The sequence below is a fragment of the Calliphora vicina genome, chromosome 5 (genome assembly GCF_958450345.1).
Source record: "Calliphora vicina chromosome 5, idCalVici1.1, whole genome shotgun sequence".
NCBI classification, from domain to species: Eukaryota; Metazoa; Arthropoda; class Insecta; order Diptera; family Calliphoridae; genus Calliphora; species Calliphora vicina.
The window spans coordinates 109,134,704-109,336,563 of record NC_088784.1 but is presented as its reverse complement, the minus strand read 5'-3'; the positions used below and the strand labels follow the sequence as shown (position 1 = coordinate 109,336,563).

Below are 201,860 nucleotides of genomic sequence, written 5' to 3'. Positions count from 1 at the left end.
GTATTAAACGTTTATTTTTTTACACACACAAAAAAATACAATAGATAAATAACAACAACAAAAAAATAATAATTTCAATTTTTATTTGACTTTAATCAATTTAGTTTTTGCACACCGTATGAAATGAATACTTGTTGATTTTGCCAGTACATGCAATTAATATTTCAAATATGTTGTATTTTATTTGTTTTTTACACTCGAAAAATTCAATTAATCTGTTACATAAAGTTGTCGATTTCTAAACATAAAAACCCAAAAAAATTTCAAAATTTATTTCATCTACATATTTTTATGAAAGCTTTTTAATTTCAATAGAAAAATTCTCAATACTTGTTTACAATAGATGGCGTATTTGTGAACACGGTTTTTGATTTTAATAACTTATATGCCATTTTGAAGGGTACATATCTGTCATTTATCCTCAACAAAGCGTCATATGCGGGAAGTTTAGCTTTACTAGTTTAATTTGAAAAAAAAGAGCCGCTGAAGCACTCCGATTGCTCACCAAAGCTTATGGTGAATGTGTTCCATCGGTTTCAACGTGCGAGATATGGTTTGTTCGGTTCAGAAGTGGTAATTTTGACACCGATGATTTCCCAGGCCATGAACATTGTTGTCAAACTTAACAAGAGCTTGAAAAATCATTGGGAGCTACACAAGCAGCAATTTCAAAACGTTTGACAGCAGCAGGATTCATTCAAAGCATGGAAATATACGAATTGAAGTAGAGAGACGTTAAAAGACGATTTTGCTTGTCTGAAATGATACCTGAACGCTATAAAAGATAATCATGTCTGCACCGAATCATTACTAACGATAACCCGAAGCATAAGAGATCGTATGTGAATCCCGGCCAACCAGCCGAATCGACACCAATGACAAATATCCATGGTGATAAGTAATGATCTGTATTTGGTGGGATCAAAAGAGCAGGTGAATCTAGTCAAACTATAACTTGTGCCAAACACAACTAATTCGTTTGAAGCTAGAACTGGCTGAAAAACTACAGGATCATCCAAATCCCCTTGACAGGGAGTTGCTGTCATTTGAGGGTCATAGACGACTGAGACGATTGGAAACACTGGATCTTGCCAGACAATCATTTTAACGAGCACTTATGTTGGATATTGCAGCGGCAATAACAACTTTAGTTTTAGTTTAAGTTAAAATTTTAATACTTATTGTAAATTTCTCAAAAGAAAAATCAATGGTCGCATCAAATCAATCTGTTGTGTTCAGTACAGGTTCCATGTGATGGTCTGGCCTGATTTCAGCAGCTCATAATAAAAAGAATATTTTTGGTTACACCAAATATTGAGTATTGCCTTAGCGCATTGGATATTTGGCTTTGGTGTTGATTCGGCTGGTTGACCGGACATCACGTACGGTCTCTTAAGCTTCTGGTTATCGTAAAGGATCCATTTTTCATCGCATGTAATGATTCGGTGCAAAAATGGTTTTCTTTTATAGCGTTCAAGAAGCATTTCAGACATACAAAATCGCCTTGCAAGATCTCTTATCGGCAATCGTTTTCATGTGAGGTAAATTAGCTTGGCGCATTTAATAAAGTCAAGAATGTAGGAAATTTGTTTGATGAGAGGTCCAGTAAAGGGGTAACTGATAAAATTAACGCTTAATTTCTTGAGTACAGCTTTGATATTGATACTGGCTTTTATATAGAAATTATGTACCTACTTATGTGACTGCTGGCTAGGCTGAGGACAGGGAAATATTTAAAGGGAGACGATAGAAGAAGACCTTCGTCCTCCCTACTAGAATTCATTTGAACTGTATACGAAACATAGATAAATTGAAGATCTCCTTTAGGAGTCATAGTAACAATGGTTGGTGCGTGAGAATCTGAATAACAAATTTTTGAGTGTAAAAAAAGGTAGCTATGTATATAGCGTTGCAAGTAAACAAACCAACTAATAATAAAAACGACTAACCTTGTAAGGTCTTGGTAATTTCAAAAGTAACGATTATTATAGTAGAACAAAAAACATAGAAGTAAAAAAAACCACAAACAAATAATAATAATAATAACTATTACATAAACAATTGATTGTAATTACACTCATACATATTGACACACTAGATAAATACAAAGCGAGCTTCATTCAGCATTTATTTACTCATGCTCTTTTTCCTTCCTTCATTCATTCATTCATTCAGTCAGTCATTCACTTACTCAGTCAGTCATTCCGTTATTCCTTCACGGTAATAATCTAAATAAATCATTTTTACACATACACAAAGAGAGAAGAGATACCTTGAATTTGAAACATTCAGAAATAATACATACTACATACATTTGTACATATATATTGTTTTATTTATTAAGTATATATGTACATATGTATGTGCATACATATTTATATGTATTTATGCAGATGTAGTTGAAGTATCTAGTGAATTTTTGCTGGGATTTTTATTTTGCCCATATGTTTGTTATTCTTGTTGTTCTGTTTTCTCCTTATTTTGTATCTTCTCCCAAATTAAATATACGCACAAAGAGAATAAATAATTCAAAAGTGAAAAATACCCCTATTTGTTTTTATTTTGCCTTTATATTCACCAAAAACAAAATTATTCGGCATTTAATTGTGGTGGCTGTTGTTGTTTAGAAGTTTTTAGTTCTCTAAGGGTGAGGTTCTCAATTGGTTGTATACCAGGGATGCAATATTCCAGATATTCTAAAATTTAACAAACTTATCAACAATATTGTCAACTCTGTAATATGCATAAGTTATTTATAAACCGAACGAACAAACAAACGAAAATGTACGAAACTTCGTAAAAGTATAAAATTCTGAAACAAAAATGTTGGGAAATTTATAGGAAATTTTTAAAAATATGAATGTAATATAGTAAATATTCGAGAAATTGTAGGGAATTTTTTCCAAAAAATATACGATAAGAAAGAGAAGCCGGTAAAAACTGGTTCGTTTGGGCTTTTCTAATGTGAGTTTCATGTAGTTTGTTATTCAATCTCTTGCACGAATCGCAAGTTGCACGAATCAGCAGGACATCTAAAAACTTTATTATCAAAACAAGTGTTCGTTAGTGCAAACGTCATCAGCATCTTTAGCTACAAGGCACATTCTCCGATTAATAGCTAAGTAAACAACCAAATTGCCATATATTGGACCCATACGAGGTTCACCCGAGTCAATGCATCTACTGTTTAGTGCGGATTGTGGTCCGCTGACATAATTGGCCGTACTTCGAAAACGACGTTGGAAAGATCATCTCTGTCAACATCGAGACTCGCAGATCAATGATAATCAATTTATTTTAGCCCGAATTGAAAGATATCCAGCACGACGGCTCTACGTGCCGCACAGCGAACGTCACAATGAACATTCTGCATGTACGATTTGAGGATGTGATTATCTCTTGCCAAGGTTACACGAATTTACATTTTTTATTTGGGAACAAAATTAAAACAATTTGAAAAACATTATAGCATATTTTATGATATGAATTGGACCCATAACTTGTCCTGGAAATCATAACTGTTTCCTTCGGCATCCTTGCAAATGCTCTCCCATCATTGCAGAGGCCTGCCTCTTAAATTGAATTTGGAATCGTCCGAAACCAGAACAGTATTGCACTTCTCACTCGACTTTTGTCCAAATCAGTGAAATATAACGAAGTATTCAAATAAATATTCAGGATGTAATAAAATTATTTGTAAAAATCATTCCGAGACGCATATTTCTTGCCATGAGTGTAGAAAACGTAATGAGAAATATTGTTCTTTGGCAAATTGTATACGAGCCGTTTGGTTTTTTTTAGAAATGAGAGTTTTTTATCGCGTCAGCCTATTTGCCCTGTGGTTAACAGTTCGAGAACTAATTTGATAGCATCCTGGGGAGTAATTTTTGGGAATTTTTTAAACTCTCTTGCTTTTAATTGGAGTAGTTTTACGAGGAGTTTCTTCCAAATGTGGAGATTTTCAGCTCCTATCTTTCGATAATGCCATATGTCTGTCATCGATATTGATAATGTTTCGCTATAGATATCGTTTTCAAACCTTCGAGAATGAAGGGGAAATACTTTAGAATCCTTTGCGATAGTCTTGAGTATTTTTTCTTTTTTAAGAGAAACATTTGCATTAAGATCGAATGATCTGGTCAGCAGAGAGTGCAGGAAGAAATAAAAATAAATTTTACTCTATTTACCCCCTCCCCAAATGGTTGACCTGAATCAATGCTTGTTCCAATGAAATATTTACATCGATTTAATTTTAGAGAAACAAAGCTCATTGAATTATGCATATTTGTTTCTGCTTCCTCTTAAATCTCAGAGCTGTGTCCCATATTATAGAAGAATTTGGTGCAAAAATCATTAGGATTTAGAATCTTGTTGTCCACTGATTTTTTTGGAGGTTTGTCAGTTCTAAATTATGAATATTTCACCTTAAATTAGTTCTAAAAGAAGGAACCGTAAAATAATTGTCGGTTTTCGGTTTCAGTTTTAAGCCATGGATAACCAGGGTTTCGGTTAAAACCGAACACAAAACTCTAATGTAGTCTTATCAAGACCAACTATTGAGAAAAAAGAGCTCACCTATCGTTCAATTTGCGAAAAAGTTGCTTAATATTTAATAATATCAATAGAAATTTGATCCAAAAGAAGCAACCGAAAAATAATTGTCGATTTTCGGTTCCAGTTTTAGGCCATGGATAACCGAACACGAACCTCTAATTTAGACTTATCTAATAGTATCCCATGGCTTTAGCAAATGAAATCGTGATCGATTTTTTCGCAATTCAATACCAACTATCGAGAACGAATCGCGAGAAGTGTTCACCTATCGTTCAATTTGCTGCAATCGTTAAAGATATCAATAGTAAATGTTTTCTCTATATTTTCTATAGCTCTTTTTTATCTAGAACGTTCGGCATCGCAGTTGAGAATGTTCAGAATATTAAGACTTCTTCGATATTGCCAACATTTAAAGGACCAGCTTGGGAATCACTGTGTTATTGGGTCCCAATGGATACATTGGTTCTTGCGAGCACTCTCTTTGTCTAGACAACTGCTACACTGCTTGCTACTCGACACTTCTACCATGTGCAGAATTCAGAAATTCCAAAAAATCAAACACACTTTCAAGAAAATACAAAATAAACAAAAAAAAACAAAATAAAACGGAATAAAACAGTTTTGTATAGCCACCGCCGCCGCCACCGTATGTCATTATTGTTGTCGTAACGTCGTTGTCGTCTTCATTGTCGGGTAGTTTATGTGTGATTGTGTGCTTTAGATAAAGAGCGAGCGAAGTAAGTAGAGTATAAATGAGTGTTTTGTGTTTGTAGAACGTTTGTTCGTTTTTTGTTTGTTTGTAAAACATTAATAATAATTATTATTTTGTTGTACTCGCCTCGCCGTCCGTACATTTTCTATCTTCATCATCATTCATTCGCATTGTTTTTATCGAGAAATTTAAAGTTGTATATCAACAATTTTATTAATTTTAATGAATGAACTCTGTGCAACAATTTAATTGAAGATACAATTAACTAGAATCTACAAACAAAACCCACTCTACAACTGAAGCGCGCTTAAAAAGAAGAAGAAACAAACTAAAAAACACCCAAACAGCAGTAATAGCAACAACAACAACCAAATACTCTAAGAAATTTATTAAATTGTTGCCTCATTTCAATTTAATTTTTATTTAAGAGCACAAAATCATAATTAATGAAGAATAAATACATTTCCAAACACTAAACAATAATTTCTTTAAAGTGTTTTTTAAATAGAAAAATTAACCAAATATTTATTGAATAATAAAACAAATTGATAAAATTACTGCCTACAGTGTTTCTCCAACAACAACTACAACAACATTTATACATTTTGTTTGTTTTTGTTTTCCCCCAAATTCATACACCAAAAAAATAAAAAAAAAGAAAAAAAATAAAAAAGAATGGTATTGAAATTTTGCGATTTTTTGCCGGTTGATTGAGAACGCAAGAAAATTCATAAAATAAATAGCAAATGTTAAAGAAATTTAAGTGAATTTGAGGCTGTATGTGCATAAATATTTCAAATTTGTTAATTAATTTAATTTATTAATAGAAAATACCATATAACAGTTTATTAACAAAAGCTGAAATTTTAATTAATTTATGTCGTTTGTGTCAAAGTGATAACTAGACAAATTAAAGAGAAATGGGTTAAATTTTGTACAAAAAAAATTCTAACGAAATTATAGTGAGCAAAGATAATTTGAAAGTACATAATCTAATTAATATAAAAACTCAAACAAAAGGATCTGCATAAAGCTGTGAATAAAGTTGTTCATATCTAGTTAACAATACGTTTTGTTAACAAACCAACAGACAGACAAACTGCAACATTATCAGGTAAATATATAATATACTTAGTAGTACATAAGTATATACATACATACATTATTATTAGAGAGATGTCCGCAAAAAGTGAGTACACTGTATAAACATTCTTACTTACATACATATGTCATCGTACTTGACATATGGGCAATTCCATATCATCGAACTTGACATTTGTATGTAAGCTATGGAGTGTAATAGATTTTGCAGAAATAAGAGTATTTTGGTATTTATGTTCCATTTAGAAGGTACTTTATTTAAAAAAAAAAATAATTCGAACTTTCGAAACGTTGTTGTCCAAAATATAGAGCGAAATAAGGGTACAACGTACGTGACATAAAACGGAAGTAATTTTTAGGTACATGTAAAAATATAATAAAATTGCGAAAAAAAAAATTTTAAGGTTTTTGGTTTTTTTAGTCGTGGTTGTCATGGAATTGCCCATATGTAGGTATAAATAAAATTATTTTGTAATATCCACTACAAGCTAAATTACATACTATGTATACAAATCAGTGGTTACCAATAACATGTCATAGGATCTGAGGCACAGCAAAAAACTTTTGCCATTTATAATGAATAATTTGATCAGCGAAATAATTCGGTTATCACAACTAAAACTATTTTCTCAGTGTGACAAAAACCAAAAAAAAAAAAAAATTATTTATAATAGGAAAATTATCATTTCAAATAGTAGGTCTAGAATTATTGAGCTTGTTTACATAAAAACTTCTAAGGATATTCATATATGGAATAAAATAATGACAATAATAATGGTTTAAATTTGTTTATATACTTTCTAATTTATAAAAAAGTTCTCTTTGGAACTATTATTTAAACATTTTACGTGTTTTTGGCTTAATTTAATATTAACAAAATCTTTTTAAGGTCCTATACTCGTATCCACCCAGTTGGAATACACAGTAAGCTATAAAGTGTCAACACCAAGAGAAAAACAAGTAAGAAAGTATGGTCGGTCAAGCCCGACCATATAATACCCTACACTAAGTAAAAGAGCAAAAACATTTTTCTTTTAAAATTTCAATAATTTATATTCGTGAGTGATTTTCGGAAGTGGGCCTTATATGGATGCTATGACCAATTATGGACCGATCACCATGAAATTTGGTCGTGTTGGGATTTATGTCTATATGAAAGTTAACTATGTTGAATTTTGTGTGGATACCAGCATTTTTAAGCGATTTATGCACGTTAAAGTGATTTTCGGATGCGGTTATATATGGGAGCTATGATTAATTATGGACCGATCATCATAAAATTAGGTGACATGATTCTCATATATATAAAACTTATTTGGAGCGAAATTTGTGTAGATACCTATATGATTTAACCATTTATGACGGATAAAGTTCAATTTCGGGAGGACATTTGTATGGGGGCTAGGTGAAATAATGGACCGATTTCAGCCTGTTTCAATTAACTTGGTCCTTGGGCCGAAAAAATAATATGTACCAAATTTGATCGAAATACCTTCAAAATTGCGACCTGTACTCTGCGCATAAGGTTTACATGGACAGCCAGCCAGACGGACGGACATCGTATAATCGACTCAGAAAGTGATTCTGATACCCTAAACCCCACTATGGTGGTTTAGGGTATAAATATTGTTGTTCATGTTTAACATAACCTATTCAACATTTTTATGATTTCGTTAACATTAATATGTTTAAGTTTACCTTTAACATGATTGTAGCAATCATATATATGATTGTAGTAAATAAATATATGTTTATGGTAATCATGTTCATGATGAATCGGTATATCATAATATGTCCCTGAGAAGAACAAGAACATCACAATATAGTGAAGTTCAATATTACATCATATCAAGTAAGAGAGCTATATTCGGCTATGCCGAATCTGATATACCCTTCACTAAATTATACTTTAAAAGAAAAATTTTAAATATTTTTATTTAAACAAAATGAAAAAAAAAATAGTTTTCAAAATTTAACAAAAAAAAAAAGTTTTTTTTGTTAACTTATAATATAAAAACAATTTTATAGCAAACTAAATTTTTTAAATTTCTTTTTTATTTATTTGTGAAAAAAATTTTATGAAAAAAGAATGGTTTGGTAAAAAAAATTCGGGTTAGAAAATATTTTTCCCGATTTTGACCCACTGTAGGTCCGAGCCTTATATTCGCTGTTGCAAAGGTCTTTGGAATATCTATCGTTATATATCCATATTATCTATATTATTGACTTTATAATCCAGATATAGGTCAAAAATAGAGGTTGTCCTGGTTTTTTCCTTATATCTCAGCCATTTGTGGCCCGATTTTCTCGATTTAAAATAGCAACCGAACCGGGTCTATAGCGGATATATTGATTTATGAATCACGTATGTAAGTTATTTGAAGACTAAGGAAAGTTGATTTCAACATACAGACGGTCAGACGACTCCGCTATCTATAGCGATCCAGAATGTATTTGCTATATACTTTATGGGTTCGCAAATGAAAAATGTAGAAATTACAAACGGAATGACAGATTTATATACTTATACCACTCATGGTGAGGGGTATACAAATGGTTGCTACAAATACATACATAATTACTACAATTATATATATGATTGCTACAATCATGTGAATGATAATTTAAACATATTATGGTTACTGCAATCATATACATAATTACAATGACCATAATATTCTCAATAAATTTGTAAAAATGTTGAAATAATTATGGTAAACATGACCAACTATATTTATTCCCTGTGTGCATGTTTTATCGCTCGAAGTTCAAAAAGAATTTTGATTATAACTTCCGTTGCTATTTAAAATCGACAAAATCGGCCCACAAATGGCTTATATAAGGAAAAAACCGGCACAAACTCGATTTTTGTCCAATTTTTGATCTATATATCTGGATTACTAAGTCATTAATATAGACAATATGGATATCTAATGATAGATATTTCGAATTCCATTGCAACGATTATAGTAAGATGGAGCTACAATGGGTCAAAATCGGGGAAAATATTTTTTTTAATTTTTTTTTCCATCAACAAATTTTTTTTTGTCACAAATTATTTTTCACCAAAAAAGATTTTTTAAAATTAAAAAAAAATTTTGCAAAAAACTTTTTTAAAAAAAATTAAAAAACAATTTAAAAAAAATTAATTTTGTTTAAATAAAAATATTTTTAAGTATAATTTGGTGAAGGGTATATAAGATTCGGCACAGCCGAATATAGCTCTCTTACTTGCTGTATTAAAATTATTAAAAGTAATCGCATAAAATCTTAAAATAAATTTTAAAAAATATTCGATTTTGTCGAATAATTCGAGACAAAAAAACCGTTTTTTTAGAATAACTCGAAACCCGTCCTTCTGTAAAAACCGGTTTAAAAAAACCGGAATATTGGAAAAAACCGGTTTTTCGAATAATTCGAAAACCGGCTTGACAACTCTAGGCACAACTATATTATGATTGTGTCCAACCATATTATGATTCCAATGCAATCATAATATGGTTATGTAAAAAAGCTGATAGCTGATATGATCATATTATGGTTGTAACTCCATCATAGTATGGTTGAGTATATTCTGATTACAGCTCAATCATAATGTCATTATTTTAACCTTCATCATGAGTGACAATTAAGGGTATATATAAGTTTGCTATTCCGTCTGTTATTTCCACATTATTAATTTCTGGGTCCCAAAGTGATTGGGAGTAGTAAATAAATATATGTTTATGGTAATCATGTTTATGATGATTCATTTTATCATAATCAGATTATGATAACCATAATCTGAGAACAATATAATATGGTATAATTTTTCATCACAAAAAAATGGTTGTCACAAACATATATGTACCTAATTTCTACAATCATATACATATGTATATGACTTCTATAATCATGTGAATAGTAACTTTAACATATTGTGGTTGCCGCAATCATATATAAATAATTACAGTGACCAAATATTGTTAAAATGTTGAAATTGTTACGGTAAACATGCGTGCAGAAATCAGATTAGATGTTACAAACAAAAGGAAAAATCCGAAATACCTTTTAACTTTGGGTACAATGAATATAGAGCAACAACTACTGGACACTATAAGAATCTCAACCGTGTGAAATGTGTTTTCGCGAATGACCAAAAGACAATACTAAGACAATATATTCGGTCAAATATTTATGTATGTACGAGTACATATGTATGTATGTACTACATACATAAAATATTTATTTACATAAAATTTTTGGCGGTCAATGGATTTGAGAAAAATACGAATATTTTCGTTAGCATTTTGAGGGTCATTTGTGTGGTGTGGAGAAAAAATACTAATAAATTTAGGAAATTTTTTGGGTTATGGATTGTTTTTTTTTTTATTTATTTTGTTGTGTACAAACAAATGTCTGCTGCTGATCATTATGATGGACATCAAAGTTGATCTTTTTGTTTCTTTTATTTTTCTCCAATGATCAATTTTATCCCTCAACTGTGCTGGTTTTGTGTGTCATGTTGTTGTTGTTGTGGAGATGAGTCTGTCTGTCTGCTGCTCGGTATGTCCAAGTGTTTGAGATTGTGGTTGGTTGGTTGTCTGTAGATTTTCATCGTCATGGGTGTGAGTGAATTTCTTGTCTTTAAATTTATATTATTTGCTGTTGTTGTTGTATTTTTCGTGCTTTCATTCCGTATTTTTGTTGTAATTATTGTAGTAATAAAATATTTTATTTGGCTAACCATTTAGACCTAAATCTAAATGCTAAATAACGTCATCAATACTGATTGTATTCAATGTATACAGTAGAAAATTCATTCGTATTACTCATGCGCTTTTCAAAACATTAGTTTTCGCATAGACGTTCGTTTGAAAAGTTGCCTTTATTTATAATAAAAAAAACTAGAATAAAAAAAATTACTAAAATAAAAACACAAAGTAAAAAAATACACAAATGGAATAAAATAAAACAAAAAAAAAAAAAATACAAAATAACAAAAAAGTTATATACCTTTGTATATGTAGCTAAAAAAATACAATAAAAACAAAATAAAAAAAACTCAAGTCAATTGTATCTACAAAATACTCGTAGAATTAACACAACAGGAACAAAAAACAGTGCCGAAATTTAACAAAAAAAAAAAGTGTAAAACCTTACAAACACTTGTAAACTCGAGAGAGAAAAACCAAAACGTCCTTAAGAGGAGGAAAAGGAAGCAAATTACAATTATATTCCAAAAATAGTCAATTTGAAAATTGTTGCTCTTGGAAATTTATTTTGTTATTTGTTGGTTGTAGCAAGTAAGACTTGATTGAATATCATTTTTTTTTTTTACAAATTAAAGGTTTTTAATTTAAATCCTATTTTTCAAATAAAATTTCAGCTACTAACTATTGTTCTAACCTTATTTTAAAGTTTGAAACATCAACTATTTCAATTATAAATAGTATTTTTATAGCTATAAAATATAGTTTCTATATTCGTCTTTCTTTCTTTCTATTTTTTTTTTTTGTTTAACAATTTTCATTAATTGATATTAATCAAAAACAAAAAAATAATAAAACTGTATATAAAGAGAACATAAGGCAAACACGAAATAATTGCATAAAAAAATTCTTAAACGAAAAACTACGTACGTCCGTCTAGTGTGCGAGTATAAGTGAGCGATACAAACTGTTCACGCAAATTATGGACTGCATTTTGGGTCTATTTTGTGTTATTGGCAATTTGTCAAACAAATATGTATTTAATTCACAGCTACTTTTACAATATTTTTGAAATTCTTTTTTAAAATGGAAAAAATATATTAATTCAGCAAAAATGTACTATTTACAATGAACCTATTAAAGCTTACACATATTATAAATAATGCAAAAATGTTTTTTTTAAAAAGAGAATCTTTTTTTAAAATGAGAATCTTTACAATTTTTAAATATTCCGCAGAAATTTGTAATAATTTGTAATTGTCATCATTATTGATAAATTCACTGAAATTTATTTAATGATATTACACAAATAAAACTATAGAGCGAATGAGAATTACAGATTCATTTATAAAAATATTAAAACTTAGACAAAATACCAACAATAAACAGTGATGGGGACTATTAACAATTTCTGCATCCTTACAGATAGAATAAATATTCCTATATTCTATCCTATATATATTGTGTTAGTTGGCTAGGTTTTCCAAAAATTTTCTCAGGAATTCCCGGGATTTTTTTTAAAAATTCCCTAAAATTTTTATATGGAAAATTAAGCAATTTCTTTATAAATTTCCTTCTTAAAGTCACAGTATTATTTCTGTACTAATTAAACAGAATCGTTGTGATTTATTCCCCACCGAATGATTTGATTATATCCATAGAGATTTTCGATGCTAGCAACATCACTTTAAATAACTGAATTTGTGTCACTTCAACAAACATTTTTCAGTCACAACCAAAAAAATTCGATAATTTGACTGAATCTATTTGTCAAACAGATAAATGTTAATTTTAAACAGGAAAATTTATTATAGCTTCACAAATCATAAGTTTGTCACTTCTAAATTTTTCATTTGCGAACCCCATAAAGTATATATCGATGGCTTAATTAAAAAGGCCCTAACTCGTGTTTTTTTAAGTAGAGATTTTTTTTGGCTTATTATGATATATGATCGGACCATTTATCGAAATAAACGAAAATCTTGACTTACCAAAAACACACGAGTTAGGGCCTTTTTATATTAAGCCATCGATATACTTTTCTGTATCATTATAAATAGCGGAGACGATATAGCCATGTCTGTCTGTCCATCTGTATGTTGAAATCAACTTTCCGTAGCTCCCAAATAACTTACATGCATGATTCATACATCAATAGAACCGGTTCGGTTTTTATTTTAAATCGGCCCACAAATAGCTTAAACATAGATTTTTAAAGTTTTTTTTTAAATATATCTGGATTACTAAGTCATTAATATAGACAATATGGATATCTAAAAACCTTTGCAACGACGTATATAACGCCATAGTAAGTCGGACAATGGGTCAAATCGGGAAAAATATTTTTCTACCCGAATTTTTTTTTCACCAAAAAATTTTTTTTTTACTTTAAAATTTAAAAAGAAAATTAAAAGAGAAATTTTTAAAACATATTATGTGCCCTAAATTTTTTTCACTAATAAATTTAAAATTTTTTTTTCAAAAATTACAAAAAAAAAAAATTTTTTTTTTAAATTTGATTTAAAAATTGTATTCCCTAATTTTTGTTCACTAATAAATTTTAAAAAAAATTTGTTTAAAAAATTAAAAATATTTGAAATTTTTATTTTAAATGAAAATAAACCTATACAATTATACATACAAATTTTGGAAGTTCCCAGATAATGTATAGAACTAAAAACTGTAAAATCTGTCACAAATGCTTTCTGAATGTTAATGTGATTAAAAAATACTCTAAATCAATCCATTAATTACCGATTTATTTAACTCTAATAAATTCTTTAGTTGTGAGTTAATAAAAGTGGGCGTGGCTTTAAATTTGCAAATATTTTTGTTGGTTATATCGTATATGAGAGATATTATAAAAACCTCTAAAACATGCCATAAATTGCAATTCACAATGGGCGAACTTCGGAAACAAATTTAAAATTTTAAGTGGTATTGACTCTGCATGTAGTTAAATTCCAGATATATTAGCCGATATTTCACAAAAACTTTCCATTATTATTTAATATAATTTAACTAGTAAAAAATAATAAACATTTTAGAATTTTCCACATTTTATCACTATTTAATATAAGATCAAATCGAAAGTTTTTCAAAATGATGAAAATTTAAAGAATCTGACGTATGAATTTCATTTATTTAATTCTTCTTTCTTTTCATTTGACAGAAAAATTAAAAAATTAAATAAAATACGATCACTTAATGTTATTTTGTCTGTTAAAATTATAAATTAGGAACTGTCAGTATAATTTTAGGTTAAAAAATAAATATACATTGTGAAAATGGCTGTAAATGAAATTATATCTGTACATAGGAAGTTTGCAATCCAATATATCAGTATTTATGTATTTATTTAAAAAATTCTTTTGATTTAAAAGCTTACTTAAATTAACTTATAACATTAACTTTAACAAAAAGTCAAACAATACCTTAATACAAAAGTTTCTTATTTTATAAAAATTATGAAGAATTACGTAATGTCAAAATAGTACGTCAAAGTCGGAATTACGCAAACTTACGTAACATAACAATTAAATTAAAAAAATTATGTAACACAAAACTATTGAGAAAAATTAGTTAAAATATAAGAAAACATAATCCAAATTCATTGTTTTTTTTTAATTAAAATGTTTGATAGACAAAATTATATAATGTCAAACTATGTTGGAACGTGTCGACATTACGTAATGTTACGTAATTTTGGATAAATCTTTTAAAATATTAGAAAATTGTTGGTTTTAATTCAAATTTGTTTAATTGTTTTCCAGATTTATTTTTATAAAATAATAAAGCAATGGCGAAATTTTATGCACAATTCGCAATTATATAAATTTGCGTAACGTTACGTAACTTAAAACATTAGAAACTAAAGTATATTTTTTTAATTTTCCTCAATGTTTTAAATTTACCATTAGTAGCTTGGATTCAGTACTAATCAGATTTGCAGATATATAGTTTTTTTCTTTCTGAATTTACATTTGTGATATTATTATAAAACAATTGTTTTTAAAATCTACATATTGGATTTTTTTGATTTTGTTCTCCGTTATCTAAAAACTAACTGCTGGCAAATTGAGCACATGATGGAGTTACGTAAAATTATGTACGTAATATGAATTTTGAAAATTTTTTAAAATTGTAACAAAATTCTTATCTTAGCAAAATTTTCAAAACCACACCCCAAAATATTAATCACATAAGAAGTCATATATATGTCTCTGATCCATATACCTAAGTCCAAAAATATATCTAAAGACTCTATTATTTAGCATTAAGCAGGGTGTGGTACTGTTCTGAGAAAAGTATATAAGTAGCCCTAGTCGTAGAAGGGTTTAAATGCAAAAACTTCAATTCAGACCGCTTATTAACCGTTTTAAGTCGATATTAAAATTGTTCTCCAGAAATCCAGTTCCAAGGCCACTGTCATCGGTTAATAACTGGACGCATACAATTTACAAAATTTAATTTGTTGATATAAATCATTTACATAAATCATCATGTGATATTAACAGCAAATTAATACGGATTTGCAAAATAAAACAGAATTTTTGGTAACATTCTTTTCCACAAAGCATCTCCATTTCAATCGGTATGTTGCTGTTGTTTTCGGATCTTCCCACGTAAGATTGCATTGTCTTAGTTCTTGGAGTATCGTAAATTTCCAGGTGTTCTTGGGTCGACCACGGTTTCTTGAGCCTTGAGGATTCCACTCTAGCGCCATCCATGTAATACGGGCATCTTCGTTTGATTTGTTTCAGTATAGGTTCCTCATTGGTTAAGTTCCAGGGATCCATATTGCTGATTTTGTTGGGCCAGGATATCCTGCATATGATTCTGATGCACTTTTCACAAATTGTGAACAATTGCCACAAACATTGATTTTTCCGGGACCATTATATAACATATTAGTCAAAATTCACGAAATTATTTATTTTGGAGCTGTATACATTTAACCATGTGCATTAGCGTGTCCCAAAAAAAAAATTTTTGTTGGGGCTCAAGCATTATTTGAAAGCTTATAGGGTGAAGTATTTTTGAGATTTTTTTTTAGATTTTTCGGAAGAGGTTTAGAGGTCGCTCAAGTCGAGTTTTTGCCAAAAATCGGGTTTGTCGGCCTTTTTTTTAGTTTTCTTCATAACTTTGTCAAGACCCACGATTTTCATTACTTTTGAGGACACCGTTTAAAAGAAAAATGTCCATGCTTTCTCTGTGCAAACATTTTTAGTTTTTGCAATGAATTGGCTTACTAAGGTGCCATACATTACAATTTTTAGTAATTTTAACATAAATTTTGTAAATAAGGCTTTAAACTTTTAAAATTTTTATGAAAATGAAAAAAATTAACAATGCAGTTTGAAAGATCAATTAATTCAATTAATAGGGTAAAGTATTTTTCAGTTTTCTTCATAACTTTGTCAAGACCCACGATTTCCATTACTTTTGAGGACACAGTTTAAAAGAAAAATGTCCATGCTTTATTTTTGTATGCAAAAATTTTTAGTTTTTGTAATGAATTGGCTCATTATGGTGCCCTACATTACAATTTTTCGAAATTTTTCCATAAATTTTGTATAAAAATGAAAAAAACTAACAATGCAGTTTAAAAGATCAATTAATTCTTAATAATTTAGAGGCATTTAGGAAAAAATTTAAAAAATACTTTACCCTATAAGCTTTCAAATTATGCTTGAGCCCCAACAAAAAATTTTTTTTCCAAATCCCCTAAATAATTTACAAACATGATTGATACATGAATATATCGGGAATTCTTCCGGCACGATAGTTATTAAAAATCGATAAAATCGACCCACAAATGCCTGAGATATAAGGAAAAAACCGGGACAACCTCGATTTTTGGCCTATTTTTGATCTATATCTGGATTACTAAGTCATTAATATAGACAATATCGATATCTAATGATAGATATTTCAAAGTCCATTGCAACGGTGTATATAAGGCTATAGTAATTTGGACCTACAATGGGACAAAATCGGGAAAATATTTTTTAACCCGAATTTTTTTTTTACCAAAAAAATTTATTTGTAATATTTTTTTTTTACTAATAAATTAAAAAAAAAATTTTAAAAATTAAAAAAAAAAAATTGGAAAAACAACTTGTTTTAAAATAAATTAAAAAAATAAGAATCAGTCTTATACCTTTCATATTTGAATTAAGAAAATTCTCACACCCTTTTGAGTAAATTCAAATGTTGACTGAACCCAATTTTACCGCACACATGAACAGATGCAAATATACATACATTTCATACAAGTACAATTACATACAAATTGATATGTACTCGTGCAATTGTATGTTTGGCTCCTCACGGAACGGCCTAGGCCAGTTATAGACTCTTATCAGTTATAAAGGGAGACCTAACCTAATAGCCGTTAGTAGCATTATATGTGTGTTGTGTATTACAAAATGTACAAAATTTATAAATAAAATAAATAATAATAAAAACCATTACAAACAAACATACATAAATACATATGTCTATATGTATGTACATATATTTGTACATAGAAAAGTTAAGAATAAGTATGATAAAAAAGATATAAACAATTTGTATCGATACCATTTCCAGTATGGTGGGGTTTTTGGGTTTTCATTCAGTCGTTTATTTGCCTGACACGCTACACCACTTGTTAACGAATATTTTCAGCAAAATACCAGCTAAAACACGTACTTCTCCAAATACTAGAACATGCAATAACATACTGAATAGATAAATAGGAATACGTAGATAGATAGAAACATATCTAGATGTATGTAGGTTTATAGAACAATACCAACAATTACTTTTTGATTTTCTATGGAATTGTTAGGGCTGTTTGTTGAACAATGCGTGTCTTTTGTAAGAGGATGGCTTATTGTCTACTGCTAGACAATGTAAATTGAGGTAAAATGTTTCTTTCATTCAACCAACCAAACATTCCTTGGGGAGCAATAGAAACGTTTAAGAGTCTGGCAAAGTCATTTACTTTTTTTTTTGTGGAATAAAAAAATCAACAATTTTGCCTGAATTTAATAACAATAATAAAAATATCATTAAAAATATGTATAAGATAAAAATAATAATAATAAATGAGTAAATAATAGACAAAATACTCCTACTACATATTCTACAATTTGAAAAGGGAGTTCAGTGATCTTTTTATTTGTTTGTTTGTTTAAAATACACAAACAATCATCTGTATTCGGGAAAATCTCACAAAAACAAATTCATACAAACACAAAATGCAAAATAGCTAAAAGTAAGAAAAAGCAATCAATTTGCATTTGTTTGTTTTTGCGTAAAAGCAACAAAGCCAAACACAACAATGTATTCTCTCAATAAATCAATGAGAGCTTCTTAGACAAAAAAAAAACAGTTTTAAATATTAAAATATATTGTGGAAAATCGTTGAGGTAGTTTATAAAATGTTTTAAAATACTTTTGATTTCCAATCTTAATAGATTTTATGACACTGCCCTACAAAAAAAAAAATAAAAACATCTAAAAAGTCCGACTTTTTCACATGTGCTGATAATAATTATTATGTTTATGGTGTTGTTTTAAGTTTTTTTTTTAACAACCCAGTAGGAAAGTTCTTAACGAGGTTCTTAGTTATATTATAAAAGGTTCGTGAACTTGCTGAAAATATTAATGCGATCGAATTTTCATTTAAAAGATACAGTTTTTCTTAAAATAAATAGTCAAATATTTTGAGATTCTAGTTCTTCTAGTCACTCCAAGAAACTTTGCGTAAGAAAAAATAACTTAAAAATTAATTTCAAGCCTCCAGATTTTTCAAAATTGGTATTTTTCCAAAATATTCAAGAATCGAAGCAAAATATTTTTTTATTTTTGTATATCGTCAGAGGGCGCTTTCGTAAATTTTTTTTTATTATTTTTCGAAAATTTAGGAAATTGTTGTGAAAATTTAAATATTTAACTTTCTCATATTGAAATCCGAGGACTTAAATCTAGAATCTCAACACGAATTCATCGAGTCAAGTAAATCCTTTAAATTTTTTTTAACTTTTCTTTAATTTGTAAAATTGAAAGTACTTTTCTTATTTGATCGTTACGATAGCTCATTCAATAACGATTGCGGAAATTCGGTTCCTAGATGCTTCTAAAATCGTATGTTTAATAAACATTGTTTATGTCATATGACGTCCAAATTACATACTGTTTATTTTGAAGCTTTTATAGAGCTTTCAGAAATTGTAAATTTTAGTTAGGAACTTTGACCAGTTTTTGTTTGGGCTATCTTAGTCTATCTATATATATAAAAGAGTAACGTTACTGACTGACTGACTGACTGACTGACTGATTCATCATCGCACAGCCCAAACGGCTGAAGCTAGAATCACGAAATTTTAACTGTGGGTTCCACCCTCCCCAAAACGATCCGATAAGAAGGGATTTTTGGAAATTCGAACGTTTAGGGGGTAAAAAAGGGTAAAAACGGGTAAATTCGGTAACCTTATATCTTCAAAACTAATAAAGATACAAAAAAACTTAAAATATCATGTTACTCCATTTAAAAAATAAGCTGACAGGTGTTTCGTACTTTTTGGAAATTCGAAACTTTTAGGGGAGAAAACGGGTAAAAACTGTCTTTTGGTACTTTTTTTGCACCCTATGTATCTTTTAAACCAATAAACATAGAAACAAATTTTAAATCGTATTCTTTAATTAACAAAAAATAAAAAATATAAGTTTGGTACTTTTTGGAAATTCGAACCTTTAAGGGATAAAAATTGTGTTAATTTTTGGTACTTTTTCATAAAATATGTTTTTCTATAATTTGACATAGACATACGAATATTTTATTATGAGCTCCCACCACGTTACAGAAATTTATTTGAATGAAATTGTACCACCTCAATGGGGATAAAAAAGGTACCAAAAAGGGGATAAAATCGGGAAAATACATTATATTTGAAATTATTAAGCCAATTTTGATAATTTTTTTTAACGTTGGTTCCTGGATTCATACAAAAATTAACTAACAGGGTGTTATTTGGAACTCGAGTACCAAGGTGTATATTGGGCCAAATCCGGGTAAACAGTTTGGTACTTTTTTTAAAACATATTTATTCTTGGGCACATTAACACAGATTTTAATATTTTGATACATGCCTATAGCATAAACAATTTTGGCAAAATGGGATATTTTTAAATTTCAAACTTGAGGGGTGTTCAAGTAAGAAAAGGGAAATTGGTACTTTTCTCCTAATGGTACTTTTTTTAATATTTTAAATTATTTCACTTATCGACATTAAAGTTAGCTGATATGTATTTGAGTGAAGTTAGTGTTAGGAATAGGGGATAATATTTAGGTACCAAAATGTGTGAACTGTACTATAGGTACTTTTTTGTTCATCTAATGGTACTTTTTTGAAATTTCTATAATAATGGACTTAGAAACATGAAATTAAACATATATGGTCCTAAGTGAGTGAGAATTCTAGCGGGAGACTTTTTGGTACTTTTTCTTTATTGGAATGGTACTTTTTGTAATTTCTTCACCAATGAACCTAGAAATATGAAATAAAGCTTATATGGAACCGAGTGAGTGGAAAACCACAAGTGTGGGTTTTTTGGTACTTTTTCTATATTCTAATGGTATTTTTTTGAATTTTCTATAACTATGGACTTATAAACATGAAATTAAACATATATGGTCCTAAGTGAGTGAGAATTCTAAGGGGAGACTTTTTGGTACTTTTTCTTTATTCGAATGGTACTTTTTGTAATTTCTTCACCAATGAACCTAGAATCATGAAATAAAGCTTATATGAACCCGAGTGACTGGAAAACCACAAGTGTATACTTTTTAGTACTTTTTCTATATTATAATGGTACTTTTTTGAATTTTCTATAACAATGGACTTAGAAACACGAAATTAAACATATATGGTCCTTTGTGAGTGAGAAGTCTAGGGGGAGACTTTTTGGTACTTATTCTTTATTCAAATGGTACTTTTTGTAATTTCTTCACCAATGAACCTAGAAACATTAAATAAAGGTTATACGGACCCAAGTGGGTGAGCAACTACAAGTGGGTGCTTTTTGGTACTTTTTCTATATTCTAATGGTACTTTTTGAATTTTCTATAACATAATGGACCTAGAAATATGAAATTAAGCGTATATGGTCCTAAGTGATTGAAAATTCAAGCGGATACCTCATGGTACCGTTTGTTTAATCTAATGGTACTTTTTTTAATTTTCTATAGCAATGGACTTAAAAACATGAAATTAAGCATACATGGTCCTAAGTGAGTTAGAATTCTAGGGGAGACTTTTTGGTACTTTTTCTTTATTCGAATGGTACTTTTTGTAATTTCTACACCAATGAACCTAAAGCCATGAAATTAAGCTTATATGGACCCGAGTGAGTGAGAAACCACAAGTGGGGGATTTTTGGTACTTTTTATATATTCTAATGGTACTTTTTTGAATTTCCTATAATAATGGACCTAGAGTGTCCAAAAAATCGAAGAATTTCAAAACCGCGGTTTCGGTTTTAAAAAATTAAAAACCGATCGGTTTCGGTTTTGTGATAATTTATTAAATCTTAAGTATTATAGAAACAAAATTAGTTGATAATATAGGAAATGATATACAAATCTAAAATTCAAACTTGACGGGTTATGGTTTAGTGAATGCGAATTTAAAAGTGATAATCAATGGTACTATTTCCTTATTGCAATGGTACTTTTTGAATATTTTATATAATAAACATACAAATTTAAAATTAGGAACACATTTTGCATTTTCTATAATAATGGACCCAGAAATATGAAATTAGACATTTACAATTAGATTCACAAAGTGAGACTTGATAGTACTATTTCTTTCTTCTAATTGGGGTGGCGAAGCGCACCGGGTCAGCTAGTATATATATAAAAGAGTAATGTTATTGACTGACTGATTCATCATCGCACAGCTCAAACTACTGAAGCTAGAATCATTAAAATTTTAACTGTGGGTTCTTCCCTCCCCAAAACAATCCAGTAAGAAGGGATTTTTGGAAATTCAAACGTTTAGGGGGTAAAAACGGGTAAATTCGGTAACCTTATATGTTCAAAACTAATAAAGATACAAAAAAAATAAAATTGCATGTTACTCCATTTAAAAAATAAATTTGTATCTTTTAGGGGAGAAAACGGGTAAAAGCTGTATTTTGGTACTTTTTTGGCACCCTGTGTATCTTTTAAACCAATAAACATAGAAACAAATTTTAAATCGTATTATTTACTTATCAAAAAACAAAAAATATAAGTTTGGTACTTTTTCGAAACTCGAACCCTTAAGGGATAAAAATTGTGTTTATTTTTGGTACTTTTTCATAAAATATGTTTTTCTATAATTTGATATAGACATACGAATATTTTATTATGAGCTCCCACCAAGATACAGAAATTTATTTGAATAAAATTTTACCACCGCAATGGGGATAAAAAAGGTACCAAAAAGGACATAAAATCGGGAAAATACATTTTATTTGAAATTATCAAGATAATTTTGATTATTTTTTTAACATTGGTTCCTGGATTCATACAAAAATTAACTAACAGGGTGTTATTTGGAACTCGAGTGCCAAGGTGTACAGTTTGGTACTTTTTTTAATACAGATTTTTTATTGGCCACATTAACACAGATTTTAATCTTTTGAGACATGTCTGTAGCATAAACAATTTTGGCAGAATAGAATATTTTTAAATTTCAAACTTAAAGGAGGAAAAGGGAAATTGGTACTTTTATGAAATATGACATAAATATGCACTTGAAACAAACATATGCAAAAATATGCATTTAAGGTAAAATATGCAAAAATATGCACTAACAAATCGATGCCAAAATTCTTAAATAGTTCTGAAACGTGTAAATATCTTATCCATGTGCTCATTAGACTCACCAGAAAAAACATGCATTTGCATATTTTGGTTTCCCTGGTGATAATCAATGGTACTATTTCTTTATTGCAATGGTACTTTTTGAATATTTTGTAATAATAAACCTAAAAATTTAAAATTAGTCACACATGATTCTGAATGAATTTGAATTCACAAAAGGTGACTTTAGTGGTAATTTTCTTTTGCATTTTCTATAATAATGGACCCAGAAATATGAAATTAGACATTTACAATCAGATTCACAAAGTGAGACTTAATAGTACTATTTCTTTCTTCTAATTGAGGTGGCGAAGCGCACCGGGTAAGCTAGTAGTTAAGTAATACTTGTTTGTATAACCAAATCAATTTTATCAAACATTTATCAATTTATGAATTTATTAAGCCCATAATGATCAAGCACTTTTCTCACACTTGGAAATATGTATTGTATTATTGTTTGTTTGCTGCTCTTTTTGTGTATTTTCATTAAAATCACTATTTCTCTTAAATTTTTGATTAGATAAAAATAACGGAATTGTTATTTATCATCTGCAAATAATATTATATAACACGACCTAATTATCAAATGCAATTAATACTGGCTAAAAAAAAAAACACGTGGAAAAATAATCGCAAAAGAAATTTTAAGTAATCTCTATTACTGGATTTATATACCCTTCATCATGAGTGGCAAGGGTATATATAAGTTTGTCATTCCGTTTGTTTATTCTGGATCGTTATAGAAAGTATAAACCTTGTCATTAAATTACAGATCGCAATTTTAGATATAATTCGAAAAAATTTGCCACAAACTTTTCTATTGCCCCTAGGACGAATTTGATTAGAATCTATCTATTATTTCTACTAGCACCCATACAACTGTCCTATCTGAAAATTGTTATATACATAGATATTCAAACAAAATTCCGCACAATTAAGTTTTATATAAGCTAAACTTGTACTACCAAATTTAGTAACGTTCGCTTTACCATAGCTTCCATATAAGGCCCACTTCCTAAAATCAATTCAACGCAAATAAGTCTCATATTTAAAAAAGGCTTGTAACTAAATTTCATAACGATCGGTCAATAACACAGTGTAACAGTGCAAAAAACACACGACAATGACAGTATAGATTCGACTCTACTACCAAAGGATAGTAAAACCCTATACTCATTTTGCTGATATTGGTAACCAATTTCTAATTATGGGCCTCCAAAGATTCTAAAAATCGGTGGGCCCCCAAAAAAGGTGTCATCAGTTTTTGACCAAAAGCTAATGCAGACTTGTTAATATCGCTTAACTATATTTGGCAATAATATAGCTAAGAGTCCACCAAACAAATTTTGTTTTCATTGTTTGCCAAAAAATGGATTTTCGAGTTGGGTTTTTTGAAAAAAATATAGGAAGAAAGTTTTTTTTTCATTTTTTTAGAATAACTTACAAACATATAATTTTTCACTAACAATATTTAGCAAAGTTGTAGCTACGGTAAAGCTGAACAATCTGAACGTGTCTAGGTACTCTAAATAGCTCACAAAGATCCCTTTAAACCAGAGATAGAAAATAACTCGTCCATATACCAAAAAAACCAAATTGTGATTTATATTTTTGTGATAAAAATAAATCACTGAAAATAACAGTTATAAAATGATTTGGTATGACCTTTATTCGTTTTTGATGTTTTTTAATGGTTTGGTGTGAGATAAACAATGAAGTAATTTAAATTGTTATTAATCTTTTGATAAATTTTATATGCATTTTTTTACGAAAAAAATAAATCACTCATCTAGATTAGTTGTGTTTGTTTCTTTTCTGTTTCTCTCAACCCGTAACCTAAAATGTTCTCTAATAAATCACTCTCTCAGTGATATATCACAAAAAATATTTTTTAAATGACTGCGAATGAGAATTTACCATTGAAATGAAAGTGAACCCGTTATTTTCGGTCTCTGCTTTAAACCTTAAAAATGTACGTTTTTTGTTTTCTAGAGAAAAATTGGAAAAATATTTTAGACTTAATTTTCTATAGAAAAAACAGTTATTCGCAACTTTTTTTTATAGAAAATAAATTTGTTTGTTTAAATAAAAACTTTTTGAATGTTTAAAATAAACAAGTCATTGGTAATACACCTTTCAACATGAAATAATATCAAAAAATTTAATTGTACATGCATTTCTCACATCAAATGCTTTCTCTCCTTAAAATAACGTTCAATTTGTAAGGAAGACGACACATTCTTAATCCTAATTTGTTTAAATTTAGCTAATTTCATTAGTATAACAACTACTGTTAATATTATTTTAAAACTCCTGGAAAAAATCCCCACCTCTAATAGATTTTAGATAAGAACCTGCTGATTTTGAAAATAAATATAAAAAGCACGTGTTCATTTTGTAATGAACTAAAAAACCAAAAAAAAAAAAACTAATTTGTATTTTTGTCTAGAAATTATCAGTGACAGTTGAACATGTTAATACCTTTAATCGTATGGTTTAAACACAAAATGCACTAAAACAAACAATGTTCATTCATAATAAAGTAAATATTAAGAAACTTGTTGTATTTTTCCTTAGACACCAAGCCAAGTAAAGCAAAATTTAACGATTTTTCAAATTAATTTTTAATCCAAAGTAAACAAATGTTTCCAACATTTGACACGTTCGAAAATAAATGATTGTTATTTGTTTTCGAACTTTATTTATTGTAGTAATGTTTGTTATTTTTTTTTTATTTTTATTTTTTGCGCATAAAAACAATTTATCAAGAAATTATATACTTGACATCGGAAGTGACATGAAATCAATGTGGTGAAACATTTATGATTGATGCTAAAAAAAGTTGGAATACATCTACATATTTATAAGAAGTTCCTTTGATTTAATTTAAAAGGTTTCCTGGGTAAACATAAAATTGTGTTCTCAAATAAAACACTCTCTTATTCAATTACTCTTAGTTTTAAACATTTTCAATTGAATGAATGAAACTCTTGGTCATAATAAAGAGTATTAAAAATGTATGCATTTCTATATGAATATGTAAATATGTGTGTGTGTATGTTAGCTTGTCTGTATCTGGTATGGTAGTGACATTAATAAATATTTTATAAATGTTCGCCATTGAAAGGGTTAACACTCGTTAGAAGTCTTAAAGAAGTCTTAGTTGCTGGCAATACAAATAACACATCACTCTTTATCGTCTATTGACTCAAGTATTAAACAGACAAACAAAATGTCGTCGTTATTCATATTCATGTTTTTATAATAATACCACAGACACTTGCACACATACTCACACATACATACATTTGGACTTGCATTGCTTCAACGTACCCCCAAAAGCACAAACAAGGGAGCCCACTCATACATAAACACACATGTCCTCAGGACATGTCCTTACACACACTCACACACACACGGACATTTACATTCATTTATGAACAACAACACTATTTTGTTAGTGTGTGTCTGAATGTGTGTATTAGTGTATTTACATATGGTGGATAAAAAGAAATTGAGGGAAAAAAGAACAAAAACTATTTAGTTGTTTGCTAGTTCTAGCTTGTAAAAAAAAGTTAGTACACGTTTGTACATTTATACACATTAGGAAGGACCCTATTTAAATGGAGTAAATACAAGTAAGAGAGCTATATTCGGCTGTGCCGAATCTTATATACCCTTCACCAAATTATACTTCAAAATACGAATTTTAAATATTTTTAGGTAAACAATATTTTTTTTGCCAAAGTTGTTTTTTTGATTTTTTGGAAAAAAAAATTTCGAATTGTTATTTTAACTTTAAAATTTTTTTTTTTAAATTTAAAAAAATATATTTTGTTTTTTTAATTTTTCGGGTTAAAAAATATTTTTCCGATTTTGACCCATTGTAGGTCCAACTTACTATGGTTGTTGCAAAGGTCTTTGAAATATCTATCATTAGATATCCATATTATCTATATTAATGACTTAGTAATCCAGATATAGGTAAAAAATCGAGGTTGTCCTGGTTTTTCCTTATATCTCAGCCTTTTGTGGACCGATTTTCTCAATTTTAAAAAGCAACCGAGCCGGAAGAATTCCGGAGATATTGATGTATGAATTGTGTATGCAAGTTATTTGGCGGCTTCGACTCCGCTATCTAAAGGAACCAGAATATATATACTTTGTGGGGTCATAAATGAAAAATGTAGAAATTACAAACGGAATGACAAACCTTCTCACGAAGGTGAAGGTTATAAAAAATTGCCACCCATTAACAGCAGCTATTACAGTTTTGTTCTTGATCTTTGAACTTGGTAAAGTAATCTGATTCTGATTCTTCTCAAATTTGCTCTACATCGAAAGACATATGAGGAAAATGAACGTCATTTTGTAACTTAACCCTCTAAACCGCAATAGTGCCTCAAGGCATGCATTACAAAACACCAATTATCTCAAAAAGTTATTATAATTTTTTTTTTTAAATTTATAATTTAGTTACAGATTTGTTAACATTTTCCTCGAAGGTTGAAATGCATTCAGACATTTAGTTTTTGTTCTGTCAGCTGTTTTGTGAGTGATGTCATAATTTTAGCACGTGAAATTTTGTGTGGTTTGATAACTTTTAGTCGTCCAATCTATTCGAAATATTTTTTTTTTTTTTTAAAGATAAGAATTCTTCTTTCAGTCATTGAATTTTTAAATGTTAAACAATTAACAATAAGCGTGTTGAGAACGCAAAAACTACTTCTGTTCTAAAGTGAAGCGTATCCCTGAGTGAGAGTTCTGCATCGATCGGCCAATGGTCGATTCAAGCGAATCAGTTGTGATCGGTAAAGGTGATGGTGTGGCCAAATTTCGGCAGCTCATAATAGATATTACCCTTTTGGTCCGACCAACTAAGAGCACCTTAGTGCCATGGCTGGTTGGCCGGGCTTCACGTACGATCTCTTACTTTTCGGATTATCGTAATGGATCCATTTTTCATCGCAAGTAATGATTGGGAACAAAAATTATTTTCTTTTATAGTGTTCAAGCAGCATTTCAGACATACACAATCGTCTTTCAAGGTCTCTCAGCTTCAATTCGTATGAATCCCGCGAAAATTGGCAAATTTGCAACACTAGTGTAGCATCTAAAATATTATAATATGATCTTACTTAAGCATCATATAATCCCTTGTTATAATACCATTGTAAATAGCAATACAACCATAATATAATTGTTGAATGATTTCATCTCAACCACAATATGTTCATATAAATACATATTAGGTAATATGAACATATTATGGTTGAGACCAATCATATTATGTTTGAGACAACCATATTATAATAAACCATAAATAATCGGTCAAAATTCAATGAAAAAATAGTTATCCGTGTGTATTATCATTTCTTTGGTCACATTTTAATGTCTCCAACATTCATCTAGCTCACAACTCTAGAATATATAATTTTAGAAATTTTTGGATTCATCCTAATGTTTACTTATACTTGTACAAAGTTAATATACATACATATATCCATATGTATGTATATGTGTGTGTATTAATGTATAAAATATGATTTGTAGTATAAAACTAAAATTAATACACATGAACATGTCAATTACATTCAACAATTCTTCTTGTTGTATTCGACATAAAAACACGTACCCTGTCGTTCATGGAACACTAGGCTTTTGACTTCTACTACTTTTATTGGCACAAAAAACACTTCTTTAAAGTACAAAATTGATCTAAATATATAACTATGGAACTCATTCCCGATACTGAGACGTTTGTTCGTAACACTTGTTACTCAAGAACTGAGTAACATTCCGCCATGAAATTTAGAATCGAATGTTTACAAATATTACTCACTCCCTCCCTCCCTATCCTTCATAACTCAGCGTACTGGTTTAGAAAAGTAACTAAATATGTGTTAATCGTTATTATAGTAAATTCGTTAATATACTTAATTGGCTACTAGTGGACACAAAGGCAACTAGTGTGTTATATAAGTAGCATTATTGCTAGTGCAAAGCTCGCGATTCCTTCTTTTAAAACTGCAGGGAACATAGGGAACATATACATATGTAAATATGAGTTCAGCCTGTAAAGTACTTTAAAATCGGCTGACACTCGTTTTTATTTCCCTGGTATATCTATCTTTCGGCCAAGCGTGCATTGGCCGAAGAAGGCCCAAAATATGTGGCCACACATGAAACCATAATATTCCATCATGACAACTCTCGGCTACATGTTGCAATACCTGTTAAAAAGTATTTAGAATGATGTGGTTAGGATGTTTTGCCTCATCCGCCTTATAGTCCAGACCTTGCCACCTCCGACTACTATTTATTTTGATCGATGCAGAACTCTGTCTCTGGGATACGCTTTACTTCAGAATACAGTATCCGATATTGGCTTGATTCGTTCTTGGACGCAAAAGATGAGCAGTTATTTTAGCTCGGAATCCATATGTTGCCAGAAAGATGGGAAAAGGTCACAGCTAACAATGGCCAATACTTTAAATAAATTTATATTGTACAAATGTTTCAAAATAAAAGCTAAAGATTTTTAAAAATTTCGCATTTTTGAGTCATACATCCAATATATTTGAAAAAGATTACTAACGGTGTACAATTTATATAAACTTCTTATATTAATCTTGAAATGTTTTTAATTCTAATGAATTACCCAAAATTATAAGGGTTTTATGAAGAAGGCTATCTCGAAAGTCATGTCCTTTCCACTAAATGTTTATTATTTGGAGATCCCCTCTGAATTTAGTATGTGTTGTTAACCATACAATGGATTAAAATTGGGGAAAGTCTTTAGAAAATGAAAGATACCTTTTTTATGGGTTAAATATTCTGTGTAAAGGATCATTTTATACATGGATACGAATATTTTTTGCCTAAAAACTACCGCCACCAACTTTTAAAATAACATCCCAGATTACTCTCGTGCAGAGTACTGCTACATCTGAACACATATTAAGTTTTGTATTTTTCTGCAAGTCTGCATTAAAAGACTATATTCAATATATTAACCTACAAACAAATAACTGAAGAGTGCGTGTGTCTGCATTTTATTAATGGAAAAAATTATTTGTTTATAACCTTCACGAAATTCAATATAAAACTATAAGACGGTTAATATTTTGTAGCATCTTGGGATGCCAACACAAAAACAAAGGAATTTTCAAAAAAAAAAAAAAACAATTGAACCAGCTTTTTTTTCAATAATTTTATTTAAGTCGCCTAAAAAATACCTTTCTTTAACTGCTGAAGCTTTTAAATTTCACTTTAAGTTTCGGAAAGTGTTAAAAATAAATACTACCTAGATAATAGCCAAAAACAAAGTTCATGAAATAAATAAATGTTTGTTGTACTCGTATATATGTATGTATGTACCTGTAAAAAGCCTGATAACACTGTGTGTAATTTTTTGAATCATGGAAATATAACCATATACGGTCATGTAATTTTTGTGTGAGCCCCCAATTATTTGGGGCCTCGTTGTAATATTTCCAAAAAAATTATAATTTTTTCAGGCTCATATCTTGCAAACAGTTTGGAATTTATTTTCTGAGGCAAAGTTGTAGCCCTTGTCATAGAGAACACAAATTGTGAACATATAAAATCAAAAAAACTTCATCTTCAAGTTCAAAATCGCAAAAAACTTAAAAAATCCGATTTTTAACCTTTTTCCCTTGTTCAGGTCCATAAGTAGCAAACCTTTCAAAATTCAAGGAAACAATCAACTACAAAAATGTACCTAAGATCTCGATAAACAACTTTCTAGAATATATGAACTTCCTAGGAATGAAGTTTACGTAGGTCAAATAAGTTAGAAAAAACTAAAGGAATTAAGTGTTTTGGGGCATAAACTATTAAATTATTATAAACTAAAGCATACTTTTAGGCAGCTTTAAAAATATTCCTAAATTTATTTAGAATTTTTTAAAGTTTTTTGCGATTTTGATCTTGAAGATAAAGTTTTTTGGATTTTATATGTTCACAATTTTTGTTCTTTATGACAGGGGCTACAACTTCGCCTCAGAGAGTTAATCCAAATTCCGAACTGTTTGCAAGATATGAGCCTGAGAAAATGATCACTTTTTTGCAAAAATGACACCGATTCCCCAAATCTTTGGGGGCCCATAAAAAAAAGTTCAAGACTTTAGGCAAAACTAGGAGACACGGGTCTTTTTTTTGGTCTTTTATCACGTAGTGGTGTCCGTATATGGTTATTTTTTGTCGTGTTGCACTGTGTAGTTAATACTGTACCAATAGATCCTTGATTAATGATTCTCAATCACATCAATTTACTTTAATAGGGATTACAAGCTGTAGTTTATATGTAACTACATAAACCATATATAAACCATCATTAGCCTTAGGAAGGGCTTTTTGGGTTTAGATAATTGATAAAGTACATGTAATTAATAGAAAATTAAACCTGGCCACATAAAATGATGATTACTTGTATGGGGATCAGATGTAACAAAGAAAAAAAAATGAACACTCCCAATCTTTTAACAATATTTTATATGTCATTCATTGTCTCGCCCCAAACTGAATTTTGGTGTCAGTTTCTTTAACAATCTTTGGGCACTTTATATTCTATATTTATTACAATACTGTAACTTTTTTTAAGTATTTATACACATTACACAATGTATGGATGGATATTTATATGTTGAACGTATGTACATTTTACATATATAGTTTATTTGTTAAAGTGAAAAAAAAAAATAAAAAAACTTTCAATGACTGGGCTAAAACGAATGATAAACAGAGCAGTTACAAGGCTGAATTGATTTTCAATTTATTTGTTACAGAAAAAATATAAAAAAAAATCGTGAGTGCTGAGGATGAAAATAAATTTCACATTTTATTTCATTTGTAATTCAGCAATTGTTGTCTAGTTTTTTTGTTTTTTATTTTATTGAAAACTAACTATGTTGGGATGTGTAACTTTACATTAAAACTTAAATAGGCGATAGTATTGTCAATGTAATTTAAAGATTATAATAGAAAAATATTCTAGGACAATATAAAATACATTTACTATGTATAACTAATACTCGTGTGAATATTTGTAAGACTTTTTAATTGGGGCCTGGAATTTATATTCTTACTGTGAAAGCACGCTCCGCAAATGAACTCAGATTGTTAACCCTATCGGTTATATAGACCGACAAAACAAAAATGATTAAAATATTTATAACTTTTACCGATTATTTTGTATCTCAGACCACATGGTTAGTTTAAAGAGCATGCCATCAAGGTTGGATATAAAATGACTGAATGATTGGACAATGATTTAATACATATTTGAAAATTAAATCCTTCTCAATAAAAATGCTAAATTATTCTTAATTTTGAAATACCTTTTGTACTCGAATTCTTCAAAAACCTCATTCTAAAATATAAATGAATCGATATATAAAATGATTTATTAAAAAAAAAGCCCGAACTCATTTAAAAACCCCCTAACTCATTTAAAGTTGAATGCATATTTTTTGGTTTATATTAAAACGAACAACTTTTCTAAAAATATTTTTTGATATATTTTTAGTTTTTTTTTTAAATTTCACTTTCTGATATTATTGAGTTTTTCCCTTCTCCTGTAAAGTAACTAAAAGTTGAGATACGACCTTTCTATATTAACCCATCGATATTTACAATTGGGGTATTCACACGGTCTGCTATTAGTCATTATAATAACTAATGTATTATAATAGTTGTTGTTGTGTTTTAAACAAAAAAAAGTATTATTTTATGACAAAACAATAAACATAGTTCAAATAGTGTTATTAGTTTAGAACTTTATTGTTTAAAACACAACAAAAATTTGATTAAACTATCATAATATATTAGGACATTATGACAATATGTCTAATAGCACACCGTGTGAATACCCCAAATATATACATAAATGTATTGTTGAAACATCTACTAAAAACAATTAATTTCAATGACAGTTATATGTTAAACCGGTTTAATCGAACACAGTTAACCGAAAAACCTGTTATTTAAAAAGGTAAATTTTCGGTTAATCTAAAAATAAACGGTTTTTTTATAAAATCGTATTTTTTATAAACACCAGTTGGTGGCGTTATTTTAAACGTAAAAAATGAGTAGTCGTGTGAAATAAATTATTTTTCTAAGTAAAAACAGTTCATAAGAGTAAAGCACTGCGGTAAGTGTTTTAAATTAATTAATTCTTTATTTCCGAACCATTAACAACACCGATATTAAACTCAACAAATATATATTAATTTAATACGGACAATTTGAATTAATTAATAAATATATTAAACAAACCGTATACAATATTAGGATAATCCGTGAATAACTATTGAATGAGTGTTTTTATACTTTAACATTAGACCTGCACTTAAAATTATTATTTTATATGACAGTCAGTCGTCTTTCTAATAAGGTTAAAAAGACAAATTCGAAACGGTTAAAAGATAACGGTAACGATAATTTTGATTGTTTTGGTAACGGTAACTGCAGTTATTTCATCCTGAATAAAAACATTTATAAAATTTACAATAATTAAAAATATGTTGACAAAGTCAGTACCTATTTCATTATATTTTAAATTTTGTAGATTTCATTTAATTTAATTACTGAAATTAAAAATTTGTAGTTTTATAATTTTAGAGGTAACGATAATTTTAGTTATTTCGGTAACGCCAGCTTAGCGGTAACGGTACTTGAACTGGAAGGGAATTTTAAGTGTGACGGTAGACAATCTTGCTTTTTAACTTTTTTAATAATAATTTATTTTTAAGAACATATAAAACTCTTGTTTCGAATGTAAAAGTTCTTTGAATGAAAATTTAAGAAGTTTTTGTTACAATAACAAAACCCTAGCTCATTCACCCTTCATCCGATTGTGTTATAGAAATCGTCAGATAAGTATTTGTCGAGGAGTCCATATATCCGATGCTCCAACTATTAATTTAATTAGTTTTAGAAACTAAAGAACCTAAGTTAAAAATGTTTTAATACAACGAAGGGCTGGTTTAATCCATTTAGTTATTTTATGTCATTTTCATACTCTTTTTATTTAGAAAAATTTGTTCTGATTTATTTTAATACACATCTGCATATACAGGCTCAACATACATACATATGTATATGTACCAGGCATGGAAAACTGAGCTGAAATTGTTCTGAACTCAAACCACAAGAGTACATTTTTTTAAGATAATTCTTAGATTATGTTTAAATACAAACGAGTATTTGGAGCTATTTTAAGAAAAACAAGTAAGAGAGCTATATTCGGCTGTGCCGAAAATTATATACCCTTCACCAAATTATACTTAAAAATATTTTTATTTAAACAAAATCAAATTTTTTTTTTAATGTTTTAAATTTTTTAAAAAAAGTTTTTTTCAATTTCTTTAATTAATTTTTTTGGAAAAAGAATTTATGAAAAAAAAAATTTTTTATGAAAAAAAAATTCGGGTTAAAAAATATTTTTTTCCGATTTTGACCCATTGTATGTCCAACTTACTATGGTCTTATATACGTCGTTGCAAAGGTCTTTGAAATATCTATCATTAGATATCCATATTTGGGGTATTCACACGGTCTACTATTTGGTCATATTGTCATAATCTCCTAATATATTATTATAGTTTAATAAATTTTTTGTTATCTTTCAAACAAAAAAGTTCTAATCAGATATAGGTCAAAAATCGAGGTTGTCCTAGTTTTTTCCTTATATCTCAGCCATTTGTGGACCGATTTTAAATAGCGACCAAGCCGGAAGAATTTCGGAGATATTGATGTTTGAATCGTGTATGTAAGTTATTTGGGGGCTTCGGAAAGTTGATTTCAACACACAGACGGACAGACGGACATGGCTATATCGATTCCGCTATCTATAACGATCCAGAATATATATACTTTATGGGGTCGCAAATGAAAAATGTGGAAATTACAAACGGAATGACAAACTTATATATACCCTTGCCACTCATGGTGAAGGGTATAAAAATGAGTAAGAGAGCTATATTCTGCTGTACCGAATCTTATATAAACTTCACCAAATTATATTTTAAAATAAAAATTTTAAATATTTTTAGGTAAACAAAATTAAAATTTTTTTTTTAATTTATTAGTGAAAAATTATTGTTTTATTATATTTTTGTATATGTTAATAATTCAGGAAAAGCACTTTATATTTCATGGGGGTACTAAAGTATAATAATAGTAAATATTCCAACCCTGACATATGTACGTATGTACACATTCATATTTACATGCATGTGTACGTATAGATTTAACCATAAGTCATAAAAATATAATGAGTCACTTGCACTTTTTAATCAGAACATATGTATGTATGTACATTAGGAAGGACCCAAAAATAGTTAATCATTTTCTACCAATTTTTAAGCATTATTATATTGTAGTTGTTGTAATATGTCTATCTTACAGTGAGCCTCAAAAGTGAGTATACACCAAAAACTATTTGATTTTTTTAAGATAATAAAAATCGTAAAATTTATCTGTAGATTAAAATTTAAAAGTTTCGGGTTGTTGGAGAATGGGCTGAAAAATAGATTCGGTTGTGAAAAAAAAAGATTTAAGTCGGACTATAATGATTTTCGTGACCTTAAAAAAAATCTAATAATTTTTGGTGTATACTCACTTTTGAGGCTCACTGTATGTTGTCGAAAATTCTTCGTTGGGGAAATATACTTCCCGTTGTTACAGCTGTTAATGAGTAGACAATATTTGGCATATATTAAATTTTTTGAAATTGTTCATCTTCTGAATTTTTCCAAATTGCATTTTCCTTTGAAATTGTTCAAACTTATCTATGGGAAGTTTATACTCAGCGCCGCATAGTGATATTTTTTTTGGCAAAAAGTCTATTTTTTTACAGTTAGTTTTTAGAAATCTAATGATGCAATTCTGTAGAGAAATGTTTCTTTAGTAGAAAACCATGATTTGTTTTCGAAAAAAAATAAAATTTTGTATAAAGAAGAGTGTGGTAAAGTTATCTAAATATTATACAATGAAAACTGATGAAAATTTTACTACATTGCAGTTGTTTATACAATAAATATGGTTCAACTACCAATAGTTTTAGAGCATTTTTATTAAAATATAGTATTTTGAATTTAATAGGAAAGAAAAAATATTTAAATTACATATATAGTTTAAGAGATCTGAGCAAATCAAAATGGCTCCAAAAAATTTAGCATTTGCAGTTTTCATTAGAAAAAAAATAAGTTAGCTCGGTCTACCTCTGTGTTAGTACTACTACTAAATGAAAGTTTGGAATATTTTCTTTCATTTTATGTAAAAATATTCTGCGACTTTTTGCGATCGCTGAACAAACTTATAAATTTTGTGATAAAACTCACGTATTTTTTATGAATATTTACAATAAAAGGTTTTGCATACTTTTAGGCTTTTTCTTTTATTTTTTATATGGGGGATAGGAGCAATTATGCTCCTATCCATATGAAACTTAACAGATAGATTTGGGTTTATATAAATATTGTTTATGTCGAATTTCATCACGATACTATTATTTTTATGAGAGTTTTGAACGGTAAAACTATTTTCAGAAAGGGACCTATATATGGACTAGGTTCAAATATGGACCGATTTTCTTCATACTTTGTAGTATGATATCTGTGCACTTGGAACTAACATATTCAAAATTTAAATAAGATAGCTGCATTATTAAAGAATTTATGACTGATACAACGTTATTTTGGAAGGACCCTTGTATGGGAGGTACCCCTAGGGACTATCCGATATGAACCATTTTTAATATTTAGCTTTTCTATATGAATTTTTGTAAAAAATGTGGTTACGCTTTTTTGAGCAAATATTTGTCATGTGTGACCCTACATTTTCTGAACATTTTTCTGACAATATTGTCTTGCCTGCAATGATATCACCTTGTTATAATAATAAATTAAAATGCTAGATATTGAAGTGCCTAAATAATTTCATGGCAATGAAATATTAATAACAAAACATGGGCATCCTAATATGGGATACATAAATACCTCTGTGTGATTCCAGCTGTATAATACGTGTAAATAGAGAATGTGAATGAATGACTAAGTGTAAATTTCTATAGTTTTGTTTAGAATTTCATTTTATTTGTTTTGTTTATTTTATTATGTATATTTTAATTTATTTTGCAACGTATGTAAACAAAATCTTATAATGATTTCTATATTTATTTTGTTCTTTTTTCTCTTTCTTTCATTCGATTGTAATAAAAACCATCATCATAAATAACTTCAAAACCCTTAAAGTTGTTAAGGTTGCAACCATTAACCCATGACAATGCCGGATAGATTTAAAGTAACTAAGACTGAAGAAAATGAAGCAGCACCCGATTATCTACTAGAGGAATCATGTACGGGAAAATTATTAAATGATTTAAGCGATAATGGTAAGTTTTTATGTTCATCCACATACATATGTATTATAACTAGGGTATATAGAGTACACTATATATATAAGTACAAAATATACTTTATACAACCATAAGAACGAGTATTTAGGGCGTTTTCTTTTTTTGGAAACTAAGTTGGGCTTTTCTGTACTTTAACAGAAAGATGATAATCAAAAACAAAATAATATTGTGGATAAACATTGTCAGTGTTGTTCTTAATAAAATGTTAAATTTATTTCAGATTTATATAACTAAAAATATCATAAAATTTAAAAATTTATTATTAAATTTATGAAGTGAAAGATATACATAAATAAATCTCAAATAAAAAGTATTACAATGCACTATGGTCTTATAAAAAGAAATTATGAAACCACAAGCTAGCCGCAAACAAGTGACGTACGCTCTAATAAAAATTTAAAATTAAATTTCACTTTTGGAATTATCAGGTTTTTATCATGGCAAATATGTAGTAATGGCAGAGTTCGATTTAGGTGAATCATGACTGATTTATACATTAGTGTGTCATTGGAGATCATGGACTTATGAGAGTATTGAAATATACGACACTCCATTCTAAAGAGTGCATTGAAACATTGCTAGTTTGATGAATTAAATAGGATAATCATTGTTGATTATATTTTGATACCCTACACCATCATAGTGGTATATTGGGTTAGTGCTGATGTTTGTAACATACCAAAATATATATCCCAACATCCACCTTAAAGTATACCAATCTGCTCAGGATCACTTTCTGTGTCAATTTAACGACGTCCGTCCGTCTGTCCGTCCATGTAAACCTTGTAATCGATAAAATTTGGTACAAGCTTCTTTAATGCCTCAAGGACGAAGCCTATTGAATTTGGTTAGAATCGGTCTATTATTTCTCCTATCCCCCATATGATTGTCCTATTAGTTATATAGATATCCAAACCAAATTCTGCAAAAATGAGTTTTATATAAGTCAAACTAGATGATCGGTCCACAATTAGTAATAACTACCATATAGGCCTACTTCCGTAAATCACTTTAACTAGCATAAATCTCTTAAAAATATTGGTATCCTAATAAAACTCAGCACAAATAATTTATATACATATGTATACAAAAGTCATGTCACTAAATTTTATAACGATCGGTCCATAATTTGTCATAGCTCCCATATAATGCCCACTTCCGAAAATCATTTTAATGAGTGTAGATTTCTTAAAAATGTTGGTATTCAAATAAAATTCAACACAAATAGGTTTCATATATGCAGAAGTCATGCCACCTCATTTTATTACGATTGGTCCATAATTATATTGGTGTAGGGTATCATATGGTCGGGCTTGACCGACTATATTTTTTTTGTTTATCGTGCCTGATGTCACAAATGACAAGAAACTTCTTGGGTAATTTTTCTACCGTCCATCAGCCACATAGAAATCTTGACCCGGAAGTTGTGAAAAGTCTGCCAGTTCATAGGTTTCATCATCCATCGAACAACAGGTGTATTTTTTTTATAAAATTTTACCTAAATTTTTTCGGTTGTTCTTTAGCTTCTAAGTTCTTTATCGCATTGCAATCTGGAACTTTCTGAACTTTAATCGACTTCAAACCAGCATTAGCTTTGGTTCTGCGCAAAAAAAGATTCAAATCATTTAACATTACGAGCTGCTTTTCTGAAAGTAGTGTTCGGAGCTCTTCGAGCTCCTTTTTATCTTCCTGACTGTTTAATGGCTTTGGAAACAGTGTGACGATGAAAATTCAGATTATTTGCTATTTTCTTGAAAGTCCATATTGAAAGTTTTAATTATTTTTTCACGAATGATTTAGAAAATATTAAAAAATAATAATTAATTGTTGGACCTAGAATAAGTTATGGATGGAATAGTGTGTTTTTTGACTCACTCTTTAGGTATATATTTTCTAATCCTTATAGAAAGCGGAGTCCATTTAGCGACGTCCGTCGTCTGTCTGTTGACTTCAACTTTTCAAAGATCCCGTATAATTTATAATCGGCAATGGACCCAGGAATATTGTTATTCCCCGATTTAAAATTGTTAGATTCTGGTATATCAAGTCTGACGGATGTCTCAAATCGGTCTATAAATTGCTTTGCGTCGCTATTTTAATTTTGGTTATTTCGTTTAGCGTCGTTATAATTTCGTTTTGAACGTGTTTTTTTCTCAGTTTTTCACTAAAATCCAAACAATTAAACACTCTTACCCGCATACTTTAAAAAGCTAAAAAAAAGTTGCTGAATAATTTTGTTTGCCCAATAAACTCAGAACAGTTATCAGAAACTAATTTGCAAATTAAGTTTACGAACCATGAAATATTTCCCATTTCACATTCTTGTAATTTTCAGTTCTGTTTTTATCAAATATTTTTGTGACGGAACCAACTAATAAGAAGAGTGCAAATAAATGAAATATCTCCGGTAGCCATTAACTTCTCGGATCAGGGTCTTATGCCCGTAATTTCAACAATAAGATATCTATCAGGGCTTAGTTACTTACACGCAGAGAAATAATATAGTTGTCCTTGGTTACTGTAACCATTTCAATATTGTTACAAGTTTTTTAACAATATTATAGTCACAGTAACTATTTACATGGTTGTGGTAACCATAATATGGTTACAGTAAACAAGTATATGTTTGTGACAACCATTCATATGATGAAGGACTTACCATATTATGTTACTCTCGGCTTATGGATATCATAATCTGAGAACAACATATTATGATAAAATTATTCATCATATGAATGGTTGTCACAAACATATACTTGTTTACTGTAACCATATACATATATGGTTGACACAATCATGTGAATCGTAAATTAATCATATTATGGTTACCATAATCATGTAAATTGTTACTGTGAATATAATATTGTTAAAAAACTTGTAACAATATTGAAATGGTTACAGTAACCATGGACAACTATATTTTTTTTCTGCGTGTATGGAGTAAAAATATTTGGTAATTTTTACCCCTAGATATTGATTTGAAATTAATGTCAAGTTATCTTTTAGGTAAATTTATCTGCTGGATATTTTACACCGTAGATATCTATTTGTTGAAGTTACAGGCATTAGTGTACTAAGGGGAGGAGTATATATGATTTCGCACAGCATTGTATATCTTTTACCTTTTGTTTTTTTATTGTTTTCTTTACATACAAACTAAAATTGTAAACAAAATATTAGCCATTGTCTACAAAAAGTTGACACTCTGCTCCTTTAGCGTTAACACTGGGTGACAGAAAACGCTCGACCTTATTATTTAGGTAAGGCTGTTATGATGGGGGGAAATCTAAATTTTACAACATTCAATAAACTATTAGACAACAATTAAATGGAAAAATGTTTCAAAATTTAGCCTTTTCTTTTTCTTTACCCCCAAACCCATAGTGCAATGTAACAAAATGATAAAGAAAAGTAACATTTCCTACAGCACTTTAAAATACAATTTTAATTTGCCCAAAAATTCAACTATAAAAAATGTTTTCAGCTGAAAATACAAAACGAAATGGTTAAAAGGAAAATGAAAATGAAAAACTTTTAAAAGAAAAGAAGAAAACGCCTTAATTTTTATTTGAAGAAAAGTTATAATTATTTTTTATTTTTTTTGTATAAAACGAAAATTAGTTTCAAACACCTGTGATCATTTAATGCTCAATTTTATATGCGAAAATAAATAAATAAAAACTAAGAGTAAGTAGTAGGAGTAGGAGCAGGAGAAGGAGTAGGAGTACTAACTAGAGTTGTGCATAAAAAAAGATGTGTGTATTTATATAGTACAACTGGGCACACTTTTCAGATACATTCAGATACTGGTATATTTATGTATGTCAGTGTGTATATCATCAGCATGTATATAAAGAAATGTGCTTATCGTGTTTTATTTTATTTGACTTTTTTTTTTGTTTTGTTGGCTTACATAATCTAAACATTTATATACAAATATACAGATATACATACCTATGTATATACATTTCTACATACCTACCTACTTCTTTCTATATATTTTTATATTTCGAGATACCAAATGCGTATGTGTTACTGACCTACTGCTCGGCTTTCTTCTTGATTTTTACTTTTTTTTTAATGTTATTTTTTTTTTTGCTTTTTTCAACACAAACTTCATTCTACTTGTTTTCGTTTTCATTTTGGCTGTGTGTTCGCTGAACTGGCTCGCTTCGCTGGCTGGCTGGATGGATGGTTGGATGCCTGACTGCTTGACTAGCTCACTTCATAATTTGTTTAAGGATGTTGTTTTTTTTTCATCTCTTTTTGTACCAAAAGGTTTTAGCAGTTACATGAACAACATACACTAACATTAAATGCATACATACAAAGATACTCTTGTGTATACATAGATACATACATATCTATACGAGTAAATGTATTTGTATATTCGTAGTATGTATTGAAACATTTCAAGTTGTTATCGTTCTCATTCTCACTGTGTTTGACTTAAATTTTAATTTATTTTTGGGCTTTTTCGAGCATCTCTTTTAGCTGGCAAAAAAAAAATCTAGGGATGCTTGAAAAAGTGGTATTGGTCAAAATAAAATAACTTACATAATTTCATACTAAGGAGTGGTTAAGCTTTTTTTTGTCGTGTACCAAAATCTGAAAAAGCTTTTTACGCAAGACAAAAAACCCTAGATTTTTGTTGAACTAACATTAAAGCGAAAGCTCCGCTGCTGGCAGATGAGAGATGAGCTGGGCATAGAGCTGCCACTAATATAACTTTATTGGATTTAGGTATATGTTCTAATGGGATTTGTGGGCAAAAGGGAATTGTTAAAGCTTTAAAGATTATGATAGAAAGCTTTGCTGTATATAGACTTATGGTAAATGTAGGGACTATATATAAATATTTGCATGAGATATAAAACAGATTTGTGAGAGTATTCCTTACAAATTTTATTTTATAAACTTTTAATCAAATAAAAATTTACTTTATGAATAAACTGATAAAATTAAAATCCTAACGAGTTATTAAGGTATTGTTTAAAGGAAGGAATCCAAAAGAAATTTGAAAAAAATTATACAAAATGTTTCCGATTATAATAAATGCTAAATGAGGATTGAAAATGCAAATTTTAAAAGTTGTAACTTTTATGGTTTGAAAATGTGGTTTTTGGTCTACATTTTTTTAAAATTATTTCTTTAAAAAACGTTAAAAGACAGCTATGTTAGATATTGGGTATGACTTTAAAATGCGGGATTTTTTTTTAAAGTTTTAGCTTTTATTTTGAATCATTTGTACAATATAAATTTATTCAAAATATTGGCCATTGTTAGCTATGACGTTTTCACATCTTTCTGACAACATACCCTGTTCTGAAGTAAAGCGTATCCCAAAAAGAGAGTTCTATCGATTGAAACAAATAGTATTCGGACAACGCAAGGTCGGGACTAAAAGGCGGGTGATGCAAAACTTCCCAACCACTTCATTCTAAATACTTTTTATCAGGTAGTGCAACATGTGGCCGGTCGTTGTCATGAATGTTACAGATTCATGTCTGGATGCATATTCTGGGCGTTTTTCGGTTAATGATCGCTTCAGTTGCATTCGGTACAGGTTCCCTGTGATGGTCGGACCAGATTTCAGCAGCTTAAAATAGATGGGACAGAGCTTTAGCTTAGCACCATGTATATTTGGCTTTAGCTGGTTGGCCGGGCTTCACATACAATATCTTATGCTTCGGGTTATCGTAATGGATCCATTCTTCATCGCTAGTAATGATTCGGTGCAAAAATGAGTTTCTTTTATAGCGTTGAAGCATTATTTCGGACATGCAAAATCATCTTTCAAGGTCTCTTGGCTTCAATTCGTATGGTACTCAATTTCTCTGCTTTTGAATAAATCCTGCTGCTCGCTGGAGTATCTCTCAATGATTTTACAAGCTATTGTTGAGTTTGACAACAATCTTCATGGTGTTATGCCTCTAATTCTTGGTCTTCAAATTTATTTGGATGGTCTGGGCGATATTTGTTTTCCATGTCAAAATCACCACTTCTTAACCGCACAAATAGCTGACAGGTTTTTAACCCTTCAAAATGACATATAAGTTATTAAAAACAAAAACTGCATTTTTAAGTCATACACCGAATAAATGAAATTTATTTGTTAATAAGTAATTTGTACCGAAATAACTTGAATTTTTCTTTTTTAATTGAATTTTTTATTCTAAAGACCGCTTTGTATAAAGATGCGATGGCATTTAAGCAGTTTCTGATATAGTGGCTTAAACTTGTTACTATCTTTTATTATTTTTTATAAAATATTTGAAAATTAATGATTAATGATTTATCTTCAATACAAAATAAAAATTACTTAATTAAAAAATTAATTGACCCAAATAATAATGATAAATATGGAAAATTAAAAAATAAAATTTTGCTACAAACAAAATGGAGAAAATGGATCCCTAAAAAAATAAAATCCTCTTTAAAAATGACTTTTGGCAACTCTATATCCTACCAAAAAATAAGGCTCGAAAGCTTTTCCTAACACACTTACACACATATACAAATACAAACACTCACAGATACAATTTGTCAAGGATGTTTATGAGATGCTGCCGTATAATTTACGCTCCATATTTTCTTAATGGGCCTCAACACGCAGGTCCTCATTGAGACATGGACCTTCTCAATACGTTTTACAGCAGCAGCAGTTTATACACTTTTCACTTTTTGGGGAAAAATCAGTTCAGTTTAGTTGGAATTTCCACGAAGTAGCACAAAGTTTTATCTCCACAAAACAAACTTAAAAACGCCAATTTTCTTTAGCTACTCGCAAACAAACAAAAAAACACAAAAAATCCAAAAAATAATATTAATTATAGAATACTAAAAAAAAGAAATGGAAAATCCAAATTAATTAATTAATCATTTTAAACATTACCTGCAATCACTAGCACAAATTATAGTTTTTTTTTAATTTTCTAAAAAAAAAAATTCTTCTTTTCCAAATTGTTAAATACATGATAAAATGATTTTGAAAGACTTGCATTTATTTTATGTTTAAAAATATAAATTAACAAAACAAAAATTAAAATTACATAAGCAATTCTGCATATTTGTTGGGTGGTAAAATAAAAATTCATTAAAAAAATTAGATTAAAATTATTATTTTTAAATATACCTACCTACCAAGTATTAAAAGCAAGAAAGAAAAAAAATAAGAAAATAAAACAAGGAAATAAGAAAGGAAAATTCACAAACGAAATTTATTGTATGAATGAAGAAAAAAGAAAAAAATGCAGACTTCAAAGGGTATGTACCTCCAGCTCGCCAAAGAAACACACAAATTCTAAATGCTGGCAAAAATACCAACAAAAAAAAAACAAAAGACAATTTAAATTTTAAATAAAATCAAAAAAGCATGAGCATGTATTAAAATTCGTTACAAAATTTGTAAGAAAAAAAATAGTAGAAAATTAAAAAAAAAGAATTATTATCATAGTACGAATCAAATGAAAATGATGTTATTTTTTTCTTTATTTCCCACTTTCTCTCTCAAAGAATAAAAGTTTGTTTGTGTGTTGAATGGCTTTTTAAATGAAAAATAAAAGTAAAAGCTAAAAATAAAGATAAATATAAAGCTAAAGCTAAAAACGTGTTGTTTGAAGAAGAGCAAAGCAGAAAAGATTGAGAAAAAGTTGTAGCAACAACAACAACAAATAAATAAATAATAAATAGAAAAAAATACATAGATAAATAACATAAAATATACAAAAACAGAAAAGCAAAGCAAAGAAAATAAAAGAAAAACACTACAACTTATATTAAAGGACTTTTCAGTGAAGGAATTTAATAATTTATTTTGTCGGCGAGTAAGTGAGTGCAACACGTCTGGCATCCAAAATGACAGACAACAACTTAGGGGATGATGCCTCCGACATGGAAAATAAAGTTAATGAAACAACTAACATAGAAACTAATCAAAGTGGTAAGTTGCAACAACAAAAAACAACAAAAGAACATGCTAAAAGTATGCAATGCAATTCATTGGATTAAAACCAACATTCATTACATTCATGTATGAATACAACCAAATGAATACTTACTTGTGTCTGCAAAAAAAAACTAAAAAAAAAACAAGAACCAACAAACAAGCCATCACCAACGGCATTTTAACCTACATTATTTTTTAGCACACAATCACACACACATTCACATACACAACAACACTTAGAGTGTATTCCATTTCCTTTTACCTCTCCCTCTCTCCCTCTCACCCTCTCTCCCATTCAGCCATTGTGTGATAAATATGTTTGTATGCAAAAACAACAAACAGCCAAAACAAAAACAAAAATCAATTCAAATTAATTCATGCTTATCATTGATTATATCTCTTAAAATATCTACAACAACAATAACGACAACAACAACAACAACCAGCAGACTCTTACTCTTGTTTTAAAAAGAAAAATATCAAATTATTACATTTACTCATTTGCTCGTATTAGTTGTAATAAAAATAAATCATCTCATCTCCTTCGAAGCGATACTCGTACGATAACAATAAGTGATAAATTCGATAATTTATAGGGCACACTTTTCTTTTCTATTTTTTACATTTTTTACAAAAACTGTAATAAATTACAATGTACCGATTTACACAGATACCTTCATACGACACACTTATACATACACATGTTTCCATACATATATGTATGTATGTATAAGTTTGCAAAAACAATTCGAGAGCTAGCTGTGTAACACTAACACATAAACACATACATACATACTAATTTTATGTACATACATATATACAAATTTATACTACCAGCTAATACGAGTACTCGTGCTAAGTATAGGAAGGAGCACAGTAAACTACTTCAATCTCATTTATTTGGAAATTTTTAATGTAACTCCCTCGATTGCTAAAAATTTACATGATCGGATATAATCATACAGTGCTCCATTTGCCCTAATGTTCAAAAATGGGTGGCCAGCGATCAGAGCTTCGAATTAATTAATTCAATTTAAAATTAATTTAGTTAAATCTTAATTCAAAATTTCTCCCAAAAAACTATTCTCAACATAACAAATTCTTCTTAAGCTTCATTCAGAGGCATTTATTTAATTAGAATATACATATGTATTCATTGTTGAATTAATTCATAACAAAATTTCAAACATTCTTATTAATCAATTACCCCCATCAACACGAAGCCTGGTTATGCGTTAACTAATAGTTATACTCTCCGTCAAAATTATTTTTGTATGAAAACTGTCAGTATAACTATTAGTTAACACATAAACAGACTTCGTGTTAATGGGGGTTAATCAACACTATTGGTGTTTTCTTTTCTGACACAAAATGTTGCCTATATATTTTGTACCATTTATTAAATGTTACCCATACCCTCATAATGTGTTGCATTTTTAACGATCACAATAGAACAAAAATCATTACCATTTATGCAATATGTGGTAAGGGTGAAATATGTAGCATATATTCAGGGTTTTAGGGTAACATTATTAGAAAAGAACACGACCAAACTACATTTTTTCAGAAAAGAACACAAAGAAGGGTAAAGGCAGAAAAAATGCACCATTTATGCCAGAAAAGAAAACACCATATGATTAAACCATTTACATTGTATGGTTAAATTTTTGTTGATTAAGATGTGTTTCATACATCCATATTAATTAATAGATTAATCAACACTATTATTAATCAATTAATTTGAATTTTGATTTTTCAAACTTGAATATTTTTGTTCAAAAATATAAAATAAACAAACAAAATTCAAATTATTCTAATTTCTGACTAATCATTTCTTCCTGGGCCAAATTATTGCATTCGATATCGAGTAAAATTGATCGTAATTTTCCCATTTGAGATTATGGCATTCGAAAATGATTCAATTTCGACATCGAAATCTTTTTTCGATACGATGGCTCATTCGATCACGAATGCGGTAATTTGGCCCCTGAACTTTGAATAATCAAAACGAAAATGTTTCAATTAATCATGAATATGAATAACAAAATATTTAATTAATTTAAATCTGAATATTGTATTAATCGATTAAGCTCACATACCTAGCTTAAAGCCTATTTGTAATAGATATGAATTGAAGAAAAATTGAGTCATTCAATAAATTTTGTAATGGATTTAAGTTAAGGAATTAATTCTATAAAGAATGAAGTGTCAAAGTGTCAAAATGAATTCAATACATTTGAAGTGCTAAGGAATAATGTCTATGAATGAATTCGTAAATAATTATTTAATGGAACAGTTAAGAGATAATTAAGAATTAATTCTAACGGTAACACTAATTTGATTTTTTTCCGTAATGATATTTTAAGATAACTGGAAAGTCGGTCTGAAATAATTATGGAAAACTAAAGTGTATATTTTCATAACATGTGGACTTGAATCAATTATGGTCCGAACTATACAGAATTTTATAGATAAAGTAAGTCGAAATTTATGTTAATATCTTTTAATACTTTTTCGCATTTTTGACAAATTGGTTTTTTTTTGGTATTTTTATAATATTTCTAGAAACAATCAATTTTGCATAATTTTTTTTTTTACTGAGTAAACGTGTTCTAAAACATTTGTGCTTAACTAAACGTATTTTTTATTTTTTTTTTCAACAACACTGTAGTATAAAACCACAAAAATTATATATTTAATTTCAATGTGCTATTTGTTAATATATTAATTAGATCAGGTTTAAAAACATGCAGTCGAAATATCGTTTAATAAAAGCATAAAAAACTTATTTTAGTCTTTTTTTAACAAACCGTTATTTTTCCTATGTAAAAGTGGTTTTATATGAAACATCCTTAACATTTAATGAGTTGACTTATAGCAATTAGATGCATATGCATATTGATGAGTAAGAATCTTGTTACCATTTCCATGTTCATGCAGTTTTTTAAAAGGCAAAATAAATAAAACACAATTTCCCAAAAAAATTTGAAATGAACAAAAAAGTACCTTTTGTTCTGCGGCTCCTCATATATAAATTATTTATTGACAATAAAATATTTTTATATTTCGATTATGGACCGATCCTCACAAAAGTTGATAGAAAGATTTAGGTTCATATAAAATTAGTTTACGTCCAATTTCATCACGATATTAGTTATTATAAGACAATTATGAATTTTTTCTGAGGTGGATCTCAGACAAATGTTGCCGATTTTCGACATTCTTTACAGTATAATTTCACAGTACTTAGAAATATGACTGATTTATAATCGATCAAACAGTATTCCGGGTGAAATTTGTATGGGGACTATTTGAAATCATGGACCGATATTGCCCATTTTCAATACCAAACCTTATCATTTCGTTTGGGACCAGTTTTTAACAGACAGACGAACGGACATAGCTAAATCATTTTAGAATTTTATAAGGACCCGGAATATTTCGATGTGTTACAAACGGAATGGCAAAATAATTAACTATGAATCTCTCAATGCTAAAAAATTATTCAACAGAGTAAGCTGATACGACTTTTAAAATTATACTAATATTTAATTAGTTAAAGTTTTACAAATAAATTTGTCCTTCTGAGAAAACTATTAATTAATATTTGTTTAATATCATAATCTATAGAGCCTCCAACATGCGACTTGCATTTTAAAATTATCAGAATGTCGATCGTGCTGTAACATCCAACTTTAATTTTCATCTCGCAATAATTGACTATAAAGAGCGGTTACTGTATTTGTTAAGTTACAAAATCTCTCTTGTAAATTGAAATTACAGTGGAAAATTATTAATGTTTTTTCATACTTTTTGATGAAAAATGGATTGAAATGATACTTTTCAAATGCTTATAGAAAAATTAAAACGACTGGCTGCAATTTTCTCGATGTCGAAAGAAGTTAGTCGACAACATTTACGCTATTTCTATAACAAATTCAACAAAAAAACTTTTTATCGAGACAATAATGGGCAAATTCTTTCGAATTCTGGGCAGAGGGAAAGGAAATGTTCGGGAGATGGTGGACGAATAATATTGCAGTTGCAGATGGGTATATTGGATATTTTTATTAAAGAGCCATGTGTATATTTGGAGCAGAGGTTCGCAAAAATAAATCCTCTCACCAATACACTTACTCTCACCAACACATTCAATTCTTTATTTTATTCAGTGCACCTACAAACACACAAATACAAAAACTGAAAAAATAAAGAAAAAGTCATACACCAGTGCTCATGCGTATTCCTAGTTGTCTCGTTGAGTGGACAACGACTACTAAAATGTAAGAGCGTAAGAATACGTGTGATTTGATTCTGCACAATTGTGCTATGGGCTGCGCATTACTGATTTGGAGTGTCCTAGTCGAATTCGTAAAAATTTTATCATGTCTCTTCTATGAAGATTGTTAATATCACTATTGGAATATTTCTTTATATTGATTTTTGTACAGTTAATGGTTTTATACCAATGGGAAGTTCGGGAGAAAGTGTTATCCATATCATTATAAAAGTGCTTGATATATTTCAGGAGATCCTTAGAGTTATAATTTTCAGTACTAAATAAAGGCGTTCTTAGTGTCTCCTTAGCAACCATATCTGCATATTCATTTCCTTCGATGTTACAATGGCTAGATGTCCATATTAAAGATACATTGTTTCCCTTATGAATCAAGCAATTTCTTATATATAGGACCCAATTATTTGGCTTTAGTTATACATTTATTCTATCTATCTTCTTAATTTAATATAAATTTTGAACATTAAATGTCCTTGGTTCGTGCAACTAGTTTCAAGAGTTGAATTTTAAATTAATATTTAACTGATGAATAAATTAGTCCTATTTCTAACAAGGTCTACTTGCTGAATATACTATTTCTATCCCTAGAATTAATTCAGACGGTTTCGAATACCAATCATTAATTAAAGAACTCGTTTTAATTCTGAAGGTGACAATTTCAAACATAAATCACACAAACTAGAATAAATTTTAGCTAAAATTCAACGTTGTAGAACTATTAGGTTGTGCAACCAATATCTCTCTTCCGGAGTTCTTTGCTGTCAAAAATAAGGTATGACAAGTCGATATGAAATTCGATATTACGTTGTATATACTCGTATTTATATTGGCTGTCAAACAATTGGAGAGAAATACTTTGTAAGTTGTCATTTAAATGGCTATATAATGTATATTTTATCCAGTATCGAATAATATTTATAATGTACTTGGAATATTTGCTTGTTTATGATTAATTCAACTATTACTATTTTTGTTATACATTTTATATTTGGCTGTTATATTTATATTTGCCTCAATATACACATGAATGTATGAATTATAATAAACCGCACAAATTTGTCAGCGATAAATGTAATAAGTTAATGGTTTCTGTACGAGTATTAACATAAATAAAACTGACACAAACTGTCAGATATACAATATTTATAAATGACTGGTATTAAATATACAATACAATACATACTCAGATACACATTTCGATAATCTTAATTCACTTAATCTATCTATGTCTATAACAATTACATTATGACTGATTTCTATTAAAATGTTAATAATTTTATTTATTTTTTGTGTCTGTTTTGGTTTTTATTTAATACTCGTAACACTCCAACATAGTGAGCCATAGAGTGTAATAAAACCAATTACGGCTTATCGAACTGAAGGTGATAAAATGTTTACAATCACTATGAACGACAACGACTGCAGCAGTTATAAAATGAAATTTGTACATCCTATAAATGTATTTAGGATTTTCATTGACAACTATTTACACAGATACTCACTCTTGCTAGCAAGCAAGCACATTCATTTGGAATAAAGCCATCAAAAGATATTTGAAGTATTTCTTATTTACAATATTTAATAAAAAAAAAAATGAAAAAAAGAAAATCAATGAAAACAATTCTCTTGTCTTGTTGTCACTCTTGCAATGTTAAATTGTTTTTTGTTGTATTTAGGCTAAAGGCGTAATACTGTGCCATATTTTGTACCTATTATAATCTTCTTACAATTATGAGCAAAAACAAAAACAAGAGAAAAAGGAAATATTGAAATGAAAAAAAAAACGATGAAAAAAAGTACTCTTATTTTCAACTGGATACTCTTTGTGTTAATCATCCGTTACACACTGTTTCCAGGAGAAATGTAATTCTAAATATTGACAACTTGTGATTTGTTTTTAATTACTTGCTCTAGTTTTTTATTTAGATTAATGATTTTGCAAAGTTTTTTAATAAATAATTTTATGTAAGTTGGTCAACTCATTAAAAAGATATGATTAAACACATAGATAGCGGAGTCTAAATAGCCATGTCCGTCTGTCCATCTGTATGTTGAAATCAATTTTCCGTAGCCGTCAAATAACTTACATACATGATTCATATATCAATATATCCACTATAGACCCGGTTCGGTTGCTATCGAGAAAATCGGCCCATAAATGGCTGAGATATAAAAAAAAAATTAGGACAACCTCGATTTTTTACCTAGTTTTGATCAGATATAGATCTACTATCTACTAAGATTAATATAGACAATATCTAATGATAGATATTTCAAAGACCTTTGCAACGGCGAATATAACACTCGACAAAAATATTTTTTTAACCCGAATTTTTTTTTCAACCAAAAAAAAATTAATTTTTCATAAATTTTTTTGACGATAAATTTAAAAAAAAAATTCATAATAAATTAAAAAAAAATTTTGCCATAAAATTTTTTTCTCTTAAGAATTTAATGAAAATTAATTTTTTTTTTTTAATTTTGTTTACATAAAAATATTTAAACTATTTATTTTAAAATATAATTTGATGAAGGGTATATAAGATACGATATTTGTCTACATTTTTATATTTGTCTTTGATAAGAACAATAAAAGAAAAACATGAATTTAAAGACGACTCTTCCAACTGTTATGAATTCGCAACTTTTTGTTTTTTAATTTATTTAATACAACGTCAAATGCTAACAATCTACTACTTCAGAAAAGTACCAAATGTGTAGACTAGAAGTACTAAAATATACTAGTGAGTCGCTTGTTTCAATGTCTATATATGGTCCCAAAAGAAGAACCTAGTCAATAGTACTGTCGTCAGCAGTAGACTTCCAATGACATGTTAAATGTAATAACATTATCTGGGTTATAATAAGTCACTAGTACTGGTGACTATGTCAGTACAATTTCAATATTGACATTTCCTGCAGGGTATACAGACTTTGCATTGCAAACATTTTATTTTCTATTCCTCTTTCACAATGCATTCCAATTTTTTCAGCCAAATTAAAACATTAGGCAGACTACACATGGTATGAGTAATTCATGTTTTTCAAATATTACTCATACCACTCGTATGAGTTATTCGTGAACCAAAGAACCAAAGAAATTATTTAAATTTCAATGTATTGGCCCATAATCATAGTCAAAAGTAAAGTACATTTTAAGAGAATTAAACTCGACTTTACTTAAGAGTGGACTTTAGGTCTATCATAGACAAGTTAAAGTATACTTCTGACGCTGAAGTCGATTCTAAATATAAAACTAGCTGAAGTTGTTTTTAACTCGTTTAACAACAGTATCAGCTGTTCTTCGCCGAGTAAAAAAGTTCGTCACAAAGTAAAAAATGTTTAAGTTACAAGATATTGGTACAGATTTTGCAATTATTGAACAGTTATCAATAAAATTAGTACCAAAATATCGTAATTATGATATTAATTTTATCTTTTCCATTTTTCCACAACAAACAACTTTCTTTCTTTAGATGTCCCGGTTACCTTTATTGTTTACGTTTTTTGGATTTTTTTTAATTTTGTATGTCAGCTGTTCAGCGTTGCCACTTGTCTGTTTTTTGTTGTATATTGTATGAAAACATTTTCTACATTTGCGGTGGCACCCAGTTAAATTCGGTTCAATTTAAAACTTAGTCTGCTTTTACACAGGGCAATTTTTCTTGCGCAAGTCTAGAGTTTATAGGAGAGAGAGGCAAGAAGAAAGAAGAGGGGTACACACTTGCTTGTACTGGCAAGTCTCTTCAATTCTCTTTTGTTTTCTCATTTTCAATATGGCGTCTATTAGGTTTTGACATACAAAATTGCTCACAGACTTGCTGTGTGTAAACAGACGAGCAAGTTTAAAAGGGAATCGACGAGACTTGCTTCAAGTAAACTTGCCCTGTGTAAAAGCAGACATACTTTAATTTTGACTATGGTTGCAAATTAATAAAAAGCTGGTTTTTATTTTAAAGTTGTTTTTAAAAAGAACCCACTTTAGTGTTTGACTATGATTATGGGTCATTTTTTTAAAAATTTAGATGTGAAATTTTGAAATTATTTTTTTTCTTCTGTAGTACTTCCCAAAATGTTACCTTTAAAAATATAAACGCATTATTTATTTTGTTTTTATATTCTGTATAACTAAACAAAAAAACTACTTTATAAAATTTTTGTAATTTAAATGCACATAACTTTTGACTCAGTAGAGGTATTTAAATAATTATTTCTAAAGAATATTAATAAATTTTTTGTTAATTCAAAAAAAGGCATTTCAAGAAAATCAGGAAATATTTGAAAAAGCAGACTAAGGTAAAAAAACAAAAATTTTAATTTTCAAATGCGAATAACTTGTGAGCTATAATATATTGCTATAGCAATGTTTTTTGTAGATCTCTTCTAGTAGATTCTATAAATATATACAAAACTCTTTCAAATCAAATCGAGAACAAGTTTAAGTTTTTGATATACCGTAGGGGCCCCACTTTGGGGCATTGCGGCTCGCTGTTTTAAGCTCAAATTCAAAACTTAAACTTAAATTTTAAAATCGGGCTATCCGTTTAGAAGTTACAGTTTTATTTTCACGTTCTTTCTAATGTGGACTTTTGTTTCTAAATATTTGCACAGACGATTTCCATGACTTTTGATGGAAAGGAAATTTGAAATTTGCAATCATTAGTTTACTTAAAATCTAACCCCCATATTCAAAAACGATTATTAATGTTACTAATAAATTATTAAGCACCTTTTCCAAGATGCTTAATTCCGTTTTTTTACCTTTTTCTCCTTTGTTCAAGTCCATAGCTAGCAAACCGTTCAAAATTCAAGGAAACAATCAACTACAAAAATATACCTAAGATCTCAATAAACATTTTTCTAGAACATATGAACTTCCTAGGAATGATTCTTAACACCGTTTAGTAAGAAAAACTAAAGGAATTATGTGTTTTGGGCCATAAACTATTAAATTATTATAAACTAAAGCATACTTTTAGGCAGCTTTAAAAAAAATATATCTAAATTTATTCTGATTTTTTTACTGTTTGCAAGGTATGAGCCTGAGAAAATGATAAATTTATTGCAAAAATGACACCCAAATCTTTGAAAAATTAAATTTCTTAAAACTAAATAAATTAAGTTTGCAAATGGTGTAATTGTCGTTTACCAAGTTTAATACAAAATCGTATAAGGCTCGATGTACAATACAAACACATGCTAAATTATAATTTCTATCTACACTCACACATACACACACAATTATGTACAGCTGTGTATGGGTGTGTGTTTGTGTGTGTATAAGTGCTACGTACAATATGACCTAGGTTTAAAAATATATGTATAGTTGTATGTCAGTATAACAACGATTTAACTAAAGAACCACTTTTTTTTTATTTGAATTTGTGGCAGAATGTTATACAAAAGCAAAAACTGGAAAAACAGTACACACACACACCTAATAACTGTGTGTATATAATAATTTTTCTTGTTTGTATATAAATATGAATGTATCTGTATGTACATACAAATATCACCTACTTATACACATTCACATAAACAGGATATATAAGATATTTTGTTATTTGTGAGATTTTTATTATTATTTTGTTTTTTATTTAAAAGATTCAAAATAAGATACGAATACAAAGTTTTTTTTGTTATTTATAAATTTTAATTTTATGTAGGTAAGAAAGTAAGTGTATGATGGATGGACGGGTGGGTGGTTATACATAAGTATTTATATACACACACACTCACACTCATATACATATTTATTTGTTTACGATCATGTTTTTTATTTATTCACATTGAATTGGATAATATGTACATATTTCCAACACGATTCTAACTATGCCCAATTCTGTGAATGTGTATCTAAAGAGGAAGGAAGAGATTGAGCCTAAAGGTAGGCGTGAATAAGGTAAACTGATGTATTTGATTTTCATATGATTTTTATACATTTAAAATACATACACAGCTATATACATACATACAAACAAACACTCAAGCCCACCTATACATTCGAATACAAACAACATTGTTTGTTATTTGTTAACATTACAGGTCACAGGTCTTTTGAGCTGTTTGTTTAAAAATGTTTGCTCTTTGCTCTTTTTTTCACATTTTTTGTGTCTGTGTGTATACCTACATGTATTATTTATGTTCGTATGTATGTAGAATACATGAATACATACTCATACATGCATAAATTTATAGGCCTATGCATATGTATGTATATTAGGCTGGCGCTATGTTTCGTCCTTTTATCAGAGCATTCCCACGATCACAAACGCGACATTCGTACACAGTTCCGGTAAAATAAATAAAGAAATCTGAAAAATTGTTGTTTCTTATTTACAGTTTTCGATAGCATCCCTGCAGAGATGCCAATAAAGTAAATTTGTAGTGATTTACTAGTGACATTGTCAGTAGCACTACTACCATATGTACCCCAGCCAATGAAATCTTCTATTGACATTTAACATTAGCTTGAAAATCCACCAGTAGACACTTATCACAATTGACTAGGTAGTTATTTTCTATACCTATTCACTACACATCATAATAAAAAAACCAAACTATTGACTCAATCGTCGACAATGTCACCAAAAATACACTAGAACTGTTGTCCCTAACGTATCTTTACTGACGCGTAAAGGAAAGTTTGTCGACATTTTAACTAGTGCAATTGTCTGTAGAGAAATAGTATTGACATAGAGACATATTGTCCTAGGCTGGCTATATAATAAAATAAATTGTTTTTAAATTAAAATGAAATATTTTAGTTATCGATTTGTATTGTTGAAATGTTTGCATTAGTTGTTGTTTTACACAAAAAATAAATCAAAAATTGTACATATTGTGTTACAAAATACTTATTTTGAATGATATCCCACAAAGGACCAAAAACCTCTCAAAGGAATGGAACTTAGCTTCTTTTGAGCAAAAAAAAAAATAATTTAAAAAAAGGTCCCATTTATTCAAAATATTTATTTTGATAGATATCCCACTAAGCGACCAAAAAGCTTTTCAAGGAAAAGACCTAACTAAGCTTTCATTTGAGCAAAAAAAAATAAATAAAAATAAAAAAAAATAAATGAAAAAAAAATAAATTTTGGATTTAGCAAAAAAAGTAAAAAATTTTATGTTTCGAGTTACAAAACATTTATTATGATAGATATCCAACTCGCATACTACTAAGCGACCAAATAGGTCTTCCAGGAAAATATCTAAGCTGTTTTTTGAGTAAAAAGTAAAAGAGTAAAAAAAGTTTTTGATTTCAAAAAAAAAAAAAACAAAGGCCCTAATTTTGTAAATCACATCACCAAAGTGATATTTATATGGAAAGCAAAAACAAAATTTCAAAAATTTTAAAAACTTGTTTTTGTTTTATATACAAAATTTTCAAATTATGAAAGGCAAATGAACGCTTGAATTTTGGTGCGTTTGTTCTGTTAAGAATTTGTATATAAAACAAAAACAAATTTTTAAAATTTTTGAAATTTTATTTTTGCTTTCCATATAAATATCACTTTGTGACGTGATTTACAAAATTAGGGCCAAAAATTTTTAATTTTTTTAAACTATTTGGGACACATTTTGCTAAGAACAATAGGTAATAAGTTACATAAGTTCAAATTTTGACTCCCTCTAACTCAGAGAGTTCTCGACCGATCTTGTTGAAAAATTAGATCTGAAACAAAAAGGTACGAATAACAGTTGCAAGAGTCGTCTTCAAATTCATGTTTTTCTCTTTTTTTCTCATCAAAGGCAAATATAAAAAAGTCACCAAATTGGTCCACAAAACTGGTGACTTGGAGACACTTGTCAGGGATGAGTAAAATTATATTATAAAATTAATATTTTTCAATGAATTCTTCGTGATAAAAACGTAATTTAAAAAAATCAAAAATATCCCGAGTAGGGTTTTTAATTTCCCGACCTTTTTTGATTCCCGGGAATCGGGGAATTTTTTTCTACATTCCCGGGTACCCGGCTATTCCCGAAATATATAATGATACTGTAAATTAAGAATATTATAACCAAATTTCATGTAAAAACTTAGTGTTTTAATCATTATATATCAGAGATTCGCATTAATTAATTCAATTTAAGTTTAATTAACTAAAATCTTAATCCGTAATTAAAAAATGTCAGCCTTTCATTCCATAAATTCATTACCAACATCAATTCTTTAGCTTCTTTCAAAAGCTTTTGTTTTAATTGAATTAATTTTGAAGTTAATTAATAACAGAATTTATTCAAACTTTGAATGATTAAATGTTTGTTAATTCAAATCTACTACAAATTGAGTTAAAATCTTTTTTCTTCATTCAGTTTTGTTTTGCTTTTAATCCTTTACAAAGTGAATTTAAAAATATTATCTTCTGTTTGTTGAAGAAAAATTTTGTCATTCAATACATTTTTTGAAGCCATTTTGAGAAGAAATTTGAAGATACATATTTATAATGATTCAATAAGAAATTAATTCTATAAACAATGAATTCTCAAAGGAGCGAATTCACTATGAATACAAAACATTTAACTGAATCGTTAAGAGATTTTATTTTGATCTCGAAAATGGAATTAAGAATTAATTCTTTCGATCCTTTTTTATGTATGTTAAATGTACATATACATAAAATCTTCATTTAATGTTTTGTATGGGAAATATTATCAAAGTCTAGTAAAATAAAATAGATTGTTTCATATTTAAACTAGATTTCGGGCAGTTATAAATGTACTATAAGAAAGAAAATACTAAATATAACATTAAAATTGGAACAAAAAAATTTAAAAAAAACCTTCTCACGTTTAGTTGGTAGTTTCTTCAGTTATTAATTCCCGGGATTCCCGACTAAAAATCCCGGGAATCGGGTACCGAGAGAGACATACTTTGAAAATCAAAATAAAAAGTTAAGTGTGATTATTAGATTTTCAATAACTTTATTAGAACGATCGCGGAATACTGATAACAAACGAATTTATAGGTACAGGAACGCGACATTGAACAAAATCAAATTAAAAATTTAACGTCATTTTTTTGTAATAATTTTTTGTTGATTTAAATATTTTATAAAATGAGTGCAGTCATGAATATGTAAACAACTCAGTCGAACATTGTTATGATAACAACTGTGATTAGAAAAACTTTATTTGTTTATAAACATTTTTATTTTCGGTCACGGTCTGTGGAAATGTACAAATTTTTCATAACAAGGTTCGACAAGGTTCGACAGTTATCGGAGCAACGGTATTTTAGAGGTAGCGGTAATCGAGCTGAAAGGTTATTTCAGCGGTAACCTAATTTGGTTATTTTGGTGTCAGAGAAATGATAATTAGCGTGGAATTAGCGATAACGAAAAAGGATGCGTTATTTTTTGACTATCATGACGTTACATTAGATAAATATGAGAGCATCTCCAGAGAAAGCTGAAAAAACGAAAATCTATTTAGCCAGCCAAAATGTAATACAAAATATATGTAATCTCGTTGTCCAAATAGTTTGCAGTATCAATTGCTATCAATCTATTACAATGTATTGTAAAGTTGTAAGTTTTTTCTTCTTTTTATAAATTGAATAGTTTGTGAATTGTACTCATTGAATGAGATTTTTAAGCAAACAAAAACAAAGAAAACAATTTCAATTCTGAATAAAACAAATGTTAAGTTTGCTAAATTGTTTTTCTTGAAAATGTTAACTTTTTGTAAAAAAAGACACTAAATTTTGAACTAGAATCAAAAACTTGTTTTTTTTGGTGTGGTGAGGGGGCCATCCTAATGTATGTATACATAAATAGTAGGCGCAGCTACATTCATACATATTTAAATAAAATGTTCATTTTTACACATGATACCTGGCACTATTTTTCTTATTTTTTATTTCCACTGTTCGTTTTCCATGTTTAAGCTTTTTTTTATATGATTTATGACTGTTATATGATAAAAATAACGATTTTTTTTCTTTCATCTTGATTTCGTGGCTTTCCACTGGTAACATTTTAATACTTTGAATTATAATTAAATAAAAAAATACATAAGCATCCTGCTGTACCTGCAAATTATCTTTTATATCTGAAGGGGGAAATTTGTAAAGAAAACAGCAAAAACTAGTTGAACATTTTAATAGACCCGCAGCAATGAAAACTTAAATGTATGAGTTTTTAGGACAAAGTTTTTGTGTGGAAAACGGATGAAAAAGTTTTAAATACTATGACATCCTAGGGATAAATGTATTAAATGTATTAGTTATACATATATCAAAACGAACAAAAAGCTGCGACAGGTTAATCACAGAATAATTCTTTTCATGATTCTTATTCATGTGAATTGATATTGTCTTCTTTCTTAATTACATATTTCTCATACAATAAATGTTTACAAAAGTTTGTAAAATTACAATTTAATGAAATTAAAAGGCATATTATTGTTAAATACAGAAATATGAAATTTATTCCCTACTAATTATATAAAAAAGCATAAAATTGGGTCACAAACGTAAAACTATTAGGAGGCTGCTGCATTTAAATGCCTTTAGGTTTGATAATTAAAGTTTCATTGAGTTATTTAATTGACGAAAGTAAGAAATCTGCAGTTTTTGTATAAAATATTTAAAGAAATCGCGAAAACATTGATTTAATACACCCTGAAAATTTTTAATCATTCTGAAATATTAATTTTGGTTTGTGTTCATATAATTCACAAAGTCTGAAGACGATTTAACATTTACTGTTTTGTTCAGATTAACTTCTTAACTATTTAACTTTATAATAAAATGTTGTATTTATATTCGAATTTGTAATGATTTACTCAACATTATTTATTTGACTTTATTTTCGATTTTTCGACTTTGTTGTCAGTTTTCTTAACTTTCTTCTTTGAAGGCACATATTTTGCTTTACATATTTCTAAACAATATTTTATTTTTAATAAAATAAAGAAGGTTTTATAAAAATGGGTTGAAAATTATAGAAGTTATTAAACTTTTTCTAAAGCCTATTAAAAAATTTTCCTATGAACACTTTAAAAAAATATTTGGTTTCCTGTTTTATTTCATAGTATAGTTTTAGGGGCTGGACTGCACTGCACAGTGTAAGATTGAAGAGGGATTTAGGGGAAAAAATAATGCAGTTTATTTTCACAAATATGCATTTGTGTATTAATGAAATCAACAAAAAAGCTGAAATATATATTTAACTAAAACATCTTTATTGATTTGAATCAAAATGGATCAAAAGAATATTTTTATTTTAGTAACTGGGCCATCAACAAGCCTAGCCGCAATTACTGCTGAAAATGAAAATGTTAAAGAAAATTTTGAATGAGTAAATTTTACTCTCTCCGGAGCAAAACGTCGAAAATTTAAATGTAAATGCTTTTCATATTACTTAAATGAAAATTTAAGTAATAATGACTACTTTAAAATAAAAATTTTAAAAAATTAAAAAAAACTCAAAATTGTTTTTTAATTTTCAATTATGATTAAAAATTCCCCGGGAGTTTTTCCCCTTTTCTCAATTTTCCTATTCAAATTCAATGGGAAAAACTCCCGCGGATTTTTTTTTCATAATTGAGCTGATAACATTTTTATAAAACTAGTTTTTAATTTTTTAGCGATCTTTTTCAAATGTTTTTGGTGAAAAAAAGATCATTGAGAAATTGTCTATATTAATGATTCAGTAATCTAGTTATAGATTAAAAATAGGTCAAAATGGAGGTTGTCCTGGTTTTTTCCTCATGTATGTAAGTTATTTGGGGGCTACGGATTGTTGATTTCAACATAAGGACGGGCAGACTATGGGTGTGTTTGTAAATTCTGTATAATTGTATCACTGCAGCAAATTAAAAGTTTAGCATTTGGGAACACACCCTATATCTATAACTATCCAGAATATATATACTTTGTTAGGTCGCAAATATAAAAGTAGGTCATAACAAGTGAAGGGCATAGCAAGTTGAAAACCAAATAGCTCTCCAAGAAAAATTCATTGAAAGTTTTGAAGGAAATTGATAAGAACCAGCAAAATAATAACAAATTTCTGGCATCCACCCACAGAAAAAATAATCCATTTTATGGTATACTTTATTTATTTTTTTAAAAATTTTGAATTTGTCACGTAAAAAGAGCTATCAAGTATTTTCTTGTTTATTTTGACATTTAAGATCAAGTGCTCCCAAATATTTGTTATTTTTTACCCACATACGTATTAATACTTCGCTGCATGGTATTCGAACGTGTTTAGACAGTAAAATTAAATTTTCATATTGAATATGCCATTCGAAAGATTTTTGGGAAACCTTTTCCCAAAAGGCTTTAGGATTTATAGAAATATCAAAGCTTAAAGAAAACACCAACAAAAATTATACATTTGGAAAGCACAATTTCTGTTTTTCCAAGAACGTTTAAAAATTAATAATAATCGTTGGGAAAATAACTATATTACTTGTATTACATAGATCATGATACAATAATTGTAGAAGGTAGAATCACTAGGGAGAGTTTTCAATATTTAGCCCTATAACGTCAAACTTTGATTTTGATTTTTTCATATTTTTTCATTTTCTTTTGTTTGACGTTACAAGAAATGTATAATTGAGAATTTATTTTTTACTGAGTGTACCTTATATTGTTGTATCATGACATAGATCTTAAATTCACCTATCAAATACCTAACTCAGTTGTTATAAAACTTAAGTATAATTTAAAAAAAAACTTATGAAAAAAAAGAAACAACACTCGTATGTTTGATTATTTTGACTAATTTTTTGGTTTGATTTTTTATATACACAGAAAAAACTATTTCTTAAACCATTTCAATTCAAATATATATCACATATTGAACTGGTTTCAATTATTTCATAATTAAATGAAGTATTCATGTGCTCAAAAACTAAATTTTCTGATATTTTCTATTGAATTTTGAGTTTTGAATTTGATTATTTTGACAATTAAATATACAACTTTCGTTATTGGTTGAATTTTAAATACAAAAATTATTGAATAGATAATTTTCGTAATTGAAAACACAAAAAATAACAAAAATGAGTTTTCAATTACGAAAATTATCTATTCAATAATTTTTGTATTTAAATTTCATCCAATAACGAAAATTTTATATTCAATTGTCAAAATTATCAAATTCAAAACTCAAAATTCAATAGAAAATATCAGAAAATTTTGTTTTTGAGCACATGAATACTTCATTTAATTATGAAATAATTGAAACCAGTTCAATATGTGATATTTATTTGAATTGAAATGGTTTAAGAAATAGTTTTTTCTGTGTATATAAAAAATCAAACCAAAAAATCAAAATTCAATAGAAAATATCAGGAAATTTTGTTTTGGATCACATGAATACTTGACTCAATTATAAAATAATTGAAACCAGTTCAATATGTGATATATATTTGAATTGAAACGGTTTAAGAAATAGTTTTTTCTGTGTAGTTTCCGCTCTACCTGTACTTCTCTAAGCCTGTAGATTGTTACACGAACTTAATCGAAAACATTTTTTGTCAGAACAAATCAAAGTTTTGTATGTGTTTCTGAATTTTTTTTGACTAAACCTTTTTTGGTTAAAAATTTCTTGAGAAGGCAATTTTGTAAGTCCGAGGATTTTCCCCTATACGAACTACGAATCCATGTAAATACAAATTAACTCAATGAGACCTGACCAGCACCTGACTATGTGAAATTTTATTAAGATATCTCCAAACATTCACCAGCTACCGAACTATTTTCAAAATAAAAAGTTTCTTAATATTTCTTAAAAGTGTTTTCAAATGCACACATAGGTTCTTAGACATTAATCAACATATTAAATTTGAATCAATTAGATACTGTTACATATTAATGTCATCAAAGACGTGTTTAACATTTTCTTCAATATCTTCTTCATCTTCGTCTAAAAATGCACCAGTTTTCTTCCATTACAATGAAGAAATCGAATAAATAAGTATGTATTCAAATCATAGACCCCTTCATGCCTAATAAAAATGATTTATCAGCATTAATTGTTTCATTCTCCAAATAACTGTGAATTTTAACTGTTTCTTAAAAGTCTTATAAACCATTTAACAAATATATAGTCCCCCTTGTACCTTAATCATTTCAGTCTACAACAATATTTATTCAATTTACAATCTAAATTGTATTGTTGTATCGTTGTAAGTTAAAGAAAAAAAATAAAGCTGTACAACGATACAACACTGATTGTGAGTTGGACAATTTCTAAAACACATACTAGGCAATTTCTACTTTAGGCAAAAGGGAAGGAAAAATCGTATATATTTCAAAAGAAGTGCAATATTTTAAAAATTCGAGTTTCCGAGTTTTCCTGTAACATCTAGAGAAACTAATAAACTCGGATATTTTGGTGTTTTTAAGCATTGTTTCAAAATCTATATGATTTTTCCCAGCTTTTCAGAAAGTAAAAATTGTGTAATTTGTGAAATGAATCCACCAAAATAAACTTCTACTAACCTGCTATAATTTTATATTAAACAGCTAAACATTAATTTAACAAAATTCTAAATTTCTATTGCAGAAAAATGTGATGGTCAAACCGTAGATGAAAACAACGAAAAATCAAATATTGAACCAGGTTTATATTTATACGATGAAGAGGTAGAAACAAGGCCGCATATATCGCAATTTATATCATCACTTGCCAATTATGAAAATACTATACCTGCAGCAACTGATCCAGATGCTAAAGCGCCCGCGCCCTCGGCGCGTATGGGTAAGTACCAGTGTTATTTTCCAACAAACTGAAAAATTAACCAAAACCTTTGTTTATACTTATTTATTTATTTATGTATAAATACGTATGTATTGTTAAAGATTAATTATTCATTTTTTGTTGTTGTTTCTTCCAGGTACACTGATTGGTGTATTCTTGCCATGTATTCAGAATATTTTCGGTGTGATTCTCTTCATTCGTTTAACATGGGTTGTTGGTACTGCTGGAGCTATTTGTGGTTTTCTTATTGTTCTAACATGTTGTTGTGTGGTAATTATTACAAACAATCCAAAAAAAAAAAAATAATAGAAAATTATAAAAGCATATTTAAAAGAGAAAAGCAACAAAAAAAGGACGAAAAAACACGTAGATTTAATTAAAATCCTTTTTTGCTCTTGTTTGTGGTGTTTATCTTATTTTGGGGGTAAATAAGATTTGCATGAGTTGATTTTCAAATACGTAAATGAATGAAGAATGACCATGATGAACGTATACACACACCTAGATTTCAACAGAATAGAGATTGATGAGGTTAAATTATGCAAAATAAAAATACGAAAAATATGGGGTATTAAAAAGTTTCCTGTTTTTTTTTTAAGTTTTAAACTGTGCATAATAAAATTATAAACGTACATACATACGTACATATGCCAGCAAACTTTTAATATTACTATAAAATTTATTAAATTTAGGAGCATGAAAATTTAATGATTTATTGACTTTGAAGAGAAGCTACTTAAAGGCATTTTCTCTGTCCCGAACGTGACATTCGTACAAGAAATCTGTAATTTTTTTTCTTATTTACATTTTTCGATAGCTATGTGTAGCACTATGTGTAGTGTTGAAAATAGATTACAATACGTTAACAATAAACAAAGTATCTCGAACGTGACAAAAAATAGAACTCTTTTCCGGCTGTCTCAACAAACCCTTCACCATATAGTGGCAAAGGTATATACTAGTTTGTCATTTCATTTGTTATTTCACATTTTTCATTGGCGACCCAAAAAGTTCAAATATTCTGGATCGTTATAGATAGCGGAGTCAATATATCCATGAGAGTCTGTCGGTTGAAAACAACTTTCTAAAGCCACCAAATAACTTACATACATGATTTATACATCAATATATCCAACTTAGATTAGTACAACTTAGATGAGTATTTAAAATATAGAAAATCGATCCAAAAATGTCTGAGATATAAGCAAAAAACCGCGACTACCTAAATTTTTTTCCACACCATTTTTTTCGCCAAAAATTGTTGTAATATTTTTCTTAATGTATACTTTTGTGGAGGCCGAATATAGCACTCTTACTTGTTTTTTGAAGAAAATATCAAAAATTTCAAATAAATACATTTACGTTCCCGAACGAGACATATGTATGTACTTTGAAAATCAATATCAAATGTTTAGTGTGATTATTAGATACAGTAACTTGGCTTTTAGTTAAAGCCACTAAATTTAGATTTGAAATAAAATTTTCAACCACCGATTCGTACGATCGCGGATTACTGATAACAAACGACGATTTAGCTACCGGAACGCGACATTGAAACATGAAGAAAAATTAATAATTTGAGTAATGGGAGGAAATAAAAATAATCTTCTATCCGTTTCAAATTTGTTAAACTTTCGTAAACTGGTTCTTTATGACCATTGGGCGTTTTTCATACAAAAATTAGAAAAAAGTTTTCTTTTTTGTTTCTAAATTAGAGCGTTAATATTAGGGTTCTATAAGTTCGAACAATCGACTTTTTGGTCGGAAAAAAGTCGAATAGTCGAAAATAGTCGAACAAAGTCGAATAGTCGATAAAAGTCGACATTTAGATTGTTCAAAAAATATTTAATTTCAACATTAAACTAAAACTATTGCAATTTGGTACACTTGCATTTTTTTTAGTGTATGCTAATATAAATAATAAATAAATGTTTATAAAATAAAGCTTTTTTTTACACAAAATTCTTCCAACATTCTTCAAACTATTATCGCCTTGATAAATTTTATTTTTATTGCTAAACATTACAAAAGACGCATCAATAAATGTAGAAACTATATATTTTTTACAAGAAATGGTAAAAAGTTGAAAAAGTCGAAAATAGTGGGAAAGTCGAAAATAGTCTAAAAAAGTCGATTTAACTAAAAAGTCGAAAAGTCGACTTTTTAAAAAACGAAAAAAGTCGATAGATCGAAAAGTCGACTTTTTGTTTCAGCTATAGAACCCTAGTTAATATCTCTCCTACGAATTCTTACAGTTCTCGTAGGCATTACAATTTACATTCCTGTAACACCACTAATTTTCCCAAAAATTTCTTAACCCCTGACTATAGACTATGTTAACGGCGATTTCCATGTCAGCTATTGCCACAAATGGCGTGGTGCCGGCGGGAGGCAGTTACTTTATGATATCCAGGTAACATTTATATCTAAAACGATTAAGAAAATAAAGCAAAATCTACATCGAAATTATTTGTTTAATAGATCACTTGGTCCTGAATTTGGTGGAGCGGTAGGTATGCTGTTTTATACGGGTACAACTTTAGCAGCGGCCATGTACATAGTCGGTGCAGTTGAAATTGTTTTGGTAGGTTAAAGCTTACATGCAGCTAAATAAAATTATGTTTTTCGGAATTGAACTTATATTAATGACGTGTGAAATTTTGAAATTAATTTTTTTCAATAGACGTATATGGCGCCTTGGGCTTCAATATTTGGCGATTTTACTAAGGATGCCGATGCTATGTACAATAATTTCAGAGTATACGGTACTGTACTACTGGTGTTCATGGGTATGTATTATATTAGGGTAGACATATGATATAAATTTTTGGCGTAAATCCATGTCAAAATCTGTTACTTATCTCAATGAGATTCATCATAAACATTCTTGGTAGCCATGATTGAATGAATCTGAACACATGAATAATAATTTTCCCGATTTATATCAACATTTTTCTTTTTTTTGTCATACATTTGGTTGTAATAATCGAATTTATTGCAACTCAGTCCAAATTATCTGTTGTGGCTGCAAAATTTTAGTTGGAGTAACAGAAATTCGTTTATTTAAATCATAATTGATCTAAGTCAACTGATTCTGTCTCTAGTATCGACAAAATATATGAAAATAATGAATAATTTCCCGACAAACATGTCCCGGGAATTTCTAAAAAGTTATTCTGAAAAATTGACAAAAACGTCAAAAGTTAAATCTAGTTTATCACGTTCTTAAATTAAAAACGAAACTATTTGGACAGAAAGAAACTAGACTCCGACCGAAATAACTTTTTCAGACCGATGATAAGCCGAACCCAAACATCGGTCAATTTTAAAATTTCGGTCGTTGTCGACCAAAACATCTATGTATGATAAACTTAATTACAATCAAAATCAATGCAACTTATACAGATTCGCTTTGATTGAAATCAAATCAGGAAATAGCAGATTTTAGCAGACTTTTGACATGGAATGATTTAAATTATTCTCATTTATACTTAATTAAATACAATTCTTTTTTATATGTTATTCTTTAGGTTTAATTGTCTTCCTGGGTGTAAAATTCGTAAATAAATTTGCTGCCGTGGCCTTGGCCTGTGTCATATTTTCAATCATAGCCGTCTATGTCGGTATATTCGACAATATCAATGGCAATGAAAAACTTTAGTAAGTAATGAATACACAGTTTCAAATTTGTTAAAATTTAAAGGTTTAAATTTAACAAACTGCTTAAGAAAAGTTTTAAGTTCTTCGAATAAAAAAACAGTTTCATTTATCGAATAAAAAAACCGAATATTCATATAAATTTAAAAATTGTAAGTAAAGCTTTAGAAATTTATAATACATTTAGTTGAACGAAAATCTTTATTTAGTCTAAATTTATTCGAATAAAATATCATGTTTTTTTCAATTTAGTTCATAAAAACCCGAATTTTTATTCGAATAAATATTAAAAAATTTTACTAAAAACTTGAAAAACCATATAACAGTTTTTATTAAATATTTTTTAAATTTATTCGAATAAAATATCCGGTTTTTATTAAAAATTACTCGTATAAAAAAACGAGTTTCGATAGAAAAATTTATCTTACACATGAGAAAACAATGAAGGATTTTTGTACTTTTTTTAACTTATTCGAATAAAAAACTAGATTCATTCTTTCGAATAAAAAAAGCGAATATTCGAAAAAATTTAATTTTTTTTACGTAAAGCTACAGAACTTTTTAATACATTTAGTTGAACGAAAATCTTTATTTAGTCTAAATTTATTCGAATAAAATATCCTGGGTTTTTCAATGTAGTTCATAAAAACCCGGATATTTATTCGAATAAATATTAAAAAAATTTCACCAAAAACTTGAAAAACCATATAAAAGATTTTCTTAAAAATTTTTTAAATTTATTCGAATAACAATCCGGTTTTTATTAAAAACGAGTTTCTATAGAAAAATGTATCTTTAAAAAAAATTGAGAATAACTGCCTGAAGCTAAATTTATGCGGTGATTATTGCAACAATTTGTGCAATCACCAATAATTTTTTCCAAATTTTTCGAAATTAAAAAAAAAATACTCTAAAGAGTAAATCGTAAGATACAAAATCAATTTGTTTGTGATGTCTAATGAAATTGATGATATAAAGATAGATCATTCTAATATCACCAACAGTTTTATAGTTTGAACGAATATCTATTTATTTTGCAATTTCTATTACCACTTTTAGTATGTGCGTCCTTGGCAAACGTTTATTAAAGGATATACCCATCGATAATTGTACAAAAGATGATTCATTCCTCAATGATTTATACTGTCCCGATGGCAAATGTGATGAATATTATCTAGGTAAGTGTGACAAACAAACGCAAACATGTTTTTCTCTAAAAATAAAACTAAATGCTTTGAAAATGTTTCCCTATTTGCAGCGCATAATGTTACCAAAGTTAAAGGTATTAAAGGTTTGGCCAGCGGTGTATTCTATGAGAATTTGATGCCCTCCTTTTTAGAGGTAATTATGAATGGCTGATGATGTTGCATGAGAAGTCTAAATAAACAGACGCACACACGATGCAGAGGAAGTCAGTCGTTTGTTAAGAGTCTTAATTATATTTGTGCTTTTGTTTATTCTAGTTGGGACAATTTATTTCGTATGGCAAGGATCCTGAAGATATTGACAATACAGCTCCCTCAACATACAATCAAGTCATGGCTGATATTACCACATCATTCACTCTACTCATTGGCATCTTTTTCCCCTCTGTCACAGGTTAGTTGTTTGGCATTGGCCAATGCTTTGATTATCCTGTTTGTTAATTGTTTAATGTGATTCTTGTCGTTCGTTCTTTCGTTCGTTGTTGTTTGGTTGGTTTCGTACTAAAAGCGCGGTTGGGTGTTTGTTTTGTTGTGGGAGTAGATTTAGTTACTTTTTATTGTTACACTAATCATGATAATTAATTGAATGTTTTATTTTCTTGTTTGTTTCTGTTTTTTTTCTTCTGTTTTTTCATCGTTTACCTCGCAGGTATTATGGCCGGTTCAAATAGATCAGGTGACTTGGCTGATGCCCAAAAGAGTATACCAATTGGCACAATCTGCGCCATTTTAACCACAAGTACTGTGTATTTATCATGTGTGTTGTTATTCGCCGGAACCGTTGACAATCTATTGCTTAGAGACAAGTAAGTTGAATGAATGAATGAATAAAACAATTGAAATGTGTGATTTTAATTAACAGCAATTAAATAAAATTATAACGCAACATTATGAGGTTTTGATTAGTTGGTTGTTCATTTATTAGCATATTGAAAATATACTACACTTGCTACAAATTTTCTAAATTTGGTACTTAAATATTTTCCAATAATCACCAAAGCAAGCACTTGAACATTTTGTTGACATTTGATTGACTTTAATGCAAATGTAATTATGTTTTAAACTTGAAAAGTATTTGAAAAATTAAATATTTTTCAAACAAAATATTTAATGGCTTGAATTTAAAGTGTAATACAACTGTAATTCAATTGCTTGACTATAATTCAAGGCTTGAATAACACTTGCTTTCAACTTGAGTTCCAGTCAAAATGCTTATTATTTAATATTTAAGTATTTTTAAGGTTTAGATTTGTTATAATTTTCAATAAATCAATTTAAATTATAATATAAACAAATAACATGAAATTTAAGGCTCATTGATTCCAGTGCGAATCCAGTTTCAAAGTTGGTTCGAATTTAATTTGTATGGGCTGATAAAATTGGGGTACATGTATGATCAATTATTCTACAATGAGTGAGAGCAATTTAGTCTTCTATCCAACAAAAAATAATAATTTCATTTGGATGCAATTGAAATGATCGGAGATTTTTCTGATTTTCATTTTGAAAACAATCACAATTGCCTTTAAGCGGCTCATCTTGAACAAAAATCGTTCAGTTATTCTCAGATATTTTTCTTAAGAAGTTTGTACTTTGTACTCCAAAAACCGATTTTTATGCTATTCATCTTTAAAGGAACTCAAAATTTAAATTGTAGAATTTAAAAGGCAATTATGTTGTTTTGCCCTTCTTTTGCACTTTTGCGATTTTCGACGCTCCCATTCACCGTAATCTAGAAATTAAATGCTGAAAATTTGAGCAAAATCGAATAACTTTTAGAGTTTGCAAATTTTATTTGAAGTTTCGTGTTTCGGGGCAAATATCAATATTTTCTAAACAATTTTAAAAGTTGAGAAATTCGAAATTCCTGTAGCAAAATAATTTATATTAAAATTTTGTATGTAACTTGAAAATAATAAGTCCAAATTTACACTTTGTAAGCGCCCTTTACATTTGATAGGTCAATTCACAAGGTCTCTTATCAGTCATATTATCATAATGTCCTAATATATCACGACTCGGCAGCTCGGCTTAACCGACTCTTACGCGTTCGGCACTGGTCTCTGCTGGTTGGTTACGATAACACAATAAACATAGCATACAGAGTTGAATTATTTTAGGACATTTTTAGCTTGAAAAACAATAAAAACCATTGTGAAATATTAGGACATTATGACATGATAAGAGACCTTGTGAATTGACCAAATATTTTTACACTCGGTATACAAAATTATAAAAAAAAAATACTTTTTATAAATTCATCTACAATTGCATTAATTACACAGAGAAAACAGATTCGTAATGGCAACCGAATTTGCTGCCAATCGAATGATTCTGATATGGTGACCGAATTTTACAGTTATGGCTATAAAATGTTAGAACTGATAACAAAAGGTTGGTTGCTTCAACTAAAATTCTTTCTTATTAACTAATTTTCAGTTGTTAAAACCGAAAAATTCTATGTGTGCATCCGAATCATTCGATTGGCAACAAATTCGGTTGCCATTACGAATCTGTTTTCTCTGTGTATAATTTGCTCTTATAGCAGACTTTAACTTTAGATAACTATTTAGCTGTACAAAGAAAATCCTTTTCCAAAATAACCACTAACCCTATTGATATTGTTAATAGATTCGGTCAATCAATTGGTGGAAAACTAGTCGTAGCTAATATGGCTTGGCCAAATCAATGGGTCATTTTAATTGGATCATTCTTATCAACACTCGGTGCTGGATTGCAGAGTTTAACCGGTGCTCCACGTCTTTTACAAGCCATAGCCAGAGACGAGATTATACCATTCTTGGCACCATTTGCCAAATCATCCAAGCGCGGCGAACCCACTAGAGCATTACTTTTGACCATACTCATTTGCCAGTGCGGTATTTTATTGGGTAAGTATTTCAACCATAGAAAACAAAATACAATTTAATAACTGGACATTTGATTTGAATGGACGAATTGCAGGTAATGTTGATTTGTTGGCTCCCTTGTTGTCCATGTTTTTCCTTATGTGTTACGGTTTTGTTAATTTGGCCTGTGCCGTACAAACTCTATTGAGAACACCCAACTGGAGGCCACGTTTCAAATTTTATCATTGGTCCTTGTCACTAATTGGCCTTACTTTATGTATATCCGTTATGTTTATGACATCTTGGTACTTTGCCTTAATTGCCATGGGTATGGCGGTTGTGATTTATAAATATATTGAATATCGGGGGTAAGTAAACGGCTAAAATCTAATAATAATAAATGAAAACTAAATGTAAATGATGTATTTATAGAGCCGAAAAGGAATGGGGCGATGGTATTCGAGGTATGGCTCTTACAGCTGCCAGATATTCCTTGTTGCGTTTGGAAGAAGGTCAACCTCATACCAAAAATTGGAGGCCCCAGATTTTGGTGCTCTCCAAATTGAATGACAATTGTATGCCAAAATATCGTAAAATATTTGCATTTGCTACCCAACTGAAGGCCGGTAAGGGTTTGACCATCTGTGTGTCTGTCATACAGGGAGATCATACCAAAATTGGCCATCGTGCCATTGAGGCTAAACAGGCTCTGCGCAAGTACATGGATGATGAGAAGGTAAAAGGTTTTTGTGATGTTATGGTGGCTAAAGAGATTGGTGAAGGTCTAAGTTCAGTGTAAGTTTTCAGTTTAATTTCATTCAAATAACTCAATTTATTTGTGTACCGGATTGTATTAAAAAACGTTGTGTTGTGGGAATATTTGTAGTATACAGACAATTGGTTTGGGTGGCATGAAACCCAATACAGTGATCGTGGGTTGGCCCTACAGCTGGCGTCAGGAGGGCAAGCAGAGCTGGAAAAACTTTATACAAACCGTGCGCACAGTTGCTGCCTGCCACATGGCATTGTTGGTGCCCAAGGGTATTAACTTTTTCCCCGAATCCAATCACAAGGTAAATAACGTTTTGTTATGTGAAGATTTCGATTATTGTTGTAACTCAGCATGATTTTAAGATTGGCGGTAACATTGACATCTGGTGGATTGTGCACGATGGCGGTCTTTTGATGCTGTTGCCATTCTTGTTGAAACAGCATCGCACATGGAGAAATTGCAAATTGAGAATCTTCACCGTTGCCCAAATGGAGGACAATTCCATACAAATGAAAAAAGATCTCAAGACATTCCTGTATCATTTGCGCATAGAGGCCGAAGTCGAAGTTGTTGAAATGGTGAGTTCTACTTAAATAAAAAATAAATATGTATATCCTTTGAATGGTTTGATAAACATTAAAACTCAATTGCAGATGAACAGTGACATCTCAGCTTATACCTACGAGAGGACATTAATGATGGAGCAAAGAAATCAAATGTTGCGTGAATTACGATTGAATCGCATTGAGAAAACCAAAGTCGTATGTACAACTCTTCATTTATATTTCTATTGTTAATACTGTATTTAAAAAAAAAAACACTTAAGGGATAAAGTGAAAAAAGACAGGTTTCATTTCCTAAACAAAGCAATGAAACCAAAACTTTTGTAACTTTAACCTTTGACACCAAAACTACCAACAAACTCACTAACAGTTCGGCATTTAACAAACTCACTCACTCACTCAGCTCGATAAATATTCACTCACTCAGTCACTCAGTCACTTGTCATTTATCAAATACTTATTATGTCTTTGGTTATTTGTTAGTTTATCGTTTCTATTATTTAAAATCATTGGATCAAGATAATTTTTTAAGTTATTTTACTATTATTATGTAGATTTAATTTTATTTTCGTATTTGTTTGGTTTTAAGTCCATTTATTTACTTACATTTATATACTATTACTACTACTACTATTTTATAATATAATATTGTTCCTGTATGTATATTTGTTAATATATCTAAATATTATTTTAATACATACCAACTACTTTGTTTGTGAAATCTAAAAACAATTTCCAAAAAAAAAAAACAGAATTTAGTGGACAAGAAATCAACAACTGGGGAGGACAAAATGCCTTTGGTAAAAATAACAATAAAACTAAACTTAATTCTATTCTTTAATTTCTATATTTATCTTGTATATCGTAAATATTTTTATTGTTCTTGTTCTATTGTTATTAAATGTTTATATTTTATATGAATCGTGTTCAAATACATATAGTATGTAGTTGTTCATACATGATGGATGTTGTTCCTTTTCATTCATACTGGCTCTCTATCTCTCTCTGTCTGTCTCTCTCTCACACACACACCAACTCCCACGCAAACAGTTAACCACTGAATGTGTGTTCAGGATCTCTCATCTTGTTTAATCACATTTTCTTTCATTGATTCATGGAAATCATTTTGCCATCATATCATGTCTTTCATATGACGTCATTATTCATCTTCAAATTTGCAGGATTGCTACCAGAATGTCTTCTTTTCTTTTGTTAACTCTCATCATCAAAAGATTTTCGCACTTCTCGCCATTAAAGTCTACCACATTTAATTGATAATATCCACTTCTATTGTATTTTATTTCTCATATATTTGCGTATGTACTTGTATCATTACTGTAAATGAAGTGATTTGTTTATTTTATTTTGAGTCGTACCACTATAAGTTGTACAGGTTGTGATAATTTTGATCAAATTTAAAATACAGTACAATATATCCCAATAAGTATTTTCACCAGAATCCATGTTGACAACAGAGATTCGAATTAATTAGATTCAATTTATTAAAATTCAAAATTTCAGCAATTCATTCCATAGCATCATTTGCAACCAAACAAATTCTTTAGCTTTATCCAAAGGCTTTTGGGACGAATCGAAAAATTTCGATAAAAAAATAATAATTTTTGAACCTTTAAAATTTAAAGTTCTCCAAAATTTCGAAATTCGCATTTGTTTAGTTCAAAGTTCTTAATTTTTAATAGATGAGTGCAAAATACCTAAAGTTAAACTGTTAATAACTTTTGAACTGTTAGTCAGATTTTATAATTTAAACTCACAATAAAGATAATGAATCGTAGTTCTTTTTCATAAATGCACAGTTTTATCAAAACATGATATAGCACGGAAAATGGTCCTTAAACAAAGGATATTATAAAAATTGCATTATTTTGCAAAGATTTTTCTTAAATATGAGCCATTGCACGTTTAAAAACATGCATATCGCACTGGTTCCTCTAAAGAGCGTCAACTCAAAATTTTTTAATTTTCACTTTTTGCAAGAAATTGAAGTGCAGTGGTCATATGTATCCACTGTAAAAATCTGCTATCATTTTCTCTACTCTTTCGCCAAAAAATACAGTTGTATCCGTACAGTTGTTTCATTGTATGTATTGAGAAAAAAATAGGTTTTTGCTTCTACTGAACATTTTAAAATTTTGAGTTGACGCTCTTTAGAGGAACCAGTGCGATATATAAAATTCAAAATGGAAGAAAGGAATAAATTTAAAATAAGCAAGAATGTTGTTTCGGCTTTGCCGAATCTTGTATACCCCCATCAATATGTGACAATAAAATATTTTTCTGGTATATAGGGGTTATATGGGACGACCGATCCTCACAAAAGCTGGTATAATGATTTAGATTCATACATAAAAAACTTATGAATTATGAATATGCAAGTCATAATTCATAATTTTCGCCATACTTTACAGTATGGCCGGGGGACATTTGTATGGGGGCTAGGTGAAATCACGGACCGATATGTCCCAGTTACAACATTTTTCGATAACAAAATCTCTAATTAATTTAAATTATAATAAAAAATTTATGATTTTGTTACAATTAATAAATTTTTGGGACTTTATAAAAAATCTCTAAACTAATTTAAATTATAATTATCAATTGCTGATAGAGAAATGACTGCCAGTTTTTCAATGTCGATAGAGGTTAAACGACAACATTTAATGCTATTTCTATTGACGACAATAAATATTATTTTTTATTCAAAATTTGAATAAAATGCATTTAAAACAGCGAAATGCAAACTCACACCACTACAGTTTTTAGATATTGTAGTTGTATGAGTTGAGAATTATTCTCTGGCAAAAACAAAAACAAATAGCTGAAATAATGAAATAAACAAACATAAAAGCGTAACACAACCTGCTTCTATCAATGCTCATGCGAGACTGACTGTTTTTATACAATGTGTGTGCTTGCGTACATGTGAAAATACAAACAAGAGAGCTCATTTGAGAGCTCACTGCAGCTCGCTGATTTAAAAGCAAAACATAATAAAATATGCAAAATTTACAGCAAAATGTCTGAATCAGATAGATAATTATTTGTACACTGGCAATACTGGTGATGATAAGTCTAACAGTGCCGTTGATATATTAACTCACTGCAACTTGCTGTTACTGTTTATATACACAGTGCCATCTTCTAGTAGTTTCATGAAATATCTAATGGTCAAAACTAGAACATTATATTTCTAGAGATTTTAGCAATGTTAATGTGGGTATATTTATAAACAATGTTCATAACACCCTGATTGTGGAAATGTATCTCAGCAAAAATCTCATTTCACCACGTCCATTATTTTATTTTATAACCAATTTTAACGGAAACGTTTTTACTTTTTCAAATAGGTTTTGATAAACCTTTAATTTTTATCTAGTATTCCAAATTTTTGCAGTAAACAAATATTTTTTAGTTTAGAAGTTGTTTATATCCAATAATTTTGTACAGCTAGATTTAAATCGGGAACCACAGTGATAAGTTAAGATTGAAATAAAAAACATTCATAAAATAACAAAAATACTTCTCCTGTAAAGTTTGTTGTTATCCACTTAAGATTTTTTCGCTGTTAAGGCTGGACATAGTGTAATTATTTTGATTTGAAAAAATCACATCTATGATATGTTACGCCATTCAAATTTCTTATGTGAAAGTATTTTCCAGATACTTAAAATTATTTCAGTGGACTTTTGACAAAACATCTTACATACAGTTACTAAAGTTACTACGTACGATCGACTTTTTGGGCTTTTATAAAAATCTTTATATTTAAAAATACAAGGCCTGACTCAGTTATTCACTCACTCACTCACGACTGATGAGTCAGTGAATGAGGGAGTGAGTGAATGTATGAGTCAGTGTAATTTTAAGTGTGTAATGATCTTAAATAATTTCGAGAGCTTTGTTTAACTCTTTGAGACAAATAATAAAGTTCCTCAAGGACAAATAATAAAATAACTATCGATAAATTCAATAGTTTTTGCGCAATCCAGAAAAATTTTAAAATTACTATTAAGTTGTTTTGTCAAAAGTCCACAGATTTGTCAATTGTACACAAATAAATGTTAACTTGAAAGCAACAACACAATGTGATATTTACTATTTAATCGACTTGTTTGTTGCCGCCGTGTAGATCACCAAAGATCTTTAGCAAACATGGACCCAGAAATAGCGCTTATATGGCCTTATCTGACTATAGGACATTATTTAGTACGATAAACATGCATAAATGGTAAGAGTTCATTCAATAAGTTTATTGAAATTATCACATCCTGTATTAAATTAATGTTAAGCACTTGTTAAAAAGAAATAACAAATTATAATAGTTATTAAGAGAAAGCATGATAGTACAAGTTTAATTTGCAATTACAGTTCAAATAGTAAATAGTTTATTATTTAGTTTATTTATGTTTGCCTAAACAAATATGTAGTTGAAAAAGGTTTTTTTAGTTAAACTGTAAAAACCTTTATTATTATTATCACTTATATTAGTTTTATTAATTTTAATTTGTTAAGTTTGATTTTAAGATTATTTTATAGTTTGCAATTTTTTCATTTAAATTTTTATTATCTGTATTATAAAATTAAACATTTCTACAAATTGTGTTGTGATACCAAATTATTTATTTTCTTATTGTGGCCTAATTATTTGGTGATGGAGTTTATAATTTTAAAAGATTTTTTTTTTGTTTTCTAAATTTATATTTTCAATTTCGATTATTTTTTTATTGATTTATTAAAAAGATTTTATTTGAAACCAGTTTATTATTATGATTTTTGTTTAATTTTATAGGTACAAACAATAATTGATCATCATCATGAAAGTATGAAAACATCATCCAAAGTCCGATTTGCAGATCCCACAGTAGAAGAAAAACACGAAAATGTCAGTTCTACTCAAATTAACAAAACAAAATTTCCTTACATTACTAACTAACCTTCCTAAACCATCCACTGTCTTTTCTCTTTTTTTCTATATATATCACTCTTTTATTGATCTTGATCTGAATCTGAATATGGGATAATAAATGTTTGTAGGAGTCCAAAGATGATGAAAATAATATCAGCAAAGCCTTCGAGGCCAACGATGACAATAGAGAAAAGAACAAAGATGATGACGATGAAGATGGCGATGGCAGTAATGATGAATATGTAGAAAAGAAACCGTAAGTAACGATATCGATTTACAATAAGAATGGAAGCGATTATTATTAACGGTTCCCCACACATGGTGCAGGCGCCTAATATATTTCACAAAATCTGGTATAGTCTGACTAATAAGGCAGTACAAAGTTTTTAATTTATTTGTTATATTACAATACTATAACTATAATATCGTCCAATTCCACCTTTGCATCCTATTAAATGGCAAAATTTTAATAAATAAAAATGATTATTTTCTTTTTAGAAATGAAATGAATGTGCGTCGTATGCACACGGCTGTTAAACTTAATGAAGTTATTGTAAATAAATCACAAGATGCCCAATTGGTTATAATGAATTTACCTGGTCCACCCAAGGATATTAATCCAGCACGTGAAAGCAATTGTAAGCCATAAATTACCTCAAACCCCCAGCATTTAAACTAAATAAATATTTTTTTACCCTCATTTATTACCCGCTTTAGACATGGAATTTTTGGAAGTTCTTACAGAAGGACTGGAAAAGGTGCTAATGGTTCGAGGCGGTGGGCGTGAAGTGATAACTATTTACTCTTAAGCAGTAAAAACAACAAAAACAAAATGAAATAAACAAAAAACAAAACCAAAAAACACCACCCCAACAAACAAAACAAAATTTAAAAAAAATGATATAAAACAGCAACAACAAACAAACAAAACAAAAAAGATGATAACAACAATTTTGTAATATTTGAAACTTAGGCAACTTTTTGAATCAATTAATATTCAAGTAGTAATTTTAGGTATTAAAATGAAATAATAATAAATGAAAACAAAAATGCAATTAAAACTATTTTAACTTAATTTTATGTATAAAGATAATAAAACAAAATGTTATAGTAAATAATAAAAAAAATTAAAAACAAATTTAGTAAAATAAATACAACAATTGAGTACTTTTTTTGTATTACCCCTGATCATAGAGAATAGACATAGAGCGAAAACTCTCCCGCCAAAGACCTTTTCTAGTTTCCGCTCTATGTTTCTCTATGCCCCTGATATTTTTCAAAAACAAAACTGTAATTGTTCACTTATGCTTTTGAAAAATTAAAAAAAAAAACACACACAATTTCTGATGACTTCTATTTGCATTAAAATTGAGTTAAAAATACACATACATAGATCTGAAACTCTTCCGTCAAAGACCTAACTCAGTTGTCAAAAACCTAAGGCATAATATAATTTTTTTTTTAAATTTTAAAAAAAAATAATTTCTCAACACACATTTCAGTTTTTCACTATGAAATTAAGTTGTTTTGTCAAAAGTCCACAGATTTGTCAATTGTACACAAATAAATGTTAACTTGAAAGCAACAACACAATGTGATATTTACTATTTAATCGACTTGTTTGTTGCCGCCGTGTAGATCACCAAAGATCTTTAGCAAACATGGACCCAGAAATAGCGCTTATATGGCCTTATCTGACTATAGGACATTATTTAGTACGATAAACATGCATAAATGGTAAGAGTTCATTCAATAAGTTTATTGAAATTATCACATCCTGTATTAAATTAATGTTAAGCACTTGTTAAAAAGAAATAACAAATTATAATAGTTATTAAGAGAAAGCATGATAGTACAAGTTTAATTTGCAATTACAGTTCAAATAGTAAATAGTTTATTATTTAGTTTATTTATGTTTGCCTAAACAAATATGTAGTTGAAAAAGGTTTTTTTAGTTAAACTGTAAAAACCTTTATTATTATTATCACTTATATTAGTTTTATTAATTTTAATTTGTTAAGTTTGATTTTAAGATTATTTTATAGTTTGCAATTTTTTCATTTAAATTTTTATTATCTGTATTATAAAATTAAACATTTCTACAAATTGTGTTGTGATACCAAATTATTTATTTTCTTATTGTGGCCTAATTATTTGGTGATGGAGTTTATAATTTTAAAAGATTTTTTTTTTGTTTTCTAAATTTATATTTTCAATTTCGATTATTTTTTTATTGATTTATTAAAAAGATTTTATTTGAAACCAGTTTATTATTATGATTTTTGTTTAATTTTATAGGTACAAACAATAATTGATCATCATCATGAAAGTATGAAAACATCATCCAAAGTCCGATTTGCAGATCCCACAGTAGAAGAAAAACACGAAAATGTCAGTTCTACTCAAATTAACAAAACAAAATTTCCTTACATTACTAACTAACCTTCCTAAACCATCCACTGTCTTTTCTCTTTTTTTCTATATATATCACTCTTTTATTGATCTTGATCTGAATCTGAATATGGGATAATAAATGTTTGTAGGAGTCCAAAGATGATGAAAATAATATCAGCAAAGCCTTCGAGGCCAACGATGACAATAGAGAAAAGAACAAAGATGATGACGATGAAGATGGCGATGGCAGTAATGATGAATATGTAGAAAAGAAACCGTAAGTAACGATATCGATTTACAATAAGAATGGAAGCGATTATTATTAACGGTTCCCCACACATGGTGCAGGCGCCTAATATATTTCACAAAATCTGGTATAGTCTGACTAATAAGGCAGTACAAAGTTTTTAATTTATTTGTTATATTACAATACTATAACTATAATATCGTCCAATTCCACCTTTGCATCCTATTAAATGGCAAAATTTTAATAAATAAAAATGATTATTTTCTTTTTAGAAATGAAATGAATGTGCGTCGTATGCACACGGCTGTTAAACTTAATGAAGTTATTGTAAATAAATCACAAGATGCCCAATTGGTTATAATGAATTTACCTGGTCCACCCAAGGATATTAATCCAGCACGTGAAAGCAATTGTAAGCCATAAATTACCTCAAACCCCCAGCATTTAAACTAAATAAATATTTTTTTACCCTCATTTATTACCCGCTTTAGACATGGAATTTTTGGAAGTTCTTACAGAAGGACTGGAAAAGGTGCTAATGGTTCGAGGCGGTGGGCGTGAAGTGATAACTATTTACTCTTAAGCAGTAAAAACAACAAAAACAAAATGAAATAAACAAAAAACAAAACCAAAAAACACCACCCCAACAAACAAAACAAAATTTAAAAAAAATGATATAAAACAGCAACAACAAACAAACAAAACAAAAAAGATGATAACAACAATTTTGTAATATTTGAAACTTAGGCAACTTTTTGAATCAATTAATATTCAAGTAGTAATTTTAGGTATTAAAATGAAATAATAATAAATGAAAACAAAAATGCAATTAAAACTATTTTAACTTAATTTTATGTATAAAGATAATAAAACAAAATGTTATAGTAAATAATAAAAAAAATTAAAAACAAATTTAGTAAAATAAATACAACAATTGAGTACTTTTTTTGTATTACCCCTGATCATAGAGAATAGACATAGAGCGAAAACTCTCCCGCCAAAGACCTTTTCTAGTTTCCGCTCTATGTTTCTCTATGCCCCTGATATTTTTCAAAAACAAAACTGTAATTGTTCACTTATGCTTTTGAAAAATTAAAAAAAAAAACACACACAATTTCTGATGACTTCTATTTGCATTAAAATTGAGTTAAAAATACACATACATAGATCTGAAACTCTTCCGTCAAAGACCTAACTCAGTTGTCAAAAACCTAAGGCATAATATAATTTTTTTTTTAAATTTTAAAAAAAAATAATTTCTCAACACACATTTCAGTTTTTCACTATGAAATTGAGTCAAAGCTTAAAATCTATATAAATTGATTTTTTGCATAACACAATGTTGAATTTTGGTAATGGCAACTAGTTACCAAATACATTATTTTGTAATAAGTTACCAAATACATTATTTTATTTAGTAGAGTAGCTATTTATTTTTATACAGTTTGGTAATGAAATTTTTCATTCAGCACAGCTTTCTAGTGGGTTAGACGGAAAAACGAGATTTATTAATTTATAAGTTTATGTTAAAACCATTATTAACTTACGATAAAATAACGCGTACAAGGTGCCGGGAGTAAGCAGCCCTGTTTGACTTTCAAACACAAAATAAGAAAACAATCAGCATGCCGGTTAGATTCCCACACAAGGCAATTTGTTGTGTTTTTTAAAAAATATCATTAATGAAGCTTTTATAAAGATCTAATAGAACATTAGATTCTAAAGATATAAGGTAAGGTTTCCACGCAGCCGTGGTGTGAAGAAAAAAGAAGAGCAGCTCACGTGGGTCCAAAGCTATAAAGATATAACCTCACAGCCACTTTCCACGAGAATCGTAACCCGTTTGATACAAACGGTATCCTGTTTGGCCATTTTATTCAATACTAGCATATTACCGGCTACTTCGTTAGCACATACATACATACATATTTCGATATTAAAATAAAAGTATATCAATGTATGAAATGTGAAACATTTTAACTTACCAAATTATTTGATTAGCAAATAATCTGATTCCTATTAAATTTAAAAGTCTCCGCCTTGAATACTCACTCACTACGATCATAAAGCTTAATTTCATGTTTCTAGGTCAATTGCTATACAAAATTCAGAAATTATTATTAGAATAAAGAAAAAGTACTATAAAGCCATAGAGAAACATAGAGCGGAAACTAGGAAAAAACTCAAACAAACAAAATACTCAAACTAATCACACATGAATTAGAAACGAATTCTACAAATTCATTTGAATTGGAAATGAATTGAAATTCATTCATGCAATTCTTTTATGTTGTGAAATGAATTAATTCAAAATTTAGCTAATTCGTAACCAATTAAAATCAAAATAGAATGAAATTTCCTCTTACTGGATTCTTGAAAACCAATATTATTTTCATCGGCTTTTGAAGAAGCCGCTTGCAGAATACCATGTCTCTCCTTTTTACAATAACAGCGTATTACGTTTGCTTTTCATGGGCTTGATATCATCCCAGGCATCAACCATATTTCAAAGGATTCTTTATTAAAAAATCCTTTACATTAAAATTATAAAAATAAACTCATAAAAACTACCATTCTCCCGCTTCTTTTGTGGATTCAACATAATAACGTCAAAGTCGTGTCAATAGAAAGTAATAAAAAAGGAAATTGTTCTATTTTAATAAATCTGGCTACTATATACTCCGGATGTTCCGGCTGACATCGGCCAGTTTGGCTGACATCAGCCGCTCACATGCTCACGCCTGTTTATTTCTTATGGGAATTTTTGGCTCATGTACAAATCTAAATCGTAACAAGTAACTATATTCGGCTGTACCGAATTTTATATACCCTTTACCAAATTATACTTCAAAATTTTAAATATTTTTAGGTAAACAAAATTTAATTTTTTTCCAGTTGTTTTCTTCATTATTTGGAAAAAAAAATTTTCGATTGCTATTTACAATTTTTTTTTTTATTAAATTTTAAATTTTTTTTTGTTTTTTAAATTTTTTTTCCGATTTTGACCCATTGTATGTCCAACTTACTATGGTCTTATATACGTCGTTGCAAATGTCTTTGAAATATCTATCAGTAGATATCCATATTGTCTATATTAATGTCTTAGTAATCCAGATATAGGTCAAAAATAGATCAAAAATCGAGGTTGTCTTTTCCTCATATCTCAGCTATTTGTGGACCGATTTTGCTGATTTTAAATAGAAAAATTTTCGAAAGCATGTCTGACAGAATTGTTGAAGATTTGGATCCCGAAGATATCTGGGGTCTTCAGAAAATTGATTTCAACAGACAGACAGACGGACATGGCTTAATCGACTCCGCTATCTATAAGGATCCAGAATATATATACTTTATAGGGTAGGAAATGAAAAATGTAGAAATTACAAACGGAATGACAAACTTATATATACCCTTCTCACGAAGGTGAAAGCTATAAAAACTTCATATAAAAAATATGGTTTGGCTGATGTCAGCCGCGGTGTTGCCACCATGTTAGCAATTTTCTCTCGCTTCACAAAGTATATTAAAATGTCTCTGGCAACTATGTATCCAGTTATGGTTTGAAAGTGAATCACCCTGTAGATGACATACATCTTTGTTGTTTTTTAAACAGCTGTTGATAAACATCATTTTAGTTTCGATTTATTTTTTTTTTGGTGAATTTAGTTCGCAATTAGTTATGTTGAAATATTAAAAATAAACAGAAATAAAAGTAAAATTATGGCTACTAATAATTATCCTGCTCCTGAATTCTTTTCAATTGCTCCGCCATTGATGGATTTTGAATCGGAGCTAATTTGGTTTGATTTGACTGAATCGTTTAACGTTAAAGTGGAGTATGACAAAAGTAACCGCATCAGCACCAATACCATGGAATTGATGGAGTTGGCATTTACACAACCGTTAAATCTGCAAGACCAAAAGTTGTTGCTAAATGAACTGGTGAAGAATCCCTTCTTTGTTTATCAAATACGCCTAACGCCAGACAAGGTAAGTGAAATGAAGACATTGCTGGTTAAACTTGTATGGAGTGTTATTATTAATGACTGTTATTACTTTATTATTATTATTTTATAATATATTTATAGTTGCCACGTTTGGTTGAAAATAATCCCATGATATCTTTTGAAATTTTGGTTAAACTAATGGACTCACCTGAAGTCACCGAATATTTTCATGTTTTGGTTAATATGGATATAACTTTACACTCCATGGAAGTAGTTAACAGGTAAGTTCATTTATGCCCCCAAAATTATTAAGTTTAATTAACTATTTCTATTTAAGATTGACCACTTCAGTTAATTTGCCCACGGAATTCATCCATTTGTATATTAGTAATTGCATTTCGTCTTGTGAAAATGTCAAGGACAAATACATGCAGTCCCGTCTGGTACGTTTGGTATGCGTTTTTCTGCAATCTCTTATTAGAAATAAAATCATTAACGTGAAGGTATTTATTTACTTGCAACTCAAATCTCATAAAAAAATAACTAAAAATTGCTTGTTTTTCAGGAATTATTTATTGAAATTGAAACATTTTGCGTGGTTTTCAATCGCATTAAAGAGGCCGTAGCATTATATCGTCTGCTTAAGCATTTGGACATGGGAGAACCGGCACAAAATCCTACACCCACTAGCGGTAGTAGTTCTAATACAACATCATCATCTTCAATTTCAAGTAAAAACGATAAAAATGGAGCAAATAAATAATGTATAAAATGAATGAATGTAACCTTGAGTTTATTCGCTTTAAAAAGGTCTATAAAAGAACATATTGTTGGTGTTTGAAAGGGATGTAAAACATATGTTTAATACCGATGTTTAATACCGATTAGTCAAGTAAAAAACATCGTATTTATAATATTATTTTATTAATTATAGGAGATATTATATATAAAGATTTTAAAGTTCTATAACTGCTAAACTAAGAGAGAGCCGACAAAACTATTAAAATGTCAGCCACTTTATTACAAAAATCTCGGATTACTAATACAACAAACGTTGGAACATGAACAAATTCAAATGAAAAATTTATAGTTAATCATGTTCGGCCTCTTATCATTTTTTGTTAATAGACGTAAGAAACTTACACGATTTCTTTTCAAATTAATTTTTATTTATATCTCTATAAAATAATTATACTTTAATGCTTGTTAAGCTTATACAATAATACAATACAACAAAAAAAAAAACGTACTCATTACATTTAGTATATAAAATCCATTCTTTCTGCGCTACAATATGCATGCATTTCCATGGTCCTAATAGCCATGCTGTAGCATGATCGTTTGCAATACTCGTTTTATTTGTGAATTTGTATTTAGGCGTGATTTAATACCCAACGCAAAGGATACGGCCAATATCTCAGTGGCATGTTCCTGCAGCAACAGCGTCATCTCAGACAAATTATCAATAGCGGTGGCCGCCACCGAGGGATTATCATCCCTTAGGCATTGTATGTAGGCGTTAAGAGCACATCGATTGACATCCGATCTGCCGGGATTATGTTTTAGGTGGCGAATTAGCAGAATAAAAGCATTTGATCTTATTTGAGCACTTGGCGAAAATATCAACTCTAAGAGACGATCAAATAGTTCGCTCAAGAAATTGAAGCGTTTCGAAGTGAAACTTTCAATTTCCTGTAGAGGCCCTAGAATAGTATCCTCCGCACTAGAATGTTTAACAATCTTAATGAGATTTGCAAAGTGTGGTGATATGGACGATGATTTATTCAAGGTGCCCGATATGGCGAACGTAACGGCTCCTCGACTGTTTATGTCCAAGTTAGATAGTTGGTAATTGGACAAGGAATCCGATGAGTCAGTCTCCATGGGCGTTGACAGTTGGGCATTGCGATTATCCTGTGAGGAGGCGGAGGTATCTTCAAAGTCAAAATCTTGTTTCATATCCACATTAGACAATGAGGAACTTGAGGATTTCTGCTGCAGCAGCGTTATGCCCTGTACCAATTGATGCAGCGACTGCAAAGAATTATAACGATTTGCCAAGTCCATAAGGACTTCCACATATTGCTCTATAAATACCAAGGCTGTGGAAGGATTCGAGTTTATGTAGGCCTGCAATAATTCGATGAGTTTGATTAAAATGTGATATGATTCCTTGACGTTGCTGTATTGTTTGAAAAATGTAAAATAACATTCCAAAGCCGATTGGAATTCCTCTTTGTAGATGTCATCGAAGCAAAGAGGCTGCAATAGTTCCAAAGTTCTTAATATCTGTATGAAACGATGCATATGATATTCATCCCTTATGACGCGCAAACTCAATTGGCCACGTCCCTGTATGAGCGAAGATAATACACCCATTTGTCTTAGAAAAAGAGCCGGGTGGGAGGCGGCCATTTTACGTATTAACAGTTCAGTATCGCTGGAAAATGTTTCAAAGTCTTTTTTAGTGAATAAATTGCCCAGACATGTGATTAAATTGTTGGAAACTTTGTCGGCCTGGCAACCATTTAGATTTTGTAATTTATCTGTATAGGATTCCAATTGATGGCTGCGTATGAACTTTATGGAAGGATACATTAAATACATTTGTCTTAAAACCTTTAAGCGCAACTTTTGCGAACAATCACATTCGAATACAAACTCAATAAACTTGATCAGATTGGAGGTATTCTTTTTGCACACACGAAACAAAAGATTTATGCGGCAGCACAACACAAACGCATATTGCGAGGCTGAGGTCTTCATCTCGGATTCTCCTTCCCTTAGGATAAACTCTGTAAACATTTTCAATTCTTTGTCGGTGAGTGAAAACAAGTTTTCCATAGGATCTGCTTTCAAAACGCATCGATCTCGGCCCTGCCACAGTTTCGGATTGTTAATGAGGGCCTGTACAAAATTTAAGACGGCTGAATAGTCTAGATCCTGATCTTTGCATTGCAATAAATACTCTAAGGTGGATATAATTGTGTCCCAATTGGTTTCATGACAAATCCAGGATAATAAATAAAAACGAAAATCTCCCGATGATTTTGAGAACAAAAATGGTAAATCCTGTTTGTTGAAGACACAACACAATTCGGGATCGTTGTCCGAGAGCAAGTCTACCAGCATGCCATCACTGTACAAAGTAGGTGTATTGGTCAAGGAGGACTTCATGCGGTTTCTGAACTGCATTAACATTTGTTGCAAAGTTAGTCGCGAAGGCTTATTTTGCAGCATTGGTGTTGTCCTATGCTGTTGGCCACGTCTAGCCAAATTCTGCAAACAGTTAGTGTACACTACAGTCTTTGCACTTGCACTGTCCTTGTTTTTATTCAGTTGGCAATATTTATAGAATTTTGAATTTTCATTAATGGCCTGAGGATTTAATTTCATTATGGATCTGGTTAGCAAAACAATTTGTTTTGGCTCCAATACATTCATCAGCAAGTTCTCCATATTCCCATGGTTTAAAGTCTTCAGAAAGCAATGGTGCAAGTGTGAGGCATCCTTATTTAAAAGTTGATGAAGTAAAATTCTAAAATCCTGTTCATTAAACTGATTGCTATTGGGACATTTCAAAACTTTATAAATCAATTCATCAGCTTCCTTAGAACTTACAGCAGTTGACAACGAATGGGTTGCAGTGGGTAAGCTGAGGGGACTGGGTATTAATTCATCCAGCTGTATGCATTCCAATATATCATTCCGTATCTTGGGATTATCAGCCACTGTCTGAGAATGCGAATACAAACCCAGGGCCTGTACAGTAAAGTGGCCATTTTTGGCTCCTCTCACCTGTTGAATTTCTATCAACTGCGCCAAATAGGCCTTGTTCAATATGGCATTTTTAACTGTATCGAATTGTTCGATGACAGCATGATCCAACAAAGCCAACAACTTGGACATGGAATTGATGGGAGTGCCAAAGTTTTGCACAAACAACACTATTTGATCTGGAGTCAATTCCCTTATGGCCGCCTCTATTAGTCTATCCACCGAGGAACGTATCATTTTCAGTTTCAACCAGTCCGGCAGTAATTGCACTGGTTCATGCGGCATATTGGGTATGTAGGCTATGGGCACATTGCCACCTATTGGAAACCAATAATCCAAAATGGGTATAGATTCGGGCATTTGATTGCTCGAATGCGTGAGCAGGATAATAAAAGCATGAATTATATTCAAGTGTAGCGGCAACTGGATGCCATCATTAAACTGCACCATCAACAAATCAGGATATTCGGTCCATTGGTATGTCTCGTGATGATCTCCCAGCTTGATAATGTAATTGTTGAACATGACAAACAAGCATTTTAAGGTCTGCAAACGATTCTCCTCATCCAATTTGGCCAACTCATCATTTGCCATGGTAGTCACAGAACCCTCTGGCAAGGGGATAATGTGCTGAAACATTGTGCTGCGCTCAACAATCAATTGGGCCATATCAATCACATGATCCAACATATCAGTCACCGAATCATCTAAAGTATTTGCCGCTATGAACTGAATATAAGCCATCACTAAGTCCGGCGAGTTCTCCACTTGACAAGCCGATCTCAGCTGGGGTATTAGGAAAATACGCACATCATTGAAATGGGGTATTTGTGGTATGGCACTTAAAAGCCATTCATTAGGACTCAATTCCGAACATTTGAATATGATCTTTAGGCCCCTTAAGGCGGACAAACGAGTCTGTTTTACCGTTGAGCATAAACGTCTAAATATATAGTCCAATATTTCGCATACTGTCTGCTTACTATATGTGGGATCCATGATGACGTTGCGCAAAAAGTTAACCAACTCGGCATCACGACTATTCTCCTCATTGATAATGTTGGCATTGAAGAGCAAAAACTCGCATAGACATTGTACGGGCAAGTGATTGAAATCGCCGTCACTGTTTTGCACAAGATCCGATAGCCATGGCATGGATTGTGTAGTTCCTTGTCTCTGGATAATGTCCAGCAATAAATCTGGTTTGCGGCTACGGCACAGTAAATGACCAATTTTCAATGATTTGTTCAAGGTGCGCAATTGTTCCAGCACACCACTTGGTACTCGACGTGCCACACCCATTGGATCCATTAGCATTAGCTGAGAAGTTAGGATAGCGTTTTCTTCCGTAATCACAGCTTGTGAAGTTTGTGCAGCTAAATACGATTCAAATTCTACAATATGGTCACGTTCTAAGGGCACAATCTGGAAAATAAGCCATTGAAATAATTTCATTAATTTAATTAAGAAAATGATTAATTAAATATAACTTAATACAAGGGTGTCCTATTGATTATCCGATTTATTTTGATACATCATTAACTGTTCGAATAATTGAAAATTTGCTGTTATTAACCTAATGATGTGCAAACAAAACGGTGACCACTAAAAGTATAGCTTACTTGATGTTGTTTTATTAAAACTTAGGGCCTTTTCGGAAATGCATCACTGCGCTGCATCTGATGCGCAATACATTCTAAAATGCAAAAGTTGCCAAGACTGCAAATGTCTTGAGTTCTAAAAAGCAACAGTGAAACAGATGATGCGCAAAAACCCATCAAACAAGCATCACCAAAATGGCTGATGCATTGTCTGCGCATAAGCATGAGCTGATTTGCAACAGCATCGCAAACTAATCACAGATGCGCATCAAATGCAGCACAGTGATGCATTTCCGAAAAGGCCCTTATATAAAACATAGGTATGAAACAAAATATATTCTTTATTATTGCATATATGTACTAAAAGTCGAAATTTGGTATAAAATATGAGTGATCACAGATTGAGCTTGTTTTCCTTAAATTCGCAGTATTTACAAAATTATTAACGATTAAAATATTTGAGTTTTTTATACTAAAAATCGAATTTTGGTATAAAATATGAGTGATCACAGATTGAGCTTGTTTTCCTTAAATTCGCAGTATTTACAAAGTTATTAACGATTTAAGATATTTGAGTTTTTTTATACTAAAAATTGAGTTTTGGTATAAAATATGAGTGATCATAGATTGAGCTTGTTTTCCTTAAATTCGCAGTATTTACAAAATTATTAACGATTAAAATATTTGAGTTTTTATACTAAAACTCGAAATTTGGTATAAAATATGAGTGATCACAGATTGAGCTTGTTTTCCTTAAATTCGCAGTATTTACAAAGTTATTAACGATTTAAGATATTTGAGTTTTTTATACTAAAAATCGAAATTTGCTATAAAACATGAGTGATCACAGATTGAGCTTGTTTTCCTTAAATTCGCAGTATTTACGAAGATATTAACGATTTAAGATATTTGAGATTTTTATACTAAAAATCGAAATTTGGTATAAAATATGAGTGATCACAGATTGAGCTTGTTTTCCTTAAATTTGCAGTATTTACAAAGTTATTAACGATTTAAGATATTTGAGTTTTTTATACTAAAAATCGAAATTTGCTATAAAACATGAGTGATCACAGATTGAGCTTGTTTTCCTTAAATTTGCAGTATTTACAAATTTATTAACGATTTAAGATATTTGAGATTTTTATACTAAAAATCAAAATTTGGTATAAAATACGAGTGATCACAGATTGAGCTTGTTTTCCTTAAATTCGCAGTATTTACAAAGATATTAACGATTTAAGATATTTGAGTTTTTTATACCAAAAATCGAAATTTGGTATAAAATATGAGTGATCACAGATTGAACTTGTTTTCCTTAAATTCGCAGTATTTACAAAGTTATTAACGATTTAAGATATTTGAGTTTTTTATATTAAAAATCTAATTTTGGTATAAAATATGAGTGATCACAGATTGAGCTTGTTTTCCTTAAATTCGCAGTATTTACGAAGATATTAACGATTTAAGATATTTGAGTTTTTTATACTAAAAATCGAATTTTGGTATAAAATATGAGTGATCACAGATTGAGCTTGTTTTCCTTAAATTCGCAGTATTTACAAAGATATTAACGATTTAAGATATTTGAGTTTTTTATACCAAAAATCGAAATTTGGTATAAAATATGAGTGATCACAAATTGAGCTTGTTTTCCTTAAATTCGCAGTATTTACAAAGTTATTAACGATTTAAGATATTTGAGTTTTTTATACTAAAAATCGAAATTTGGTATAAAATATGAGTGATCACAGATTGAGCTTGTTTTCCTTAAATTTGCAGTATTTACAAAGTTATTAACGATTTAAGATATTTGAGTTTTTTATACTAAAAATCGAAATTTGCTATAAAACATGAGTGATCACAGATTGAGCTTGTTTTCCTTAAATTCGCAGTATTTACGAAGATATTAACGATTTAAGATATTTGAGATTTTTATACTAAAAATCGAAATTTGGTATAAAATATGAGTGATCACAGATTGAGCTTGTTTTCCTTAAATTCGCAGTATTTACGAAGATATTAACGATTTAAGATATTTGAGATTTTTATACTAAAAATCGAAATTTGGTATAAAATATGAGTGATCACAGATTGAGCTTGTTTTCCTTAAATTCGCAGTATTTACAAAGTTATTAACGATTTAAGATATTTGAGATTTTCATACTAAAAATCTAAATATGGTAAAAAATATGAGTGATCACAGATTGAACTTGTTTTCCTTAAATTCGCAGTATTTACAAAGTTATTAACGATTTAAGATATTTGAGTTTTTTATATTAAAAATCTAATTTTGGTATAAAATATGAGTGATCACAGATTGAGCTTGTTTTCCTTAAATTCGCAGTATTTACAAAGTTATTAACGATTTAAGTATTTGAGTTTTTTATACTAAAAACCGAAATTTGGTATAAAATATGAGTGATCACCGATTGAGCTTGTTTTCCTTAAATTCGCAGTATTTACGAAGATATTAACGATTTAAGATATTTGAGATTTTTATACTAAAAATCGAAATTTGGTATAAAATATGAATGATCACAGATTGAGCTTGTTTTCCTTAAATTCGCAGTATTTACAAAGTTATTAACGATTTAAGATATTTGAGATTTTCATACTAAAAATCTAAATATGGTAAAAAATATGAGTGATCACAGGTTGAACTTGTTTTCCTTAAATTCGCAGTATTTACAAAGTTATTAACGATTTAAGATATTTGAGTTTTTTATATTAAAAATCGAATTTTGGTATAAAATATGAGTGATCACAGATTGAGCTTGTTTTCCTTAAATTCGCAGTATTTACGAAGATATTAACGATTTAAGATATTTGAGATTTTTATACTAAAACTCGAAATTTGAAACAGATTGAGCTTGTTTTCCTTAAATTCGCAGTATTTACAAAGTTATTAACGATTTAAGATATTTGAGATTTTTATACTAAAACTCGAAATTTGGTATAAAATTTGAGTGATCACAGATTGAGCTTGTTTTCCTTAAATTCGCAGTATTTACGAAGATATTAACGATTTAAGATATTTGAGATTTTTATACTAAAACTCGAAATTTGGTATAAAATATGAGTGATCACCGATTGAGCTTGTTTTCCTTAAATTCGCAGTATTTACGAAGATATTCACCCTTATTCTACTTGGCGTCGTCGACATCGTCGTCAATATTGGTCAAAAAATGGTATGTGTTTCTCCGAAATCTATAACAATTGATAACTTCTGACAGAATTTTATACTTTTATAAGTCGGGTTAAAGTACAAAACGCTGTCAAAAGTTACCAATTGTTATTGATATCGGCGTAACATATACCATTTTTTGACTCAATATTGACGACGATGTCGACGACGCCAAGTAGAATAAGGGTGAATAACAATTTAAGATATTTGATTTTTTTATACTAAAAATCGAAATTTTTATTAACAATTTAAGATATTTGATATTTATTAAGATATTTGAGTTTTTTATACTAAAAATCAAAATTTGGTATAAAATGTGAGTGATCACAGATTGAGCTTGTTTTCCTTAAATTCGCAGTATTTACGAAGATATTAACGATTTAAGATATTTGAGATTTTTATACTAAAACTCGAAATTTGGTATGAAATATGAGTGATCACAGATTGAGCTTGTTTTCCTTAAATTCGCAGTATTTACAAAGTTATTAACGATTTAAGATATTTGAGATTTTTATATTAAAAATCGAAATTTGGTAAAAAAATATGAGTGATCACAGATTGATCTTGTTTTCCTTAAATTCGCAGTATTTACAAAGATTAACGATTTAAGATATTTGAGTTTTTATACTAAAAATTGAGTTTTGGTATAAAATATGAGTGATCACAGATTGAGCTTGTTTTCCTTAACTTCGCAGTATTTACGAAGATATTAACAATTTAAGATATTTGAGTTTTTATACTAAAAATCGAGTTTCTGTTAGATAATTTTTGTATGACTGCAGGAAGCAATGTCATCCATTTCTTAGTGGATTTACATAGATTCCTAATTGCATGCCTCAATCTGTTGCCGATTGGGCTGGTCGTCTTTGTTATCACTCAGTAGCGATACTCTTTTATATATGTATATAGATTTCTAGTTTTTATTTTACGAAAGAAACAATACATCTACTACTTGAAAAAAAAATAAAACTCACCTGTAATTCCTCCTTACTCATAGCTGTCTCATTAAACTGATTTGTTATGCACATTTCCATAAGCATTTTCATGGTGGGATAATGATTCCAACAAAATGCGCCAAATGTCGACGGATTGTGGGCTGAAATCATTAACATTATCAGCCAAGCCTTCCAATATAATACCGTAATTGCCAATTTAGGCGGTTCATAGTCGATGGGCAAATTAATATTTTCTGGATGATGATATTCGGCCATGCTGAAGAGAAAATCAATAATGTCGAATTTATTCGCCTGAACCACTGGACAGTTGGTAATGCGCATGGTCGAGGCTCTTTTTATTAACGAAATAATTATATCGAAGGTATCTGGAATAGTGAAAGGTATTTCTTTTGTTATTCCTATTAGGATTATGCGCAATAAAGTGTCCTCATGTATGGGCGTTTCCGACACTAAACGCAACAGAGTAGTTCTCTCCGGTTCGGAAGGCCATTGATCATAACGTGAGTACTGTTCGGCATTCTCCAGCAGAAGTATCTTGTGGAGGCCTTGAAAAAATTCACCAGCTTGCAGTTTAAAGAGCGCCGGTACAATTTCGTACATCCATGAGACACAATCCAATTGTATTTGACACATTTGATTATAGAATTTCAATAGAACAGCATTATTGGCTGTATTGTCCTTAGTTACTCTCAGCGAAATGCTGGCTTCTCGTACTTGTGGTGATACTGACAATAACATGCTTAGACATGTTATATCGACCATGGAATGAAATATACGATCGCGAAATTCGGAACTTTCAATTTGTTTGTTCAGTTCGGGACGACCGTTAAGAAAAACTTTACAAAACACCACCAAGTTGATGTCGTTTCGTAGCATGCGCACTAACTCGCGTAGAAAGACGCGTAAAGTGCGTAAACAATCATCGCGTTGCAAGAGAAACTCTTTGTAGATTTCAGCCAAGTGTTTAGCTGAATCATCGGGAGCGGCTTGAAACATGGTAGCTGGAAAAAATAAAACAATTTAGCAATGTAAATTCAAATACCATACCATACAATAATTCTTACCCAACATTCCCATGTTGTTCGGATTCCTCGTATTTGACAATTCATTTTGAACCACTAATTTCAAAATGACATTTAAAATGCCCGGCTCTAATCTTATCATCTCCTTAATACACGACATATAGAAATTTATCAGTGGCTTAGCTTTTAGTCGCATCTTCACCAATACCGCCAGAACTTCATGATCTTTGAAATATTTCGCTTTCACATTGAAGCACACATACGATAATAGTTCTTGAGCAAATTTCACCAATTTGCCATTGTGTATCCACAGTTCTAAACGTGATATGCACATGTGGCGAACTTCCACCAGGCCTGATGTTTTACAGAGGAATTTTAAAAGGTTACGGGTATAGCACTCCTGTTGTTGGCGTTTATTGAGTTGTTCCTTGATGGCATCGGTTACATATTTCTCTACAATACGCTCAGAATCCATGTACCGATCTTTTACCTCACAATATGACTCGCAGCCCTGTTTAAAGTCACAGGGTTTGGCTGAACCGCTTGCCTCTGAATTGTCGCACGAATCATCATCAATGTTTATGGGAACTGTAGGTTGCTGGGTCGATTGCGTGGGTGTGGTGGTGGTTGGTGTGCCGGCACCACTTGATGTCCCTGCTCCTGTTTCGGGTTGCAAGTAGTTGAGCTGTGGTGTTCGTGTTTTAAAAGCAGCCGCTATATTTTCTATAAAGGGAGCACACAAACTGTTATCAGACCAAAAGCGATCATTTATAGCATCGTCTATGTAGATGCGCATAAATATTTCCGGCCATTGTTGCTTGTCGCTATAGGCACGAGCCAAGAGGTTACAAGCCAAAATGTGCGAGTACGGGGTTTGTCTCATTTTTACATTGAAATCCCGTCGAAGGATATGTAGCAAGCCAGATGTAATAATATCGTTGGCAAAATAATCTGGATGCAACTTGGCCAAATATAATATACCCAACATTGCCACTGTATCTGGTTTGGATTTGGCATATGACGATATAAGATTTTTAATGCAGCCACATATGACTCTTACTAATGTCTCGGTATCGTGTTGTTCAGCAGCCGCTGTCACGGTCTCTACAATATCAAGCGCGTCACAATCTGTTGCCATTTGTTCCCATAATTCACTGGAAGGCGCTGAGTTGGCAGCATCGCCCGGAACTCTGGTAGTTGTGGATAATTTGGCCTTTTTAGCAGCCAACATTGATGTTGTGGCTCCTGACGGTTCTCTTTTTCGTTCTACCGATGATCCACTGGCCGTTTTGCTAATGGGAACAATTTTTGCTTTCGAATCATCTCTATAACCCTTGGAGCCTAGAGCAAAAAATTCACTGCTCGCATGTGAAGATACTTTTTTCGGTGCCCTCTGCGACGACGAGGAACTCTTATTCCGATCCATTTTTTAATTAAAATTTAAATAAAGAGAAATAAAGTAATTCAATTCCTCATGAAATTCTACAGATATTTTTTTTTTGTAATGTATTTGAGATAATAAAAAGTAAACAATAAAATACTTGAACTGCTACATAATGGAATGAAACACAATTGGGTATGCTGTGGCAATTGAGTGGACGATGTAGTATAATAAAGCGGCAGGCGACAAACGACAGGTTTGGTATATTTATGCATATGAAGGTGCATTTAAAATCGTAACCTAAAATTCAAAATAATGTAAAATCACTTCATAAGTATACAGAAGATGAAAAAAACTACATATAAATATATTTTATAAAAAATAATTTTTTAATGTAATCTTTATGCTATGTGTCTTAAATTACTTTGAATTGTTGTATTATGAAATGAAAATAACGTATCATTAATTTAAATAATATATTTTTTATTTTAAATAAAAATGTACTTAATTAAATGTTCATAAATGATGCAAAAAATAAGGTAAATGTTAATTAGGATGAAATAAATAAGGTAAAAGATTATTTACGTTATTTTGTTTAAGACAATCATAAATATACCTTCGATCTACCTAATGTGTCTTCGAAACAAGCGTTCACAACAACATTACATAGTTTTTCGTTCGTGGTTTGGTAAACGCTATGCCGCAAGGCCCCGCCAGATGTATTATTTTGTGCTGGAATGCAGAAAATTTAACAACAAGGTGATACAAAACTATTTAATTGTGCATGTTTTTTCATAAACAGATTTTGCCGAACAAATAAGTTGTATCAAGGTGCATTTAATAAGGTGCCATCGGCAGCACAGCTGATTATAGAAATAGTACGCTCAAATGTCATTTGACATTGCACGTGTGTTATTTGAATTCGCTACTGCTGTCACCTTGTTAAATACGCCTTGAGTTGTATGATAAAAAAAGCGTAATTTATCCAAAAAAAAAATACATTAGCTATTCTCGAAATACAATATTAAAGCAAATTACAATTGTCACATCATTGTGTATTTATTTGTAGCTCTCAAATTGCATTAGCAATGAGTAGGCTCTTGTGTTTGCATGACTCTTTTTTTAATATTGGCGAAATTAAATGAAAATAATCATTCAATTGAGTCGTTTTACATAAAATTCCAAAAATTGTTGGAAAATATCAAATGAGACAAAAGTAGTACAACGTTCCATCCCTGTACAATGCTTATGGAATTTCGTAGTCACCATGTTAAAATTACATCTCTGTTTTGTATTCATTTTACTACTGCTGTTTTGTAATTCTGCAACGTTGCTAAATCTATTAAACTAGAAAAAAGGAAAAAATTCAACTTATTTTCAAAGTGATCTGAAGAGGTTTTAATATAATCTCCCTCGTTCAAAAAGTATTTATTAATTGTTGACTTTGTGTAGAACATCGAAATAATGGCAGATACAAGCAAAACACGCATGAATTTAGCGGCCATAAAAAAGGTTGATCCCTATGCCAAGGACATAGTGGATACATCATCACATGTGGCATTCTACATTTTCAATTCAGAACAAAACGAATGGGAAAAAACCGATGTCGAGGGAGCCTTCTTCATATTCAGCCGCAATGCTCAACCATTTCACAGTATTTTCATAAACAATCGTCTAAACACGACATCGTTCGTCGAGCCAATTACCAGCCACTTGGAATTGCAGGCACAGGCACCATTTTTGCTCTACCGCAACGAAAGATCACGCATCAGAGGTTTTTGGTTTTACAACAGTTTGGAGTGCGACCGTATTAGTAAATTGGTTAGTGAGCTGGTACAGACAGCAGGTGGATCGGGCGAATGTGTCATAACTGCGGACAACTCCACACAAGTGAACGATGCTAAAGAAAACAACAATGTGAATATATTTAAAATGTTATCAAATGCTCAGCAAGAATTCAACAACAGTAATCAGCAACAAAACAATAAAAATTCCACTACTCCAAACAATATTAACAGTGGCTTGATGTCACAACACACACCAACACAGAATATAGCTTCGGGTAATGTTTTGAAATTCTTCGAATCGGCCAAACCAACAGCAGAAGTGTCAAGCTATACACCACGTATATTGCCCAACACATTGTCGGTGGAACAATTGGAGAAACAGCAGCGTGATATTGCACCAAATTCCCTACAGTCCATAAGTAGCGGAAGCGGTGCAACAGTTGATGAAGGCAACAGTTCTATGTACCACAATCAGACAGAAAATTTGACAAATCGTTTGTCTTGTTCATTGCTGGAAAGTGCCACTTTGGAGTCGTCAAATTCCATGTTTAATAAACCTGTGCCAAGGCCAGGCAGTGGTTCTTTGGATATGAAGCCTATTATATCCCGAGGACCAGACTTTGGTTTCGCAAAAGCTTTAACAGCGGCAACATGTACAACTGGCCAGTTGCCAGGAGAACAAATTTCTTTAAGCAAAATATTTTCCAATCTAAATTTACAACAGAGCCTGTCTCAGTCGAGTTCAGCCATGTCCGGTGGAGGAGCCAGTGGCGAGGTGGTAAACAAGCCGGCCCTTATGCCACCTACAATGTTCGATAAGCCAGCTGCGGCCTCATCGATGGAGCCCTTGAAAATCTCTTCAATGAGTCTCAAGCAAGAGCCCCTAAATAAATTTCAGTTTGTACAGGCGTTTAACTATTTAATACAAAACGACGATGATTTTGTGCAGAAATTACACGAAGCTTATCTCAAGACAGTTTCCAAATTTGGCACATATCAATAAACCAGTAATAAAATATACATATGTATACAAATAATGATAAAATAGAAAATAATCAAAAGGATACAAAAATCAATTTTATGTTATCACACAGATAAAAGAAAATACTACAATATATGTATATCCTATATAAACACACTATCGAATATTCCAATCTTAAAAGCTAAAACAAAATGAGAATGTTTTTATTTTAATTCAGTTTTATTAAATGTTAACATGCTGTATTGTTTTTATGTACTAATGTATGTTTTTTTCTGAGGTTATTTTTAAGCTTAATTCTATTCACACTTTCAGTCACTTTCCGAAGAAGACTCACTGGAGTCATCGTCTTGTTCTATCAGGGCTTTAAAATCTTTCACTTTAATCTTTTGCGGCACTATTTGTAGCAGGAATTCCAAATTGTCTTCATTTTGCACTAGATCAGCTAAATGTTCATACTTTAATGTATTGGGCTTTTTGGCGTTATTGTACGATTCTTTGCTAAAATGTTTAATGAACATTTCCTAAAAAGAGTAATAATTCAAAATTTTAACATGAAATAGTTTTCGTTTTCATTGTTGCTACTTACAGTAGATTTCGTCATTAGATGCAGAACTTCATTGTTGATATTTCCCGTGTCCAGAGAACTCTTCATAATAGTGCGTATACGTGTATGTGGTAAAACTGTTTCCATCTTGGCTTGGATTTCTTTCGGCAGATCTATACAAATTTTCGTATTTTGCGAAGTTAAAATCTAATGATTCTGCTTGTTTATGTTTTTTTTGATATAAAATGCGCGATTTTTACAAATACTTGATACAAATGGAATGAAACATTTTAGTGTGTGACAAAATGTGATGCCAGATTTTTATTAACCATATATATCTCTTCAATTAGTGCCTGTAAGTATTAACCCCGTCTCCACATAACATAACCCACCGACAAAACAGTAGGGTTCGTTGTATAAGTCGATTGTTTGAACAAATACGGATTCCAGTAACAGTTTATATTTTCATAATTTTTGTTGTTAATATTAATATTTTCTGGGGTGAATCGAACAGCGGCTTCGCCAAAATCACTTTTTCTGTATATCAAAATTTTCTGAAGTACTGTCATACAAATTCAAAAAGGAATTTTTGGTTCACAATGTTAATAAACAGTACCATATTATACATTATATAAAAGGTATTTTGAAGCACTTCATATATAAATCTTTATAAACGTGTTTAATGTTTGTATGAAATTTAATTTCAGAAATTAACAAAGTTTGCAGGGTTTTTAAGCAATATTACGAAAATTGTTGTCAAAATACCCGACCTTTTTTTGTATATTGTGTATCAAAATGAAATAGAATATCAAACAAATAAAGTCAAAAGTCGACTTTTTCAGCAAAAAGTCGATTGTTCGAATAATCGAATTTTAGAACCCTAGTCGTTTAAAATATCAGATAATTGGGATTTCTCCATTTCTCTTTAAACACAACAATTAATATGGCATCACTAGAACTTTTAACGGGTTCTTCGTCTGGCAACATTGTATTAAAACCAACTTGTAGTGGCAACACCGCGTCAACCGTCAGCGGCTTGTACAAGAGCCCGAGTATAAAGTTGCCATATTGATAGCATTTTATTATCTCTAGTTTTTTGTAACGTTAACTCCATTTTAAAAAAATTCCTGTGCTAGCCACAAGAAACTAAAAAAAATTTAATTTAATATTTTAATCTATTGTCGAACTCGTTTTTAAAAATTAAAAAAGGTTCAGTAGTGATTTTGGAAAGATATTTAGTTTGATATCTCTAGTTTTTTGGAACAACTACTACATTTCAAAAAAAAGTTCGAGAAAAACATAATTTTTGAAGTGTTTCTCCCAATAACTGTAACGTTGTTGTTACTACTCCATTTAAAAAAAAGTTTTAGAAAAACATAATTTTGGAAGTAGCTCCTGCGAGGAGAAGAGAACAACCTAAACAAATTTTAATTTAAGGCCTGTTTCACGATGTTATTGTTCTAATGCCTTAGTATATAATATTTTTGGTTTTTCCATCTGGTTCATAGACCTATAAGTCTCTGTATATAGTTTCCTAGATATTTGATTTTTTAAAATTAACTTTGTATGAGATGTACCACGCCCACTTAAAATTTCAAAACAAAAAGTAGCCTTCCAGACATTCGGAAATATACTGTAAAATACTGTCAATGAGATATCTTTTTAACTGACTATTTGAAGTTAATTAGCATCCCTACTTGTTAAAATAACTAGTTATTTAGCTGATCAAGTAACCAGTTAGGTAGTTGACTCTATGCAGTGGACTGTTCATAAAATACCAAAAGTCAAAGTTCGAAAAGTTTACATTTCAAAAAACGAAAAAAGTCGAAAGTTCAAAAAGTCGGCCTTTTAAAAAACGGAAAAAATCGAAAAGTCGACATTTTGTTTCAACTATAGAACCCTACATAATTAGTATTTTTCTCCATTTCCCTTTATACATAACAAAGAATATGGCATCACTAGAACAATTAACGGGTTTGTCTGTCTGACAGCTGGCTGTCAAAATAATTCATCTCGCATTCATCAGTTCTTCTTCGTCTGGCAACACCGATACAAGTGTGGTTGTGGTCAAAAAAAATCAGATAATGGAATATTTTTTATTCTGTGCATTGTGAAGTGAGAAGAAAAGAAAAAAAAGGTGATATAGCTATTACAAAAGCTATTTATTAATATGTCAATTCACAAGCTTCACAACGTAAACAAAAAGAAAATCAAGTGAACATAATTTGTAAACGCATTTGACTAAAATTTAAAAACAAGTTAAACAGAATCTAACGAAAAGAAAATTCAATAAAATTTATTTTTATAAGAAACATCCATCGCTTTTCTTCGTTCGGCTAGCTGTGTGGAGATTACGATTTGTGTAATTAAATCAATTTTTTTCTTACTGTTGGTGGTGTTGTGTATTTATCGCTTTTTTTTTTTGTGTAGATTGACTTTGTGTGTCTGTCTCTTACACACATATTATTAAGTGGAGGAGACGAAGACAACTTGGTATATTATTTATTTTTTTGCTATATTTTTATTTTATATTTTTTTCTACTGTGCAATATGTACTGTGTCTGTATAAAGGGAGAGAGATGTAGTTTATTTATATTTTGCTAGTATGTAGTGATATTTGCAATAATTATTTTGTTCAATTTGAACATGTATTTTGTTTGGTTCTTTTGTTTTTGATTAAAAGGTGTGAATGTATTCCTAATTAATTTCTCCTACATTTTTCAGAACAAAATGCAGAACCAACAACAGTCGCCAAATCAAAATACGCAGCAACTGCAACAGCAGGCCGTAACACAAACACAATTGATATTGCCGCACCAACAGCAGCAACAACAGCAGACACAATTGGTACAAAATCAAGGCAATACAGTGGGCAAGATCAATGACACTCAAAATTTATCATCTGTTGGTAAGTGTTTTCGATTGTTATGGTTATTAATATTTTATTTATTTGTTGGCTTCTCCCCTGATTTATTTGTTTGTTTCTTTCACATACATACTGTGTTTGGATGATGCTAATGGAAAATTTTTATAAAATACTTATTATTCGTTTGTGTTTTGGATGGTGGTGTTTTTTTTCTTTCTTTTTGTTTTTGTGTGTGATGACACAAAATAATGCTAGCTAGGGTTACCTGTCTCCTTATTATTAGTTTAGAAGAGTGTATATAGTTAGTTTATGAGTATTGCAAGTGATTACGCGCTTGATTAGAATGGTGTGCGTATATATATGTGTGTGTGTATATATATGTGTATTTACCACTACCTCAGTCTGTGCATGTGTTTACATATTGAAAAATTTACAGAGTTGCCAAAATTTGTCAAGCCAAATGCTTAAATTTGGAATATTTTGCAAGATTCTAGAAAACGTCGACAAAGAAATGCACATATTTTTAATTCTGAATATACTACATATCATTATAATATAATCTTATATATACAGTTGCGAACAAGATAATAGCAGTACCACGAAATTTTGAAATATTTTAACTTTTTTTCACAGTGTACTGTGTTTGACATACAGAAGAGAGTGGACGTCGAATATATTGACTACAGCCTGAACTTCCAAATAAAACAAGTTTGGACCCGCCAGTTCACAAAATATTGAGATATTTGCTTGCAAACCAGTCGGCATTCAGCGTACTCCAAACGAGTACCACTATATATTTTTTTTAATAGTGGCTTTTTCCTTGGACTTCGTTCTGTGAAGTTTGCATCTAGAAATCATCTCCTTACTGTCATATCAATAACTTCTAAATTTCATTCGGTTTTTATTAGCTTGACAGATTAAATGGATTACATTTGATGATTCTGACGATATTTCGCTCGTCCTGAGGTGCAGTTTTCCGTTTGCAGTCCCCATTTTTTATTTTTTTCTTTCTATTCAATAGCGTTTGATATAAAGTTGAATATGTGGAAAAGATTTTCCTTATTTTTATAACTTTAAAATTAATTTTCCCTAAGCAATGGTGCAATGTATTGCACGACCCACTAAAACAGGAATTATATAAAAAAGAACTATTTTTAATGTTAAATATACAATAAATTCAGCATATTTAACTAAATTGTACTTTAATATTAAAAAATATTTGACTTCTTTAAGAAAAAAAAAGAAAAAAATGAATTTAATAATCCGGCACTGCTATTTCAATGTTAATTAAAAAATACATATTGTCATATGTAAGAGCCTTTATTTCCAAAGTTACCATTGTTTTTACAAAAAGATTACATCACAAAAAATTTACAGGCTTGACCGATTATGAGTACCTATAAACAAAATTTTAAGTTTAACATTTTTAAAGACGTTGTACCAAGGCGAATTCATACAAGGTGGTGTCAGTTCTACAAAAACAACGATTGGTCTTAACAAATGTCAAAAAACCAAAATGAAAAATTAAACAAATAAGTATTTAAACTTAATATAGTGTAGATAATTGATTAGTGAGGGCTTTAATTATTTATGTAAACAATACATTTTTTGTTAATAAGCTTAGAATATATAGATATATAAATATAAAAACAAGCTTTGACAGTTGTTAGAACCAAAAAGCGAAAAAAAAAATTATCAGCTGTTTGACTGACTCCACCTTGTATAAATTCGCCTTGCGTTGTAGGGTGAATGCACCAGTAGTCGGCAGTTTAACTTTTTTTCAGTTTTTAAAGTGATACCATTATGAGTGCGAACATGGTATTGGGATGTAAATGGGTTATTGTTGTTTAGTAATTTGTATAGTTTTAGACTCAATTAATTCTTTTCAAGCAGTTTTTATTAAATTTGAGCAATTTACGTTTTTTTGAAAAAACACGATTTGTGCCCGAAGTCGGCACCCTTGATCCTAATGTCGGCAATTTGTGACCCAATAGTCGGCATAGCATTTTTTATTAAGAAAAGAATAAAATCTTAAAAGAATTCAAGTTATTTTTTATTTAAAATATCAGCCATTTAAATAAATACTAATAAAAAACATAAATTAGTGCATTTGAGGTGAAACCACTGTGGGCAAATATCATATCCTACGTTTTTAGACCATCATCCTCAGGATCTGTGTCCAAATCCTCTTCACATGTGCCCCTAACTCGTTTTATCTTCCTTTTTTAATTTGTTTTGGTTTATTTTATTTTTCTATTATGGCCACTGTAATTATGTATATGTTTGCGGTAACCATTTATGTTAATTTTATGTTATTTACTACAATCATATATACATATGATTGTAGTAAATATTTATGTGTTTGTGGCAACCATGTTTATGATGTAATACTTCAACATATTGTGTTGTTCTAGGATTATGGTTATCATATTCTGAGATCAGCATATTATGATAAATCATTATCATGAAAATGATTGCCATAAATATATATTTATTTACAATCATGTTAATGGTAACGTAAACATATTATGGTTACCGCAATCATATACAATATCCCAGTGACCATAATATTATTAAAAAACTTTGAAAAAATTTTAAATGTACAACTACAACTTGTTGGGATTGGACTTGAACAGTTAAAAGGCTGAAACCAAGTATTTGAATAATTATTTGATAAAGTTGGAGATGAGTAGTGAACAGGTTTCAACGTTTCATTGTGATTTTCTGCAGCTAAAGTTGGCGATACTACCATATTTTCAACTTTTCCTTGTTAATTATGAACGTGCCTGCCTCTATGGTAAGATTACTCACAATTTCAATAGTTTGATAATTTATTTTTAAGTTATTGTTCTCTTCGATAATGTCATCGGAATCAATTCTACGCTCATATTAGGAGCTAGTCGGTTGACTATTTCAAAAGCTAGATCCAAATCCGTTTCTTTTCTCATTTTCAGGCCGATCACCTACTAATAACTCCAACTGATTTAGTAAAGAGCCTGTTTATTAAGGTACCTTACATGATTATTTTAGAGAGAACAGTTTAAAAACCCCTTTACACCATTTCTTTCCGGGTAGATCATATACAAATGGTGTGGTTTGCTGCTCTTCACGATTGATTGAACCGTATTAAGTTAATCCTCACTTTCTTTGGAATTAGATAACACTGTTTGCGGCCCCATTCTCATAGGACCTTCGGAACCGTATAATTTGTCCTATATTTTTCAACGCGGAACTCCATATTGTTTACTGGCACCTAATACAGAAATCGGGCCTTCTCTCGCATAGAAAATATTTTAAGGCTTTTTCAGGATATTGGTATATGGGTTTTTTTTCTGGAGTGTCCATATTTGGAATTCTAAGATGTTAGAATTAATAATACCTACTGAATCTCTAAATATTACTCTGTTTAACGATCTCCAGTCAAATAAAAAGCTGCTGCCGAGTTCAGGATGCTTGGTCTCCTATACTCGGCAGTTCTTAAAATGCTCAATTAAAACTGTGCCGACTATTGGGTAAACTCATTTCAAACTCATTTTCTTCAAATCTATTGTCAAGAGAGATGAGTAATAAACAAATTTGTAGAATTTGAGCTTAATACAAAAAATTAGCAATTTTCCTGAAGTCGGCATCACTATGCCGACTATTGAAAATCATAGAAATTTTTGTTCCTAATGACGGCATCAATTAAAATAACCAAAAAAAATATTTTTTGTGAAAACTTTCACATTGTAGGTAATATTTAAACAAAGTTTTATCTGTTAACACCACTCTGGTAAAAATATTACTTAAATTAATATGGTTACTAACTTGTTTTAGTTGGCCTTGCCACTAAAAAATTTCTTAAAAAACAGGCACTTCCGCACCAGTTGAAAGATGGTCACTTAATGAGGACAAAAATAGATGAAAATACTCATCTCACCCAAATTTAAACATTACATAAAGATAAATGAGTGTATGTTTAATTAAAGTTAAATCTTACTTTTGTATAAAATTATCGTTATTCTTATTTATTAAGCTTTTAAGTCAAAAATGCCGACTACTGGGTCATGCCGACTATAGGAGCGTTTACCCTACGCTGTTTCAAAAAAATTTCTTAGTGGTACTGCTATTTTCTTGTTCGTATTCGAATGACGAATATTCTGTGATTAAATAAACATCACTATTTTATGATTTGTTTTATTAATTTATTTTTATTGTCATTTTGTTAAATTATAACAGAATCTAATGATTTTCTATGAGAAAACTCTTAATTTTAATGCCGGAGTGATTTTTTCTTGATTTTTTCTCTACTTGCAAGTTTTTGAGTTAATGAACGCTTTTCCAGTAACAATTGTTACTAACTAGTAACAACTTTTAGTTATTGAACATAGCTAATGCCTTAAAATGCTGCTTAAAATTAATACAGCCGTTTGAATTTAATATTGTTTTTATGTTTTCGAAATAAAAAGTGAAGAGATTATTTTCAAACGCGCCTTTCTCTTATTGATATCAATTTGATACATTGCGACTAGTCTCGATTGAAAATGATTGCGACTAACGGAGGGTTAAATATACATATATTTTAGGAAAAATATACACTATTAATTGAAAAAGAATGTTTGTAATTTTTATTAGAATTTGAATATTTACTGTTTTAATGAATTGTAAGAAAGTGCCGTTAATTATTAATAACTTTCTTTTGATAATATTCAAATAATTGGTCCATTCACAAGGTCTCCTATCATGTCATAATGCCCTAATATTTCACGACTTGGGACCGGCTTAACCTAATCTTAGGCGTTCGATGCAGGTCTCTGCTGGTTGGTTACGATAACACAATAAATATCATACAGAGTAGTATTATTTTAGGAAACTTTTTAATTAAGTATTAGACGAACTGTAGAAGGTGGTTTAAAAGTATACAAAAGATGAAAAAATGGAAATGTGCAAAATTAACAGTAAAAACAAATTTTAAAATATAATGTGCTACAGGGATCTTGATTTGTTCCGAAAAAATTGGGATAAGCATACTGAATAACTAAACTAGGTACATATTCCTATTTAACAAGCAATAATTACTAAAATCTTCCCCATTGTATTTAAGAGTTGTGTTTTCTTGGCATTCCAGAATAACGTTTGCGTATATGTTTATATGTATTTATGAGAGTACTTGTTTATGTTTGAGTATGTATGTTTTACAAAATTTTCCGATAATGGCCTATGCGCTGTGCTACTGTTGTTCGTTTCTTTCTTACTTTTTTTTTTTTTTTGTTTTTTGTTGTTATTATTTTCGTCAATGTGTTGAAGAAGCAACACAATAAAAACGACCTAGCAAGCGACCAACATTCTACAACAAAAATTCACATGGTTTTTTCTTTGGATTCTGATGTTAGTTAGCATCACATTTCTTCTTCCGCCACCCGGTGCTGCCCAACTTTGGGTGCCTGCCCCACCAACGAAATCTACACTACTTACTAATGATGACTTTGACTGGCTGTCAGACTGGTTGACTAAATAACTAACAACAACCGAATTAACGTTACACACAAATAAATACATATACATGTATCGAGTGACTATATTCAAAACCCTCTATCTTATATTTTTATTATAATGAGTTTTTGATGGCAAAATATTTGGCAAAGGATACATCTGTGATATAAATTTAAAACAAACATTTTAAGCGAAAATGCCCGTCACTTCAGGTACCTCATAAAGGAATACGATTTTTTCAATGAGTATTTTCGGAAGTGGAACTTATATGGAAGCTATGACCAATTATGGGCCGATAGTCCAGAAATTAAGTCGCGTGATTTCTTTCTATATGAAACTTAATTGTGTTGAATTTTATGTATATAGCAATATTTTTAAAAGATTAGTCCGCAAAAAAATGTAAATGTGATTTGTTTTTATAAAAAGCATATTTGTAGTGAAATTTATTAAGCTACCTAAAATGAAATATCACTTCAGTTACATTATAAAAGTATACGATCATTTCCTTGAGTATTTTTGTATGTGGACCTTATATAAATAAAACATGCTAGAATTGACCGAAGTCACAAATTAAATTCACATTCCCATTACAGCCGGTTCTACGCACCGGAATGACCCGAGTTCACTCGGCCAAGGGCAGTCAACTTAGCAATCACTGCTGCTACAATAACAAATTATTTACTTTTTTCGTGAAATATTTAATTCAAATTAAAATTTTTCCAAATAATTATGTGATGGTTTTAATATAACGTGCAAAACATCCCAAAAACAAAATTAAAAGTGATGAGAGTAGATGCTTTATTTGACGTTGTAGGGGTAAATATTGGCAACTCTCCCTAATAATTGTACCTGGTTGATTCTGCCATGCTCCTTTAATTCTTTTATACCTATGACGTTTAGAATTTGTAAAATTTACATATCACACTCGTTCAACAATACTGTATTAACTCAACATTTTTTTAAAAATTCACTTATTGAAAGAAATCAACTAACAACATCAATATCTATCTACTGTAAAAATTTCAACGTATTCCGATTACACTTTCATCTTGAAAAACACTTTTGAGACCATTTTCGTGATAATTAGTGACTACCTTGTATCAACAAAAAGGTATTATTTTAAGTTTATACAAAAATTTAAATAGAAATACATCGTATATTTTCATACTAAAATGTATTATTTTGAATTGAGCCTTTATTCAAGTTAAAAATAATCAAATTGTTGTATTTAAATTTGGATGTATTTTGAGTTGATACTGTTTTGTTGATAAAATAATACAAAAAAATATCGAGAAGTTCCAGAAAAATGGTAGTAACTCAAACAATAGATTTTTTTTGCAATAATTGCAAAAAATTTATGTGCTGTTTTTCTATAGCGAACGAGTACTTTGAGTGGAACTTTAACATGTGTTTTGTTATTGTAACAAAAACAAAATACATGTAAAACGTCCTCTCAAATCACTCGTTCGCTATAGAAAAACAGCACATTAAAGAAAAACAATGTAAATATATTTTCAAATGGAATTAGCTTACTATGATGTATTCGGATTTTAAAATTCTCTTAAATTGTAATCACAAACAGTTTTTGCCCTCTACTGGAAATTTTAAAATTTTGAGTTAATACAGTATTGTTGAACGAGTGCGATATATTTTTTTTGTAGTAAAAAATCCGCGTACATATCTTTAATAAATTTGACAATAATAATGCAAAATTTTAAAAATAAATAAAACATGTATGTAGAATTTATTAGCGGTCTTAAAAATATGAATGTATATTGTAAATTAAAGAATTCAATATTCCTCATAAATAAGCAAAATAAACTCCTGAAAACTTGTGTTTTCTAAGATAGAGGGTTTTGCATATAGTCCCTCGATATGTACTACGTAATGATTTCTTATACAAGAAAAAAAAAAACAAACAAATACAACTTGAACTAAAATCTCTCACAATACAAATAGAAAGAGTGCAATATGTAATAAACAAAAAAGAAAAGAATACATTTAAATATGAACAAATTATATTTTTCTAACGTTGAATTAACTAAATGAATGTTAAATATAACATGTACCTACAACAGTATACATATGTATGTATGCACTTTTTTTATTATAATCGTAATAATGAGAAATTCGTACAGACGGACCAACTGCCTAACATTCATTCCATCCATTCCATTTTTACGAAATTCTACATATAACAGGGGCACCATGTGTTGAGAATGTCATGACATGTTCATTGTTTTCGTTAGTTATTCCGTTTCGTTTTGTTTTGTTTGATTCTAGTATATAATTCTGAATCTATACTATATTATACATAACTAGGTAGTTCTTCTCTTTTCTTATAATAATGTTATTCTGTTTGTATGGAAAAAAATAAGATCGTGTTTGTATACGCCACATCCTAGTTTGTTACGTATGCGTGAGAATGAATGTGTGGGTTTGTGTGCGTTGAATTTCTGCCCTCTTTGGCAACGTCGCCTTCCCGTCTACAATAATTTGTGTGTAGAAATTTACCCTTGAAATGATTGCAAAAGAACCTTGTAATAATGTAATGACATTATTTTTTTGTTTGTGTTTTTTTTTCTATTTAAATACCAATATGTATAGAATTTTCATTTTGCTTTCTTTGTGAATAAAAATCCTCAACCTAGAATGCTTGCGTAGTAGAAACACGCGACAGCTTGCTTGGTAAATCCTTGTAGATCTCAGCGGTCAAAATTAGGTTGCTTGGAGTCCAGACTCTTTCCTTTCGGCTAAACCTACGCGAAGTAATTTTTGGGAATTTCTCTTATGATTTCTCTTATGAATTATAAACAAAAAAATTGAGTTTTTACAGTACCTTTCACGAATTTCTTTATAATTTTTGAAACAGATGATTGTTAATTGAATTTTTATCACAGATAGTTTTTAGCTTCAATCCAGCACTAATTAGTTTTTAATTTTTCGCATTTTAACCCCCATATTCATAAAAAAATTTTAAATTTTAAAGCAAAATTTCCATACTAAATTTGAATTTAAAACGTTGTTTAAATTTAAAAATTGTTTATGAATAAGGCATTAACTATTAAGTAATAATACTAAAGAATACAACACTGAAAAAGCTCGTAAATTTCGTCTAACTCAAACAAAGTAGAAACAGAAATAAGATTAAAAGAAAGCTTTGATATAAGTCCTTTATTCTATTTCTGTAAAAACTGGTGAGTTAAATAGATGATATTTACAAGCGACACTTACATCGACACAAAGGAGTGCTGATGAGGGGGTGGTGGCTAACCCCGATAATGCATTCCATTCTGCCGTGTGACTAAATATAACTTTTTCAGTATTCTTTAGAATTATGAAAATTTAATAGAATAAATTGTATTTCTAAGGAAATCAATTTAATGAACTTGAGCCTAAATAATAATTAATAATATTAATCACAAAAAGAAACGTTCGACATAATAGCCACTAATATTAATTTAAAAAAGTTATTGTGAGAAAAAAAGTACGAAAATAAATGTAATTAAAATAAATAGGTATTGAAATAACTTTAAAGAATGATAATTTTTACATTACGGAAAAGTTTCCATTGTATTGTCGCCACTCACTGCATATTCGGCCTAAAGATTTTCCATTTGTTCTACAGCCAATACTGGCTGTTTTTTAACCTATGCCGTTCCATACCTATTTCAAATAACAAAAACTATTTTCGATCAAACAAAACCAATTCATATAATTAATAAACATTTGCCTAACTAATTTTCAGGACTTTTAGAGTTGGCTCATCGTGAGTATCAAGCAGTTGACTATGAAAATGCTGAAAAACATTGTATGCAATTGTGGCGACAAGATAGCACCAATACAGGAGTGCTATTGCTATTATCTTCCATACATTTTCAATGTCGACGTTTGGAAAAATCTGCACAGTTCTCAACGCTGGCTATAAAACAAAATCCCTTATTAGCCGAAGCTTATAGGTGAGTACCATCACATCACCACATCAATTATGACAACAACAAAAATATAAACAAATAAATTAATTCGTCTGTTTTACAGTAACTTGGGTAATGTTTTCAAAGAACGTGGACAATTGCAAGAAGCTTTAGAAAATTATCGTCGTGCTGTACGTTTGAAGCCCGATTTCATTGACGGCTATATTAATTTGGCCGCTGCTTTAGTGGCAGCTAGAGAAATGGAGGCGGCTGTACAGGCCTACATAACAGCTTTGCAGTACAATCCAGTATGTTTAAAACAGCAATAATTTATTTGAATTTTTATTTAATTTATATATTTTTTTTAACATTTAAGGATTTGTACTGTGTACGCAGTGACTTGGGTAATCTTTTGAAGGCCTTGGGTCGTCTTGAAGAGGCTAAGGTTTGTTTTAATTTTGTTAAATATGTGAAAAATTGTTTTCTTAATATGTATTTTTCTTTGTTTTTATATGCAGGCTTGTTACTTGAAAGCCATTGAAACTTGCCCTAGTTTTGCAGTGGCATGGAGCAATTTGGGTTGTGTATTTAATGCTCAGGGTGAAATATGGTTGGCTATACATCATTTCGAAAAGGCCGTTACTTTGGATCCCAATTTTCTGGATGCTTATATCAATTTGGGCAATGTTTTAAAGGAAGCACGAATTTTCGACAGGTATACATCTACATACATACAAACACATAGAATGAGTTGTATTTTTATTTGTTTATATTCATTTCACTTTTTGCAGAGCTGTGGCAGCATATTTGAGAGCATTAAATTTGTCTCCTAACAATGCTGTGGTGCATGGTAATTTGGCCTGTGTTTATTATGAACAGGGTTTGATTGATTTGGCCATTGATACCTACAGAAGGGCCATCGAATTGCAGCCGAATTTCCCCGATGCTTACTGTAATTTAGCCAATGCTCTGAAAGAGAAAGGACAGGTAGTTAGTATAGTTTTTTTTTTATTCCAATCTCAAGCACAAAGAATTTGTTCTCAATATAATGTGTCTTTTCTTTTTTTCTCCACTTTTACAGGTTAAAGAGGCAGAGGAATGCTACAATACCGCTCTACGTTTGTGTCCCAATCATGCCGACTCCTTGAACAATTTGGCCAACATTAAGCGCGAACAAGGTTTTATCGAAGAAGCTACACGTTTGTATTTGAAAGCTTTGGAAGTTTTTCCTGACTTTGCGGCAGCTCATTCAAATTTGGCTTCGGTTCTGCAACAACAAGGCAAGCTTAAGGAGGCTCTTATGCATTACAAAGAAGCTATACGAATTAACCCAACATTTGCCGATGCCTACTCCAACATGGGCAACACCCTCAAGGAATTGCAGGATGTGGCTGGCGCCTTGCAATGTTATTCGCGAGCCATACAAATCAATCCAGCATTTGCAGATGCCCACAGCAATTTGGCTAGCATTCACAAGGATTCTGGTAACATTCCCGAAGCCATACAATCGTATCGCACTGCATTGAAGTTGAAACCAGATTTTCCCGATGCCTATTGCAATTTGGCACATTGTTTGCAAATCGTTTGCGATTGGACGGACTATGAGGCGCGCATGAAGAAATTGGTGAGCATTGTAGCCGAGCAGTTGGAAAAGAATCGTCTACCATCTGTTCACCCACATCATTCGATGTTGTATCCGTTGTCGCACGACTTCCGCAAAGCAATTGCGGCTCGGCACGCCAACTTGTGTATAGAAAAAATTCTTGTTTTACACAAGCCTCCGTATAAGTTTACACGTGAAGTGCCGAATGGCGAACGTATACGTATTGGTTATGTCAGCTCGGACTTTGGCAACCATCCCACCTCACATTTGATGCAATCTGTTCCGGGGCTCCACGATCGCGGTATCGTTGAGATTTTCTGTTACTCTCTCAGTCCCGACGATGGTACCACGTTCCGTTATAAGATATCGCAGGAGGCAGAGCACTTTATCGACTTGTCGACTATACCCTGCAACGGCAAGGCGGCCGATCGCATCTACAATGACGGCATACACATATTGGTCAATATGAATGGCTACACCAAGGGGGCACGTAATGAAATCTTCGCCTTGCGGCCGGCACCCATACAGGTTATGTGGTTGGGCTACCCGGGCACGAGCGGTGCTTCATTTATGGACTACATCATAACAGATTCAGTAACGAGTCCCATGGAGTTGGCACACCAATACAGTGAGAAATTGGCATACATGCCATACACTTACTTCATTGGGGATCACAAACAGATGTTCCCCCATCTAAAGGAACGCATTCTTGTGGCCGACAAGTCGCAAACGACCGTGTCCGACAATGTGGCTGTCATCAATGCCACTGATCTATCGCCGCTGGTGGAAAATACAGGTGTTAAGGAGATACGCGAAGTAATCAATGCCAACAAACAGTTGGAAGTTACACATAAAGTTGCCGAACTTCCCAATACCACTCAAATTGTCTCAATGATCGCTAGCGGACAAGTGCAGACCTCCCTCAACGGCGTCGTTTTACAAAATGGTTTGGCCACTACACAGACAAACAACAAGGCAGCCACTGGTGAGGAGGTGCCACAAACTATTGTCATCACTACCAGACGGCAATATCATTTGCCCGACGAAGCTATTGTCTATTGCAATTTCAATCAATTGTATAAAATCGATCCCTTAACACTGCAGACATGGATGAACATCTTAAAGGCTGTGCCCAACTCGGTGTTGTGGCTGCTGAGATTCCCTGCGGTGGGAGAACAGAATATTAAGAAAACTGTTGAAGAGATGGGTATGTTTTGCTCTTTGAGATAAAAATTAAGCAAATTCTTTAATAATTTATTTCGATTTTGTCCAGGTGTTGATCCAGAACGTGTTATCTTTTCGAATGTGGCTTGTAAGGAAGAGCATGTACGTCGTGGTCAATTGGCAGATGTATGTCTCGACACGCCACTGTGTAATGGACACACCACATCAATGGATGTTCTATGGACTGGCACACCAGTTGTCACACTACCAGGAGAAACATTAGCATCAAGGTAAATATTTTTAAAGTTCCAAAAATAATATAAATTAGGGATTTAAAATTTTACCAAAATTATCCTAACTGAGGGATATTATGTTAGAATCCTAATAGATAAGACAGTCGATCTTCGGCAGTTTATAGGAATTAACTTTCCGAAGTCTGTAATTACGTATGGACATGCATCATACACCAATGCATAAAAGGCAAAATTATAAGCAACCACATGGCACATAGCGCCGTCCTGCTGAAATCACTTTTCGTCCCTTTCAATGCGGAACAAAAGAAATGGACCAATATAAAATCTCCAACAGCGTTTTCGAAATCCGCAACAATTTTGTTATTACATTTGTAATTTCCGACCCCAAAAACTGTTGTTCTCCAAAATGTTTTTTTTATAAACAGGTAGCTCTTTTATCCCTCTAATTAGGGTAACTATGACCCAATAAACTCAGAACAGCCATTAGAAACTAATTTGCAAATTAAGTTTAGGAACCAGGTGCAAAAATGTGAAGAGTGCCTCAGGGCATTTCTGCCGGTTTAGGAGTAAAAACAGTAATTATGATTATATTGAAATACTAATAAAAAATATTTCGAATAGATCGGGCGACTAAAACTTCGTAAAACTATCAAAAAAAATCACACACAAAATTTCACGTGCTAAAATTATGACATCACTCACAAAACAGCTGACAGAAAGTCAGAATGTATTTCGACCTTCGAGGGAAATGTTAACAATTCTGTAACAAAAGTCACAGTTAAATTAAAAAAAAAAATATATTTCCTTTTTGAGATAATTGGTGTTTTGTAATGCATGCCTCTTGCGGCACTCTTGCGGGTTATTTGTTTTTATACCCTTCACCATGAGTGGCAAGTTTGTCATTCCGTTTGAAATTTCTACATTTTTCATTTGCGACCCCACAAAGTATATATAGATATAAGGAAAAAACCGGGACAGCCTCTATTATTGTCCTATTTTTGATCTATATCTGGATTACTAAGTCATTAATATGGACAATATGGATATCTAATGATAGATATTTCAAAGTCCATTGCAACGAGGTATATAAGCCTAAGTTGGACTTACAATGTGTCAAAATCGGGAAAAATATTTTTAACCCGATTTTTTTTTCACTAATAAATTTTAAAAAAAATTTTAAATTTTTTTTTTATTTTAATTTTTTTTCGAAAAAAAATTTTTAATTTTGTTTACCTAAAAATATTTAAAATTTGTATTTTAAAGTATAATTTGGTGAAGGGTATATAAGATTCGGCACAGCCGAATATAGCTCTCTTACTTGTTTTTTTTTTAAATTTTTGAATCTTTGTGAATTTAAAAATAGTCTTTTGTGAATACTACATAAACATGGCAGAATCAACCAGGTTCAATTATTAGGGAGAGTTGCCAATATTTACCCCTACAACGTCAAATAAAGCATCTACTCTCATCACTTTTTATTTTGCTTTTGGGATGTTTTGCACGTTATATTAAAACCATCACATAATTATTTGGAAAAATTTTAATTTGAATTAAATATTTCACGAAAAAAAGTAAATACATACATACAAATTGAATGTATAATTGAGAACATACTTTCCAATAATTGTACCTTGCTTGTTCTGCCATGCTACATAAATAGTTTTTGTACTAAATATTTTTTTATTCTTTTTACAGAGTGGCTGCTTCACAGCTGGCTACCTTGGGATGTCCCGAATTAATAGCTAGTACCCGCCAAGAATACCAAGAAATTTCCATACGTTTGGGCACAGATCGTGAATATCTCAAGACCTTGCGTGCCAAAGTGTGGAAGGCACGCGCTGACAGTCCTTTATTTGATTGTTCACAATATGCCAAAGGTTTGGAAAAGTTATTCTTGCGCATGTGGCAAAGATTTTTAAGGAGCGATTCACCAGATCATATTGCCGCTATAGATAATAAATAAATAAATTAATTATTTAATTAATTAGTTCAACACAATCATACAAACAACAACACATAATGAGACACAAGTTTTAAACAACCACACTTCACATTTCATCAAATCATTAAGTATACAACTTCCATCTATAACAACTATTAACTACATAAATAAATATATTATTCTTCATTCGTAAATGCATATTCATACATAATTATTTTAAGTTTTCCAAAAACCAGAAATAGAAAAAAAGGAAATAACCAAAAACAGAAAAAAAAAAACAATTGAACAATTTTCATACTACTAAACTAGTTTTAGCTATATTATAATACAAACAAAAGAGAAATCAAATCATATTAACATACAATTTGTTGGAAGATGCCGAGCAAAAATATTTGGAAAACAAAATATTATAAAAACAAAACCAAATTCAAATTATTAATATTAGTTTAGTTTATACATATATGAAAAACCAAACCCCAAACAAACAAACAAAATAAACTGTTGTTGACTTGATGAATAATGAATGATGTATGAAAAACTTAAGAATTCAATTAAACATTTTAGAAAAAATCCTCATTCTATTGTATTTATAAAGTGTTACAAATAATTAAACAAAGAACATACAAATTTGAACTAGTAGAGTTTTAAAAATGATTTTCATTTCATTTTCTCTTGCAATCAAACAAAATCTCATTTTCAGAGACGAATTAAGTCAGTCAGCAAGACAAAACAAAACAGTCTACTTGTTATTCGCCTTTTAGTAAAATTTTGTAATTTCTAATTTGTTTCTTATTCAAATGAAGAAGTAATTTTGAAAAACATAATAACTGTGCGATTTTTTATTTTATTTTGTAAACTAAATATGTGTTTTTTGTATGTAATGTCTGTCCCCCGCTGTTTATTTATATATTCTTTCCATATACATTTTGTAGTGGTGAAACAGTTAACTCTCAGTAATAGAGATAGAGAAGATCTTGAGGAGAAATCAATTAAATTATAATTTTAAATGTATTTTTTGTTCCTTTCTCTTTAAACTAAACTATTATATACATAAATACATACACATACATACATGCATACATACATATACATATATTTACACCACTATATATACATACATAATTATATATACAATACTATATATATATATATAGAAATATATACAATTCATATTTATTATTATTTTTTTTTTAATAGAATTAAGGTGTTACTATTTTTAATAATAAAAAAACAAAAGAAAAAAACCAACAACAAAAATCATTAATGTTAGTAAGCAATAAGAGAAACACAAAAACAAAAATTCAAAAATAATTACATAAATTGCGAATTTACTTTCTTTACTTTCAATATTTTTCACTTGTTTAACATGTTTTTGATTTTTGTTTTATATACAATAAATATATAGCGTGTATAGAGTGGTAAATATTTATGTTCTTCTTAATGTGGTTTAACATAATTTAAACAAAATATTTAACAACAATTTTATATTATTATTTTCAATAACAACATATTAACGATTTATTTAGTTTTAATATTTCTTGAAAAAAACAAAACAAAACAAAAACACAATCTAGTACATTTATTAAATAAATGCTTTAATTAGAATTATATTTTGAAAAAATAATAATAAAAAAATTAAGAAAAAAAAAAACACTTTAAAACTATTTTGTAGAGATTGAAGTATAAAAACAATTGCGACGTCGTAATTAAATTTAAGTATGTAAATGCTAAAATTGTGTTAATACCATCAACGTTAATTTAAACTTAACAATTATTTATTCATTTGATTTTTGTTGCAATCGTATTTATACTTGTCGTCTTTTTATATTCGTTTTACTGAATCTTTTGTTAATTAATGAACTCTAGATTTTTGAACTCAGGCAAATTGTGAAATTCTTGGTTTATCATGGCAGATAAATCTCAAGTAACAATTTATCTATCAAACAAAAAAACTGATGGCATTAATCGCGCAAAATTTATGTTATTTTAAAGTTACAAATTTTAAAAAATTAATGAATTATTATACCATTCACAATGAGTGGCAATGTATATAAAATGGGTCGATTATGGATGGCAACCGAACTTCAGTTGCGTAGCCAGAGGACAACCACAAATTTCTGGTTGCCAGTTTGGCAACAAATGTCTGAGGTATAAGGAAAAAACCAGGACTACCTCGATTTTTGACCTATTTTTTTATCTATATCTGGATTACTATAGACAATATGGATATATAATGATAGTAAGTCGGACCTACAATTGGTCAAAATCGGGAAAAATAAAATATTTTAACCCCAACCTTTTTTTTCACCAAAAAAATGTTTTTGCCTTAAAATTTTTTTCACTAATAAATTAAAAAAAAAATTAAAAAATTGTTCCTATAAAATTTTTTCACTAATTGAATTGAATTTGTTTTGCGATCTATGTAGAAAACTCTTATGGTATTGAAAAACAATGGAAAAAGTTACCCACGACAATTGGATCTTCGCTCCGGAACGACCCGAGTCTCATTCAGCGACAGCTGTATCAACTCAAACCACTTAAACAATCAATGGTCTCCTTTGAAATATTTTGCCATTCAATTATAACCGCATATTCGTGGTAATCCCGTATTTTGTGATCTACAATTTGCCATAGGTTTTCTATGGTATTGGAATCTGGCCATTGCGCCACTTCAAAACACTCTCATAGAGTTATGTTTGAGGTCATCTCTAAACTAGAGGCATTGAAATTAAATTATTAAAAAATTGGTCAAAAAATAAGTTGACAAAAACCAATACTCTACTCGTATGTCTGTTTTTTTGAGTATTTTTTTTCTAATTTCCGCTCTATGTGTATTTCTCTATGGTCCACAGTATATCTACATTAAATGTTTTACATACCACCTTTATATCGGTAAATTTGTGAGATATCGATAGAGTAACTCATTTTTTAATAATTCGCAACATTTATAAGTGAAACAACACATATTGATATAATTTAAGGAATGTTCAATTCTTTATTATAATTTTTTCTTTCTTTAAATATATGTATGTATTTTTATTTATTGAATATATACTATAAATCTATTAATGTGCATAACCATTGTATGCACTTCTATAACTTACATAAAAGGTAATATAATCAATCGTAACTTGTATTTTCATTTAAACTACTTAAATTTCGGGTACAATTTCGAAGAGTTTTAGTAAGAAGAATAAGAAATAGATTTTTTTTGTTGAGTATGTATTGTTTTATTATTGTTTTTGTTGTTGTTGTATATTTGAAATATAAGTATGTATGTATGTAGTAGTATATAATATACGAGCGATATCACAAATAAAAACTAATAACTATGTTTAATATATTTTCTTTAATTTCGATTTTTTTCGAATATAATTTTTTTGATATTCTTATTAACACCTAACTACCGGCTAAAGGCTAAATTATTGTTGATACAATCATTGTCTTCAGAGAGATGTGATGATGGTTTCGTGAGAAATTCCAGTGTGAGTGAGTCTGTGAGCTAGTGAGTAAATGAACACACGTTATCGGTATATGTATGTATGTTGGTTCCGCATGTACATAGGTAGGTAGCAGAATTATTCGGGCACTCGGGCATTACAATTGCCGTGATACATTTTGATGCGACCCTTGCAAGTGAAGTACTTGTCAAAGACATCACTGTAGCCATGATCCTTCCACCATGTACACAATTGACGATTCCAAACACAATCGAGACGATAGATGAGATTGGGAAATTCGTAGCCGAGCAAAGTGAAAAAGTCCTGATCACCCAAATGTCCTTTGAACATGTATTTTGAGGTAAGTTTCCGAACTTCTGTGTCGTGTAGCTGCTGATGGTATACATGCGATTTTCGTATACGTTTCAGATGCAGCAATACAACACCCGAATTGAGACCGGGATAACCATGCCTTAGGCCATGTCTTTCTGATTTTCTTAGTTTGTGTTGAGTATGCTGGGACTCTTCGGAAACCATATTATGGATTTCACTCGTTGACATGTAGAAGGGGCTGCCAAAGTCGGTATTTGGATAATTGGCTCGATATCTGTAGAGAATGTGGCGATAGACGGGAGTCAACTCCGGCGCCAAGCCATACAGATGATCGGGAGAAAATCTATCGAATTCGTTGAACAATAGACGGACATCGGTGCGGAAGACTATGTCACAATCTAGTAATATTGCACGTTCCATATTTTCGTCGGCAATGCGATGCAATCCCAACGACAGGAAGAATAACGAATCACTATAGTACGATTTGGGTGTTGAGCTGAAGTACGGCGTCATCGTGTTCACAATGTCCACCACTTCCTCCGCACACAAACGCATATTGTATAAACTATAAATAATAGAACGTCTATAACGACGAACTTCAATTTCTAAAATTTGATCCACAGAATGGCCACTCGTCTCATCGGTGAGAACATGCAGGTGCAGCAACACTCCAGAGTTGGCAAATTTCAAGAGGCTCTTAATGAACAATTCAAATTTGACATGCAGCTGATAGTTCTCCTTGGTGTATATAACAAAAATGTTGTAGTCTGAGCTGGAGGTGCCAGTTCCCGTTCCTAATACTGTTGAACTTAAATTGAATATTTGCACCGATGCATTTCGCGTGGACGGTGGCTTAACGAGCAATGTTTTCATAACCAACGACTTGCGGGATTTTTTCCTGGTTGTCGTCGTAGCAAAGTCTTGAGATCTATATCTGAGAGTGTCTTCAAAATCAGCTTTTTTATTTTGTTCTTGTTGTTCATTTTGTAGTCGTTGTTGGTCATGTGGCAGTGTTGTTTCCTTTTCAGGACTTGTTAATAATTCGCCCCCGTATGTGGTGTCTGCCACAGCCGTGGCTGCTGCTGCTGAATTGCGATTGCTAAGAAACAGTGCAAACAGTGACCGCCTACCAATTACGCTTGTATTGGCATAAAATATGATTACACAAACAATTGCTGATATGATTAAGAACATAACTTTGGCCATCTTGAGATGGCCCAATTTGCGAGTAGCACCACTAATTAATTTATCTCCCGGAGACATTTCGGCCATGTTATGTTTATCCCAATTCAAATTAAAAAACAACTTCTTTACCACTTCTAAAACAACTAATTGGCCTAAAAAAAATACAAATTTAGCAACACGGTTGCTGGCGCTGGAATGACATGGAATTGGACAATATTAAAATCAATCAATAACAGTAAGTGTTACACAGTTTACAGTTATGCAAATGTTAACATTAACATTTTACACAACTGCATGTACATTTAGAACAATCTTAACATACCATGTACTGTTACGTTTAACCGTTAAAGGATTTGAACTCGTTAGAGGATTTCAAATGTTTGTTGAATAGTTATTATCATTTTTTTGGTTTTGTAGTGGGACTTTATAAGTCTGTATGTGCAAGTTAGAAATTAGTTTTAACGACTTTCAAAAGTAAATGGTAAAACAATTTATACTGCGAAATTAAGTTTAAATAAGTGGTCTTTAAAAAAGCCCAAATTTTAATTGAAGATTTGATAATTTTGATTTGATTTTTGACTTAACTTTTTTAATTAAAAAATATTTTGTTAAAACTTACCTGATATTTCTTAAAAATATAATCTAAATTGGAATTCATACACAAAGAAAAAATATGGTTGTGGTGGCCATAATCGAAAAGTATATTTTGATTGGATTTTATGGTTGCTATCAAATTATATAATTGTTCGTATATATTTTTATTATTACTAATGAGTAGAATCAAAATATGATGCTACTTAACCATAATTTAATCTCTTGTTTAAACTATTTGTTAATTAGTAATTAAAATATATAATCATGTGTAATTATGTTTCATAGATCATATTATGATAGTTGCACAACCATATGTAAACACATGCTAGCTGTTATGATCATATTAAAGTCGTTTATATTATGGTTGGGCACAACCCTATTATGAATTCAACTCATAATGATAATCATAATATGATTATCTTCAAATCAATTAGATAACATGTCCATGTTATGGAGTAATTGTGAGCGTGTCATGATTATAGATAAACAATATTTTTTCATAGTTATAATATTTAAGTTGTAATTATAATTTTCACAAAAATAAGATTGTTCAAAAGCAACCATATTGCCAATCATATCGAGCCCTTAGCGCCAAATTATCGTAAGCGACATTTTCTAAATTTTTTTTTATTGTAAAAATTAAAATTTTATGATCCGACTGATGTTTTAGCGTTCTCAGAATATCAAAATTGTTAATAACTTCAAAATTATAGGGGGTAAGATTTTATCGTAAGTCAGTGTTTACATTTTACAGTAAACGAATTTTATCGTAAGCGACACATAGTGGTATAGAAAAAAAAGAGAGAAATAAATCTGTAACTTCTAAATGGTTAGATTGATTTAAATGAAATTTCACATGCGCAAAGAAGAAGTGTTCTCGAGTTTAAGTTCTGAACGTGGACCTCATTTGCCCACCAGGGCCGCGACCAAGGGTCCTCAAAGTAGGACACCTCGGGTATATTACATTTTTAAAATGATTCTATTTCTTCGTTTGTGTTCCGATTTCCAAAAAATTACACACATAAAATCTTCTCATTGAGTGCTACAAAAGACCTAGTCGTAGCTATCAATTGTCTCTTATAGCTTAGGAGATATTCGCATTTGAAAGTTAAATTTTCAACATTTTTACCCAATCTACTCCAGTTTTTTGATAACAGCGTATCCAAATATTTTCCGATTTTCTCCAGTTTTCCTTCATTGGACTAACAACGTATGTATGTGTCAAATAAGAAAAGGACTGTTTAAAAATAATGACTAAGTCCAAAGTTATATGCATTTGAATTTAAAAAATTTTGAAAAGCCGATTTTTGGCAAATTTTTTTGGGAAAAAATTACTTTTTTTCTTTTTAAGTTATCGCAAAAAATTTCCAAGAGGATGTGTAAGGAATTTATACTTTCTGAAAGCTAAGTTTTCATAAAATATTTTAAATGAAAAAAAAAATTAAAAATTTTTGTTACCGAGGGGACCAGGTCCATTCAAAAAACAGCTATTTTTTTATGTAAAATTAAACTTTAGGGCAAAAATTCTCAAATCGCATATTCGATATCAAAATATAGTAACCGATTTTAGATGGCCCAATATGCTTTTAATTATTTTGTAAAGGATTCCGATAAATCCGACCCTGGTATGGATATTATAGCCAAAAAACTAAAAATTTCCATTTTTGGGATTTCTCAACACTTTTTTGGGAATTGCGGGATTGCTGATAATAAATTTCAAAATTCGTTTTTATTTTTCCATTTTAAATAGAAAATTTTACATAACTGTGAAATTTCATTAAAAACTATTCATAAATAAATATTATATTTCAATTCGAAAAATTTGTATCTATGCAAAAATCCAATAAAAAACATTTTTTGTCATATTTTTCAATAAAGTATTCCATGAATTTTTAATTGTCAAAAGTTATAAATATTTTTGAAAAATAGACAAATAGCTTGGACGAAATTATATTGTATCGCATCATAAAATTTTTAATTCTATGTATAAATTTCAAAATAATCGAAAAAACCTTCTCCTGTAAAATTTGTGTTTTGTCGCTTACGATAATTTGGCGCTAAGGGCTCGATATGGCCGACAATCATTTAATTACAAAATATGAACGAAAACATTATTTATGAAACCAAGTTTTAAAAATTAAATATATTTGACAAATAAAGTTGTTTGCGACAAACATTTATGATTATCGTAACTATGTATTTTCTCAGGTTATATAATAAGTTTCGAAGATGATGAGGTGAGAATTATCTCACCTCATCATCTTCGATGATGACAATATGCACGGATGACAATAATTCACGGACAATTTTTAAACAAAAAAATGTGGGGCACGGTTTAAAAGGGTTGAGAATTGGATTCCTAATTTTCCGAATTTTTCCGTTTCCAGGAATTAATAAATTGAGGCAATTGAAAAATTGATGCAAAACTTCCCAACCACTTCATTCTAAATACTTTTTAACAGGTATTGCAACATGTGGCCGAGCGTTGTCATGATGTAATATTACGGTTTCAATGCTCGCTTTAAAATCACCACTTCTGAACCGCACAAACCATCTCTCGCATGTTGAAACCGATGGAACACATTCACCATAAGCTTTAAGCAATCGGTGTGCTTCAACGGCACTTTTTTTTAAAGAAGTAAAGCAAAACTTCCCGCATATGACGATTCGTTAGATATGTACCCTTCAAAATGACGCGATTATCTCGATTTGTATACCCTACACCAACATAGTGGGGAGGGTATATTGGGTTAGAACTGATGTTTGTAACGTGTGTCCCAACACCCACTTTAAAGTATACCAATCTGCTCGGGATCACTTTTGGAGTCGATTAAGCGATGTCCATCCGTCCGTCCGCCTGACTACAGGTCGAAATTTCAAAAATAATTCTATTGGTTAGAATTGCTACTTCTTTTTTCCAATTCATTTGAATTAATTCAAAATCAATTCATTTGAATTGGAAACGAATTGCAATTAATTTTTACTAAATTCATTTGAATTAATTCAAAATCAATTCAATTCATTTGAATTGGAAACGAATTGCAATTAATTTTTACCAAATTCATTTCAATTGATTCAAATTTCATTCAATTCATTTTTTTGTGTGAATGATTCGCGAATTAATTCAAAAATGAGTGATTCATTTACAGCTCTGTAATATACAATACATAGATCATATGGATATCTAATAAAAATTCGGACCGACAATGGGTCAAAATCAGAAAAATATTTTTTCACCCGATTTTTTTTTTTATTTTTTACCAAGAATTTGTTTTCAGTAAAATATTTTATTCGTCAAAAACTCTTTTTTTCACCAGCAATTGTTTTCAATTTATATGTTAAAGTATACTTTGGTGAAGGGCATAAAGGTATTGGTTTATTATACAAATAATGACCGTAATTTCAAGAAATAGATAACTCTCAGTGCTTACATACTTATGGAGTACAAATATTTGGTAATTTTTACCCGTAGATAATGATTTGAAAATAATGTAAAGTTATCTAAAAGGAAACTTTTTTGCGGGGTATTTTACATCGTAGATATCTACTTGTTGAAATTATGGTCCCGTAATTTCAACAAATATCCAGCATATAAATTTACCTAAAGGGTACCTTGACATTATTTTCAAGTCAATTTCTATGGGTAAAAATTAACAAACATTTCTATTCTATAAGTAACTAAGCACTGATAGATAGAGATATCTATTTGATGATATTACGGGCATTAGTAGGAACATGTTATCAATGTTAGTAGTACCTTAAGAGGTTAAAACTTGTACTCGTACTTAAAACTAATTGTAGCTTAATCACGTGTGACCAATATCTAATAACGCTGTTAAATGATTTACTGCAGTTCCAAAGTATCTTGTATCTTAAGCTTTTTATTAAATGCAACCGCAGGAAGTTCATTGACGATTTTTTTTTTTTTTTTAAATCAGCAAATAATTAATAAAAAATCCAAAAAAATAAATAAATACATAAAAACAGTTATTATTTCATATACATAGATAGATGTATGTAATTTATTAATTTATTAGATGTTTTATACATACATATGTACATATGTATAGTAATAGTAAATAACTATTGTTTCGCATTAAAAATGTTTGAAATTAAAGCAATTATAATTAATAATCATTGTTAGGTTTATGGTTTTTGTTAGTTTTTTTGCCTCTAATTGTTGAATGAAAATCACAAAAATACCGAGTTATTATTAAGTTTTTCAATATAGTTAGTTCGTATTGAGGAGAGCAATCAATGGAAACAATTTCAAATTGAGCATGTCATCATTTGTTTATATCGTCATAGTAAAACATTGATTTTTTTATCTTCTTTTAATTATAAAAATACAAATTTGTTTTGTTAAAATCACACTTATTACGAATGAAATGAACGAATGTAAAAAGCAAGCTTGAACATTTTTGGAATTTCGAATTTATAAGCATAAATTTGTATTATGTATATTAAAGTTACTAATTAAACATTTACTAAATATACAATACTAGAAATATTTTGTGCAGTTTGATAAATGAACATTTAGTTGACAATTAGGAACTGTTAATAATTAGTTTAAACATAAATTTTTTATAGTAGATTTGTTTTACATAGACGATACTAAACAATATAAGTTTTTGTTTGATTTTTTGTATATTTGAATTATGATTTTAAAAATACATTTAGTTTGAGATTTATTTTTGATTTAGTACGATTTGATATTGAATATTTTTTTTGTTGGAATTTTTGTAGTGTATTTGTTTCATTTGCTGCTCAATTTATTTATTTATAATTTATGTCTTGTATTTCCTTAAAAGCATGGCCCAGACATCGGGATATTTCGTTTGTAAAAATGTTGTCAACTTCTGGGCATTCTGTGCCTGCTGGGGTGAACAATTGCGACAGTTACGTACAATTACCTCAGGTAGAGCAGCTGAAATAGTATTGAAAGAAAATTAATAAAATAAAATCACATTTCAATTGAATTAAATTGCATGGAAAGAAATATATGTACATATGTACCAGTGAACATTTGTTTGTTAATGAAAACAATACAATAAATTGTTGAAAATATTGTATATAAAGCAAAAATTAACATTTAAACATATAATGAATGGGGCAACCAACAATGCTGTAATTATTGAATGAATTCTAATAAATTATAACTATTAAACTATGAATTGTTAATGTTCTACAATGTAGAACAGTACTGCGTAAAAATATTGTGGTACAAATATTATATATCTTAGTATGTAATAAAATCAATTTTTCCAAAAATCAGTTTTTAGAGGAAAAAGTGTTTTTTTTGGAAAAAATGGTTTTTTGGTGGAAAAAATAACTTTAATTGTAAAAATCTGAATAAAGTTCGTTTTAATTTTTCTTCGAATCGAAAAATTTAGATAAAAAAAAAATAATTTTTGCTTTTCGGGCACTACTACACGTTCAATATACATATATTGTGATATTTGGATCACGATCTGGATTTCAGAATATTAAATCTCGCGATACTGGATCGCGGTCAATATACATATATTGAATGTGTAGCAGTAGTCGACTTTGATAACATTTGGCCATACACAATTTAAAGTTCTCCAGAATTTTGAAATTCCCTTTAGTTTGGTTTATATATAGGTTCAAAATTAAAATTTTTATACTCTACACCACCATAGTGACTGCAGTGAGCAACTTTGCTATTTCAAATTTGAGTCAGCTGAAAAAAGAAATAAATTTTTTTCAAAATTTTCTATTTTAATTTTCATTTCATAATTAAAAAAAAAATTTTAATTTTTTAGTAAAAAATTTTAATTTTTTAGTAAAAAATGTCAATTTTTTTTTTTAAATTAATTAGTGAACAAATTTTATGACAAAAAAATTTTTTTTGGTGAAAAAAAATTCGGGTTAGAAAATAATTTTCCCGATTTTGGCCCGTTGTAGGTCCGACTTATTATGGCTTTACATATATACGTCGTTGCAAAGGCTCGATGAAGAATTTTTACCTTTCCACTTAGATTTACACTGTTTAATTATGACAAAATAATAAACACAGCATAAAAAGTCTTTTTACAATTTTTTAAAACTATTGTAAAACTTTAGTACTTTTTGGCAATATGACTTAATAGCACAACGTGTGAATACCCCAATTATTTCAAAAATTTTAAAATGTTTTGATTTAATTTATTAAAAACAATTCCCGGGAATGCAAAATATGTTTTTATTACAATATTTCCCGGGAATTCAACCCTAATCGTAGGGTATTTACTATATCAATAGAAACTTTCCAAATTATTCTAAAATGTTTTTGTTTTTCACAAGTATTATTAGTAGTAATGTTTTTTTACATGGTAGACGAATAATTAAATTTGTTAGCGTTAGCGCAAATTTGATGTCAATAAATTGAAAAAAATATTAATCTTTAGAAAAAAAAAATAGAAAACAAAAAACAAAAAATATTCATACATAAATGACTGGCAAACTTAGTCATGTGTAAAATAAATTCTTGCTTAATATTAATGACCTGTGTTTAGCTGTCTGTCCGGCCGCTATATACATAGATAGCTGGATATCGAGAAGTTTTCAAACCTTTTTCTTATAATTTTAAACACGCAACTTCAGTATGACGTCAATTTTTAACCCCTCAACTAGACAATGGGATTTTAGCAGGTGACTAAACAATTTTAAAGACTGTTTAATATTCCATACATTTTTCAATTATAAATTTTTTTTAGAATTCGTTTACGTTTGATTTCATTTAACTATAATATGCAGGTCTATCACACATTTAGTTAGTTCGGAATGGTTACATTTCCCTAGTTATAATTCCGATAGATTTTGTTTTAGCTTCTGCCAAACCAAGGGAAAATCGGCTAAAATACTAAAATGAATAAACGCCCACTTTTATTGGTGTAAATTTTGTGAAACCAATCAAAGTCGATGTTGGGTAGGAACAATTACCCAAAAAATAATTTCGATTTTTGAATACTCTATGTGTAGAACAATTTTTCAGTAAATTTTTTATCGTAAATGATTGAATAGTATTTTTAATTAAAATCAACAAACCTGTTAAAAAAGATTCTACGAATTAATTAAATATTAAAACTGGAACTATACAGGAAGAGGAATAATATAAATATTGTTTATTAATAGTAAAGTAAAAGTACATAATTATGCAAAACGATTTTATAATTAAACATCTGGGTGATTTTTAATTAATATAAAATGTAGATGGATTTTATTACCCTAATTTCGTGCAGTAAGGCGCCGCAAAATTAAAATTACTTAATATCAAAAGAAAGCTTAGGTCTATTCCTTTATGAGCTTTTTGGTCTCGTAGTGGGATTCGAGCGAGATATATATCAAAATAAATGTTTTAACTCAAAAATTGTATGTCTGGAGTTACAAAACATTTATTTTGATAGATATCCCACTCGCATCCCAATAAGCGATTAAAACCTCTTAAAATAATGGACCTAAGCTTTCTTTTGAGCAACAAAAAAATTTAAAAAAGGGCCCATTTTGGAAAAAGTTAGATTTTGCAAAAAAAAATTCAAAAATTTTATGTTTTAAGTTACAAAATATTTATTTTGATAGATATCGAACTCGCATTCCACTAAGCGACTAAAAAGGTCTTCAAGGAAAATACCTAAGCTTTCTTTTGAGCAAAAAATTAAAAAAGGGCCCATTTTGAAAAAAAATGTCCACAAAGTTTTTGATTTTGCAAAAAATGTCAAAAAAAAATGTTTTGAGTTACAAAACATTTATTTTGATAGATATCGAACTCGCATCCCACTAAGCGACCAAGTAGGTCTTCATGGAAAATATCTAAGCTTTCTTTTAAGACAAAAAATAAGGTCCCATTTTGAAAAAAAGTCAAAAAAGTTTTTGATTTCGGAACAAAAATATAAATTTTTTTTTATTTTTTTTAGATATTTTTTTTGAATAGCTATCTAAACTATTTGGGCCAAATTTTGCTAAGAACAATAGGTAATAAGTTACATGGATGAGAAAAAACACATGTTTGGCCAAAATGTCAAATTTTGATCCCCTATAACTCAGAGAGTTCTTGACGGATCTTGTATCTGATCGATTGTATCTGAATTACTATCCAATAGGTCTAATCTTGGTGCAAATTTCATCCCGATCGAAAGACATCGATTTTAAAAATTGGTTCACTTGACATGAAATCCCCCATATGTACATATATGGCTATGGCAATCATGTTCATGATGAATCAGAATGTGCAATTATCCGAGAACAACACAATATTTTCAAGTATTACATCATAAAAATGGATGCCACAAACATATACTTAATTACTTCAATCATAATGGCAAATTAAACATATTATGGTTACCGCAATCATACACATAATTACAGTGTCCATAATATGTTAAAAATTGTAAAACATTTTAAATGGTTATTGTAAACATGTACAACCATTATGTTGGTCTTAGACGGGATCCTTATACAATTCTAAGACGATCTAGCAATGTTATTTATAATATCTAACGTATGTTACCAGAAATGAACCAAACAGGGTTGAACCGGTAAAAAGTTCGGGCTTTAATTTCATATAAAAATGTGGAAGACTGATTATAACTATGTAGTATATGCTTTTGATATATCTGTTCTTAATCACCAAAATCACAATAATAATGAATTCTACATTATGGACTTATAAAGGGTTAACATTCATACATACATAAATGTTTATTGATGTTTTTGTTTAATTTTATTGGCAAATTCACAGTCATCTGAAGAATAACTAATACTAAATTATGAATTAGGGTTTCTACTCGATCAAATTTTCGCGGGAATTCCTAGAATTCTGTTGTAAATTCCACATTGCAAGGGGATAATGTATTTTTCAGAGGTGGCCCTTATATAGGAGCTACACATAATTATTTACGCGTTTTTCGGAAATGGTCCTTATATTGGAGGTATGACCAATTTTAGGGTCCAAAATATATATTATTTTTGTAGAATTTGATATAGATACTGGTATTATATAGGCATTTATGTAGCATAAAGCAATATTCCATATGAAATTTATATGGGGACTGGGAGATATCAAGGACCGATTCTTACCATTTTCAACAGAGTTTTTGTTTTTATCAAAAGAAAAATGTGTGCAATATTTCATGATATCATGAAATATATTTATACCCCCATCTTTTTGGTAGATGATATATTACAGGGACCGTAACGGTTATAAGTGATATCAAAAAAGTTGTTTTATAACATTTATTTTGTGACTTTAAAAATAAAAATCCATCTAAAACAGTTATTATTCAACGTTAAAATAAAAGATTGCATGAAACTCTTAAAAAAGAGTTTTAAATAGCCGCCATAAAAAAAGTCATTTGTATTGCAATTGAATAAATTGTCATTAAAATAAAATCAAATTAGATTTTAATTTGTTATTGTTTGATTCCTATTATTAAAATATTGTTGTTTTTATTTTCTTAAACAAATAAAATACTACACTCAATGAAGAAAGATACTGAAAAAAGTAGAAAATAATCGAAAAGAGTTTTATTTTCTGACGGGAAAATAAAACTCCTCAAGGAATTTTATGATGGAAATAATAAAACACCTCAATTGAGTTTTTTTTGCTGACGGGAAAAATAAAGCTCCTCAAATTTGATTCCTTTCAGAAAAAAAAACTCCTCCAATGAGTTTTTTATGACGCCTATTTAAAACTCTCCTTTTAAGAGTTTCATGAGAACTTTTATTTTTACGATGAAAAATAACGGTTGGATTGAGATCATTTTTTAATATCACCATAGATACTGAAAGAGCACGTCAATACGAATCTATTGGTATATAACTGTATAGGTCTCCGTTGAATCAAACATAGAGACAGTTTTTGATTTAAAATTTGCTGGATAACCGTTATTTACGGTCTCTGGTATATTACCAATACCAATCTAATACAAAACTACTAACGATATCTCGGCACCATTGTTTTTTCTATATTTGTTGACCTGTAATATATTATAAACATTTTAAAATAGTTGGACCAACATTGTATAGCCAAACATATTGTATATATTAGGGTGTGTAGATTTTTAAAATCGTATAGCAGAAACGCATTCTACGGAAAATTCTTAGAAATTTTCCCCAAGGAACCATAGGTCTAAAATCAAATCCTATCTTGCGCATTTCGTCTTTTATCCAATGATATTTCAATATAATTTTTTTTTAATAGTTTTTTATTGGATAAAAGACGAAATGCGCAAGTTAGAATTTGATTTTAGACCTATGGTTTCTTGAGGAAACTTTCTTAGAATTTTCCGTAGATTGCGTTTCTGCTATACGATTTTGTACTTTTTGATCCTCCATACAAATCGACCCGTCCTAGTATACATACTTGTTTTAGAACGCTGGCAGAAGTCTAAGCCCAATTTTCTCGAAATCTGGTTGTTATAGCCTTCACCTTCGTGAGAAGGGTATATATAAGTTTGTCATTCCGTTTGTAATTTCCACAAAATATAATTCTGGATCCTTATAGATAGCGGATTCGATTAAGCCATGTCCGTCTGTCTGTTGAAATCAACTTTCTGAAGCCCCCAAATAACTTACATACACGATTCATACATAAATTCTTCCGGCTCGGTTGCTATTTAAAATCGACAAAATCGGTCCACAAATGGCTGAGATATAAGAAAACCAGGACCACCTCGATTTTTGACCTATATCTGGATTACTAAGTCATTAATATAGATAATATGGATATCTAATTATAGATATTTCAAAGACCTTTGCAACGACGTATATAAGACCATAGTAAGTTGGACCTACAATCGGTCAAAATCGGAAAAAATATTTTTTAACCCGTTTTTTTAAATTTTAAAAAAACAATTCTAAAAGGCGATTAATTTAATAATAAACAATTCCCGGGAATGTACAAATTGTTTTATTATATCCCGGGATTGTAGAACCCTAATATGAATGCATGCATATGCATGTATGAATATTTAGTATGTTTTATAATTTCCTTGCCCCCGTTATCCGCGCCTCTACAAATGTATATAAACAAACCATGAACGTCATGTCAATAATTTATGTATCCAACTATGTATCGCTACTAAAACAACAAGAACAACTATTTTTGGATACAAAACCACAAAAAAAAACAAAACTTACTTTATGCATTTTAGTGGAAATTTTGTTTATATGTTTGCAAAAAAAAAAAACTTGAAAATTTTCCATTTCAATAAACTTTAATATAAAATTAATTAAAACAAAAACAAAATAACTTGTCCTGATTTAAATATCTGCATGCATAAACATGCATATTCATAACAATTGATTAAAATTAATGAATGCATAAATGGAGGGATGGAGGGACGGACGGACGGGTTAATAAATATGTATGTATGGATGACCTTTATAAGATCTTGCAAAAATAACTGGGTTATGAGCACGTCAAACAAACAAGACAAAACTGTTAACACATACACACATACATACTATAATACACTTGCATATTTTCTAGAATTTGCATATTTATTATAAAATAAAAAATGATAAAATAAAAATGCCTAAAAAAGAAACACAGCAATAATGTAAAATTTTATTTAATAAATAAATAAATTTACCTTTTAGTTGTCGTCCTAATTGATCACAAGGACTCTTTTCCAGAACGCACATAATTTGACGACTAACAATGACCTGATTATTAAGCAATTTATTTATGTTCTTTTCATCACAGTTCACCACCACAGCAGCAGCGATTAAATAAATCATAAAGGACATTACAACTCGCGACATAATTGGTTTCATTATAATTTTCTTCCTCGGCTGATTGACTGGCTGGCTGGCTGACTAATTGATTGATTGCCTCAAATCGGTGACTAACTGTCGCTTGAGTGTGTGTGTTATTTTCTGGTTCCTTCCGTTGTTTGTGGCTGGCTGACTAGTAATTATGTTTTATTGTTTTGTTTATAACTAAAATCATCAAAAACAAAATGTTTAGTATAAAAATTTCACAAGTTTAAGTTTAAATAAATTATATAAAATAAAATAAACATTAATTGTTTTGATTTAATTTAATTACGTTTCTGGAATTTTTAATCAATTTAATTTGTCGTCTACGACGGATGACACACGTAATCGCCTGCTTGTTGTCTCAAAATTTGCCCGACTCTATGCTGTTGCGAGTTTAGAATAGAAGTTTGTTTAAATGGGAATTTGTTCACACTCGATGACGGAGCAACTGAAACAAAATTATGCATGCGCATCACACATCCTTTTTTTATTTTTATTTATATTTTATGTATGTATACTTCTTCTTTATGCTGAGTACCACCAGAGTCAACGCCAGCACCAAACACCATCATCAACCCAGCACCAGCTGCTGTAGCATGATTTTTTGCTTTGTTTTTTTTCTCTTTAATATCGTAAAATCCACAGAATGTTTTACGACAATATCGTATTTAAGGAAATATGTACATACAGTGGTGGCCAGGAATTTAAGACAAAAATTGTTTGCTAAATTCCACGTGATTGTTAATTATTTTTTCAAATATTTCCACAAATATGTATGCATGAGGACTGTTTTAACACACAAGTGTGTTTTATTCGACTGTGTCAATTCATACATATTCACCACGAGCACATACAATTTTTCTACAACTCGACCAAAAATTTTTTTTTTTAAATAAACATATTTTCTCACATTTATATCATTATATTTTTATTATTATAAAATATTCGGACCAAATTTCGTATTTTTAGTTCCATTAGTTTCAGTCATATCATGTTATTAACAGCGGATGTTCACTGAGGTGGGTCAACGTATTTCCACATATCTTTGTCCATATATGTTTTACCGATTTTTCCAAACATTTTTCAGAAACTAGAAACATTAATAATAAATTTCATACCCTTAGAGGTCCTTTTATTTTGGCTCTATCGCACTTAAAATTCAGTTGATGAAAAAAATTCAAGTATTTGTCTTAAATTGGTGGCCACCACTGTATATGTTTACTTATTTCAAAATATGTGGACGTTATTTTTATAAATAATCATTTCCGCATTTGGTTTGAATTTATTGTAATAGATTTTTTTTTAGATATGAAAAAAAAAAATTGAGTACTTCATTGACTTCATGATTTACTAGGTGTCAAACATAATTGTTGATATTATGGAATTCTAATGCGTAACGTCTTGACCAAACTACACAAAACTTATTATATGTACCTACTAGAGTTTTTCACGGGAATTCCCGGGACTGGAAATCCCGGGAATTCCGCAAAATTTTCAATCCCGAAATCCTGGGAAATTGTGCGAGAATTCCCGGGAATTATTTTCTTTAGTTTAATGTGATGTTTTTTGAACTTAACTTTTTCTAAAAGATGATTACAGCTCCAAAACAAATTCAGAAGATTCATACAACAAAAAAGATTTAATCCAAATAGACCAGTAACAAATAAAGACCAGTTCATTATTCAAAATATTCCAAAAACTCGTGAATATTTTGGTTTTTAACAAAGAGTAAAGCGAACTTTTTTGGAATAAAACAACCTTCCGTGGAATTGTATTTTATTTAATATTATTGGGGTTTCTTCAAGTTTTAATTAGCCTCCTTACTTAATTTTTGATTTAATAAGCAAAACATTTTCAATTCAAAATTAAAAAAAATATTTATTTTTTGCGAATTAACAGAATTAATTGCAACAAAATCGAATGGAAATAGAAGCCATTTCGATACAAATGACAAATTGTGACAGGTTTGTATACGTATAACCAAAATTAGAAATCAAGTCAGTTTATCTCTTTATATTAAATTTTTGTTGAAGTTTTTATTTATGTATATCCAATGAAATTTTAAAACCGGACATTTTTTTAGATTTTTAACGAAGTCTACATTCATAAAATTTAATAATTTGTTCTAGGCGGGAATTCCCGTGATCCCGGGAAATTTCAAAATCAATCCCGATTTTCCGGGAAATGAAAATGTGCGGAAAAGAAAAACTCTAGTACCTACACATCAAAATATTCATCGCAGGCTGCCATTAGTATATATATTCTGGCAGGCGAGCAGGTAAAAAGGAATGGCATCATTAGAGGGCAACATCGTCGATAAAGTGCAAGACATCATAATCAACCCTCCGGCTGTTAACATGTATGAAACCTAGAAAGCAAAACTCATCAGTTCATTTTCCGACTCTGACGCTTATCGTCTTAAGAAACTTTTGACAGAAGTCGAATTATCAGACAAAAACCATCACGATTTCCTCGTCATCAGAAAACCGTACGAGAAGGCTCGATAATAGAGTAACTTCGGGTAATGTGGACTACCGTTTTGTTTTTTCTAAATTTTGGCCACAATATATATGGATATTAAAAAAGTTGTGAAGCAATAAATTAGCTAATGTATTCTCTAATTGTTTTTGCAGTTGAAAGGATAAAAAATGTATGTGAAAATATTGAAAGGAACCCAAAAACCAGCATTAAAAAAATTGGAGGGTAATATGGACCACTATATGAGGGTAATGTGGACTAGTATTTGATACATAAAATTCATGAATCAGCTGATCATGAATGATTAAAAAATTTAATTTTAATATATTATTATTAATACAAACTAAAAAGACGCGTTCTTGGCTTAGATAGATGGCATACAAAGTACATAGTTATTGTCGGGTAATGTGGACCAGTAGTACATAATCAAGTAATTTAAGTGGTCCACATTACACGAACTTGGGCTACAGTGGTAAACAATTATTATTACCTAATAATCTAAATGTGCTTAAATTCTTACCAAATATATGCAAAACTACGTGTCCACTTTAACTATATAAAACAACCAAACATTAAATTCTGCCAAGTATCTGTACCAAATTTTGTTTCTTACTTGAGCCGAAAAAAATGTTGAGCACGCGCATTAATTTCAATACAAGCATAAAAAGCCAATATATCAATTACTCATGAAAGCAGATGTGCAATTGTCGTTTCAAACAAATTGTAAAATGTACGACAAATCAGTTTTATCATACCTTCAATAGTTTCTGAAAAAAGACACTGGTCCTCATTAGACGCATAGTCCACAATACCCGAAGTTACTCTATTGAAAGTCAGCTGGAAAGTCTGTGCAACAAAATGGAATCTTTCGGAAGATCGAGAAGTAAGAGCAAGACAACAGGTAAACGTAGTCGTTCTAAGTCAGTTTCAAGCAAATATAAATCATTTAAAATTTGGAAACAAGCTAAAAAATGTGTTATCCCTTGCAATTTCAACCAATCAAATCCGGAAAACTAAGCGGCGCCCCATTTTCGGTGACGGATGGGAGCAGCCAAGAGCTATATCGCCTGGTTATTCGAGATATTCAATCGAAATTTGTAAATTTTATAGCAAAAAATTTTTAAAATTTTTTTTTTTTCAAGGTTGTCCTAGTTTTCCTTTTTCCAACCATTTGTGGGCCGATTGTCTCGCAACAGAACCAGTCGAATTTCAGATATATTGATGCATGGACGTTATTTGGGGGCTACGGAAAGTTGATTTCAACATTCTGACGGACATGGCTATATCTACTCTTATATCTATAACTATCCGAAACTATAACTATCCGAACCTGCTACTCATGGTGAAGGGTATAAAAAGGAAAAAATGTAAAATAAATGTTATTTTATTTAACACACAACCTCCTCCAAATGGTAGCCCTGGATCTACGCCTGTATTCTGGGTCCTCATAAGATTCTAAGACGATCCAGCTGCATATGGAATTAAGTGACTGAAAGTTTTACGTTACTTTTAGAATAGCTTGTATTGTCTGGGATCCACATTACGAAATCTATATAAGGAAAATAGAATCCGTCCAAAAACAATTTTATTTATTTTGTCTCCGAAAACTTCCATGGACATAAATCTACCATCATATGAAAGTCGGTTAGCACTTATTAAACTCCCTACTCTAAAAGGTAGGAAAATATATATGAATATTCATGATTAATTTACTGAATGGTACAACCAATTCGGAATTAATACTTCGCAGAATAGAATTCATAATTCCAAATCGTCCAACAAGAAATTATATTCCTCTTAAATTATGCAAACTTTGTGCTCAATTCAACAATTCATATTATCTTATTATTGATTTTGCGACTAAAGGGTCTATGATCAATATTTCGGTGTGTGACAAACGGAATGATAAAATCAATATGCCGCCATCTTTTTGGTGATCTTTGTTTAACAGCAATAAATTCATATTTCCCCACTTTTATTAATTTTTCCAATATTAACAACAACAGCTGTCACTTTTACGATCAAGTACTCTTTTTTTTTAAATACATAATTCATAATAATGTTATTTTTTTGTGAAAGTTGTGGAATTATTTGCATTGAATGAAGAATGATAATGAAGATCATAATGATGATGAAATGAATACTGTGTGTGTTGAAGATGAAGGAAAATGTTTGTGCATAAATACAATTAAATGCATATTTATGATTGAATTTAGCAATTGTTTAATTATGAAATTATGCATGTGCATGTCATTATTGCTGGCTCAAAACGGATTCAAATTTTTCTTAAGAATTATCATTAATTTTCTCGATAGATAGATAGATAGAGAGATAGATAAATAATTAAAATACAATGTAAATCATTAGTATTTATTAGTTTGTTATTTATAATTCTTAATTAGTTATTATTTTCAAAATGTTTTGTATGAAAAACAACACAACCTTAACTAATTTTTAAATACATACTCTATTCAGTGTCAGCTGATTAAAGTTTTGTTAACTTTGGACTTTTCAATAAATATTAAAATAAAGTAAAAAAAAACACAAAAATTATAATAATATTTTTAATCATATACATGTGGGAAACAAATACGAATCATTGTTTGTACCACGAAATCAGTAGCTGAGTGTCGATTTGCATAAATCAGTATTTAGATGAGATGAAAATTTGATTTTTTTACTGGAGAGTTAAAAATATCAAATGTATCGAATAATATTGAAATATGCAGGACGTTTCTAAAGAAAATACTGTTATACATAAGATCTTCTGTAGAAAATACTGTTTTACAAAAAGTTATCTATGGAACATTCTGTTATACACAAAATACAGTTATAAACCAAATTTTCTTTAAAGAAAACTCTTTTACACCAAATTTTCTATAGAGATAACTGTTATACACAAATTTTCTATAGACAAAACAGTTATACACAATGTTTTATATAGAAAATACTACTATTATACACAAAATTTTCTATAAAGAAAACTGTAATTGGGTGTATGCCTTAAAAATGTGGGATTTACAATAGCTGGAGTATCTTTTGAACGCGTTTTATGTTTTTAATAACTTATATGTCATTTTGAAGGGTTTCATTATAATTTAATTAGTCCATCAATAAATAAACTAATTTTTTATTAAATTTAATTAAAAAGAACAAAAGCCGATGTTAGGGAAATCTGGTAACGATAAAGAAATTCAATGAGCCACAAAAAAGCCAAAAAAGGCGTAACTTTTGAACGCGGTTTTTAAAAACTTATCTCATTTTGAAGGGTACATATATGTCATTTATTCTCACTTAGTTATTGAACATTATAGTGTAAACAACTAATTTTTTTTTGCTTCGAAAATGTGGAATTTTGTGCCAATAAAGCGTCATATACGGGAAGTTTTGCTTTACTTCTTTAATTTGAAAAAAAAGTGCCGCTGAAGCACACCGATTGCTCACCGAAGCTTATGGGGAATGTGTTCCTTCAATTTCAATGTACGAGAGATAGTTTGTGCGGTTCAGAAGTGGTGATTTTGACACGGAAAACAAATATCGCCCAGGCCAGCCAAAAAAGTTTGAAGAGCAAGTATTGGAGGCATTACTCCATGAAGATTGTTGTCAAACTCAACAAGAGCTTGCAAAATCATTGGAAACTACTCAATCAGCAATTTCAAAACGTTTGCAAGCAGCAGCAGGAATCATTAAAAAGCAAGGAAATGGGGTACCATACGAATTTAAGCTGAGACTCCATGCATGTTAGAAATGATGTTTGAACGCTATAAAAGAAAATCAATTTTACATCGAATCATTACTTGCGATATTTACGATAACCCGAAGCGTAAGAGATCGTTCGTGAAGCCGGGCTAACCAGCCGAATCGACACCAAAGCCAAATATCCATGGGGCTACGGTAATGCTCTATATTTGGTGGGAGCAAAAGGGACCTATTTATTATGAGCTGCTGAAATCTGGCCAGACCATCACATGGTACCGAACGCAACTCATTCGTTTGAAGCGAGCATTGGCCGAAAAACGCCAGACATGAAACTGTAATATTCCATCATGATAACACTCGGTCACATGTTGCAATAACTGTTAAAAACTATTTAGTATGAAGTGGTTGGGAAGTTTTGCCTCATCCGCTTTATAGTCCAGACCTTGCCCGTCCGATTAATATTTGTTTCGATCGATGCAGAACGCTCTCTCTGGAATACGCTTCACTTTGAAACAGGGTATTCCATATTGGATTGATTCGTTCTTGGCCTCAAAAATGAGCAGAAATCCATATGTTGCCAGAAAGATGGGAAAAGGTCGTAGCTATCAATGGCCAATACTTTGAATAAATTGAAATTATACAAATGTTGCAAAATAAAAGTTAAAAATTTGAAAAAAATACCGGATTTTTAAGTCATACACCCTATATAAAAACAAGTAAGAGAGGCTGTGCCGAATCTTATATACCCTTCACCAAATTATACTTTAAAATACAAATTTTAAATATTTTTAGGTATAAAATTTAAAAAAAAATTCAAAATTGTTTTTGAAAATTTATTTATTTTTTTAAATTGTTTTTTTTTCTAAATTTTGTTTTAAATTTATTAATGACAAATAATTTTTTGGGTAAAAAAAATTCGGATTAAAAAATATTTTTACAGATTTTTACCCATTACTATAGCCTTATATACATTGTTGCAATGGACTTTGAAATATCTATCATTATATATCCATATTGCCTATATTAATGACTTAGTAATCCAGATATAGATACAAAATAGGCCAAAAATCGAAATTGTACCGGGTTTTTCCTTATATCTCAGCCTTTTGTGGGCTGATTTTCTCGATTTTAAGCAACCGAGCCAGAAAAATTCCCGATATATTATGTATCAAGGCTATATCGATTTCGCTCTCTAAACTTATATATACCTTTGCCAAGAGTACATATTCTTCTATAGAGAAGATTCTTCCGAGTATAACTGGTGGGTTTCCTCATTACTAGTGTCAACAAAGTTTTTTCAAATCTTGGAACGATCTGTCAGTAAGTGTCACCCTAATGAAAGTGTATTTGTATTGTAATATAAGTGCTAATACCAATAACAATATCTTAAATTACAGGTCGCTAATAATTTGTTTCGGTACTTTTTTTTATTTCTCAAAAAAGCGAAAATTTGTTTTGTATTAGAGTACACATGTTTAAATACATATGTATGTACGTATGTATGTATATATAGTGTAAATAAGTAGTAATTTTTTTTATAACATCAATGCAAGTAAAGTGCTACATCCAAATATTCATTCGGATGAATAGTTTCAATAGAAAATCAATACAAAATATTGTTTTTTTTTTCTAAATTTATTGACTTAACAATATTACGTTAAACACAATGAGTGTAAGCAAAAAAAAAAGACAAGAGGTATTTTCCATTCGATTTGAATGTTTAAACAATTTATATGCGGTTACAAACAATCAATGAATGAATGAATGAAAAAGTATTGAAATTCTAGGTAAACTAATTTACATGTTTGAATTTGTATAATGATTGTTTCGTTTTAACACCACATTAGCAGACAATTAAGGATTTATTTTAGAAAAAACTGAGTTTTAAATTACAAAATAAAATATTTAAATCTAATTGTTGTAACAAATTGCTACTTATATTGCTACACAGAAAAAAGATTCAACATAAATATTATGATTCGAATTCATTGATTTCAATTCATAACATTTATAAATAATTACTTAAATAGTATGATTTTTTTAATATTTTATGTTTTGAAATAAAATCTAGAAGGCTTGAAAAATATAATTTCAATTTCATTTTTATTTTTATGTTGTTCAAAAATGTTTGAAATTTTTCATGGAAAATTTTTAGTTTTTTTATGATTTTCAGCTACAAAATGATATAAAAAGCGCGAAAATGATTAAATTGATTTAAGAGGATGAAATGCTTTTATATTTATGAATGTTTTATTATGTTTAATGATAATTTTTAAGTTTCAGATATTCTCCTTTTTATCTTAAAATATTGGCCAATATATGGCTATTATGCAAATATTCTTGCACTAATTCATTATATAATACAATTATAATGCAATTTATTAAAAAAATTAAGTAAAAAAAGCAAAAATTTCCGTCATGTAAAATTTTATAATATTTATGAACATGTTCTTATTTTGAATGAAATAAGTTTGGGAAAAAAAAGTCAAGTTCGATTAATAATATTTATTACAAAATTCTTTCCAATTATGAATTTCTTTTTTCTGTGTATATAATAAAAGAAAAACAAACTAACATAAAATAATAATAGTAATAATAAGACTCATACAAAATATATACAAGAAAATCAACTACTAGATAATAATTAATAAATTCTATACTTATTTAAATTGACCCTAATAAGCGTCGAAGCATTTCGGTTAAAAAAAGTAATAAATAAATGGAAAAATTTTGAAAACAACACAACACGTCAAATGATATTGAACTCGAAATTATAAATAAACCCTGAATTAAATAAATCCAACTCCATCAGACAAATGATTAATTAAGTAAATCTAACTAAGTAGGTACTTTATATATTTATTTATAGGCACAAGTATATTTTTATGGGAAAGTGGATCTGCTAGAGAATATATCCAAAATATATAGTAGGATGTGACGTCAATTTTTTTTTATTTTTAATGAAATGAATGATTTTATTTTTATTATTTATACCTTTTTAACCTTAAAGCAATTAATAATTGTTTAACAAAAGCAATAACACACAAAAAATGTTTCAAAATAAATAATTCCTTATTGTTTTTATTTATACTAGTAGCCGGTGTTTAATTATTTTAAAGTCCGTAGTTGTTATAATTGTAATGCGTCAATTATTTATTCAATAAGGTTAATTAAAACAACAATAATTGCTAAACATTTTAGTGGAAATGCAATTAATTTATTTTTTATAGGTTTTTTTCTACAAATTGTCTAAATTTTTGAATAAAATAAAATGCATACGAAATTAACTACCGTATTTGTGGGGAAATATGCCTATTTAACACAAGTCAAAAATTTATTTCGATTTTCTGATCGTTCCTTTAACAACTATTTCTTAATAAAATTCATTCAACTTTTGTTGAACTTTTTTGTTAAAATCTTTTTGTTCTTGTTTTGTCTTTAATGATTTACAAAATGAATTGAAAAACATTTTCAAATGCTAATTAGTAACTGTTTTGAATTGTAGAACATTTGAATTTAACTGCCTGTTTTTACGATGTCGAAAGAAAATTGAGTCGAAAAAATTAAGGCGAATTTATACAAGGTGAAGTCAGTCAAACAGCTGATTACTTTTTTTTCGCTTTTCTGTTCTAATAGTTGTCAAAACTTGTTTTTACATTTAAATATCTACATATGCTAATCGTATTACCAAAATATTTATTTTTTACATAAATAAGTAAAGCCCTCACTATTCAATTATCTACACCAAATTAAGTTTTAATACATATTTGTTTAATTTTTAATTTTTGTTTTTTGACATTTGTTAAGTCAATCGTGGTTTTTGTAGAACTGCCACCACCTTGTATGAATTCGCCTTAAACAGAGTATTGCTTTTGCAGTACTAAATATTTCATATGTAGTTTGACAGCATTTCGCACGAAATTTTGAATAGAGTACTAAGCTTTAACCCCGATAAATTGGAAGTATATCGTTAAGAAAAACGATAACCAGAGATTGATAAAATGGGGGCAACTGTTCTTTGGCAAATTTTATTTGAGCAATACGGTTTTTTGGAAATGAGATGTTTTTCGAGGGACGATATCATCCAAGGTCCTGAGGCTAACAGTTCGAGAACTATTGGGTATATGACTTAAAAATGCTGGATTTACAATAGATGGCGTATCCTTTGAAAGCGGTTTTTAATAACATAATGACAACAAAGTTTTTTTGGTTCTTAATGTAGAATTATAGTATTTATTTTAAATGATAAAATTTGTATTTATTGAAATTGTATCTAAATTGATTGGAAATATTTTTCTATTTTTTTATTCTATAACAAAATTAATCAGGAATAAGCATGAATGTTATATTCGACTGTGCCGAATCTTGTACAGATTGCCCCAATCAATATGTGGCAATAAAATATTTTTCTGAGGGGTAGGGTCAATTTCGGCCTCGACACTGGTGGGCTAAATTAACAAGCTATTATTGGGACTTTGAGGCCCTATGCTCCTTATAGGAACAACAGGAACCAATATATATATATTATTGGGACTTGCCTGAACAACTCCAATTAAATGACATTAAATTCAAGATTTAATTTTTATTTTCCACTTATATTTTAGTTTTATCAAAGTCTGCCATAAATGGTGTCTTCTTTGGTGTTTTTTTTACACAAAAGTTAGTAAAATTTGTTAATAAACTTAAAAATATATTGGCGTAATTTCAAAAATCATTTCTACAGGGGCGATATTGTGTTCATTTTATTTTATTATAGTTTTTGTTTTGTTAAATTTGTTTATTGTTTACAAATGATTCAATCAATCCTTCACCCCAAATGTGTTTAACTAATAATTTATTACAACAATGAATAGTGAGTAACAGCAATAACAACAACAACATTTTATAATGGTAATAATATAATTTTTATTATTATTTAAACAAAATGTTGTAAATACAGTGAGTGATAATACAATGGAAACTTTTTTCAAACCAATATTCAATATTCCGTAATTTCAGTTATCAAAAACCTGAGCTTTTAATAAGTATTTTAAATAGTTAGTAAATATGGCTAAAGTCAAGATTTGCGAACATTTAAAAACCAAAATAAGAAACGATTTTAGTGCGGAATTTATAAATATTCAATTAACAAATTAGCAGTTCCAAAAATTGTTAACAAATTTCTTAGGAAAACACAATATTTAGGAACTAGTAAAGCTACTCCAAGTCTAGAGAAAGAGAGAAATTCACAAAAATTGGAAATTATTGGGTGTATGACTTAAAAATGTGGAATTATTTCAAAGTTTTAGCTTTTATTTTGAAACATTTGTGCAATATAAATTTATTCAAAGTATTGGCCATTGTTAGCTATGGCCTTTTTCCATCTTTCTGACAACGTATGTATTCCGCGCCAAAAGAACTGCTCATCTTTTGCGGATGAGCCAATTTCGAATAGAAACAAATAGTAGTCGGGCGCGGCACGGTCAGGACTATAAAGCGGGTGAGACACAATTTCTCAACCACTTCATTCTAAATAGTGTTACGAAATTGTACTTGAATTCAAATATAACGATTTTAAGGGCTGATTTAAAAGTAGCATAATGCTTTCAAATAACAGTGCTGTAATAGCAAACTGTAACATATCTGTGGGCATTATTAAATAAAAGCTTTCAGTTGACCATTGATCGTAAGTTGGCAACGCTGTATTCGAATTCGAATATTCAGTTAAAGAACATTGTAGAAATAGAGCTTTCTAGATGGTTATGCAGTGTTATAAATAGTGGCAGAGGTTGCAGTCGTGAGTGAGTTTATCAGAGACGCTTTTCGAATAAACATCAACTGAGTGCCTTAAAGTGTGTTGTGTTTTTCAAGTAAATTCGTGTATATTATAAATTGTGTCTGTATTTCTGAGAATTTATAAACGTGTATAAAAAAAAACATTGAGTGGCTATTTAATTCTGTTGTACATTTTAAAGAAATAAAGAGTTGTTACAATTTTCAAACTACTAAACGGCTTTTATTTGCAATCAAAAGTATCCGGTTTATTTAAAGGACATAAACTAACGTTTTATAGGGTTAAAACGTAACAATAGTTTTTAACAGGTATTGCATAATTTGGCCTATCGTTGTCATGATGGAATATTAAGGTTTCATGTCTCGACGAATATTCTTCAAACGAAGCAGTTGCGTTCGGTACAGCTTCCCTGTGATGGTCTGGTCAGATTTCAGCAGATCATAATAGATATGACCCTTTTGGTCCCATCAAATACAGATCATTACCTTAGAGCCATGGATATTTAGCTTTGGTTTCGCTTGGCCAGGCTTCACATACGATCTCTTACGCTTCGGATTATCGTAATAGCAAGTAATGATTCGGTGCATAAATGATTTTATTTTATAGCGTTCAATAATTTTTTCGGATATTTAAAATCGTCGTTCAAGTTCTCTCGGCATCAATTCGTATGGTATGCAATTTCCCTGCTTTTGGATGAATCCTGTTGCTTGCAAACCAATGATTTTGAAATATCTTGTTGTGTTTGAAAACAATCATTATGGAGTAATGCCTCCAATTTTGGTGTCCAAAATTTGTTGGAAACAATCTCTCGCTCGTTGAACCACAAGCTTTGGAGAGCAATCTGTGTGCTTCAGCGGCACTTTTTTCAAATCAAAGAAGTAAATCAAAACTTCCCACAAAATTCGACAAGTTCGAACCAAAAAAAACCTTGTTGTTATAATGTTATTAAAAACCGCTTTCAAAAGATACGCCATCTATTGTAAATCCAGCATTTTTAAGTCATACACCCAATAGTTCTCTGTTTGCCTCAGGATCTTGGATGATATCGTCCCGCGAAAAACATCTCATTTCCAAAAAACCGTATTGCTCAAATACAATTTGCCAAAGAACAGTTACCCCCATTTTATCAATCTCTCTTTTAATTTATCGGGGTTAAAGCTTAGTACTCTATTCAAAATTTCGTGCGAAATGCTGTCAAACTACATATGAAATATTTAGTACTGCAAAAGCAATACTCTGTTCAAGGCGAATTCATACAAGGTGGTGGCAGTTCTACAAAAACAACGATTGGTCTTAACAAATGTCAAAAAACAAAAATTAAAAATTAAACAAATATGTATTAAAACTTAATTTGGTGTAGATAATTGAATAGTGAGGGCTTTACTTATTTATGTAAAAAATAAATATTTTATTAATAAGCTTAGAATATGTAGATATTTAAATATTCAAAAAAGGTTTGACAATTGTTAGAACCAAAATGCGAAAAAAGTTATCAGCTGTTTGACTTACTCCATCTCGTATAAAATCGCCTTGACTCTGGTGTTATCTGGGAACCTTATTTTTCATCTACGAAATAACATAAGCAGCACTTCTTTCACACGTAATTAAAACCAACAGCTGATCATTTGTTGCATATAAAATTTTTCTCATGAAAAACCCATCATTTTTCGAAAATGTGAACAGAGTACTAGGCTTAAACTGTTAGAAATAGAAATGAACACTGTACTCTTTTTGGATGAGTCCAAATACAATTTAAGATAGAGATTCACTTCAAATCGATATCTATCCACCAGTCAGCGTTACCGTTGTGTAATTTCAAAAATTGAATTTTTCAAAAAAAAAAAAAATTATAATCTTTATTGTAGATCCGAAAATACGGACTCAAAATTATACCAAGAAGGAAGCTTTATCAGACGCGTTTATAAGGTAATGGCAAACTATGAGACGATTGATTATTTAATTGGTTGAAGGCATCGTCGCTGGGGAGCAGTAATAAAATATGTAAAACGGCTGACCAACATAATACTCAGGGCCAGACAATTTTTTTAAAAATGAAACCTAAGTTTCCATTGTTTTATCAATATCCATAATAGGGAATACTTTTTTTTCAGAATTTAATGAATTATGTTATTGTTTTTCGTTGCGAATATAAAAGTGAATAAAAATTTCTTAAGATTTTTTTTTTTTGGATTTTGAAAAGTTTCCATTGTATTGTCAACTACTGTATGTGTGTCGGAGTAAGTGAAAATACATATATATATATGTAGTTATGCGTCAGTAGTAACTTACTTAGTAGTTTTCTTGGAAGTATTATTTTGTTTACTAAAATTTTATTATATTTTAATTGAGTGCATAAAATTATAATGGAAAAATTGATACATCCAAAAGGTGTTTATGTAAAATTATAAAATATAATTTAAGAAAATTAATAACAATCAACGACTTGACGGACTTGTTGTTAAATAAATATGCAGTTGTTTGTTGTTACCAATCTACGTAAATCTTTTAGTCTGTTTGTCAGTAAGTCAGCCAGTCAGTCGAACGATCGGTCGATCGATCCATCGGTTAGCGAACTAAGTAAGTGAGTAAACTAGAGTCTACTTTGTATGAATATCTATCTGATTGTCTGTCTGTCGTTTTATCTGAATGTATGTAGATTTGTATCACTGGGTCGTAGAGATCACATTTAGCTGGATACGACAAAAAATAAATAAAATCACACAAACTACGTAACATTGTACTTCGTTGTTGTCGTTGTTGGTTTTTTTTTGTTCATACTACAATGACGTTTTACGAGTACTTCAAGTTGAAAAAAAAAATACTCACATCTCTAAACACAGGCAAGCTGAGCTAAATTGAGCTGAGCTGTACTGAAATGAGGCGAGCTTAAAGTTATTTTGGTTAAAGTGTGAGGCCAGCTCAATAATATAAAAGGTATAGTGGATTCACTACTGAAGTTAGTCGTTTGTCTACAGCTTTTAACTAAACATATCTAACTTGTCTTGGTTCAATATCAAACAAACTTGTAAGTGTTTTTTTTTTAAATTAAATATCAATTAAATAAACAATAATTAAAAAAAAAGATTTAACAAAAGTTTTGGTGTTTACAAAATCAAGAAAAAAAAATATTCAAAAATTTAAAAAAAATAATTGCTCCTGATAATATTGAAATATTAAATTAAAAAAACCAAAAGAAAAAATATTGAATATTGTAAATAAACGCGTTTTGTTGTAGTAGTACCAGTAGCAGCAGTGTGTCTCCATACTAACTAGTTTTATTGAATATTTATTGATTTAATGATTGTGCAATAAACTGTTGTTTATATTTATGTAGATATTTCATTATTATTTATTAATTTTGTGCTGGTTTTTGTTGTTGTCGTTACAGACCAAAAAAAAATGAAACTCGCCATTGTTGTTGTCGCCTTCATGGCCATCGCCGCTGTTTCAGCTGAAGAGAAATACACCACCAAATTCGATAACATCGATGTTGATGAAATTTTGAAATCAGATCGTTTGTTCACCAACTACTACAAATGTTTGATTGACGAAGGCAAATGCACTCCCGACGGTCGTGAATTGAAGAAAACTTTGCCCGATGCCCTCCAAACCGGCTGTGAAAAGTGCAGTGAGAAGCAACGTAACAATTCCGACAAAGTTGTCCGTTTCATCATTGACAACAAGCCCGAGGAATGGAAGGTCTTGCAAAAACTCTACGATCCCGAAAACGTATACTACAACAAATACAAGGATCAAGCTGCTGCCCGTGGCATCAAGATCTAAATCAAACAATTGTGATGTGAAAACAACAAAAAAAAACTTCTTTTAAAGTCAAAGTCGTCCTAAATACTCACTAGAACTATAACAAGTTTTGTGTAAATTGTTCAAAAAAAAAAAAAAAAACTTGTTACAAAGAAGGCTTTAAATTGAAATTTTTGTACATAAAATATTGTATTGTAAATTTTTTTAATTATTTGTTAATTGTAGTTACGCATTATGGACCCCATTTAAAAACTAAACACAAATTATATTATTTTTTTTGTAAAATACCAAAAGGATGCACATTTTAGTTTGTAGTTTTTTATTTGAAAGAAAAATTGAATAAAAATTCATTGGCTGTTACAAAAATATCTTAAAATATAAATCAAATTGTTTTTTTATTTATTTCATTTATGTTACTTAAAGTAATTACAGCTTTCATTCAAATTGAGCTTAATTCTTTAATTCATTCGTTCATTCCCGAATAACATTAACATTCATTCAAAGTCTTTTAATAAATGAATTCATATCAAAAATGATTACATTTTTGGTTAATTCAAATAAAATATGGACATTTTCCCAGTCCAGAACGCGACATTCTTACGCCTTCTGAACAATTTTGTCCAGTTTTTCGATTGCATATTTGTAGCAATTGGTCAATTCACAAGGTCTCTTATCATGTCATAATGTCATAATATTGTGTTGTCGTAACCAACCAGCAGAGACCTGCGCCGAACGCCTAAGAGACGGTTAAGCCGAGCCGCCGACTCGTGAATTATTAGTAAATTATGACAATATGACTAATAAGAGACCTTGTGAATTAACCATATGTTTATTGAAAAATAAATGTTTTTTCGATTAGTTGTTTCCGATATATGTATATATATAAGCAATAAGCATGGTATGCCGAACGAGACAAAAAATATAAATAGTTTTCGATTACCTCTAGAAAAATGCAAAAATCTGGGAATTGGAACATAATTTATTAAAGAAATTTTCTTTATTGTTTTATCATGTTTATAATACCGATTATTTCAGTAAATTCAACGAGCATTGTAAGTTGTTTGTCATAAATATTTTTCAAACAAAATATTTCGAAAGAAAAACAAAATGTATTAATAAAAACAATTACGACATACAACGATACAACGCTACGACACCGATTGTGAATTGGGTAATTATTTTATATAAAAGTCCTAAAACTCCTAAATTTTTTATTAAAATATAAGCTGTTGTCATGATCTTGATTTATGCCAAATACGCTTACGATCGCGAACGAGACACACTTTATTAGAAGCAGTTTTTTTTTAGTTAAATCGACTAAATTTTGATTTGAATTAAAATGTTTAATCACTTTATTAGAACAATAGCTGAGTACGGATACCAAACGCGACATTGGATCATTCAAAAAATCAAATGAAAAATTTACCTTTAATCGAGCTTTGACAGGCCTCTTTTCATTTGTTTGTACTTAAAAATGCGGGGTTTTTTCAAATGTTTAGCTTTTATTTTGCAACATTTATAGAATATAAAAGTATTCAAAGTATTGGCCATTGTTAGTTATGGCCTTTTGTCTAGTATTTACAATAACAGTACAAAAATGGAAATTAACCCTTAAGAGCACCTTGTGTCAAAATGACTGTGTTTTTCGTGATTTTAAAAGTTCAGGGTCATTTGGACCCCAAGTTCTATTAAGGGTTAATTTCCATTTTTGTACTGTTATTGTAAATACTAGACTTCATGTTATATTTTTGTCAAGTTTCATCAAAATCGACACAAAAATATACAACATCTCGATATCTTTCCAAGAGAAATTCCAAATATTGAAAAATTTTACCTTCACGATTTTAGGTTTAACGTTTTCCAATTGTAATAAAACTTTCAGAGAATATTTAAAATTATCTGGACTATAATATTCTGAATAGCTTTTACTTAAAATACATAACAGTATGGAAATAGAGCTCATTCGCCAAAAAATGGCCAAATAATTGTTTTTTCTCGAAAATTTCAAAATTTAAATCACAGGTACGGAAAAACTATAAGAGATATTTCATAATGTTTTCACATTTTTATTTCCTATTGTATTCTCAATAAATCCCAATGAGATGATCAACAAATTCTGAAATTTGTTTAACAAAATTTTTAAAAATTTGAAATTGGAGTTTTGAAACTGCCGTTAAAAATTTTTTATTTTTTTTGGTTATAAGTGCGAATAGGTTAACGGTATATACAAGTAACTATGGATATATTTTAAGTAAAAATTAGCTTATATTTTAATATTTCTCAAAATATGTTAATTTTGTTCCTACATTTCATGTTCTAGTTGCCTGAGACACGGTAATGGCCTGGCGAATTTTTAATAACTTTAACATTTTTTGACCAATTTCTGTTTTTTATGTCTCATTAGAACGACAATTACGTACACATTTCTATTATTTTAAATTAAATTGCAAAAGTAATTTTTTTTAATGGCAAAATATTTACAAAAACTGAAAAAAATTAATTTTTTCCCCTTGAAATGCATCTCAAAACTTCAGAGGGCTAAAATCAGGATGATTTTTTTACTAATGTTCACCAAACTGGGGGGTGAGAATGACCAAAATCCAACTTTCGTTTATTAAAGGCCACCCTATTGTGGCCGAGCGTTGTCATGATGGAATATAACGGTTTCATGTCTGGCCTCATATTCTGGGCGAATCAGTTGCATTCGGTACAGGTTCACTGTGATACAGAGCACTACCTTAGCGCCATGGATATTTGGCTTTGATGTCGAGTCGCCTGGTTGGCCGGGCTTCACGTACGATCTCTTACGTTTCGGGTTATCGTAATGGATACATTATTCATTTTTCATTGCAGAATTACATCGAGGTTTGGTCAATTCACAAGGTCTCTTATCATGCCATATTGTCATAATGTCCTAATATTTCACGACTCGGCGGCTCGGCTTAAACGACTCTTAAGCGTTCGGCACTGGTCTCTGCTGGTTGGTTACGATAACACAAAACATAGAATACAGAGTAGAATTATTTTAGGACATTTTTAGCTTTAAAGGCAATAATAACCTTTACAAACCATTGTGAAATATTATGACAATACGACATGATAGGAGACCATGTGAATTGACCAATTGTATAATTTATAAATCAAGTGCTCATAATAGACCGGGGCATATATTAAGATCTAGATTTTCTTAAATATTTAAAAATAATTCGAAAAAAAACCGTCGATATTTGTTACTCATATTTTGTGTATATGTATAAAAAATGGCCTTTATTTTTCTTAAAAGTTAAAAAATAACAAAAATTAAAAAATAAACGAGAATGTTTGAAAAGAAAAATAAAAGTAACAAAATTACAAAAAAAAAAAAAAACAAAAATATTATAAAAAAAATTTGTCATTACAATAAAAATATGTAATAATAGTAATCTAATCAGCATGATAATGCAGATTCTTGTTTCTACTTAAAACTGACTAAAAAAATAAAATAAAAAAATAAACATACTCATACTATAGCTAAAATAAACGCACATAGATACACTACAAATGTACATACAATAGATGTAGATGTGGATCTATCTGTGAGTTGATGAAATTCCTATTTATTTTCTTAAAATTGTATGGAGTTTGTTTCAATTTAATAATTGATTTTGTGTTGTTTGTATTCTGTATTCTGTATTTGCAATTGTGTTTAATTTTTTTTATTTTTTCACAAATCATGATTGCATTTGTTGTGACAAACTGACCGATGACAAGTGTATACTGTGTAATGCACGTAATTCAGCATTTAAGAATTTCTCATCTTGCATCAAATACTCCTCACGCTTGCGAGCCAAATAATAGAAACCGGCCACAATTAAGGCAAACGTAACCAAACACATCAACAGTGTGCCATACTTGAGCGTATACTGGATGAGATTCAGACCAAATGTACTGGCATACAGTGTGTCTATCACTTCGTCCGTAAAATCGCCCGAAGTGATTTCAATCCATATCAAGGGTAAAATCATGCCATGATCAAGACGCCTCAATTTATCTAGAAATCAAATTAAAAAACAAAATACATTAATAATTTATCAAACATCCAGCCAGCCATAAAATCAATATACAACAAGTGTGTTTTCTTTCTGTCTTCTTGTCTACGAAATAATATTTAAATTTCAAAAAAATAAAAAAAAATAATTAAACATAAATAAATATGTTTTTATTCAAAAAAAAGTTTATTAATCTTGTACAAGTATGTAGATTAATGATTCCGTTTGTGCGACAGACTCTGAATATGTGTTTGTGAGCGTGTATTTCTTATTAAATGTTTATCAAATATTCAGATCACATAATAGCAACAAAAAAATTAACATTTTCTACTTATTTAGTGGAAATATACTAATAAAATATTAATTAATGTGCAGCTTATAAATTTGTGTTTAGAGTACGACAAAATAAAAAAATAAGAAATAAAATAAAACATGAAATAAAAAAATTAATACGAAATGAACTAAATTAACATAAATAAATACACAGTAGTTGAGATAAGACGTTTTCTTTTTCATCGGAAATTCATACATTTTTGTATTTATTTAATTCTAAACTCTAATTTAATTAGTAACACGGTGCGACACTGCACAGTTGTGTCGTGCCTTTCGCAAAATTATTTATTTTGTAAGTTATATAAAGATGTAGCGGATTTACTGGTCTTTCTGAAACGAAATTCATCGTATTGGCGAAAGTGAAAAAGAATATTATACAGAGATGTAGCGATATAGAAAATTTATAGTCCAGTCTATACTCGAGTTTATAGCCGATTAGTCGATTCTATAGTGGAGTCTAAAGTCAAGTCAAGTCTATAGCCGAGTCTAGGCGAGTTATATTTAAGGAAATAGTCCAGTATATAGTGAAATCTGTAGTGGTGTCTTTAGTCCAGTCTAAAGTCGAATCTATGGTCGAGTCTATAGTTTAGTCTATATTCGATATTTACAGTTGAGGCTATATTCGAATCTCTAGTCTATAGTAAAGTATAGGCGAGTTATAGTCAAGTAAATAGTCCAGTTTATAGTCAACTTTATTGCCGAGGCTATAGTCTAGTTATAGCAAAGTAAATGCGAGTTATAGTGAAGTAAATATTCCAGTCTATAGTGATGTCTGTAGTCGAGTCTATAGCCGAGTCTATAGTCGGCTCTATAGTCGAGTCAATGGTCGAATCTAGTCTAGCCTATAGTCCAGAGTCTTTAGTCTACTCTATAGCAAAGTATAGACGAGTTATAGTCAAGTAAATGTAGTCGAGTCTATAGTCCTATCTATAGTCGATTCTATAGACGAGTCTATAGTGCTGTCTATAGTCGAGTTTATAGCCGAGACTACAGTTGAGTCTTTAGTCTAATCTATAGTAAAGTATAGCCGAAGCTATAGTCGAGTCTTTAGTCTACTCTATAATAAAGTATACGAGTTATATTCAAGTAAATAGTAAAGTATATAGTGAAGTCTGTAGTCGAGTCTATAGTCCACTCTATAGTCAAGTCTATGGTTGATTCTAGTCTATAGTCCTGAGTCTTTAGTCTACTCTATAGCAAAGTATAGGCGAGTTATATTCAAGTCCTGTCTATAGTTGAGTTTATAGCCGAGGCTATAGTTGAGTTTTTAGTCTACTCTATAGTAAAGTACAGACGAGTTATAGTCAAGTAAATAGTCCAGTCTATAGTCGAGTCTATAGTCCGGTCTATAGTCGATTCAATAGTCGAGTCTATAGTCCTGTCTATAGTCCTGTCTATAGTCCTGTCTATAGTCGAGTTTATAGCCGAAGCTATAGTCGAGTCTTTAGTCTACTCTATAGTAAAGTATACGAGTTATATTCAAGTAAATAGTAAAGTATATAGTGAAGTCTGTAGTCGAGTCTATAGTCCAGTCTATAGCCGAGGCTATAGTCGAGTCTATAGTCTACTCTGAAGTAAAGTATAGGCGAGTTATAGTCAAGTAAATAGTCCAGTCTATAGTCGAGTCTATAGTCCAGTCTACAGTCGAGTTTATAGCCGAGCCTATAGTCTAATCTATATGTCTATGTTTATCTATGTCTATGTTTATCTAGTCTATGGATAAATCTATAGTCGAGCCAAGGCGAGTTATAGTCAAGTAAATATTCCAGTATATAGTGAAGTCTGTATACATATATTCCAGTCTATATCAGAGACTGTGTTCGAGTTTAAAATCTAGTCTATAGTAGAGTTAATGGTCGACTATATAGTCTACTCTATAATAATATATAGACGAGTTATAGTCAAGTAAATATGAAGTAAGTCTAGTCAATAGTCCAGTCTATAGTCAAGTTATAGTTTATTCTCTAGTCAAGCCTATATTAGAGTTATAGGATATTTACAGTCAGAATTTAGAATTACTTAATTCAATTTAAGCTTAATTCACTAAAATCTTAATTCAGAATTAAAAATGTCAGTCACGTAATTCCGTAAAACCATTCCCAACATAACAAATTTAGCTTCATTCAAAGTCTTTTATTTGAGTTACTTCATAATGGAATTAGTTCATAATACAATTCATTAAACCTTTGAATGATTCAACTTTCATTAATTCAAATCTAATACAAATTGAATGAAAATATATTTGCTTCATTAAACAATTTTTTAATAGATTTGAATTAAAACAAAATTTAATGATTCAATAGGGAATTAAATACATAAAAAATGAAGTACTAAGGAATTAAGACAATGAATTAATTCGTGCTGATGCTTTAATGGAATGGTTAAGAGAATATATTTAATTTGAGTTTGAAATTTGAATTAACAATTTATTATTTGAATTAGGAATTTATTATTTCGTTTGCAGTCTAGTCTAGTTTGTATTTTAGTCTATAGCCGGGTTATTAGTGTATACAAAGGAGAATGCTGAATAAAGAACTCTAACTTGTCACCTCGTAAATAATGTTTTTTTTTTTTGTAACAAGGGATAATAATGGAACACACGATCAGTGTGATGACGATTTGCCAGCATTATATCATGTCATGTCATCGATTTTTTTAACTGTCACTAATGAGCGGAATACTAGGAAATTAAAATAAAAAAATATTCCTGCACACTTTCTAAGTAAAACACTTACAATCATTTTTTTAAATTTTTTTTATTTTTAGATTAAATCATTTACGAACAACAATACATGTTCCTATTGACAATTATACTAATGCCTTACTAAAATAAATAGAGTGTAATTTAAGTTATTATTTTCTTAACAGCTTACAGTGGGCCCATCGTAAGAAATTAACCTATTGAAAACTATTGCAAACAAATTAAGGAAGGACATTGTTTTCTATATTAATAGTTAAAGATGTAGGTCACAGAGTTTAAAACATTCACAATGATTTCACTTTATCTCACCAGCACGATCGATCCCACTGTTCCCGCCTAAGGGTTTTTAAACACACTCTTGCAATGAATATGCAAATTGAAATAATTTATTTATTTATATTTCATGTTACGTATGCATGCATACTTTTTGTTTATTTACTATTTACACAACTCATTCATAAATAATTTACAATGAATGATCAATATTTAGATGATCAATTAAGTTTTCACAATACACCTCAAAAAGCCTTCAGACTATTCAGTTTAATAGAGCTTTAGTTGTGTTATTTACTGGCAGAGATACATAGATGCAAACAAATCAGTCGTATATTTATTTCAATGTCCGACTATTTTTAGTATTGATTTGATTATTTTCAAAGTCTGCACTTACCTTTAACAAGCTGTCCCTTGTGCAAGCCAAGATTAATTTGTATGCGCGATGCTCCACTTATTGGAAATCCAAATCTTGGATGCACATCTGCGTATGTCTGATGCAATTCCTGTTGTGGTTCTATGCCCTCAAAGTCTTTATAAATAATCGGATCGCCCGAAAAGAAATGTGGAAATGAGGGATAGATGGGGGCATCATCGTAACAGCGGGTGGCGTTTATAACACCACTGGGCATACAGCTTTGTGTGTTGCGACAATAGCAGGCATTGTTGGGATTATCGTCGGGATTCGAGAACACATTCAGGGGTGTGCGGTAACGTAGAGCGTCAATATTATTGAAAAGCGTCACTTCCTTTTCGAATTGCAGTGGTATTTTGCGGCATAAGACCTGTAGGAAGACATTGAGCGGTTCTCGGGTCTCCACCAAATGTGGTGGAAACATGGAGGGATCCGAACCATCGACACGGTTGCATTCATCATCAGTCCAAAAGTCCAAAGATGGTTTACCATTAAATTGTGTAATGATGCTAAATTTGTGTATGTCATCTTCGCCGGTATTGATTTGTAAAGAATCTACACTGGTGCCGTTGCGCTGAAAGCAAGGCATTTGAAATGCATTACATATTTAAGTATATTTTAAACTGTCTGTACTTACAGTCATCAATAACCCAAATTTGGAATTGGCACCACTTGAAAATAAATTCTTCAGCGATAATATTTTATCCGTATAACCCCATAGGAAATCTTTGGCCACAAGTTTCTTAAACGGTTGTTCTCCGGTATTTTTTACAGCATTAAATTTAATGGTTTTTGAAATAAAACTTTTGGTCTGATCCACTGTCAGGGATGCCGCTAAAAATGGTACATTTGGCACTATAACATTAATATTCTCTTCGTGCGTAGATTTGTCTGGTAAAAATTCATAACTTCTATGATCCTAAACAGCAAACAAAAATAAAATTAATTTAGTACTATGTATTCTTAAGAGAAAAACATATACAGCCCAATTATGAATAAAAATTCCCCGGGAGTATTTTCCCTTTTCTCATTTTTCCTATTCAAATTCAATGAGAAAAAACTCCCGGGGAATTTTTTATACATAATTGGGCTGATAAACTTACACGGAATGTAACTGTATAATTATCATTGAAAACCACATTTGCTTTGGTAGTGTGTTCCTTATAGGTCAAGGGACCAATATCAACTACTTTTATCTTATCAGCCTTGTACTCTAAATAATCTTGTATATTCGTGTAATTGAATATGTGTACTTTAAGTAATGTGTCATATTTGGGATTTGGATTCATCCAGGATTTAGCTGTTTCGGAATTATTTGCTAATATAAGATTCTGTAATATAAAGAAATTGATTATAATTCGATTAAACATTAATTTGATTTCGTTGTTATTAACATACCTCTAACATTGTGTTGTTGTAATACTCTGTAAACCACATGACAAAAAATCCAGTTAAACTTATAATAAACAGCAAAAATACCACCCCCAGAACTGTAATGTAAAATTGAAACATAAAATTCGTTATTAACAATAATATTAATTAATTATTTCTTTAGTTTACATATTATAGTTTAAATGTAAATGATTCTAACATTGTAAGAGTAACGAGTAACATCCATTCAATATAAAATAACAATTGCACTGAAATGTTGTAAAAGTTATTATCTCTCTCTCTCTTTAAAGTGTAATAAACCTATAATAAATTCTAAAATGATGACTTTTAACTTACAGTACTATGATAACAAAAATAAAATTGTTTAATATTTTTACAACGTAATGCCTATAAAAATAATAATAATAATGCATTTTAAAATAAAACTTAGTTTAGCAAATTGTTTATTCCACATATGTACGTACATATCAATATTAGAGTTTTTGAGATTAGCTATTTTAAGAGGAAAATAACACATGTCCCAGATTTAAAGAAATTAATACTGAAACCTTGATCAAAATTCTTTGCTTGGAGGATAAATATTATTATTAGGGATGTTCGATTAATCTAACATCCCGATTTATCAATTATTCGATTAATCAAACATTTTGATTATGTATTCATATTTAATTGAATAATTCTGATTGTTCAAAACATAGGGTAGAACTAGAGGCGCAACTGATAGTAAAATATATTAAAAATATTTACGCTCTCCCAAGTTTTATGGCTGACACAACAACAAAATACATTTGGTCAAATCATAAGGTCTCTTATCATGACATATTGTCATAATGTCCTAATATTTCACGACTAGGCGGCTCGGCTTAACCGACTCTTAGGCGTTCGGCGCTGGTCTCTGCTGGTTGGTAACGACAGCACAATAAACATAGTATGCTTGGAAGGCAATAACAACATTTTCAAACCATTGTGAAATATTAGGACATTATGACATTCGACCAATTGATTAACATGTATTTTGTTGTTGCAAGACTTAGTTTTCTTCCCAGCACTAACTGTCATTAATGTCTGACCACTTAGCTGACACTAATTTATATATTTTGGGTCAGTTGACATGTATGTACTGTTTGTAGTGCATAGCGAAATCAATTGGTTACTTTATACATCCCAAGTAATCTAGCGTGAAGACAATTGTCACTTAAGTGTCTCTAAGTAATCTAGAGTGTAGTCACTTTATTTTGTAATGCACTTGTTTGTGAATAATCCGTTCAAACTGGTTTTATACAAATTGTATTCATATAATTCTCATACAGTTTATTTTCTTTTTGCTTAAGTGTACTGATATCCCAAGTAAACAAGCGTGAAGTCAATTGTCACTTTAGTGTCTCTAAGTAACCTAGAGTGTAGTCACTTTGTAGAGTATTCGGAGGAAGGTTTGTTTACAAGCCATCAGTTATTGGACTGGCAATGAGATGTCTTTTTAAATGACTATTTTAGGTCAATTAGCACCCGTACATATTAAAATAACTAGTTATGCTGATGTTTGTGAATCCAATGCGTTGACTACTTTGGATCAGCTATTAGACAGTATCATTGTATTCCAATGAGATGCACGTGTTAAAATAACTAGTCACGTAGCTAGTTATCTAACTAGTTGTCACCCTAAAGGATAGGTAAAATCACTAATTCGGGGCTGTCTCCTGCAACTGCTGGGTTGTCTCTCAGTAACGCCTATTTATTAGTTAGAAATTTGAATAATTTCCAATAAATTATTTGTATTTTGTGTAACATTTGATTTTAATACACTTCACCATTAAAGGCAAGGGTATATACATACATATAAGTCTGTCCTATAGTCCCGGGTTACTATGTCTTTAATATTGACAATATGGAAATCTAATAATAGACATTTCAAAGACCTTTCATACGACGTATATAATGTCATACTTATTCGGACCCACAATGGGTCAAAATTAGGAGAAAAATATTTAACCTGTTTTTTTTCACCAACAATTTTTTTTAAATAAAATTTGGTTTTCTAGCAAAATCTGCACTGTTTTATCCCAACAATACCTGCAGTAAATTGGACCACAATGTCCAGTAAATAATCCAGTAAGTATTCTCAAATCGTCCTTTCTAAGCGATAGAAACATTTGAAATCTTCGTCTGGACAGAGTAACCCTAAACATTACATACATAAGTATAATGACGAAATAAAAAATGTCGATAAAAAAAATTAATTTTTGAACCTTTACTCTTCTGAATTCTATAATATTTGGCATACATGATTTACATGTTCATGCTAAGCTTCAAGTTCTCTATAATTTAGCTTTAGTTTGGTTTTTATATAGGTTATTTTTTAATAGATGCTAAATATCTAGAGTGAAACTGTTAACAACTTTAGAACTGTTAATCAGATTTTATAATTTTTCATTTTAAAGTTTTTTATAGAAATCCGTTTCTCATCAGCGTAGAAAATCGTTCTTGAACAAAGAATATCTCAAAAAAAGCTATATTCCATTATATGTATATCAAGATTTCCCTCAACAAGGATATTTCCATTTTGATAGAAAATATAAGCAAAAATATATAATAATACTAAAATTTTAAGGACCATATTATGGTTAATTAATTTATATTTTTTAAATATTTATCTTTGTATATTATATTTTACATATATGTAAAAGGGCCCATATTGGAAAAAAATTTTGATTTTGCAAAAAAAAATTAAAAAATTGTATGTCTTGCGTTACAAAATATTTATTTTGATAGATATCCCACTCGCATCCCACTAAGGGACTAAAAATATCTTAAAGGAATGGACCTAAGCTTTCTTTTGACTACAAATAAAATTTTAAAAAAAGGGCCCATTTGGAAAAAAAATCGTATTTGCAAAAAAAAAAGTCAAAAATTGTAAGTCTTGAGTTAAAAAATATTTATTTTGATAGATATCCCACTCGCATCCCACTAAGCGACCAAAAGGGTCTTCAAGGATAATATCTAAGCTTTTGTTTGACCTAAAAAAAAAGATTAAAAAAGGGTCCATTTTGAAAAAAAAGTCAACAAAGTTTTTGATTTTGCAAAAAAAGTCAAAAATTTTATGTTTTGAGTTACAAAATATTTATTTTGATAGATATCCCACTCGCATCCCACTAAGCGACCAAGTAGGTGTTCAAGGAAAATATCTAAACTTTATTTTAAGAAAAAAAAAAAAAAAAATGACGTATTTTAAAAAAAAGTCAAAAAAGTTTTTGATTTCGGAAAAAAAATATTAAAAATTTTTTATTTTTTTTTTTAAATATTTTTTTTCGAAAGATCGAAGAAATAGCTATCTATACTATTTGGGACACATTTTGCTAAGAACAATAGGTAATAAGTTACATGGATAAGAAAAAACCCCTGTTTGACCAAATTGTCAAAATTTTACCCCCTATAACTCAGAGAGTTCTCGACCGATGTTGTTGAAAAATTGTGTCTGAGTTACTATCCAATAGAGCTAACCTTGGTGCAAATTTCATCCCGATCGGAAGACATCGATTTCAAAAGTTGGTTCACTTGACATGAAATGCCCCATATATGTATATATATATTAAAATATCCTTGCTGAAGGATATTGTTTAAATTTATTATCAGTTTTTCTTCGGATAGGGGTATTTGGTGATATACTCAGAAAATTTAAGTCCCTACGATGTATAAACGATTAGTTTATAAAAATCGGACAACTAATTTCAAATATATGACTAAAAATATATTTGAAGTTTTTTTGAAATATTAGGAAATTTGTACTAAATGTTTAGTATCTCATTGTTAGCTTATAATTAAGGAACATTTTTAGAAAATGGAAGATACCTTTTTTTCTTTGTTCAAGGGCAATTTTTTTTTGTTCAATTTCCTGTGTTCAAATTATACGGTATTTTAGGAAAATATACTTTGCATAAAAAGTTATAAACAATTGAAATTTAAAATAAATCAAATCAAATTTAACGAATTTACACTATACTATATAAAATTTTAGCTTTGAACATCACAATTTTGTATGACAATAAAGAACATGTGCACCAAGTTTTGACAAATTTGGAATAAGTAAGGCCGATTCAAAATTGACAGTGATCTTTGAAAAATATTTCCTGCAAAACTCAATTTTCTGATTTGTATCGGTCTGAAAGTAAATAAGCGATATGTATATCGTAGAACCACATCTAGGAAACATTTTCAATCAAGCAATAAATAATTAATTGAAATTTGTATAAGCATGGCGTTAAATACATAGGAGATCAATCATTCTATTTTTCTAAATCTTTTTTTGTCAAAATTCGGAAACCCCTCAAAATTCAATAATATGTATGAAAATATATTTTGTTTTGTTTCTATTTTTAATCGGCAAATTGTTATTTTTGTTCGCATTGAGAGTGAGCGAGTGAGAGTATGAATAAATGAGTGTGAATGTTAACAAACAAACAAACAACGTGTATGAATTATCAGTGTATCATTTTGTTGTCATAAATTGTTTATCACGTTTTTATGATGATGTTGTTATTGTTATTTTAATTGTTTTGGTTTTGTTATTGTTTACAAAAATACAAAATGTGTAATGCATCCAACATATATATATATACATACATATTAATTGTTTCTACCCAGCTGTTAAGCAAATAGTCCATAATTTTGGGTCATTTGACACGAAATATGTGCTCTTTGTAGTGCAGAGATAAGTCAATTCGTTATTTTATGCATCCCATGTTATCTAGCGTGAAAACAATTGTCTCTTGAGTGTCTCTAAGTAATCTAGAGTATAGTCACTTTAAACTTAAAATTGTGTACTGAACTTATGCCCGTAATTTCTTCAAATATATATCTATCAGTGCTTAGTAGGGTATTCAATTAATCAGGTTTCTAGTTTAATCGGTTAATCGAGCACATAATTAATCAGGGTTTAGATTTAATCCGTTAATTTTAAATAATTCGATTAATCGAATAATTTATCATTAATAAAAAGAACAAAACATAATAATTCAACCAAAAAATAAATAATTTTCCTTAGTTTTAATAAAACTTGAATTGGAAAAAACGCACTCGCTGATTGTAGATGTCGGATGAATCAAAAGTAAGGCATGATAAAGTATATCCAATATATCAGTTCTTTTTTTAGTTTTTTCTAAGCATACAAAATCCTTTTTGGCTTTTTTTTAGATTTTGAATACTTTTAATAATTTCGATAAGTTAATTATTCCAACAGTTAACCGACCAAAATTAATCGGTTAACCGATTAAGGGTTAATCAATTGAATACCCTAGTGCTTAGTTACTAATGGGGTAAACATATTGATTTGAAAATATGTAATGTCAAGTAACATTTTAGGTAAATTTATCTGCTGAGTATTTTACACCGTAAATATCTATTTGTAGAAATTACGAGCATTAGGAAAGTAGTTATTTTACCCACAAGAAGTAATATATTGGAAATTTGCCCGAGGATGTCTATGATATGTCTTTTTAACTGACTATTTAAGGTCAATTAGCACCCGAACATGTTAAAATAAGTAACCAGTTAAGTAGTTTGTAATGTTACTGACGCTATTTAACCGGTATGTGAATCCAATGAGTTGACTACTTTGGACCAGCTATTAGACAGTCTCATTGTAGTCAGAAAGTGTCAATTGACCACCGTTATGTAGTTATGTAACTAGTTGTCACCCTAAATTATGGATAAAATCACTAGTTCGGTGCTGTCTCCTAGAACTGTTGGGTATGAATGTTTGTTTGGGAGGAGTATGTATTTACTTACGTATCAATGTTCCCATTTCTTTTGTGCGCTGTTCTTTTTCTCCAATTATTTCATAAACTAATTCGAAAAGACTTTGTTGTGTTTTTTTACTCTCACTGCGATTGTATTTAACAACTGCAGCAGCAGCACCACCGTTGGCTGCGTTTTCGCCATTGCAATGTTCCGTCATTTTGTTGTTGTTGTTAAGTTTTTCCTTGTTGTAATGTTGATCTTGTTGTTCACTGTCATCTTTGTTGTTGTATTCATCATTTATTGCTGCTGCTGTTGTTGTGGAATTTAATGGCACATCAGATTCTGTTTTATCACTGTTGAGTTTTTGTTTTTCTTCTTGCTGACCTAAAGGCATATTTGAGGCAGAATTATCACTACTTTACTCTGGAAAAATAGAAAGAAAAGATTAGGTTATTAAAATGACTTCGATTTATTATTATAAAGAGTTACCGGAACTTAAGGAAATGCTATTTACTACTACATAAGTATTTAAAAAGAAAAGGAAAGAAACATTTGTAGCAAATCTATGCGGAAGTGTATTGGAAAAAGAGCTCATCTTTGCTTACGTACTACGTAAATATGTACATACAAACATATACATATAACTAGTATGTCGTTGTCTATGTCATTTTGAAATAGGGTCGTATGTCTGTCTAATCATTAGACTCTAATGTATTAGTTAACTGATAAGTGTTGTTAAAAATGCTGATTTTTAGTGTCTATAAGACGCGACGCGAGCTAAAGAATACGACTAGAATGATAGTGGATTATTTTCAAATGCAAAAAAAAAGAAATAAAACTTTCTAGTTCAATGACTTTTCTTTGTTCTAAATGACTATAAAGTCACCCTTAGTGTAAATGACTTGAAAAAATATTAGGAATTACAAACCCACTTAACTTATCCTGATAAAAAGTGGTCAGATTAATTAATATAAATTTTAGTAGGTAAAATGCTCCAATAAATTGTTTACGACTATGACTACGAATATTACTCTTATGACTACGAATATTACCGAAAATCTACATTAGGAAATATTGCTGTTTGCTACTTGGATTATCATAATTTAATTATTCTATCAGGAAATGAAAAATTTTATTTGAATTTAATTAATATTCTTATATACCCTTCACCAAATTATACTTTAAAATATTTTTTGGTAAACAAAAAAAAAATTTTTTTTTTTCAAAATGTTTAAAAAATCTTTTTTTTAAATTTTTTCCAATTATTTTTTTTTTTTTAATTTTTGTTGGTGAAAATAAAATTATGACAAAAAAATTTGTTGTTTAAAAAATATTCGGGTAAAAAAATATTTTTATCGATTTTGAGTCATTGTAGGTCCAAATTACTATAGCCTTATATATGTACATATATTGTCTATATAAGAGAAAAAATACGCAAAAAATCGGGATAATTCCCGATATATTGATCTATCAATCATGTTTGTAAGACGGACATGGCTATATCGACTTAGCTATCTATAAAGATCCAGAATATATACTAAATGTAGAAATTACAAACGGAATAACAAACTTATATACTCATGGTGAATATGTCAGAGATTATTACCGAAAATTAAAAATATTCTATCTATAGCTAATTCTACCAACAGAAGCTCAATTTGAGCGTAGTTCATTAAAATCTTAATTCGGAATTACAATTTTCAGCAAAGAATTCCATAAAAACCATTCCCAAAAAATCCTTTAGCTTCATTCAAAGGTATTTATTATAAAATAGTTCAATCATCCTTGAAGTAATAAATAACAGAATTCATTCAACCTTTGAATAAATAAATTAAATTAAACTATTTTCTCTTCATTCAGTTTTGTATTTGTTGGTAAAACCATTTACTTAAGCCTTTTTGTAATAGATTTGAATTGAACAAGTAAGAGAGCTACATTCTACTGTGCCGAATCTTATATACCCTTCACCAAATTATACTTCAAAATATAAATTTTTAATATTTTTAGGTAAACAAAAATTATTTTTTTTCCAAAGTTGTTTTTTTCACATTTTGGAAAAAAATTTTCGAATTGTTATTTTAAATTTTTTTTTTTAAATTTTAAAAAAAAATTCTTGTTTTTAAATTTTTTTTGGTGAAAAAAAAATTCGGGTTAACCTTTAACTTATGACGTGAAAATTTTTGACATAGTCACAGATGTGGTGTAAATTTTACACCTTATATAATTTTTTTTTTAAAAAACGTTTTTTCGTTAATATTTGCTTTTTAACAATAAGATACAACAATTTTAATTTAAAAAAAATAAAAAAAGAAAGGAAAATGTTGTTTGAAACAAAAATGCAGGCACTTTATTCCGCAAGCCTTTTTAAAAAATAAAGAGAGGGTGTAAAATTTACCACCACTCCTAAGTTAAACGTTAAGAAATATTTTTTCCGTTTTTGACCCATTGCAGGTCCAACTTACTATATACGTCGTTGCAAAGGTCTTTGAAATATCTATCATTAGATATCCATATTGTCTATATTAATGACTTAGTAATCCAGATATAGGTCAAAAATCGAGGTTGTCCTGGTTTTTTTCCTTATATCTCAGCAATTTGAGGATCGATTTGGCTGATTTTAAATAGGAAACTTATCGAAAGCATTATTGAAGATTTGGATCCAGATGATATCTGGGGTCTTCAGAAAATTGATTTCAACACGGACGGACATGGCTTAATACAAGAATCCGCTATCTATAAGGATCCAGAATATATGTATATGCTTTATAGGGTCGAAAATTATATTGTGGAAATTACAAACGGAATGACAAACTTATATATACCCTTCTCACGAAGGTGAAGGGTATAAAAAATGTAATAATAATCATTCAATATATATTTAAAGCTATGGATTTGAATTAATTCTATAAATAATGAATTCTCAAAGGAATGAATTTAATACATTTGAAGTACAATGGAATCAATCCTACGAATTAATTCATAATGAATTCATTAACGGAATGGTTAAGAGATAAAATTAATTTCATTCGATTTGATTTCGAAAATATAATTAAGAATTAATTGAAGCCATATAAATAAGATTCGCAACAAAATATATTGTTTATATTTTGAATAGAGATATGCGATAAATCTGATAATCATATAGTCTGATTAATCAATTAATTGATTTCAGATTAAGCAATACTTTGATTAAACAATTTATTTGAATTTTGATTTTTCAAATTTTAATATTTTTAAACAAAGTTTACACAAAATTAAAATTATTTTTTTTTTTAAATTATTCCAATTTCTGATTAATTAATTATTCGAATAATTTATTTATCAGAAATTTAATTAATCTGGATGTTTGATTAATCGATCAACCTTAGTTTTGAGCAGGGGTTAGGTTTTCAAAGGAATTATTACGATGTTTAACATTAAAATTTTACACATACATATTTAGAGAAAATAATGACAATCATAATGGTTTAAATTGGTTTATATACATTCTGATTTGAAAAAGTTATCTTTCGAAAAGAATTACGCATTTTTTCGGGATTTAATTTAGTCGGAGCTGAATTTTACAGATTTATTTGAAAAATTTTCCCGAGAAGGAACAGATATTTTTAATATTTCCGGGAATGCAAAAAGGCTGGGAAATTAGGATCCCTAACACAAACTTTTGAATTTCAGCAGTTAAAGTTGCCTATGTGTAAGTAAGGCCTATTTACATACATGGAATAATATATGCTTATTATAATATTTTTGCGGAAGTTGATTTTATGGTAAAATAAACAGTTCTTAGGGAAATTCACCACGTGGTTTTTATTTCTTCACAATTGATAATACATATAATTAATATTCACTTTATAACAAAATTATTTATTTTAAATTTTTAAAATTCACTTTTTAAACTTCTGTTATTTAACTAAACAGTTTTAAACTGTAAACACTAATGAATCGACTGTTTTTTAACACTGTCCAGATTAAATTTTCCAATATGTATTTAAAAGTTTCATTTAAAATGTCAATGGAAGTTTCCATCACACAACTAAGTATTTGCACTTCACAGTATTTAAATAATTTCTAATAAGTAACTAAGTATATTTCAAAACTTTATTTGTATATAAAAATATAGCGTCAGCTAAAATGCAAAACAAAATAACAGTAAACAAAATCAAATTCGAATATTTGATTGACAAAGTTCAAAACATAAAAAAATTAAATTTGACAACCGACACGTTATTGTTAAACACTTTCATCTGACATTTTTATTAAAATTATGTTTATTGCTTTCTTTTGCATTTTATTTGACGATATGCACAAATAATAATGATGTTAAACAAAAAAAAAATAATAATCGTTAAAAAAAAATGTGCAGATAATGCTCGTACAAAAGTCCAAAGTTTATTGCAATAGGAACAAAATTGTCTCTGGTGAATTCCAAACAGAAAATGTTCGAATAAAACATCACATTTTATCAGTATTGTATTTTTTTTGCGCATTTATTTTTAATTATTGTATTGGGCTAATAACTAAACTAATATTTCGATATAATTTCACAAGTTTTGACACATATAACCAAATTTTTCAAAAGTCATTTATTCGAAAATATGTATATCACTTGTTACATAGTTTGTAATGAATTTATTAATGTTTTTAAATTTTTCACTTAATTAAATAGTCCTTGTTTAAAATTTTTCAAAATTTTAATATTTTAGTCCTTTGAGCTGTTAAAATTTTTTAAAAGTTCATCTTTATAAACAACTAAAATTGAAATGTTTTAACGATTATTTTCAGATTATTGAAAATTTTTTTTGGCTCACATTGATAACATTTAATAGGTATTTTATGGTTTGGGTTTTTTCTAACCAAATTTCTTAATATTTATTGGCGCTTTTTTATTATTTTTTATTTTGAATCACGATAAGAACTTTTTATTAATTTCATATTAAACTTTTCAATTTAGATGAGCTCTAATAAATACACTTCCCAGAATTTTGAATTATATTTAATTAATAAAAAAATTATAATTGAATTGAAACTTTGACATTTTTATTAAGAAATTATTTCAAATAAAAAAAATATCACACGTTTTAAAATACAATAATTTTGTATGTGGCTTTTGTTGCTAAACATTTAAACAAAGAGAATAATTGTGTAATTTCCTTACACCCACTTCAATTACATACATTTTAATTATCGTTATTAATTTAAAACATTAAATGATTTTTAAAATATTTAAAGTTTTCACTTTGTTGTAGGTTTAATTTGAATATATATACATATATTTTATGTTTGTTTTAAATCACATTTAAGGATATTTATTTGCACTTTTCAGACACTCCGTTATTAATTTTCCATTCAATTGTTGTAGATATTTAAAATATGAATTATTATTATTTCATTCAAGTTCAATTAGAACATTTTGTATTTAGAAGAGGTACGAACTCTGCGATAAGGTAACGGCAACTGACTGACAACTTAATAATTTTTACCATATCGGTTCTAGTAGGCAGGCAATGGGTGAAATATGAAAAAAATAAAATATTAATTCTAAAGATCATCATAATAATCACACAAATAATATTAAAAACAACATACATGTACGAAATATAATGAAAATAAAAACAAAACAATATGTATGATGATTTTAATATAAAATACTTGAACAATATATTTTCTTCTACTAGTAAAAACTTATGTGTTTTTCATACATTTTACTATATAATATATTTATTATTATTTTATTTATATTTATTTCAGAAATCACTACGAACAACAAAAGCCTTATCTGTACACTGTCAGAAATTGTAGTCGTTACATGTTCACAGCGAGAGATCGAGCAAAGAGACAGAAAATTAAATGCTTTTGTTGACCATAAAGACATTTTATTTTTACACAAATACAATATCATTCGAAACATATTATCATCCACCAAGATAATCAATCCATGATAAAGAATAAAAGACCGACAGAGAGTGAGAGAAAGTTAAAATGAATTTCTTTGTTTTTTATTTCTGCACACATTTCCTTTTATCTTTTAATAATATTTGTTGATTAAAAATACTTGTTTATATGTATGTCTGTACAAAGCAAGGATGATCAAATTAGTACATTTGTACTTTTTTGAAAAAAATATGGTTCTTGGTACTTAATTTATTGCATTTTTAAAACATTGAAAGTACAGTGCACTCGCGATAATATGAACACCCCAAAATATGAACACTTTTTACTTTCATAGGGTACTCTAAAATATGAACTTAGTGAACTAAGCTGATCATATTTTACAGCTTTTTAAAATATGAATCGCTTATTTTTGTTTTTTTTTGTTTAATGTATTTTATCTATCTACACAGAGTTGAAATTTAAATCAACAAGGTTAATTTCTAATACAACAGCTTAATAATTTTTGGACTTCCCTAGCTGTAGATGGGAATTAGATGCCATTCACAAATATGAACAATCTTGCAAAAGTTAATTCGTTCATATTATCACGAGTGCACTGTATGATTTTTTAAAACCTAACGTAGTTTTTGACATTTGAAATTAAATAAATGGCATAAAATATCAAAAATATCAACCACTCACTTTTTGAAAAACTTCAAAATGGGTCAAATTTGACCCGAAGACCTTATGAAGAATAAGAAAAACATAGCTTTGGTATCTAACCGGGGTATCGCAGTTTTCATACAAGTATAATGTTCAGCAGGTATGAAGAAAAGAGACAGATACATATTAGTGCTACCAAAGCTCTGAAACATTTAACTTAATTGTGCGTAACAAGTTCAAGATTTTTGCTCCAGGTCAAATATGACCCAAAAGACCTTAAGTGCAAAAAATTGTATAGATAATTTTTTGCCAATTTGTTTTTCTAAAAACCTAACAACTACGTAGTTGTTGTCATTTAAAATTAAATAAAAATCACAAAATATCACCCACTTTTAGAAAAAATTCAATATTAATTTCAAAATGGGTAAAATTTGACCCGAAGACCTTGTGAAGGTTAAAAAAGTAATCAAAATTAGAATTAATGGCTTATTTTTTGTTATTAGAATACATGTTTTATCATAATTATATGATTTCTTTTTTGTTTCGTTATGTTTTTCCATGATCTGTTTTTGTTTTAATAACTATTATTTTAATAAATAAAACTTTTTTTCTTCTTATTTCTATGCGTTTTAATATTTTGCCAAAAAACCGGTTAACCGGTTATTATTAAGAAACCGAAACCGGTTTATATTAAGTTGCAATTATTCGAAGAAACCGAAAACCGGTTTATAAAAAATGTCAAAGAATCGATCACCCTAGTCGCTATTCTGTTCCAAAAATGCTGTTAGACAGTGTTATTAAAATAGAAAAATGGAAATTTCATAAAAAAATTTTATAGAATGGCGGTAACGGTATTTACGACTATATACATATGTAGTGGTATTTTAGAGGTAAGGGTAATCTCGGAGCTTTTCTTCAAAGTCCAGCTCGTTCATTTCAATAAGCTTCAATTTATTCTCAGTGTGTTCCATGAAATTCATACTTGTACAATATTTACAGTTCATTATTACTTTGTGTGAGTTGGTTGGTTTTGGTTCTTGTATTTAAATAAATTTTTATTGAGCACTTCTTGTTTAATTCCTTAATTTTTAATCGTTCTCTGTACTTGTACTTGTTTTTGTTATTGTTCAGCTGATTCGTCTTTCTTTGGGGGATCTATAAAAACATTGTTCCAATATGTACACACAAACATACAAACATATGTGTTTGACTATATACTTAAGTATGTATATTCATATTTATGTATCAATATATAGTACATTTGGTAGATAATGGTTAATTTTTCTTGAGGTTTGTGGTGTTTGGACTTTTATGATACTCTTTCTTCGCTACGAAGCCTACTACAACAAGGCGATTGTCAAATGCGATGTGAAAGTGTGATTGTGTTGTTGTTGTTTTGAGGGATTTCTCTTATCAGACATTTTGCACAAACTACATACATATTATTATAGTTTATTAGTTTTTTTTTATTTTTTTGGAACAATTGTGTATTTGGTGCTTCTTAATTATATTTCTGTTAGTTATAATTTTAATTGTTGCTACAATTGAATTAAAATTGACTGTAGTCAAGTTATTGAACTTTTCATGTTTGTTGTTGTTGCTGTTGTCATTGTTTCTGCTAATTCTGCCATTGTTGGTTTTTGTTTTTGTTGTTATTGTTGCTGTTTTATATTGAGGGATTCTTGTTATCAGTACCGTTATTTATTACAATTAACAACAAAATAAAGTCTACTTGGGTGTTTTTGTAAATATTTATATACAAATTTCTAGATTTTGTGTTTGCTTCTTTGTAGATTCCTACCAGAGCGGTAAATGAATCATTCTTTTTTGATTTTAATTCATTATGAATTAGCTAAATTTTGAATTAATTCATTGAATTGAAAAAATTAATTGAATGAAATTTGAATCAATTCAAACGAATCAGGCAGAAATGAGTTGCAATTCATTTGAATTGATTCAAATGAATTAGAAAAAAGAAATAGTAGGTAATTCATTTACAATTCATTTGAATTGAATTGATTTTGAATTTTAGGGGGAACGAAAAATTTCTCCTACCAAAATGAAAATATTCAGTACAAAAATTGAAAAGCCTTGATCAATGAAAACATGGTGTTTGGTGTTTGTTTCCTCAAGAATAACTGATTGTTATTTTGAAATACGCTGAACGACAAAACACATTTAATATTCAAGAAGCAATTAATAATTTTTGAAATTTTGTGACCCACGACCACCCAATGACAAACTTTTTGCTAATTTTTATGTTATGTTATATTTATTTCAAAAAAATTAAACTATTTTCCACAAATAATCAAAAATCAGGAAAAATAACAATGCATGTAATGCTTGCTGTCTTTTACATAAAAAATTAGTTGAATGACAAAGCGACAGTGATGCTTACTGTAGATTTACTTACAAAATCAATTCAAATTTCAATAATTTGAATGGAAATGAATTGCTAATACTTTTTTCTAATTCATTTGAATTAATTCAAAATCAATTGAATTCAAATGAATTTAAAACGAATTGCAATTCATTTTTACCAAATTCATTTAAATTGATTCAAATTTCATTCAATTAATTTTTTTGTGTGAATGATTCGCGAATTAATTAAAAAATTAATGATTCATTTACAGCTCTGATTCCTACATATATTTCAATAAAATTAATATTCAGTACGTAGAATCTTGTACTTTTTTCTGTAAATTAATAAGAAAATATTTAATCTTTAACTTAATTTTACTTGAAACACACTTTTTTGTACTTGTTTGCATGGATGAATATGAGCACGAAGTGGTGAATGTGATAGCCTTTTGTGAACTCGTTGTATACTTATCAAATAGAATATAATATTATTAATAATTTGCGCAAAATATGATTTTTTTTTTTAATTTTCAAACTGATAAATGAATTTTGTATGTGCGACTAGGTTCAATATACAATATTCATACATACATATGTACGTCTTCAGATTTTGTTTCAAAATTTAAAGAATGAAATCTGAAAGATCAGTAATTAAATAAATAATATTAAATATTACTATTAAACTACTTTGTTATTTAATAATAAAAGGTTCTTGCTCATTTTCGATTTTTTTCTTCCAGTAACAGAATAGTTTTTCTTAAAATTGAAATTTTTTGATGTAAGAATACATGAGTATTTTAACCAGTTTAGGGTTCCGCTCCAAGACCGGAAACTAGAAAAAAACTCAATCAAATACATATGTGTATTGATTGAGTGTTGTTTTTTTCACATAGCTTTTTTATTAATACATTCTCACCACTTAGGGTTTTGCCAACTGAGTTAGGTCTTTGACACGAGGTATTCCGATCTATGTCAATTTATCTATGGTTCAAAATAAATCTTGAAAACAACTCTGAATGTCGTAATTAATTTTTAAAATCTAAAAAATAAATTTGAAATAATGTAATGTAAAATACCTACTCAATCCAAATTTAAAATTAGTTCTTCCCCCATTGGTAAAATTCTACATATTTAAAAAGCACAGAACATTCAAACTTCATATACTTATACCAACTCAAATGTGGCGAATCTTAATTACCTTTCGCTTGAAAAGAAAAAAACAGTACCTATTTATGAAAGAAAATACTGCTCTTTTATGACCCCGATTTGTGTGAAAAATCTGCTAATATAAATTAAAGCTTAATGACTGGGATATACAGTACAAATATAATAAGTTTTCTCAAGATTTGTTCAAAAAGACGAGTTAAAAATATTTACCCCAAAGTTGGTCCATTGTCGTCCATCTTGGGTAAGGTTTTTGAAATATTCTCATACAAACACATTAGAGTGCTCCAAAAAAATTAAATTGCGAATTTAGACCGTGTACGTAGTTGTCGTTATAATGTGATATATAAAATTGGTTAAAAAATTTTAAAGTTATTAAAAATTCCCCAGGACATTAACGTATCTCATGCCACTAGAACAAAAAATGTAGGAACAAAATTAACATATTTTGAAAAATATTAAAATAAAAGCTTATTTTTACTTAAAATATGTCCATATTTACTTGTATATGAGTACTTATAACCAAAAAAATAAAATTTTTTAACGGCAGTTTCAAAACTCCATTTTAAAATTTTTAAAAATTTTATTAAACAAATTTGAGAATTTTTTGACCATTACATTGGGATTTATTGAGAACATAATAGGGAATAAAAATATGAAAAAAGAATGATAAAACCTCGCATAGTTTTTCCGTACCTGCGATTTAAATTTTGCGATTTTCGAGAAAAACTAATTTTTTGGCCATATTTTGCCGAATGAGTCGAATTTTCTTACTGTTATGATTTTTAAATAAAAGCTATTCAGAATATTATAGTCCAGGTAATTTTAAATATAGTCTGAAATTTTACTAAAATCGGAAAACGTTAACCCTTAAATCGTGAAGGTCAAAGGTAAATTTTTTCAATATTTGGAATTTCTAATGGAAAGATAGCGAAATGTTATATATTTTTGGGCCGAATTGATATAAAATATAACATGAAGTCTAGTATTTATAGTAACGACACTAAAATGGAAATTAACCCTAAATGGCACTTGGGGTTAAAATGACACTCAACATCTAAAATAACGAAAAACACATTCAATATGAATGGTGCTAACTTTAATGTTTTTCAGAACTAAATAAACTGAATCGTTCAAGTTATTTTTTAAATTTAATAATAAATCAGAAGTACACTAAAGAGTTAAAATCAATTTTATTATACAAAAATCCTCAATAAAATATTAATTACGTTATTAAAGTAAAAATCAGGTATAAATACAATATTTTGCCGTTAGAAAAATGTGTTGTCAAAATTGAACAAAATTGTGAACATTTTTCAAAAAGGCTTATTAATACTATTTTCTAATACACAATACAATATTTTAAAGCTTGTCTATAAAAATCAAATTTTGATCAGCACTATTGAAATTGACAATTTTTTATGGTTTTAGAGTTCTGGGTCATTTGAAATTTTTAATTATCTTTGGATATTTATTTCTTGCAACTGCTACTGGTTTTAATTTTTTTAAATAGAGATACGCGCGTCGTTACTTTATTGTATTTTGAAATAAAGTGCTGTCCACTTTATCATAACTTCTATATACTCCGGCCACTCTCCGGATGACATCAACACACACACCGTGTATTTCTTATGGGGACTAGTTGGCTCATGACCACCCAAATTTAGCTCTTATAAACTTCATATAAAAAAAATAAGTTTGCTGATGTCAGCCGTAGCAACCTTACATTTTCGTTTCGAACCACCCTGTATGTTCCATTTCATTTTGTAATGTGTCATTTCGCCTTGTTGTTTGTTTCTAGATGTTCGAAAATAATTAACAAATACAGCTCTGTATATTTGTTTTTTTTCTCAATTATTTGACAACTACTGAGTATTTGTACATCACTAATTGACAAATATTTCATTTTAAAAAAAAGTTGAACCAGAAAGTACGTATAAAATTTATATTCCGAGCAATATTAATCATCAATTCTAAAAAATAGCAAGAAAAAGAACTTTAAACAGTGAATATAATAGAATAAATGTTAAACAAATGAGTGAAACCAAGAAATTGTTATGAAAATTAACAAATGAACATTAATCAGAAAATATAACGAGTGGTGTCCTTGAGCAATTACAATACGTTCGTTATTTTGCAAAATAATAATATAGGAAAAAATAATACCTACTACAAAGATCACGTCGACATTAGACAACTTGAAAACCAGTTGAAAAGAAAAAGTAAAAAAATTACCCTGCGCACACATTCAAAGATACGAAAATAAATACAACACACACACAAACAAATTAGTGTTGTCAGTCAGTGCTTGTGGTATTAAAAATAAATAATCAAACGAAACAGTTCAACTGAACTGAAACTGTTGAAGAGAACATTTTGAAGAGGGGCAAAGAGAATTTGTCATTTCATTTAAAAAACAAAAGCAAAAAAGAAACAGAAACAGAAAAATATATATTTTACTTTTTTCTTGATAACAAAGACACATAAAGAAAAACAAAAAGGAAAATATCAAAAACAACAACAAGCTAACATATTGCAATCGTCCGACTGTTGCTTTCATCATCAAATTTTCCATTAACGAGGAGTTTTTCTCTGTTTTATACAACAAAAACAGCACAATAGTAATAATCATTACAATAATATCGATAAAGAGTTTTTTCTAATTAACTTTGCAAAACCAATGTTATTTGTTGCCAATAATTACGATGTACAATTCAATGCAAACGGAATGAACAACATGGAGCAACTCCGCTGCCATTTCAGCCCCCTACCAGTATGTGGGACTATTAAAACCAAAACAACAAATAACAAAAATACTACTGCTGCTGTTGCCGCTGATATTATTACTACAACTACAAGAAACCAATTACAACAACAACAAGTCAAACAAAATGATTATGAATCCTTGCAAGTTTTGGCAGATTACAAGCATTTTTTATTGAATGAATCTATTGTGAACGAAGAAGACAATTCTTATCCCAATAACGTTAGAAACGATATTTCCCCCTCTATTTCCTGGTTTAAAAAACACAAACGTCAGCAACGCCACTTGAGAGTTTTACGTTCTTCTTTATTAAACATTGATTTAAGAAGACTCCGTTTAGATCCATTTAAAAACAATTCCCGACTAAATTGGCATCATATACTATTGGCCATATGATTTGCAATTACCAGAAAACACCACAACAAACAAAACAAAGACAGCTCAATACCTGCCTCCTAAAAAACATAAATAAAAACTTTTCATCAACTTTAGATTCCAGCACATCCAGTTCATCGTCCCCAATGTCTACATTGACAGCGGATCTTAGAACAGCGGCAGTTGCTGCGGCAGCTGCCAGCAACAAATCAGTCGTTAAGCCTCCTATGGAGGCCGTGGTTGTGAATAGTATCATATATTCAAAGCCCTCATTTTGTAGAATTGCTGTAGACCTGGGCGATATGCCGGTTGATAAGAAACCAACAGCAACATCGACAAAATTGACAAACGGGTCTTGCCCAAATAATTTTTTTAACAGTGAAACATTTTGTTCATCAATGGGCTTGAAGAATGAAGCATTCAACTATGATGCTGCTTCCTGCTTGGCAGGTTTGGCCGTTCCACCGTCATTAGACGTGGGTGCGGATACACAAGTGTATAGGATGTGTACCACCATTAATGGTTCTGTACATCATCAAATTTCCGACTTGTGTGATAACATTCTAGCCATGGCAGGATTTTTCGGTGTCACAAACAATGAACATGACGACGATAGCTTTATAGAGTTTGCCTACAGAGATGATAGCGATAATGATGACGATAACGACGACGACGATGATGATGACGACGAGGAGGATTACGAAGATGATTATTATGATGAAGATCTTGATGATGATAATGATGTAGTCGATTTCTCATATGAATGCCCGATTGAACCTGCACCAAAATTAAACTGTGATAAAAAGAAAAAGGTAAATAATCTTAAAACATAAAATATATATTATGTAGCATTCTATATACATATAAAGTAAATAATATATTTAACATGGTGAATATCAATCCATATGTTGCATGACTAATGGAAAAATAAACATTTTGTTATATTTATTAACAAAAATGTATAGGTACCTACTTAGGGAACATAACTTGCTTTATCATTTAATACAAATTCGGAAAAAAGATTGTACACCATATGGTATAGGACATTGAGTTGATAAAATTGTCGACATATATTTGGTTGTCTATTTTCTTTAAATCTTAAAATAGATTTTATACTTTTAAATAAAAAAAAAAAACAAATTATGAACCACAATTTCAAGGTCAACTAATGTTAAATTCCGCTTTTTAGATAATTTAATTAGGAATTTATTTTGGAAGACCCCCTTATTTTTATCATTGATTAAATATGTAATCAGAAAAACAATTTCATAACGTATAAAATTAATGCATTGTCATTAAAATAAAGTAACAAAATTGTATTATTTTAAAGTAAATTGTACTATTCTTCAAGTATATATATAAACTAAAGCAAATTAATATATCAAGGTCAAATGTATGTAATTAATTTAATTGTTTTATTCAAATTCACAGGTACGCTTCAATACCAAACCCACAGTACATGTTATGCATACTTGGACTTATGCTTACCGCGCTGCACGTAAAGGTGAATGGGAAATGTATGCACGTGATCGCGAACGCTTTAAATTGAGAATACAACGAGCCGCCTTAACAATAAATCCCATATTGCAAAGAGAACATCGTCAAAAAATTTATGAAAAACGATTTGCCAACCTCTACAACAATGATGACGACAATGAACAACATCAAACTGAAGCTGTTACAAATTCTGTTTCGGCCGAGATTATGGAATCGAAGGAAAAAACCTCTAATAATATTGAATCCAAAAAACCACACCAAAAAAAGAAACGCAGAAAGAAACGATTTTGCAAAATGGGAAACAAACATTATTTTTAATAGTATTTTCCTTTATTTTTATCATTATTACAACAAATATAATTATAAAATTCTGTTAATGTTTTACTTAAATCTTTTTAAAATCATTTTCGTTTTAAAATTGGTTGGTGAATTTACTGTATATAAAAGAAAATTAGAAAACACTGATAAAATTGAATATATTTTTTAAGGAATTACTAATACACACATGGTTAATTTTAAGATTTATTTATAGAAAATATTTTAATTTTAGTCAATAAATATAATAAAAAAGCACTGAAATAAAACAAACGATCTATTTTTATTTCCAGACAAACATTTGTTGAGTCATAAATATTAATAAGAATACATAATAATTTAATTTCTTGCACCACTGTTTTGAGGGGAATTCATACAAGATGGTGGCAGTTCTACAAAAGCAACCTTGGTCTTACCAAATGTCAAACAACAGAAATGAGAAATTAAAACTTAATATGGTGTAGATAATTGAATAGCTTAACTTATTTATGTAAAGAATAAATATTTTGTTTATAAGCATAGACTATGTAGATATTGAAATATAAAAACAAGTTTTGACAGACGCTAGAACCAAAAACTGAATAACAAAAGTAATTGTGCATTCACCTTGTAAGAATTCGCATTGCACTGACTGTTCTACAATTCTATTTTAAAATTATTATGTAACACCTTGTTGTCCATTTAAAATGATATTATATGATATTTGAATCAGCCTGTTTTATTGTTTTTTTAACACAAACAATTTGTTTACATTTCTTGTGCCGGCATTTGCAAAGTGCGATTTTCTTTTCCAATAAAATGGAAATTGTGTGGTCGGATTTCAGTGAAACCTGTCCTATACTTAAAGAATGTGTTAGTACTTTAGAGGGGATTATATATTGTGGACAATTTAGTTATACACCATTATTTTTCAGTTGGACTCCACTGACTTGGCTCTTGAGGATGTCAGCACATTGGATTATATATATGAAATCCTATGGATGGAAATTGGAACTTTTGTGCGCAGCAAATTATCGGTAAAATTTTGGTCTTGCCTCAATCACAATCAAGCTATTACAAAATTCTACCGTGATGGAGAATCTTCTGAAGACGTTCAACTGCAGTACAAATTATTTACAAATTTTGTTAATGCAGTTAAAAATCTAGATGCTTTCTATCAATTCATCAAGACCAGCTTAGAGAGATTAGATGCAATACGAAAATTGGATCATAAAAAGTCAATAGAAAAGTTGAATGAACTATTGCGGGCATCGTTGCTGGCTCAATTGACTACACATTTTAATAATGTGGTATTCTCTTTCTACAGTGTTTCCTTTAGGGTTTTCTTTAATTTACATCAAAGTACCAGTGGAAGTCAAGGTAAGATGTGAACATATTTTACAATTATCGCAAAAAGGTGGTTTTGACCAATTGATATAAATCCTATCAGATTTATATCAACATTTCATTGATATAAATCCTATCAGATTTATATCAACAGACAACAACAGCTTTCTGGCGAAAGTAGCTCTACATAGTTACATTACAGTGTGAGCGAAAAAACCCTGCAGGGAATGGCAATAGTGAATTTGTAGTGATTTACTAGTGACATTGACCTGATGTACCCCATCCAATGTAATCTTCTATTGACATTGAAAATTCACCAGTAGACTGTATTACTACAGACTAGGTAGTTATTTTCTATATCTATTGACTGCACAGCATAATAAAAAAAACCAAACAAGGTCACCAGAAATACACTAGAACTGTTGTCTCTAACATATGCAATTGTCGATAGAGAAAGAGTGTTGACATGAAGACATATGGTTCTAGGATGACTACAGGGAAGCTACTGGCCATCACTCTTCTAAAATTGTTCCTTTTTTTCATTGATTATTAGGGAAATTTAAAATACGACTTTTCATTAAAAATACGACTTTGGATGAAAAATACTATTTTTACCATTGATGACTCCAGATATAGATCAACAATAGATAAAAAATCGAGGAAGTCGTGTTTTTTTGCGTATATCTCAGTCATTTGTGGCCCGATATTCCCGAATTTAAATAGCAACCGAACCGAACCGGGAGTATAGCGGATATATTGATGTATCAATCATATATGTATGTAAGTTATTAAGGGATTTCGGAAAGCTGATTCCAATAAACAGACGAACATGGTTATATTGACTCCACTATCTATAATGATCCAGAATATATATAATTTATGGGGTCGCAAATGTTATTTATTAAATTTAATATTTTTTTTGCTTATATGTTGGATATCTAAGTTATTAACATAGACTATAATCAAATGAATGTTATTTCATTGTTAATCAACAATGGGCGAAAATTCTTTTAAAATCTAGTTTATACATACGTATAAATCGTTAAACTCATATTACGAATGCAACTTTTTTATTCAGACGTCGAAGAATTAGATGAAAGTGGCTTGTCCTGTAAGGGTTGCAATCAGGAACTGGAGAAATGCCAGTGTCTAACTCTGTTACAGACCATAAATGAGGTTAATCAGAAGTTGTTAGATTTGGAGTTATTAGATCGTCTGGCTGGACAATCGATGACATTTTTGGTGCAGATCAGAATAAAAGAGCATATTAAGAACACATGTCTTGGTGTTTTCGACAGATCTCACTTGAAAATTCTGCTAACGGTAAATAGTTGATAAAAAATTAAAAAAAAAAAAATAAATATAAGAGTCATGGATTTTCTTCTCTAATTGTAGTGGCTAGATGAAGTGGTCATAAAATGGTTAATGCAAATATTCCATTCTAGTCCAAATGATGATGAAATGGATACAGATTCTGAGACTGGTGGCAAAAATGCAGATGTAATACAAAGTTTAAAGGTCAAATTGACATTTTATGTCTATGAGAATTTTGCTCTTAGTGTTATTAATCAATTCTTTAGTATTATTATAGGTAAGTTGAAGTAATTTAAAGGTCTTGAAATATTACAACGTTTTTTTTTTCTTAACAGATTTTCCTGATTCTATACCTGCCATAGAAGATCTTAAGATTTGCATGGAAAAAATAAATTTGCGTCGCCAAATCATTAATACTTTGAAGACTTCTTTGGAGGCTCGTATTTTGCATCCCGGAGTAAATACCATGGACATTTTGACGGGTTATGTAGCCGCCATTAAGGCCATACGTTATTTAGATAACAGCGGCGTTATATTGGAAACTGTTACGGCTCCCATTAAAGAGTACTTGAGAAAACGTACTGATACCGTTAGGTGTGTAGTGACCAGTCTTACGGAAGAGGGTCCCACAGATTTATCTGAAGAATTGGCCAAAGGCGATACTGTTAAGGAAGCAGCTGGCGGCAATGTTAATGATGAACTTAACAATTGGGAGAATTGGCAGCCAGATCCGTTTGGACTAGAGGCATCCAGTCTGCAAATGCGTACTGTGAAAACTTCACGTTCGGCTGATATTATATCAATGGTTGTGGATATTTATGGCAGTAAAGAGCTGTTTATGAGCGAATACCGCAATTTATTGGCGGATCGTTTGTTGACTCAGCTAGAATTTAATCCCGAAAAGGAAATCAGAAATCTAGAACTGTTAAAACTAAGATTTGGTGAATCTTTACTGCATAATTGCGAAGTTATGCTTAAAGATATTGCCGATTCGAAACGTATCAATGCTACCATTCACAGTGATTATAAATATGTGCAGAGTAAGTAGTTGTTGCACATTTTCTGGAACATACAATTGCATTGAAGTGGTGAATTATGTTAATTTTTTAGATAAAGAATTTGATATATCATCGTTGATAATATCAGCTCAATTTTGGCCATCCTTCAACAAAGAAAGTGTAGAATTACCTGAAGAAATAGCTAACGAATTTCAAAAATACACAAAAACCTATGAAGAGTATAAGGGTAATCGCACTTTAAATTGGCGCACTGTTACGGGCAAAGTTAACATTTCTATTGAACTGGGAGACAGGGTATTGGATATGACTGTAGCACCCACACAGGCAGTTATATTATATCATTTTCAAAATAAAAGTAAGTACATTCAGTAATAATAAATAATGTTTTGTTTTAAATGATCGGACACTAAAAATTAAGGTTTTAAAATAAAGTCGAAAAAAATGTTATGATAATCTGCAACATATCGGCGAGTAACTATAAGTTAATTTTTGTGAAAGAATTAAAGAAAGAAACTTATCACAGTGCCAACTATAAAAAATTATTTTAGATGAATGGTCATTGGATGATTTAAGTTCTTTGGTTAAAATACCACCATCTGTGCTAAGAAGACGTATGGCCTTTTGGCAATCTCATGGAATTTTAGTTGAATCTCAGCCTGGTATTTTCAAATTAATCGAAGAAGATTTGCCCAAATCGCAATTGGAGAAGTTGCCCATAAATGAAATTATAGCAGAAGACGATGATAATGAATCGGCCATGGCAAGTGCCAGTGATCAAAGAGAAGAGGAGTTACAAGTATGTTTTTAGCAATTGTCACGATATAAAAAAAAATTATAATTTATTAATTTTTCACATTTGTTTAGGTATTTTGGTCCTATATCGTTGGTATGCTCACCAATTTGGACTCCTTGCCCATAGAACGTATACATCAAATGCTAAAACTATTTGCCTCTAACGGCTTGGGCATTGAATTCACTCAAGACGATCTTAAAGATTTTCTACAGCGTAAAGTACGCGACCACAAGCTGATATATTCTGGTGGTGTTTATCAATTAGCTAAATGATTTCCCTAACAACTTAAGCAAATCACCACCACCAATAGCATTGTTTTGTTAATGTAATTTAAATTTTATATGATGAAAGAAAATTAAATAATAAATTCCATGAATTGGCACATTTGAGAAATGCGAAAACAATAAAATACGAAATAACGAAAAGAAAACAACTGAAAACTGTAAATTGTTCCTCCCAGTCTATGTAGTAGATAAACAAATACTGTTATTATGGTTCGTCTGTTAATGTACGTTTGTGACTGAGGTCTCAAGTTGGTCGGGGTATGTGAGTATGAAATCTAACATTTTATTATTATCAAGCGAATAAATCATTTATTAATAATAACGCGATAAAGTATTTATTAAGACGGCAAAAACCACAAGAAAAAGTTTAAATAAAAATAAAATAGTTTATTTAATAAATAAATATACATATAACAATGGTTTGTCTTACAATAAGATATTTAATTAACAAAGAGTCTATACTAAAAGATAATATAAAAATTAAAGAATATAGAAGGGGTTTTTCCAAGAATTTTGTTTATATGTTAAAAGAAGTTGCTAATACCTGTTGAATAAATACACGTATATTAGTATGTACACAATTAAAAAAAAGCAAATTATGCTTATAAGTGAAAACCAAATAACTATTTTAAATTGTTTTTTATATTTTTAATTCTCAAATACTGCAACAACAAACTTAAGTTTTATTTAAGTTGTATGGTCTGTGTTTTTTAAACATTTTTTGAAAATTTAATTTTTGTTAATCTAGAATAAACATTGTGCAAACTTAGTTTCATGCGAATGATGTATACATTTTTCTCCTTTTATATTTATAATTATTTCTAACATTTAAAAACGTATACGTTTTTATGAAATAAAAGTTCTTTGTTGTGAAATTAGTTTTTTGTGTGAAATTATCAAATTATCGTTTTTATGCCGCTCGTCATCATGAGTAATAGATAAGGGCATATGCGACCCCATAAAGTAGAGTCGATATAGAGTCAACTTTCCATAGCCCCCAAATAATTTACATTATGATTCATGCACTCATATATCCGCTATAGGCCCGGTTCGGTTGCCATTTAAAATCGAGAAAATCGGACCACAATGACTGAGATATAGGAAAAAACCAGGACAACCTTGATTTTTTATAGATAAAATTCTATATCTAAATTACTAAGTCATACATATAGACAATATGGATATCTAATTATAGATATTTCAAATTCCAATGATGTCACACAATGGGTCAAAATCGGGAAAAATATATGTTTAACCGGCATTTTTTTCACCAAAAAATTTTTTTTATCATAATATTGTTTTAATTAAAAAATTTAAAAATAAAATTTATTTTTAAAAATTTTGAAAAAAAATTTTTTGCGTAAAATTTTTTTCACTAAAAAATATAAATTTTTTTTTTTTAAAAATTGAAATGAAAATTATTTTTGTGATTTAATATTTGAAACAAGTTTGACTGACTAGTTCCAGGGACGGGCTGATGGGGCCGGTTTTAGTTCTGAAGGGGACTTGTCATTTTAATATGTAATGTTCCAGAAAGGTCATAAAATTTGATTAAAATACATTGATAAATTGTCAACTCTTTGCCACAATTAGATAAGTGATGTTCCCTGAGCGGCATTCAGCACACATATTAGAACGACAATTTGAAAGTAAATTGTTTAATTTGGACGATAGGATAGGATTTCATTTTATACCCTGCCAAGGTCGTCATCAACAATCTTTATTGTCAAGGTCTATTGTAAATATCATCTATTTAAAGAAAAAATATTTAAAAAAAAATTTCCCACAAAAAATTTTTCGCGATTCCCGGGGCTACGGAAAGTTGATTTCAACATACAGACTTCATGGGTTCGCAAATTAAAAATATGGAAATTACAAACGGAGACACAAATGCCAGTAATCCTTTATTTAAAAGCTTATATTTGAAAAGAATTTGTTCATTGTTGAATTAATTTGAATGATTTCATTTTTATTAATTCAAATCTATGAACTTATTGATTACAATATTTTTTTTTCATTCAATTTGTTTTTGATTTGTTTACGTTTACATTTCATTTGCAAAATTAATTGAAAGACATTTGGTCTGTTCAATAACAAAAAACTATAATTTTTGTGTGAAAATTTGTAATAATTCGTAATAGTTTTTTTGTTATTGAACAGACCAATTTACTAAATTATAAATTCAATAAAATTGTTTTGAAATGGCTTTTAAATTTGAATAAAAATACATTTAATGGTTCAATAAGAAAGGAATTCTTTATAGATTGAATGAAATCTTTTTGAAGTACTAAGGAATTAAGCCTATGATTTAATTTGCAATGAGTGATTTAACTCAATAAGAACATTTTATTGGAATTAGATATGAATGCAAATGTAATTATGTTTTAAACAATTTAAATATTTTTCAAACAAAAAACTTATGACTTGAATTTATGTTTCCTTTTTACTGGAAAATGTTATTGAAATAAAGTGTAATACAACTGCTTGACTATAATTCAAGGCTTGAATTACACTTGCTTGCAACTTGAATTCCAGTAAAAATGCTTATTGGGAATATAATGGTTTAGAGAGAGTTTTTTTTTTTTTTTTTTTTTTTTTTATTTATTTTATACTATCATCATTACAATTAAAAATATTAAAATTTGTATATAATTACATTATTTGAGATATTACTTAAAAGTATTGCAACAAATATAAACTTATTTTATTTTAAAAATATACTAAATTAAAAATATTATATGTTTACAATTTTAGGAAAAAAGATAGGGAAAACCTAGTGAAAATTTAAAGAAATTTTTTCATTAGCTCTTCTATCAACTTCATTACTGAAGTTGAGGAAGAAGTTAATATTATAAATTTCTTATAATATCATAATTTGAAGATCTGTTTCGATCTTCAAATCGTTGTGTTAAATACAAATTACTGTTTCGAACTTATCTTGGTTATACTTTCTATGGAGTCTGTTGGTTGAGAATCTTCTAGGTAAATTGAATATGATTTTAAGATTTTTATTTTGAATCACCTGCATCTTTTTGACATACGTTTTAGCACAAATTTTTGACCAGACTTGGCATCCGTATGTCATAATTGGTCTTATACACATTTTGTAGAGTAAGATCTTATTTTTACAATTTAGCGTAGATTTTCGGTTTAGTAGTGGGAATAAAGCTCTCCCACATTTTACAGCTTTTTCGCATTTTTGCAAAATGTGATGTCTGAAAGTCAGTTTTTTGTCTAATACTATTAGAGAGAGTTTCTGAAATTTTGTTCTTGAAAAAAATTGTGATGCATTTAGAAAGGTCTTTAAGCTACTCTAGGTAATTTTTCAGGTGTATTTTCACTGTAACACAACATTATTATTGAATAATAATTTCCCAAAATATTTCATATATGCGGTATAGAAGTTTTAGTTGGGATAATTCCGCATTAAAATTATAAGATATAATAAATATTAGTCAGATACATAATTGGGACATTTTAACTTTATGACCTGTTTATGTTTTAAGAACTTGAGCATGATATTTGATAATAAAGTTTAAAATTGTACACGTGCTTGTTTGAAATAAATACAAAATTAAGATAAATTTAATTGTTTATTCTTATAATACATTCTAACATGTTGTATGTATTTTTTTAGATTTAATTAGGTTTTCGCGCGAAAATATACATAAATATTTTTATATCGTGTTCCAGTATAACCAATATATACATACAAATATATGTATGTACATATGGATGTATGTATGTGCATATGTGGGCATGAATCTCGTGATACCCCTTTATTCCCCTGAAGAAGGTTAAAAATAATTATAATTTGCTTCTACAATTATTATTTGCGTTATCAATGTTTTCAGGCTAATGCTCAGTTCCATACATTTGCAACGACTAAAAATAATAATAATGATAATGGGTGTCGAGGTACAAATGTATAGGGTTCCAAGTGGAGGAGAAGTAGCAGTACTAGTACGATATACATATGTATGTATGACTGTATTAATCGTATGTATGTTTTAGTAAGGCGAATTTATTGTAATGTCGTGTAGGTTATTTGTTGTTGTATGCTTTTGTACTCAAATAAAAAGAGTTAATGGATGAATTGATAATGTTATTGTTGTTATTTTTGTTTTTGTTGTGGAAATAATATTTAATTCAATGACAAATTTGATACAACGAATAATTTCAAACAAACGGTGAGAAATGAAACTAAAACGTCAATTTAACGTGTAGTAAACAAAACAAAAGAAAACTGAATATGTTTGAATGGAGGGACATACCGACGGACGGACGGACAGACACACGTAGAAAATGAAAAAAGTAGCACCCAGTGCGCAAAATCTTGAAATGCATGTAAAGAAATGTCGAAAGTTGAAATGTCGTGAAATGAAAAAAGACACCCAACCAACTAACCAACCAACCATTCATTAAGGGTTGAGATTGAGAGTCAATTTGAGTCGAGTTCAGTTAAGTTTTCTATTGTTTTGCGACAGACCTCCCAAAGCATTCGATACACAGAGACCAAAGAGTAAAGAAATCAATAATAATATAATGTTTTTGTTAAAAATAACTTTACATCACTTGTAAAGAAGCAAGGAAGGCGGACGAGAAGAAGAAAAACATAAAATAATAAAACGCGAAAAGTGTTTGTTAGTGGCGAAGGGAGGAAATTTGGAGCGTTTAAAATCGAGTCCTTTATGTTGTAATTGTTATATTTTTTTAAAATTAAATTATTGAATTATACCTACATACATATAAAATAAATATATAAATTTAGTTTAAAATGGATTCTAGTCATCATGTTACGGTGCCACTACGTTATGGCATTAAAAAAATGAGAAAGCGTCGAGATTTAGATGCTCTTTTATCACAAAGTCATAATAAAAACGGTGGAAATGGCAGCGGTGGCGGGGGTGGAGGTTGTGGTGGTGGCGGAGCCTTAAGACGTTGTAACAATAGTCGAGGAGCTGTCTACTCCCAGGATAAACTATTAAATAATGCCTCGACAGATGACCAAGAAGATTACACTTGGGTAAGTCCTATTTGAATTAATTATTTAAAATACATTCGTTTAATTAACAACTAATCATTGTCCTTGTTTCTTGAACCAACCAACCAACCAGCAACCTAAAATTAAACAACCTCCTCATCATTGTGGCCATAATAAACAAATGATATTTCGTTTATATGGCATATTATTGTTTGTGATTACTCTGTCCATATTTGTGGGCTTCACCTATTGGTTAAATTTCAATTTACAACAACAGATCTATGAATATAGACAAAAAGTTGAACAAGGTGCGTACTTTATTTTATTTTATTTCCTTTGTTTGTATTTCTTTACATTAATTCAATTCATGTTGATTTATAGTTTCTGCCGCTAGCCAAATTTTGCCCGACACTTTGCAGGCCTGGCATGAAACTTCGAAAAGTTTGATAAAAAATCAAACATCGATGTCTTTGAAAATCACCGAACTGCAACAGTCTTTGCAGGAGTTGTGGAAAAACTTTAGCGAATATCGTTCGTCCCAAGAAGCTCAAAAAAGTTATGAAAAAGAGGAAAAAATTGTGGCCGATTTTGGGGCAAAAATCGAAGCTATCGCCACTGATGTCGAAAGTATGAAAGAGCATTATAATGCTGTTAAGGAAAAACAAACCGATTTACAGCAAGTTTTTGAAAACTTAAAGGTGAGTGTATAAATGGATATTTGAATGGATAAGCACTGACCTCAATTTGTTAGAGGTCAAAACTATCGTATTTTTGTTTTGTCACAGTTCCTTTATTTATTTGGTCTTTTGATCCAAAAACATATTACTATATAACAAAGGAGTTATTAAATTGAAGTCTTTATTAGAATAACATTATATACAAAGTGGAAAATCAGTTTTATACCCTTCACCTTCGTGAAAAGGGTATATATAAGTTTGTCATTCCGTTTGTAATTTCCACAATATAATTTTCCGAAATTATAAAGTATATATATTCTGGATCCTTATAGATAGCGGAGTCGATTAAGCCATGTCCGTCTGTCTGTCTGTTGAAATCAATTTTCTGAAAATCGGTCCAAAATGGCTGAGATATGAGGAAAAAACCAGGACAACCTAGATTTTTTACCTACTTTTAACCTATATCTGGATTACTAAGTCATTAATATAGACAATATGGATATCTAATGATAGATATTTCAAAGACCTTTGCAACGACGTATATAAGACCATAGTAAGTTAGACGGACCTACAATGGGTCAAAATCGGAAAAAAAATTTAACCCGAATTTTTTTTCAACAAAAAATAAAAAATTTAAAAAACCAAAAAAAATTTAAAATTTTTTTAAAAATTAAAAAATTGAAAAAAAAAAATTTTTAAAATTCCAAAAAATTAAAAAAACAACTTTGGAAAAAAAAAATTTTGTTTACCTAAAAATATTTAAAATTTGTATTTTGAAGTATAATTTGGTGAATATTTCTTTTTAAATACGGACCGGTTTAGCATGGTAATTTGGATTATTTATGTGACGGCATTTAGGCGATAACGCATTTGCTGTTATTTCGTATTGTATTATTTCTGTAGATTCCAATTTACTTAATTATTGATACATTTTTAAGGTTATATATAAGTTTGTCATTCCGTTTGGAATTTCTACATTTTTCATTTAGTTACAGGTAGTGGAGTCGATATAGCCATGTCCGCCTGTCTGTTGAAATCAGTTTTACGATATCCCTTAATAACTTACATACATGATTGATACATCCATATATCCGCTATACTCCCGGTTCGGTTGGTATTTAATTTCGGGAATATCGATTTTTTTATCTATTATTGATCTATACCTGGAGTCATTATTATGGACAATATGTATATCGAATGATAGACTCTTCAAAAACTTTTCCAATGGACCGACAATTAATTTGTTTTTCACCAAAATTTTTTTTGTTTTCTCCAACAAAATTTGTTTTAACCAATTTTTTTTCACTAAAAATCTTTTCACCCAAAAAAATTTTCAATACTTTAGTGAATTTTAATGAAAATCGTATTTTCAATGAAAATTCGAATTCTTAATCAAAAATCGTAATTTTAATGAAAAATAGTAATTTTAATAAAAAACAAGTAAGAGTGCTATATTCGGCTGTGCCGAATCTTATATACCCTTCACCAAATTATACTTCAAAATTTTAAATATTTTTAGGTAAACAAAATTTAATTTTTTTTCCAGTTGTTTTTTGAATTTTTTGAAAAAAAAAATTTTTCGATTGTTATTTTAAATTTAATTATTTTTTTTTTTTTAAATTTAAAATTTTTTTTTTTTAAATTTTAAAATTTTTTTTTTTTAAATTTAAAATTTTTTTTTTTAAATTTAAAATTTTTTTTTTTTTAAATTTAAAAATTTTTTTTTTTTAAATTTTAAAATTTTTTTTTTTGTTTTTTAAATTTTTTTTTTTTTTTAAAAAAAAATTCGGGTTCAAAATTTTTTTTCCCGATTTTGACCCATTGTAGGTCCAACTTACTATGGTCTTATATACGTCGTTGCAAATGTCTTTGAAATATCTATCATTAGATATCCATATTGTCTATATTAATGTCTTAGTAATCCAGATATAGGTAAAAAATAGGTCAAAAATAGAGGTTGTCTTGGTTTTTTCCTCATATCTAAGCCATTTGTGGACCGATTTTGCTGATTTTAAATAGCAAAATTCTCGAAAGCATGTCTGACCGAATTATTGAAGATTTGGATCCCGAAGATATCTGGGGTCTTCAGAAAACTGATTTCAACAGACAGACAGACAGACGGACAGACAGACAGACAGACAGACAGACAGACAGACAGACAGACAGACAGACAGACAGACAGACAGACAGACAGACAGACAGACAGACAGACGGACATGGCTTAATCGACTCCGCTATCTATAAGGATCCAGAATATATATACTTTATAGGGTCGGAAATGAAAAATGTAGAAATTACAAACGGAATGACAAACTTATATATACCCTTCTCACGAAGCTGAAGGGTATAAAAACGGATTTTTAATGAAAATTCGTATTTTAAGTGAAACATCGTATTTTAGGTGAAAAATCGTATTTTAGTGAAAAGTTGGGTTTTTAAGGTAAAACTATTTTTAAACATCCTTTAACTAAACATATTTATATGTACATATTATAAATAAGGTATATTTCTTAACCTTTGCGAAAACTTTCACACAATCACAACATACATGATACGTATGTTTGTTGTGATTGTGCGGAATAGCTTCAATGATTACTTCATAACTATAAACTTATTCTAATTTAATTTATTTTCCAGTCCAATTTTAGTGATGGTTTAAAGAATATGGCCCTACCCATCAACTACACGGAGGAATTAAAGTCATTGAGAAGCGATTTACAAACAAAAATTAATAAAATAGAGTCCAACACCAGCTACATCAATGATACTTTAACCCAAAAGTCAATTATAATGCAAGAAGAGCTAGTTAAACACAAGGTACACCACAATTACTACTCAATGTCAAACAAATTTAAAATGAATCTCTTTTGCTTCTAGACCAAATTGGATGAGTTATTTGATCGCAGTGCCAATATAACATCTCATGTAACATCACTAGAAAATTCTTGGCCAGAATACAAGCAAAAAGTCATTAATCTTGGTAACGATATACCAAGAATAGAAAAAGATGTAAGTTATCTTTATGAACTTGTGTAAAGTTTAATTTTCTAATGTTTAATTTTTCCATGCCATTTAGATTTCCATATTATCTGTGGCCAGTCAAAAAATGGAATTATCATTTAAAAACATTTGTAATGAATGTCAAAATTCTTATATCGAAGCCTTACAGCACAATATGGAAGATGAGAAGCCTGTTGAAAAAGTTCAATCATCTCAAACCAAAACGGTATTTTTTAATTAACAATTGTGTATTAATAAATTTAAATATTTTTTAAATGCTTGTTTTCTTATTTTTATTTCCTAGACAACGACCACTTTGCGCCCTGTTAATGTGTAGTATGTGATTATCGTCTAAAGCTAAACAAAATATAAATAAATACAATTTTATTACAATTGGTAGTAATTAAAACAAAACTTCTAATTCAAAATTTAAACATAATTTTTAATTCACTATTAAAAGACGATTTTAACAACCAAAAAAATTAATAATTGGCCGCCATAGTTGATAATTTTATTGTAATGTTTTAAACTTAATTGAGAATTAAAGAAACATTTTTTTTTGTTTAAATAAATAATAAAACTGAAAAGTGTGTTTTCAAATAAATGTTTTAATAATAATTAGGAACGTTCTCCAAATGCACTTTACTTTGAGTTGTGAACTTTGGTAATTTTGTAAACTAAAATAAAGTAATAGCTACGAAAGTGTAGGAATAGTGATATAATTTGCTTAGGGACAGCCTCAAAAGTGAGTAAACGCCAGTGAATTATTAAATTTTTAAAAAATAATGAAAATCATAAAAGTTTTGCTTTGTTGCAGATTATACTGAATATTAGGTCCCGTTCTGAAAAAAGGTTTAGGTTGAACTCCAAAATTTTTTCATTATTTTAAAAACATATAATTCACTGGCGTTTACTCACTTTTGACGCTGTGTGTAATCGAAAATCGATTTTTTCAACAAAAATGTTTTTCATCTAAATTTATTATTATTAGATTTGGTATTAATGTAAGTACATTTAAAGGAGAATATCTCACAATGTTTCAAACGTTTCCATATCTGTTCTTTTCAAAATTATTTACAAAATCGCAGTTTACTTTTCTTTTACAGAACTATGAAATCTAGGATGCCTGCATCACTTTGTTCTATATGTTAATTTTCGCAGTCTTCTATTAGGAACCCACAGATTTTTATTCCTAGAATTTATATTGTATTATATTAGCGATCATTTATAGTGAGAATAGCCCGATGTTAGCTATGATTATTTGATAATGATATTATGGAATGAATTGCTGACATATTTTAATTCTTTAATTAATAAGATTTTAGTGAAATAGTGAATAAATTTTCAGTTATTTTACTATCAGACCCACTGTGCAGTGCTAAGTAAACAGCATTCTCTTTCAATCAACATCATGACGATAATCCTGGAAATACAAGTCGATGAGGCTTGTCCAAATTTAAACTTTTTTGGGGTTTTTTTATATTAAAAAAAATAATAATTTAATATATAAATGAAAAATATTCATTCATTAAAGTAGAAAATATCAAACAATATATGAATGTAAAAAAAAACTTAATTTTAACACAACATGGTTGTATTTGCCTTAACATTTTCTCCAGTTTCCATGTCATTCCCCATAAAATATACAACAACCTAGTTGTTATCATTAGAACACCAACCACGTCACAGTATTTTTTTCGTTTCGTTCCCCTTTGCTTAGAGCGACACTAGTTAGTGAAGTGTGTGTTTATTGTTTTTAGTGCTGTCAGTTTAGTTTTCATTAAACTCTTCACGTTTCCTCGCGAACCGAAAAGGGAAAACATACACCAGCAAATCTCTGCTAAAAAGAAAGAAAATGGCACCAAACGCAGCCCAAGCAGTTCCACAATCACGTTATGAACCAGAAACTGGCATCAATGCCATTTTATTGGGACCTCCTGGTTCCGGCAAAGGAACTCAAGTAAGTTTTGTCTGTCATCATCAGCATGACACAAATTCTACAATTCCATGAGAGCATAAACAAAACAATTAGAAGCACATTTTTCTTGACAAACTGCCGGACAGACCTACAGAGCATTAGCCAAGCAATTCGAACGACCGACTAAAGTGATGGCAATGAGGGCAAAAGTGAAAAACTTATAATTACATAACTATTTAGGTAGATTTCTATATAAAATTCTAGGACAGGGAGGACTCAAACTTAATAGTTTGATGATTAACTTGTTTATTAAAAGAAATACAATATATTTATCTTGGAAACAATTGAACTTTGTTATGACTGTGATAACGCCAAGCTACTATATCCATTCGCCCGTTTACAAGTGGCACATGTATTTTGGATTTTTTATGCTATTTTTACGGTCAGTTCAAGGTCGTGAAGATATTTTGCCGCTTTTTGTTACAGATAACAAATTAAATTTAAGATATCAAAGACATTTTTGCATAATTTCATGTAATTTTTATACATTAGTACTTGAAAGTACCCATCATTACCTAAATAATATTGAGTAATTAGTATGTTATGCAAAACGTTGGTGGTAGGTAGGGTAAATAAGAAAGAAGGAAATTAAATTAGTTATGTATTGTTTTTTTGAAAAATCTAACAAAGTTTTGAATATTTTCCATTAATCTAAATTAATTTGTTTGGTTTTTATTATGCATTATAATAATTGAAATATGTATTAGCTTTTATATTTGTTGTTTTCAATATATACCTTTGATTGGCCTTGAAATTTATTTTCATTTTTGCTTTTAACATCTAATCAAAGTTTTGCGATAAATACTTTTATATGATGACCGAAGAAATAAGTATGTTCTTATCATTTTATTGTTTTTTTTTTAAATTTAATTTAATAAAAAAAATTCCCGGTCAAATGATTTAATATTGTTATTTGTTTAGCTATTAGATAAATTACAATATTCTTTATATTATTATTCAAAAGTTAAACAATTATTAACAAAAACAATATAGTAGGTATAACAAAATCAATAGCTAAAAGACTGCTTATCAGGCCTGTCACAGAATTCCATTCCGATAGAAAGTGGAATTAATTCCGTAATTTGCTTCTTCACAAAACGTAAAACCAAAATTTCTTTCGGAATGAAACCACTTTCAGTTTTCAAAGAGGAATTAATATTTGTTTGTATTTGTTTTTCTTTTGTTTTAAATTAAGATCTGAAATACAGAATTATTAAATATTACACGAAATTCTGAAGAACCTAAAACGAAATCGATCGGAATAAAAACTACGGAAATTCTATTTTTTTTTTGTAACTAACACTGTTAGTAACTAGTTTATGATTACTTATGTTAGATATTTGCTACAACTTTGGTATAATACCTATTAAAGGTTGATTGGAGAAGAACTTTAAACAAATAACATAATAACAGGAGGGATCATAATTCATTTTAAAGATATGTATGTTTAAGAAATTTTGCAAAGACACTTCGGAACAATTTTAAATTATATCAATATAGTTTAATGATTTGTTTAACTTTAGCAATATGGAATAGAATATTTTATGGATTTAATTTTATACAAAATACGACTGATGTGCGTTTCGACACGTACATATTTATTAAATATTTTGCACTTTGTACACAGTGCATAGAGCAATATTTATTCATTTTGAGAACGTTTCAATTATACCCAGACACAACATATTTTTTTAATCTATCGGAAAGAAAAGAATTGTAAATATAAAAATATTAAATTTAAGATAATTTATTATCATTTTTGAAAATGGTTTTTTAGTTTAATTCGATGCTATCGAATAAATTGATTACTTGATGATTAATTATATTCTGGCCAAAGTAACCATAAGTACTAACTTCCTCAATGTATTCAAACTAAATAGTTGAGAATAATTAGCACATTGAAAATATAATATTCTAGACATGGTACTGAACTGTTACCAAAATAGTTTTTTAAGATTTAATATTGTTTCCAAAACGTGCTAATTCCATTTTCACAAATTTTACAGGAGACACAAAAAACCTTTCTAAAACCATTTCTTATAAATATTTTAATGATAAATTATATGTTTAGAAAAAGTGAGTTGGCGACTTATAAGTCCTTTTTGGGGACATTTTCTTCTAATTTTTTTCTTTATTTTTATCGTTTTAACTCTGTCATTTGATTTAAAGTCCCAATTGTAATTTTAAAGGCAATGGAGTGTCGTTTAAGATATTAGTAGTCTAGGTGATAATAAATTTTAAAATATTTCCTTAAAAAATGGATGGTTTACATTTTTTGGTTAAAATTAAATGAATAAACAAACTAACGAATTAAAACAAACTGGCGCTATTATAATTAAATAATGTAGTTATACTCAATTCCATTTGACAGATATTAATTTTGAAGTTTCGACATTTTCAGCCATTTGTAGGCCGATTTTCTCGATTATAAATAGAAACCGAACCGAAGCCTATATATTGATGTATGAATCATATATGTAAGTTATTTGGGGGCTACGGAAAGTTAATTTCAACATACATTGCCATTCACGGTCTGGTTTTAATAAAATTTCCCATCGCTGTAGAGTTACACCTACTCTGAAGTTGTAGCTTGGTACCGTCAATAGAGCCGAACATTTTCAAAAAACATCAGCTAATTTTTTATCTTATTTTTTCCAAAAATTCCTCGGGACTTTTTTCACATTGAATTTGAATGGGAATAATGGGAAAAGGGAAAAAATGCCCAGGGAGTTTTTATTTATAATTGGGCTGTTTATAAATTTCCTATACTTTGATGCCATATTTAGTGACGAAATTTTCTATTGGCCTACAGATCTTAATATGAATCCCGATCTAATTGACTTAGCTGTAATCACACACTTAATATGCCAAACGAATATTTTTAAAAAAGTACTTTGTTAAAAAGTACATTATAATTCTTTTTAGCAAAGAATTAACCTTTTAAGAGTAATAAAGAAATAAAATAGAAAAAAAGTAGGTACATTTAAGAATTTTTAAAAATATTTTTTTAGAATAATACGTTAATACCACTGTAATTAATAAAAATACGCTTTCACAAAAAATACTTTTTAGGCCCCTTTGTTGAAGGAGAAATACTGTGTCTGCCATTTGTCTACTGGTGATATGTTGCGTGCTGAAATCAGTTCTGGTTCCGATTTGGGAGCCACTCTGAAAAAGGTCATGGACGAAGGCAAATTGGTATCCGATGAATTGGTGGTCAATATGATCGATAAGAATTTAGATAAACCTGAATGCAAAAATGGTTTCTTATTAGATGGCTTCCCACGTACCGTGGTACAAGCTGAGAAGGTAAGACATGATAATCAAATACAATTTGAAGTGAAATAATTAATCCGATAAAAACTTTTAATTAATTACAGTTGGATGAATTATTGGCCAAGAGAAAATCTGAATTAGATGCTGTTATTGAGTTTGCCATTGATGACGGTTTGTTGGTGCGCCGTATTACCGGCCGTTTGATTCATCCCAGCAGTGGCCGTTCTTATCATGAAGAATTTGCCCCACCCAAAGTAAACATGAAAGATGATGTAAGTTACACTTTAAATTTGTGAAATACTTTATTTATTTTAATCACTTTCCTTTTAATATTTTTTTAGTTAACTGGCGAACCTTTGATCAGACGTAGTGATGATAATGCCGAGGCTTTAAAGAAACGTTTGGAATCTTATCACAGACAAACCAAACCTTTGGTTGACTACTATGCCTTGAGAGGTTTGCACTTTAGCGTTGATGCTGCCAGAAAATCTAGCGATGTCTTTGCCCATATTGATCAAATTTTCGTTCGCCAACGTAAACACAAAATGCAATCTTGATTAGGATTGTTTTTAAGTAAATTATTTATTTAATACTTGATTTTTGTTTACATAATTTTTTTTTCTTTTGACTGCCACCACGATTTAACAATGCAGCAAATGCAACATATAATAATTTTTTCCCTCTCACGTTAAGTGGTTTTAGTGAATTTAAATTTATTATTTTAATTTAAATTAATAAAACAAGAAATTTATTTACAAAAATGAATAAACAAAAAACAAAAGCAAATAAGTAAAACACAAACAACCTGTACTATAAAATGACTAATTCCTCTTGTAAATGTGTAATAAACAAACAAAATTTTAAAACAACAAATGAAATATACTACCTAAATATAAAACAAATATGTCCAAATATATATAAAAATATACTCACTCTTACGAGTATAAGTTTGATCTTTTAAAAATAGCCTACATTATTTGCAACAACAACAAAAAAGTTAAGTAAAGTAAAGAAACCGAATACAAAATTTGTTTTGTATTCGTAAATGATACATATTGATATAGTGCATTTACAAAGAATTATAAAATAAAATGAAATTCTTATTTAGGTGTCAGCTTATATACAAACAAACAAACATACATACTTCTTTCTATATAAAATATTTGTAATTTTAGCGTTTTCTTCATAAGGGTAATTAATTAATTAATGAATAGTTTTTGTGTGTATCTTATACAAAACGAGATATAAAAAATCAAATCAAATATGTATAAGAAAACTACTTGTTATCATGGTACTATAAATAAATAAAAAAGAAAAACAAATTATTCAAAATAAACTAAATTTAGCAAATATTATTTAGTAATAAACAAGTAAAGGTATGTTTACGTTAATCAAATATTTGACGACATTATCAAAATCACACTAAAATATATTGATATTTTGTATTCCTTTCAAAAAATATTAATTTATTTAAGCAATCATGTAATAAAATAAATTATAGTTGGAAAGAACAGAAATTTTGAGGGATGCACATGTGAATTGACTGAAAAGTATGGCAATGCTTACAAAATGAATCCATTAGTGCGAAACACAATCATTTGTTATATCCCGGCAAAATATGTTTCAGGTTTAATATAACAGCGTGCTAAGCTGAGTTTAACTGACAAGTAAGAAACTAGCTCCAAGCAGCGCTTATTCCCTGTTCTGTAAACCAAATTCGAGTAACGTTTTAAATTTTAAAACGAAACCGAATATTTTGGTGTTCTGTAAATCTGGGCCCGAATTATAAAATTCAATATCGAGTAATATTGATCGTAATTTTCTTATTTGAGATTATGCCATTCAATATGAGTAAAGTAAAGCGCAATCAAAAGAGGATATGTCACACATTTTGTTCGGAATGGTTTCAATTCCGTAGTTTTTTTCCGATCGATTTTGTTTTAGGTTCTTCAGATTCCGTTCTGATTTAAATTTGACAGCGTTTTTTTATATTAAATCAAAAGGGAAGCTTTTGGTACAGAAATTGATTAAAAATTTTAGAAAAACAAATAATTACAAAGAAATATCCATTCAACTGTCATACTGTGCTCATTTTTTTAAATTAACGATTAGTATACACTGGCAATTCATTATGAATAAATTGACGCTTGAACAACGCTACCAATTTATCCAAATTTACTTTGAAATTCATTCAACGATTCCCGTAACTTATAGACGACTGTTTTATCGCAAAATTGTGTTCAGCGATGCGGCTCATTTTTGACTTAACGGGTTTGTTAACAAACAAAATTGCCGCATATGGTGTAAGACCAATTCACAACATACTCATAGAATCCATTACAACCAGAAAAATGCACCGTTTGGTGTGGTTTACACGCTGGTGGCTTGAAAAAATGAAGCCGGAGCTCGCGTTACGGTCAATGGAGATCGTTACAGCACCATGATCAATGATTTTTTTGTTAGAAAATATGAATGACATTGATCCGAGCCAGATGTGGTTTACTCTTATTTCTTAGTTTTTACAATTTCAAGTTTTATCGGTCTTAAAAAACAGCTTTTATAAAACAAAGTTTTTTTTTTAAATCGGACAACTAATTACAATGATATGCCTAAAAATATATTTGAAGATTATGGTTATTCTTCGAAATATTATGTAATGTTTATTATTTCGAGATCCGCTCATGGTCCCACTTTCAATTTTGTAAGTATTATTAACCATACAATGGCTTATAATTGAGGACAATCTTTAGAAAATGGAAAGTATCTTTTTTGAGATATCCTTTATTCAAGGATTCAATATCCAGTGTTCAAAAAAATGGATTTTTAGGAAAATATGTGAAAAAATTATATACAATTGAAATTAAGCGATTTTACACCATTTCTTATATAAAATTTGAACTTTGAACCTTGATA

At 29.5% G+C, this 201,860-nt stretch overlaps 15 protein-coding genes across 26 annotated transcripts; 10 read left to right on the top strand and 5 right to left on the bottom strand.

Annotated features, from left to right (window-relative positions):
* The first annotated feature begins 6,239 nt into the window (after window positions 1-6,239).
* Window positions 6,240-79,507, top strand: kcc (solute carrier family 12 member kcc). 5 transcript variants are annotated; one of them, XM_065511929.1, is made up of 22 exons: window positions 6,240-6,380; window positions 37,240-37,379; window positions 64,180-64,374; window positions 64,511-64,644; window positions 66,705-66,787; window positions 66,856-66,958; window positions 67,058-67,163; window positions 67,905-68,034; window positions 69,091-69,209; window positions 69,290-69,372; window positions 69,495-69,630; window positions 69,886-70,042; window positions 71,868-72,127; window positions 72,201-72,453; window positions 72,518-72,880; window positions 72,972-73,158; window positions 73,208-73,435; window positions 73,511-73,618; window positions 78,231-78,323; window positions 78,476-78,603; window positions 78,846-78,985; window positions 79,065-79,507. In XM_065511929.1, the coding sequence occupies exons 2-22, from the start codon at window positions 37,265-37,267 to the stop codon at window positions 79,154-79,156; spliced, it is 3,213 nt and encodes a 1,070-aa protein (XP_065368001.1). In that variant the 5' UTR covers window positions 6,240-6,380; window positions 37,240-37,264; the 3' UTR covers window positions 79,157-79,507. The 5 variants fall into 5 exon arrangements, with proteins under 5 accessions (XP_065368001.1, XP_065368005.1, XP_065368000.1 ...); XM_065511928.1 differs by lacking the exon at window positions 6,240-6,380 and adding an exon at window positions 11,356-11,652; XM_065511930.1 differs by lacking the exon at window positions 6,240-6,380 and adding an exon at window positions 11,362-11,652 and having other exon boundaries at window positions 73,220-73,435.
* A 1,072-nt stretch (window positions 79,508-80,579) lies between these two features.
* LOC135960607 (solute carrier family 12 member 5-like) lies at window positions 80,580-81,922 on the top strand. The gene is made up of 4 exons (XM_065511937.1): window positions 80,580-80,738; window positions 80,891-81,018; window positions 81,261-81,400; window positions 81,480-81,922. Exons 1-4 carry the CDS (start codon window positions 80,679-80,681, stop codon window positions 81,569-81,571), a joined length of 420 nt encoding a protein of 139 aa, XP_065368009.1. The 5' UTR covers window positions 80,580-80,678; the 3' UTR covers window positions 81,572-81,922.
* A 2,744-nt stretch (window positions 81,923-84,666) lies between these two features.
* On the top strand, window positions 84,667-85,711 carry Not11 (CCR4-NOT transcription complex subunit 11). Its single transcript, XM_065514179.1, has 4 exons — window positions 84,667-84,978; window positions 85,077-85,216; window positions 85,273-85,438; window positions 85,501-85,711. The coding sequence occupies exons 1-4, from the start codon at window positions 84,709-84,711 to the stop codon at window positions 85,696-85,698; spliced, it is 774 nt and encodes a 257-aa protein (XP_065370251.1). The 5' UTR covers window positions 84,667-84,708; the 3' UTR covers window positions 85,699-85,711.
* A 371-nt stretch (window positions 85,712-86,082) lies between these two features.
* On the bottom strand, window positions 86,083-96,969 carry IntS1 (integrator complex subunit 1). Its single transcript, XM_065514178.1, has 3 exons — window positions 95,521-96,969; window positions 94,475-95,457; window positions 86,083-90,137 (listed from the first exon to the last, which is right to left on the bottom strand). Exons 1-3 carry the CDS (start codon window positions 96,902-96,904, stop codon window positions 86,250-86,252), a joined length of 6,255 nt encoding a protein of 2,084 aa, XP_065370250.1. The 5' UTR covers window positions 96,905-96,969; the 3' UTR covers window positions 86,083-86,249.
* A 1,198-nt stretch (window positions 96,970-98,167) lies between these two features.
* Window positions 98,168-99,883, top strand: DCP1 (decapping protein 1). The gene has a single exon (XM_065511238.1). The coding sequence runs from the start codon at window positions 98,324-98,326 to the stop codon at window positions 99,647-99,649; it is 1,326 nt and encodes a 441-aa protein (XP_065367310.1). The 5' UTR covers window positions 98,168-98,323; the 3' UTR covers window positions 99,650-99,883.
* Chrac-16 (chromatin accessibility complex protein 1) lies at window positions 99,829-100,411 on the bottom strand. The gene is made up of 2 exons (XM_065511239.1): window positions 100,215-100,411; window positions 99,829-100,149 (listed from the first exon to the last, which is right to left on the bottom strand). The coding sequence occupies exons 1-2, from the start codon at window positions 100,317-100,319 to the stop codon at window positions 99,937-99,939; spliced, it is 318 nt and encodes a 105-aa protein (XP_065367311.1). The 5' UTR covers window positions 100,320-100,411; the 3' UTR covers window positions 99,829-99,936.
* A 1,799-nt stretch (window positions 100,412-102,210) lies between these two features.
* On the top strand, window positions 102,211-117,862 carry sxc (O-linked N-acetylglucosamine (GlcNAc) transferase sxc). 4 transcript variants are annotated; one of them, XM_065514160.1, is made up of 10 exons: window positions 102,211-102,309; window positions 102,897-103,080; window positions 112,259-112,469; window positions 112,549-112,732; window positions 112,801-112,869; window positions 112,943-113,139; window positions 113,216-113,414; window positions 113,506-115,234; window positions 115,301-115,481; window positions 117,141-117,862. In XM_065514160.1, the coding sequence occupies exons 2-10, from the start codon at window positions 102,903-102,905 to the stop codon at window positions 117,406-117,408; spliced, it is 3,216 nt and encodes a 1,071-aa protein (XP_065370232.1). In that variant the 5' UTR covers window positions 102,211-102,309; window positions 102,897-102,902; the 3' UTR covers window positions 117,409-117,862. The 4 variants fall into 4 exon arrangements, with proteins under 4 accessions (XP_065370232.1, XP_065370233.1, XP_065370230.1 ...); XM_065514161.1 differs by having other exon boundaries at window positions 102,216-102,534; window positions 113,216-113,411; XM_065514158.1 differs by having other exon boundaries at window positions 102,216-102,534.
* Window positions 117,863-120,359: 2,497 nt separating this feature from the next.
* On the bottom strand, window positions 120,360-122,814 carry Xxylt (Xyloside xylosyltransferase). Its single transcript, XM_065512527.1, has 2 exons — window positions 122,668-122,814; window positions 120,360-122,535 (listed from the first exon to the last, which is right to left on the bottom strand). Exon 2 carries the CDS (start codon window positions 122,430-122,432, stop codon window positions 120,966-120,968), a length of 1,467 nt encoding a protein of 488 aa, XP_065368599.1. The 5' UTR covers window positions 122,433-122,535; window positions 122,668-122,814; the 3' UTR covers window positions 120,360-120,965.
* A 4,895-nt stretch (window positions 122,815-127,709) lies between these two features.
* Window positions 127,710-134,772, bottom strand: LOC135960647 (uncharacterized). Its single transcript, XM_065511988.1, has 2 exons — window positions 134,534-134,772; window positions 127,710-127,866 (listed from the first exon to the last, which is right to left on the bottom strand). Exons 1-2 carry the CDS (start codon window positions 134,715-134,717, stop codon window positions 127,727-127,729), a joined length of 324 nt encoding a protein of 107 aa, XP_065368060.1. The 5' UTR covers window positions 134,718-134,772; the 3' UTR covers window positions 127,710-127,726.
* Window positions 134,773-149,548: 14,776 nt separating this feature from the next.
* On the top strand, window positions 149,549-150,801 carry EbpIII (Ejaculatory bulb protein III). Its single transcript, XM_065512191.1, has 2 exons — window positions 149,549-149,677; window positions 150,041-150,801. Exon 2 carries the CDS (start codon window positions 150,052-150,054, stop codon window positions 150,433-150,435), a length of 384 nt encoding a protein of 127 aa, XP_065368263.1. The 5' UTR covers window positions 149,549-149,677; window positions 150,041-150,051; the 3' UTR covers window positions 150,436-150,801.
* Window positions 150,802-153,640: 2,839 nt separating this feature from the next.
* On the bottom strand, window positions 153,641-170,771 carry LOC135960800 (lysosome membrane protein 2). The gene is made up of 7 exons (XM_065512190.1): window positions 170,461-170,771; window positions 165,338-165,712; window positions 159,563-159,654; window positions 159,268-159,495; window positions 158,802-159,083; window positions 158,147-158,738; window positions 153,641-154,444 (listed from the first exon to the last, which is right to left on the bottom strand). Exons 2-7 carry the CDS (start codon window positions 165,681-165,683, stop codon window positions 154,125-154,127), a joined length of 1,860 nt encoding a protein of 619 aa, XP_065368262.1. The 5' UTR covers window positions 165,684-165,712; window positions 170,461-170,771; the 3' UTR covers window positions 153,641-154,124.
* Window positions 170,772-177,280: 6,509 nt separating this feature from the next.
* On the top strand, window positions 177,281-180,569 carry PPP1R15 (Protein phosphatase 1 regulatory subunit 15). Its single transcript, XM_065511748.1, has 2 exons — window positions 177,281-179,296; window positions 179,916-180,569. Exons 1-2 carry the CDS (start codon window positions 178,502-178,504, stop codon window positions 180,297-180,299), a joined length of 1,179 nt encoding a protein of 392 aa, XP_065367820.1. The 5' UTR covers window positions 177,281-178,501; the 3' UTR covers window positions 180,300-180,569.
* A 472-nt stretch (window positions 180,570-181,041) lies between these two features.
* On the top strand, window positions 181,042-185,188 carry morula (anaphase promoting complex subunit morula). Its single transcript, XM_065510895.1, has 8 exons — window positions 181,042-181,148; window positions 181,211-181,655; window positions 182,701-182,945; window positions 183,018-183,213; window positions 183,272-183,976; window positions 184,047-184,310; window positions 184,504-184,751; window positions 184,820-185,188. Exons 1-8 carry the CDS (start codon window positions 181,095-181,097, stop codon window positions 185,018-185,020), a joined length of 2,358 nt encoding a protein of 785 aa, XP_065366967.1. The 5' UTR covers window positions 181,042-181,094; the 3' UTR covers window positions 185,021-185,188.
* Window positions 185,153-194,282, top strand: LOC135959819 (liprin-alpha-1). Of its 5 annotated transcripts, none has more exons than XM_065510900.1 (8): window positions 185,153-185,290; window positions 189,821-190,058; window positions 190,150-190,324; window positions 190,398-190,714; window positions 193,331-193,510; window positions 193,571-193,702; window positions 193,770-193,919; window positions 193,998-194,282. In XM_065510900.1, the coding sequence occupies exons 2-8, from the start codon at window positions 189,861-189,863 to the stop codon at window positions 194,028-194,030; spliced, it is 1,185 nt and encodes a 394-aa protein (XP_065366972.1). In that variant the 5' UTR covers window positions 185,153-185,290; window positions 189,821-189,860; the 3' UTR covers window positions 194,031-194,282. The 5 variants fall into 5 exon arrangements, with proteins under 5 accessions (XP_065366972.1, XP_065366968.1, XP_065366970.1 ...); XM_065510896.1 differs by lacking the exon at window positions 185,153-185,290 and adding an exon at window positions 189,170-189,222; XM_065510898.1 differs by lacking the exon at window positions 185,153-185,290 and adding an exon at window positions 189,343-189,728 and having other exon boundaries at window positions 189,804-190,058.
* Window positions 194,283-195,442: 1,160 nt separating this feature from the next.
* On the top strand, window positions 195,443-200,288 carry Ak2 (Adenylate kinase 2). The gene is made up of 4 exons (XM_065513316.1): window positions 195,443-195,653; window positions 198,744-198,980; window positions 199,052-199,219; window positions 199,289-200,288. Exons 1-4 carry the CDS (start codon window positions 195,549-195,551, stop codon window positions 199,502-199,504), a joined length of 726 nt encoding a protein of 241 aa, XP_065369388.1. The 5' UTR covers window positions 195,443-195,548; the 3' UTR covers window positions 199,505-200,288.
* Window positions 200,289-201,860: the final 1,572 nt, after the last annotated feature.

What these genes read in the sequence shown, in the direction of transcription:
- kcc (XM_065511929.1), top strand. Translation starts at nt 37,265, where the DNA reads ATGACAATGCCGGATAGATTTAAAGTAACTAAGACTGAAGAAAATGAA. An exon ending in ATGTGATGAATATTATCTAG is followed by an intron (nt 69,210 to 69,289) that starts GTAAGTGTGACA and finishes CCCTATTTGCAG; the next exon opens with CGCATAATGTTACCAAAGTT. An exon ending in AAGTCGAAGTTGTTGAAATG is followed by an intron (nt 73,436 to 73,510) that starts GTGAGTTCTACT and finishes ACTCAATTGCAG; the next exon opens with ATGAACAGTGACATCTCAGC.
- LOC135960607 (XM_065511937.1), top strand. Translation starts at nt 80,679, where the DNA reads ATGAAAACATCATCCAAAGTCCGATTTGCAGATCCCACAGTAGAAGAA. An exon ending in GAATATGTAGAAAAGAAACC is followed by an intron (nt 81,019 to 81,260) that starts GTAAGTAACGAT and finishes TTTTCTTTTTAG; the next exon opens with AAATGAAATGAATGTGCGTC. An exon ending in TCCAGCACGTGAAAGCAATT is followed by an intron (nt 81,401 to 81,479) that starts GTAAGCCATAAA and finishes TACCCGCTTTAG; the next exon opens with ACATGGAATTTTTGGAAGTT.
- Not11 (XM_065514179.1), top strand. Translation starts at nt 84,709, where the DNA reads ATGGCTACTAATAATTATCCTGCTCCTGAATTCTTTTCAATTGCTCCG. An exon ending in TACGCCTAACGCCAGACAAG is followed by an intron (nt 84,979 to 85,076) that starts GTAAGTGAAATG and finishes ATATATTTATAG; the next exon opens with TTGCCACGTTTGGTTGAAAA. An exon ending in ATAAAATCATTAACGTGAAG is followed by an intron (nt 85,439 to 85,500) that starts GTATTTATTTAC and finishes CTTGTTTTTCAG; the next exon opens with GAATTATTTATTGAAATTGA.
- IntS1 (XM_065514178.1), bottom strand. Translation starts at nt 96,904, where the DNA reads ATGGATCGGAATAAGAGTTCCTCGTCGTCGCAGAGGGCACCGAAAAAA. An exon ending in GAACAACATGGGAATGTTGG is followed by an intron (nt 95,458 to 95,520) that starts GTAAGAATTATT and finishes TATTTTTTCCAG; the next exon opens with CTACCATGTTTCAAGCCGCT. An exon ending in TGAGTAAGGAGGAATTACAG is followed by an intron (nt 90,138 to 94,474) that starts GTGAGTTTTATT and finishes CTTATTTTCCAG; the next exon opens with ATTGTGCCCTTAGAACGTGA.
- DCP1 (XM_065511238.1), top strand. Translation starts at nt 98,324, where the DNA reads ATGGCAGATACAAGCAAAACACGCATGAATTTAGCGGCCATAAAAAAG.
- Chrac-16 (XM_065511239.1), bottom strand. Translation starts at nt 100,319, where the DNA reads ATGGAAACAGTTTTACCACATACACGTATACGCACTATTATGAAGAGT. An exon ending in ATCTAATGACGAAATCTACT is followed by an intron (nt 100,150 to 100,214) that starts GTAAGTAGCAAC and finishes TACTCTTTTTAG; the next exon opens with GAAATGTTCATTAAACATTT.
- sxc (XM_065514160.1), top strand. Translation starts at nt 102,903, where the DNA reads ATGCAGAACCAACAACAGTCGCCAAATCAAAATACGCAGCAACTGCAA. An exon ending in TTATTAGCCGAAGCTTATAG is followed by an intron (nt 112,470 to 112,548) that starts GTGAGTACCATC and finishes TCTGTTTTACAG; the next exon opens with TAACTTGGGTAATGTTTTCA. An exon ending in GGAGAAACATTAGCATCAAG is followed by an intron (nt 115,482 to 117,140) that starts GTAAATATTTTT and finishes TTCTTTTTACAG; the next exon opens with AGTGGCTGCTTCACAGCTGG.
- Xxylt (XM_065512527.1), bottom strand. Translation starts at nt 122,432, where the DNA reads ATGGCCGAAATGTCTCCGGGAGATAAATTAATTAGTGGTGCTACTCGC.
- LOC135960647 (XM_065511988.1), bottom strand. Translation starts at nt 134,717, where the DNA reads ATGAAACCAATTATGTCGCGAGTTGTAATGTCCTTTATGATTTATTTA. An exon ending in ATTAGGACGACAACTAAAAG is followed by an intron (nt 127,867 to 134,533) that starts GTAAATTTATTT and finishes ATACTATTTCAG; the next exon opens with CTGCTCTACCTGAGGTAATT.
- EbpIII (XM_065512191.1), top strand. Translation starts at nt 150,052, where the DNA reads ATGAAACTCGCCATTGTTGTTGTCGCCTTCATGGCCATCGCCGCTGTT.
- LOC135960800 (XM_065512190.1), bottom strand. Translation starts at nt 165,683, where the DNA reads ATGCCTTTAGGTCAGCAAGAAGAAAAACAAAAACTCAACAGTGATAAA. An exon ending in AATTTGGGTTATTGATGACT is followed by an intron (nt 158,739 to 158,801) that starts GTAAGTACAGAC and finishes CCTTGCTTTCAG; the next exon opens with CGCAACGGCACCAGTGTAGA. An exon ending in CAAGGGACAGCTTGTTAAAG is followed by an intron (nt 154,445 to 158,146) that starts GTAAGTGCAGAC and finishes TTTGATTTCTAG; the next exon opens with ATAAATTGAGGCGTCTTGAT.
- PPP1R15 (XM_065511748.1), top strand. Translation starts at nt 178,502, where the DNA reads ATGATTTGCAATTACCAGAAAACACCACAACAAACAAAACAAAGACAG. An exon ending in ACTGTGATAAAAAGAAAAAG is followed by an intron (nt 179,297 to 179,915) that starts GTAAATAATCTT and finishes TCAAATTCACAG; the next exon opens with GTACGCTTCAATACCAAACC.
- morula (XM_065510895.1), top strand. Translation starts at nt 181,095, where the DNA reads ATGGAAATTGTGTGGTCGGATTTCAGTGAAACCTGTCCTATACTTAAA. An exon ending in GTCCTATACTTAAAGAATGT is followed by an intron (nt 181,149 to 181,210) that starts GTTAGTACTTTA and finishes ATTATTTTTCAG; the next exon opens with TTGGACTCCACTGACTTGGC. An exon ending in ATTCTTTAGTATTATTATAG is followed by an intron (nt 183,214 to 183,271) that starts GTAAGTTGAAGT and finishes TTTTCTTAACAG; the next exon opens with ATTTTCCTGATTCTATACCT.
- LOC135959819 (XM_065510896.1), top strand. Translation starts at nt 189,185, where the DNA reads ATGACAAATTTGATACAACGAATAATTTCAAACAAACG. An exon ending in ACCAAGAAGATTACACTTGG is followed by an intron (nt 190,059 to 190,149) that starts GTAAGTCCTATT and finishes CCAACCAACCAG; the next exon opens with CAACCTAAAATTAAACAACC. An exon ending in AAGAGCTAGTTAAACACAAG is followed by an intron (nt 193,511 to 193,570) that starts GTACACCACAAT and finishes TTTTGCTTCTAG; the next exon opens with ACCAAATTGGATGAGTTATT.
- Ak2 (XM_065513316.1), top strand. Translation starts at nt 195,549, where the DNA reads ATGGCACCAAACGCAGCCCAAGCAGTTCCACAATCACGTTATGAACCA. An exon ending in GTTCCGGCAAAGGAACTCAA is followed by an intron (nt 195,654 to 198,743) that starts GTAAGTTTTGTC and finishes AATACTTTTTAG; the next exon opens with GCCCCTTTGTTGAAGGAGAA. An exon ending in AAGTAAACATGAAAGATGAT is followed by an intron (nt 199,220 to 199,288) that starts GTAAGTTACACT and finishes ATATTTTTTTAG; the next exon opens with TTAACTGGCGAACCTTTGAT.